The sequence below is a fragment of the Bufo gargarizans genome, chromosome 7, assembly GCF_014858855.1.
Source record: "Bufo gargarizans isolate SCDJY-AF-19 chromosome 7, ASM1485885v1, whole genome shotgun sequence".
Lineage (NCBI taxonomy): Eukaryota > Metazoa > Chordata > Amphibia > Anura > Bufonidae > Bufo > Bufo gargarizans.
In genome coordinates this window covers 160129797-160385855 of record NC_058086.1, presented here as the reverse complement: position 1 = coordinate 160385855, position 256059 = coordinate 160129797, and the positions used below count along the sequence as shown (strand labels likewise).

The following is a 256059-nucleotide window of genomic DNA, read 5'->3' as shown; positions in this document are numbered from 1 at the left end:
GGAGACAGGTAGATGTGAATTCTCCTCAGGCGACGCTGCGGTTCTTCAGAGTACTATGTATATACTATTGAATTGTACGCAATACAGATATAGATATAATGCAATTCAATATAGGATACAACACCAGGGTTGCCACATTTTTTATGTACGAATTGGAAAACCGTGATGAATTATGTAAAGCTCAATATACTGATAACACCTGACTGACCAGTATTTACTGTGAGCTGTGACGTAATGATAATTACTAGAGATGAGGGAATTTCATGTTATGAAATTTGTTCACGCTTCGTTTGGTGGTAAAAGCAGAATTGCGTTATGGATTCCGTTACCTCGGACCATAACGCAATTCTATGATGGAATGCCTTTAGAGGGATTCCGTCATAATAGAAGTCTGTGGCCTGCATAACGGATCCGTCCCGTTTCCGTTACGCAGGAGAGGACTGCTTTTACCACCAAAGGAAGCGTGAACAAATGTCAAAATATGAAATTCCCTCATCTCTAATAATTACCACCAAAATAATTAATTAAATACCACCAGCCTCAAAAAAATCACCGACAATTTTCTTTTTTTGCCTATGACAGCACCTCTGGAGAGACCGCATCCACCTCCTCATGACAGAAAACAGGAACCAGAACCGTTTTTTAAAAGTTCTGTTTCCTGTCAGGGACAGGAGGGAATCGGACACCCTGGAAGATCAAATGAAGATAGAGCTGCGGGGCCCCGGCTATTGTGATAGTGTGAGGAGGGTTACCCTGTGCGGCATTTGACTCCTCTAGGAGCCGCTGCAGAAGTCTGGGCTCCCTTCTCTCTCCCTACCCCTTCTGTTCTCCTTACTGGTTCCTGAGAGGGTTTCAGCGTCCCTGGGCTTCATGAAAACCTCTGCAAATGGGCAGTATAAGGGTTCATTCATACGTCTGTAGAATGGGTCCGTTCCGCAACGTTGCGGAACGAATCTGGACCCATTAATTCTCTATGGGGCCGGAAGAGATGTGGACAACACACAGTGTGCTGTCTGCATCCGCATTTCCGGAGCGCGGCCCTGATCTTCCAGTCCGCGGCTCCTGAAAAAAAAAGAACATGGTCTATTCTTGTCCGCAGTTCTATGGGGGGTGCTGGCCGGGTGTATTGCGGATCCGTGTGAATGGACCCTAAAAGCAGATGATCAGAGAGTCGGTTAGCGGTTTGATAAAAAAACGTCCCAGTACTTCTTCAGCTGCAGCTAAGGACTCCCTCTCCAGTGACAGTGATATACTTTCATGTCTGGAAGAAGAAGGAGAATGGGTGTCATCAGATGAGTCTTCTGAGGACAAGGCTGCAGGGAAACTACCGTTTCATGCGGTAAATACTAACTCCCTGGTCAAGGCGGTTAGGGCTACTATGGGGTTGGACAATCAGAATCCACAGCAATCAGTCCAGGACTCTATGTTTGAAGGTTTAGGCCCCAAGAAGAGAAAGGTGTTTGACATGCATAAAAACATTTAAGCAGTGATTGCCAGAGAATGGAAAAGACCTGATAGGAAGTTTTTTTGTCTTCTGTGAAGCGGAAGTATCCGTTTGATGAAGAGATATCTGCTCCTTGGGATAGGGCTCCAAAGCTTGATGCTCTGGTGGTGAAAATGTCCAGAAAAGCCGCACTTCCCTTTGAAGATATGGGTTCTCTTAAGGACCCAATGGACAAGAAAGCAGAGGTTTATTTAAAAAAGAACTGAGAAGCCTCTGCGGCGGCTTTTAAACCTTTTGAAGAAAGTGAGGAAGCAGCACACTGTATAAGAAGGGGGTGCACGTCCGGCCAGTGTGGACCAGCACCTTGGTCCAATGTACTAGAAGTGAAAAATAGCCAGCAGCACTCCAAATCAATTCAAAAGTAGATGGTTTATTGGACCCAAAATCAGGCGACGTTTCAACAGCTTGTTGCTGTCTTTATCAAGCACAGTGCACATGTGTTACAGACACACTTTAAATAAGGGCATCAATCAAAAATAGATTAACATCAATTGAACATAATACAGTGAATATACAGTGAACGAACAATACATGTGATCATGAAAAATGCATATGACAAATTGGCCTCATTTGGCCAAAATAATACATCAAATTAAAACTACATTAATTCCACATATCGTGATTTATATGGAATATACCATAATAAGTGTCAGTGATTACCCTAATAAGGTGAATTAAAAACTCACTGTCAGGTGGGCAGCTGCATGGTTGGCGTTAAACATGCTCCATTGGCGTCCCCATGCATGATTTGCGCATGCGCGAAAATACTATACGTAATTAGCGCATGCGCGAAAATCTCATAATTAGCGCATGCGCGAAAATACACGTAATTAGCGCATGCGCGAATATATCAAATCTCGCGATTCCTCCGTTTTCGAGCGGCTGGCTAACGCCCACAACTAAGATGGACGAAACTGGATCAAATGCATTGTGCGCATGTCAGAGCAGTAATGGGTGCCACCCAACACATATCACATGATCAAAGTGATCTCAATAAAGCTGCTAGTCCATGGAACCCGATATTATAAATGAATGGGTCCTAGGGCAATGCCGCACGGCCACCCACATGTCAAAGCACGTATGGTAGTCGGGCACAGTGCCCCAAAGATCCAAAATCAAAATAATAAAAATTGTTTTACATGGTTTGTATATGAATGTCACATATTAATTGACAATTCATAATAATGAGATGTCGGCGTGAACAATGGGAAAACAACCCTACATTGCAGGGGGAACCCAACGGCACGCCACTATTCTCTCAAAAAGTAACAACATTGATATCCATAATTGAATATAAGCATTCAATACAAGGAAAAAAGGTGAAGAACAACCATAATAATGCAGGTGCCATGGTCAAACGGATCAAATTTTTCTATATGAACGGTACACGGGGGCATCCAGAACAATGTACAACAAATTCCGCACAAATAATAAAGCACTGAACCAGGCATATATTGGTTGAATAAAGTAAATAGATATTGGGGAGCCAACTGGAACCAGGATGAACGTCACATCATGCAGTGTCTCCGCCAAGGCAGTGAGATCAAAATGAATCTAAAAACAAAAAGAGAAAATTTTAGTAATTCTCATAAAAAAATTATACTTGATTCAAGATAATCATTCAAATGCAGAAACACACGTGCATTTGACCCACAGAAAGGAATACGGCTTTTAAACCTGCTATTACCGCTACGTCTGTTGCTGCTAGGTAACAAAAAGTGTGGATGGGGGAGTTAGAGGCTCACATTAAAGCGGGTACACCTAGGGTGCAGTTACTTTCTTCCTTCCCTACTATAAATAATGCCTTAGATTTCTGAGCCGACGCCTCTGTGGACTCCTTAAGATTTTCCGCTAGGGCTTCCGCCTTATCTAACTCTAATTTGGTTAAAAGGCTGGGATGGGGATGCTAGTTCCAAGGCAAAACTTTGTGCTATTCCTTATCAGAGTTTTTGTTTGGGCCGGTCCTGGATGATTTACTAGAAAAGGCCTCGGACAAGACAAAAGGCTTTCCCTCTGTTAGTCAGCCCCCCAAGAGGTCTTTCCATCCCAGATTTAATTAGGGAAGCTTTAAAGAGGACCTTTCATCAGTTTTGACATATGCTAAGTATGGTATTATCTTGTAGGGCAGCCCCCACTGATGACATGCGAATCTCGCTCCTTTTCCCTGGCTGTGAGTGGCCCACTCTGATTGGATCGCACTTACAGCCAGGGAGAAGTAGACACCCACAGCAGAAGACTGTGTCTCTGCCCTGTTGCAAAGTTACAGCTCATTACAATACAGCGTGCCAAAATATCAGGGGACCACAGCGGAGAAACGGTGGGGGAGTTTGAAAAACAAACAAATACCTATGGCATCAGTGGGGGCCGCCGTACAAGGTAATACCATAATTAGCCTATGTCAAAACTGATGAAAAGTCCTCTTGAAGGGGAAGAAAAGAGCAAAGCAGTTTTCAGGTGTAGGTAGGAAAAATGAGGGATTTCTATTTTCCGGGTCAGTTTCCTTAAAGAAGAAGTCCCTATGACGCCAGGGTCCCTGTCGAAGGTCGTCTGTCTCTTTTTACTCTTCAATGGCAGAAGATCTCCAACAGCCCGTGGATAAATTCCGTGATAGGGGACGGCCTGGAACTAAATTTTCTGAGCATTCCAGAAGGGAGATTTGTAATTACAGATTACCGTTTAGATCCCACAAGACAGTCAGCCATTATCTCCAAGGTTTTTTCCCTTATAGAGAAAAGGGTGTTGGTAAGAGTCCCAGAGCAGGAAGTGACCAAGGTTTTTCTTTTCAACCCTTTTTCTTGTCAGAAAACCAAATGGCTTGTTTCGGACTATAATATACTCAAAGTGTTTGAACTAATATCTGTTGTACGAGAGATTTCGTATGGAGTTCATGAGGTCAGCGGTGAACAATCTTTTCCCTGACTGCTTCATGGCCACAGTAGACCTGAGGGATGCCTACTATCATGTCCCCACCCATCCCAGCCACCAGGGTAGCAGTCCAGCAGAGAGAGGTTCTGCATCTTCAATTCCGGGCTTTACCCTTTGGCCTCTCTCAAGCTCTGAGGGTTTTCACAAAGATTGTTTCAGAGATGATGGCCCACGAGAGGGAGAAGGAGATCATCATTATACTATACCTGAACAATTTTATGCTTGTGGCCCGGTCAAGTCAGATTCTTCAGGGGCAGATTGCCTGGTTGAGGGAGGTTCTAGAGAAGCTGGGATGGGAGATAAACCTAGAAAAATCCAGTTTGTGCCCAAGCCAGAGATGCAGCTTCCTAGGAATGATTTTAAACTCCAGTTCCCAGAGGTGCCTGTTACCCCTTAAAAAAGATTTACTAATCAGATCAAGAATTCAGCTTCTTCACTCGCATACGCCAGTCACCCTAAGAGAGGCCATGTCGGTGCTGGGTCTCATGATAGCCGCTATGGTCCCAGTACCATTCAAGGCTTAACTTCAGCTTCAGATCCTTCAGCTTCAGATCTGTGTCCAGGTCTCCCCTCTCTGGGCACAGAGATCTCTCTTTCTCCCCAGACTCTAGAGTCCTTGGGGTGGCGGATGGATCTAAAAAACATAGAAAAGGGCGTTCTTTGGTCCAGGAAGGCTGTTCTCCCCTTAACCATGGATGCAAGCCCATTCGGTGTGGCCCCAGGCCATGTGAGGTCCCTGCTGTTGCAGGGGAATTGGGACAGCAAATTTCTGTCCCAGTCTCACAATTTCAAGGAATTAAATGCAATCAGGATAGCCTTAGTACAGAGTCTCCTGGCTATCAGGCAGAAACGTGAGAGTCTACTCGGACAACACGACAGTAGTGGCATATATCAATCGGCAGGGAGGTACAAGGGCTCAGGGCCTAATGTCTCTCACTCGTCAGATTTTCATCCTAGCAGAAGCTTCTCTATTATCTCTTTCTGCAGTATATCAAAGGGGTTCAGACAATGTGAAAGCGGACTTCCTCAGTCGTCATCAATTATACCAGGGAGATTGGTCCCTAGATCAGGAGGTTTTCAATCAGGTTGCAGCGTTGTGGGGGATTCCGGAGATAGATCTCTTTGCCACCAGGTCAAACAGAAAGGTAGAAGTCTTCTTTTCCCTATCTCCGGGGGAGCATCCGAGAGCAGTAGATTAATTGGCCCAGTCTTGGTGGCAGGGCCTTCTTTATGCAACCCCCCCCCCCCCCCCCCAAAGTTGTTACCAAGGGTCCTCAGAAAAATCAGAGAAGAGAGAGCCATCGTAATAGTTAAAGCTCACTCTTTCGCCGAGACGGATGTGCTTTCGGACTCTCAGGAGCTTCTGTCTCAGGATCCAGTTTTAGGATCCACTTAGGAGGTCTGTATTAATGCGTCTGCGCCTTGAATCTAACAAGTGGTGTAAATAGTGTTTTTTACAGTGTTTTCATATGTGCCAACTTTACAGCTGGTAAAATAGGGGCAAATAGCCCCCATCACCCGAATTAATTTAACCCCTTAAAAACACTATTTACTTATTCTAATCAGGCGAAAAGTGTCCATTTGCCCACATTGATGTCAGTTCTTGTGCCTAGAACCGCTTTGGGCCAGGTTGAACTCAACTGTATCTGATGCGGGGCATCCCCCTCTATATGTTAGCAGTGCGAGATCACTGGCCCGAATTCATTTAAACCTTAGAAACACAGTTATTTATTAAATTCAGTGAAAAGTGCACATCTGCCCACTTTGATGCCAGTTTTCATGCGCAGAACCTGTTCGGCCCAGGCTGAACTCCATTGTATCTGATGCAGAATATCACCTGGCAGGGTGAGATCACTGGCCTGAATTCATTTCATTCTTTAAGGCCTCATGCACACGACCGTTGTGTGCATCCGTGGCCGTTGTGCCGTTTTCCGTTTTTTTTCGCGGACCCATTGACTTTCAATGGGTCCATGGAAAAATCGGAAAATGCACCATTTTGCAGCCGAGGCCGTGATCCGTCTATCCCGTCCGTCAAAAAAAATAGGACCTGTCCTATTTTTTTGACGGACAACGGTTCACGGACCCATTCAAGTCAATGGGTCCGTGAAAGAACACGGATGCACACAAGATTGGCATCCGTGTCCGTGATCCGTGGCCGTAGGTTGCTTTCATACAGACGGATCCGAAGATCCGTCTGCATAAAAGCTTTTTCAGATCTAAGTTTTCACTTCGTGAAAACTCATATCCGACAGTATATTCTAACACAGAGGCGTTCCCATGGTGATGGGGACGCTTCTAGTTAGAATACACTACAAACTGTGTACAAGACTGCTGCCTGGCAGCACCCGATCTCTTACAGGGGGCCGTGATCAGCACAATTAACCCCTTCAGGTGCGGCCCCCCCCCCCTCCCCAGTTTGAATATCATTGGTGGCCAGTGCGGCCCCCCCCCCCCCCTCCCTCCCTCTATTGTAATAATAGCTTGGTGGCCAGTGTGCGCCCCCCATCAGGCCCCCCCCCTTCCTCCCTCTATTGTAATAAATCATTGGTGGCACAGTGTGCGCCCCCCATCGGGCCCCCCCTTCCTCCCTCTATTGTAATAAATAATAGGTGGCACAGTGTGCGCCCCCCATCGCCCCCCCCCCCCCCTCCCTCTATAGCAGTAACAACATTGGTGGCCAATGTAAGTATGGTAAGTATGAATCTTCTACTATTGTACTATTGCTAAGCAACCAGGGCTGCAGTAGCTTCCTGGTTGCCATGGTTACCGATCGGAGCCCCAGCGATTAAACTGGGACTCCGATCGGAACTACGCTGCCACCAATGATCGGGGGGGGGGGGGGGGGAGATGGGAGGCCGCACACTGGCCACCAATGTTGTTACTGCTATAGAGGGAGGGGGGGCCGATGGGGCGCGCACACTGTGCCACCAACGATTTATTACAATAGAGGGAGGGAGGGGGGGGGGCGATGGGGGGTGCACACTGTGCCACCAACGATTTATTACAATAGAGGGGGGGGGGGCCGCACTGGCCACCAATGATATTCAAACTGGGGAGGGGGGGGGGGGTCTGCCCCCTGCTGCCTGGCAGCCCTGATCTCTTACAGGGGGATATGATAGTACAATTAACCCCTTCAGGTGCGGCACCTGAGAAGTTATTTGTGCTGATCACGGCCCCCTGTAAGAGATCGGGTGCTGCCAGGCAGCAGGGGGCAGTCATGTACACAGTTTGTAGTATATTCTAACCTGAAGCGTCCCCATCACCATGGGAACGCCTCTGTGTTAGAATATACTGTCGGATCTGAGTTTCACGATGTAGCTCATATCCGACAGTATATTCTAACATAGAGGCGGAACGCTGGTGATGGGGACGCTTCAAGTTAAAATATACCATCGGATTGGAGAAAACTCCAATCCGATGGTATAAAAGAACTCCAGACTTTACATTGAAAGTCAATGGGGACGGATCCGTTTGAAATGGCACCATATTGTGTCAACGTCAAACGGATCCGTCCCCATTGACTTGCATTGTAATTCAGGACGGATCCGTTTGGCTCCGCACGGCCAGGCGGACACCAAAACGACTTTTTTTTCATGTCCGTGGATCCTCCAAAAATCAAGGAAGACCCACGGACGAAAAAACGGTCACGGATCACGGACCCCGTTTTTGCGGACCGTGAAAATAAACGTGTGCATGAGGCCTAAAACAGACTTTTTTGTGCCCACTTTCAACTGATTTATGTTAAGGACTGCTCACTGCCACTTTTTCTATTACTTGGAATAAGGTGTCCTCAAAATTTATAAAAAAAATACATATGTTATGAATAAGAAACCAACATCAGCCTCGTAGTTCACTTGGTAATACTACTGTCTTAGAGACATTGACAAGTTTTGAAAAACGTGTTCTTCTCAGTTACTCTAAGATTTATAGGCAAACTTCTAAAGCGTTTACTCTCCGCACATGTGAGTAAAGACAAAAACAGAATGATGATCTCCAGAGCACAGACATTTTCCATAACGTCACATTTACACGACTGTGGTCTCACCATACCTGTGTTGCAGACCACAAACTACACAGTGGGGGAGATTTATCAAACTGATGTAATAAATCTCTCCCAGTGTTCTTCCATGGGCTTCCAGGTACGTGCCTCTGCGCTGCAAAAGTTAGGGCATTGTGGAGCCATTGAAGTCTATGGGTCTGCACCGTGATGAGAAGATCACGCGGCACCACGTAATCTAAATGTACCCTTTATAATGGGAAAATGTTCAAATAGTTAAAAGTACTAATTAGTTCTCCCATGCCTGGCTTGATCTTACGTTACTGTTGGATTGGAAAGGGCATGGTCAGCATAAGTGTCTTCTGTGAAGAGTACCCCAGGAGCATGCGTTTTTGTCTGGATCGGATCGGTGGCTGGGATATTTTTACGTGGAGTTTTCTGTGTACAGAGGTGGAATCTGCATCAGGATTCCTTAAGGTGTTTTGGTGAGGTTTGCACTGTACACCAGGAGAGGCATGTTTGTCATCAAGAATGGGGCTAACCACCCCATTTCTTCCCTCTTGGTAGAAGTGGAGTGTTCCTATTTCCTGCCAACAGAGAGGAGTATTAGCTAGGACTGTGAGGAATGAGGAAGCACATCCCTTTGCTCCTGCTTGAAGGGCCTTAGGGACCAGCGAATCATCTAATCTGCGAGACTACTAGTCCAGAGAAACTTCAAAGACAAAACTACAAATATTTTGCAAAGCTACAGTGTAAGGCCTCATGCACACAACCGTTGTGTGCATCTGCATCTGTTCCGTAATTTTTCACAGTTTAGCGGAGGTCCCATTCATTTCTATGGAGCTGTAATATAAACTCATAGTTCTTCGTTTTTTCTCTGCGTCCGTGATTCCAGTTCGTGAAAAAAATATAACCTGCCCTATTTTTGTCAGTGGAAAACGGAGGACGGACCCATTCAAGTCAATGGGTCCGTCAAAAAAAATGGATGCACAACTGGTATGTCATCCTTGTCCGCGTCCGTGTCCGTTTTTTTCTACAAGACCTTGGTGCAATAAAATTATACTTTTCATTAACCTTCCTTTTTTTTCCCCTGTCAGACAAAAAAAAAGGAGGCACAACTGAAGCAAAATCGGACACGGACCACTTAAGCCAAATCACTGACAGTGAAAAAACACTGTTGTGTGCATGAGGCCTTACAGTCAGCAGAGTGACCAGGAACCATAGCAATACAGACCCTGCTACAAATGATGGACTACGGCTCTGACAGCCATCACCTAGATCACGTACAGGCCAACTCATAAAAGACTGTATTTTTGCCAAGTAGACAGCCACAGCCAGGTGTGCTAGCTTACAGCTGTTAGAAGTTCGGGAGAGAGACATCAGCAAGATAGTATACCAGGGGTGCCATCATGAGCTACTCTGCCATAGTGTTGGGCGATATACCTGTATCACGATATACTGTGGTATTAAAAAAATGTCGATATGGCGATATCGCTGTTTCCTAATTGCCGCAGTATTTTGTGACGTCATCAAAGCGGTCATGTGCGCTGACTGCTTCTAAACGTGCGTCCGCCCGCCCCTGCACCTTGCATAGCGCTGAGTACAAACATTACTTCCGCTCGCTCCTGGCTCCTTCTTGCTCCGCCTCTCTTACTCAAGTCTCCAGACTCCACCCACCATCTGACATCAACATTCTTCACCCACCCGTGCCGGTTCTATGTGGCAAACTCTGTGTGAGTACTGGGTATCTCTGGAGAGACTTTTCCTGCGGCTGTCTTCAGAGGTCGCAATAACGCCTGTACAAGCGTCGTAGGCGCCTGTTCAGGCCATTTTACTCCCTGGAAAAAGTCTAAGGTGTACCAATACGCCTTAGACTTTTCCCTGCTATTCATCAGCGCAGTGCGTGCTGTGAACGGCACAGGCAGCGCCGCAATGCTGCCTGTCTGTGCCTGCAATAACCAATAACAAGGCTCCTTATAGCAAGGAGCTTTTGCTATTGGTTGGTTCGGGCGGGCACAAGAGCGATACAGCGCCCTGCAGCAGGGGAAGCTGGAAGGAGGAGGGGCTAGCTCCTGGGGGCTGCGGAAGCAAGCAGTGCCGGGCGCGCTGCGCAAGGACCCCTAAAAGCATTGTGGCGGATGAGCTGAAGACTACAGCCAGGGAGCGATGACGAGTATGACAGCGCGGTTATAAAGCCACTTTTGCTCTTCTTCCCCTGCATCCTGAACCAGTAAGTTTTGTGACAAGACGCAGAGCGCGGGATTTCTATTAATAACTCTCTGGAAGCCAAATTCCATTAGTTCTGGATTTACCTGGGGGTTCAGTGGAGTTGACACTGCGCTATGCCTGGACCCGATAATCGTAGTCACAGTATAATGTCTCCTTGTGGCCCCTATACAGTGTAACATCTCCTTGTGGCCCACACACAGTGTAACTTCTCCTTGTGGCCCCCCCCATACAGTATAGCGTCTCCTTGTGGCCCCCCTACAGTGTAACGTCTCCTTGTGGCCCCCTACAGTGTAACGTCTCTTTGTGGCCCCCCTACAGTGTAACGTCTCCTTGGGGCCCCCCTACAGTGTAACGTCTCCTTGTGGCTGCCCCCATACAGTATAACGTCTCCTTGTGGCTGCCCCCATACAGTATAATGTCTCCTTGTGGCCCCCCCATACAGTATAACTTCTCCTTGTGGCCCCCCATATAGTATAACGTCTCCTTGTGGCCCCCATACAGTATAACGTCTCCTTGTGGCTGCCCCCATACAGTAGAACGTCTTCTTGTGGCTGTCCCCATACAGTTGAACGTCTCCTTGTGGCTGCCCCCATACAGTAGAACGTCTCCTTGTGGCTGCCCCCATACAGTCGAACGTCTCCTTGTGGCTGCCCCCATACAGTAGAATGTCTCCTTGTGTTTTTTTCTTTTAAATGGGTATTTATTGTGATATATATCGTTATCGCGATAAATTTTTAAATATCGTTATCGGCTGAATATTTTTGATATCGCCCAACCCTATTCTGCCAGCCACCATAACTCATCTGGGTAGAAAAATTGCACTGTATACAACTGTGGCGAAACCAACCTCGCCACGGTGTTTTGGAGGGGGCTGTTTACCAGCCTCCTGCCCTGGGATTATGGTCCCTTAAGTTATTGGGTCTTAAGGCACTTGGGACGGAGCCCTCTGTCCCTGGATTGCATCATTTGCCTTACTTGCTTGGATGAAGCACATGGTGAGAACAATAGATAGCGGCCATTTTAGCTCACAGACACTGTTCTGACTTTTCAACACGGTGCTATCTTGCCGTATTTGGTGCACAGAGACATCATTCAGTAGTTTGAAACTACCAAACAGGGGACACATTTATTAGTGACTATTTTCGGTATAACTTGTATATTTTCAGTGTAACTGTATCTTCCAAACTACTGAACGGATGTGGGTGAATTTTGGACATGTGGTTCACCCAGATCCCCCGGTTCCGAGGATATATTGGTTATGGGGTTCCTGTGATATGTTTTATAAAACTGTATTTCTCTGCCTTTGATAATTATATTCGCCCTTGTGTTCAAATAGTCATCATCGGCAGAGGGGAGGATTTTGTGTGGGTGTGTTTCTATTGTCCCATTGTGTGTTTAAATGGTGATGTCTGTCCTGTTGTCTCCGCGTGTGTATTGGCGATCTCCCCTTTGTCCTGAGAGATAATTGGATTGCCCTTGGTTGTCTCCCAGGCAGAGAGGAGGAAACCATGATGCATTGTGGGGATGTGTTGTATCTGTTCTGTATTTGCAAAACTGTAATAAAAACCAGGCTGGGTGTGCCAGCACTTCAGACCACTGTTTGACCCTCAAGACGGAGCCTTGTCTCGTTATTGGGGGGATTCCCTGTATGCTGTTAGAGACTGATTGCCAGGAGTGTAAGCTGATTGGATGCTTTTCCTGTTCGTCTGCTGGCAGCTATTTGTGAGGTTCCAGTTTGGAGTGCTATTTTGTATCCAGTTCGGGAGGTTGGTGTTCTGCAGTAGCTGTGCCTGTCTCTCAGAAAGGGGCATATCGCCTAAACGGATTTTAACCCCTTGTCTGCTGAAACGGTCCGTTACATTGGTGGCAAGCAGCGGGATCGTTCCTACAGCCAGAAGGACAGCTACAGGAGACACCATTTCTGTGGATTCTACAATTTAAGGGCAACGCATGTCTCAGTACAGCGACCCTAAAAGCACCAGGATGGAACCAGCAGTGGAGTACAGATACTCTGTTGAGGAATTTGACCGTATGATGTGGTTGCGGCTGAACTTCTTCGGACCCAATCCAGCTGAGAAATACGTGAAGTTCGTGAGGAGTCTAGTGTCTAAGACCCTACTATACCGGGCAGAAGGTGACGGTCAGCTGCCACGTTGGGTGGACCTCCATCGGAAGTTACGGTTGCGGGACAGTGGGAGCCCAGTCTCCATTCCCCAGCGGCAGTGTGAAGTGCAGGGAGGGGAGAGCAGCGGCCTCCCTCCCCAGCGGCAGGCTGAGTTACAGGGGGCAGAGGTAGTTGTTCCTGCCCCCCAGCAGCAGAGTGATATGCCGGGAAGGCAGTGTGAAGTGCAGGGAGAGGAGAGCAACGTCCTCCCTCCCCAGCGGCAGGCTGAGTTACAGGGGGCAGAGGTAGTTGTTCCTGCCCCCCAGCAGCAGAGTGATATGCCGGGAAGGCAGTGTGAAATGCAGGGAGAGGAGAGCAACGTCCTCCCTCCCCAGCGGCAGGCTGAGTTACAGGGGGCAGAGGTAGTTGTTCCTGCCCCCCAGCAGCAGCATGATTTTTTGGGAATTGGGAGCCCAGTCTCCATTCCCCAGCGGCAGGCGGAGTTACAGGGGGCAGAGACAGTCGGTCCTGTCCCCCAGCGGCAGAGTGTCCTACAGGGAATAGAGAGCCCAGTCTCCTTTCCCCAGCAGCAGGACACTGTATTGGGAGCGGAGGCGGTCGGTCGCCCTCCCCAGCGGCTGGAAGTATGTATGGGAGAGGAGCACGTTACCCCCTCTTCCCAGCGGCAGCTTAACGCACCAGGGGGAGACAGTAAGCCCCACAACAGTGCAGATGGGACCGTGGTCTCTGCACTTACAGCACAGGGGGTAGGGACAGTCGGTCCTGTCCCCCAGCAACAGGGCTGTTTAGCCAAAGGGGAGACAGTCGGTTTCCCCCTCCAACAACCAGACTCCAACCAGGCTTCTTCCGTGGTAACGCTGGCACCAGGGCAGAGTACCGCTGATCCCTGCCCACAAAGCAACCTCCACTCCAAGCCAGGGAGCAACTCAGAGACCGGGAGTACCAGCTACAAATATAATCTTGGTGGATTCACTGGACAGAAACAGGCTACGAAATTCAGCAGGTCCAGTATTGGGTTGTGGGTGGGCTGCCAGACTAACTCAGGTACCGACCGGCGTGAGGTCAGGTATCTGGTTAGTCTTCCCTGGGGGGGGGGAGATGTGTGGCGAAACCAACCTCGCCACGGTGTTTTGGAGGGGGCTGTTTACCAGCCTCCTGCCCTGGGATTATGGTCCCTTAAGTTATTGGGTCTTAAGGCACTTGGGACGGAGCCCTCTGTCCCTGGATTGCATCATTTGCCTTACTTGCTTGGATGAAGCACATGGTGAGAACAATAGATAGCGGCCATTTTAGCTCACAGACACTGTTCTGACTTTTCAACACGGTGCTATCTTGCCGTATTTGGTGCACAGAGACATCATTCAGTAGTTTGAAACTACCAAACAGGGGACACATTTATTAGTGACTATTTTCGGTATAACTTGTATATTTTCAGTGTAACTGTATCTTCCAAACTACTGAACGGATGTGGGTGAATTTTGGACATGTGGTTCACCCAGATCCCCCGATTCCGAGGATATATTAGTTATGGGGTTCCTGTGATATGTTTTATAAAACTGTATTTCTCTGCCTTTGATAATTATATTCGCCCTTGTGTTCAAATAGTCATCATCGGCAGAGGGGAGGATTTTGTGTGGGTGTGTTTCTATTGTCCCATTGTGTGTTTAAATGGTGATGTCTGTCCTGTTGTCTCCACGTGTGTATTGGCGATCTCCCCTTTGTCCTGAGAGATAATTGGATTGCCCTCGGTTGTCTCCCAGGCAGAGAGGAGGAAACCATGATGCATTGTGGGGATGTGTTGTATCTGTTCTGTATTTGCAAAACTGTAATAAAAACCAGGCTGGGTGTGCCAGCACTTCAGACCACTGTTTGACCCTCAAGACGGAGCCTTGTCTCGTTATTGGGGGGATTCCCTGTATGCTGTTAGAGACTGATTGCCAGGAGTGTAAGCTGATTGGATGCTTTTCCTGTTCGTCTGCTGGCAGATATTTGTGAGGTTCCAGTTTGGAGTGCTATTTTGTATCCAGTTCGGGAGGTTGGTGTTCTGCAGTAGCTGTGCCTGTCTCTCAGAAAGGGGCATATCACCTAAACGGATTAGTTATTCTCATACTTCCTTGTACCACCTTTTCACCGCAGCATTCCTCAGAGAGCAGTAACCCGAGGGAGCACACCATGACACATCATTTCATCTGGACCCCTACCACTCCCATCCTCTGCCCTGGCTCCTCAGGGGTTCGCTGCATAAAATTGTCATCACGAACATAATTGCGCCTCCATGCCCTACTGCCATTGGCTTAATTGCTGTGTGGACTATAAGGGAGATTTTATTGCGCTGCAGGAGAGGATCTAGTTGAAGCTGCAGCCACATCATGTTAACAAAACTCCTTGTGGATGTTTCACACTCACCACTGCCTGTTTCCAAGGCCTAGAATCGCGCCACCAGTACGCGCCAGCACAGAAGAGGTTGATCCGCAATCTTGGATCTGTGACACATGCGCCAAAGCTCTACCCTTCCAAAGTGGGAAACCAGAAAGTGCGCCCAGCTGGGGCGGAGGCATGACCTGTTTGTCTTGAGCTCCTAGTTTTTGGGGTGTATAGCACTTTTGGATGTACCCCCACTTCTAAAATTGCTTTAAAAACCAACAAGAAGCATCGTCCTGGGGCAGGATTGCCTTACCTGCTGCCAGAAGCCCGACTACTGTGGAGCGGGAGAAGACAATCCGTGTACTCTGTGCGAGAGCTAACACCCTGCTTGTAAATCAGCTGTCAAGCATCCGAAAAGAACAGACTGTTCATTGGACAGAAGACTGATCCCACTGCCCTGAAGATGAAAACCAAGAGGGACAGACGGAGACCTGCTACGCGGAAAGACCGAAGCAAGGTGGCAGGAAGACTTCAAAGTAGTGATGATTCTCCACTAACGCTTTCTCTGTTAAGCTAAGTGCATGTGGAAGTGGAGACAGATCTGGGCGCTATGGTAATACCAGTTATCTTTGACCATTGAGTCATTGCCAGGGGGCTTGGACCATCACTCCCACAGCTGCAAGAGGGAGAGGAGTCCAGACAGAGCCCACACAGAATTGTTAGCAAGGCTGGACGACAGTATGAGAAGTCTAGCCCCATCTGAAGTGCTCCTATGCCCTATTATCACTATGGGGGCTGATAAGACTGTAATTGTTAGCCCGTAAATTTCCATCGCCACCAGACCTAGGCTTTTGCTTCCCCTGCTGCAGACAAACAAATGACTTTCACTAAATTAAGCCCTGCAGCCAGAGTTGATTTAGTTAGCTAGTTATGGAACATCCCTCTAAGGAATGTCCCATGGACACCTCACGCAGTACATACTCTGTAGATAGGGCCTAGGCAAAATTATTGAGTTATATTGCATTTGTCCTTAAAGGGCTTCTCTGGGAATTAAGAAAATGAAAATACTTAAATATTACTTCATTATGAATATATTCCCAAATACCTTACAATAGTTATAATGGCTCCTTTTGTCTAAGGAGCAATAATTAGGAGAAATAAAATGGCCGCTGTCCTATTAGTTCACAGAAACTCTGTCCTAATCACAAAGGAGGACAAGTTACTTTACAGCACTGAGATAAAGAGCTGCCTTACCCTCATCTCTGCTTGTCAGGGATTATGATCCTGAATACAGATGATACAATCTTTAGCTGAATCTCTGTTGGAATTGAGTTCATGAACAGATGTGGCTAATAAGCAGCAGCACTTATATGCAGTCTCCATTACCACAGCTCCACATTACCACAGTCTGTCCTGTCCATCCTTTCTGTACTCCATGTCTCCTCATGAACTCCATTCCCACAAAGATTCAGCTAAATATCATATTAAGCTGTATTCAGAATTATAATGCCTGACAAACAGAGCAGAGAGGAGGATGAGGCAGCTCTTTATCTCAGTGTTGTGAAGTAACTTGTCCTGCTGTACGATTAGGACAGGTTTTGTGTGTACTAATGGGACAGTGGCCATTTTATTTCTCCTAGACAAAATGAGCTATTATAACTAATGAAAGGTATTTGGGAATATATTTATAATAAAGTAATATTCAAGTGTTTTAATTTTATTAATTCCCGTAGAACCCCTGTAACCTTCGTCTCCTTCCCACAGCAGTAGCATGGGAAAGGGCGGGAGCCAGCTTGACTCTGCGTCTTTGGGCATCTGCAATCGGCTGTGTGGAGGACAGCAAGCATTTGAGTATGGCTTGGCTTTAAGCAAGGAAGTGTGCAATACCACAGACCTGGAGGTATCTGCAAAGTTTGGCTTGTTATGTAATAATTGTAAAGTTGTGTAATATTTGAGCTGTTGTCACCACCAGATCAGTTCTGATCACCACCAGTTCTGATAGACGTTCTTTAGTACCTCCTGTATGATGTTCTTTTGTTTTGCTTTCGCTTTGACATCTCTCCTCCCTCTCCCAGCTGTCATCTATTAGCAGTGATTGCCTCCCTATATATCTCCTCCCATACTGCCTCAGTTTGCGGTTTATACTACTTCCTTGGAGTTGCTACAGCTACTTCTTCAGATAAGTCTATGTCTGTATTTGTTGTTTTCCTGTTGGCTTGATACTAGGTGACCCTGACTCCCTCCGTATTAAGTGCAGGGAGCCGGTGGTCGTGTCCCCTCACTATTATAGGGTTTGCAGGTGTCACTCAGTCTAGGTACGTGGACATGTAACCTTCTATCACAGAGATCTTTGCATGGGCTGAGAAGACAGGGAGAGCTTCAGGGCTTTAATAGGGCTTACCCTTTTGTTCCTTAGTTTTGGATCAAGCCAGTCGGATCCTTATTTGTAACTTCTTGTTTTCTGCTACACCATCCGTGACAGCTGTACACCAGCAGGTGAGGTATGGTTGGCGTCAGGAATGTTGCTAACCACCCCAGTCCTCCCTTCTTGGTATGAGTGGCCTGGTTCTACTTCCTGTCAGGAGAGGGTACCGCTAGCTAGGACTCTAAGGAAGCACATCCTATTGCTCCCGCCCCAAGGAACAAGAGAATCAACTTATCTGTGAGACTTCTACTCCAGAGAGACTTCAAAGAAAAAACTACAGTTATTCTGCAAAGCTCCCACCCCAAGGAACCAGAGAATCAACTCATCTGTGAGACTACTACTAAAGAGAGGATTCAAAATCCAAACTACAGTTATTCTGGAAAGCTCCCGCCCCAAGGAACCAGATAATCAACTCATCTGTGAGACTACTACTCCTGAGAGACTTCAAAGAAAAAACTATAGTTATTCTGCAAAGCTACAGTGTTACAGTGAGCAGAGTGACTATCTACCAAAGTGATACAGACCCTGCTGCAGGTGAGGGACTACAGCTCATGCACCCATCACCTAGATCACATCCAGGCCAACTCATAAAAGCCTGTATTTTCACGAAGTAGACACCTATAGCCACAAGTGCCAGCTTACAGCTGTTAGCCAGAAGTTCAGGAGAGAGACATCAGCAAGATAACATACCAGGGGTGCCATTATCATCTACTTTGCCTGGCTGCATACCTTGACATCTGAGAAGAGAAATTGCACTGTATACAACTACTGCTAAATATATTGCAACTCCTATCTTGCACTAAGCAAAGAGAGTTTTATTCTCCTGCTTCTGGCATGACTCCTTATACCACCTTTCACCTCCACTGCAGCGATCCCCAGCGGGCAACAGCCTGAGGGAGTACACTATGACACATCATCTTATCAGGGCCACTACCACTCCCATCCCCTGCAGTGGTCGCTTAGGGGCTCACTGCATTTTTTCCACACCATGGTTTTTAAAACTGCGGGCGGAAAATACAGCGCAGTGTTAATTAACATGCAGTTTTACCATTGAAATCTTCGAAGATGAGTACGGAATCCGCAACAAACTCCACATAGAATTGACTCTGTGTAAACATGCCCTTGGGTACGGTCACACTTTCAGTTTTTTTAATGCAGATTTTAAAGTGGAAACCAGGGGATGATCCAATTCTGATTTTGGTTTCCTGAACTGCATCAAAAAAATTTAATTTGTGTCCATACTATTTGAAAGCGAAATGAAGTTCTAAATGATGTGGAGAAAGCATCTGAATAATTTTCATATGTGCAAAAAAAAGTTTACGGTCTATTTTTGTATGCTTCTGTAGCTAGGACAATGAAGTGCATTACAAAGTTTAAGCAGGTTTTTCATTTTGTCTTTTTTCTGCCCGTACTTGTAGAAATTGCTTACTCCAAATCGACTTGCCTATGGCAATTTTAGTTTGCATGGAACATCTGTTTTAAAATAAACAGGCTTTTAAATTTAAGGTGACACTGCTAATAGAAATATTTTTTCAGGCAATTGCTCCTTTGCTTTTCTGGCCTCTTCTGACTTGCACACCAAAAACACATTAAATATACAACAACACATTAAAAATACAGTACACAGACTCTTAACAGCTCCAAGACAGTTTAATTTTTGATTTCCCCCAAGTCCAACACCTGATCTACCATATGCTTTGAATCTTTGTAGCTTCAAAAGATTACATGCCGGTCCCCAAGCATGAATAGTTAGGAGAAGAGTGACAGATCATTTACGCTAGAAGGTCTAAGTTTAGATACTTTTTTTTTTATAGTCCAGCATTAAATTCACAATGCATATATAAAGCAGCAGTATCACAGCAATTATTGTATCTTATTTGGCATTAACAGTTGTGGTCTATAGATGTAGCATTTTAATATTTATCGCTTGCAGATGTTTTTTTATCTCCCACAGGAAACCTGTCAGCAGATACGTGATGCCCTAATCACAATCAGCACGAAATACCAACAGGGTTCCACATTAAAAAGAACCACATTTTAGGCCACTTTCAGAGACCAGTATTTTGCATCAGTGTTTGCAAGCCAAAACTAAGAGCCACATTTTAATGGAAATGTTTGTACCTCTTAAAGGGGTTGTACAGCCTGTTTCTATCAAAATCTGACAACCGGGACCCGCTCCGATCATCTATTTGAAAAGGAGGCGGCGCTCCATGCTATCGCTGCTTCCTGTTTGTCAAACTGCCCGTTGTCTCTCTTAGGGTGGCGGCGCAGTGTAATTACAAGGACTCGCTCCATTCAAGTGGCCACAGGCTGTTCGCCACCATGCCCCGTTGCATTGATGCAGTAATTCATGCAAAAGGAGCCCTGACCAAGTATTGAATGCATATATTTCAGTAGGCCAACAGCTCTGTATATTAAAAATAATTTTTTCATTTCTATAGTATTTTAATTTTCTGAGATACTTTGGGTTTTCATTAGCTGTAAGCCATAATCAACTTTAAAATAAATAATCACTCTGTATGTAATGAATCTATAGAATATACTAGTTTCTCTTTTTGAAGTGAATTACTGAAATAAATTAAAATGGTTTTCCAAGATTTTTTTTTTACTGATGTCCTATTCTCTGTATAGGTCATCAGTATCCGATCGGTGGGGGTCCAACGCCAGACACTCCTGTGAGCACCGCTACCTTCTCACAGCTCTCCAAGCGTAGTGCCGTACATGGTTTAGTGGCTGTGCTTGGTATCGCGCTCAGCCCCTTTCACTTTGAATGGGGCTGAGCTGCTCCTAGGTCTTGTGATTGATGAATGTGATGCCACTGGACTATAGTCTGCCCAATATACTGAATTGAGGCAGCGCATGCCCGAGATTAGCACAATGCATTCTGGGTAGTGAGGGAAGGTGGGCTTATCCTCAGGGTGAGTAGTGTTGAGCGCGAATATTGGAATATCTCTAATTGGCGAATATTTCGAATATAGTGCTCTAAATTCACTATTTCGAATATTCGTTTTTTTTTTCGTTTTTTTTTATTGTTATATTATTTTCTTTTCCACTTCGCAAAAGTAGTTCTTACCTGTCCTTAGGATTCCTGGCTGCTCCAGTCAGTGCCCGTTGCCGCTTCTGCCGACTTCCGTGCTCATGGAGCGTCCCCATCACCATCGGAACATCTCCATACTAGAATGTACTGTCGGATTTGAGAATTACGTTGAAATCGCAATGCGATTAATATAAATTGAAGTAATCGCATTGAGATTTCAACTTAGACCTGGTTTACTATGGTTGGCTTGGTAGAATTAGCGAAGATGACGAATGTATTTATCATATTCCTCAAAACGAAGTTAACGAAATATTCTCCATCTTCGTTTTAGCTCCATATCCGTCAACTTTGCTAATTCTAGCAATCAAATAGGAAAGTTGACTATAGAGACAGCTGTGTTTAATTCGCTATGCGATAATATTACTTTGCTTTTAAAAAAAAAAATAGAATAGTTATAATACTTGATTATTATAATGAAGCCACATATAGTGGCGAAACATGTTGGGGGAGCTCTAGTTTAATTTTTAAATTAGGTGCATTGTGGTTACGTGTGTTTAAGTGGTGAGAACTGCAGACTCACCACAACCTGAACACGCCAGCGAAAAGAATCGCATCCAAAGTGGCGTTAATAGGGATCTATCCCATAGCTATATATCAGGCCAGCTTTGGACACCTGAGCGGCAGTGGCAGTATGTAAAGCGTCGCTAATAGGGAACTATCCCCAAGCGACACATGAGCCTATCCTCAACCTTGTCACAGACGGACAGACGTCTAGCAGGATTGCTAAAAGGAAATAAGGAGGCGCTTATATGGGGATTATATCCTAATCCACTGCTGCTAGAATCCACATAGCACCTTTAAATTTTAAAAAGCACTTTTTCTTTTTCTTTTGTCTCCTGTTTTGTATTAGTTTTAATAAAAGAAATAAACGTTACGCTTTATTTGACCAGAAACAGGAGTTTTGTAGCCTCTGGCTATTTGAACTATATAATTTGAAATCCTGGGTCCAAAAGGGTCTGTGAAAAATAATTTCTCTTTATGATGCGCCAAATGTTCTCTATAGGTGAAAGATATGGACTGCAGACTGGCCATTTCAGTACCCGGATCCTTCTCCTACGCAGCCATGATGTTGTGATTGATGTAGAATGTGGTCTGGCATTATCTTGTTGAAAAATGCAGGGTCTTCCCTGAAAGAGATGACGTCTGGATGGGAGCATATGTTGTTCTAGAACCTGAATATATTTTTCTGCATTGATGGTGCCTTTCCAGACATGCAAGCTGCCCATGCCACACGCACTCATGCAACCCCATACCATCAGAGATGCTAGCTTCTGAACTGAGCGTTGATAACAACTTGGGTTGTCCTTGTCCTCTTTGGTCCGGATGACATTGCGTCCCAGATTTCCAAAAAGAACTTTGAATCGTGACTCGTCTGACCACAGAACAGTCTTCCATTTTGCCACACTCCATTTTAAATGATCCCTGGCCCAGTGAAAACGCCTGAGCTTGTGGATCTTGCTTAGAAATGGCTTCTTCTTTGCACTGTAGAGTTTCAGCTGGCAATGGCGGATGACACGGTGGATTGTGTTCACTGACAATGGTTTCTGGAAGTATTCCTGAGCCCATTCTGTGATTTCCTTTACAGTAGCATTCCTGTTTGTGGTGCAGTGTCGTTTAAGGGCCCAGAGATCACGGGCATCCAGTATGGTTTTACGGCCTTGACCCTTACGCACAGAGATTGTTCCAGATTCTCTGAATCTTCGGATGATGTTATGCAGAGTTAATGATGATAGATGCAAAGTCTTTGCAATTTTTCGCTGGGTAACACCTTTCTGATATTGCTCCACTATCTTTCTGCGCAACTTTGTGGGAATTGGTGATCCTCTACCCATCTTGGCTTCTGAGAGACACTTGCCACACTGAGAAGCTCTTTTTATACCCAATCATGTTGCCAATTGACCCAATTAGTGTTAATTGGTCTTCCAGCTCTTCGTTATGCTCAAATTTACTTTTTCCAGCCTCTTATTGCTACTTGTCCCAACTTTTTGGGCATTTGTTGACACCGTGAAAATTTGAATCAACGTATTTTTCCTTTAAAATGATACATTTACTCGGATTAAACGTTTGATCTGTCATCTACGTTCTATTACAAATAAAATATTGACATTTGCCATCTCCACATCATTGCATTCAGTTTATATTCACAATTTGTTTAGTGTCCCAACTTTTTTGGAATCCGGTTTGTAAATAGAATAATTATAATACTTGATAATTATTATAATTAATCAAGATCAAAGGTAGTCAGACGCACAAGTTTGTGTGATCACCAACCGGGGTGCCCACAGTCGAGTAGTATCACCCCACTACTCAGGAAAATATCACAACAATCAATAGAAGACTGGGCACACCACAAGATATTAAGCCACAAAATTTAATCGGTTTAAAACAATGCAAAAATTAATTGAAAACAGTAGCTCTAAAATTGCTGTAACTATTGAATGTCAATACATCATAGACCTGAGGGTGGTAGAAAAAATTAAATCATAGACCTGAGGGTGGTAGAAAAAAAAAAAAAAAAAAAAATTATTTTAATTTTTTCTACCACCCTCAGGTCTATGATGTATTGACATTCAATAGTTACAGCAACTGATATTAACTGCTTTGAACTGTCTTCTGACTATTGTGCAAGTCGGGTGTTGCGGGAATACAGTAGATGCTATCAAGGTGGCACAAGGGCCGATAGCTGGCGCTACAGATTTGCATCTACCCTGTTCAAAAGAGATCTAGATTTATAGCTACCTTGACACTAATTACTGTGCTGCTACTGGTCGGCTGTCAAGGATTTTATTCCCACTACCAGTGACTGAGTATCCTTTAAATCGTGCTTACCATCAGCCGATTTAATTATTTATTATTTTTCCGGATCCTCAGCACACTGATAGATCTATTTGTATAATGTGTATTTATAAAGATTGACCTTGACTCTAATGGGAATATTTATTTTTATTTATTTTTATTGTCCTAAATAATTTTAGAGCTACTGTTTTCAATTCATTTTTGCATTGTTTTAAACCGATTAAATTTTGTGGCTTAATATCTTGTGGTGTGCCCAATTATTATAATTATTCTATTTATAAAAAAAAAGTAATATAATCGCATAGCGAATTAAACACAGCTGTCTCTATAGTCAACTTTCCTATTTGATTGCTAGAATTAGCGAATTTGACGAATAGGTAGCTAAAACGAAGATGGAGAATGCTTCGTTATCTTTGTTTTGAGGAATATGACGAATACATTCGTCATATTCGTCATCTTCGCTAATTCTAGATATCAAACCAATAGGAAAGTAGCCTTAAGTTACAATCGCAATATTCGCAATACGCGATTATTTAAATTGCACATTAATCGCGATAACTAGAATAATGACGAATATTCGATTTCGACGAATATGAAAGGAATATTTGCGAATTTCATCAAAATCGAATATGGCACCTCCCGCTCATCACTAAGGGTGAGGGCATCGGCGGCCATCTTGAGAGGAGAGGCAGAATAAAGTCTGGTGAAGAATATTTGCTATGGACAGAATCTTCATATGGGGTATGTGAGGAAAAAATGAAGTGATTATGGATTATCACCTCAGTAGTAACTACATATGTGAAAATTTAATTTATCCTTTAAAGGGGTTTTCCGATATTTTAATAATGATGATGAGGTCATCAGTTGTAAAATCCTGGAAAACCCTTTTAAATGTATTTGGAGCTAAACACAGAGCAATCCTGGAGGAAAACCTGGTAGCAGCTGCAAAAGACTTTAGACCGGGCAGAGGTTCTCCATCCAGCAGCACAACGACCCTAAATACACAGCCAGAGCTACAATGGCACACTAGTGTTATTCTTTTCCGGTATTGAGTTCCGTCCTAGGGGCTTACTACTGGAAAAAAACTGATCAGTTTTATCCTAATGCATTCTGAAAGGAAAGCATTCCGTTCAGGATGTCTTCAGTTCAGTCCCTCTTATGGTATTTGGCCGGAGAAAATACTGCAGCATGCTGCAGTATTTTCTCCGGCCAAAATACTGGAACACTTGCCGGAACGCCGGATTCAGCATTAATTTCTATTGAAATGTATTAATGCCGTATCTGGTACCTATTGCGCATTCGCAGACCTTTGAAAACGCAGGGAAAAAAATACCGGATCCGTTTTTCCGGATGACACCAGAGAGATGGATCCAGAATTTCAGTGCATTTGTCAGACGGATCCGTATCTGTCTACAAATGATATCCATTTGCATACAGATTTCCAGTTCCAGCAACTGAACTGCCTGCCGGATCCTCACAATGCAAGTGTAAAAGTACCCTTAGATCAAAGCACATTCAAGTGTTCATTGTGTCCTCCTGACAGGATGTCTACATGGTTTACTTCTTATTTTTATCAGCTTCCTGCTTAGCCTAGTTTCACATTAGCGCTTGTACATCCAGCAGGCTGTTCTGTCAGGTAACAGCCTACTGGGTCTGTCTGTATTTCCGCATTACCACATGATACAGTGTTGCCATCCGGCCCTAAAGGGGTTGTCCAGCCATTAGTAATGATGACCTATCGTCAGGATAAGTCACCAATATCTCAATATCTGATTAGTGGGGGTCCGATACCCAGCACCCGCACTGATCAGCTGTTTGAAGAGCAGGCAGTACTCCATGCGAGCAACGCTTTCTCTTCATTAAACTGCTGTTCGTCTTGGAAGGGCAGTGTAATACAAGTACTTGCTCCATTCAAGCGAGTACTTAGACCACTGCTCCACAGGAGACGATGCACGATGTAAAGACCAGTAAGCGGCTCCTCGAATGGAGTGCTACCTCTTCTTCAAACAGGGTTCCAGTTGTCGTACCTCTGCCAATTTGATATTTATGACCTAGCCTGACGATAGGTCATCAATATTAACAACTGAGCAACCTCTTTAGTTATAATGGGGACCGGTGGAGATCCGACCGCAACCCGGCAAATACCTCTGCAAATGTGGCAAGAATCAGCCGATTCTCAGCATATTTTCCAGGTTGCAGCCGGATCTCTGCCGGTCCCTATTAAAGTTAAAGTTACCAGATGGCAGTACCAGAATACAGAGAGATTTGCCAGGCTGTTCTCTGCCGGAGGTACAAACACTAGAGCGAAATTTGCCTTAGTTTGCTAACCATACCCAGCGTATGTAATGTTTCTCAGTGCTTACTGCTCCTGCCACACTGTTCCCATGGTAGTCATTTTCCCTACAGCTCCCCTGGCCATTTTAGTACACCCATACATTGACCCAGCTAGTCTCTCTTATTAGAGGTTCCCAGGAAATTATTTTTTGATTTATTATCCCTGCCTTAGGCCGCATGCACACTGCTTTTTCCACGCCCGTGAGCGGTCTGTGGTAACACGGCCTGGATTCCTGCTGAGAGCAGGAGCGCACGGCGTCATTGGTTGCTATGACACCATGCGCTTCATGCCGCCGCTGCACTACAGTAATACACTCGTATGATCTATACGAGTGTATTACTGTAGTGCAGCGGCGGCATGAAGCGCACGGCATCATAGCAACCAATGACACCGTGCTCTCCTGCTCTCAGCAGGAATCCAGGCCGTGCTACCACGGACCGCTCACGGCCGTCTGCATGCGGCCTTACTAGAGCCGTTTTAATATCTTTTTAACGTTTAATGTCTTTATAACTTTTTAATGTCTTTTTATGTTTTACTATTTTTGCTTAATAAAAACACTTTCAAAGTTCATTTTCATAGGTTTTTTTGGGGGCACATACTTCACATAATCACACTCTTTCATTTTTTGGGGAAATGACAAAAAAACAGCATTTTTTTTACAGCTTTAGCCTTGTGTTTTTTTTATATTATGTCTCATTACTGTTACAGAGATGCAGATATGCAGATAATATGATATTTTTTATTTTTTGCCATAATAAAGAACTTTCTAATGGCTAAAATATTTTATAGCTGTTTTTACTTTTATTTTTTTAAATGATCTTTTAACTTTTATTTGTTTGCAGGCATGTTGTGAGGCTCATGTTCATTTTTTTGTTCAATCTAATAACTAAATGACTTGCGGATTAATTTTCAATTTAGCTGACTCAATATAGTTCTGTAATTTTACTAGCATACCACTAGATGGCCTTCTCAGCTTACTTATTAACAATACGGACCCTTACCAAGTGCCTAAACTAAAAACTCAGATTGATCAAACTGATTGTGTCTTTATTTTTCAGTAAGTTGCAACTTATATGTCATTTACATAGGTTAAATTTATCAATAGTTGATGACAGGCCGAAGTTATTTTTTTCTCCTGCTAAGGCTACTTTCACACTAGCGTTTTGGCTTTCCGTTTGTGAGATCCATTCAGGGTTCTCAAAAGCGGTCCAAAACGGATCAGTTTTACCCTAATGGAAAAGGATCCGTTCAGAATGCATCAGTTTGCCTCCGTTCAGTCTCCATTCCGCTCTGAAGGCTCACACGAAAACACTACCTGCCGTCTGACAGAGCTTTCTCTGACACAATCTGGCACAATAGAAAACAGATCCGTCCTCCATTGACTTTTAATGGTGTTCAAGACGGATCCGTCATGTCTGTAGAAGGCATAATACAACCGGATCCGTTCATGATGGATGCATGCTGTTGTATTATTGTAACGGAAGCGTTTTTGCAGATCCATGATGGATCCGCAAAAAACGCTAGTGTGAAAGTAGCCTTAGTCAACTTCAGAAATCCAGCTGTTTGTGGGCGTTCCTGTAGAGTACCATGGTTTTTTACTTTATTTATTACAGGGATTGTCTCGATTTTTTTTTAACAAAGCTCAATTCCTAATGTGCCTTAGAAAATAAGTCAGAATATAATAGTTTGACTGTTCTAAATTCAACAAGTGCTTTAACCATTTGTATACAAAATAACAAATAAATGAATTTGGGGAGAAAGTGTAATGCTTTTTTCTTTGGATTTCTAGATTCTGAAATGATGTAGTCATGTATTTGTTTGCAAGTTGTGTAAACATTGGGCCATATTAACCCCTTCCTGACATCCACCGTACATAAACCACAGCTAAAGTCAAGCAATGTGCAGTGGATTATTCTTTTTGCCAAATTTGCTTCACAAGTGTCTAAAATAATCCAATTCATGTACATGTACACCTCACTAATGACATACCAGGATGTCATTTTGCACTGGGTCAGTATGATTATGATACCACATCATTTTGTCTTGTATTTTAATACTGAAAAAAAAAAAAAATAATACTAAAAAGTTAATTTTTTTCTTTGCATCGCCATATTCTGACCCCCATAACTCTTTGTTGGGGCGATCTGTACTTTTCATTTATACCATTTTGGTGTATATGACTTTTTGATCACTTTTCAATCAATTTTTTGTGAGAGAGAGACTTCATTTTCCGTTTTGCCACAGGCAGCGGCTCAATAGGAACTTATGTGCGGCTGCCTCGGATCGTTCCGGAGGACCAAGGCTGCCACACACACCATCCAGCTTCACTGATCCGGTTTTTAGGTACCCAGATGCTGTGGTCACATTTTGCACTTTATAGTTGATTGCATACATTTGTCCTGGTCGCAAGCAGGCATCATATTCAAATACCCAACTGCTGACATAAATTTACATTAGTTGGTCGGGAAGGGGTTAAAGATGGAGCCCACTCAAGTGCTGAGCAGGAGGCATAATCGACAGCTACCTGTTGTTTTACACAACAAATACCCACTGTCAGAGTCTGTGATTGAAGACAACTGTAATTATAACTACAGCATCTGAATCATTGTATGATCCATTTAGTTGCTATTGCAGCCGGGCCTTAGGGTCCATTCACACGTCCGTATGTGTTTTGCTGATTCGCAAATTGCGGATCCACAAAACACGGACACCGGCAATGTGCGTTCCGCATTTTGCAGACTGCACTTTGCTGACACTCTCATAGAAAATGCCTTTTCTTGTCCGCAATTGCGGACAAGAATAGGACATGTTCTATTTTTGGGCAGAACGGAAGTGCAGATGCGTTTCGGCCCCATTAAAAATGAATGGGTCCGCACCTGTTCCGCAAAATTGTGGAACGGATGCACACCCATTTTGCGGACTTCTGTCAAAGTCCGTGATTGAAGACAACTGTAATTGTAACTACTGTTACTCTGAAGACTTCTGGGCCTACCATTGTAAAGTTCTTGTTAAGCCCTGACTGTGGCATGCCTTAATAGGAACACTGCCATTGTCTCTTAGTCTATGCTAAAGGGATGTACATGTACATGTAAAATACAAAAATAATTAAAAATTCAAACCACTCCCCTATCCACATTGGGAGTTAAATATACTGTAGATATATTATTTTCTATAATATAAACTGTAATTAAAATGATACATTCCTAAACCTATTATAATGCATTAACTACAGTGCCTCGAAAATGTGTTCATACAGCTTCAAATTCTTTCACGTTACACACACAAACCTAAATGTATTTTATTGGGATTTTAAGTGATAGACACAAAGAAGCAAGTATGTATAGAGTGAAAAGAAAATAATGCATGGTTTTCAAAATCTTCAATAAAAAAAAATCTGGAAAGTGTGGTGGGCATTTGTATTTAGCCCCCCTGAGTCTATACTGTGTAGGACCACCACTTTACACTGCAATTACAGCCGCAAGTCTTTCGGGGTATTTCTCTACCAGCTTTGCACATCTAGAGGCTGAAATTGTTGCCCATTCTTCTTTGCAAAATATCTCAAGCTCAGTGAGATTTGATGGAGAGTGTCTTTAAACAGCAATTGTCAACAGATTCTTAATGGGATTTAGGTCTGGACTTTGACTAGATCATTCTAACACATAATTATACCATTCCATTGTATCTCTGGCTGTATGTTTAGGACCGTTGTCCGGGTGGAAGGTGAACCTCTGCCCCAGTCTCAAGTCTTTTGCAGCCTCTACCAGGTTTACATCCAGGATTGCCCTGTATTTAGCTCCATCCATCTTCCCATCAACTCTGACCAGCTTCCCTGTCCCTGCTGAAGAAAAGCCTCCCAAATGAATGATGCTGCCACCACCGTGTTTGACGGTGGGGATGGTGTGTTCAGGGTGATGTGCACTGTTAGTTTTCTGCTACACATATCGTTTTGCATTTAGGCCAAAAGGTTCAACTTTGGTCTCATCTGACCGGAGCAGCTTCTTCCATGTTTGTTGTGTCTTCTACATGGCTTGTGGCAAACTGCAAATGTGAGTTTTTATGGCTTGCTTTCAAAGATGCCATTTATGTAAAATGGCACGTTTCTAATGAAAAAAATGTCCAACTATATTTTCTTATTTATTTGTAACAGTGTGTGTATGTTTGACTCACCTTTGGTAAATTGTATGATCTTAAAAACAATAATTATCTTGTTCTTTGTTGTAGTTGGACTTACAGTATGCCATGGAAGACTTTGATCTTTCTCTGGAAGACTTATTTTATAATGGACCATCCCCCCAAAAAGTGTAAGTTAAGGCCTCATGCACACAACCGTTGTTTGGATCCGCATTCGAGCCGCCATTTTGGCGGCTCGGATGCGGACCTATTCACTTCAATGGGGCCGCAAAAGAAGCTGTTCGCTTCCGTTGCTCCGTTCCGCGGCCCCGCTAAAAAAATATAACATGTCCTATTCTTGTCCGCGCTTTTTGGACAAGAATAGGCATTTATATTGCCGACGCCCGTTCCGTTAGACAATAAAAAAGTAGTGTTATAATTTTTTTTTTTGCAAATGTGTTGTATGGGTTCCAGATTTGATAAAGAGTGGGAATTGACCAGTAGTGTTAATTGAGAAGTTGTGGATTTTCACTGTGGAATTTATTATTTTCAGTGCATACGGTTGTTGCGATACCAAAATTTTTATTTGATTTCTATACCATAAAAATATATTGTGATAGTCATTTGATACCACGCAAAAACAATAAAACACCAAAAAAAGCAGCGTGCATTCCGCATTTTATAGAACGTCCGGCCCATAATTAAACAGTCCGATCCTATTCTTTGCGGGGACAAGGTGACTATTTTTTTTCTGTTACGCCGTTCACCGCATAGGAGATATTTTAATTGTTCACACTTTTTGGGGCGTGGCGATTTTTTTTTTTTTTACTTTTTATTCATTAACTATTAGCCCTATTGACTATTAATATTTTGGTGTGTTTTTTTTTTTTTTTTTGCCAATCACAAATTGGCTGGCTCACGGTGTTTTGCATCAACAGATAACAATTGCACTAATATACAGTACTTTCATCAACTTTTACTAGCATACAAAAAAAATTACACTTTATGCAAACCATACACATTAATTATTGAACTGTCCCTTTAAATGCGGAGCTCACACAAACATGTAAAGAATTGTTTAAAAATATAAAAAAAACTGCAGTTATATTATGTTCCATTCTTTCTGGGCATTTGATATATTATATCAGATGGTGAGTTGTTTTAGTGACTTTCTAATTTCCTCTTTACACTTGTGTTATGATTGGCGTACTCTTTGTTAAATGGTTATTTACGTCCATTCACAGTGTGGTATTTATCGTACGTTCTATTAAGTTGTTAAGTACTGTCCAATTAAGATATAAGTTGTTATTAGCCTCATAAGCGATACGTACATACTCACAGTTATTATACTGTACTTCAAGTGTCCAAGTGTCAAGTGTTTCATTATCACACACTGCCGCGTATTACTTAGGGTACTTTCACACTAGCGTTTTTCTTTTCCGGCGCTGAGTTCCGTCCTAGGGGCTCAAATCCGGAAAAGAACTGATCAGTTTTATCCTAATGCATTCTGAATGGAGAGTAATCCGCTCAGGATGTCTTCAGTTCAGTCTTTTTGACTGATCAGGCTTTTCAGAAAAACGTAGCATGCAGTATTTTTACCTCCGGCCAAAAAGCCTGAACACTTTGACTGAACGCCTGATCAGGCTTTTTTCCCATTGACTTGCATTAACGCCGGATCCGGCCCTGTGTGTTCAGTCAAAACGGATCCGGCTTTTGCATGTTAACCCCTTAAGGACACAGCCCTATTTCACCTTAAGGACCAGGCCATTTTTTGCAAATCTGACCACTGTCACTTTAAGTGCTGATAACTTTAAAACGCTTTGACTTACCCAGGCCGTTCTGAGATTGTTTTTTCGTCGCATATTGTACTTCATGACACTGCTAAAATTGGGTCAAAAAAGTTAATTTTTTTGCATAAAAAAATACCATATTTACCAAAAAATTTGAAAAATTTGCAAATTTCAAAGTTTCAGTTTCTCTACTTCTGTAATACATAGTAATACCCCCAAAAATTGTGATGACTTTACATTCCCCATATGTCTACTTCATGTTTGTAGCATTTTGGGAATGATATTTTATTTTTTGGGGATGTTACAAGGCTTAGAAGTTTAGAAGCAAATTTTGAAATTTTCAGAAATCTTCAAAATCCCACTTTCTCGCCCAGTTTCCTTGGGGGACACAGAAGACCTTTGGTATAGCTCATCTCCATAGGAGGCGTGACACTAAGTGAAAACTGTTAAGCCCCTCCTCCACAGCTATACCCTCAGCCTGGAGAGAGAGACTGCCAGTTTTTGCTTAGTGTCCAAGGAGGCAAGACACTCCCTGCTACTGCAGGGCTGATTCTCCTTGTTTAAATTTTGATTTTTACTTTTTTCTTTTCTTTTTGTTCCAGATCATCAGGGACAACAGAGTCGCACTAGACCTCTCTGTTTCTCCCGGGGTCGAGCTGCGCCAGTGCCGGTCATCCGCACTGCTGCCTCCCCCACAGAAGGCAAGGTGGACCAGGGCAGCCCAGCTCCCCTGTATCCCGCCAGCGCAAGGGTCGCCCGCACGCCAAGCCCCTCTTCCAGCGTCCTGCCACTACGGTGCCAGTAGCTGAAGGGGCGACCCTGCTGGAATGGACCGAGGGTGAAGACGGCTATGGTGAGAGATTGGCTTCTCCAGCCCTACGACCCCCCCCTTTCCACCACCACCACCCGGTCTCCTGCGGGCCTAACCCCCCCCCCCCCCCCCCCCCATGGCCCATACTGTGCCTCTCTGAACAGCTTTCATAGCTGTGATGGTGAATGCCTTGCCTCTGATGGCAGAGGTCATGAGTTCGAATCCCTGGACAAACCTTAACCCTTCCACTGAGGCCCCTGGGGTGCCGCAGGGCGGCAATCTGCTCCCTGCTCCCCCCCCTCCCCCTCCTGGCCCCATAGGACATGCAGCTGCTGTCCCCCTTTATCTTTTGATGTCCCGCCGGTATATGATACTACGCGGGCACCCGATCTCGGGGTCCCCCCATCTCCTTACCGGAGCGTTGCTCAGGGCCTGGGGCCCGCTCCTGACAGACCTCGCCTCCGGCCGGCATGGACATTCCGGTGCGGCCGGGCGCCGCAATGACCTGCTGGGCCGCCATCGGGCCTGCGGGGCCGCAATTCCGGCACTCCATTTGGGCCCGACTCTTCCGGCCTGCGGGGTGGGCTCCCGCGGCCGGTTTAATGCGCCGCTCCGCCTCAGTCCCGGCGGTATATAATACTATGCGGCCCCGGTCGGCCGGGCGCCGCACAAATTTAGGCCCCGGCTTTACGGCCTACTAGGCCGCGAAAGTCTGGCCTTTGTTGGAGGGGGCGGGTACTTCTCCAGGCGCGAATTCTTCCCGCCTGGGGCTTCCTCCGCCCCCAGTGGATCGCAGCGCCGGCCCCCAGGCCGGCTCCCTGTTAACCCTTTGGGTGCAGGCCGGCTCCCAATGGGCCTGTATGGTTGGCCACCCCTTTTTTCTCTTGCATCAAGAGAATCTGTGCCCTATATGGTGGTTCCCCTTTAGCCTCAGAGAGGCTGTTTTAAATAAAAAAAAAAAAAAAAAAAAAAAAAAAAAAAAAAAAAAAATATGAAATAATAATGAATGGGCAGATGTCTGGCAGATTCTTGTGGGCTGCGCAGGACGCTGCAGCCTCATCGCAGTGGTGCTGCCTGTCTGCATGCCCCCCTTCCATAGGCGGCATGGTTTCGCGCTCCCAGCCTGCGTCGCTGCCAGGTGCATTTACCCTTTTGGGCGGTTTCTTGCCCTCTCCCGGGATGCAGCGCGGGCCAGGTGCATGCGGTCAGTTCTGTGGGCGGCATTCGTCACCCTCTCCGGGTATGGTGCCTGCCATGGGCATGGCCCCCCCCCTCCCAGGCGGGATACTGCACTCTCCCTGGCTGCGGGCTGGCCCTGTGTGTGACCTTCTTGGGCGCGGTGCTGGCCATGTGCACGACCCCCTTCCATAGGCGGAACGCTGCACTCTCGCTGGATTCGCTGCCAGCCGTGTGCGTGACCCCCTTCCATGGGCGGAATACTGCACTCTCACCGGATACGGTGCTGGCCATGTGCACGTCCCCCTTCCATAGGCGGAACGCTGCACTCTCACTGGATTCGCTGCCAGCCGTGTGCGTGACCCCCTTCCATAGGCGGAATACTGCACTCTCACCGGATACGGTGCTGGCCATGTGCACGTCCCCCTTCCATAGGCGGAACGCAGCACTCTCACTGGATTCGCTGCCGGCCGTGTGCGTGACCAACTTCCATAGGCGGAATACTGCACCCTCACCGGATACGGTACTGGCCATGTGCACGTCCCCCTTCCATTGGCGGAACGCAGCACTCTCGCTGGATTCGCGGTCGACCATGTGCGTGACCCCCTTCCATTGGCGGAACGCTATACTCTCACTGGATTTGTTGCCGATCATGTGCATGTCCCCCTTTTATTAGGCGGAAGTCTGCACTCTCACCGGATGCGGTACTGGCCAGGTGCACGACACGCTTCCATAGGCGGAACGCTGCACTTTCACTGGATTTGCGGCTGACCATAGGCATGACCCCCTTCCATAGGTGGTATGCTGCACTCTCATTGGATTCGCTGCCGGCCTTGGGCACGCCTCCTTCCCTCAGGCGGCATGCATACACTCCCTCTGTCTGTGGTTGTTCTCTCGCCGGTGCGTTGCTGGCCATGTGCATGAACCCCTTCCATGGCGGGGTGCTTGCACTCTCGCTGGATCCGCTGTCAGCCATGTGCATGGCCCCTCTTCCGTGGGCGGTGTACGCACTCTCACTGGATTCGCATTCGCTGCCGGCCATGGGCATGCCTCCCTTCCTCAGGCGACATACACACATTCTCACTGACTGTGTTTGTCTCTCGCCAGTACGTTGCTGGTTATGTGCATGACTCCCGTACATGGCAGGGTGCTCTCACTCTCCCTGGATGAGATGCTGGCCATGTGCATGACGCCCGCTGCACGTGCAAGCGGGCGTCATGTTTACACATCGCACCAGCGCCGTACATGGGTGGAACGCTTACACTCCCATTGGATTCGGTGCTGGCCTTGTGTGTGACCACCCCTCATTCCATGGGCGGACCTTTGCACGCTCATGAGATTCACGGCTGTCCTTGTACGTGCTGTGCTGGACTTGTACATGTCCCCTTCATTGGCGGAGTGGTTGCACTCTCACAAAGTTCGGTGTTGGGGGAATTATTGCACGCTCTCTTAATGCTAGGATAACCCTGTGCATGTCCCCCTTTCACTAGGTGGACCTCCTGCGCTCCTGCAGGATTGTATGGTATGTCCTATGTCTCTGGAGTAGGTACGGCCTTAGGCGTCACCCCCTTTTGGGGTGGGCCTTTGCATTCTTGCCGACTGCAGTTTGCCAGGTACATTTCCCCTCTTTCGGGGCGGACTGCTTACGTTCCATCGCGTGCCATGCTAGGCTTATGCATAACTCCCTTTCAGGTTGCACTTTGCACTTCCATAGATGCTGGGGCACTCTGTGGCTGGCCCTCTTCTCTGAGTGTCTTTTTTGCAGGGAGCGGCCGTTCTTGTGCGTTGTTTGGGCCGTTTCTGCCTTCTCCTCCCGTAGGTGGGTTGGCCTTCTCACTGCTTACGGGGCTGCTCGTACGTATGCTTCCCCTCCTTCCTGCGACATCCCTTTGTTCTCTTGGGTTACTTGCCGCAAGCCTTGCACTCGTCTCTACAGAGATCGTTCTGTCCACCTGACCCGGAGGGCTCTGTGCTCTCTACTGCACCGAGCTGGGTGGTACTCATTCATTTCGTTGGCCCTTCCTCCCGGGAAGTGTTCGTGGTTCCTAGATGCGTGCTGTTGTCTGCAGCGCCCCTCGGATTCTTCGTTGGCTCTGGCGGGACTATGGTTCCTTCGCCTATTACCATTTCCTCCTCTTCGGATGCAGTGTGGTATGAGTCCTTCCTCTTGGCGCCCTCTACGCTTCGGTCTGATCTGCTACCAGGTTCGGGCCACTCTTCTCGGGTAGATCACCCAACTTCTCTTGGATGCTCTATTACCCAGGTCCGGAGGACTTCCACCTTGGGTTCTTCAGGGTATTTGCCTTCTGCGAGGCGGTGAACCTGGCGTCTCACAGTGTAGCAGGGTTCTGCTTTTGGGCTGTCCTATGACTTCCCTGCTGCCCACTCCTCCTTTCGGTTGGGGGGTGTGATGCCGGCCTCTGTCTCGACTACCTTGTCTCGCCGGCTCTGTTTGGCTCCCCGTTCGGTACAGATCACGCCGATGTGGCTTCTGCCCGGCCAGGCTTCAGAGGCTGTTCCTTCACTGTCCTCCCCTCTGGGGGGAGCATGGTTGTTCATGTGGATGGTTCCGGTGTTCCTTTGGTCTCGTACTGTCTCCCTTGTTCACACTGGCTGTATTTGCTGTGTGCCTCTTGCTGGGTCTACCGCGTTCTGTCCTCCCGCTGGGTGCAGATTGCGTTTTCCATTCTAGGCTATGGTCCTGCTGTAGACTTACCTTCTTGGTAACTTGGGGGGACTGCCCTTCGGTCCAGATTGTCCTGTCTTGTCCTGGCATCTGGCGGATGCTGGGCGGACCCTTCGGTTCCCTTCCGTCTGTCCTTCTGCTCCCCCACTCCGGGTGGATACGGGACAACGTTGCTCGGAGGCCGACGGGACCAGTTTTTGCCGACCCTTCTGCCCGTGTTACTGGTCTGCGCCTGGTCACATTGGGTTTTTATCCGCTTGCCCAGGTGACTCCAGCGGGCTCGCTACTGTTCGCTCCTGGCTGTGTTTCGTCCAGGTTCTGTCGTTGGACTTAGGGTTTTTTGTCTGGGTGTCGGTGGGTAGCTGGGCATTCCCCACTCTGCCCTTCTCCCCCCCATGGTTCTGTCTTTCTCCAGTCCGGCCTGGACCTGGGACTGGGACTCCTTTGCTTGAAGTGTCAAGTGTCGGCGCTGTCCTTCCTCTTCCAGCGTTCCCCGGCCCTCGGGGCATGTCCAGACCTTCTTCCTCGGAGTGGCTCTTTGGTTCCTCTGTACTGTACTCTCGGCGCTCCATTCTTGTCCTTGGAGCCGTTACAGGAGTTCTCTCTACCCCTTCTGTCCTGTACGGTTGTGTTCCGTATCAGTCGTGTCTCTGACGGGTGCCGGAATGGCCCCTTTTTTTGTTACGAGCTTTGTCTTTTCCAGGACAGGGCTGTTCTGCATCCCGTTTCTTCCTTCCTTCCTTCCTTCCTTCCTTCTGAAGGTGGTGTTTGCCTTTCGCTTCAACACCTCACCTATTTGGACGTTGTTTGGGCCTTGCCGTTTTTACTTGGAGATCTCCGACTCTTGCAGTCGTTCGGCCTCTTGGGTTTCCAGGAGGGCTGTGCATAGGGTTGACAGACTCCAGGGTGGTTTTCCTCCGCTTGTTCAGATTGGCTATTGCTGAGGTTACCGCACCAAGGGCAGGATTCTGTCTTTGGTGTCACCGTTCCTTTCACCAGAGCGGTCGGTGCCTCCTGGGCCGGAGGCATTGGGCTTCGGCCGTGCATTTGGGCACGGCGGCCACAGGTCTGCCTTGCACGCCTTACTGAGTTCTACAGGGTGCATACTCTGACTTTGGCAGATGCTGCCTTACCCCGCCTGGGTTTACAGGCGGCGGTTCATTGATGCCTTTCGGGTGCTTCACCTTGGTGCTGTGGTCCCTCCCCCTTTTGGACTGCTTTTGAACGTCCCAAGGTCTTCTGTGTCCCCCAAGGAAACTGGGCGAGAAAACGAGATTTTTGTATAACTTACCAGTAAAATCTCTTTCTCGCTCTTTCCTTGGGGGACACAGCACCCACCCATTCATTGTTTTTTCTCTGTACGTTTTCCAAGTTTTTGTTACCCGTTGGGTAGTTGGCTTGTTGGTTCCTTGTTGGACTTTGCCTTTTCTCACTGCTTGGACACGCAACTGGCAGTCTCTCTCTCCAGGCTGAGGGTATAGCTGTGGAGGAGGGGCTTAACAGTTTTCACTTAGTGTCACGCCTCCTATGGAGATGAGCTATACCAAAGGTCTTCTGTGTCCCCCAAGGAAAGAGCGAGAAAGAGATTTTACTGGTAAGTTATACAAAAATCTCGTTTTTTATGGACCAGTTCAGGTTTGAAGTCACTTTGTGAGGCTTACATAATAGAAACCACCCAAAAATGACCCCATTCTAGAAACTACACCCCTCAAGGTATTCAAAACTGTTTTTACAAACTTTGTTAACCCTTTAGGTCTTCCACAACACTTCATGGCAAATGGACATACATTTTTAGAATTTAGATTTTTTGGAAAATTTTCCAATATAATCAATTTTTTCCTGGAAAAAAACAAGGGTTAACTGCCAAACAAAACTCAAAATGGGTTGCCCTGATTCTGTAGTTTGCAGAAACACCCCATATGTGGTCGTAAACTACTGTTTGGCCGAACGGGAGGACATAGAAGGAGGGGAACGCCATATGGGTTTTGGAAGGCAGATTTTGCAGGACTGGTTTTGTTTATACCATGTCCCATTTGAAGCCCCCTGTTGCACCCCTAGAATAGAAATTTCAAAAAAGTGACTCCATCTAAGAAAGTACACCCCTCAAGGTATTCAAAACTGGGTTTACAAACTTTGTTAACCCTTTAGGTGTTCCACAAGAGTTATTGGCAGATGGAGAAACAATTTAGAAATTTCTATTTTTTGGAAAATTTTCCAATATAATCAATTTTTTCCAGGAGTAAAACAAGGGTTAACTGCCAAACAAAACTCAAAATGGGTTGCCCTGATTCTGTAGTTTGCAAAAACACCCCATATGTGGTCGTAAACTACTGTTTGGCCGAAAGGGAGGACATAGAAGGAGGGGAACACCATATGGGTTTTGGAAGGCAGATTTGGCAGGACTGGTTTTGTTTATACCATGTCCCATTTGAAGCCCCCTGTTGTACCCCTAGAATAAAAATTTCAAAAAAGTGACTCCATCTAAGAAAGTACACCCCTCAAGGTATTCAAAACTGGGTTTACAAACTTTGTTAACCCTTTAGGTGTTCCACAAGAGTTAATGGCAGATGGAGAAACAATTTAGAAATTTCTATTTTTTGGAAGATTTTCCATTTTAACCCATTTTTTCCAGCAATAAAGTAAGGGTTAACAGCCAAACAAAACTCAATATGGGTTGCCCTGATTCTGTAGTTTGCAAAAACACCCCATATGTGGTCGTAAACTACTGTTTGGCCAAACGGGAGCACGTAGAAAGAGGGGAACGCCATATGGGTTTTGGAAGGCAGATTTTGCAGGACTGGTTTTGTTTATACCATGTCCCATTTGAAGCCCCCTGTTGCACCCCTAGAATAGAAATTTCAAAAAAGTGACTCCATCTAAGAAAGTACACCCCTCAAGGTTTTTAAAACTGGGTTTACAAACTTTGTTAACCCTTTAGGTGTTCCACAAGAGTTAATGGCAGATGGAGAAACAATTTAGAAATTTCTATTTTTTGGAAAATTTTCAATTTTAACCCTTACTTTATTACTGAAAAAAATGGGTTAACAGCCAAACAAAACTCAAAATGGGTTGCCCTGATTCTGTAGTTTGCAGAAACACCCCAAATGTGGTCGTAAACTACTATTTGGCTAAACGGCAGGACATAGAAGAAGGGGAACGCCATACGGTTTTTGGAAGGCAGATTTTGCTGGACTGGTTTATTTACACCATGTACCCTTTCAAGCCCCCTGATGCACCCCTAGAGTAGAAACTCCATAAAAGTGACCCCATCTAGGAAACTATGGGATAAGGTGGTTGTTGTTTTGGTACTATTTTAGGGGTAAATATGATTTTTGGTTGCTCTATATTACACTTTTTTGAGGCAAGGTAACAAAAAAATAAAATTCTAAAATTTTTCTACATTTGCTATTTAGTTTTGTGGAACACCTAAAGGGTTAACAAAGTTTATAAAGTAACTTTTGAATACCTTGAGGGGTGTAGTTTCTTAGATGGGGTCACTTTTTTGGAGTTTCTAGTCTAGGCTACATCAGGGGGGGCTTCTAATGGGACATGGTGTCAAAAAAAAAAAACTGTCCATCAAAATCTGCCTTCCAGAAACCATATGGAGTTCCCTTTGTTCTATGCCCTGCCGTGCGGCTATATAGCCATTTACGACCACATATGGGGTGTTTCTGCAAACTACAGAATCAGGGCCATAAATATTGAGTTTTTTTTGGCTGTTAACCCTTGCTTTATTACTGGAAAAAAAGGATTCAAATGGAAATTTTGCCCAAAAATGGGTGTTTTGGCACCGTTTTTATTTTATATTTTTAACACCGTTCATCCGAGGGGTTTGGTCAAATGTTATTTTTATAGCGACGACTTTTACGCACGCGACGATGCCCAATATGTATGGCTCTCAGACTTTGGAGACACTAAGCAGGCATCCTAAAACTGCGGCCCTCCAGATGTTGTAAAACTGCAATTCCCACCATGCCCTGCTGATGGCTGTAGGTTGTCTGGGCATGCTGGGAGTTATAGTTTTACAACATCTGGAGGGCCGCAGTTTGAGGATGCCTGCACTAAAACTAATATTTTTTTGGGGAAAAAAAATTGTTTCTGTGTCTCCAAAGTCTGAGAGACATAGTGTTTTATGTTCTCTAGGGGACTGTTGGAGATTATAAAAATTTAGTACTCCATGGAAGTGTGATACTCCCTGAAGCAATCGATAACGCAGAGGCCCGGATGATCGGGGCAAGTGTCACACTGAGTAGTGGTGTCCTTCCGTATCCCCCTCTTGTGACACACTCTGCATCTTTTTTGGGTTCGTCCCTTCTTTCCAGTATGGGGGACCACACCTGGAAAGTGTTGGCCAGGGACGATCCGGGCGCCTCCAGTTCCCGAGGTACTCCGGCCTGCTCTTTCCCGGTCCGAAAAGATCAGGTCTTTGAGGACTGCCTCATAGAATTGGAGGAATGTCCCTGTGCTGCCAGCGCTTCGGGATAGTACAAAAGAGTTGTACATGGCAACCTGCACCATGTAGACCGCAACTTTTTTGTACCATGCCCGGGTTTTGCGCATGGCATTATATGGCTTGAGGACTTGATCAGAGAGATCAACTCCTCCCATATACCGATTGTAGTCGACGATACAATCGGGCTTGAGGACCGTTGCCGTGGTACCTCGCACAGAGACTGGGGTGGTGCTGTTACCGTGGATTGTGGACAGCATAAGGACATCCCTCTTGTCCTTATACCTGACCAGCAACAGGTTTCCACTGGTAAGTGCACGGGTCTCACCCCTGGGGATAGGTACCTGGAGGGGGTGGGCAGGGAGGCCGCGTTGATTTTTCCGCACGGTCCCACAAGCGAACGTGGATCTGGCGGCAAGGGACCTGAACAAGGGAATGCTGGTATAAAAGTTGTCCACGTACAAGTGGTAACCCTTATCCAGCAGTGGGTACATAAGGTCCCACACGAGTTTCCCGGTAACACCCAGAGTGGGGGGACATTCTGGTGGTTGAATCCGGGAATCTCGCCCCTCGTACACACGAAATTTGTAAGTGTACCCTGAGGTACTCTCACAAATTTTGTATAGCTTCACGCCATACCTCGCCCGCTTTGTGGGAATGTATTGGCGGAAACTGAGTCTCCCCTTGAACGCAACGAGAGACTCATCAACCGCGACCTCCCTTCCAGGTACGTAGGCCTGCTGAAATGTGGCCCCAAAGTGATCGATGACCGGCCGTATCTTGTACAGCCGGTCATAGGCAGGATCACTTCGGGGGGGGGACATGCTGCATTATCGGAATAATGCAGACATTTCCGGATGGCCTCAAACCGGGAGCGTGTCATGGCCGTACTGTACAGTGGGGTCTGGTATAGGACGTCCCCACTCCAGTACAGCCTGACACTGGGTTTTTGCACTAGACCCATATGCAGCACGAGGCCCCAAAATGTCCTCATCTCGGCTGCACTGACCGGCGTCCAGCCACCGGGTCTAGCCAAAAATGAGCCCGGGTTTTGAGCGACGAACTGTTGGGCGTACAGATTCGTCTGCTCCACCATCAGATTCACCAGTGGGTTATTGAAAAAAAAACTAAAAAAGTCTATTTCAGTAAACCCCACTGTGGGAATCTGGATTCCAGGATTGCCAGCGAAATCCGGAATCTCAGGCTCAAAGTCCACTGGGGGACACCAGCTAAGTTCATCGGCAGGGGGCTCCGGTGAACTTATTTGGTGGGCCGGGAAACCAGTACGAACCCCAGGGCGGCTCGTACTAGGGTGGGCCACAGGATCCCTAGCATGTGTGGCCCCTGGCTCCGCCTGGCGGCGTCTCCGCTGCCTTGGTGGCTCATCGTCATCCGATGATGATGAGGAGGATGCGGATGACAAAAGGAACGTGGGGTCATCCTCATCCTCACTGGGGCTCTCAGAGTCGGAGGCAATCTGGGCATATGCCTCCTCGGCCGAGAACACCCGGCAGGCCATGGGTGTGTGTGTGTGCGTGTGTATGTGCGTGCGTGTAAACCTTTATTCTATGTGCGTGTGTGTGGGGGCACGGGTGTTCACGTACTAAAAGTCCAGGCAAAAAAAATGGGCAAGTGTTAGAAAAAAAAAAAAAAAAGTTCAAACTTGCTGATCAGCGGTTCAACGCTGATCAGCCTTCGGTGGGGTGGTGGGGCGGGCGATGCGCTAACAGTGGACGGATGCTAAAAAGTGCCGGCCAGTCAGCGCACGCAGAAAAAAAAAAAAAAGTGGTGGTGGGGGAAGGGTCTGGTGGGGGGGGGGGGCTGGTGGTGAGGGGGGGGCTGGTGGTGGGGGGGATGCGGGGGGGGGGGCAAGTGGCAGGGGGGTCTGGGGTCTGGTAGCTGAAAAAAAAAATTTTGGAATAAATGTGCTTTTTTTTTTTTTTTTTTTTCTAACCTTTCCCTTCTATCCCTGCCTAAAGGTGCCTCTCCCTCACTGACCCTAACCTACCTGGGTGGCGATGGGTGCAGGAGGGTGATGGATGGCGATTAGGGGGACACAGGAGCTGGTGCTGGACGATGCTGCACGGTCAGGGTGCTGGACAGGAAGAGGAGGGGAGAGAGGAGCGCAGGAAGTTTGAATCTCGCGCCTCTCTCCCCTGCACCAATCAGCACCCTGGACAGCGGCGTTCAGCACCAGGGCCAGCTCCGCCTCTGCAAATCCTCGGACTGCGATTGGTGGTGTAAAATTACGCCACCGATCGCAGTCTTTTTCCGGTTCATCGGGTCACAGGACACCCGAATGGACCGGAAACGCAGAAAACCGCAGGTCTGAATTGACCTGCGGTTTTCTGCGATCGTCGATGCGGGGGGGTCAAATGACCCCCCCCTGCATTGTTACAGGATGCCGGCTGAATGATTTCAGCCGGCATCCCGTTCCGATTAACCCCCGCGGCGCCGGCATCGCTATTTAAAGCCATGACGTACCGGTACGTCATGTGTCCTTAAGGACTCGGGAAACATGCCGTACCGGTACGTCATGTGTCCTTAAGGGGTTAAACCCGAAAAATGTGAAAAAAAAGTTAAAGTCCATAAATGGCGGATCTGTTTTTTCCAATGCATTTTTCCATTGTGATCGAAAGCCTGATCAGGATTCAAATGTAATCCGTTTTCACACGTTTTTCCGGATCCGGCGGGCAGTTCCGGTGTCGGAATTGAACGCCGGATTAAAACAACGCTAGTGTGAAAGTAGCCTTACAGTCACCGTTGGTCTGTGTGATCCTTTATTCGGTCGCAGCTAATTTCTTTTTTTTTTATAAAATCTTTTTTATTGTAACAAATAATGTAAAGTTTGAAACAATCACGTGCCATTGTCTTTTTTCAAGATCTTACAGTTACATTGCAGCGTAAAATTACATGGTAACCTAAAGACATATAAATATTCCTATTACATACATATATATTATTTTCCATAGAGTATAGAAAGGCAAGTAAGAAAACTCCCGTAACCCCCCCCATCCCAACCCACCCAAACATATATTTAACTGGAATGCCTGGTTATCGCTTATTCAAGTTTCTCAAAAATTACATAACTATTGGGCTATGTGCCAGCCAATCGCCCCAAATTTTATCAAACTTTTGAGGGCAGCCTCTATTAGTAAAAACTATTTTCTCGGCCATCAACATATCATGAACCTTCCTTACAAATTCACCCAGTGTCGGTGGGTTACTCTAAATCCAGTGCAGCGCCACTAATTTTCTGGCAACATACAACAGTCTACCTATAGCTATTTTAGCAGACTCAGTAGCTGCGAGCTCCGAGACATATCCCAATATACATATTTTCGGGTCGCTTTGTACCCTTAACTCTATATGCTGATGTATGAAGTCTAATATCTCTTCCCAGTAGCGTGCAATAACTGGGCAAGGCCAAAGCATATGCAGTAAGTCCGCAGGCTCTTCCAAACATCTAGGACATCTTGCATCAGCCCTACATCCAACCTTATGCAAAAACACTGGTGTTTTGTACACTCTATGTATAATAAAGAGTTGAGACAGCTTGCCCTGCTCACTCAGGGACACCTTTGGCACTGCTTCCAGTATATCAGCCCATTGATCACTCGGAATCTCTCCTACATCCCTTTCCCATTTAATCATCCTCGACAATGGATGAGCAGCAAGGAATTTCTCCAACAACAGAGCATATACTTGGGATATCAAACCTCTCCTGTTACTTCCCATCAAAATCAGCTTTTGAACTGCCTTCACTTTCGCTACTAAGCAGCCAGTCCTTATGGTGGTCTCATACGCGTGTCTAAGTTGGAGATACTGATAAAGCAATTACGCGGGATATTAAATTCCTCCTGCATATCCTGGAACGACTTAAAGACATTTCCCTCAAGTAGGTTCTCCACACCCCTCTGGACTCCCAGTTCTTAGAATTAGAGAAGTGTAAGAACTCCGGCAATATATTGTTATTCCAAATTGGCGTGAGTTCACTTACACCTCCTATTCCTCTCAATTGTTTAATTTTGGCCCACATTTTCTTCATAAGATCTATCAATGGCAATTTCTCTTTCCTTAAAGTAACCCCAGCTCCTTCCAGGATACACATAAGGTCTCTCTTACCCAGCCAATGTTGTAATATTTGGCACGTAGTCTCCTGAAGGTTGCCCTCCATCCATCCCTGATAATGTTGGCTCTGTGCAGCAGAGAAGGTAATAAAGCCATGAGTTGGGCACCGCCAGTCCCCCCTCCGTCTTAGGGTATTGCAGCGTCTCCAGCTTAATCCGTGCCTTACCACCCTTCAATATCAGTTCCCTAAAGATGGAACCTGTCCAAAGGTATCCAAGTCAGAGCATTGTGTAATATATACAGTAATTGTGGCATCAACACCATTTTCAGTAGATTTACTCTACCCACTACAGAAATAAATAATCTGCACCATGTCCTGACCTTGAGCCTAAACCTAGCTAAAAGCGGATTTAGGTTAAGCTCCTCAAAATCAAAAATTCTAGGGGTAACATATATTCCCAGATATTTTCGTCACCCATGGTACCACATCAGCACTCGGCACGCTCGATAAGTCTTGACCATCTATAGGTATCAGCGCTGACTTCTGGCAATTAATGGTAAGATCAGAAAACCCCCCAAACTTATCAATAAGGGACATAACGGCGTTCAGAGAGGAATTAGTATCCCTCAGAAATAACAGGGCGTCATCTGCATATAGAGCGACTTTATTTTGTATAGAGCCATGTTGGAATCTCTTGATTTGCTGTGACCTGCGGATCGACGCTGCCAGGGGTTCTATCGCTAGGGCGAATAATAGAGGCGACTGTGGGCAACCCTGTCTAGTACCTCTTTGCAAGTGAATGTAGTCAGGCATTCCTCCATTGGCTCTAATCCGTGCTCGTGGATTGGAATAGAGCACTTGGACCCAACTAATGAATTGAGTACCAAAGCCCATACAATTCAGCACCGTCCAAAGATATTTCCACTCTATACTATCAAAACGCCTTAGCAGCGTCAAGCGTCAGAACAGCTCTATCACCACTGTCTTCCCATGGAATCTGTAAACTGGTGTACAATCTCCGGATATTAATGGCAGTAGATTTGCCGGGCATAAAGCCTGTTTGATCCGGATGTATTATGGTAAGAATCAACCTAGACAACCGTGTCGCCAACACCTTCGCTAGTAGTTTTACATCCGCTGTCAACAGTGATATTGGCCTATAGGAATCCGGATACTTGGGATCCTTTCCAGGCTTCGGTATGACTACAATTAGTGCTTCTTGCATAGAAGGCGGCAACGACCCAGCATCTAGGGAGAATTCAAACATCTTAAGCAGTTCAGGTAGCAATATCCCTTGAAATACCCTATAGACTTCCACTGGGAGTCCATCCACCCCTGGAGCCTTATCACTTGCCATGTCTCCAAGAGCTTTCTCCAGCTCCTCTATCGTAATTGGTTCGTCTAGTTTTTCCCTCTTCGTCTGACAACTTAGGCAGCTCATCTTCCTCCAGGAAATCAATCATTTCCTCCACTGTGCTGGAAGTCATAGACGAGTACAGAGAGGCGTAGAAATCCTTAAGAATTTCCAAAATGCCCTGTGTGTCCTGCCTAGATGTCCCCTGACTATCTACCAACTCCTGAATACACATTGTCCCACGTTGAGCTTTAGAGACGACAGTAAATGAAAGTAAATGTCCCACCCTTTCTCCTTCCTCCCATGTCCTCATTTGATAAAAGCTTCTCTTACGTTCAGCCGCCTGCATTAGGTGACACCTCAGTTGCTCCTGTGCAGCATCAAGGGTCCTACTATTTTCTAATGTGGGGGCTAACCTAAACGCCTGCTCTGCTTCTGAAACCAATAGGTGGGCCTTAACATCGGCTCCTCGCGATTTAGTTTTGTGACGACTGATATCTTTAATCAGTAGCCCTCTAAGATATGCTTTCAAGGCGTCCCATACTCTGTGTGGAGAAGCCGTCCCTCTATTAATGGTGAAAAAAGCCTTTATATCTTCCGCCATACCTGACAGATCTTCCAAGATCTGCAGCCAGTAAGGATTGCATTTCCATAGAGTCAGTCTTGGCTGAATCATTGCAAGGTTTACACACACCTGCATAGGCGAATGATCCGACAATGACCGAGGTTGGTACTCAACGTTATGGAGCAATAGTAGCATTGCATCATTAACCAGTGCTAGATCTATTCGCGATAGTGCGTGATGTGTGGCCGATCTACATGAGTACTCACACGAAGTAGGGTGGCGCAGTCTCCAAGCATCTAACAACCCTGTCTCCCTCATAATATTTTTCAGCGCCGTACTGCCTGGTGAACTGCCCCTTCCCTCTATCCTACATCTATCTAAGTGATCGTCAGGTGTACAGTTAAAGTCTCCCAAAAGCAACCAGGGCACCCCAGGGAAGTCCGCCATAAAGTCATCCGTCTCATCAAGGGTGAAGCAAACGGGGGAGGGATATATACCGCTACCAACACTACCTGAACCCCATCAATTTTACAAAGAAGGCATACAAATCTTCCCTCATCATCCACTAATTCCTTAATAGCCTCATAGTGAATAGTTCTATGTATTAGCACACTCACGCCCCTAGAGTGAGAGGACATGACAGCATGCACAGCATGTCCCACCCATGGCTTATTCATCCACTGTAAAGTCTCACCAGTTAAATGCGTCTCTTGCAGACAAAGTATAGCTGGTTGAAATCTCTGCAAATAGTGGAAAATACAGTGTCGTTTATGCGCATCTGCCATGCCCCTCTCATTCCAGCTAATTATAGTGACCCCGTGCAACATGGTGAAATGTTAAAACAAACAGCACTTTACACCATACCCACTTGGGGATTCCAAAATCCCAGCGTAACCAGGCACATCTTTAAACAGTAAGCATACCCCAGAGTCCCTCCCCCCAAATGAACAATGCATATAAGTGCACACATAACACTTGGATTTACGAATCCAAATTTGGGGCTTCTACTTAGTAACATGCCCATCATTGGAAAAATAAAAATAAAAAGCATGCATAGAAACAATACGGTACACACAATCCCTCTTGTGTACAACCGCTTCAACTCAAATCGGCAAATACCCATTCTGCACCTTCTCCCGCCACCAAGGATATCATGTAAGCATGAAAAAATAACAAGTCCCAACAGGAACCAATAACTAGAGCACATAGGTATGGGTATACTCAAGTGTCCATCTTCGGCCCTTTCCGCTTCAAGTGTCCTTGACGCAGTCTCTCAACTGCCGCTCATGAATATCCAACCAATGCGCAGCCTTCTCTGGGTCTTCAAAGAATCTCATAGAGCCCAGCGCCACCACTCGTAATCTGGCAGGGAACAGCATAGCATATTGTACTTGCAACCCTCTAAGTCTCCTTTTAATATCCAGGAAACGATTCCTCCGTCGTTGGACTTCATTTGAGTAATCCTGAAAGATAGATACTTTAACGCCGTTCAGGGTCATGTCCGCATAATCTCTGGACATTCTCAGGATAGCGTCCCTATCTCTGAAGTGTAGAATCTTTGCAAGTATAGGCCTACAATGCAGCAATATCTTTGTTCACCGCCCTGCTGTCTGCCTGAAGGGGCTGAATATCATCCTCTATTGTGGATACCCTCTTCTCCAATTCAGAAGTGCGCTTTTGTGTAGTGATATTTTGTGTAGATCATGTTTAATTATAGAAACATCTGAGCGGAGGCTACCAACTTAAACAGTAAGAGCCTTGAGGGTGACATTGCAGCTAGAAACAGCCATCATAATATCTTTCAGAGTAGGTTCTGACACTGGCACATTTTGAGGGCTTTCTGTCTCTTTAACAGGACTTTTAGCCACTGAGGATGGCTGACCAGGCATTACTTGCTCTTCCTCAGAGGAACCCTCCTCCTGATCCAGGGATTCAGGCATCTCAGCTTCTTTATCACTAGCCCAGTTCCCCTCTGCTGCCACCACTCTAGCATATTTACTCAGCCGTGCCGCTGCCTGTCTGCTCACCGCATCATGCTGTGCTGCCTCCTCCTTCCGTTCGGCGCCATATTGCTCCGGCTCTGGCTTGTCTTGCCGCGCCGGCTTATTTAACTTTTTCGGCATGTTCTTAAGCCTGCCAGGCATTACTTGCTCTTCCTCAGAGGAACCCTCCTCCTGATCCAGGGATTCAGGCATCTCAGCTTCTTTATCACTAGCCCAGTTCCCCTCTGCTGCCACCACTCTAGCATATTTACTCAGCCGTGCCGCTGCCTGTCTGCTCACCGCATCATGCTGTGCTGCCTCCTCCTTCCGTTCGGCGCCATATTGCTCCGTCTCTGGCTTGTCTTGCCGCGCCGGCTTATTTAACTTTTTCGGCATGTTCTTAAGCCTGCCGCTCTCACGCTGTGTCCTCGTTCACACCCGGTCCCCGGTGGGAGAAACTGAAGTGGCACAGGATCGCTGTACAGCTTTTTAAACCAGGATACCGGCGGGAGCTCCGAGCAGTGCGACTTACTCCATGCGGCGGTAGGCCACGCCCCCCGGTCGCAGCTGATTTCACTGCTAGTGCTGCTGCACACTCCTGCGTGTTAGGCCTCGTGCACACAACCGTTTTTTTTCCGTCTACGGGATATTTTTTGCGTTCCGTATACGGTCCGTATTAATTTCAATGGTTCCACAAAAAAAGGAATGTACTCCGTATGCATTCCGTTTCGTATTTCCGTTTTTACGTTCCTTTGAAAGATAGAACATGTCCTATTGCCCGCAAATCACATTACGTGGCTCCATTCAAGTCAATGGGTATGCAAAAAATACAGAACAAATACAGAATGTACTCCGTATGTCTTCCGTATCCGTTCCATTTTTGCGGAACCATCTATTTAAAATTTTATGCCCAGCCCAATTTTTTCTATCATAATTACTGTATACTGTATATGCCATATGGAAAAATGGAACGGAAACACAACGGAAACAAAAAATGGAACACTGGATCAGTGAAAAACGGACCGCAAAACACTGAAAAAGCCATACGGTCGTGTGCAGGAGGCCTTACTCACACGATCTCCGCCAATGTGTACTCCGCTCTGTTGCCTGCCCCGTGTACTGTCGGCTCAGCTTATTCTCTGGGCGTACTTCTAACGCGTGCGCAGTAAGACTTCCGGTACGCCAACATCTCGAAGCTGTAGTCTTTGTCAGTCACTGACACCTAAGGGGTTAACTGCCGCGGATCGCAGCGCCCTATCATAGAGGTCGGGTGCCGGCTATGTGATTCTGACGCCAGCACCCGCCTCCTGTATTTGTATTAATGGTTTAGTTATCATCATTGGTGGCTCAGTGGCCACAGCCCCTCCCCTCCTCCGTGCCTCTTTTCTCATTGATGGCAGCAGCGGCACAGGGGGACGGAGAGAGACTCCTTCTCCCCTGTACTGCTGAGAGCAGCGCGTTCCATATTCTCTGATACTAGGCTGCGAATCACGGTATTGAATCGATACCGGTACAAAAGTATCGATTGGGTATCTATAAAAAAATGAAAAAAAAGAAATCCACATGTTGCACAACATTTACGGTGGAATTTTAGCCCAATATGACTGTACTCTTTAACATTGCTTTTTTATTTTAGGCACAAAATAAGTTTTTAGAGAAACTGGATCCATGCTCGCAGTAGCGCCATGAACTTCTCGCAGCTTTTCCTAGTCCATGTGATATCACGAAGATCGTGATGTCACAATGTATGGCGCTGTGCTTGATTTGCTAAGAGAAGGCCGCCACTGCGAGTGCCTGTGCCTTCTCAAACATATGATCGTCGGGGGAACCAGGTTTCAGACTCCCACCGATCTGATCATGATAACCTATTCAGAGGAAAGGTCATCAGTATAAGGGCCTTGAAAAACCCCTTTAGGGCTTATGCATATGACCCTAGCCTGTTTTGCGATCTGCAAATTGTGTCCGGCCCATAATAGAGCAGTCCTATTCTTGTTTTAATGCAGAGAAGAATAGTACATGTTTTATATTTTTGTAACTGGCACAGAACGGACATACACACAGTGTGCTGTCCACATCTTTTGTGGCCCCATTGAAGTGATCGGATATGGACAAAAAATATGTTTGTGTGTATGAGCCATTAAACTGATCACACTGATCACCAGTTTTTGGATCAGATACAGTTTCTCAAAAAAACACAATTCCATACCTGAACAAAAAACATGATGTGAAAGAGCCAAACGTTCCCGTCAGTTTTTTTTACTGGACTGGAAAGCTCAGATGTCGGTGCTAATTCATACAGAAAAAAATGATCCAAAACTGAAAAAAAAAAAGTGAAAACAAGAAAAGAACAAAATTGTCACGAGAATGGGAATAGGGGAACTGACTATACACCAGGCATAGGACCTTAATCACAGGCAACCTGTGGCCAGCAGGCAACCTGTGGCCAGCAGGGGGGTGTCGCAGGCGGTGGGGGCGTTGCGGGAGGCGGGCGGTGCGGCAGGCGGGATCGCGATCCCCCGCCCGCCTCCTATTGCGTAATCGTTGGTGTACAGTGGGTATACCAGGGTGCCAGCACATTGCTGGCACCCTGGTATAAACGGCTGACATCGTTGATGCGATGTCAGCCGTTTAACCCTTTCCATACAGCGGTCCGTACGGACCGCTGTATGGAAAAGGTTAACAGTAAGAGGGAGCTCCCTCCCTCTCTGATTGGGGGGCTGCTGTGCCTTTGCAGCCCCCCGATGGGAGAGGGAGAGAGCCCCCAGACAGCCCCCCCAGAGCCCCGTCCTTACCCTTCCCCGTCTGCGCAGTTCTGACCATAACTGAGCAGACGGGGAAGGTTCCCATGGCAACAGGACGCCTCTCAGGCGTCCTGCTGTCCATGGTGCTGAACAGATCTGTGCTGAAAGCATAGATCTGTTCAGTGTAGGTAAAATATAGTACAGAAACCTATATAGGTTCTGTACTGTATTTTACAGACATCAGACCCACTGGATCTTCAAGAACCAAATGGGTCTGGGTCAAAAAATAAAAAAAATAAGTGAAAAAAGTTAAGATAAAAAAAAAAAACATTTATCACTGAATAAAAATTAAAAAAATAAAATAAACTACACATATTAGGTATCGCCGCGTCCGTAACGACCTGATCTATAAAACGGTCATGTTACTTTCCACAGTGAACCCAATAAAAATAAAAACTATGAGAAAATTAAAATTTTGCCCACCTTACTTCCTAAAAAAGGTAATAAAAGTGATCAAAAAAGTCGCATGTACGCCAAAATAGTACCAATCAAACCGTCATCTCATCCCGCAAAAAATGAGACCCTACTCAAGATAATCGCCCAAAAACTGAAAAAACTATGGCTCTTAGACTATGGAAACACTAAAACATCATTTCTTTTGTTTCAAAAATAAAATCATTGTGTAAAACCTACATAAATAAAAATAAAGTATACATATTAGGTATTGCCGCGTCCGTATCGACCGGCTCTATATAAATATCACATGACCTAACCCCTCAGGTGACCACCGTAAAAAAAAAAAAAAAAAAACAGTGTAAAAAAAGCAATTTTTTGCCATCTTACGTCACAAAAAGTGTAATAGCAAGCGATCAAAAAGTCATATGCACCCCAAAATAGTGCCAATCAAACTGTCATCTCATCCCGCAAAAAATTAGACCCTACTCAAGATAATCGCCCAAAAACTGAAAAAACTATGGCTCTCAGACTATGGAGACACTAAACAATTTTTTGGTTTTAAAAATGAAGTTATTGTATAAAACTTACATAAATAAAAAAAATTGTATACATATTAGGTATCGCTGCGTCCGTGACAACCTGCTCTATACAATTACCACGTGATCTAACCTGTCAGATGAATGTTGTAAATAACAAAAAAAACGTGCCAAAAAAGCTATTTCTTGTTACCTTGCCGCACAAAAAGTGTAATATAGAGCAACCAAAAATCATATCTACCCTGAACTAGTACCAACAATACTGCCACCCTATTCCGTACTTTCTAAAATGGGGTCACTTTTTTGGAGTTTCTACTCTAGGGGTGCATCAGGGGGGCTTCAAATGGGACATGGTGTCAAAAAAACTGTCCAGCAAAATCTGGCTTCCAAAAACCGTATGGCATTCCTTTCCTTCTGCGCCCTGCCGTGTGCCCGTACAGCAGTTTATGACCACATATGAGGTGTTTCTGTAAACTACAGAATCAGGGCCATAAATAATGAGTTTTGTTTGGCTGTTAACCCTTGCTCTGTAACTGGAAAAAAAATTATTAAAATTGAAAATTTGCCTAAATAGTAAAATATTGAAATGGCATCTCTATTTTCCATTAAATCTTGTGCAACACCTAAAGGGTTAACAAAGTTAGTAAAATCAGTTTTGAATACCTTGAGGGGTGTAGTTTCTTAGATGGGGTCACTTTTATGGAGTTTCTACTCTAGGGGTGCATCAGGGGGGCTTCAAATGGGACATGGTGTCAAAAAAACTGTCCAGCAAAATCTGGCTTCCAAAAACCATACGGCGCACCTTTCACTCTACGCCCCGCTGTGTGGCCGTACAGTAGTTTACGGCCACATATGGGGTGTTTCTGTAAACGGCAGAGTCAGGGCAATAAAGATACAGTCTTGTTTGGCTATTAACCCTTGCTTTGTTAGTGGAAAAAATGGGTTAAAATGGAAAATTAGGCAAAAAAATGAAATTCTCAAATTTCATCCCCATTTGCCAATAACTCTTGTGCAACACCTAAAGGGTTAACAGAGTTTGTAAAATCAGTTTTGAATACCTTGAGGGGTGTAGTTTATAGAATGGGGTCATTTTTGGGCGGTTTCTATTATGTAAGCCTCGCAAAGTGACTTCAGAGCTGTAGTGGTCCCTAAAAATTGGGTTTTTGTAAATTTCTGAAAAATTTCAAGATTTGCTACTAAACTTCTAAGCCTTGTAACATCCCCAAAAAATAAAATATCATTCCCAAAATAATTCAAACATGAAGTAGACATATGGGAAATGTTAAGTCATCACAATTTTTGGGGGTATTACTATGTATTACGGAAGTAGAGAAACTGAAACTTTGAAATTTGCAAATTTTTCCAAATTTTTGGTAAATTAGGTATTTTATTATGCAAAAAAAATCAAAAATTTTGACTTTATTTTACCAGTGTCATGAAGTACAATATGTGACGAAAAAACAATCTCAGAATGGCCTGTATAAGTAAAAGCATTTTAAAGTTATCAGCACTTAAAGTGACACTGGTCAGATTTGCAAAAAATGGCCTGGTCCTTAAGGTGAAAATGAGCCTAGTCCTTAAGGGGTTAAACCAAATGAAATAGTAATAGGTACCAATAACTTATGCTCGACCACCCCAGGGAGTACCTTATCTTTAGATCCCTCGGGTTTGGGTGATCTTCTGGAAGGAGGGACCTTGGGATATTGCTGGATCCAATGATCGGAGTCGCCACAGTAGAAACATGTACCACGGCGACGACGTTGATCTCTTGTGGTCAAACCGAGCTGCATGGGTTCATCAGTACAAGGCTCGTACTGGATCCCCACAGGATTGGTCTCTGGTTTGGACATAACCTGTGGAAAAAGCAAATGCTCCCGTTGTCTGTCCCTAATGTGTCTGTCCAGTCTCACAGCAAGAGTCATGGTTTGCTCCAAGGTCCCAGGAGAGGGATAACACACAAGCATGTCTTTGAGAGTCTCAGATAGGCCAGATCTAAACTGACTTTTAAGAGCTGGTTCATTCCAACCAGAGGGAACGCACCATTTACAGAATTGAGTACAGTAGTCTTCTACTGGTTGGTCACCCTGACAAGAGATTTTAACTGACTTTCCGCTACTGATGCTCTATCAAGTTCATCATACAAAACCCAGAGGGCTTGAAAAAACGCGTCAACAGACCTAAGACACTGAGAGTCAGGGGTAACAAAAATGCCCAGTCTTGGGGGTCGCCTTGTAATAAGGACATAATAATTCCCACTCTTTGTTGAGCAGAACCAGAAGAGTAAGGACACAAACGGAAATACAGTTTGCAGCTCTCCCTAAAGGCCAAAAAACGATTGTGATCCCCCGAGAACCGATCAGGAAGCTCAACATGAGGTTCTGCCTGTAGTGCGGATGACGAAGAAGCAGAGAGGTTTCGGACAGTTTCCTGTGCTTAAAACCTCTCCCCTAACTCCTGGACAATCTGAGCTAGGTTTTGGACATGATCCGTGAGAGATTGCAACGGATCCATGATATGGTAGTACGACCTGTGATTCTGTCCATGCGTACTTTCACTTACCCGTCCTAGGCAACTGAGCGGCGATCCCTAGCCTGCGTAAGTGCGGAGAGACAAACAAAACAGACAACAAAGCAAGGTCAAAACCAGGAGGAGCAAGTATAACACAGGGAGCAAACGAGGACAGGTCAAAGTCAAGCCGAAGTCATATACCAGGAGATACAATAGGAGCAAGCAAGAGACGAAGTCAAGAAACAAGCCAAAGTACAAATACCGAGTAAAATGCCAACTGAATATACACCAGGCATAGGACCTTAATCACAGGCAACCTGTGGCCAGCAGGCTGCCTGTTAAATAGGTGAGAGAGAGAGTCATGTGACGTGGCCAGCGTCACATAACCCATCCCCCTGCATCCTGCTGAGCGCCAAGTGCTCAGTTTGGCGCTCAGACTTTTCGACATAACTGCGGGAGCGGAGGACGCCGACCACGCTAATGAGACATGCGCGGCCGGGTCCTCTCTGTCCCCTGTTGCCCTGGAGATGAGGACGCAGCGCATGTGCCTGCTCCGAAGTTATCGCAGGGCGCCGGCGGCACCGAAGGAAGGAGAGAGGAGCAGGCACCCTGTGACAAAAATGACCCGATTGTAATATTAGGGTTTGATCAAAGCAGTACCTGGATGATAATCTCTCATCCAAGAGTATATATGGTATAATGATGCTATAAACTGCATTTCCAGTTTATATAACTGCCTACAAACATTTCTATTGCCTATAGTGTGCCTGAACACATTAGTAGTGATTGAAATTCTGGATGCCAATTTCACTGCCTATTGAAAAGTAAGGGTCCCTAACATCCTCCCTGAGATGTTTCACCAGTATGTCAGTGTTTTCAGGACAGCCCTAGGACATAGCCCCATTAACCCCAGAAGATGCCGATACACTGTCAAAACATTCAGCAGGACTAGGGGACTGTTAAGGATTTCTAGTTTTTTAATAAACTGCAAAATAATTATAAGAACAGAATGAACTGGGCACTCTCTGATATCTTGACCAATACTAAATTTATTAGATAAACCTAGTACTACCCAATGAAGGGGTAGACTAAAAACAATAAAATATCAGCTAGAATATAAAAATCGAGGACATCTACAATAAAATACAATATCTCAATAAAATCAATAACATAATCGATAAAAATCGCTGTATAAAACAAAGTACATATACTGATGACTCTGACTTGAACAAATAATAGAACAGCATATACAATAGCAGCAATTAATGGTGTGAAATGAAAAACCTCAAGATCTTGAGGATCGATGTTTGTTAGATTACAAATCTGAAGATAAAAGTCTAAATCCCATAAGAATCGCTGTTTGATCGAATGAGGTTAGTTAATAAGAACTCAATCGCATAGGAAAACTTGTGATTTGCTCTTCCCCAACAAGCAGTACTAGCGGCGTCCCTCTATGTTGAGATCTCAGCGGCGTCCCGCTGAAGCAATTGACTGTGTGTTCCCAGCACACATAAGCCGGCATAAAAAAAATCAAACGATCTTACCATTCGATGGAGCAAGTGCCCAAAAATTGCTCTGGACGTTGGTCTTTAAGTGTAATCGTCCGTAGTCTTACGAACTTCTTCCGTCTAAACTCCCACGCCGGTGAGTTGTTTGCCCGTGGACCTCGATAATTGTACACAGTCTCTAGTTCAGCAGTTTTTAGTCACTTACTGCGCGGCAGACGGTATTAGATGGGCACTTTCGTATAAATTTTTCTTCATCACACTTAAGAAGTGGTCCTGATGAACTTACTTCTAATGCCCCCTTTTGCTCCAATAAATTCTCTGCCGGAAGTGAAGGTTTTGAAAGGTTTTGTTTTTAGTCTACCCCTTCATTGGGTAGTACTAGGTTTATCTAATAAATTCAGTATTGGTCAAGATATCAGAGAGTGCCCAGTTCATTCTGTTCTTATTGCTATTCAATTGAGTAGATAAGGTGAACCTACTCTACTGAGAGCACCTCATATGATCTCTGGTTCCTCCTGTGCGCCACATGTTTATATACACTCACCTAAAGAATTATTAGGAACACCTGTTCTATTTCTAATTAATGTGATTATCTAGTCAACCAATCACATGGCAGTTGCTTCAATGCATTTAGGGCTGTGGTCCTGGTCAAGACAATCTCCTGAACTCCAAACTGAATGTCAGAATGGGAAAGAAAGGTGATGTAAGCAATTTTGAGAGTAGCATGGTTGTTGGTGCCAGACGGGCCGGTCTGAGTATTTCACAATCTGCTCAGTTACTGGGATTTTCATGCACAACCATTTCTAGGGTTTACAAAGAATGGTGTGAAAAGGGAAAAACATCCAGTATGCGGCAGTCCTGTGGGCGAAAATGCCTTGTTGATGCTAGAGGTCAGAGGAGAATGGGCCGACTGATTCAAGCTGATAGAAGAGCAACGTTGACTGAAATAACCACTCGTTACAACTGAGGTATGCAGCAAAGCATTTGTGAAGCCATAACACGCACAACCTTGAGGCGGATGGGCTACAACAGCAGAAGACCCCACCGGGTAACACTCATCTCCACTACAAATAGGAAAAAGAGGCTACAATTTGCACGAGCTCACCAAAATTAGACTGTTGAAGACTGGAAAAATGTTGCCTGGTCTGATGAGTCTCGATTTCTGTTGAGACATTCAAATGGTAGAGTCAGAATTTGGCGTAAACAGAATGAGAACATGTATCCATCATGCCTTGTTACCACTGTGCAGGCTGGTGGTGGTGGTGGTGTAATGGTGTGGGGGATGTTTTCTGGGCACACTTTAAGCCCCTTAGTGCCAATTGGCCATCGTTTAAATGCCACGGGCTACCTGAGCATTGTTTCTGACCATGTCCATCCCTTCATGACCACCATGTACCCATCCTCTGATGGCTACTTCCAGCAGGATAATGCACCATGTCACAAAGCTCGAATCATTTCAAATTGGTTTCTTGAATATGACAATCAGTTCACTGTACTAAAATGGCCCCCACAGTCACCAGATCCCTAACCCAATGGAGCATCTTTGGTATGTGGTGGAACGGGAGCTTCGTGCCCTGGATGTGCATCCCTCAAATCTCCATCAACTGCAAGATGCTGACCTATCAATATGGGCCAACATTTCTAAAGAATGCTATCAGCACCTTGTTGAATCAATGCCACGTAGAATTAAGGCAGTTCTGAAGGCAAAAGGGGGTCCAACACTGTATTAAATGTATGGTGTTCCTAATAATTCTTTAGGTGAGTGTATTTGCAAAATAATTATGTTTCCTTCCTAAATTACTTTCTACAACAGTTTTTTCTTTTAAGTGAAAATGATATGTCTGCTGTTTAGCTGGTATAATTAATATACATGATTTGTTTAATTATTCTCCATTGTAAATACAGTTTTTAATTTTTTGAACAGTGTAGATAAAGACGGTATAAAAGATTGGCTTCATACTTCAGCTCCCTGCATTGATGATATTCCACTGAGTCAAGATCTTCAAAAAGAAATAGCAAGCAGTCAGTCATCAGGTAAAATATCCTGCAGTTCTGAGTTAATGTTCAGGACCGTAACTGAATGCGAAGTGGATGTGCTCACATACTGACACTTATGACTGTATACAGCCATGCTGCACTGCCAGCAAACAAACCATAGAAAGAAAACAGAGGGGCCAGTTGGCAAGTGCTGATGGCTTTCATATTGGATACATGGAGAGCCTCAGGTGGTGTGTTATCAAGGTTTTATTAATTTTTGAGCAATGTTTTGGGAATGAACTGCACCTTCATCAGGCCCTGAACACATAGTAGGGCTACTTCCAAGGATGCGCTAAAAAAAAAAATTCAGGCAGTAATGTAGGCATCGTAAAAATCCAAAATGATTCTTTGGTAGCCTATCTAGTCTGACTTTGACATTAATCTGCAATTTGTACAGAGCCGGAAGTAGGGGCCAATCTATACACAATCTATACCCAAATGCATTGCTGAAAAGAAATGATCATGTTCAATACACCACCTTGACCACTACTTATATTTAATCCGAAAGCTGCCAGTGCCTATCCACTGGCCCCTTTGGTATATATTCTGCATTCTTTATGCGGATCTGAATGTGATTCTACTCCTTTTATTAGTGCTGGTGATGTATAAATGATGTACAGTGTTGTTCCTGGGGTTAGCAGACCACAGCCAAATACATGTACCTGTTTTCCCACCCTATTAACTTTAAAAGGGTTATGCAAGAATGGGGGGAAGGGGGTAACAAAATCACCCATTTCGCCAGACCTGTAAAGGGAAGCTTAGTTACCTGCTTTTTGGCGCTGGCTCCCTGCTCCTTTTCCTCCTGGTTTGCACTGCTTCACTGGGCTCACTGAAAACATCTGGTTTGACATTAACTGCAGTCATTTACTGGCTGTGGAGGTGACTGGCTCCCATTATGTCTTGACAATTGGTCACACGCAACGCAAGAGGATCTGGTCACCACCACAACCAGTGATTGGCTGCATGCATTGTCAAACCGGATGTTTTCAGCGAGGGAGCCCCGCTGAGCACCGCAGGCCGGGAGAAGAAGGAGAAGTAAGCAGGTAAGTAAGCTTCCCTTTACAGGTGCGGCCAAGTGGGAAGTGGGGTTTTCCCACTTCAGCTCCCTGCCACTTCTGTGCCAGCAGCTGAGGAGGTGACCCTGCTAGTCCATCGAAGGAGGGTGAAGAGAAGAGGATGAAGATGGGGTGAGTAATCGGGAATGGGTGAGTATTCCTCCAGGTGCCCATTCCCCCATCCGACACCTCTCCCCCGAGTTTCCCTCCCTTCCTCCGGCTGTCTCCGGGTCCCTTCTGCGATCTGGGTCTCCCTTACATCTTCGTACCTAGCCAGCGGGCTCGGGGGTCCCCCTATGGGAATCTTCTCACACCCCAGGCTTCCCATGCCACCAAGATCCCTCTCAGATGCTCGACCCTCCCAAACCAGTTACTGTCCAAAGGAGGGCTGCTAGACTCAGATCTGGAACCGGAACAATCTTTTAAGAATGCTTCTATGGTGGACTTTTTAGTCACAGTCAGTTCCAGACTTAGGTCTTTTCCCTTGCATGACGATTTTTCAGTCCTCGTCGCCAAGGCATGGGATCACCCGGATCGTCACTTTACCACTTCCAAGCGACTAGATCTCCTGTATCCGTTTCTGGCGGACTTGGTCGCCAAATGGTCGTCTCCTCCAAAAGTGGACCCCCTGGTCGTGTGTCATGCAAAACATACAGCCATCCCAGTAGCCGATGGGGTGTCTTTTAAAGACCCTGTAGCTCGTCGCCTGGAGTCCTTTGCTAAGTCCTCTTTTGCAGCGAGCAGCTTGGGGGGCTAAGAAAGTTTCTGAATGGGCCCTACGTCTTCCATCAGGACATTGCAGCTGACTTACCCTAGGTCGAACTGCAGTCCTTGGACCTGCAAATTTCTCAAGTGGGCAAATACCTCTGTGAGGCCTCTTTGGACACAGGCCCTTGTTGCCCGATTTTCTGCACTCAGTCGCTTTACAGTGTGAGATTTGTCTCAGAGTCTGGGCAGTCAATTCTGCTTCTACAGTTGCAAGAAAAAGTATGTGAACTCTTTGGAATGATATGGATTTCTGCACAAATTGGTCATAAAATGTGATCTGATCTTCACCTAAGTCCCAACAATAGACAATCACAGTCTGCTTAAAGGGAACCTGTCATGTGGATATTTGATTATAATCTAACTAATCATATACAATCATTAACTGCTAAAAAGTGCCTTAGATGTATTCACTTACTGGGGTGACAGATGGTTACCTCATAATTTACACACAAAGATGCCGCATGCCATAAGATAATGAGCTTGAGGTCATCGAGTCCAGCGTATATTTAATTCAGAGCTATAGCCACTCCCCTGCCCACCTGCTGCTGATTCCTATGGAAACAAACTGTCATTCAGCAGCAGGTGGGTACGTACAGGTACGCCCTTGTGCCCTGGTACTTAAGGACACAGGGCGTACATGTACGCGGCGGGCGGTGATCGGAACCCCGTGCCTGCTCAAATCATTGAGCAGGCACTTGGGGCAAATGTTTTGGGGGGTCCGGTGACCCCCCCCATGTATGCGATCGCAGAAAACCGCAGGTCAATTCAGACCTGCGGTTTTCTGCGTTTCCGGGTTAGTTTTAGGGTGAGTTTGTGAACACCCATGCCCCGACACACACGCACACCAAATAAAGAGTTACACACACGCACATATACACGCAGACACACACTCCCCTATGGCCCGCCGGACGTTCTCGGCTGGGGAGGCATACGCCCAGCTTGCCTCCGACTCCGAGAGTCCCAGTGAGGATGAGGATGACCCCACATTCCTGTTGTCATCCGCATCCTCCTCATCATCTAGCGATGATGATGAGCCCCCAAGGCGGAGAAAGGGGACCGCCATGTTAGGGACCCTGTGGCCCACGCTCGTACTGGTTTCCCGGCCCACCAGTTAAATCCACCGGAGCACCCTGCCGGTGAACTAGTCTGGTGTAGCCCAGAGCGGTACGAGCCCGTGATTCCTGATTTTGTAGGCCAATCAGGAATCCAGATTTCCACAGCGGGCTACACTGAATATGACTTTTTTTGTCATTTTTTCAGTGTCCCACTGGTAAATCTGATGGTGGAGCAGACGAATCTGTACGCCCAACAGTTCGTCGCTCAACAAAGGCTCCTTTTTGGCCAGGCCCGGTGGCTGGACGCCAGTCAGTGCAGCCGAAATGAGGACATTTTGGGGCCTCGTGCTGCATATGGGCCTGGTCAAGAAACCCAGTGCCAGGCTGTACTGGAGTGGGGACGTCCTATACCAGACCCCACTTTACAGTACGGCCATGACACGCTCCCGGTTTGAGGCCATCCGGAAATGTCTGCATTATTCCAATAATGCAGCATGTCCCCCCCGAGGTGATCCTGCCCATGACCGTCTGTAAAAGATACGGCCGGTCATCGATCACTTTGGGGCCAAATTCATGGAGGCCTATGTACCTGGAAGGGAGGTCGTGGTTGATGAGTCTCTCATTGCGTTCAAGGGGAGACTCATTTTCCGCCAGTATGTGCCTTCCAAGCGGGCGAGGTATGTCGTGAAGCTATACAAAATTTGTGAGAGTACCTCAGGGTACACTTACAAATTTCGTGTATACAAGGGGCGAGATTCCCGGATTCAACGCCCAGAATGTCCCCCCACTCTGGGTGTTAACTTGTGTGGGACCTTGTGCACCCACTGCTGGATAAGGGTTACCACCTGTACGTGGATAACTTTTATACCAGTATCCCCTTGTTCCAGTCCCTTGCCGCCAGATCCACGTCCGCTTGTGGGACCGTGCGGAAAAATCAACACGGCCTCCCTGCCCACCCCCTCCAGGTACCTATCCCCAGGGGTGAGACCCGTGCCCTTACCACTGGAAACCTGTTGCTGGTCAGGTATAAGGACAAGAGGGATGTCCTTATGTTGTCCACAATTCATAGTAACGGCATCACCCCTGTCCCTGTGCGAGGTACCGCGGCAACGGTCCTCAAGCCCGATTGTATCGTCGACTACAATCGGTATAAAGGAGGAGTTGATCTCTCGGATCAAGTCCTCAAGCCATATAACGCCATGCGCAAAACCTGGGCATGGTACAAAAAAGTTGCGGTCTACTTGGTACAGGTTGCCATGAACAACTCTTTTGTACTATCCCGAAGCGCTGGCAGCACAGGGACATTCCTCAAGTTCTATGAGGCAGTCCTCAAGGCCCTGATCTTTTCGGACCGGGAAAGAGCAGGCCGGAGTACCTCGGGAACTGTAGGCGCCCGGATCGTCCCTGGCCAACACTTTCCAGGTGTGGTCCGCCATACTGGAAAGAAGGGACGAACCCCAAAAAAGTGCAGTGTGTGTCGCAGGAGGGGGATACGGAAGGACACGACTACTCAGTGCGACACGTGCCCCGATCATCCGGGCCTCTGCATTGACGGTTGCTTCAGGGAGTATCACACTTCCATGGAGTACTAAATTTATATCCCAATTTAGCACTGACATCGGATTAAAAAAAACTGGTTCTCAGACTTGAGACACCCCAAAAAACTAAAATAATTAATTAAAAGTAGACATATTAGGTATTCCCGCGTAGGTAATAATCTCCTCTATAAAAATGCCCCATGACCTAACCCCCCAGATTAACACGGTCCAGAAAAAAAAAAAGGTGCGAAAAAAGTTTTATTTTTTGTCACCTTACATAATAAAAAGTTTAATAGCAAGCGATCAAAAAGTCATATAGCCCCCAAAATAGTGCCAATAAAACAGTCGTCTCATCCCACAAAAAATGAGCCCCCCACATAAGATAATCGGATAAAATAAAAAAATAGAAAATGACTGTTAGACTTTAGAGATACAAAAATTTTTGGGGGGTATCAAAAAGGATAATATAGTATAAAACCTAAATAATTGTAAAAAAAAGTAGACTTATTAGGTATTGCCACGTCCGTAAGAATCTCCTCTATAAAAATATCCCATGACCTAACTCCCCAGATTAACACGGTTAAAAAAAAAAAAAAAAAACGTGCCAAAACCGCTATTTTTGGCACTTTTCCATTTCAATCCTTTTTTTCCGGTAACAAAACAAGGGTTAACAACCAAACAAAAGTAAAAATTTATTACCCTGATACTGCAGTTTACAGAAACGCCACATTTGTGGTCGTAAACTGCTGTATCAGTAAAAGGGAGGCCGCAAAAGGAAAGGACCGACATGGTTTCTGGAAGGCCGATTTTGATGGCCTTTTTTATTGACACCATATCCCTTGTGAAGCCCCCCTGATGCCCCCTAGAGTAAAAACTCCCTAAAAGTGACCCCATCTAAGAATAAAATTTAATATAGAGCAACCAAAAATCATATTTACCCTAAAAATACTCCCCCAAAAAATGCCACCTTTTCCCGTAGTTTCCAAAATGGGGTCACTTTTAGGGAGTTTCTACTCCAGGGGTGCATCAGGGGGGTTGAAACAGGACATGGTGTAAATAAACCGGTCCATAAAAATCAACCCTCCAAAAAACAAACGGCGCACCTTTCACTCTACGCCCCGCTGTGTGGCCGTACAGTAGTTTACGGCCACATATTGTGTGTTTCTGTAAACGGCAGAGTCAGGGCAATAAAGATACAGTCTTGTTTGGCTGTTAACCCTTGCTTTGTTAGTGGAAAAAATGGGTTAAAATGAAATATTAGACAAAAAAATGAAATTCTCAAATTTCGTCCCCATTTGCCAATAACTCTATTGCAACACCTAAAGGGTTAACAACGTATGTAAAATCAGTTTTGAATACCTTGAGGGGTGTAGTTTCTTAGATGGGGTCATTTTTGGGTGGTTTCTATTATGTAAGCCTCGCAAAGCGACTTCAGACCTGAACTGGTCCCTAAAAATTGAGTTTTTGTAAATTTCTGAAAAATTTCAAGATTTGCTTCTAAACTTCTAAGCCTTATAACATCCCCAAAAAATAAAATATAATTCCCAAAATAATTCATACATGAAGTAGACATATGGGGAATGTAAAGTCATCACAATTTTTGGGGGTATTACTATGTATTACAGAAGTAGAGAAACTGAAACTTTGAAATTTGCTAATTTTATCCCCAAAAAATAAAATATAATTCCCAAAATAATTCATACATGAAGTAGACATATGGGGAATGTAAAGTCATCACAATTTTTGGGGGTATTACTATGTATTACAGAAGTAGAGAAACTGAAACTTTGAAATTTGCTAATTTTTCAAAATTTTTGTTAAATTTGGTATTTTTTGGTGCAAAAAAAATAATTTGTTTGACTTCATTTTACCAGTGTCATGAAGTACAATATGTGACGAAAAAACAATGTCAGAACGGCCTGGATAAGTTTTAAAGTTATCAACACTTAAAGTGACACTGGTCAGATTTGCAAGGTGTAATAAGGCTGTGTCCTTAAGGGGTTAAGCAGACTGTGATTGTCTATTGTTGTGATTTAGATAAAGATCAGATCACATTTTATGACCAATTTGTGCAGAAATCCATATCATTCTATAGGGTTCACATACTTTTCTTGCAACTGTAAGTGCTCTCTTATGGGCTTGTCCTTTTCAGATTCTCGTTTGTTCGGCTCCAGATTGAACGAGATTATTTCTGAGGCCACGGGTGGCAAAAGTACCCACCTTCCGCAGGACAAGCCCAGGTGACCATCTTGTTCCAAAGCTTCGGCCACACACTTTCAGTCCTTTCGTTGTGTCTCTAGCGCCCGCCCGGAGGGGCGACCCCCATGGCTTCTACACAGGAACATACTGTAAGAAGAAACCATCCTTGAAGCCCCACCCGGGCTGGCGCCCCTAGGCCTAGCCTTCACGCACTGCAATAGACAATCTTCCGCATGAAGGGACGCCCCCGCCCTCTTGGGCAGGGCTCTGACTCCTTTTTCAGGAAAGCTGACAGTCCCACATAACCGGCTCCTCTCCCAACCTCCCAGCAATCGAGTTCGGGCCGCCACCTTTTCTCAGGCGCTACAGTCCCTGCTTGCTCAGGGGGTCATCTCCCTGGTTCCCCTAGCAGAGTGGTTCACAGGTTTTGTCACAACCAGACAGCTGAGAAGCTCTGACAGAAGCCTTTCAGAACCTCCTCCTTTAGTTTTCTTTGTTGTGGTGTTCAGTTCCTCATCTCGTTAGCCTCTCTCAGCTGTCATGTAGTTGGACTGATTGCTTCCCTTTAAATTCCTCCCCATAATGCATTACTGGGCGGCTTATACTTCTTTCTGGAGTGTGTGCATGCTGATCCTATTTCCTAGTCTGCTACTAAGTTAAGTGCTGTACATTTATCTGTTATTTTCTGTTTGCTGGATCCCAGGTGACCCTGACTCCCTCCGTGTCTGGTGTAGGGAGCCGGTGGTCGTGTCCCCTCACTATTGTAGGGTGTTCAGGTGTTATACAGTCGAGGTACGTGGATATGCAACCATCCACCTTTGGGATTTTTGCATAGGCTGAGCAGCCAGGGAAAGTGCCAGGTTTTGTGCAGGGGTCTCCCTTTTGGTTCCTTAGCTTTGGATCCAGTGAGTCATATATGCATGTTGCATTGTCTTGTTTCCTGTACACCGTCCGTGACATTATATGCATGTTGCATTGTCTTGTTTCCTGTACACCAACCTGTTTGTTGTGCCCAAGAAGGATGGGTCAGTCCGTCTAGATCTGAAGTTGCTGAACTGGTTAATCAGAGTCCAACACTTTAGGATAGAGTCCCTTCACTCTGTGATTATAGGCGAGTTCCTTTCATATGTGGACATCAAGGACGCGTACCTGCACACCAGAGTTTTCTCTGCTTCGCTGTGGCATCCAGGGGCATTGCCGTGATTCCCTATTTGAACGATATTCTCATCAACGCTCTTACCATTCGGCAGAACTAGGACAGTGTGCACATCACCCTAGATGCCCTGACACGCTTTGGCTGGCTGGTGAACTTCCAGAAGTCGTACCTACGTCTGAGCACAAGGATCACCTTCCTCGGCAATATCGCCTCTGTAATTCTGTTTGCCCAGTTTCACACCCGCCCGCTCTAGTAAGCGATACTGACATCCTAGTACCAGAATCCCGGCTCCTTGAACCATCCCATCGTCGCAGAGTTCATTGGGGGACACAGCTCTGACCGAGAGTTTTTTCTCCTTGTTTCCCTATTGGGACTATGATTGTTGTTGGCCATTAGCCGGTTGGGTCATCAGTTTTGGGTTCGGACCTTTTGACTTGTTCTTTCAGTTTTTCACATCTGTTTCTTCTCCTACTGCTAGTGTGATTAGCTCTCTCCAGGCTGGAGGGGGTAAAGCTAGCAGGAGGAGCTAACACTTTTTCTAGCTTAATGTCACCGCCTGGTGGCAGCAACTATACCCACAGTTCCGTGTCCCTCTATGAACTCCACAAGAAAGAGATTTTACAAGTGAGTGTACAAAAATCTTGTTCTAAATAAGCTGGCCTTGTCTCGCTTCTGAATTCTTTGTATGGCATTCACGTGATGTACAACTGTTCTTTTCTGCTCACTTTTACAGTTTACCTTCCCAGAACAGAGTGGCCAGAGCGAAGGTTACACGGTGGAAGTCATGCAGAGATAAAACAAAATGACTAATCACAGAAACTGAATCATTATGCATGATCTTTCATCCACCAATCTGCTACTGTCAGTACTATGAGACCTGTAAAACCTTAGTCTGCAGCATTGGTAAAGTGAATTTCCATAATATGTATCCATGGGCCACCATTCCCCACACCTCCCTAGATACATAGGTGAACCAACACCTCAGATTTATACACATAGACTAATGTACTTTGTTTAAAGTAACTACAATTCTGCTCATAATACCGTCATGGCTCCCATTCTTAAAGGAGCCATGTTAGCTCTGTTGGATATGTTTTGAAATGGATGTGAACAAATCCTGATATATTTTATTGAATGCTAATTCACTAACTGCTAATTTAATTGAAAACTAGTTTCCATTTTTACTGCAAGAATAGCACTGCAAACTATGCTGTGTGCTTACCGTCAGAAAGCAATGGAACTTGTCAAAGCAGATCCATATGTTATTAGTGTCTATAATTGTTTGGTTTTCTTTTTAAGCATGTTGGGTATAACTTCAGAAAATGTATCAATGGTTCTACAATAGGTTATTAAAGAGGTTTTCCAAGACTTTTGTACTGATCACTTATCCTCAGGATAGGTCATCAGCATCTGATCAGTGGGGGTAGGACTCCTGGGCCATCTGCCGATTAGCTGTTTGAGAAGACACTGGCATTCGCAGTAGCGCCATGGCCTTCTCACAGCTTAGCCTAGGCCAGTGATGGCTCACCTACGGCACTCCAGCTGTGTTGAAACTATGACTCCCAGCATGCTCCATTTATTTCTATGGAATTCGGAAAACAGCCAAACAAGTGCTCATCTTGGGAGATGCAGTTTTACCACAGCTGGAGTGACGAAAGGTTAGCCATCACAGGCCTAGGCCATGTTATGTCACATTCATTAGTCACGTGGCACATCTCAGTCCCATTTAATTGAATGGGACTGAGCGCTATACCAAACACAGTCGGTATACAATCTATACGCTGTGTTTGGTAAGCTGAGAGAACTACTGCAAGTGTCGGTGTCTCCTCAAACAGCTGTTCAGTGGGTGTCAGACCTCACCGATCAGATGCTGATGACCTATTCAGAAGATAGGTCATCAGTATAAAAGTCTAGGTAAACCCCTTTAAGACAATTTTTGGTACTGTGTTTTCTAATTTTTTATAATTTTTTATTTTTTTTAAAGCTATAATTAGAAAATTCAAATCATTTATACCTCCTCTGAAAAAGGCAAATGCATTAGAAGCCAACTCTCCAGCGTTATACTATTCTCAGCATGACAGTAATTGTAGCACAATAATGACAGGAAATTCCTGTACCCAGGATATTATATTATCATATCCCTGTTTTCCACTTGGTGATAATAAAGAGCAAAGCAAAGATTTTTACTCTTGTGATCGGAATCTCCCAAGAATCCAAGGAGTCAAAGAAAATGTAAGCCTGCTTAGAAAAAGGTAAAGCTTTTTATTGTTGTTGAAATGTTAAAGTATCTTTAAAGTGTATAATACTGTAAAAACAAATGTGTGAACTATCATTTGAAAAGTTCGCACTGAGAGAAGAGACTAGTGCCCAGTGTCTGTATTGCAGTCTATACCGCCTGAATAGATCCAGAATATTAAATGTTCGGAGCCATGCTGGCTTGCCAGACTGTGTCTGCAGCAATATTCTCCTTTAGAAACATGTACAGACCAATGGAGCATGATGCAAATTTTTGTCCTAATAGATTCACATGTGTACAGAAATATATATATGTATACTTAAACTATGGTAAATCTGTTACTTCATTTTATGGGATGTTTTCATGCGGTATTGTGCATCCACTACACTACATGGGTATGTCCACAGATAATGGAAATGCTGCACATTTTCCATCTGGTTTTGTGGTTGCAAAATCTGCAACAGAATACATTTGCAGCAAAGTGGATGAGATTTTAAGAAATCTCTTCTTTATAGGCCGAATGCACATGGCCGTTTTTCACGGTATAGATCATACCAGTGTATTACTGTACTGTGTGACAACCAATGACGCTGTGCGGTCCTGCTCTCAGCAGTAATCCAGCCCGTGGTTCCACGAACTGCTCACGGCCGTGAAAAACGGCCGTGTGCATTCGGCCATACACTGTGGAAAAATATCCAGACGTAAAGTGACATGGTGCAGATTTAAAATATATATCTGCAAATTTCCCCCACTTTACAATGCATGTCCTGTAAAAATCCACATGTAATCGTTGATTTACAGCACTGTGCAAGTGCATGCTCTCTTCTCGACATGTTCGGGACAGTCCAGACAAATCTGACACACTATATCCAGCCTAATGTATGGCATGAGGGGGATGTGCTCTTTGGACCCCTGAGTAAAGCACTACATCCTTTTACTTTGCATGTGTGGGAATAACACAGGGTATCAGTTTTCCTAAAGTACTAAGTTTAGGGTGGTGTACCCATCCCTGTTGTAGCACTGTTAAAGAAGTTGTGCAAGAATGTTTTTTTTTTTTTTTTTGGCAATCTCCCCGTTCTACGGGACCTGCAAAGGAAAGGTGACTTATCTGCTTCCCAGCACTGGCTCACCACTAATTCTCTTGCAGGCCTGTGACGCTCCTCCTGGCTCCAGTGATGTCAACATCTGTTTTGACATCGTTGCAGCCAATCACAGGCTGCAGCAGTGACAGGTTTCCTTTGCATCATGACAAATGGAGCACAGAGGAGCGTCGCTGGCGGAGAGAAGGAGGAGCGGGGAGCCAGCTCCAGAAAGCAGGTAAGTAAGCTTCCCTTTGCAGGTGCTGCAGAATGGGGGGGTGCAGAATGGGGGGGGGGGGGTGTATTCTTGTAAAGCCCCCCCAATTCTTGCACAACCCCTTTAAGGGCTTTCTTTGTAAATGATGTTACAGTGGATACCAATGGCACTCAACAGACCACAGTGAGTTAAGCTTATATTAGACGGTAGATAATCTTGCAGATCATCGCTAACAAGCCTTCGTATGAATGCTTGTTAGGGATGATCTGGCATTGTAATACTGCGGCCAATTACCTGATGAACGGGCAAACACTCATTCATTGGGTAATCGAAATCTTTCAGCAGTTTTAAAAATTCTTGTTTGCTGGTGGCAGATTGTGCAGTGTAATCATGGTCTGTTACAACAATCGTTGGCATTAGTGGTCGCTCCTCCCCATACTGTGGAGGAGATTGCTACATGTAATAGCAGCGGTCTCCTCCACTGTCGAGCAGGCGATCGCTGGTAAGTAACACTTCCCTCCCGACAATCGCCTGGATGATCAACTTGTCTAATAGGAGCTTTACAGTGTAGACTTTCAGAGTCTTCTCCTGAAACCCATTGTTTTAACAGCAAAAATAGCACTGCAAGCAATGCTGTTCCACAGTGTCTCCTGTGAAAATGTGAACAAAACCTAAAAAAAGGACATAAACATACAGTAAGTACTTGAAAATGGCATTTCAGATGAAGAGTATCTCAGCATTGTTAACTATGGAGGAAAAGTTTTATATGCTAAAACTGGATTTTTGTACTCACCGTAAAATCCTTTTCTCGTAGGATCCATTAGGGGACACAGCACCATGGCATACACCCAGATACCACTAGGAGGCGACACTAGATAACAGAAAAGTTGGCTCCACCCAGGTGGGCTATACCCTCTCCACAGCCACTAGGCTATTCATTTTGTACCAATAGCAGTAGGAGAGAGAAACAAAAGCGTAGAACCAACATGTCCTAGACCGGGGAATGAAACGAGAAAAGCAACCCAGTGACAGGAAGAGACAACAAAACAAAGGGTGGAATCTGTGTCCCCAAATGCATCCTAGGAGAAAAGGATTTTACGGTGAGTACAAAAATCCAATTTTCTCGTGAATGGCATTGGGGGACACAGCACCATGGGACATCCCAAAGCAGTTCCCGAGGGTGGGATTAAAAAGTCATGCAAAAAGTCGGGTGCATAGGTGCAGGAGAACCATGTGACCCAACAGGACCAGGAGGGACTCCGCATGAAATGGACCCAAGTAAAAAATGGGAGACCGTAAGGAACCCAAAGGCAAGTGCCCGGGAAAAAGGCCTGCCAGAAGGAACAAGGAAAACACCCAGCTCCACCAAAGGTGAGAGAAATAAAGCGCTAGAGGACAGGAAGCAGGACAGATGTCCTGCACGAGAACCAGGAGGTAAACAAGACTGCATTAGAGAGACCGAGTAAGGATCTGAAAGAACCAGGGCTCCCCTGAAGAAACTGTGGAGTAGTACTACAAGATGAGAATCCATAAGAGAAAAAATGAAATGAATTCACCAAAAGAGAAAAAACATCGGCCATGGTTGACTAACCAGCCCAAGCGTAGTGATTAGCAACTGTATAACGCTGTCCCGTAAGGGGCAGGAAAAGCAGCCTGGATTCTGCTACGGAAACACTAGACATCCATACGTTAGAAGGAATGCAGAAGACGCCTGAGAAAACCGGGCAGGACTACACAGACATGTAGAAACCAGCTTCCAACCAGCACACTGAAACCACCAGGGAAGAGAAAGGAAACCGACAGGTGCAGACGATGGCAAGGCCCAAAGGAACTGCCCTTGTGCCCTGTAGCACAAAAAAAAATCTGAGAACATAAGGGGGTACAAGGAACACCCGGACCATGAGTGAACTACGGGGCCATGTCCGATACTCGAGCAAGCAATTGAAAAATTCCACCCACCAGAAGGTGAGTGGCGCTCAGTAGCCCTGTCACAGCCATATCAGAGAGGACGTCCCACAATGACAGTTGTCCTTGACCACCCAGAGATTCTGTATGGTGGAGAACCTCCAGCGATGACCCGAAAACTGTAGTCAGGGCTGGTGCCGACAATACTTGTACCCCTGCAGGATAGAAGATTCAGTGGTGATTTTTGTAAACTACCAGGAATAGGCCACTCCGTGGAAAGAAAGCAGAGAGACAATAATAACAACGCGAGTACTCCATAACATGGGGAAACACGGCTGTGCAGCATACAGTAGTACTTTACAGGGTTGACAAGGAGCAAACCCTGCCCATGGTGAAGAGAGTGTGGTTGGTTGTGGACCACCCTGGTCGGATCTGAAAAAGCCAGCCATACACTGGATCTAACAGTCGCAACACTTGTCCGACCAAAAAGGGTGAGAAACTGGACCACCCCTTTGAAACATGGCTACCAGGTACATGCTGTAACCAGGATGGTAAGTTTTAGACAGTGTCTTGAGAAGGTACGAGTAGACCCTTGAGCACGACAGTAACAGGGTGCTAGATGCGTGTTATAACCAGAAAAGAGGAATGAATACAGCAACTAGGGATGAAAACATCACTCCGTGGACAGATAGGAGCCCGGAGGAAGGAAGCACCCAGTAATACAGAAACTGTATGGGCCAGAGATTGCAGCATAGGGCCCAGCACCTGGGATACTGCAAATACCCGCCTATAATAGGGGTAAAGTGGCTGCACGTTACACTCTATGAGAATGGAAACAGAGCCACAGCATCCGGGAATGCTACAGTATCTGGCGATGGTACAAGCACTGTACCTTTAAGGCAGAAAAGAGGTAAAACCAGAAAGGTGAAATGGGTACAGTACTTGGGGGTGGTAGAGGTAATCCACTTGAGAGGGGATCAACGTGGCTGCATGCTGCACCCTAGAATCCGAGAGGACCAACAGCAACCAAATTAGAAAGGGACCTATACTGGGCCCAGGAAGGGGGAAACAAGGGCGCATGGTGCACCATAGACCGAGACAGGCGCACACTATAATCACTATAATGGTCACGGCAAGTGAAGGGCCTCCATATCTCGCCTGGAAAGGGGGGAAAAAAGAGCCACATGGAACACCATAGAGTCAGACAGGAGTAATGGATACATCACCTGGAGATGGTGCAGGTACTCTACTTATGAAGGAAGGAAAGTGGCTGCTTGGTGCACATCATAATCAGATAGGTGCAATGGTCACGTCAAACAAAGTTGGCCTCTATATCTCGCCAGGTATGGGAGAAATAGGGCCGCATGGTACTCCATAGAGCCAGACAGGAGTAAAGGCTACAGCATGTGGAGATGTGCCGGTGCTGTACCTATGAAGGAAGCAAAGTGGCTGCGTGGTGCACACTATGGCCAGGCAGGTATAATTGCAACGGTAATTAAAAATGGCCTCTATATCTCACTTGGGAAGGGAGATATAAGGCCGCATGGCACACCATAGAGCCAGACAGGAGTAATGGCTACAGCATCTGGAAATTATGCAGGTACTTCACCTATGAAGGGAGTACGGTGGCTACTCGGTGCACTCCAGACCCAGGCAGGGGCAATTGCTATGGAAATTGAAACTGGCCTCTATATCTTGCCTGGGAAGGGAGAAATAGGGCCGCATGTAACACAATATAGCAAGACTGGAGTAATGGCTACAGCATCTGGAGATGGAGCAGGTAGTCTGTCTATGAAGGGAGCAAGGTAGCTTCTTTGTGCACTCCAGAACCAGGCGGGGGCATAAGCAACAGCAATTGAAAATGGCCTCTATATCTCGCCTGGGAAGGGAGAAATTGGGCCGCATGGTACACCATAGAGCCAGACAGGAGTCATAGCAACAGCGTCTGGAGATGGTGCAGGTACTCTACCTATGAAGGGAGTAAGGTAGTTACTGGGTGCACTCCAGAACCAGGCAGGTGCAATTGCAACGGCAATTGAAAATGGCCTCTATATCTCGCCTGGGAAGGGAGAAATAGGTCCCGCATGGTACACCATAAAACCAGACAGGAGTCATGGCTACAGCATCTGGAAATGGTGCAGGTACTCTACCTATGAAGGGAGTAAGGTGGCTGCATGGTGCACTCCAGAACCAGGCAGGGGCTGTTGCAACGGCAATTGAAAATGGCCTATATACCTCGCCTGGGAAGGGCGAAATAGGGCCGCATGGAGGACCATATAGCCAGACACGAGTAATGACAACAGCCTTCAAGAGATGGTGCAGGCAATTGAAGGAGGCCTGTATATCTCACCTAGAAACTGAGAAATACGGCTGGCTGGAGCACTGTAACGGCGACAGCGTCTGGAGTTGGTACATGCATTTTGTCACTGAGCTACCAGCTTGCCCAGAACTGGGACCCCCTATAATGAGATTACTTGGCGCACACCAGCACCAGAATGGTGACCTGGTGGGAACACACTCCAATGCGTAGAATAGAACCAGAAAGGTCTGTCGTGATACAGCCATTGGCAGAAGTACTAGTACCCCCCTGTTAAGGGTAAGGCGTACGTACCGGAGACCCCACGTAGGTGTGCTGGCATGCCAAACACAGTGACGTCTGACTTACCTGCAAGTACCCCCTGAAGCCAGGGGATTGCCATCTGAAATCTACTAGAGGGGATACCAACCCTGTTTCCTTTAGGGGAGGTTCCTCCGTGGACGTTTGTCTTAGACCACTCAGAGAGATTCTGTCTGGTGGAAGACCGCCTGATGCTCTGTTCCGAGGGTATTGGTGCAGAGGTGTCCCCAGAGGCAACTGATGGAGAGGCAGGTAAGGGTCCGTCACCAGCCTCAGGTCTGTCCCGGGGATGCAGCGAGAGTGCCATCTGCGAGGATGTTCTGTAAAATACCCCTTGTGGAACCCGGTATCTGAGCGTAAGCGCGCCCCATCCTTTGCGGAGAGGACCTGTGGAGGGTAGAGGTAGCCGCAACTTGGACAGACAGTGGTTCAGCGACTCAAAAAGGGATTCGGAGAGGCTGGCAAGGTTCCCCAAGGCTTGGGGAAGTGAGGTGGCCCAATCAGGAGGGGCCGACACAGTGGAGGGGGCCGAGGGTGTCATGAGGGGGTCAAAAGTGAGAGACTATCCTACCAGACCCCAGGTGCTATGTGCCAAGATGTGCTGCAGTAAGGTCACAGGGATGCTGCCGGGATGGAGGAGGCAAGATAAGCTTCTTCCCTCAGAAGCTGCAGGAGAGACCGCCCCTTTAGAGAAGTCCATGCTTGCCAGGAGTGGGGGCCCCTCCCGCGGGAAAGGAGGAGCCGGGCTGAAGCCCAAGAGAAAAAAGGGGCGGGGCCAAGCGGGCCGAAGCCCGGTAAAAAAGAGGGGTGGGGCCAAACGGGCAAAAAAAAGTCGACCGAAGCCCATTAAAAAGAGGGCGGACCAGACGAGAAGGGGCGGGGCCAAGCGGTCTGAAAAAAAATGGGCCCTAAATTAAAGGGGTTCTGCACTTTCAATTAACTGATGATCTATCCTCTGGATAGATCATCAGCTTCTGATCGGCGGGGGTCCGACACCCGGGACCCCCGCCGATCAGCTGTTTGAGAAGGCAGCCGCGCTCCAGCAGCGCCGCGGCCTTCTCACTGTTTACCGCCAGGCCGCCCGCCCACTGACGTCACGACTTGTATCAACTACAGTGGGCGCGGCTAAGCTCCATTCAAGTGAACAGAGCTTAGCCGCGCCCACTCTAGTTGATACAAGTCGTGACGTCAGTGGGCGGGCGGCCCGGCGGTAAACAGTGAGAAGGCCGCGGCGCTGCTGGAGCGCGGCTGCCTTCTCAAACAGCTGATCGGCGGGGGTCCCGGGTGTCGGACCCCCGCCGATCAGAAGCTGATGATCTATCCAGAGGATAGATCATCAGTTAATTGAAAGTGCAGAACCCCTTTAATGCTGTGGCCGGCCCAGAGCTTTGGTAGCCATCACAGGGAGCCCCCCACCGCAGAAAATGATGCAGGCCCCAGCGGGGAGTCCCCCTGGAGTAGCGATAATAGTACCCCCCTCGGAGTGAGGAAACGGGACTAAAGTACGTTTCAAAAGCCAGGATTGAGACCCCTACATGGTGCAACCTGGTGAGGGCCCCTCCAGTAGCGAAAAGGCCCCAACGACTTAGACGCCCTGGCTATGAGGAATATGGTCAATATGACCAAGACCTGCTAGCTGGAGCTCCTCAGGTGGCATGGGGGGGATGGATCGTACTTACCCTCTGCCATCTTCAGGTGCCGCAGGGTCACCTCACACGGGACCCTTGGGAATGTCGGCAAGCCACTGCAGATGCAGTTATGGGGACTGGGTGACTGGCGAGGTACTAAAGTACACACCCGCAGGGGGTGCAACTAAAGTGGCAGCCCACGATAGAGCACCTGCCTGCAGCAAGTGAAAACCTGCAGAAGAGAGAAAAAAATTAAGATGAAAAAATAAAATAGCAGCAATACCTGCAGGAAATAAGCAGGTCAGGTCTGCCTCCTACGGACACTAGACTAAAACTGAATAACCTAGTGGCTGTGGAGAGGGTATAGCCTACCTGGGCGGAGCCAACCTTTCTGTTATCTAGTGTCGCCTCCTAGTGGTAGCTGGGTGTATACCATGGGGCTGTGTCCCCCAATGCCATTCACGAGAAATAAAGGTTTTTAATGCCGATCTGACAAAAAAAAGGTACTTCCACATAGGGGACATAGCTGTGTCCTTCCTGCTGGGCTGTTGTAGATGGTCACAATGGTTGTATTAATATGCCATCACCTATTTTGGACACTTCAAGCCCAATGTCCTTAGCATTGGAGTGCAAACAAATTTTTTTTGTTAGGAGATGTGGGACTTGAAAAAGCGAGCAGAGTGCAGTGGATAGAAGACATTTTCCTGCTGTAATGTTTTTGTAATATACATTTATTTACCACAGCTTATTTAAACAACACGATCCTTTCACTTTTGGAGAAAGACAAATACTCACAGATGATACAGAGAAACCCAACTATGACCAACACGTTTCTGTAGATTTAACATGCACCCCAAATGAGAGTGCGGATGTCCATCAAAGTTGCAATGAGGATCTTGGAAGAGTTTCGTTTCCTACATCCTTAACATTTATGAGTGGAAAAGGTAATGCGTGTCCATTTTAATATATTCAAAGAAATTTATTAACATTTAACACATTTGTGCGGTAGGGTTCTTAATGAACTCTGTAGAGGAAATCCTGTTAGTACTAGTGTCTATATGTTAGGAGAATTTAAAAATGTAGTGCAACATTCCCTAAAATCAACTGTGTGAATGTTGTTTTGAAAAACCTGTTCACTAGTATTATTTCCACCAAAAAGTTATTGCAAATCTACCATGTCTGAACATGACCTTACCATATGTATCCTGTGACCAATTAAAAAACATTGACTTTGTAACATCAATCTAGGTTTGTATTGAGCTGGTATTAATAAATAAATGTATTATATATGATATACTACTGATACATTTATTGACACATTAGGATTGATTGCCATTAATTGATGAATCTGTGTCTATTTATATGATCATGCAGTACTTATACATGCTTCAGCCCATATTGTGTTAGAATTGGAAGACTGCACACCAGCTTTGATGCTCGTGATTCATGTTATAGCCGTTTTCTTGAATTTCCTAATATTTAAACAAACAAAGTTGTTTTCCTGAAGTGCTTTTCCCACTAGAACATGCCATCACTTCTAATCAGTATAGTTCCAGCAGTTGGACGACTGCAGAGCAGGAAGCTTAATGAAGGGGCAGCAAATAGAGGGGTATATCCACAAAGACCTTGTAATATCAGTTTCCGACAGGATTTATAGTGATCTGTCTATGGCCGCTGCATTTGTGGAAGAAGAGAAAACATAAGTCAGGAACAGATGGTCTTATTTTTCTTGTCACTCTTTTCCTATTGATTGAAGTCGGTATAACATGTCTATACTACAAACTTAATTTTGCAACAAGCAAATGAAAGTATTACAATCTTAATGCCATGTACTTCTCATAGTTGCCAACACTCCATATGGGATCCTAAAGCCTGTCTCTGAGATTCGTATCCTTTTTCTATTTAAAGAGTCTTCTTGTAAAGGCATTTAATTTGCCACAACAGAATGTTTATTGAGACTGTTAGCACCACACAGTCAGGTTTCCTGATGCAGTTTTGGAACCCCAATTCAGGATTGGATGAGAAAAGGAGAGATAAAGTATGAAGGACAGATACAACTTCTCTTTTTTAAATTTACTCATTGTTTAGGCTTCCAAAACTGCATCAGGAAACTATCGTGTGGACGTACCCTTACTGACTTACCATATTTTTCTCCCTATAATACACTCCTGCCCATAAAACGCACCCAGGTTTTAGAGGAGGAAAATAAGATTTTTATTTTTATTTTTTTATCAGACCTCTGCTCAGACCCCCAATGTTAATCAGACCTTAACTCACAGCCCCAATCAGACCTCGGAACAGATGGCCAGTGTTAATGAGACCCCCCCAGTAGGACCTCAGATTAGACCCCCAATGTTAATAAGGCTCCTATTCAGACCTCAGATCAGACCCCCAAGCAAACCTTTGATCAGATGCCCAATTTTTATAAGACCTCCATTCAGACATCCATAAAGTCCCCCATGTTAATCAGACCTCTGATCAAAAATAAATAAATACATCAACATATCTCTCCTGCTCCGGACGCCACCGCTGTTCCTGAGACCCAGAGCTCTTCCTGGTTTTCCTGCCGTGCTGTGATGTGACCCGACACGCCCCAGTAGGAGGTCACAGAGCGCCACCATCCTCACACTGTGCACAGGACACAGCGAGCGGCGGAGAAAGATCAGGAAGCAGTGAGTACTGAGCCCGCATGGGGAGCGCTCATTAGTATTTGCCCCATAAGATGCACTGACATTTTCCACTTTAGGGGCAAAAATACGGTAATTTGGAAGTCTGTATTTGCAACTTGGAGTGATAAGACTAGATGGGATATGCCTTGCTTGTGATGGCGAGACTATATGATACAAGATGTAAATAATTAGTTATTGCATAGAATCATTTTCCATCTTAAAATAATTTTTAGGAGGTCATTTGTTGTTCGACAATCTCTTTTGATAGTTTATAAAACAGTTTTTAAAAAATGTCTGTAGTTGAATGTGTTTTCAAATTTTCTTAACACTAAAGCTAAACAATTTAGGAATATCTTTAAGGAGTTTCCATATTTTAATTATATACAGTCAAAAGCTTTAGATGATGTAAGTATTGCAGTTTTTCTTACATTAGTGTCTAAAATGTAAAAGAATGCTATATACTTACCATATTTTATCAGGCTCCATCACTTAGGGTACTTTCACACTTGCGTTAAAGTTTTCCGGTATTGAGATCCGTCCTCGGGGCTCAATACCGGAAAAAAATGATCAGTTTTGTCCTAATGCATTCTGAATGGAGAGCATTCCGTTCAGGATGCATCAGTTCAGTCCCTCTTACGTTTTTTGGACGGAAAAAATACCACAGCATGCTGCAGTTTTCTATCAGGCCAAAAATACTGATCAGTTGCCGGAATGCCGGCATTAATTTACATTGAAGTGTATTAGTGCCGGATCCGGCATTAAGTGTTATGGCAAAATAGATCCGTCTTTCCGGTCTGCGCATGTGCAGACCTTTATAAATGCAAAAAAAAATTATACTGGATTGTTTTTTCCGGATGACACCGGAGAGACTACTCAAGTATTGCAATGCATTTGTTAGACGGATCCGCATCCTGATCCGTCTCACAAATGCATCAGTTTGCGTCCGGATTGCTGGATCCGGCTGGCAGTTCTGGCAACGGAACTGCCTGCTGGAATCCTCTGCCGCAAGTGTGAAAGTACCCTTAGTGTCTGCAATCACAATCACAGTATGCAATCGTATTTGTCGCGCGTTTTTATGCGCGTTTTTTGCAATAGTAAACGCGCGTTTGTGTGATTGACTGCAGTGTTGTCCAATGAGTCTATGGGCCAAAACGCGTGACAAACGCCCCAAAAAAAGCTCAAGAACTTGTTTATGCGTCTGGTGTTTTACAGCGCGTTCAAACGCGCTGTAAAGCGCTCAAGTGTGAACCAGGGCCATAGGGAAGCATTGGTTTTCACGTATTGAGCGTTTTACAAACGCTCAGGTGTGAACTTAGGGTTAGGGTACAGCAAGGCTGTGGTGCAAATTAGATGCAGCTGATCTGTGGGAACCACACAGCCATGCGAGCCACAGAGGTATTCTGTTAGCCTATTAGAAATGTATTGGTTATTCAGTGGTCATTGTTAATAGCTTGGCCATTGACAACGAACACTGAATAACCAATCAATTTCCAATGAGGTAATGGAGTACTGCCGCAGCTTGTGTGGTCATTTGTTTTTCAGAAGCATGGTAGCTGCATCACAGTGGTCCTGTCTGGCTGTTCCCTAATATTCTACATTATATATATTTAGAACAGTTAAAGGAAACATTATTTACTCCTTGGACGTACAGGGGGGCCGACGAAAAAGTAGCCCGCCTCCAATATCTCCAAATCAAACTGCCTAAGAGCTCCTGCACACAAACATATTTTTTGTCTGTTTCCTTTTATTTTTGCAAAAAAAAAGAAATGCTTCCATGTGCATTCCGTGTCCATATGTCCGTTCCGCAAAAAAATAGAGCATGTCCTATTATTGTCCGCATTACGGACAAGGATAGAACTATTCTATTGGGGGCTGACCCTTCCGTTCCACAAAATATGGAACGCACTCAGCTGGTATGCGTGTTTTTCAGATCCACAATTTGCAGACCGTAAAACAACAACGGTTGTGCGAGTGAGCCCTAATAGTAAATCAGTCTTAGTTGTCCATAAAAACCTTTCAGACCTCAGCTTTCAGGTCCTACAGGGCTCTAAAAAAATTAACGCTAAGCTCTGATTGGTTGCTATGGACAAATAAGAGAAATTTACTGTTAAGCAGTTTGATTTGGAGATATTGGGTATTATTGAATATAAAGATGCAGCCGAGCTAAACTTGATGGTTAACGTGGTAAGTAAAAAATGCACAAAAAGAATAACTTTTTTAATGTATTTCAATGGCTTTTGTCACAAAGATGGGACGAGATAACATTAGAGTCAATATTAGCTTGACTAGATCTGTAAATGTTAATCATATATTCCAAATAAACCTGAATGCAGACATTAATTTCTGAAAATTATTCTGCCCAGCAAAATCTTAAACCAAAGAATAAAATGGACTATGAAATAACAAACTTTGCATAAATCATTCTCATTATGAGAAAAATGTTGCTCTTTCCCTCTGATCTGATTCCTTCTCCCTGGACCCTTCTCCTCTCTTTATAGACCTCTGTGTGCAGCATGTGTATGTGTCTCCACACTTTCTTCCTCCTTCTCTCAGTTCCCTTGAACTATACTTCTATAGGCAGCATGTAGTCACCTGATGCACATACATCGGTTGCATTTGTGATTTATGCTGCCACAAAAATTATTATTTCTGGGCAGCAGATCGTCCTGCATAAACAGGGATCTGCAGCCCATAAACAATGAATTTGCATGGTTCATTCTCAATAATTGTCTGCTCAGTCAGCACGTGTAAAAGTGCCATGAAGCAGATAATCTTGGTTTAGGAGGAGGAACAAAAAAAGGCATTTACTCGCTGGTATCATTGGGGGACACAGGACCGTGGGTATAGCTTGCTGCTGCCACTAGGAGGCGACACTAGGCTGAAAAAAGACTTAGCTCCTCCGCTGCAGGCTATACCCCCTCCAGCCTGGAGAAAGCATGTCAGTTTTTAGCTTAGTGTCGTAGGAGGCAGACCTCCCTGCTTTATGCAGGGCGGCTTTCTTATTTGATTCTTTTTTTATTTAATATTTTTCCTTTTAGGTTGGGAAGCAGAGTTGCTCAGCCTCTCCGTTATCCCAGGGAGCAAGACCGGTGAGAAAATCAACCGCTTACCTCCCCTCATAAGAAAAAGGAGGACCAGGGCAGCCTCGCTCCCCTGCTTCCCGCCAGCCAAGAGGTCACCTAGGTCCACCAAGGGGAAGACCCTCCCGCCATGCCAGACTCCTGCCACTCCGGTGCCAGCAGCTGAGGAGGTGACCCTGCTGGAAAAGCTGACCTGCCGGTCCACTAGGGAGGGTGAAGAAAAGAGGAGGAAGATGGGGTGAGTACACGGGACTAGGTAAGTAGGTTTAACCCTCTCCCTGCCTCCCTCCCTCTTTGGACAAGTACCGGGCTCCCTCTTATCTCTCTTCACCCCCACTCCCACTTTTTCTTTGGCAGACGCCGGGCTCCAACTTTTGTGCCCGGGCTTCCCTCCACTACCCCTCACGGCGCATAAGGGGTTAATGGCCACGTCCCACACTGCCGGACACAGTGGGCGGCTGTCCGCGCTGCTGCGGGCCAGACCTTACTGCTAGCGTTATGCAGGGAGGGGAGCGGAGGAGGCTCCCGACTCCCCAGCACAGTTTCCACCCCTCTAGGCAGCAGGCGCTGCACGCGCCGCTCCAGAAGGGTTAAAGCCCGCACAGGACGACCGGACCCTGGCTGCACTTCGCCCTACCTCCCTTCTGTTTCCGGCCCCAGCGGCTCCGAATCGCTCTGTACTCCGGCCAGCCGGCAGTGACATCCCGGTCGGCTGTGCTCCACAACTTTAGCCCCAGGCTTCAGCCCTTGTATGGTTATGTGAGGGGGGAGGGGTGCGGTCTGGCACGAATCCTTTCACCTGCTCCCCCTTCCCCAGTACCTCGCTGAGCCCCGCCCCCGGTCCTCCAGGAGGAACCCTTCATGGCCAGCCACTGCATTGAGGCTGACACATGTTTATACTATCTGCAGTGCAAGGGATTTTATTACTGGGCATTTTAACCCCTCCCTGCCTCTTGACCACTTGAGGCTGGGCATCCATCTTAAAATGAATAAATAAATATAATGAAAACTAAAGTACATCCCGGATAGAGGAGTACCTCTGTGTTTTCCCAATCCACCTTCAGAGCACCGACTGTGCAGGACCTTCCCACTCGCCCTCCGAGGTCGTGTGGTTGATAACCTCCGTCTGCGCACTCCAGTGGAGCATCTCCGGTCCTTCCCAATCACCCTCCGGGGTCGCTTGGTTGATAGCTCTGCCTGCGCAATCCAATGGTGGACCCCCAGACCTTCCCAATCACCCTCCGGGGTTGCTTGGTTGATAAGCACTGCCTGCGCAATCCGATGGAGGACCACTGAACCTTCCCAGTCACCCTCCGGGGTCGCTTGGTTGATAGCTCTGCTTGCGCAATCCAATGGAGGACCTCCGGACCTTCCCAATCACCCTCCCGGGTTGCTTGGTTGATAAGCACTGCCTGGGCACTCCAGTAGAGCATTTCCGGACCTTCCAACTCACCCTCCGGGGTCGTTTGGTTGATAAAGCACCGCCTGCTCAGTCCAATGGAGGATCTCCGGACCTTTGCAATCCACCCTCCGGAGTCGTTTGGTTGATAAGACACCGGGTACGCAGTCCGGTAAGTGATCCTCTGGAAGTTCCCATTCCACCCTCCGGGTAGTTTGGTCGATAGATCCCACCAGGACAGTCTGCGGCTGCCATGGACAAGACTCTGATAGTCAAGATTGCACACAAGCGGACCAGAGCAGGTTGTATTCCTCCTCGGTCACTCCCGCACCCCCAACCTTCCTCCCCAGGGTCACGCTCAGACGCACCCTTCCTCCCTGGGAAGGTTCTGTTCGAGGGGGTGGGGGGATCACTAATTCGGACTCTGTCGTTTCCAGCGCAATCTTCCCAGTTTGTGTTCACGCTAGGCAGCAGTATTTGTCATATGCATTACTCCCTTCCTTAGGCGGAGTATTTGCACTATTTCTGGATACGGTACTTGCCTTAGACATTACCTCCTTCCATAGGTGGACTAACGGCACTAGCACTGGCTTCAGCGCCGGCGGTAGGCGTTCCCCCTTCTGTAGGTGGCGGAATTGCATTTCCATGGGTACCATACTTACCGTATGCATTAGCCTCTTCCATAGGTGGCGTTAGGGCACAGTGTTTCCCGTATGCATTACCCCTCTCTAGGTGGAGTAATTGCACTCTCACCGGGTACTAGACTCGCAATATGCATACCCTTTTCCTTAAGTGGCATAATCTCTCTGCCACTGGATTCAGTTCCTGCAATATGCATCACCCCTTTCCTTAGGAGGGGTGCTTACACTTCCTCGAGATACAGTTCTGGCAGTATGCTTTGTTCCCCCTTTGGGGCGGAATTGTTGCACTACCACTGAGGCAGTGCTCAACATAGGCATTGTCAAACTCCATTAATGGGGTACTTCCAGTATCGTTGGATACGGTTATGACGGTTGCGCTACCCCCTTCCTTAAGCGGAATGTTACACTTCCACTGGAGGTTGTTTTCTTAGTCACATCGACATCTCCATGCTTACTGTTATTTTTCCCTTTCGTTAGTGATCGCTAACGGGTGATGACTAAACATCTTGAGATGCTGCACCTCCTCTGTGCCAGGGCTCTAAATGCCCTAGCTTCTTTTGGTGCCCTGGACTCTTCATCTGATAACTATGGATACCTACAGTGGATACCGTGGCTATTTTCCCGTTGTGGCCTTTTTTCTTGCCGATACCGGTTTGGGCTTGACTATATCACCCTCTTTCCTCTCAGGGTGTTACCCGGCAACACGTCAGTATCCTAGAGACCACATCTCATTTGGTCATGGTATTTGTCCTCTACAAGGTAAAGAGCGTACGCCATTGCACATAATATTGTGATTCCGCTCCGACGAGTCGAGGGTCGTACTGACTCTGTATTCTCTAGCTCCACTCGTCCTTATCTGGGAAAGTGGTTGTGCTGATACTCTGGGTAAGTTTTACAGTGTTCTCCTCCGCATGTGCACCTTTTACGCTGGTGCTAACGGTCGTAGCTGTTGCAGTGGGCGGCCACCCTCAGGTAAGGGTTCTTCCCTGACGCTAGCTTGGCGGTCGCTCCTGTTCGGCGCCCTTGTCTGGTGGGGTGTTTTAGACTATCTCTACTTACCTGGGGCAGTAGGGTTCCATGATTTATACTGCAAGTTCTCAGACCTTCCCCTCAGCATTGACAGGATATGCTGTGACTACAATGATACGAGGGGGTCTTTGCGTTGTCTCGACATACTGGAGTTCTTCCTCCACAGCTCCTTCATTTGGTGGTGGATTTTTCTAGTGCCGCATTCGGTGATCTCTGCCGTGTGGCCCCCTCCTCAGCTGGAATATGATGCTAGCCATAGTCTTGTGGTTCCCCTTGCATGGGTTCCTTCTTAGGCGGAGTATGGCACCGTCACTATCATCCTGGGGCTTCTTCTGTATAGTGCCAGTCCCAGATGGGGAATGAGCTTCTCTCCTTCCATCTTTTTCATTCTCTGGCTTCGGGTTCGCGGCCACCCCGCAAGCCTTGGTGGCTCCTACGTTACTACTTTTCCCTCATCTGCACTTGCACGGGGTATTGTTTCCGGTCCCGGCTGGTGGACTGTGACGCTTTCACACCCTCCTTCTACAGGTGAATTCTTACTATTGATCCTGGGTACCTGTATCTACAATTATCTCTCTTACGATCTGTGTAATGTCTGTCAGATCAGTCCGATGGTGATCATACCTTTTTCCATTACGCCCCATGACAGCACCTGTGAGAGATCCTCCCCCTCCGGACAGGAAACAGGAACTTCCCAGATCTTTAAATTGGTCCCTTCCCTTCCACTGCTCAGTTCTTTCCTGTTTCCTGTCCAGGGACAGGAGGATTTCTTTCCAGGTCTATTTTTCGGCTGCAGGACCTCTAGGGTTAAAAGGAAACCTAGTGGAGGTACCTGTCGGCGTAAGTCTCCACTAGGAGCCGCTGAGAAGCCCGGTGTCTGCTGCCTTTTTTCCCTTCTTCGGAGCCATGGGGGGATGCCTGTAGCTGCCTTGTGACTCTGCCTGCCGGCGAAGTTGCGGCGTGAGGGGGGAGGTGCGTCTTCTCCTCTCATGGAGGCTGGCTGAGCTGGGCGTGCGCGTCGCACCGGAAGTGATGCGTGCGTTCCACCGGCCGGAAAAGGGGAGGAGCTTGAACATGGCGGGCGCTGCGCGGCCCATTTGAAAAAGGGAACGCCGGCCAGCCAGCGTGGAGGGAGCAACAGCAGGCAGATACTGACCGGCACCTACAGCCCTCCATTGGCCCCCCTTGAAGCAGCATTATCATGCAAGAAGAAGGGGAAGTACAACAGCGCACCGACAGACAGGAGCAGCTTTCGGAATCCAGCATGGTACTCCTGGGGGTAAGAGGGGTTAACCCCCACCATCTCCCTTTGGGGAGTTATTATTGTGGTCAGGTTAGACTGATTAGGCTGTCTTATTAAATGCAGGTTAAAGAAGCCCCAAGAAAAGCTTCACACAAATCGAGAGCGAAGGAGTGTGGAATTTGCAAGCGGAAGTTGGATCCATCTTACCCCAAAACATGTTGTCAACCATGTCTGGATAAGTTAGTGGCAGAGGAGTCGCCATCTTTATTGCAAAGTATCCAGGATTTAGTTAAAAATGAAGTCCGTTCTTCTGTGGAGGAGCTTAAAAAATCCCTGCCTAGCTCATCCAGACATAAGAGGGCCCAGGCGATAGTGGAGGATACTATGGACTCTGGGTCGGAGAAGGGAGCTATTGCAGACTCAGATTCCTCCTCTGAGGACTTGACAGGGAAGCCGTTATTTAAAGCGGAAGATACGGATCTACTATTGAAGGCGGTTAGATCCACGATGGAGCTTGAGGAAGAAAAGGAGTCCAGGTCTAGACCAGAGCTAATGTTTGAGAGCCTAAAGCCTAAAAAGTCTAGGGTGTTCCCCATTCAGGACTGTATCAAGGACCTGATTAAACGTGAATGGGAGAAGCCCGATAAAAAATTATTTATCCCTAGAGCGGTCAAGAGAAAGTACCCCTTTGACGATCAGGAAGTGTCAGCTTGGCAGGAGGTACCGAGGGTAGACGCTCCTGTAGCTAAGATAAATAAGAAGTCAGCTCTCCCGTTTGAGGATTTAGGGTCACTTAAAGATCCCATGGACAAAAGGGCTGATGCATACTTAAGGAAGAATTGGGAAGCTTCCACTTCTGCCTTTAAACCGAATATAGCGACTACCTCGGTGGCAAGGTCATTAAAGCTCTGGTTGGAGGAATTAGAGTCGCATATAGAGAACAAGACTCCTAGGGATCAACTGCTGGAGGCTATACCAACTATGTCCAGTGCAGTGGACTTTATCTCTGATGCCTCCGCTGACGCATTGAGGCTTTCCACTAGGGCGGCTGCACTGTCCAATTCAGCCAGAAGGTCGTTATGGTTGAAGGGATGGAAGGGCGACGTAGCTTCAAACTCTAAGCTTTGTGCCCTCCCTTGCCAGGGAGATTTTTTGTTTGGGTCAGCCTTAGATGATATTTTAGATAAGGCATCTGATAAGAAAAAAGGATTTCCAGCACTGTCCTTTCCTAAACAGGGGAAGCCATTTCGGAGTAATGAAAGAAGGAAAGGGTTTGGGGATCAAAAGAAAAGGAGGAAGTGGATATCTGATAAATCAAAAAGTGTGCTGTTTAAATCCAGACCTCAAACATCAAGTTCCACTCAACAATGACGCCAGACCCCAAGTGGGCAGTCGTCTTTCTTTATTTTTTTCCGGCCTGGCTAAATATTACCGCAAGCGCCTGGGTAAAGGATATTATAAAGGAAGGCTATCGCCTAGACTTCAAGAGACTACCACCCAGGACATTCAAAATTACTTTATTAAACCAAAACTCTCCAAAACAGGCGGCACTTTCGGAGGAAATAAACAACCTCCTGGAAAAGGCAGTCCTTGTTCCAGTCCCAAAGAACGAACAAGGAGAGGGTTTTTATTCAACCCTATTTCTGGTCCCCAAGCCCAATGGTCTCAACCAGTATCTGTCCTACCAGAAATTCAGGATGGAATCCATCTCTTCCACGGTCCTCCATCTGTTCCCCAACTGCGTGATGGCCTCAATAGACATAAAAGATGCCTACTATCACGTGCCCATTCATCCTTTGTCCCAAAGATACTTGAGGGTAGCAGTGAGGATGGGAGAATCAATTGTCCATTTGCAGTTCAGAGAACTTCCTTTTGGGATATCGCAGGCACCGAGGCTCTTCACAAAGCTAATGGCGGAGGTAATGGCAGAAGTGAGAAGGTCAGACATCATTATAATCTCATACCTGGACGACCTTCTCTTGGTAGGGCAGTCCCCAGAGCTGTTGAAATCTCAGATACAGAAGGTCCTGGGGATCCTGATGAGCCTGGGCTGGTTAATAAATTGGGACAAATCATCCCTGATTCCAACATCCAAGTGCGTTTTTCTAGGCATCCTATTGGATTCTCGGACACAGAAATATTATCTTCCGGCAGACAAGAAGGAGGGTATTCAGCAGAAGATCAGGTCTTTCAGCAAAACCAGGGAAGTTTCCCTAAGGAAAGCTATGTCTATTCTGGGTCTGATGACGGCTTGTATTCCGGCTGTGAGGTGGGCCCAATTCAGGTCCAGAATACTCCAATGGCACATTTTGTCCAATTGGGACGGGAGGTCGCTATCCCTGGATCACAAGATTGTGGTCCCAGGTCAGTAACCCGGTCCCTAGCTTGGTGGCTAAGAACCTCGAACCTCAGTCAGGGGGTAGAGTGGGTGAGACACGACCCCTTAATAATAACCACCGACGCAAGTCCTTGGGGATGGGGGGCCCATTCAGTTTTGGGGTTTTTCCAAGGTCCTTGGTCAAGTACCCAGAGTGCTCAGTCCCAAAATGCCAGGGATTTGAGAGCAGTCCTGTGCGCACTAAAAGAAGTCTCCCATCTTTGTCCCAAAAACATGTCAGGATCCTATCAGACAACGCCTCGGTGGTAGCTTATATAAACACACAAGGGGGAAAAAGATCCTATCAACTAATGCATAAACACACAAGGGGGAACAAGATCCTATCAACTAATGCAGCTGGCATCCAGGATCCCTTTGTCCTCTTCCCCACCATATACTCAGATTCTGGAGGATAGAATTGTTTTCAAACCGGATCCTGCATTCCTACCCAAAGTAGTGTCTGTATTCCATAAGTCTCAGGAAATAGTTCTCCCTTCCTTTTGTCAGGACCCAAAGAATGAAGGAGAAAGATCTTTTCATACTTTAGATGTTAGAAGGTGTGTCTGTGCATATTTAGAGTCTACGAAGGGCTTTAGGAAAGCCATTTCTCTCTCAGCGGTTCATTTGAAAGGCTCAGAGAATCACCAGGCGGACTTTCTCAGCAGACACAGATTCAGTCAGGCGAATTGGTGTCTGAATCAGGAAGTGTTTCACCAAATACAGGCCCTACGGGGATCCCCTACGATAGATCTATTCGCCTCGGTGGAAAACAAGAAGTGCGAAAAGTTATTTTCTCTCAGCAGGGAGGATCAGTCGATAGGCACGGATGCGCTTTCACAGACATGGGGGAAGGGCCTAGTCTATGCTTTCCCTCTGTCATGGAAACATGAACCAGACGTACAACAAGTGATGAGTGGAAATAAGAAGGCTTTATTGAAAATAAAGCTGTAAGGCAAAAGTCCAAATGGATGGCTAAACCGAAGCAGGGTCTTGCGAAACCAGAGATCAGGAACCAGAAGGGTAGTCAGATGAAGCCAGGATCAGGAATCAGCAGGGTAGTCAGACGAAGCCAGGATCAGGAATCAGCAGGGTAGTCAGACGAAGCCAGGATCAGGAACCAGAAGCAGCAGCAGTCTTAGAAGCATGTGAGCACAGGAGGACCAAGCAAGGAACTGAAGCCACAGACCTCCTATATATATGAGCTAGGCATCCAGCTCCTCCCAGTGGGAAGGAGGAGCCGCAGGGTGGGAGGCTACAAGAAAACCCAGAAACCAAGATGGCCGCCAGCACATGTCAAACGAAGGAGAACAGCAAGGAGGTAAGACCATGACACCCTCCCATCAGCCTATTGCCCAGAGTTATCCAGAAGATCAGGGGGGAACAGGCAACAGTGATACTAATAGCACCATTTTGGCCAAGAAGAGTCTGGTTTGCTTGGTTGAGGAGACTATCAATAGCCGATCCCTGGGTGCTTCCAGAGAGACAGGACCTATTATATCAGGGCCCTCTACATCATCCGGAAGTCAAGAACCTCCACCTGACAGCTTGGATTTTGAGAGGACATTCTTCAGGTCTAGAGGCCTATCAGAACAGGTCATTGGGACTCTCCTAGCTAGTAGGAAAAAAGTCACCTCCGAAATCTATCTGAGGGTATGGAAAACCTTCCTTCGGTTTGCAGGTCCAGGCTTAGACTTGAGCTCACCCAACATCCCGTTAATTTTAGACTTTTTACAGGAAGGCCTTAACAAAAGGCTTAAACCCAGCACTCTCAAAGTACAGGTCTCGGCACTGAGTGTCCTCTTTGACTTTCGATTGGCTATTCATCCTTGGGTCAAGAGGTTCATTAGGGGATCCTCTAGACTATGTCCTATAGTTAGATCTAAATCAGCCCCATGGGACCTTAACCTGGTTCTTTCTGCTCTAACCAAAGCTCCGTTTGAGCCTCTGGGGGACATCCCCTTAAAGATGCTGTCCTATAAGACCGTATTTTTAGTGGCCATTACATCTGCCAGACGAGTAGGAGAACTATCCGCTTTGTCCTCTTCCCCACCATATACTCAGATTCTGGAGGATAGAATTGTTTTCAAACCGGATCCTGCATTCCTACCCAAAGTAGTGTCTGTATTCCATAAGTCTCAGGAAATAGTTCTCCCTTCCTTTTGTCAGGACCCAAAGAATGAAGGAGAAAGATCTTTTCATACTTTAGATGTTAGAAGGTGTGTCTGTGCATATTTAGAGTCTACAAAGGGCTTTAGGAAAACCCTGCAGCTCTTTGTTCAGTTTCAGGGTCAGAATAGGGGCTCGAAAGTTACAAGCCGTACCTTAGCCAGATGGATCAAGAGAGCGATAGGTCTGGCATATTCACTATCAGATTGTCAGGTCCCTTCAGATTTTTCAGCCCATTCCACCAGGGCAGTAGCCTCTTCCTGGGCAGAAAAAGGGTGCGCTACCATCGATCAGATCTGTAAGGCTGCAACGTGGAGTTCCCCCTCTATGTTTTACAAGCACTATAGATTAGACCTTTCATCTGTGCAGGATATGTCTTTTGGGAGAAAGGTGCTGCAGGCTGTAGTCCCTCCCTAATAGTTATCTAGTCTAGTCTCTCACAGGTGCTTCAATTACTCTTACCGGTAATATGTTTTCCATGAGCCCATGACAGCACCTACATAATTCCCTCCCTTTAATTAAAGAAAAAAAAAAAAAAAAAAAAATATGTATATATAAAAAATGATGGAAAGAAAAAAAGAGAAATCTATTTAGTATTGTGCCAAAGAGGAAGTATGACTGGCATATATTTGGCGCAGAGTTTTTTTCTGGTATGCTTTCTCGCTTGTGTTTTTAGTTTTCACTATATATAGGTGCATTGCTGGTCCCAGGAATCTTGTCAAATACTGAGCAGTGGAAGGCAAGGGACCAATTTAAAGATCTGGGAAGTTCCTGTTTCCTGTCCGGAGGGGGAGGATCTCTCACAGGTGCTGTCATGGGCTCATGGAAAACATATTACCGGTAAGAGTAATTGAAGTATTTTCTACCCATTCCTTGGGTAGACTATGGGACTCGCCACGCCAGGCGGAGCAGCAGGGGCTCCTGTCATGTGTTACCACCGCTGATGGACGTTTCGTTCTGGGAACGGAACTCCTTTTCTATTTCTTCTTCCTCCTCGAACCGCTGGTTGCTTGTCTCGCCCTTTTATCTACCTGACCAGTAGCCATGCGTGGCGCTGCTCTGGACTCCCCTCATCATTTTTTTTTCCTATCTGATCAGTGTTCCCTGGTACAGGGAGGGGACGTTGAACCTCGTCATCGCACTCTATCCAGCAGGGGTATTTCTCTTATCTTGGTCTGGTCGAAATATTCGTCGAGCGGCGTTGTCATACTGTCAATATATGGTCTCTCATGGAGCTCCTCACCGTCGGTGGTTCTCGCACCAGATTTACTCTACCTATCTCACATGTATTGGTTCCTTGGCCCGCGGTGGGGCGTGTCTGATTCAGGCGTTTTTTCTCTGTGGGTTATCAACCAGCTTTTCAGTCTCCCCGCAAGCCTCTTCGGCTCTGGGGCATCGGTCTGCCAATTGACCGCTTCTGTGGAGCGTCTCTCTTTAGCAGGGGTGTATCCCGTGGCCTGGGTTTTTAGTTCTGCATCTAGAGTTGGGGCCAGCTACCTGGTTTCGTCCAGGCGACCGATGGGTCGTTTGGTGGCCTTTCAGTGAGGAACATGACCTCTCTCTGTAAATCTTCTTCCCCTCTTTATTTCTGGGAAGGTGGCATTCCTGGGGGCAGGTTTTTCCATCCAACGAATTTGGGAGCTGGGAGTGCCTTTTCTTGTACGTTCATTTTTTTCTTATCAGGTACTTGCATAAGGCAGTGCTCCGCCCATTACCTTCTTTTCTCGCCCATTTTCCTTGGGGGACACAGACCTTGGGTATAGCTCAGCTCCCTAGGAGGCGTGACACTAAGTAAAACTGTTAAGCCCCTCCTCCATCAGCTATACCCTCAGCCTGGAGATAGAGGCTACCAGTTTTAGCTTAGTGTCCAAGGAGGCAAGACACTCCCTGCTACTGCAGGGCTGTTTTCTCCTTGTTATTTTTCCGCCTTGGGTTTGTGGTCCCTCCCTTCTTGGACTGCTCTTGAACGTCCCAAGGTCTGTGTCCCCCAAGGAAAATGGGCGAGAAAAGGAGATTTTTGTATAACTTACCAGTTAAATCTCTTTCTCGCTCTTCCTTGGGGGACACAGCACCCACCCTTCTGTGTTTGGTTACAGGGTTATGGTCTGGCGCCCCGTTGGGTTGCTGGCTGGTTGTTTCTGTTATTGGTTGTTATCCTTTCACTACTTGGACACGCAACTGGTAGCCTCTATCTCCAGGCTGAGGGTATAGCTGATGGAGGAGGGGCTTAACATGTTTTACTTAGTGTCACGCCTCCTAGGGAGCTGAGCTATACCCAAGGTCTGTGTCCCCCAAGGAAGAGCGAGAAAGAGATTTAACTGGTAAGTTATACAAAAATCTCCTTTTTGCTGACTGTAGTCGCTGCCTTCCATGTTGACAGGACATTGTTTTCCCTTCTTTTTCCTTTTTCCTCGCACTCGAGAGAGTGAGCTCTCCATCAGGATGTATTCGAGCTTGGAGGTTTGCTTGTCCAGGACTAGCTCTTTCCGCCGTGCAGATTTTTACCTGGTCATTCCTGGAGGTCCTTGGGAGGGCTCGATGGTCTCCAAGGGGTGTTCCAGGTGGATCCTTTGGCTGCTGCTTAGGCATTCCGATCCCGGGGCAAGGCACTGCCCGGTGGAGTTTGGGACATCTGACCAGTGGTCAACTCTTGGTGAGATACATGTTTCACCCTGCATCAGCTTCGCGGTTGTATAAGGCAGCGCCTTGGTCTTTCTGGTGCGCGTTCACCAACTTTTTTTGCCATGTGCTTCCTAGGCATCGCCAGTGCTGCTCCAGCCCTCCGGGTCTCGCAGGCAGTAGTGCATTAAGCATTCTCGAGAGTGTTACTCCATGGGTGTGGATTTTTTCCCCTCCCCGTGGACTGCTTTAGGACGTCCCACGGTCCTGTGTCCCCCAATGATACCAGCTTGAAAACAAGATTTTTGTGAAACTCACCTGTAAAATGTCTTTCTCGCGTAGTTCATTGGGGGACACAGCACCCACCCAGTATTTATTATTGTTGATACGGATGTCTGGTTGCCGGTCGGGTGTTTAGCGGGTTCGCTTCTGCCGATGTTTTTTTGCATTCTCCTTTACTTGGCATATGTTTTCTACTGCTCCTACTGCTTGAGCACAAACTGACATACTCTCTCCAGGCTGGAGGGGGTATAGCCTGTAGGGGAGGAGCTAAGTCTTTTTTCAGCCTAGTGTCTCCTCCTAGTAGCAGCAGCAAGCTATACCTATGGTCCTGTGTCTCCCAATGAACTACGCGAGAAAGAGATTTTACAGGTGATTTTCACAAAAATCTTGTTTTCTCTGTTAAGATATGTTACAGAGTGTTAAGGACAATGGTTGTAAAACCACTGTGCCAACAAACCAGTTTCACTTTGGGCCATTCCTGATGACATTGTCCTGGTTTTCACTGTTTAACCTCTATGCAAGGATCTGCCCTTTGCTGCAGGGGTGTAGTTGGCAGCTGACCCATTGGGGTCAGCAACACTGGCGCAAGGCATCAAGTAATACATATAGTCAAAACCAGGCTGAGGTCAGGGAGGCAGAGTATATGCAAATAAGATAAACAGCCCCAGGACCAGGGTAGGCAGCACAGGGCCAGGATCCAGGCAACAGGCAGAAGAAGAACACAGGCAGACAAACAGATCAGCATAACAGGCCAGACAGCAGACATGCAGACTAGGGAGTCAGGCAGAACATGTTCCACAGACAGTCAAACGGATTATAGCTACTTTACAGGATCCAGCAGACTGGAACCAGACAGAACCTATTGCTCAGGCCAAGGGGAGGAACAAACAGCACAATTTATATAGGAGGGCTGATAAGCTCTTCAGTAAACAGCTGAACACAGAGAAGGTTAATCCTCCCAGTACTGCAGATCAGGCGAGATACAGTGGCTCTAATTTACATTGATTTATGCAGAGTTTGCTATAAGGTCATTTACCATTTAAGTCCAAATAAATTTAGATTGTAAATGTATTATTACTTTTGTTGTAAAAAACAGTAAGGCTACTTTCACACTGGCGTTTTTTAATTACGTTTGTGAGATTTGTTTCAGGGATCTCACAAACAGTTCAAAACGGATCTGTTCAGCCCCAATGCATTCTGAATGGATAAGGATCCGTTCAGAATGCATCAGTTTGGCTCCGATCCGCCTCCATTCCGCTCTGGATGCGGACACCAAAACGCTGCTTGCCGCCTGGTGATGCGGAGCCAAACGGATCCGTCCTGACTTACAATGTAAGTCAATGGGGATGGATCCATTTTCACTGACACAATATGGTTGTGAAAGTAGCCTTAATTTGCTGTGAAGATTTTTACATGGTTTTGGGGTCCCAATGCACTCAATAAAGGGATTGATTTATCTCATTCCTTAAAAAAACTGTGGTCATTTCACAAAGTTTTGCTGTCACATATTGTTGATGTTTTTTTTATTAATTTGTTTTTATCTAGCTTCTGTATTCCGATAAAAACTTTGTCATGTGTGCTCCAACTGGTTCTGGAAAGACAGTGATATTTGAGATAGCAGTTGTGCGATTACTAATGGAGACTCCTGCTCCATGGACAAAAGTTAAAATCGTATACAGTAAGTATAGCTTTTACCCTATTAAAGGGGTTCTCCAGGAATTAAAAAAATTAAAATACTTAAATATTATTTTATAATAAATATATTCACAAATACCTGTCATTAGTTATAATGGCTTGTTTTGTCTAGGGATCATTAGGAAAAATAAAATGGCCTCTGTCCTATCAGTACACACAAAACCTGTCCTAATCACACAGCAGGACAAGTTACTTCACCACAATGAGCCATAGTGCTGCCTCATCCTCTGCTCTGCTTGGATTAGTAGAACTACAGGTAAGGGCCCTTTCACACTTGCGTTGTCCGGATCTGGCATAGAGTTCCGTCGTCGGGGCTCTATGCCGGATGAATCCTGATCAGGATTACCCTAATGCATTCTGAATGGAGAGAAATCCGTTCAGGATGCATCAGGATGTCTTCAGTTCCGTAACGGAACGTTTTTTGGCCGGAGAAAATACCGCAGCATGCTGCGCTTTTTGCTCCGGCCAAAAATCCTGAAGACTTGCCGCAAGGCCGGATCCGGAATTAATGCCCATTGAAAGGCATTGATCCGGATCCGGCCTTAAGCTAAACGTCGTTTCGGCGCATTGCCGGATCCGACGTTTAGCTTTTTTAGAGTGGTTACCATGGCTGCCGGGACGCTAAAGTCCTGGCAGCCATGGTAAAGTGTAGTGGGGAGCGGGGGAGCAGCATACTTACCGTCCGTGCGGCTCCCCGGGCGCTCCAGAGTGACGTCAGGGCGCCCCAAGCGCATGGATCACGTGATCACATTGAACACGTCATCCATGCGCACGGGGCGCTCTGACGTCATTCTGGAGCGCCCCGGGAGCCACACGGACTGTAAGTATACCGCTCCCCGCTCCTACTATGTCCTGGGTGCCATAGTAACAAACGCATTTTGAAGACGGATCCGTCTTCAAATGCTTTCAGTACACTTGCGTTTTTCCGGATCCGGCGTGTAATTCCGGCAAGTGGAGTACACGCCGGATCCGGACGACGCAAGTGTGAAAGGGCCCTAACAGCACACTGCTAGTCAATTGCACAAATATATAAGCAACCACAAAATAATAGCTGCTTGGTGGCCATACTTACTGCAAGTGCAGTTAGAAGCTCTTTGCGCATATAATTGATCAAACATATGTCGAGCCCATCTACCAGACGTCAAGGTGGCTTCTAAAGCAAACACTGAAAAAATAATAGCTGCTTGGTGGCCATACTTACTGATTAGAAGCCACCTTGACGTCTGGTAGATGGGCTCGACATATGTTTGATCAATTATATGCACAAAGAGCTTCTAACTGCACTTGCAGTAAGTATGGCCACCAAGCAGCTATTATTTTTTCAGTGTTTGCTTATATCTTTGTGCAATTGACTAGCAGTGCGCTGTTACCTGTAGCTCTACTAATCCAATTGTGTTTCAGCCAAGGTAGAGTGCACCTGCGCTCTCAAATTTACTTATTATGGAGGTGCTGGTTCGTTTGTTTTTCTTCCCTCTGCTCTGCTTGTCAGGAATCATGATCCTGAATACAGGTGAATCTCTGTGGGAATGGAGATGATGAGGAGACATGAGAGGAGGGTGAGGTGTGGCTAATGAGCAGCAGGACTTGTTTACAGTCTCCATTACCACAGACCAAGATCACCACAGTCTGTCCTATCCGTCCTCTCTGTACTTCATGTCTCCTCATGAACTAAATTCCCCAGAGATTTAGCTAAAGTTCTTATCATCTGTATTCAGGATCATAATCCCTGACAAGTAGAGAGGAGGAGGAGGATGAGGCAGCTCTTTACCTCAGTGTTGTAATGTAACTTGTCCTCAAGTGTAATCAGGACAAGTTTTGTGTGTACTAATCGGACAGTGGCCATTTTGTTTCCCCTGATGATTGCTCCCAAGACAAAACGAGTCATTATAAATAATGTAATGTATTTAAGGGCTCTTTCACACCTGCGTTCTTTTCTTCCGGCATAGACTTTCGTCGTCGGGGCTCTATGCCGGAAGAATCCTGATCAGTTTTATCCTAATGCATTCAGAATGGAGAGAAATCCGTTCAGGATGCATCAGGATGTCTTCAGTTCCGGACCGGAACGTTTTTTGGCCGGAGAAAATACCGCAGCATGCTGCGCTTTTTGCTCCGGCCAAAAATCCTGAAGACTTGCCGCAAGGCCGGATCCGGAATTAATGCCCATTGAAAGGCATTGATCCGGATCCGGCCTTAAGCTAAACGTCGTTTCGGCGCATTGCCGGATCCGACGTTTAGCTTTTTCTGAATAGTTACTATGGCTGCCGGGACGCTAAAGTCCTGGCAGCCATGGTAAAGTGTAGTGGGGAGCAGCATACTTACCGTCCGTGCGGCTCCCGGGGCGCTCCAGAGTGACGTCAGGGCACCCCAGGCGCATGGATGACGTGATCGCATGGCACGTCATCCATGCGCATGGGGCGCTCTGACGTCATTCTGGAGCTCCCCGGGAGCCGCACGGACTGTAAGTATACCGCTCCCCACTACTACTATGGTAACCAGGACTTTAATAGCGTCCTAGCTGCCATAGTAACACTGAAAGCATTTTGAAGACGGATCCGTCTTCAAATGCTTTCAGTTCACTTGCGTTTTTCCGGATCCGGCGTGTAATTCCGGCAAGTGGAGTACACGCCGGATCCGGACAACGCAAGTGTGAAAAAGGCCAAAGAATATATTTATAATAAAGTAATATTTAAGTATTCAGAGAACCCCTTTAAACTCACACTGTATATTCCTACCTGCTTCCCTATATACTTGCATAGCTTGATCAAGTGTTCACACTTTTTCAATGGGGAAAAAGCAGATGCCAGACACACTTGGCAGCTACCAGTCACTCACAGGTACAAAGGGCCTAATTCAGCACAAAATCAATCAAAACATCCTTCTTTCTCCCAGTATCTGCTATTTGGGGTATGGGAGACGAAACACCCCCATACACATCAGATAGTCGGCGCTCAAAATCAGAGCGTTCAGTTGATTTTCATCTAATAAGTAAAGACACTTTAAAGCTTTTAGTTCAGAGATTCTATTGAATATATTGTTGATGGTGTTAATAAACTTTTGTAAGGGGAGCTGATAACCACTATACATCTTTAAAAAAAAAGCTTGTTATTATGTTGTCAGTATAATCTGCATTTTATTTAAGTGGCTCCAATAAAAGCTTTATGTGGCCAAAGATTTGAAGACTGGAAAGAAAAATTTGAACCCATTGGACTGCTCTGTAAGGAGCTGACAGGGGACACAGAGGTGGAGGACTTATTTGAGATTCAGCATGCCCACATTATAATGACAACCCCAGTAAGTATACTTGACTTATAGCATTAGATGAATTAAGTATAAGAAAAAGTATACCCAACCCTAATCCCAATAGAAAATACCTGATTACCTGATAAGTGCAACAATATCACCTAAATACAAGAAACCCAGAGGTAGCAGGATTGTGTATTGCCAACTAACCCTGAGGAAGCCAAGGTAGTTGGCGATAGATGTGGGGTTCTTCCCCATCCCCCTCCTGCTATCTCTGGGTCTCCAATATTTACATGATATTGTTGCACTTATCTTGTATTTTTCTATTGGGACTTGGGTTGGATATACGGGACTTGGGTTGGATATACTTTTTCTGTGTATACAGCACAGGCTTCCTTGCACTTTTTCTTTTATATTGCATATATAAAAAGCAATATATTATATATATATATATATATATATATATATATATATATATATACTGTATATTAAGGGGTTACACTCTCAGGCAGGGCGGCGATGACAGATTCTCTTGCAGACCACAGGGTTAAAGTCCAAACGTTGCTTTATTTATAACACTCCGGCAATACAGGCACCCCATTTATAATTCACTGGGTAAGGTGAAGGTCCAGCACCACAAAAACATAAACCACACCAAAATAAAAACACGCCCCTCTGGGCTCTGGATAATACACTGAAGATCCTAGCTCACCTATTGAACACAGGTCACACAGAGAATTTGGCTTCTCTAGCCAGCGGGGCAGCCAGCTTCCCAGACTTTCTCCAGGCATTACTCTCCCCAGACTGATAGCCTGGACTGTGCTTTAATTCCCCTTTACGACCCCTCAGGCTAGGGGAAAACCTGTCCCAGAATGGGGTGGACTGGGGAGGTCCCTTTACCAATCCTACCTTCTCCAAGTCCAATAAAATCCAGCCCATAAACTTAACAAAACTGTCTCAGCAACCTACACATTGCTGAGACCATTTTAACCTTCTGGATTTTATTTAGCTCACCCAGTTGAGGAAGCTGGGTGGGATATACACCCCTTCCAGGACTTTACCATACACTTTTCTGTTCACCTTACCACAATAAATATATATATATATATATATATATATATACACATGGTGAAACTGTGGCAGCACTCCTGTTGAGAACTTGTGTAGAATGTAGGGTGCCCGCGATAGTCCCTCGACTCAGGACGGCAAACAGCAAAAAAAGGTTTGCAGCACTCCTTGAAAGATAAAATGTGCTCTTTTATTCACACATATCAAATGACAACGTTTCGGTTCTCTCACAGAACCTTTCTCAAGTCAGGTGGCCTGACTTGAGAAAGGTTCTGTGAGAGAACCGAAACGTTGTCATTTGATATGTGTGAATAAAAGAGCACATTTTATCTTTCAAGGAGTGTTGCGAACCTTTTTTTGCTATATATTTATATATATATATATATATATACACACACACACAATTGCAGATACAGCAGCAGCACAGTCAGATGGTGTGAACTGGGTGCAATTCCTCTAGGAAGGCAGCCTTCTCCTCCACTATAAATACGTCCAAAGAACGAGGCAGCACTCCAGAGTAGCATGAAAAGGTGAAGACCCCAAACTTTAATCCCCAAGCAATGTTTCGGCCTGCTCAATGAGGCCTTTATCAAGCAATACAACAGTGTTATCACAGGGTATATATACTCAAATACAAAAAGGTGCAATCAAATCACATGGTACAAATTAGGTGTCAATGAAAACACAGGATGCAAAGGGTGCTTGATCACGTGACATCAAATTCGATTACAATAAATATATTTATTCGCTCATTACAGAATTGCATAAAAAACATCAATTGTTGAATACAGTGTAAAAACATAAGTGCTATAAGTATACAATACTCCTCTCATATCCCAGTTATGGATTCAAAGGCCTGTATAATAGTGCAAATGTGCAAAAGTGCTCGGTTCTGGTAATAAAAGGGTTAAAAGACATCATCTGTAGCAAAAAGGATACAGCCGTATCCCATTATTATATTAAAATAGCATCGCTTACCATTGGTGGTTCAGTGTGACCGCGAGTATCTGGCGTCCCCGTCTGTACTGTGCGCATGCGCCGAGCCCGACAGTCAGTCCCGTCCTCCCCAGCTTGAGCTGCATAACCACGGTCACCCGCTCACATGATCTGCGGCGTAGTGACGTGGAACGCATCACTTGTATCACGGGGAGAGGAGGGAGCGGACCATGTGACTCAGCATCATCCAATCAGTTTTGGGGGGTGTCCAGTCGCCATAGCGACATAGAATGTATGTATACACTCCGAATAAGACATCAGTGGGAGCATCTAGATGATTGCATACACTGTGAACATAAATCCAATCATATCAGACATATAAGTGAACTTCAGGAAGCTATGGAGGCACGTCTTGTGTTGCTAGGGGCAACCATCTTGGTGTCCCTGCTTTACACATGAACCCAACTGTTGACCACCAGGCTACCAGTGGGCAATCAGAGGTTCAATGCCGTGTCCCCTATAGTCCCCACATTCAGATCAACCCTTACAGATGACAGAGGTGGGATTAACCCTTCCCTCTATACTACAGTGTGTAATGGTGTAACATAAGGGAGGAGCAATCAAGCTCCATCCACCATTGCTATATTTGTGACTGTCAAAGAATACATTATGATCAGCCCCGGCAGTTAATCGATCACCACCACTGTAGACATCAAACCGTCATCTGCACATCCAAAATTTTCATCATACGGAATAAAACACACTCCTAGATGTAACCACTGATATCCAGAGTGTCTTCATGTGATAAATAAGGCCATAATTCGCGGAGACAAGGAACCACTTCTGGCTTCGCTAGCTTGAAGAAGACAAAGGGCCTATAGTATACCCAAAAGTTCTATGAAAAAAAGAAGAAAGATAAAATTAGGTCAGTATATAAGAAAATTAACACTGTTGCATATTTCCAATACCAGGCTGGACAAATCAGATTCCCCACGTTCACGGAGTCGACTACACCTCCTAACTACACAAATCCCATCTAAATTCCGTATTCAGACCCTCCGGTTTAAGTGTGCGCAACTGATGAATCCATACTAGTTCGCGCTGTTTTAATATCAACTCTCTGTTCCCTCCTCTTTTAAGAGGGGGAATATGATCGATAATCCTAAATTTGAGATCCTTCTCCCTGTGCCCAACATCCGCAAAAATGCTTGGACACAGAGAGATCCTTCCTTTTCTGGCGTATCCTATACCTATTTTGGTTAAGCCTAGTCTTTAGATCCAAAGTGGTCTCTCCAACATAAAGGAGGCCACATGGACACAGCAACAAGTATATAACAAATGTACTATTACATGTTAAGTAGTGACGGATCTCGAACTGAGTCTTCAAGGTGGGATGTACAAATTTGTCTCCTTTCAGCATATAGCTGCAATTGACGCAGCTTAAACATGGGAAGCATCCATTTCTTTTAGGGCCTATATATGTCTGAATAAATGCTTTATCCCCAACCACATCCGCTCTGACCAATTTATCACGCAAGGTGGGGGATCTTCTATACGATTTAAGAGGAGGGGCAGCGAATTCCTTAACAAGGTTAAAGTTGCTTTTCAATATCGGCCAGTGTTTTTTAATTACCCCTGCTATTTGGTAACTATCCTCTGTGAACGTGAAAATCAACAGTACCCTATATGGGGTGTGTTTATTGGTTAGCTCAGAGAGAATAGACCCCAAAGTATCTAGATGTCTCTGGACCAATTTTTTGGGGTAACCTCTACGGGTGAACTTGTCAGACATCTCTGACAATCTAAAATCACAAGCTTCTGTATCCCTTACGATTCGCTGAACCCAAAGGAATTGACTGCGTGGTAGCGATTTGATCATAGAACACGGATGACAACTCTCATATCTTAATAATTTGTTGCAATCAGTGGGTTTATTAAAAAGATCAGTCATTAACTTGTTATCCTGAATCCTTACCATAGTGTTGAAAAATTTAACCTGTTCGGTGGAGTAGGTGAGGGTAAACTGAATCTCAGGGTCCACCCCATTAAGGAAATGGTGAAACTTAGCCAACTCATTCTCAGTGCCATTCCAAATGACAAACACATCATCTATGTATCTCCACCACCCCAGAACATGGCTGAAGTGGTGGGAGACATAGACATGCCCTGCCTCAAGGTCTGACATGAAGATGTTGGCGTAAGTCGGCGCCATATTAGAACCAATTGCGGCTCCTCGCAATTGCAGGTAGTAGCCATCTTGGAAGGCAAAATAATTGTATTTTAGAACTACACTGAGCAGATCAATGATGAACTCCTTACAAACAAAGAGGCCAAAGACTTCCACCTGCACATGGTAATAATAATATGAGGAAATTCACTGGCAACTCTAGAAATAAAACGACACTGTCCATGGCAACAGGATCTATACAAGAGGAACAGGAAGCAACTTTTTTAGGAGCAACTCTAGAACCAAAAGGACCAGACGTGGGGGACAGAGACAACACAGAAAAGGAACAACGATCAGCAAGAGGTCAGACCATGAGAAAGAGAAATCAATAGTGGTAAATATGTCTTCTCATATACTTACCCATGCACAGACTGAACTTTTATCTAAAGGTCTATCATAATGCCCCTAAGTTGGTATAGATTAGTTCCAACTTGAAGTTGATTTGCAACATTTTTTTCGAAATATTAAGCTTAAAGTTTGGTTTTCAGATACAAGTAAAATGTGATCAGTGGTGATAATATAGATCGCACCAATATAGGTGGATGTGAACTCTCTCTCCGTGGTGTTGGCTTACATGCGAGGAGCGACTTTACCCCACAATTAAGTTGTCAAGCCATTGATGCCTACATTAATGCAGTCAAAGCAGATATTGATGACTTGAAGCATGTACAGTCCTGATCAAAAGTTTAAGACCACTTGAAAAATGGCAAAAAAAAATCATATTTAGCATGGCTGGATCTTAACAAGATTCCAAGTAGAGCTTCAACATGCAACAAGAAGAAATGGGAGTGAGTACAAAAAAAAATTTGAGCATTCAATTTAATGAAAACAACAAATAAACTGTTCAGGCTGTTTTTCAGCTGATCAAAAGTTTAGGGACCACACCTCCAAAAAAAAACTAAACCCCCCCCAAAACAGAAATCCAACTTCCAAACATGAACTCAGTAATGAGTAGCTCCGCCGTTATTGTTTATCTCTTCAAAAATTCATTTCGGCATGCTTGATGCAAGCGTTTCCATGAGGTGAGTGGGAACATTTTTCCAAGTGGTGAAGACTGCTGCACGAAGGCCATCTACTGTTTGGAACTGTTGTCCATTTTTGTAAACTTCCCTTGCCATCCATCCCCAAAGGTTCTCAATTGGATTTAGATCAGAGGAACACGCAGGATGGGCCAAGAGTGATGTTATTCTCCTGGAAGAAGTCCCTCGTCCTGCGGGCATTGTGTACTGTAGCGTTGTCCTATTGAAAAACCCAGTTGTTACCACACAGACGAGGGCCCTCAGTCATGAGGAATGCTCTCTGCAACATCTGGACATAGCCAGTGGCCATTTGACGCCCCTGCACTTCCGGAAGCTCCTTTGATCCACTGAAGGAAAAAGCACCCCAGCACCAATAAGGGCCTTAATTTGGGTCGAGGATCGTCCAGTGTCTTGACGGACAGCCAATTGTATCCTACGGCTTAGTGCTGATGACATTTTTTGGGGTCTTCCACTTGACTTTTTTGTTCCATAACCTTCAGGATCATTTAAGAAATTCCAAATGACTGTCTTACTGCGTCCCACCTCAGCAGCGATGGCGCGCTGTGAGAGACCCTGCTTATGCAGTTCAACAACCCGACCACGTTTAAAAAGGGAGAGTTTTTTGCCTTTGCCATCACAACGTGTGTCTACCTGACAGAAAATGACAATGAATCCACATCTTTGCACAGATTTGGCCTTTTAATGGCATGTGGTCCTAAAATTTGGATCAGCTGAAAAACAACCTGATTCAGTTTAATCGTTATTTACAATTAATTGAATGCTCAAAAAATGTTTTGTCTCACTCCCATTTCTTCTTGTTGCATGTTGAAACTCTACTTGGAACCTTGTTAAGATCCAACAATGTAAAATATGATTTTTTGGTCTTAAACTTTTGATCAGGACTGTATTACAAGATAGTGGTTTAAAACACCCGAATATGACGAACGAAGAGGTACGGGCTATTGATGAGTTATGCAACAACGGTTCCCTCACTGTCAAACCAGCAGATAAGGGGGGAGCCGTTGTTGTTATGGATACAGAATGGTACATTTCGGAGATCCATAGACAACTAAGTGATGATAAGTGTATTGGCGTCTCAATCATGACCCCAAATTTGATGTGATTAGAGTCATCACTAACATTTTGGATACTGCTAGGTCTGGTGGCCTAATTGATAGATCCCTATACACGTATCTATTAGTGACACATCCCAAAACGCTGCTGATATATTTGTTACCTAAAATTCATAAGTGCCTTATAAACCCTCCGGGGAGACCCATAGTTTCGGGTAGGGATTCAGTTTTCTCTAAAATTGCCATCTTACGTCAATCCTACGTCAATTTGCCATTACTTCTAAGTTATATATACGAGATACAGGTGACTTCTTAGAAAATATTTCTCAGGTGTCAGTAACCCTAAACACCATACTGGCATCATTCCATGTGGTCAGCCTCTACACCTCTATCAATCACGATAGAGGAGTAGAGGCCGTTCGGAGATGCCTTTTTGATACACAGTATACAGATGAGTGTAAGGAGTTCATCATTGATCTGCTCGGTGTAGTTCTAAAATACAATTATTTTGCCTTCCAAGATGGCTACTACCTGCAATTGCGAGGAACCGCAATAGGTTCTAATATGGCGCCGACTTGCGCCAACATCTTCATGTCAGACCTTGAGGCAGGGCATGTCTATGTCTCCCACCACTTCAGCCATGTGCTGGGGTGGTGGAGATACATAGATGATGTGTTTGTCATTTGGAATGGCACTGAGGATAAGTTGGCTAAGTTTCACCATTTTCTTAATGGGGTGGACTCTGAGATTCAGTTTACCCTCACCTACTCCACCAAACAGGTTACATTTTTGGACACTATGGTAAGGATTCAGGATAACAAGTTAATGACTGATCTTTTTACTAAACCAACTGATTGCTACAAATTAAGATATGAGAGTTGTCGCCCGCGTTCTATGATCTAATCATTACCACGCAGTCAATTCCTTCGGGTTCAGCGGATCGTAAGGGATCCAGAAGCTTGTGATCTTAGATTGTCAGAGATCTCTGACAAGTTCACCCGTAGAGGTTACCCCAAAAAGTTGGTCCAGAGACATCTAGATACTTTGGGGTCTCTCTGAGCTAACCAATAAACACACCCCTGAAAGGGTACCATTAATTTCCACGTTCACAGAAGATAGTTACCAAATAGCAGGGGTAATTAAAAAACACTGGCCAATATTGAAAAGCAACTTTAACCTTGTTAAGGAATTCGCTGCCCCTCCTCTTACATCGTATAGAAGATCCCCCACTTAGCGTGATAAATTGGTCAGAGCGGATGTGGTTGGGGATAAAGCACTTATTCAGACATATATAGGCCCTAAAAGAAATGGATGCTTTCCATGTTTAAGCTGCGTCAATTGCAGCTATATGCTGAAAGGAGACAAATTTATACATCCCACCTTGAAGACTCAGTTCGAGATCCGTCACTACGTAACATGTAATAGTACATTTGTTATATACTTGTTGCTGTGTCCATGTGGCCTCCTTTATGTTGGAGAGACCACTTTGGATCTAAAGACTAGGCTTAACCAACATAGGATACGCCAGAAAAGGAAGGATCTCTCTGTGTCCAAGCATTTTTGCGGATGTTGGGCACAGGGAGAAGGATCTCAAATTTAGGATTATCGATCATATTCCCCCTCTTAAAAGAGGAGGGAACAGAGAGTTGATATTAAAACAGCGCGAACTAGTATGGATTCATCAGTTGCGCACACTTAAACCGGAGGGTCTGAATACGGAATTTAGATGGGATTTGTGTAGTCAGGAGGTGTAGTCGACTCCGTGAACGTGGGGAATCTGATTTGTCCAGCCTGGTATTGGAAATATGCAACAGTGTTAATTTTCTTATATACTGACCTAATTTTATCTTTCTTCTTTTTTTCATAGAACTTTTGGGTATACTAAAGCCCCCTTGTCTTCTTCAAGCTAGCGAAGCCAGAAGTGGTTCCTTGTCTCCGCGAATTATGGCCTTATTTATCACATGAAGACACTCTGGATATCAGTGGTTACATCTAGGAGTGTGTTTTATTCCGTATGATGAAAATTTTGGATGTGCAGATGACGGTTTGATGTCTACAGTGGTTAAAAGAGGAGGGAACAGAGAGTTGATAGCTGACTCCTATTTAACATGATTTTGAATGTCATTGCTTAATTCAGAACACAGCTACATCCCAGTTATAAGAGGGTGTGCACACTTATGCAACCACATTATTATTATTTTTTGTTTTCTTCCCTCCACCTAAAAGATTTCAGTTTGTTTTTAAATTTAGTTGTACAGTTTATAGGTCACATTAAAGGTGGAAAAAGTTCTGAAATGATTTTTATTTGTCTAATTTTTTTACAGCACAGAAACCTGACATTTTATATATATATATATATATATATATATATATAGATGAAATAACGAGGCAGCACTTCCAGCTTTTGGTGTACGGGTGAAGACCCCAAACTTTAATCCAAGCCTGGCTTGGATTAAAGTTTGGGGTCTTCACCCGTACACCAAAAGCTGGAAGTGCTGCCTCGTTATTATTTTATCTTTGTATATCGTGGAGGAGGGGCCTACCTCTGTGGGGATTTGCACCCAGTTCACCAACTCTGACTGTGCTGCTGCACTATCTGTGTTTTATATATATATATATATATATATATATATATATAATGTCAGGTTTCTGTGCTGTAAAAAAATTAGAAAAATAAAAATCATTTCAGAACTTTTTCCACCTTTAATGTGACCTATAAACTGTACAACTCAATTGAAAAACAAACTGAAATCTTTTAGGTGGAGGGAAGAAAACAAAAAATAATAATAATGTGGTTGCATAACTGGGATGTAGCTGTGTTCTGAATTAAGCAATGACATTCAAAATCATGTTAAATAGGAGTCAGCATACACCTGCCATCATTTAAAGCACCTCTGATTAACCCCATATCAAGTTCACCAGCTCTAGTTGGTCTTTCCTGAAATTTTCTTAGTCGCATCCCACAACAAAATCCATGGTCCACAGACATCTTCCAAAGCATCAGAGGGATCTCATTGTTAAAAGGTATCAGTCAGGACAAGGCATTAGATATACCATGGAACACAGTGAAGACATCATCAAGTGTGGAAAATATGGCACAACAGTGACATTACCAAGAACTGGACCTCCCTCCAAAATGGATGAAAAGATGAGAAGAAAACTCGTTTGGGAGGTTACCAAGAGGCCTACAGCAACATTAAAGGAGCTGCAGGAATATCTGGCAAGTACTGGCTGTGTGGTACATGTGACAACAATCTCCCGTATTCTTCATATGTCTGGGCTATGGGGTAGAGTGGCAAGACGAAAGCCTTTTCTTACGAAGAAAAACATCCAAGCCAAGCTACATTTTGCAAAAACACTTCTGAAGTCTCCCAAAAGCATGTGGGAAAAGGTGTTATGGTCTGATGAAACCAAGGTTGAACTTTTTGGTCATAATTCCAAAAGATATGTTTGGCTCAAAAACAACACTGCACATCACCAAAAGAACACTATACCCACAGTGAAGCATGGTGGTGGCAGCATCATGCCAATGGGCTGTTTTTCTTCAGCTGGAACAGAGGTCTTAGTTAAGCTAGAGGGAATAATGAACAGTTCCAAATACCAGTCAATATTGGCACAAAACCTTCAGGCTTCTGCTAGAAAGCTGAACATGAAGATGAACTTCATCTTTCAGCATGACAACGACCCAAAGCATACATCCAAATCAACAAAGGAATGGCTCCACCAGAAGAAGATTAAAGTTTTGGAATGGCACAGCCAGAGGCCAGACCTGAATCCGATTGAAAATCTGTGGGGTGATCTGAAGAGGGCTGTGCACAAGAGATGCAAAGTGTTTTTGCAAAGAAGAGTGGGCAAATCTGGCCAAGTCAAAATGTGCCATGCTGATAGACATACCCAAAAAGACTGAGTGCTGTAATAAAATCAAAAGGTGCTTCAACAAAGTATTATTTTAAGGGTGTGCACACTTATGCAACCATATTATTTTTATATTTTTTCTTCCCTCCACCTAAAAGATTTCAGTTTGTTTTTCAATTGAGTTGTACAGTTTATAGGTCACATTAAAGGTGGAAAAAGTTCTGAAATGATTTATCTTTGTCTCATTTTTTTTACATCACAGAAACCTGACATTTTAACAGGGGTGTGTAGACTTTTTACATCCACTGTATACATATATATATGTATATATATATATATATATATACAGTACAGACCAAAAGTTTGGACACACCTTCTCATTCAAAGAGTTTTCTTTATTTTCATGACTATGAAAATTGTACATTCACACTGAAGGCATCAAAACTATGAATTAACACATGTGGAATTATATACTTCAAAAAAGTATGAAACAACTGAAAATATGTCATATTCTAGGTTCTTCAAAGTAGCCACCTTTTTCTTTGATTACTGCTTTGCAAACTCTTGGCATTCTCTTGATTAGCTTCAAGAGGTAGTCACCTGAAATGGTCTTCCAATAGTCTTGAAGGAGTTCCCAGACATGCTTAGCACTTGTTGGCCCTTTTGCCTTTACTCTGCGGTCCAGCTCACCCCAAACCATCTCAATTGGGTTCAGGTCCGGTGACTGTGGAGGCCAGATCATCTGGCGCAGCACCCCATCACTCTCCTTCATGGTAAAATAGCCCTTACACAGCCTTGAGGTGTGTTTGGGGTCATTGTCCTGTTGAAAAATAAATGATGGTCCAACTAGACGCAAACCAGATGGAATAGCATGCCGCTGCAAGATGCTGTGGTAGCCATGCTGGTTCAGTATGCCTTCAATTGTTAAAAGGAAGAAAAGTGGCGCACTGGATTGGTGCTGACACGGGAGGTGCTCTCAGTAAAAAGGAAATCACCCTTCCTTTAGACAAATAAACAATAGTAAAAAGATACTGGGCACTCTCTGACTAATGGAACCTAATAGTTTAATTAAAATACAACATATACACTTCAATAAATTAAAATGAGCATAATAAAACATACAATTACAATAAAAATAGATTCCTCAACCTATTGGTACCAATTTGGGTCTATTTGATTAAGATGAAATAGCCTCTGGGTATTCAGGGTATGAAAAGTCCTTGAAAAAAATGTCCTTTGGGAAGAAAAACTTTATAAAAAGATCTCAGCAGAAACAAGTTGTTTCAATCGGATAGTGGTGCAGTGGTTATATAAAGCGGCGTCCCGCTATTACTCACTGTTTCGCTGCAGCACTGAGCTCCGCTGCTGTGTTAGTCCTTTGGTTTTCAGGGATTTCTCTGGCGGTCCGCGGTTCCCTGGCTGTCTTTCCGGCGCCGCTCCGTAGGTAAAAGAGCCGGCGCTTGGATAATTTTGCAGCCTCCTTTTCTCGCGCTGAGCACCGTGGTTGCTTGGTGCACACAGAGGTAACAAGAAGCAGCACACTATATGTGAAGGGTCTGCTCTCCTGAATGTAGATGCCCAACGGTATAGTTAGGTTTAGAGTAGGTCCTGCCTGACTGAGGCCGCCTTGACGCAGACCCGACGCGCACTCTCTGAGAACGGACTGCAAGAGCTGAACACGCTCATCTGTACAGCGAGCTCAGCGCGAGAAAAGGAGGCTGCAAAATTATCCAAGCGCCGGCTCTTTTACCTACGGAGCGGCGCCGGAAAGACAGCCAGGGAACCACGGACCGCCGGAGAAATCCCTGAAAACCAAAGGACTAACACAGCAGCGGAGCTCAGTGCTGCAGCGAAACAGCGAGTAATAGCGGGACGCCGCTTTATATAACCACTGCACCACTATCCGATTGAAACAACTTGTTTCTGTTGAGATCTTTTTATAAAGTTTTTCTTCCCAAAGGACATTTTTTTCAAGGACTTTTCATACCCTGAATACCCAGAGGCTATTTCATCTTAATCAAATAGACCCAAATTGGTACCAATAGGTTGAGGAATCTATTTTTATTGTAATTGTATGTATTATTATGCTCATTTTAATTTATTGAAGTGTATATGTTGTATTTTAATTAAACTATTAGGTTCCATTAGTCAGAGAGTACCCAGTATCTTTTTACTAATGCCTTCAATTGTGTTTGGCTACTTTGAAGAACCTAGAATATGACATATTTTCAGTTGTTTCACACTTTTTTGTTATGTATATAATTCCACATGTGTTAATTCATAGTTTTGATGCCTTCAGTGTGAATCTACAATTTTTATAGTCATGAAAATAAAGAAAACTCTTTGAATGAGAAGGTGTGTCCAAACTTTTGGTCTGTACTGTAAATATATATATATATATACAGTACAGACCAAAAGTTTGGACACACCTCATTCAAAGAGTTTTCTTTATTTTCATGACTATGAAAATTGTAGATTCACACTGAAGGCATCAAAACTATGAATTAACACATGTGGAATTATATACTTCAAAAAAGTATGAAACAACTGAAAATATGTCATATTCTAGGTTCTTCAAAGTAGCCACCTTTTGCTTTGATTACTGCTTTGCACACTCTTGGCATTCTCTTGATGAGCTTCAAGAGGTAGTCACCTGAAATGGTGTTCCAACAGTCTTGAAGGAGTTCCCAGAGATGCTTAGCACTTGTTGGCCCTTTTGCCTTTACTCTGCGGTCCAGCTCACCCCAAACCATCTCAATTGGGTTCAGGTCCGGTGACTGTGGAGGCCAAATCATCTGGCGCAGCACCCCATCACTCTCCTTCATGGTCAAATAGCCCTTACACAGCCTGGAGGTGTGTTTGGGGTCATTGTCCTGTTGAAAAATAAATGATGGTCCAACTAAACATAAACCGGATGGAATAGCATGCCGCTGCAAGATGCTGTGGTAGCCATGCTGGTTCAGTATGCCTTCAATTTTTAATAAATCCCCAACAGTGTCACCAGCAAAGCACCCCCACACCATCACACCTCCTCCTCCATGCTTCACGGTGGGAACCAGGCATGTAGAGTCCATCCGTTCACCTTTTCTGCGTCGCACAAAGACATGGTGGTTGGAACCAAAGATCTCAAATTTGGACTCATCAGACCAAAGCACAGATTTCCACTGGTCTAATGTCCATTCCTTGTGTTCTTTAGCCCAAACAAGTCTCTTCTGCTTGTTGCCTGTCCTTAGCAGTGGTTTCCTAGCAGATATTCTACCATGAAGGTCTGATTCACACAGTCTCCTCTTAACAGTTGTTCTAGAGATGTGTCTGCTGCTAGAACTCTGTGTGGCAATGACCTGGTCTCTAATCTGAGCTGCTGTTAACCTGCGATTTCTGAGGCTCGTGACTCGGATGAACTTATCCTCCGCAGCAGAGGTGACTCTTGGTCTTCCTTTCTTAGGGCGGTCCGCATGTGAGCCAGTTTCTTTGTAGCACTCGATGGTTTTTGTGACTGCACTTGGGGACACTTTCAAAGTTTTCCCATTTTTTCGGACTGAATTACCTTCATTTCTTAAAGTAATGATGGCCACTCGTTTTTCTTTACTTAGCTGCTATTTTCTTGCCATAATACAAATTCTAACAGTCTATTCAGTAGGACTATCAGCTGTGTATCCACCTGACTTCTACACAACGCAACTGATGGTCCCAACCCCATTTATAAGGCAAGAAATCCCACTTATTAAACCTGACAGGGCACACCTGTGAAGTGAAAACCATTTCAGGTGACTACCTCTTGAAGCTCATCAAGAGAATGCCAAGAGTGTGCAAAGTAGTAATCAAAGCAAAAGGTGGCTACTTTGAAGAACCTAGAATATGATATATTTTCAGTTGTTTCATACTTTTTTGATAAGTATATAATTCCACATGTGTTAATTCATAGTTTTGATGCCTTCAGTTTGAATCTACAATTTTCATAGTCATGAAAATAAAGAAAACTCTTTGAATGAGAAGGTGTGTCCAAACTTTTGGTCTGTACTGTATATATATATATATATATATATATATATACGTAAGGCGGTCGGGAACGGGTTAATCTGATAATTTTTTTAATCTAAATGATATATTTAATTTCTTAATATCCTTCAGGAGAAATGGGATAGTATGACCAGGAAATGGAGGGACAATACGCTAGTTCAACTTGTACGTCTCTTTCTTATCGACGAGGTAAATTATCTTTTATTCCAAAATTAGATAATATAAAAATAAATGTACATGGATATAACTAGCAGCAAAAAGGTAGCTGAAGGAGGCAAAATGTTTTTTTTTAATATATATATATATATTATAAAGGCAATTTCATGAATTCTCGTTCAATAACATTGCCTCACTATATTAAAATACCAGGTGAACTGAACCACAATGCAAATTCACTATGTAGAAGTGCTTACAGTTTCATCATAAAGAGCCTGTGACAACTTGTACCTTTTACTAGGCAAGCAAACATAAAGTACACAACAAAGCTTCATGAATAGACGTCTAAAAATGCATTTTGCTCTGTAAGAGAATAATTATTCTTTACATGTATAGTAGAGGTCCTTAATATCATTGCCTTTTTATAGGTGCATACAGTGAAAGATGAAATCCGAGGAGCTACTCTTGAAGTTGTCGTCAGCAGAATGAAAACAATGCAGGCCTCTCTTTCTCGTGCAGCAAAGAGTGCCGAAGAGTTTCCGAACATGCGCTTTGTTGCAGTTTCAGCAACAATTCCTAATGCCGATGATGTATGTCTTATTCATCATGAAATTATAACACTGAATATATTAGGCCAGATTTACTATCGTAATTGCACCTAGATGTTGTCTTAAAACACTCCAAAATTTGGCACATTTTTTGTTCATTTTCGTTTTAGAGAACTCAACTGTATCCAGCTTGCAAAGGGCATTGCTTCTGTCTCAGTGTAAGCCAGCCAATAGCTGGTATAAAGTTATACATCTACCAAATTTATCATCTAGTATGTGCTACTGTAATAAATTTGGAGCATCTTTAGACTGTCTAAAGTTAAAGATGTCTAGAGGATTAGTAAATCTGACCATTGAGTTCTATTATTATAATAATTTGCTGTAAGGTAGGGTCACACAGGAATGCTACAGCAAGCAATACTGATCAGAACAAAACTAGACAACACGTTTGGATTTTAGCACCCCTCGCTGTAATTTGTGCATTATGTTTTATGTATTAATTATGCATTTGTGAAACTAGCATGGTTATGAATTAGTTGTTTTTTTCAGATTACTGGATTTTTAAAACTGGGAGTAGTAATGTGGCTGAACTTTTTAAAAGAAAGTTTTTGCTGAAAGAAGAGGAGCTCTTTTCCATTATGTTATGTTGGACATAAAAATGTAGTACAGTATACCACTTGAATAATAAAACACAACCCTTAAATAGCTACAGGACTGCATTTGTGGACTGCAAAACTGATACTGTCGTGCACATGAGGCCTAAGTGTGTCCTTTATATTTTACATTCCTTTTGAATCCACTGCACCAAAAACTGTTAAGAAAACTGCCTGTGTAATTCCAGCTCAAGATTACCTTGTTGAATGGGGAGTGCTACATGTAGTCAGTATTAGTTACATAGTAGCATAGTTTATAAGGCTAAAAAAAGACACCTGTCCATCCAGTTCAGCCTGTTATCCTGCAAGTTGATCCAGAGGAAGGCAAAAAAAAAGCTGTGAGGTAGAAATCAATTTTCCTCACTTTAGTGGGAAAAAATTCCTTCCCGACTCTAATCAGGCAATCAGAATAACTCCCTGAATCAACAACCCATCTATAGTAGCTATAACCTGTAATATTATTACACTCCAGAAATACATCCAGGCCCCTCTTGAACTCTTTTAGTGACCACCATCACCACCTCCTCAGGCAGAGAGTTCCATAGTCTCACTGCTGTTACTGTAAAGAATCCTCTTCTATGTTTGTGTACAAACCTTCTTTTTTCCAGACGCAGAGGATGTCCCCTCATCACAGTCCTGGGGATAAACAGATGATGGGAGAGACCTCTGTACTAACACTATATATATATATATATATATATATATATATATATATATAGTTATTAGATCTCCCCTCAGTCGTCTTTTTTCTAAAGTGAATAATCCTAATTTTAATAATCTTTTAGGGTACTGTAGTCCACTCATTCCAGTTATTACTTTAGTTGCCTAGGATTTATGAAGTAACCACAGCACTCATTCGGATTGAATTTAGAGATAATTATTTATTTAATTGTCCATCCCAAAGAGATCTTTTTAGATAATAGGCCATTATCTAAAAAGATCTCTTTGGGATGGACAATTAAATAAATAATTATCTCTAAATTCAATCCGAATGAGTGCCGTGGTTACTTCATAAATCCTATTTGACTACTTCCACTGAGCACCAACAGTACAAAGGAGTGCCATCCACTATAATTATTACTTTAGTTGCCCTCCTCTGAACCCTCTCCAGCTCTGCTATGTCTGCCTTGTTCACAGGAGCCCAGAACTGTACGCGGTACTCCATTTGTGGTCTGACTAGTGATTTGTAAAGTGGTAGGACTATGTTCTTATCACGGGCATCTATACCCCTTTTGATGCAACCCATTATCTTATTGGTCTTGGCAGCAGCTGCCTGACACTGATTTCTACAGCTTAGTTTGTGGTTCACTAAAATTCCTAGGTCCTTTTCCATGTCAGTGTTACCCAGTGTTTTTCCATTTAGTATATACTGGTGACTTGCATTATTCATTCCCATGTGCATAACCTTACATTTGTTAGTGTTAAACCTCATCTGCCACTTATCTGCCCAAGCCTCTAATCTATCCAAATCCATCTGCAGCTGTATACTGTCCTCTTCTGTGTAAGAAGAAGTTGCTGGTTTGTGTGCGATTGCACACAGTAGGGTATTTGTTTGGCGCACAAAAGGACGACCTCAGACAGTAGACTTTGGTGAAATAGCTGTTTTTATTGTTCAAAACAGCTATTTCACCAAAGTCTACTGTCTGAGGTCGTCCTTTTGTGCGCCAAACAAATACCCTACTGTGTGCAATCGCACACAAACCAGCAACTTCTTCCTTCACAGTCCCTAGGAGTCCCTGGCAACTCCACCTAAGGGACCGAACGGGTATTGGCAGCACCGACCCTTCCAAAACAACCAACGCCCCCTTATTTCTCCACGTGTACCTACCTTCACGGACGTTGAGCTCCAACCAGCACAACACCAAAAGGTGAGCACACTTCGACCATTACGCAGAACAACACAACCGCTACCCACCACCCTATGAGCGCCTCTCCCCTCTCTTTTCTCTCTCGCCAAACTGCTCTTCTGTGTAAATTACTTTACACAGTTTAGTGCCATCTGCAAAAATTGATATTTTACTGTGCAAGCCTTCTACAAGATCATTAATAAATATATTGAAGAGAATAGGGCCCAATACTGACCCCTGTGGTACCCCACTAGTGACCGAATCTGAGTGTGTACCATTAATAACCACCCTCTGTTTTCTATCATTGAGTCAGTTACTTGCCACATATAGACATTTTCTCCCAGTCCGAGCATTCTCATTTTATATACTAATCTTTTATGTGGTACAGTGTCAAATGCTTTGGAGAAGTCCAGATATACGACATCCATTGATTTCCTGTGGTCAAATCTAGAACTTACCTCTCATAGAAACTGATTAAGTTAGTTTGACATGACCAATCCCTCATGAAGCCATGCTGATTTGGCGTTATTTGCTTATTTTGATTGAGGTACTCTAAGATAGCATCTTTTAGAAAACCTTTAAACAGTTTACCCACGACAGATGTTAAACTTACCGGCCTATAGTTTCCAGGCTCTGGTTTTGGACCGTTTTAAAATATTAGCACCACATTTGCTATGAGCCGATCCTGTGGAACACTCCCTTTCAGTAGAGTCCTTAAATATCAGAAATAAGGGTCTGGCTATGACATTACTAAATTCTCTTAGGATACAGGGGTGTATGCCATCTGGTCCTGGAGATGTGTCTATTTTAACCTTTTTAAGACGCTGCTGTACTTCTTCCTGGGTCAGACAGGGCACTTTTAATAGGGAATTTACTTTTACATTCTGCATTTCATCTGACAGTTTATTTTCTTCAGTAAATACAGTAGAGCAAAACAAATATTTAAATGCTTTGCCTTTTCCTCTTTACTCTCTGCAACTCCCCCCTCATTAATCTGTAAAGGGCCGACACCTTCAGATTTATACTTTTTGCCATTTATATAATTGAAGAACATTTTAGGTTTAGTTTTACTCTCTTTGGCAATTAATCTCTCGGTCTCTAGTTTGGCTGCTTTTATTTGTTTTTCATGTATTCAATTTTTTTTCTTATAGTTTTTCAGTGCTTCCTCACTACCCTCCTATTTTAGTGATTTAACCCCTTAAGGACTCAGCCCTATTTCACCTTAAGGACTTGGCCATTTTTTGCAAATCTGACCAGTGTCACTTTAAGTGCTGATAACTTTAAAACGCTTTGACTTATCCAGGCCATTCTGAGATTGTTTTTTCGTCACATATTGTACTTCATGACACTGGTAAAATGAAGTAAAAAAAAATCATTTTTATTTATAAAAATACCAAATTTACCAAAAATTCATAAAAAATTCAAAATTTCCAAGTTAAAATTTCTCTACTTTTATAATACATAGTAATACCTCCAAAAATATTTATTACTTTACATTCCCCATATGTCTACTTCATGTTTGGATCAATTTAGTAATGATATTTTATTTTTCGGGGGATGTTACAAGGCTTAGAAGTTTAGAAGAAAATCTTGAAATTTTTCTAAAATTTTCAAAAACCCACTTTTTGGGGATCAGTTCAGGTCTGAAGTCACTTTGTGAGGCTTACATAATAGAAACCACCCAAAATGGACCCCATTCTAGAAACTACACCCCTCAAGGTATTCAAAACTGATATTTACAAACTTTGTTAACCCTTTAGGTGTTGCACAAGAGTTATTGGCAAATGGAGATGAAATTTGAGAATGTAAATTTTTGGGCAAATTTTCAATTTTAATAAATTTTTTCCAGTAACAAAGCAAGGGTTAACAGCCAAACAAAATGCTATATTTATTGCCCCGATTCTGTAGTTTGCAGAAACACCCCATATGTGGTTGTAAACTACTATACGGGCACACAGTAGGGCGTAGAGGGAAAGGTGCGCCATATGGTTTTTGGAAGGCAGATTTTGCTGGACTGTTTTTTTTTCACACCATGTCCCATTTGAAGCCCCCCTGATGCACCCCTAGAGTAGAAACTCCTTAAAAGTGACCCCATATAAGAAACTATACCCCTCAAGGTATTCAAACCTGATTTTACAAACTTTGTTAACACTTTAGGTGTTGCACAAGATTTAATGGAAAATAGAGATACAATTTCAAAATTTCACTTTTTTGGCAGATTTTTCCATTTTAATATTTATTTTCCAGTTACAAAGTAGGGGTTAACAGACAAACAAAACTCATTATTTATGGCCCTGATTCTGTAGTTTACAGAAACACCCCATATGTGGTCGTAAACTGCTGTACGGGCACACGGCAGGGCGCAGAAGGAAAGGAATGCCATACGGTTTTTGGAAGGCAGATTTTGCTAGACTGTTTTTTTGGACACCATGTCCCATTTGAAGCCCCCCTGATGCGCCCCTAGAGTAGAAACTCCAAAAAAGTGACCCCATTTTAGAAACTACGGGATAGGGTGGAAGTTTTGTTGGTACTAGTTTAGGGTACATATGATTTTTGGTTGCTCTATATTACACTTTTTGTGAGGCAAGGTAACAAGAAATAGCTTTTTTGGCACTGTTTTTTTGTGTTATTTACATTCATCTAACAGGTTAGATCATGTGGTATTTTTATAGAGCAGGTTGTCACGGACGCGGCGATACCTAATATGTATACAATATTTTTATTTATGTAAGTTTTACACAATGATTTCATTTTTGAAACAAAAAAATCATGTTTTAGTGCCTCCATAGTCTGAGAGCCATAGTTTTTTCAGTTTTTGGGCGATTATCTTAGGTAGGGTCTCATTTTTTGTGGGATGAGATGACGGTTGGCACTATTTTGGGGTGCATATGACTTTTTGATCGCTTGCTATTACACTTTTTGTGACGTAAGATGACAAAAAATTGCTTTTTTTACACCGTTTTTATTTTTATTTTTTTTACGGTGTTCATCTGAGGGGTTAGGTCATGTGATATTTTTATAGAGCTGGTCGATACGGACGCGGAGATACCTAATATATATATATTTTTTTATTTATGTAAGTTTTACACAATGATTTCATTTTTGAAGCAAAGAAAATCATGTTTTAGTGTTTGCATAGTCTAAGAGCCATAGTTTTTTCAGTTTTTGGGCGATTATCTTGGGTAGGGTATGATTTTTGCGGGATGAGATGACGGTTTGATTGGTACTATTTTGGCGTACATGCAACTTTTTTGATCACTTTTATTGCCTTTTTTGGGAAGTAAGGTGGGCAAAATTTCAATTTCCTCATAGTTTTTATTCTTTTATTTTTATGGCGTTCACCGTGCGGGGAAAGTAACATGACCATTTTATAGATCAGGTCGTTACGGACGCGGCGATACCTAATATGTGTAGTGTATTTTATTTTTTTAAATTTTTATTCTGTGATAAATGTGTTTTTTTTTTATCTTAACTTTTTTCACTTTTTTTTATTTATTTTTTACCCAGTCCCACTTGGTTCTTGAAGATCTAGTCTGTCTGATGTCTGTATAATACAGTACAGTACACTATATAGGGTATTGTACTGTATTTTACTTACACTTTGTCTGAAAAGATCTATGCCTTTAGCACAGATCTGTTCAGCACCATAGACAGCAGGATGCCTGAGAAGGCGTCCTGTTGCCATGGGAACCTTCCCCGTCTGCTCAGTTGTGGCCACAACTTCGCAGACGGGGAAGGGTAAGGAGGGGGGCTGTCTGCGGGCTCCCTTCCTCTGTCACCCCATCCTGTCGGGGGGCTGCAAAGGCACAGCAGCCCCCCGATGGGAGAGTGAGGGAGCCCCCTCTTACTGTTAACTTTTTCCATCCAGCGGTCCATACAGACCGCGGTATGGAAAGGGTTAAACGGCTGACATCGCAGCACATTGCTGACACTCTGGTATACCACTGGCCACCAATGATTATTCAAGAGGAGGCACCGCCTGCAACACCCCCCCTGCACCACCCGCCGCCATAAAATAATTCAGGGGTGCAGGGGGGGTGAAAAAAAACTTTATTTGGGGCATTTTAAAGTTTTATCCCCGCGGTCAGGCTCTGCGGGGATCAGAATCGGCAGAAAGCGCAGAAAACCGCAGGTCTGAATTGACCTGCGTTTTGCTGCGATCGCCGATACGGGGGACCCCCCCTGGCATTGTGACAGGATGCCTGCTGAATGATTTCAGCCGGCATCCTGTTCGGATTAACCCCCGCAGCGCCGCAATCTCATTTTAAACTCATGACGTACCGGTACGTCATGGGTCCTTAAAGGGGTTATCCAAGTTATTTTTTTTTTGTTCTTTCTATGTTCCTTACTAGGCAAATGTATCAGCTTTCCAATTAATTCACTTTATCTCCAGTGGCTGGTTTCTCAGATTTCACTGAGGGTCACATGACCTGTGATGTTAGCTTCTCTTCCTGCTCTGATAAAGGTCGTTTACAAGCCTGTAAACGAGACGTCACTGTGCTGGCCACGCCCCCCTTCACTGCCGTCTACTCTCTGCTAGGATTCTTAACCCCTTCAGCTGCACAGCTCTGCAGCAGTGACAATTCTGGGCACAGGATCTGAAGGATTAGAGAGCGCATTGCACAAGAAGGTAGGGGGAAGATCTTGTGTGTATTAGCAGTGTCATTATACAGCTGGGACTTGTAGTCCTACACATACAACATGCTGCAGAGTCTCCCAGCAGGCAGACATGTCATTCAGGGTAGCTCTTGTATCCACTCCCTTAGCAGTGTCATTATACAGCTGGGACTTGTAGTCCTACACATACAACATGCTGCAGAGTCTCCCAGCAGGCAGACAGGTCACTCAGGGCAGCTCTTGTATTCACTCCCTTAGCAGTGTCATTATACAGCTGGGACTTGTAGTCCTACACATACAACATGCTGCAGAGTCTCCCAGCAGGCAGACATGTCACTCAGGGCAGCTCTTTTATCCACTCCCTTAGCAGAGCAGGGGGAGGGGCAGAGATTGTTTTTATTGCATGTAAACAAAGGGCCAGAAAAGAACCAGGGAAATGAGAAAATATATATATATTTTTTTTGCATAAAACTTGCTTAGCTCAGTTATATATCAGATTTTCAGTGCTATATTATTTTTTTTCATAACTCGGACAACCCCTTTAAGGACTCGGGAAACATGCCGTACCAGTATGTCATGCGTCCCTAAGTGGTTAAATGCTTCGTTTTGTTATTTATTGCTTTCTTTACAATTCTATTTATCCACATTGGTTTCTTTTTGTTCCTTAACCTTTTATTCCCATAAAAGGTATATACTTCTCACAATTAGATTTTAGGATGGCTTTAAAAATATCCCATTTTGTGGCTGTTTTTTTTTTTTTTTTTGAGGACTTTGTCCAAGTTAGTTAGACCTATGGCCTCTCTTAGTTGGCTAAATTTAGCTTTTTTGAAGTTTGGTATTTTTGTTCCTCCCTGAAGAATCACTTATATCTTCCCGGACTGTGAGCTTTAGGCAGGACTTTACATAAAGGCAAAAAACCCTCCCCCTCTCCGGTTTTGACGATCCTTTCTAAACAGACTGTAACCCTGTACATTAACTGACCAGTCATAACTATCATCCAGCCATGTCTCAGTTATTCCCACTATGTCATAGTCCTCCTCACACATCACTAATTCCAGTTCCCCAGTCTTATTAGTCAGGCTCCTTGTATACATACAATTAAGCGGATTATGTATATATATTTTTTCGCTACGATAGAGAAGAGAAGTCAGCCCGGTTCTCAAGGAACCCAAACCCCTCCTTGCTACACCAGTACTTGAGTGACTTGTTACCTCCCTAATCTTCCGCTGCCTTTCTTGTGTGGCTCGTGGTACAGGCAGTATGTCGGAAAACACTACCTTTGAGGTCCTTACCCTAAGCTTGTGACCTAAATCCCTAAAATAATTTTTAAGGACACTCCACCTAGCTCTAACTTTGTCATTGGTTCCGATATGGGCCATGACTGCTGGATCTTCTCCAGACCCTCCCAGTAATATGTCAACCCGATCCGCGATGTGTCAAATTCGAGCGCCAGGAAGACAACACACCGTTCCACGATCGCGGTCTTTGTGACAGATTGCCCTATCTGTACCCCTAATAATTGAGTATTGGGCTGAACATTGCAGTAAAATCAAGAACGTTTTTTTTTTTACCAACACAGAACATAATGTCGGGATGTTCGCAAAGCAGGTATACCTAAATATAAAGCACCAAAGTGTTTGTCCATATATATTTTAACCTACAGAAGATGTTGTACATATTTCTGGCTCTGTATTGTAAACATTTGATTCATCAACCAATAAACCCTAGTATGGCAACTTGTCCCCTTTCTATTAACAATAAATGTATAGTTATAATTCGGATTTGTCAATGAATGTTAATAAACTTATGATACATATTACTTTGCATTTTAGATTGCAGAATGGCTTTCAGATGGAAAGCATCCTGCCCTATGTATGAAAATGGATGAATCTCATCGACCAGTGAAACTCCGAAAAGTTGTCCTGGGATTTCCTTGCAACAGTAATCAAACAGAATTTAAGTTTGACCTAAGCCTTAACTATAAAATAGCAGGTGTTATACAGACCTATTCAGATCAGAAGCCAACGCTTGTTGTAAGCAGACGCCTGTCATTTATTTTAGATGTGCCCTTGTTTCTCTTAGTTTATCTTCCCAATCATTTTTTCTCTTAGTTCTGTGCCACAAGGAAAGGTGTTCAACAAGCAGCTTCTGTCCTTGCAAAGGGTGCAAATTTTATCCTGAGCACTGAACATAAGAAGAGGTTTGTTTAAAATCCAAGGAACTATGTTACATCCTTTTAACCGATTAATGGCTATAAAATGTTTCAACCCTACTTAATTGTCTAAAGGAGCTGAGCCTCATTGAGATGGGTTTATTTAACCCATTTAACTGTCTGTATTACTGATGTAACTGCCTAACAGACGTACCTGGTTACTGCAGTGCTGCTCCCACTCAACCCCCGCTGCTGGAACCAGGTTCCGGAACTACAGTACACAGCTCCATCCGCTGCCTGGTTACTGTAAATGGGAGCAGGACTGCAGCAACTAGGCATGCCCACTTCAAAGTGGATTGAGCCGTCTAGTTCTGGGGCCACCAGAGCTCCTGCAAACAGTGGACTCCCGGCAGCCCCGTCAATATTGTACACCTATGCTAAGGATAGATCATCAGTACTTACTTTCCAAAGAACCCATTTAAGGCTCTCTGCGCATACCCTTTAAGGCTTTTGCTGGAGAAATCCAACTGTTAAAAAAATGTACATTTTGTGGTATGTTTTTTTTTTGCTGTGGCCATAGGAAAGTGAAGTCTTCTACACTTCACCTGCGTTTGATGTATCCTGGAATATACGTCAAATGTAACCATAGTGCTCTATTCTCCTAATGGAGACTAACAGTGTCTTTTTGACATCTGTCAGTCAGTTTTGTTTATTTTTTTTTAGCTTTTTCCAGCTTATACTCCAAACATCAGGTTCTGACACAATGTGCACAGAGCCTAGGATATAAAAACCCAATCAATGTATTGAGTATACATATGTTAATGGTTGGGGCTGAAGAATGTATTGAGGGGGTTTTCCAGGGTTTAACAATTAATGATCTGCAAACAGCTGATCGATAGTGATCTGACACCCAGGAGCTCCGCTGCTGGAATCTGTCAAACTCTATAGTGGCTACGCCTGGTTACTGCAGTGCTGCTTCCATTCATTTAAGGCTTAGTTCACACGAACGTGTGTGATCTGTGGCCGTATTGCGGCCCGCAAATCGCGGGTCGCAATACACGGCCACAGTTCCGTGTGCATTCCGATTCACGGATGCGGACCCATTCACTTCAATGGGTCCGCAAATCCGGAATAGCGGAACGGCCGCACGGGACGGGACCCCTCGGAAGCACTACGGAGTGCTTCCATGGGGTTACGTCCCGTACCTCCGTTCCGCAAAAAGATAGAACATGTCCTATCTTTTAGCGGAACGGGTGGATCGCGGACCCATTAAAGTGAATGGGTCCGCGATCCGATGCGGCTGACCTACGGCCGGCGATCGTGCATTGCGGCCCGCTTTTTGCGGGCCGCAGCACGAGCACGGGTCACACACGTTCGTGTGAACTCGGCCTAAGGCTACTTTCACACTAGCGTTCGATCGGATCCGTTCTGAACGGATCCGATCATAATAATGCAGACGGAGGCTCCGTTCAGAACGGATCCGTCTGCATTATTTTAGCATATAAAAGCTAAGTGTGAAAATAGCCTCGTACGGATCCGTCCAGACTTTCAATGTAAAGCCAATGGGGGACGGATCCGCCTGAAGATTGAGCCATATTGTGGCATCTTCAAACGGATCCGTCCCCAATGACTTACATTGTAAGTCTGGACGGATCCGCACGCCTCCGCACGGCCAGGCGGACACCCGAACGCTGCAAGCAGCGTTCAGCTGTCCGCCTGTCCGTGCGGAGGCGAGCGGAGCGGAGGCTGAACGCCGCCAGACTGATGCAGTCTGAGCGGATCCGCATCCATTCAGACTGCATCAGGGCTGGACGGAAGCGTTCGGGTCCGCTCGTGAGCCCCTTCAAACGGAGCTCACGAGCGGACCGACGAACGCTAGTGTGAAAGTAGCCTTAGTTGGAGCTAAGATTCATTGACTGTATAACCAACATGTCGTAATGAAAACTAACTTATTCAGTTAACTTGCTAGTTGAAATATTTTTATGTGCTTCTAATTTTGCTAGGCTTCTGAAGGCTGCTAATGCTGTAAAAGATGCGAAACTGCGGGGTAGGTTACTGATTCTAATGCTGTTGAGATTGACAGTCTGCTGCCTCTAACTATGCAGCTTTGAATATGCTGTCTTGAGAGTATGAAATTTCAAACAATGTTAACAACTGTAGTTTTATAGTTGTTGATTGGAAAAGGTTACTTTCTTATGTTTAGAAGTAGGGTTGCACCGGGTATCGAATTATCGATACCCAATCGATACTTTTTTACTTGTATCAATTCGATACCAGGATTTGCCATTTACCGGCACCTGAGGGGTTAACTGTCGCTGATTGCAGCTCCCTGTCATAGCTATTTGATTCTGCCGCCGGCAACCGTATTTGTATTAATGGTTTAAAAACATAATACCCCCCAGTATTAAAGTATTAAATCATTGGGGGCGCAGTGTGCCCCCCAACCCCCCCAGTATTAAATCATTGGTGGCGCAGTGTGCCCCCCCAACCCCCCCAGTATTAAATCATTGGTGGCAGTGGCCACAGGGTCCCCTCTGCCCTCTTCATTGGTGGTGCAGTGGCAGTTGTGATCAGAGCCCCAGCAGTGTAATCCTGGGGCTCCGATCGGTTACCATGGCACCCAGGACGCTAGTGAAGCCTTGGCTGCCATTAAGTCCTATTCACCCTAATAGAGCTCTATTAGGGTGAATAGGACAAGGGGTCTAAAGATCCCAGGTTCTACTAGTTATTAAATAAAAAGTAAAGCAAAACACCAAAATATTAAGTATAAATAAACCCTTTCCCAGTTTTACATATAAAATATATAAACAATAAATAAATAAACATATTAAATATCGCCACATCGGAAAAGTCCAAACTATTAAAATATTAAAAAATATCTCCTATGCGGTGAACACTATAACAGAAAAAAAAAAAAAAAAAACTGCGCGATTCACTATTTTTTAGTCACCTTGTCCCCCCCAAATATAGGATAGGACTGTTCAATTATGGCCCAGACGTTCCATAAAATGCGGAATCCACGCAGCTTTTTTGGTGTTTTATTTTTTTCGCATGGTATCGAGTGTCGCAATACTTTTTATGGTATCGAAATCAAATCAAAATTTTGGTATTGTGACAACCCTATTTAGAAGTGGTTTATTCTACCAATATCATTGCAGATCTTGTGCTATATGGAGTGGGATATCACCATGCCGGTATGGATGTATCAGATAGAAAAATCATTGAAGCGACCTTCACAGCCGGAGATCTACCAGTACTTTGTATGTTGACTGTGTACAGAGCAACAGAATTCTTCCAGACATTGTCAAAAATAGATTTTTTTGAAATACATTTTCATACGTAGGTTAACGTGACAAAGAGGTATTTTGACATTATACTTTTATGGGAAATGGAGTATGAGCCCCACCTGTTGGGGAAATGGGTTCAACCATGCTCTAAGGCAACTAAAGATATGGGATCTTCATTCCTCCTGATAGTTGAGGGTCCCAATGTCACTACAGGCAGTGGTAGGAGGTGAGTTGTCACCATCATTTTTTTGCAGTCAGTGTAATCTATACATGCAGAGCCTTAGGAAAGTCTTTAGACCTGTTCACTTTTTTCACATTTTGTTATGTCTATGCTCACCCCTGCTACCACTCTGTGCAGGTGCAAACTGGTGCTGATATACATTGAGAGGAGTCATCCTGTTCCTCTCCTTTATGTGTGCATGCTCATGAGTCCTCCCAATGTATTCCATGGCCCGTTTGCAGACACACAGCGGGGCTACGGGGCTGAGCATGGACATATATTAGTAATCCAGAGTCAGAGACAGCAGTACTATTCATATGGCACTGTACTGCATTGAACCTGAGGGAGATAAAAAAAAACTCCCTTTAAGGTATGGTCCACTTAATGGGTGGAGTATAAGACTCCTGACAACCTGTATCTACAGGCCCCTGAAATGTAAATTCAGTACTGACCATGGCATGTTATTCATTATGTATTTTTAAAGATTGATATGCAATGGCTTCTTAAGACCTATAATTGTCTTTCACCTAGTTACTACTAGCACTCTGGCTATGGGTGTGAATCTTCCAGCTCATTTGGTAATCATAAAATCCACCATGCATTATGCAGCAGGAATGTTTCAGGAGTACAGTGAGACAGACATTCTGCAAATGATTGGCAGGGCTGGAAGACCTCAGGTGAGCATATTTGTGATGCTGGGATTTCTGCTATAAGTTACTCAGAGAATGATAACATGTGGCTTGAATTAAAAAGAAAAAATACACCACAAAATAATCAATGCTACAATCTAAATACTTTCATAGGGTTTCCTAAAACATTTACCTAATAGTACCTTTAGTAGTATTTACAATAGTACATACTGTACAATTACCTATTAAACCTTTCTAAACTGACCAATAAAGAAACCTTTAAAGCAGATCTGATATATAGTACATAATACATGTACAGTACATAAGATGCCATATACAGTATGCCATAGAATACTGCTGTAATCAAAGACTGGAGGTTTACACTGCTGCAACCATGACGTGTCATCAGTAAGGTTGATACATCACCATTTTGTTCAGTGATCCTGCAGTCATGTGAAGTGAAAAATGATGGAACATGATTAGGTCAATGGCATATTGACATGTATATAGCCAGCTGTAGGTGTGGTAATAGTTTCATACATAGCTCCGAGTAATACCGACCATATATTTAAACAACTGTTTTCACCAGTTTGATACGACAGCCATAGCAGTTATCATGACAAGGATAAGTACTAAAGAGAAGTATGTACAGATGATAGATGGAATGGATACCATTGAAAGCAGGTCAGTAGTTATCCTATGTAATATTTTGACTGTTGACTGTGTCAGCATAGGTAACAATATATGTAAACCCTTGGGAAAGGTTATAAAGAAATAGTATATACAACCAGATACACAACAATAATGTATATGATTGTGTACAGGTGAAACTCGAAAAATTAGAATATCGTGCAAAAGTTTATTTATTTCAGTAATGCAACTTAAAAGGTAAAACTAATATATGAGATAGACTCATTACATGCAAAGCAAGATATTTCAAGCATTTATTTGTTATAATTTGGAATGATTATGGTTTACAGCTTATGAAATCCCCAAATTCACAATCTCAGAAAATTAGAATATTACATGAAATCAATAAAAAAAAGGATTTTACATATAAAAATGTAGGACCTCTGAAAAGTATAATCATGCATATGTACTCAGTACTTGGTTTGGGCCCCTTTTGCGTCATTTACTGACTCAGTACAGTGTGGAATGGATGCTATCAGCCTATGGCACTGCTGAGGTGTTATGGAAGACCAGGAAGCTCTTCTGCATTGTTCGGTCTCATGTTTCTCGTCTTTCTCTTTGCAATGCCCCATAGATTCTCTATGGGGTTCAGGTCAGGCGAGTTTGCTGGCCAATCAAGCACAGTAATCCCATGGTCATTGAACTAGGTTTTGGTACTTTTGGCAGTGTGAGCAGGTGCCAAGTCCTGCTGGAAAATTAAGTCACCATCTCCATAAAGCTTATCTGCGGAAGGAAGCATGAAGTGCTCCAAAATCTCCTGGTAGAGGGCTGCGTTGACTCTGGACTTAATAAAGCACAGTGGAACAACACCAGCAAATGACACAGACTGTGGAAACTTCACACTGGACTTCAAGCATCTTGCTTTGTGTGCCTCTCTATTATTCCTCCAAACTCTGGATTCTTGGTTTCCAAATGAGATACAAAAGTTGCTCTGATCAGAAAAGAGGACTTTGGGCCACTTAGCCCAGCTAAGACGCTTCAGACATTGTTTGTTGTTCAGGTGTCATGGCGCAGTGTGGGAGGATAGCTCCACACTGACCACAAGAGGGAGGGGAATAGGTTCTAGGCCTGGAATCTAGGGGAAGGGGGAAAGGTCACCACCTAGTGAATCCTTAACCCGAGCCCTGACTACTATAAGTATAAACAGACCTTGATGGTAGGAATGTTCATACGCTGGAACCTAGGGCCCTGTCTGACCCTGAAGGGCCCTGAAAATAGTGTCAGGACAAGAAATGACCTGTCCCTTCCCAGCTGAAGGAACAGGAGACTCCCTCAGGCCTAATACCAAAAGGTAGGGGAAAACCACAAACAAGAAATAGAAAAAAGACACTTAACTCCAAAATATGCCAACGAGCAGGAACTCAGAGGAGAACCAGACACCAGCTTTTCACAACCAAAAGGAGCTGTCAACCGCATAGCATGATGGGTGAGGCCAGACTAAATAGAGGAGTAGGAATTACCACTTAAGCTACACCTGAGACCAGAGATGTGGTAATACCCAGCAACAATACAGAAGAGTGAAACCAGAGAGGCTGTCAGATCACATCACGTGCAGCCAGTCTCCTAGATCTTCTGACCCCCCCTGTCCCAGGAGAGACCGTGACTTTAGGAGAGGCTTGACAAGAGGAATACGACCTTTGAAGCCCATGTCTAAGATCCATCTGTGTGTGGTGGCTCTTGATGGACTAACTCCAGCCTCAGTCCACTCCTTCTGAAAGTCCCCAACACTTTTGAATGGCCTTTTCCTGACAATCCTTTCCAGGCTGCGGTCATTCCTGCTGCTTGTGCACCTTTTTCTTTCACACTTGTCTCTTCCACATAACTTTCTATTAATGTGCTTTGATACAGCACTTTGGGAACATCCAACTTCTTTTGCAATTACCTTTTGAGGCTTTCCCTACTTATGGAGGGTGTCAATGATGGTTTTCTGCACAACTGTCAGGTCAGCAGTCTTTCCCATGATTGTGATTCCTACTGAACCAGACTGAGAGACAATTTAAATGCTCATGAACCCTTTGCAGGTGTTATGGATTAATTAGCTGACTAGAGTGGGACACTTTGAGCCTACAATATTGAACCTTTTCACAATATTCAAATTTTCTGAGATTGTGACTTTGTGGTTTTCATAAGCTGTAAGCCAAAATCATCCACATTATAACAAATAAAGGCTTGAAATACCTTGATTTTCATGTAATGAGTCTATCTCATATATTAGTTTCACCTTTTCAGTTGCATTACTGAAATAAATGAACTTTTGCACAATATTCAAATTTTTCAAGTTTCACCTGTATACTATGAAGGAAGGTATGTATCTCACAGAATGGTGCAGGAAACCTATTAAGGAGATACATATTGTGGTTTGCTGTGGTGCACCTGAGATGTACCACCAAGGTTCCCGGCCTTGGTGGAGTGGAAGCCAGAAGCTAGAGTGTCCACTAAGATAGATAGTGGACACTGTTGTACCTAGTATAGCTGGTAACAGCTAATCCGGGCCTGGCTTTACTGGGAGTAAGCAAAGTGCTTGGTGGGTGCTTACTCCCCACGATCCACTCCGGGGTTTATATGTAGCCCATGTCCACGATTGCATTTAAAAGTCAGCAGCATGAGGCAGGGTGTGTCTGTTTTGTGAGAGGCTGCAGATCACACCCTGCAAGGCATGTGTGAAGCAAACACTGGCCTGTGGACACTTCTAAAGGAGCCCCGAGACTGCTTGACTATTGTGGATGACATGAACTGATTACTTGTCCCTGCTGCGAACTGGCTGAACTGAACTGTAAGGTGGCTGGAACAAGCAATAAACTGTGTATTGAAGTGACTTTGTTGTGTCCCTGCCTGTCTTTAAAACTGGTCATAGGAGCCCACTGCATTACAATACTCATTTAAAATGTGTGTTAAGTCAAATAAAAGTCTTGAATAGTTTCAATTGCAGGATGTAGTTGTAACAGTCTTAAAGGGGTTGTCCGGGTTCAGAGCTGAACCCGGACATACCCTTATTTTCACCCCGGCAGCCCTCCTGAGCCTGGCATCGGAGCATCTCATGCTCCGATGCGCTCCTGTGCCCTGCGCTAGATCGCGCAGGGCACAGGCTCTTGTGTTTACAATAACACACTGCCGGGCGGTAACTTCCGCCCAGCAGTGTGTTCGGTGACGTCACCGGCTCTGAGGGGCGGGCTTTAGCTCTGCCCTAGCCGTTTTACTGGCTAGGGCAGAGCCAAATCCCGCCCATCAGTGCCGGTGACGTCACCGGGGTTCCTGTCAGCCCCATAGAGAGCCCCGGTACGTCACCGGAACTCAGAAAAATGCCTTTGCCCTGCGCGATTTAGCGCAGGGCAAAGGAGAGCATCGGAGCATGAACTGCTCCGATGCTCATGTCAGGGGGGCTGCCGGGGTGAAAATGGAGGGCTGTCCAGGTTCAGCTCTGAACCTGGACAACCCCTTTAAGCTGGCCATGAAGATCAGATGCAGTATTTCATAGATATTGATCTCTTGTCTACGAGGTCTAAAGGCTGGCTTTTAGACTTGGGGTGTCTCTGGAGAAACTGGGATTTTTTTCTGCCTGTAAGGGCTGTATTACATCAACTGATTATATGACCAATTATTGGTCAGATGGCCGTTTACACACACAGATCTTACACACCAACTATTGGTCTGATTGGACATAAATTGGTCAGATAATATCTTTGTGTAATACAGGCCTTACATTTGTTTCCCTTGCAGATATATAGTGTCAGAATTGTTTGCTAAATTAAATAGATATGCACTTTTGGGTAAGTTGATGGTTCATTTGGTGCTGATATTTGTTGATTGATGATTTACCTAATTTTGTCATATATTTATGTCCATCCTAGAGTTTTCTGTGTACAGCTTTGCACATTAAAGTGGTTGTATTCTAAATTCAGATGTGCTGGAGATCATCTATTGCCACAGTAAGCTGTGAGTGGTTGCCTCTCGAGCAGTACCCAGAGGGTGTGACCCCATTTATGATGTCCATATTCCCTAATAGATGTAGAAACTAGTAATTCTGAATGACATCTCACTATGGACATCAGGCAGTCTGCTATGTTATTTATTTGTTCATTGACTTTAGCCTGTGATAGATCTAGGTAACTGTTTAGTTCTGGGTAAGGCACAACACAACTCCAAATGGGCATTCACACGCCCATAAGTGTTTTGCAGTCTGCAAACCATGGATACAGAAAACACATATGCCGGCCGTGTGCACGCCACATCGCGATGCGGACCCCTTGACTTCAATGCGCCCGTGGTCTCCATGTTGCAGTGAAGTATAGGACGTCTTGTCTTTTGCAGAGCAAAGCACTTACAGTCTTGTGAATGCACCCTAACCCCGATTGTGGCTCCAGATTTCTAATAGATTATTTAAGTTGAATTTAAATTAATGAACTTAGTTTGGATATGTAGTGAATAAATGTATGGTTTTGTAAATTTGTACCAGTGTGTACTTGTATGTGTAATTATGTGTGTTTCATGTTTCCACAGCCTGCACAGGCATCTCGTGGAACATCTGAATGCAGAAATATCTTTGCATACTATAACTGATGTTAACATTGCTTTGGAGTGGATAAAATCAACCTTCTTGTACATTAGAGCATTGAAAAATCCTTCTCATTATGGTATGTTTTCATATTTTTGACAAACCGAACAATATGGGACCATCAAAAATATAACTTTTATTGGTGTTTGTGCATTTGGTGCAACTTATTTGCCGCCGTGTTCTAGACTGTAAACATTTGGCTTGCGGAGTCAAATTGTCTAATTAAGCCCAGAGGAATGATTAGATGAGCAAGTGCTCACTAATTTTAAAAAATGCCTCTGATATGTGACAATCAAGTATGCTCTCTGATTGATGGGGGAGGTTGATAACATGCACAGTCCATGTCTCCCCTCCCCCTGGGGTAATGTACAGTTACATAGGAAGAATAGGATCTGTGCCACTCCTTCAGCAGCTTGTCAGCACCTGTCCCGTTGCCTCCACCCTTCTCCATGCTGGCTGCAAAGAGAGCCCGATGAGGGGAAGGATACTTAATCCTGACCTATCTCAAATTTACAGGTCTTGTTTTAACACTAAGAATATAAGTTTTAAAACAAGAGCTGGATTTCGGTGCTAGCTACCTGTTAGAATCCAGTTTAGGAGTAAGATTTGCAGGTAATACCAGGAGATCTCACTCCCAACCTGATTTGTAAAAGTTCTGTCCCCAACTTTATCTGAGCCAGCATTAAAATTCCTGTCTTGTTGTAACGCTTAGATTCTATGTGCTATACAGGCTAAGGCTGCTTTCACATCTGTTCTTTACATTTCCGTTCTTCTGCTCCATTATAGGAGCAGAAGAACGGAAATAACGGAGGTGCCTGATTCGGCAGTGAATGGAGCCTACGGAACCTATTGACTATAATGGGATTCTTTAGGTTTCCTTTCAGGAGAAGGCTTTTTTAGTGGAGACAAAAGTCCATTTAATATTGCATATGTAGTAGTGGGAAGCTGGGAAAAAAATCCAAATGGGGTGAAATTGGAATAAAAATGCAATTCCGTCAGTTTTATGAGTTTTTTTTGTTCTCTGTGCGGTAAACTGACCTGCTACTACCATTATCCGGGTCAGTATGATTACTTCTACTACTAATACTTTAAAAAATAAAAGCTTTGAGGAAAAATAAATGCTTCTTTGCATCACCATATTCTGACACTCATAACTTTTTTTTATGGTTACATCTATGGAGCTGTGTGAAGGGTAATTTTTTGTGTGGTGATCTGTAGTTTATATTGATGCTATTTCTGAGTGCGTATGGATTTTTTTTTAAATCAAATCTTTTTTATTGATTTTCAATAAGATTTTATGCAAACAACCCAAAAAGGGGAAAACATAAACCCTCCCTCTCCCACCCTCCCCACACCCAGAGTCCCGGGTTTGCGGTTGTAAGAAAGTCCATAGGAGAGGCATCGATGATGGCTTTATATTACTCCAAGAACCATAGTCCCAGAAGATCTTCAGGATAAGCCATTGCTCGACTTCCCATTGGTTCTCCATTTTCCATATGCAACTCCAGCATCCAGGCCAACTATCTCCCAACCTTACTCCTAGATCATCATGCAATACTTTCCCATCACCATTCAAAGCAACAAGTCTACTACATTAAACCACAACATTATAATATGATATCCAAAGGGACCATATTTTTTCGAATTTCTTATTACTCCCTCGTTTTTGGTATACGTAACTCTCTAGTCTTACTAGCATATGAATCTTATCCACTAAGTTCTGAATAGCTGGGGGGATAGAGGCAATCCAGTGAAACGCAATTAGCTTCCTTGCCTGGTAGAGGATTCTTGTGATCGCTACTCTAAGCTCAGGGGTAACAGGTATCTCTTTGGTATATCCCAGAATACAGATTGCAGGAGTTAGATCAATAGTTATATCCAACACATTACAGACTAAGTTCCCCACATCAGACCAATATCTTTGCAGCCTTGGGCAATTCCACATTAAGTGAATTAGATCAGCATTATGTGCGCCACATCTAGGGCAAGTATCGTCCATCCTATACCCCATTTTGTGTAATAAGACTGGAGTTCTGTACACTCTATGCAGTAATAGCAATTGTGAGACTCTGTGGGCCTCACTTACCGCTACCACCGGGAAATCCTCCAATACCTCCTCCCACTGTTCCATTGTTAAGTCAGTGACATCATGTTGCCATTTGGGATATAGCTGTAGTGGATGGGCCTTGTGTAACGCCTCCGTTAAGCTCAGATAGAACGAGGAGATCACCCCTCTTGTATCCCCCAGGGAGGTAATATGAGTAATAATCCGATGTGAATTAGCAGAGACTATTTTCTCCTTACGGTCTTGTGTTTGTACAGCATGTCGTACCTGAAGGTAGACATAAAATAACGTCTTAGGCAGTCCAAACTCTTGTTGTAACATATTAAAGGATTTAAGACAGTTATTCTCATATAGCTGACACATTCGATTAAGACCATAGACGTCCCATAATTTGGCATTAGTTACCGTGTTTAGCTCTTTGTACAGGTAGTTAGGCCAAATCGGGGTAAGTTGTGTATACCCTTGGATTCCTACAATCTCTTTAGCTTTCCACCATACTGTGTGTATGGTGCGTAAGATATCATATTGCCTACCCTTTTCATAAAAAACTCCGCCCTCCAAAGCTGCCATTACATTCTTAGTATGGATAAGCTGTTGCACGACTCGCCCAACAGTGCTCAACTTATCTACCTCTCCCCATCCCCGAAGATGCTGTAATTGGGCCGCTATATAATACACCCCTGGGTTTTGGATCTACACAGCACCGCAAGTTTAATTCGGGACGTTTTTTTCTTTCAGATAAGGTCTCTGAATATTGCATTAATAGAATTAAATATTCGTAAGGGGATCCAGGATGAGGAGTTATGTAAAATGTACAAGAGCTGTGGCATAAGGATCATTTTTAACAAGTTAGTGCGACCGATGAGTGACAAGGGGGGTCTAATCCACACTTGGATCTTCCATCTGTATTTATCTAATAGCGGTAATAAGTTCAAACGGATAAAATCCCGAGGATCCGCCGATACCTGTATACCCAGATACTTAAAGGAGGGTACAACCTGCAAACCTGCAGTAAAACTATGATCTGTCTGTGTAGTATTTCCCAAAGGCATTAGCATTGATTTTGCCCAATTAATAGTCAAGCCAGAGAGACGCCAAAAATCATTAATGATTTGCATAGCTGCTGGCAGAGAGGAAGTCCAGTCATCAAGAAATAATAAAAGGTCGTCCGCATAGAGAGCGACCTTTTCCTTTACTGACCCACAAGTGATACCCTTCACCGCCTCTGCCTTTCGGAGAGCCTCTGCCAAAGGTTCCACCGCGATTGCGAATAATAGCGGTGAAAGAGGACACCCCTGTCTAGTCCCCCTGTGCAGTTCAAAGGAGTCAGAAAGATTGCCATTCACCTGTAGTCTAGCAGTAGGGCATGCATATAGTAACTGGACCCAATTAATAAACTCTGACCCGAATTCCATGGCCTATAGTACAGTAATGAGGTATCGCCATTCCACACTGTCGAATGCTTTGGCCGCGTCCGGAGACGTGACCGCCGCATCCGCCGCATGGATTTGGCCCACCTGAATATTCAGGTACAGTCATCTAATATTCACTGCCGTTGACATGTTGGGTATGAAACTGGCTTGATTAGAGTGGATTACAGATTTAATCACAAGTTTCAAACGGTTAGCCAATACCTTCGCCAACAGTTGGATGTCCACCTGCAATAAGGAAATGGGTCGGTAAGATTCTGCCTCTAGGACGTCTTTCCGCGATTTTGGGATAACCACAATAATGGCCTCATTCATAGAGGCTGGCAGGACCTTACTAGTTTGAGCCTCTCTAAATACTTCTAACAACTGGGGCAGGAGTATTGAGGAATAAGTTTTGTAAATTTCAGCTGGTAGTCCATCCCCCCCCCCAGGAGCTTTATTATTGGACATGTCTTGCAGCGCCATTTCTAATTCCATAAGGGAAATAGGGGCGTCCAATTGGGATTGTTGGTCTTGTGTAAGAGCAGGGAGATTAAGTGGGACCAGAAAGTCCTCCATCTGAGCCTCAGAGGCAGTAATTTTTTAGGAATATAAATTGGAGTAAAAGGAATACATGACCTCTACCATGTGTATGGATTTTTGATCACTTTTTATTCAATTTGCTTGGGGAGATGAAGCCATCAGCCATTTTATTAATTTTTTTTCCATTACGCTGTCCAGCGTATGGGATGCATACTTTTATAATTTAATAGTACTGGAATTTTTAGACACGGCGATGCCTATAATCTTTATTTATTGTGTATTTATTTTTAGTTTTAAATTGGGCAAAGGAGGGTGCTTAGAATTTTTTTTAGGGGACTGAAACCTGCGATCTAACTTGTTCCGTAGACTGAAATTAATTACTATTGCAGCCTATGAGACATTCAGTACATTCCTATGGAGCCTAGGCTGGGCTCTATGGGAACTATTGTTGTGGTAGACTTCAAAGGGGAACCTTCATAGGGGCCAAGGGTACCACAAGGAATGAATAGCTCCCCCAATTGCTGTACGGGGAAGCTGTTGGGGCCCTGGGAGGGCAGTGCTCCTCGGGAAAGCCTTCTCAGATTCTTTGGTCACAGTCCACAATCATCTTTCAGCCCACCAGCTTGTATCTTGGCTTCTGGACTCAAACCCTTTCTCTGTTCACTCTCAAAGCAAGTCTCTCTGGTGCTCCTCACCATGCACACACCCATATGGCTGCAAACACTGTCTTATGGAGATGCGTTGTATCCCACTTACCATTGTTGTGGTCAAGCAACGCTAATTGTAACACCAGTGTAGGGCTCTTAGTATAATGGTGCCCACTAACTGACACCTCCTCCAAGTTGGCATTTATCCAAATACTCTGACAGAGTATGGCAACACCCAAAGCCAGGAGAACAGGTGCACAGACTCTGTGAGGTACAAAATAAGGGCTCATTTAGACGGGTATAATTTTGTGGAACAGGTGCGGACCCATTAATTTCAATAGGCCGCAAAAGATGTGGACAGCACACCGTGTGCTGCCTGCATCTGTGGTTCCATTCCGCGGCTCCGCTGAAAAGATTGAACATGTTCTGTTATTGTCCTCAGGGCAAGAATAGGCATTTTCTACTATGGTAGCGGCCATGTGTGAACCGGAAAATTGCGGAACGCACACGCCGATATCCGTGTTTTGCAGATCCGCAAAGCACTTCGGTCGTCTGAATGGGCCCTAACAATGCAAATGTTCCACTATAATGGGATCATCAGAGATACTGTGATCCAGCACTTAACACTGGATCCATTACCCCACAGTGGATCTGAAAAACACGGATCCCGGGCCGTGTTCAAGTTGCCATTTTTTTTCAAACTGCTGTAGAAATGTCCTACCCTTGGTGGACAAGAATAGGACATGTTCTATCTTTTTGTCGCAGGGCCGTGGACTAGACATGGATTTGTATAGCCAACGGTGTGCTGTCACGCATCTTTTGCAGCCCCATTAAAATGAACAGGTGGACTGAAAATATGATTGTGTACAGTCATGGCCAAAAGTTTTGAGAATTACATAAATATTGAGAATTGAAAAAATGAAAATTAACCTAATCCCAAAAAAAACTTTCCACTGCATTTCATTGCTGTCATTAAAGGACCTGTTGAGATCATTTCAGTAATCGTCTTGTTAACTCAGGTGAGAATGTTGACGAGCACAAGGCTGGAGATCATTATGTCAGGCTGATTGGGTTAAAATGGCAGACTTGACCTGTTAAAAGCAGGGTGATGCTTGAAATCATTGTTCTTCCATTGTTAACCATGGTGACCTGCAAAGAAATGCGTGCATGAAAATGGCTTCACAGGCAAGGATATTGTGGCTACTAAGATTGCACCTCAATCAACAATTTATAGGATCATCAAGAACTTCAAGAAAAGAGGTTCAATTATTGTTAAGAATGTTTCAGGGCGTCCAAGAAAGTCCAGCAAGCGCCAGGATCGTCTCCTAAAGAGGATTCAGCTGCAGGATCGGAGTGCCACCAGTGCAGAGCTTGCTCAGGAACGGCAGCAGGCAGGTGTGAGCGCATCTGCACGCACAGTGAGGCGAAGACTTTTGGAAGATGGCCCGGTGTCAAGAAGGGCAGCAAAGAAGCCACTTCTCTCCAAAAGAAACATCAGGGACAGATTAATCTTCTGCAGAAACTATGGTGAATGGACTGCTGAGGACTGGGCAAAGTCATATTCTCCAATGAAGCCTCTTTCCGATTGTTTGGGGCATCAGAAAAAGGGCTTTTCCGGAGAAGAAAAGGTGAGCGCTACCATCAGTCCTGTGTCATGCCAACAGTAAAGCATCCTGAGACCATTCATGTGTGGGGTTGCTTTTCATCCAAGGGAGTGGGCTCACTCACAATTTTGCCCAAAAACAAAGCCATGAATAAAGATTGGTGCCAAAACACCCTCCAACAGCAACTTCTTCCAACAATCCAACAACAGTTTGGTGAAGAACAATGCATTTTCCAGCACGATGGAGCACCGTGCCATAAGGCAAAAGGGATAACTAAGTGGCTCGGGGACCAAAACATTGACATTTTGGGTCCTTGGCCTGGAAACTCCCCAGATCTTAATCCCATTGATAACTTGTGGTCAATCCTCAAGAGGCGGGTGGACAAACAAAAACCCACTAATTCTGACAAACTCCAAGCAGTGATTATGAAAGAATGGGTTGCTATCAGTCAGGAATTGGCCCAGAAGTTGATTGAGAGCATGCCCAGTCGAATTGCAGAGGTCCTGAAAAAGAAGGGCCAACACTGCAAATACTGACTCTTTGCATAAATGTCATGTAATTGTCGATAAAAGCCTTTGAAACATGAAGTGCGTGAAATTATATTTCACTACATCACAGAAACAACTGAAACAAAGATCTAAAAGTAGTTTAGCAGCAAACTTTGTGAAAACTAATATTTTTGTCATTCTCAAAACTTTTGGCCACGACTGTACATGAGGCCTTAGTGAGTGGTAGTGTAGACATGAAATTAAAAGATTGATTTTGATCTTTACTAACCTCTAATTGAAATGTTTTATTATGAATATAATGCATTTCTTAAATTATGGTTCATTGTTTTATTTTTTGTGTTTAATTGCTTTAAACTTAATTAATCATACTGATATTTTTTGCTTTTTTAGGTTTCCCACAAGGGCTGGATCAAATAGGAATTGAAGCTAAATTGCAGGGTATACTAAGTGGACTGCTTACTTTATGTTTTTACTATTTTTATATTTTGCCAAAAGAAAGAAGAGCAGCATAATTTGTAAACAGCAGTGAAGTGATGCAGATCATCAGGGTGGCACCATCAATCCTTCATACATACAGTATATAAAGCAAAAAATAGCACTCCAAAAATCACCAAAAATGAGGGGTTTATTTAAACCATGTACTGTATAAGGTTTCAGTCCATATAACAGAGAAAGGGCTTATGCACACGAATGTATTTTTTTCCGTGTCCATACAATTTTTTTTGCGGCTTGTATGTGGAACTATTCATTTCAATGAGGCCACAAAAATAATGGAAATGACGAGTGCATTCTGTGTCCGTATGTCCACAAGGCCATTCCGCAAAAAAATAGAACATGTCCTATTATAGTCCGCATTATGGACAAGGATAGGATTGTTCTATTAGGGGCCAAAAGTTCTGTCCCGCAAAATGTGGAATGATGACGGCCGCTATGGTGTTTTTGCAGATCCGCAAAATAGGCAACGGTTGTGTATATGCGCCCAAAGATAAAGGTTTTCTGAAATATTGCATGTGGCTAAATAAAGTCCCTCTTTTGGGAATTTTGAATGTTGCATATTTTTCTACTATACAGAGAATGGGGATTCCATGTCTCCATCCTGATGGAGCAGCAGGCTGAGCTTACGCCCTGCTGCTCCATTTATTCTCTGTGGGACTGCTGGAGATTTTTCAAGTACAGCGCTCGGCTGTTTCTGGCAGTACCATAGAGAATGAATTGAGCGTCAGTGCATCCAAAGTAGATAAAAGTGGCAGCACTCGGTGAGTGCCAGTATTTATTTCTTTCTATTTTTGATGTAAGTTATATGGACTTGTGCACCACTGAGTGTTCATTTGCTATCAAAGCCGCTCCATAGTTTTTTTTGGCGCATGTAGTCAGTGCCGTGGTTGTTTTTCTATATGAACCTGTTCTATAGTGCGGCAATGCTCATGCTCACCTTGCGGCGTCATCAGGATGGAGACATGGCATGCCTGTTCTCGGGATCGGTGAGGGTCCCAGCAGTCCACAGATCAGTTAGCTATGGAATAGGGATGGGGAATAACTTTCAGAGTTGACGCAAACCCTTTAAATAGTGCCTTTTTAATTTGTTCAAACCAAGGCACCTTATACGTGACAGCCTGAATAAAAGTGCACAAAGGTTGCAGTGCTTCATGTGCTCCTGTACAGGCTTTGTTGTATGTCTACATATGTAGGTGTTTTCACAAGAAGCATTGCTTCTAAGGGAGAATATATCTGTGCATATGCAAACTGATGGCGTATTCCACAATTTTATTTTTGTCAGATTTTATAGTCATGCAGAGGTACTTTATGGGGCCATACATATATATGTACACAATATTGCGACTCTGCACAACTCGGAAGTTGTATAGAGCGGTAATACAGCCATGTGCAAGATCCCTATTGGTGAATTTGGTATCATAAGGCAACCCTCTGGTTCTCCATTAAACAATAAATGCTGAATGTAAATTTAAAATACCTTGTGCCCTCCATTTTGATCATTCTACTGTGGTTTCTCCCATACCATGTTCCCTCTTCATTTAGGTAAAATGTCTGCCAGGTTCTCAGACCACCCTATGCACCAGGCATCCTCAAACTGTGGCCCTCCAGCTGTTGTAAAACTACAACTCCCACAATGCCCTGCTGTAGGCTAATACCTGTAGGCTGTTTGGGCATGCTGGGAGTTGTAGTTTTGCAACACCTGGAGGGCCGCAGTTTGAGGATGCCTGCTATGCACAGTGTGCTTCAGTAATCTGCGACCTCAACTTCTACAGGAGGGAGCAGCTCAGATATCATAATAGATTTCTAGACTTCATATTTATATTAATTAATAATGTACACATTGTTTTATAACAGAGCTTTGCCTGAGAAATCTGAATGATTTATCATCAGTTGGATTAATTAGAATGGATGAAGAAATCAATTTTAAGCCTACAGGTAACTACTGGTAAAATGACTTGTCAGAAATAAATTAAAATAAACCTGTCACATCCTCTTTGATGCCCTAACTGAGAGCAGCATAAATCACTTATCTGCTGTAGCAATGCCACTGGTGAGAATTTAGAGTTTAATGCTGGCTGTGCATGAAGGGGTACATACTGCCAGAGAGGAGTCCGGACTATTCATGAGTTCCCCCTCTTCCCACCCTCCAGCTGATGATTTTACAGTTCTTTTCCTAGTTTTATCCATAAGAGAGAACTGCCTGTCATTAATGTATGGTGGGGGAGAGTGGGAGCTCATGAATTAGCCCGTCTCTGCAACCTGTGCCTCTTCCCTGGCAAGCGCTGTCAGCATTAACGCTCATTTAGACGAGTAGATAATTGTCACGATGCGAATGGATAGATAATAATCGTGTAATGTTAATGTATGTAGCGACTGAATGATTTTAGTAAAAACGCTTTGTTATCGCTTCCAAAATCGATGAAGTGAACAAGTATATTATCATTTTCTGTTAATGAATTGTAATCTATATGTGCATTGTGTGACCTTCCACCAATGACTAGACCTGTCTGAACACGGTCAAAGATCATTGTTTAAGCGAGTATATGATCGAATATATAAAATAATTTGTTCACAATACTTCCAGCATGTAAATGCTTGTCGTTACCATTGGAATCGTATCTGAACTTGTGTTCTCAGTCGCCTGAACAATTATCTCCTCGTCCAAATGAGCCATTACACTCTGTCTTGTCTCTTACTTTATGGTGCCCTAAGTGAGCAATGTAAATAATACTGAAAAATAGATAGGACTGGTACTCACCTTGAAAAGTTGTTATGGTATAGCCCTCATCACTTATCAGCTGAAGTTTAACTCAAGGACAGATCTCTATACTGGGTCCAAGGGTTAGATGCAAAAAAAGCATGAAAAACAGAAGTGAATCCTAGCAAAGGAAGAAGAGGTAAAAGGTATAATCAACAGGTGTTTGTTAAGGAAGACTGATAAAAGGAGTTGAATGTGATGTGACGAAATGATGTGAATTGGCCTATTGACTGTAATGTGTCAGTGTTCTATCCAGGTGCTGTCTTTTCTAAACTCGGACAGGAGCAGGATAAAAAAAAATTGAGTGTGTGAAAGCAGCCTAAAAAGAATTGCATTTCCATTCTACAATAAAGCACATGTTCATCATTGTAGCCATTGACTCTCTCCATCCATCTTTTTATTAATCTTCTTGCATTTGTCATTTGCAGCATATTTTATTATTTTACATCATTGTTACTAACACCTGCACAAAATGAAGATTGTAATAGTTTGTACTTTCAATATGGCATGCATTTTTATAAACACTGCTTTACTGCTGTCTATTTTTGTGATATACTATGAATTAGGGATGAGCGAACTTGTATTTGTGCAATTCCGTTATGGATTCCATTATCACAGAATATAATGGAATGCTATGTTGGAAGCCTTTAAGAGGAATTCTGTTTTGCATTCCGTCATAATAGAAGTCAATGGGCAGCATAACGAATCAGTCTGGTTTCCGTTATTCAGGACAGGAGTCCTGCATAACAGAAACCAGACAGATCCGTTATGCTGCCCATTGACTTCTATTATGACGGAATACCACTTAAAGGCTTCCGTGATACATTCTGTGATAACGGAATCCATAACGGGATTGCACAAATACCCAAACGCCGAACCCGAACTTGAAAAACACAAGTTTGCTCATTCCTAATCATAATGATAGAATCATAGCGGTCATAATCAAATGACAAAAATCTTTGTAATATTGTCACTGCCACCTGTTGCCCTTGTTACCATGTCTGTAGTAATGTGTATACTTTTGGTGAGAAACTGATTTGTATTTTTTATGAATTTACAAGTAACATAAATTAAAATAAAAAAGCCCAGAACAAGCTGACCAGGAAGTTTTATTAGGCTACCCGTACAAAATGCAGTCCAGCAGTGGAATCTGTATGTGGATTACTACTAATTGGCAGGCCTCACCTGTAATTTTCATTTGTTTTAAGAACGGGCCGGCAAGTACAAGTGGGTACCAGCAATTAGCGGTAAACCTCATGCAGATACCGCTGCTGGTCTGCATCATGTACAGGCAGCCTAAGATCAAGAGCAGGATGGTTATAAACTACAGACAACTAAACCAACAGATGAGGGTGCTTTCAAGTTTGTTGTTTTGGATAACGTTTTTTCAGCTAATGTGTGGCGTGGATCATAAAGGTAAGGGCAGTATATATGATAGGTTCTACTTCTTTTACTTGAATCCACTCTTTGGTTTGGCTTCAAAAGCTACATCAAAATGGTATGTGTGAAAGCACCCTAATAACCACAAATATAATGAACAGCTTTTTTGCCCTTTTTAGCCCATTTTTAATTCCTTCTTTGTGGTTTTGTTTTCACAAATAGTGTGCTTGAGCACATTTTTGGGCAAGCCAAGCATTTTTCTACAGAAAAGTATCTAACCCTCTACTGCTTTTAAAGGGGTTTTTGGGGGGTATACTAGGGTGGTTTTACACACATTGCTTTTTTATTAAACTTGTGCTGACAGATGTTTTGTAAAGTCTATAGCGAAATGTAAAATGCAATAAAAACAATGTTTTTGTCGCGTTTAAATTACATTTTTTAGATCAAAAATGCATCATACTTTTTGCAATGTTTTTTCTATAGGACCGAGTGTGATGATTCGCCACCAAAAATGTCTTTTTGTATTTAGTAACAGGAAAAAATGTTTTATAAAGACAGCTTTCAGAAGAAGATTTTTTTTACTTTAGTATTTAACTGTCTTTATTTACTTTCCTAGAAAACGGTAAACTGATGGCATTGTACTATATTGCCTTTGACACAGCTAAACTGTTTAACTGTATTCAAGGAAAAGAAACACTGATTGACCTGGTAAATTAATTTCTATGTTCTGTTTAGTGTAAAGGCTTTGGATACATTGGAAGCATTATTATCATTGCATTCTACGTATATTAAGCTAAAAATAATTTTTCCAATTAGTCCTTATTAAACATTTTCAACAGTTTACCCTCCTTTAAGCTTGAGTTTCACTGCATCTGCAGACTGTTGCTTCTCCTCACTGAATTCCATCAGAGAGCTAATCTGACGGGCCCCTCGTCTCTATTTCTTTAACAACTTGTAAACAAAATTCTTATTAGTTTTATAATTCAGCTTAAATGAGTGTTCATGATCTGTTAGGAAAGTAAAGATAAGAGCTATGGATTGGGCTGACAGATTCACCGACAAGGAGAAGCAACTGTCTACCGATGCAATAAAATGAAGGCCGTCAAAAACAAACGTGAACATTTTTATGGTGTTTATGGATCAGGCACTAGCAATGCCTTTTTCTTCTCCAGTCCCTGTGAGACCCAGATTAGCTCTGCAGTGAGGTTCAGCAGCCTTATTAAAACCTCTGGGGGCTGCATTCCCTTTGTAAACAAATAATATGTCAGCCCCAGCTACAGGGGAAATTGACAATAAAAATGTAATGTTATAATCTCTTGTATGACCTTATGAGGGCACAAAGTGTAAATTAAAAAAGTGAAGACAAAAAAAAACCAAAAAAATTCTACCAATAATATACATTATCAACTATAGAGAAATCGGTACAGAGATATCCCTTAAAATGAATTTTATAATTTTTTTTAAATTACATAAAAAACATATACATATACAAAACAATTTATTGCAGAGATCGTACAGAGTGCCATACATTGCAGTCCATATCAGTGTCACTTGTATTTACTTATTGTTTGCTATATATTTAATTGTGCTGTAGTTGGATGGCTGTGTTGAAGCGCTCAGGTCAGCATATAATATCAGTTAGCTGGCTCTGGCAATGCCTGCAGTCATCTCAGTTCGCAGCACAATCAATATAGTTGTGGGAGAAATAGTGGTTCTAGTGTGGCGCTTTTAAATGATGTCGTCTGATGTTACAATGTATCAAATGAGGCCAATCACAGTTTCTATTTCTATGTCCTATTTCTTACCCTGTTGTTCAGCGTGGTGAGAGTATGGGCTGGTAGGTATGGCGTGCGCTCCTCGACGCGCGTTTCGCCTATTGCTTCATCAGGAGGGGCTAGTTTTTTAATGAATGGTGAGGTCTTTTTATGTGGGTGTTCGTTGGGTATTGGCCAATGGTCCGAAGTATTATGTGACATGTGATTCACTGACGTCAGTCTCTTATTTTGCGCATCATGCAATGGCTCGATTGAGGATTGTGTAAGGACTTCCGCCCTTCCGTCTGTGCGATCCGAATGAGGGCAGATACGTCTGGCGTCATCAGGATCACACTTGACGGGACGGCGAAAGTCCGCTCATCTGCAATCCATGATGCGCATGGAGATTTCAGTCTAATTAACTTACAGCTATCAGGGGGATCTATCATCTCTCTAGGTATATATGTTATTATTTCTATATATCTATCTAAAAATGTGTATATATATATATATATATATATATATATAAAAAACAAAAATACCATGTAGAATTTCTATATTTCATATCGGGGTTTTACATCATCCTTGTAGCATAAAATGACAACCATATTCAATATCACCCTATTTACATGATGGTATCATAGTGTGTATATTTTGTGCAGTGTATATCTAAACATTAAAAATACATATTTAAAATAATATATGGCATATATATCGCTATATCACATTCTATTTATACAAGGTATATGGAAAGAATTTTAGAACCATATATTTACAAGAATACATCCTAGAATTATAATGTTATCTAATGAGGTGTCCTATAATAAAGTGCATATCAGTGTATCAATTTATATTAAATTCATGTGCATGTTATTTAATTAAAGTATTAATGCTATATAAAAATGCTTTATATTATTTTCTCATCTTATATATAAGCATATTATCATGCAGAAGTGTTCTCCTAATATTAAAGTGCTATGTGCTTAACAAGTGTGTATCTATAATATCATGTACATATATGGTATAATATCATGTACATATATGGTACAAACTCCATTACTCTATTATTGATAATTTATGTTACTTCTATCAATCTCTCATATTTCTTTTCTCATAAGTATTAATTATTACAGGAACATCCTTAATATATCTCGGTCTTGTCTCAGTATACATGTATATGCACAGATGCCACACATACGCACATATATATATGCTAATGCACATACATACATGCATAGATGCCACATAGTTGTACAATGTATCTTCCATGTTCTCTTATTTTATATATACATATATTGTTTATTCTACCTCTTATCTTTGGCCATAGTGCATCCATGTAATGGACTGCTCAACCAGTCCTGCATGTATGCACTCTGGCCATACATATCTATACAATATCGGGTATGCATTGATTTTACTTACAGGCATATAGGTTTATCATTTAAAGTGCTTATCTCATATATTGGAGTCTTATCTTAGAAGATGAAATATGCTTGTTGGATGTTCATTTTTTCTTCTGGAGTTTTTTTCATACTTTTTTCCATTTTTTTTTTATTTTTATTTTTTTATATGCCTGTAAGTAAAATCAATGCATACCCGATATTGTATAGATATGTATGGCCAGAGTGCATACATGCAGGACTGGTTGAGCAGTCCATTACATGGATGCACTATGGCCAAAGATAAGAGGTAGAATAAACAATATATGTATATATAAAATAAGAGAACATGGAAGATACATTGTACAACTATGTGGCATCTATGCATGTATGTATGTGCATTAGCATATATATATGTGCGTATGTGTGGCATCTGTGCATATACATGTATACTGAGACAAGACCGAGATATATTAAGGATGTTCCTGTAATAATTAATACTTATGAGAAAAGAAATATGAGAGATTGATAGAAGTAACATAAATTATCAATAATAGAGTAATGGAGTTTGTACCATATATGTACATGATATTATACCATATTTGTACATGATATTATAGATACACACTTGTTAAGCACATAGCACTTTAATATTAGGAGAACACTTCTGCATGATAATATGCTTATATATAAGATGAGAAAATAATATAAAGCATTTTTATATAGCATTAATACTTTAATTAAATAACATGCACATGAATTTAATATAAATTGATACACTGATATGCACTTTATTATAGGACACCTCATTAGATAACATTATAATTCTAGGATGTATTCTTGTAAATATATGGTTCTAAAATTCTTTCCATATACCTTGTATAAATAGAATGTGATATAGCGATATATATGCCATATATTATTTTAAATATGTATTTTTAATGTTTAGATATACACTGCACAAAATATACACACTATGATACCATCATGTAAATAGGGTGATATTGAATATGGTTGTCATTTTATGCTACAAGGATGATGTAAAACCCAGATATGAAATATAGAAATTCTACATGGTATTTTTGTTTTTATATATATATATATATATATATACACATTTTTAGATAGATATATAGAAATAATAACATATATACCTAGAGAGATGATAGATCCCCCTGATAGCTGTAAGTTAATCAGACTGAAATCTCCATGCGCATCATGGATTGCAGATGAGTGGACTTTCGCCGTCCCGTCAAGTGTGATCCTGATGACGCCAGACGTATCTGCCCTCATTCGGATCGCACAGACGGAAGGGCGGAAGTCCTTACACAATCCTCAATCGAGCCATTGCATGATGCGCAAAATAAGAGACTGACGTCAGTGAATCACATGTCACATAATACTTCGGACCATTGGCCAATACCCAACGAACACCCACATAAAAAGACCTCACCATTCATTAAAAAACTAGCCCCTCCTGATGAAGCAATAGGCGAAACGCGCGTCGAGGAGCGCACGCCATACCTACCAGCCCATACTCTCACCACGCTGAACAACAGGGTAAGAAATAGGACATAGAAATAGAAACTGTGATTGGCCTCATTTGATACATTGTAACATCAGACGACATCATTTAAAAGCGCCACACTAGAACCACTATTTCTCCCACAACTATATTGATTGTGCTGCGAACTGAGATGACTGCAGGCATTGCCAGAGCCAGCTAACTGATATTATATGCTGACCTGAGCGCTTCAACACAGCCATCCAACTACAGCACAATTAAATATATAGCAAACAATAAGTAAATACAAGTGACACTGATATGGACTGCAATGTATGGCACTCTGTACGATCTCTGCAATAAATTGTTTTATATATGTATATGTTTTTTATGTAATTAAAAAAAATAATAAAATTCATTTTAAGGGATATCTCTGTACCGATTTCTCTATAGTTGATATTTACATAGGTGGTACATTCCTGTTAAGTACAGGCTGTATTAATCCAGTTGAACTCAATAATATACATTGTAGCTCTGTCCCTGGTGACTGTAAACCATATACCCCCTATATCAAAATTATTGTAATTGGCCCCATTATCACCAAAATATTACTCAATGCGAAACAAGGTATTGCTTTTAACCACTTCAACCCCCCTAGCTGAAACCCCCTTAATGACCAGGCCACTTTTTACACTTCTGCACTACACTACTTTCACCGTTTATTGCTCGGTCATGCAACTTACCACCCAAATAAATTTTACCTCCTTTCCTTCTCACTAATAGAGCTTTCATTTGGTGGTATTTCATTGCTGCTGACATTTTTTTTTTGTTATTAATCGAAATATAACGATTTTTTTGCAAAGAAATTAAATTTTTCACTTTTTTTTTATTTTTTTTCCTTACAAAGTCTCATATTCCACTAACTTGCGACAAAAAATAAAAAATTCTAGGAACTCGCCATGCCCCTCACGGAATACCTTGGGGTGTCTTCTTTCCAAAATGGGGTCACTTGTGGGGTAGTTATACTGCCCTGGCATTTTAGGGGCCCATATGCGTGAGAAGTAGTTTGCAATCAAAATCTGTAAAAAATGACCAGTGAAATCCGAAAGGTGCTCTTTGGAATGTGTGCCCCTTTGCCCACCTAGGCTGCAATAAAGTGTCACACATCTGGTATCTCCGTACTCAGGAGAAGTTGGGGAATGTTTTGGGGTGTCATTTTACATATACCCATGCTGGGTGAGAGAAATATCTTGGCTAAAAACAACTTTTCCCATTTTTTTATACAAAGTTGGCATTTGACCAAGATATTTATCTCACCCAGCATGGGTATATGTAAAATGACACCCCAAAACACATTCCCCAACTTCTCCTGAGTACGGCGATACCACATGTGTGACACTTTTTTGCAGCCTAGATGCGCAAAGGTGCCCAAATTTCTTTTAGGAGGGCATTTTTAGACATTTGGATCCCAGACTTCTTCTCACGCTTTAGGGCCCCTTAAAAGCCAGGGCAGTATAAATACCCCACATGTGACCCCACTTTGGAAAGAAGACACCCCAAGCTATTCAATGAGGGGCCTGGCGAGTTCATATAAAAAAAAAATTTTGGGCATAAGTTAGCGGAAATTGATTTTTATTTTATTTTTTCTCACAAAGTCTCACTTTCCGCTAACTTGGGACAAAAATTTCAATCTTTAATGGACCCAATATGCCCCTCAGCGAATACCTTGGGGTGTCTTCTTTCCAAAATCGGGTCATTTGTGGGGTGTTTGTACTGCCCTGGCATTTGAGGGTCTCCGCAATCATTACATGTATGGCCAGCATTAGGAGTTTCTGCTATTCTACTTATATTGAGCATACGGGTAATGAGATTATTTTTTTTCCGTTCAGCCTCTGGGCTGAAAGAAAAAAATGAACGGCACAGATTTCTTCATTCGCATCGATCAATGTGGATGAAAAAATCTCTGCCAAAAAAAAAAAAGGAGGGGAAAGGCGTCTGCCAGGACATAGGAGCTCCGCCCAACATCCATACCCACTTAGCTCGTATGCCCTGGCAAACCAGATTTCTCCATTCACATCAATCGATGTGGATGAATAAATCATTGCCGGGATTTTTTTATTTTTTTTAATATACAAAGTGTTTGCCAAAGCATAGGAACACCGCCACCTCCTCAGCTCATATACCTCGGCAAACGTATCTTTTACTGCAGAGAAGAAATCTCGTCTTGCAGCGCCGCATACACCGACTTGTGTGTAATCCGACAGCAGCGCAATGCTTCTGTCAGAATGCACATCAGTGCTGCAGCTAGTCGATCGGTTGGTCCACCTGGAAGGTAAAAAAAAAAAAAAAGAAAAAACCAGGCCGCAACGCAATAATTTTATTAACTTTTGAACAGAACATATAAACTTTAACTTTTTGAACTGAACATTAACCTTTTTGCTTACTGGTGATTTATTTTTATTTTTTTTACCTTTATAGGACAAACCTCTGCTTCCCCATGGGACGATGTGCAAAGCGCAAATCGCCCAAAGATGTGGCGAAGTACATTATGCACTTTATCCCAGGTGACAGGAGAGGTTTGCAGCAGCTGTGTGTGAATGGGCCCTAATAGCCCTGTGTGCCTGTCCTGGTGAGATGTGATCCCTATGCTAGGTGTACCTGTGTGTGGTACTTCCGGAAACACTCCCCTAAGCATAGGGCAGGGTGGTCAGGGCAGTCAGGACAGAAATAGCGGATGTCACACCTTATTCCACTCCTGCTACAGACACGACATCTTTTTCGGGGTGACGGTTGGGTTGAGGTACCGGCAACGACATTGGGGAAATGTCGCTCGTGTAGACGGCTAACTACACTGGTGGATGGGGCCACGGAACCTCCTGGGTACAGGAGGTTCTCGATGATCTCTTCCTGAAATTTGAGGAAGGATCGTGTTCTCCCAGCCTTACTGTAGAGAACAAAACTATTATACCGAGCCAATTGAATTAGGTATACAGACACCTTCTTATACCAGCGTCTGGTTCTGCGGGACACTAAATACGGAGACAACATCTGGTCATTGAAGTCCACCCCTCCCATGTGAAGGTTATAGTCGTGGACTGAGAGGGGCTTTTCAATGACACGGGTTGCTCGCTCAATTTGGATTGTCGTGTCTGCGTGAATGGAGGAGAGCATGTAAACATCACACTTGTCTCTCCATTTCACCGCGAGCAGTTCTTGGTTACACAAGGCAGCCCTCTCCCCCCTTGCAAGACGGGTGGTAACGAGACATTAGGGGAAGCCCACGCGACTAGTTCTCGCTGTGCCACAGCAGCCAATCTGTTCTAGAAACAAATGCCTGAAGAGGGCCACACTTGTGTAGAAATTGTCCACATAAAGATTGTACCCCTTGCCGAATAAGGGTGACACCAAGTCCCAGACTGTCTTCCCACTGCTTCCCAGGTAGTCAGGGCAATCAACCGGCTCCAGGGTCCGATCTTTTCCCTCATAGACACGAAATTTGTGGGTATAGCCTGTGGCCCTTTCACAGAGCTTATACAATTTGACCCCATACCGGGCGCGCTTGCTTGGGATGTATTGTTTGAAGCCAAGGCGCCCGGTAAAATGTATTAGGGACTCGTCTACGCAGATGTTTTGCTCTGGGGTATACAAATCTGCAAATTTCTGGTTGAAATGGTCTATGAGGGGCCGAATTTTGTGGAGCCGGTCAAAAGCTGGGTGGCCTCTGGGACGGGAGGTGGTGTTGTCGCTAAAGTGCAGGAAATGCAGGATGGTCTCAAATCGTGTCCTGGACATAGCAGCAGAGAACATGGGCATGTGATGAATTGGGTTCGTGGACCAATATGACCGCAATTCATGCTTTTGAGTTAGACCCATGTTGAGGAGAAGGCCCAGAAAAATTTTAATTTCGGAAACTTGGACTGGTTTCCACCGGAAAGGCTGGGCATAAAAGCTTCCCGGGTTGGCGGTTATAAATTGTATGGCATACCGATTTGTTTCTGCCACAACTAAGTCTAAGAGCTCCGCAGTCAAGAACAGCTCAAAAAATCCCAGGGCCGAACCGATCTGAGCTGTCTCAACCCGAACTCCAGACTGGGCGGTGAAAGGGGGAACTACAGGTGCGGCTGAAGTTGGGGACTGCCAATCAGGGTTTGCCAGCACCTCAGGGATTCTAGGGGCTCTACGGGCCCGTCTTTGCGGTGGCTGCGACGGGGTAACTACTGCACGTGCCACCGTACCAGCTTCAACTGCCCTTTTGGTGCTCGCCACTTCACCATGTTGTACGGCAGTGCTGGTACTAGGTCCAGGGAGGGCTGCGCTGCTGGTGTATGCCTCACCACGTAATCCGACAGCGCCAGCCCCACTCTGCTGCCCTTGAAGCGGATCCTGCGCAACCTGTGGTCTAGCGACATGGGGCCGGGTACGCCTGGTGCTATCAGGGACCTCAGCCTCCTCGTCCGAACTTTGGGTCAGAGTGCCACTGCTTTCTACAGGTTCATATTCTGACCCGCTAGATTCATCAGATGAGGGTTTCCATTCCTCATCCGACTGGGTCAGAAGCCTGTAGGCCTCTTCAGAAGAATACCCCCTGTTTGACATTTGGGCAACTAAATTTAGGGGTATTCCCTGAGACTACCCAAGAAAAAAAGCAAGCCTGTCTTACAAATGGGAGGCTAGCGAAGTACCGGAGGCCGCTGTGTTTGATAAAAAATATCAAAACAGATTTTTTTTATCGCCGCAGCGCGTGTAAAGTGATTGTGCAGTGATCAAAAAAAAATATTATTTTGTCACTGCGTTGGGGCGGGCGTGGGCGAACGCACGTGTGGGCGACCGATCAGGCCTGATCGGGCAAACACTGCGTTTTGGGTGGAGGGCGAACTAAGGTGACACTAATACTATTATAGATCTGACTGTGATCAGTTTTGATCACTTACAGATACTATAAAAGTACAAATGCTGATTAGCGATACGCTAATCAGCGAATCAGTGACTGCGGTGGGCTGGGCGCTAAACAATCGCTAAACTACCTAACCAAGGGGCCTAAACTATCCTAAACCTAACAGTCAATACCAGTGGAAAAAAAAAGTGACAGTTTACACTGATCACTTTTTTCCCTTTCACTAGGTGATTGACAGGGGGCGATCAAGGGGTTAATTGGGGTGATGGAGGGTGATCTGGGGGCTAAGTGAAGTGTTGGTGGGTACTCACAGTGATGCCTGCTCCTCTGCTGAGACCAACCGACAAAAAGGACCAGCAGAGGAGCAGGGAAGCCATTTAACACATCATATTTACTAATATGATGTGTTAGCTGGCTTCTGATTCGATTTTTTAAAAATCAGCAACCTGCCAGCAACGATAATTGGCTGGCAGGTTGCTGACGAAATACTCCTTGAACTTTTGCCGGCCCGCGATGCGCATGCGTGGGCCGGCTCTGACCGAAATCTCGCGTCTCGCGAGATGACGCACGGATGCGTCCAGGAGGAATGAATCAACCACCTTCCGGACGCATCCGTGCGTTAGGCGGTCTGGAGGTGGTTAAAGAAGCATGTCCTAAAAAAAAATGGAGAACAGGTCCGGTCAGTAAGGCTACTTTCACATTAGCGTTTTTTGAGGATCCGTCATGGATCTGCAGAAATGCTTCCATTACAATAATACAACCGCGTGCATCCATCATGAACGGATCCAGTTGTATTATGTCTTCTATAGCCATGACTGATCTGTCATGAACACCATTGATAGCCAATGGGGGACAGATCCGTTTTCTATCTTGCTCCGCACCACATTGTGGACAGAAAAACCCTGCGTGCAGTGTTTTGGTGTCCGCCTCCAGAGTGGAATGAAGACTTAACGAAGGCAAACTCCTGCGTTCTAAGTGGATCTGTCACAGGTTAAGGGGAAGGGAAAACACCAAATACACACCACAACGATTAGACAACAATCTACAGTCGTGGCCAAAAGTTTTGAGAATTACATAAATATTGGAAATTGGAAAAGTTGCTGCTTAAGTTTTTATAATAGCAATTTGCATATACTCCAGAATGTTATGAAGAGTGATCAGATAAATTTCATATTCCTTCTTTGCCATGAAAATTAACTTAATCCCGATGCATTTCATTGATGTCATTAAAGGACCTGCTGAGATCATTTCAGTAATCGTCTTGTTAACTCAGGTGAGAATGTTGACGAGCACAAAGCTGGAGATCATTATGTCAGGCTGATTGGGTTAAAATGGAAGACTTGACCTGTTAAAAGGAGGGTGATGCTTGAAATCATTGTTCTTCCATTGTTAACCATGGTGACCTGCAAAGAAACGCGTGCAGCCATCATTGCGTTGCATTAAAATGGCTTCACAGGGAAGGATATTGTGGCTACTAAAATTGCACCTCAATCAACAATTTATAGGATCATCAAGAACTTCAAGGAAAGAGGTTCAATTCTTGTTAAGAAAGTCCAGCAAGCGCCAGGATCGTCTCCTAAAGAGGATTCAGCTGCGGGATTGGAGTGCCACCAGTGCAGAGCTTGCTCAGGAATGGTAGCAGGCAGGTGTGAGCGCATCTGCACGCACAGTGAGGCGAAGACTTTTGGAATATGGCCTGGTGTCAAGAAGGGCAGCAAAGAAGCCACTTCTCTCCAAAAGAAACATCAGGGACAGATTGATCTTCTGCAGAAAATATGGTGAATGGACTGCTGAGGACTGGGCAAAGTCATATTCTCCAATGAAGCCTCTTTCCGATTGTTTGGGGCATCAGGAAAAAGGCTTGTCCGGAGAAGAAAAGGTGAGCGCTACCATCAGTCCTGTGTCATGCCAACAGTAAAGCATCCTGAGACCATTCATGTGTGGGGTTGCTTCTCATCCAAGGGAGTGGGCTCACTCACAATTTTGCCCCAAAACACAGCCATGAATAAAGAATGGTACCAAAACACCCTCCAACAGCAACTTCTTCCAACAATCCAACAACAGTTTGGTGAAGAACAATGCATTTTCCAGCACGATGGAGCACCGTGCCATAAGGCAAAAGTGATAACTAAGTGGCTCGGGGACCAAAACATTGACATTTTGGGTCCATGGCCTGGAAACTCCCAGGATCTTAATCCCATTGAGAACTTGTGGTCAATCCTCAAGAGGCGGGTGGACAAACAAAAACCCCACTAATTCTGACAAACTCCAATAAGTGATTATGAAAGAATGGGTTGCTATCAGTCAGGAATTGGCCCAGAAGTTGATTGAGAGCATGCCCAGTCAAATTGCAGAGGTCCTGAAAAAGAAGGGCCAACACTGCAAATACTGACTCTTTGCATAAATGTCATGTAATTGTCAATAAAAGCCTTTGAAACGTATGAAGTGCGTGTAATTATATTTCACTACATCACAGAAACAACTGAAACAAAGATCTAAAAGCAGTTTAGCAGCAAACTTTGTAAAAACGAATATTTGTGTCATTCTCAAAACTTTTGGCCACGACTGTAGGCCTCAAAAGCTAAGGTAGAGGGATGGTGACCTCCTAGTAATCCCTAGGCATTTCCCTAACTCTTGCCAGTATGAGCAGCAAGTCTATTCGATCTTCTCACCTCTCTCACAGTAGGGACCGTGACAGGATCCTTTTCCATTCAGAATGCATTAGGGCAAAACTGATCCGTTTTGGACCGCTTTTGAGAGCCCATGACGGATCTCCGAAACGGAAAGCCAAAACGCTAGTGTGAAAGTAGCCTTAGATGGGTAAATGGTCCAGTAAAAATCACATTAACTGCAGTAGTATACTATTGCAGTATATAGTATAAGTGATCAGAGGATCACATGCTCAAGTCCTCTAAGGGGTATTAAATGTAAATTAATATAAAAATATAAATGTATACTATTGTAATTATGTAAATGATAAAAATATAAAAAACATAAAAAAATAAAATCACTACCCTTTTCCAAATTTACATATAACAATAATAAAAAAAATATATACATATAAATGGTGTTGCCGCATCTGAAAATGTCCAAACTATGAAAATAAATAAGTATTATGAACGTCGTTAAAAAAAAAAGTGCAATTCATCATTTCTGGTTGCCTTGCCTTCCCACCAAAAATTTTATAAGAAGTGATTGAAAAGTCAAACACACATAGCTGAAGTGTAGGAATGAGGGACCAGACACACATTGCTGTGGAGGAGGTAGGTCTGTAACCGAATACATCAAGTGTGTACTTAGAAAACACTTCATCTATGGGTGTATGAGGGGAGTTCTGAGTCAATACACACAGATAGAGCTTAGATATGTATATAGTATAGAGGTTCACACTGCAGGTAACCAACAGCCAGAGAAGTGAGTAGGGCTTACTAAGGGCTCATGCTCTGAATTCTGTGTGACTAGGGCTGATTCCTGATTTAGTAATGTGACGCGGCCATTTCAGTTTTCTCACTGATTGCCCCATAGACAAAATTACCATTATAAATGAAAATAATTTAGGAATTTATTTATACTATTTATAGGGTCATTTATTATACTGAAATCCACCTGACTTAGTCGCATGTCAGGCGCAGATGGCACCGCAGCGATTAGTTGTGCGCTATCTGCGACTTCGCCCCCCTCACAACAGGTCTAAAATTATAGGGGTGAAGGGGACGGGACGGAAGGTTTGACGGGGACGAGCCCGTCTCATTTACCATTTTCTATGCTTGTTTTAGGCGTCAAAAAAGGTCTAAATGTAAGACCGCTCAGAAGCTGTCTCACATTTAGAACTGGCGCTGGAGGCCCTGAAGTTATGGAGAGGCCAGCGCCTCTTCATAACTTTAGCGGATCCACTGCCACCTATAGGGCTTATTAAGACCCTTAGTGTCTATTTCTTTTTTTGCTTCCCAGAAAACCCCTTTAAGCATTACACAGTGTCTATTCACAACAATGGGATGTCTGTGCCATGTAGGACAGGACAGATCCTAAAGCACGGGTGACAATCTGTGTAACCACTGTTTACTATGGCCAAAAGGTGAGGTTCCAGTACAGAGGATCTCCACAACTCAGAATTCCCTAATAGTGTATCTTAAAAATTGGCTTTTCTAAACTAGACAACCCGTTTACTTCATAGGTCATGTTGATATCTACATGTAAGGAATTTTCAGATGTGCAGCTCAGAACCAGTGAGAAGAAAATACTTAATTCACTGAATAAGGATAAAAACAGAGTAACCATCAGGTAATATTGGCAATTGACAACATTTTTAAAGCTGTTTTAAGTAAATTAAGTGTTCTAATAAAGTGACCCTTAGGGCTCACGCACACGACCGCATGTATTTTGCAGTCCCCAAAAACGTATCTGCAAAAAAAATGGATGATGTCTATGTACATTCCGTAATTTTGCGGAACAGCTGGCCACTAATAGAACATCCTTGTCCGTAATACGGACAATAATAGGGCATGTTCTATTTTTTGGCGGAATGGACATATGGAAACGGAATGCACACAGAGTAACTTCCGTTTTTTGTGTGGCATGTATTTAATTTTAGTTTTATTAATTCAAAGGGAACCTATCACCTCCCAAAACCATCCCAAGTCGCCTGCAGTACCTGCGTGTAGCCAGCAGTGTATTTCTGATGATGCCTTTCTTCCTGAAAGCAGATGCAGCAAAAGTACTGAAAACTTTGTTTTATCCCCTGCCCGGCACACTTCTCTAGTCATGCTTGAAGTCAAGAAGGCAGCAGCCTCCTTGCTTCAAGTCACAGTAATCACGCCCCCTTCGCTGTGACTGACAGCCGGCTGTTCGGCAAAGGCAGCCGAACTCTCGTGCATAAGTGCTGTCAGTCATAGCGAAGCATGTGTGGAGAAGCGCGCCGGCAGGGGATAAAACAACATTTTCAGTACTTTTGCTGCATCTGCTGTTGTGCCTTTTCATAGGTAAATACATTAATATCCAATTCGTTCTGACACTGCCTTCAGGAAGAAAGGCATCATCAGAAACACACTGCTGGCGGCTTGGGATGGTTTTGGCAGGTGACAGGTTCCCTTTAAGTATATAGCAATAAATAAGTGTTGGTCTTTTATTAAACCCCTTCCTGCAAAATCACATACATGTACGTGGGGGAATGTGGTGCCTTACGGCATTACCACGTGCATGTACGTGATGGGATCGGGCGGGTGCAGGAGCTGCAGCCTCCCAATCCGCAGCACGGGCCTGGCTGTTACTGATAGCCGGGCCCCTGCTGCATCCGCCGGCATCGCTGACCGTGGCACGTGCGCGGTTTACAGAGAAAGGGGGCTCCCTCTGAATCCATCGGCCCCCCGCACTTTCAAGTAAAAATAAAAACGTCCTTTTCCCAATATAAAGCAAAAAATAGACATTTTAGGTATCGCCGCGTCCGTATCGACCGGCTCTATAAAAATCACACATGACCTAACCCCTCATATGAACACCGTCAAAAAAATAAAATAAAAACTGCTAAAAATGTTTTTTGTCACCTTACATCACTAAAAGTGCAACACCAAGCGACATATTAGGTATCGCCACGTCCGTAACGACCTGCTATATAAAAATACCACATGCCCTAACACCTCAGATGAACACCGTAAAAAAGATAAAATAAAAACGGTGTTAAAAAAGCCATTTTACGTCACCTAAAAAAAAACTTTTTTTTGTCACCTTACATCACAAAAAGTGTAATAGCAAGCGATCAAAAAGTCATATGCACCCCAAAATAGTGCCAATTAAACCGTCATCTTATGCCGTAAAAATGATACCCCACCTAAGTCAATCGCCCAAAAAATAAAAATAAATATTGCTCTCAGACTATGGAGACACTAAAACATGATTTATTTATTTTTGTTTCAAAAATGATATTATTGTGTAAAACTTAAATAAATAAAAAAAAGTATACATATTAGGTATTTCCACGTCCATAATGACCTGCTCTATAAAAATATCAAATTACCTAACCCCTCAGGTGAACACCATAAAAAAATAAAAACTAGCTATTTTTTGTCACCTTACATCACAAAAAGTGTAATATCAAACGATCAAAAAGTCATACACACCCCAAAATCATACCAATCAGTCATCTCATCCCGCAAAACATTTGACCCTACCTAGGACAAACGCCCAAATAATAAGAAAAAACTATGGCTCTCAGAATATGGAGACACTAAAACATGATTTTTTTTAGTTTAAAAAATGCTGTTATTGTGTAAAACTTAAATAAATAAAAAAAAGTATACATATTGGGTATCGGCACGTCCGTAAGACCCTGCTGTATAAAAATATCACATGACCTAACCCCTCAGGTGAATACCGTAAAAAAAAAGCCATTTTTGTTCACCTTACATCACAAAAAGTGTAACACCAAGCAATCAAAAAGTCTTATGCACTCTAAAATAGTACCAATCAAACCCTCATCTCATACCGAAAAAAATGAGCCTCTACATATGACAGTCGCCCAAAAAATAAAAAAATACTATGGCTTTCAGAATATGGAGACACTAAAAAATAAATTATTTTCAAAAATGCTTTATTATGTAAAACTGAAACAAACATATTTGGTATTGTTACGTCCATAACAACCTGCTCTATAAAAATACCACATGATCTAACCTGTCAGATGAACATTGAAAATAACAAAAATAAAAAAAGGTGCCAAAACAGCTATTTTTGGTTACCTTGCCTGCAATATAGAGCAACCAAAAATCATATGTACCCTGAAATAGTACCAACAAAACTACGCCACCTTATCCCGTAGTTTCCAAAATAGGGTCTTTTTTTTTGAGTTTCTACTCTAGGGGTGCATCAGGGGGTCTTCAAATGTGACATGGCAGCTTAAAATTATCCCAGTGAAATCTGCTTTCCAAAAACCATATGGCATTCATTTCCTTCTGTGCCCTGCTGTGTGCCCGTACAGCAGTTTGCGACCACATATGGGGTGTTTCTGTAAACTATTGAGTTTTGTTTGGCTGTTAACCCTTGCTTTGTTAGCGGAAAAAATTGATTAAAAGGAAAATCTGCCTAAAAAAGTGAAATTCTGAAATTTCATCTACATTTTCCTTTAATTCTTGTGGAACACCTAAAGCTACTTTCACAATGGCGTTTTGGCTTTCCGTTTATGAGATCTGTTCAGGGCTGTCCTCAGGCGGTCCAAAACGGATCGGTGTAGTTTCTAAAATGGGGTGATTTATGGGTGGTTTCTAATATGTAAGCCCCAGAAAGTGACTTCAGACCTGAACTGGTCCTTAAAAATTGGATTTTGGAAATTTTCTTTAAAATTTTAAGATTTGTTTCTAAACTTTTAAGCCTTCTACCGTCCCCAAAAAATAAAATGTAATTTTCAAAATGATCGAAACTTGAAGTAGACATATGGGGAAAGTAATAACTATTTTTGGAGGTACAAACCGGATTCCCAAAAAGTTGGGACACTATACAAATCGTGAATAAAAACTGAATGCAATGATGTGGAGGTGCCAACTTCTAATATTTTATTCAGAATAGAACATAAATCACGGAACAAAAGTTTAAACTGAGAAAATGTACCATTTTAAGGGAAAAATATGTTGAATCAGAATTTCATGGTGTCAACAAATCCCCAAAAAGTTGGGACAAGGCCATTTTCACCACGGTGTGGCATCTCCCCTTCTTCTTACAACACTCAACAGACGTCTGGGGACCGAGGAGACCAGTTTCTCAAGTTTAGAAATAGGAATGCTCTCCCATTCTTGTCTAATACAGGCCTCTAACTGTTCAATCATCTTGGGCCTTCTTTGTTGCACCTTCCTCTTTATGATGCGCCAAATGTTCTCTATAGGTGAAAGATCTGGACTGCAGACGGGCCATTTCAGTACCCGGATCCTTCTCCTACGCAGCCATGATGTTGTGATTGATGCAAAATGTGGTCTGGCATTATCTTGTTGAAAAATGCAGGGTCTTCCCTGAAAGAGATGACGTCTGGATGGGAGCATATTTTGTTCTAGAACCTGAATATATTTTTCTGCATTGATGGTGCCTTTCCAGACATGCAAGCTGCCCATGCCACACTCACTCATGCAACCCCATACCATCAGAGATGCAGGCTTCTGAACTGAGCGTTGATAACAACTTGGGTTGTCCTTGTCCTCTTTGGTCCGGATGACATGGCGTCCCAGATTTCCAAAAAGAACTTCGAATCGTGACTCATCTGACCACAGAACAGTCTTCCATTTTGCCACACTCCATTTTAAATGATCCCTGGCCCAGTGAAAACACCTGAGCTTGTGGATCTTGCTTAGAAATGGCTTCTTCTTTGCACTGTAGAGTTTCAGCTGGCAACGGCGGATGGCACGGTGGATTGTGTTCACTGACAATGGTTTCTGGAAGTATTTCCTTTACAGTAGCATTCCTGTTTGTGGTGCAGTGTCGTTTAAGGGCCCGGAGATCACGGGCATCCAGTATGGTTTTACGGCCTTGGCCCTTACGCACAGAGATTGTTCCAGATTCTCGGAATCTTCGGATGATGTTATGCACAGTTTATGATGATAGATGCAAAGTCTTTGCAATTTTTCGCTGGGTAACATCTTTCTGATATTGCTCCACTATCTTTCTGCGCAACATTATGGGAATTGGTGATCCTCTACCCATCTTGGCTTCTGAGAGACACTGCCACTCTGAGAAGCTCTTTTTATACCCAATCATGTTGCCAATTGACCTAATTAGTGTTAATTGGTCTTCCAGCTCTTCATTATGCTCAAATGTACTTTTTCCAGACTCTTTTTGCTACTTGTCCCAACTTTTTTGGGATTTGTTGACACCGTGAAAATTTGAATCAACGTATTTTTCCTTTAAAATGATACATTTACTCGGATTAAACGTTTGATCTGTCATCTACGTTCTATTACAAATAAAATATTGACATTTGCCATCTCCACATCATTGCATTCAGTTTTTATTCACAATTTGTTTAGTGTCCTAACTTTTTGGAATCGGGTTTGTATTACTATTATAAAAGAGAAATTGAAATTTGCTAATTTTTCCAAATTATGCGTTAATTTGGTATTTTTTATAAATAAAAATGAAATATTTTGACTTAATTTTGCCACTGTCATGAAGTACAATATGTGACGAGAAAACATTCTCAGAATGGCCTGGATAAGTAAAAGCGTTTTAAAGTTATTACCACATAAAGTGACACATGTCAGATTTGCTAAATTAGGCTGCGTCCTGAAGGTGAAAAATGGCTGTGTTCTGAAGGGGGTTAAATGATGTAGCTATTAAATTTTAATACATGAAACCTTCCCTAAGGACAGCCATATTGAAGATGAAAACTTCCTTCCTGAACTTCTTGTATATACAGTGGATATAAAAAGTCTACACACCCGTTAAAATGTCATGTTTCTGTGATGTAAAAAAATGAGACAAAGATAAATCATTTTAGAACTTTTTCCACCTTTAATGTGACCTATAAACTGTACAACTCAATTGAAAAACAAACTGAAATCTTTTAGGTGGAGGGAAGAAAAAAGATAAAAATAAAATAATATGGTTGCATAAGTGTGCACACCCTTAAACTATTACTTTGTTGAAGCACCTTTTGATTTTATTACAACACTCAGTCTTTTTGGGTATGAGTCTATCAGCATGGCACATTTTGACTTTGCAAGATTTGCCCACTCTTCTTTGCAAAAACACTCCAAATCTGTCAGGTTGCGAGGGCATCTCCTGTGCACAGCCCTCTTCAGATCACCCTACAGATTTTCAATCGGATTCGGGTCTCGACTCTGGCTGGGCCATTCCAAAACTTTAAAGGGACACTGACAGGCCCAATTAGCATATTTAGGTCAGTACAGGTCTTCTAAAATCTATTAAAATCATCTAAGTAGCCCCCCTGTCCACCTTATAAATACCGAAATATAAAGTTTTATAACCTGCTTGTCCGGTCATCAATCTGCCCAAGGGGCGGCGTTTCATGTCAAAATGCGCCCAGCCAGCTGCTCCCAACTGCCGTTCTGAATCCCCGCCCAGCTCATCAATATTCACTTAGCTGGGCGGCGGCTACAACTCTCCCGACTCAAGTGCCCGGCGCATGCGCATAAAGCAGAGGCTGCAGCACTCTGTACGCAGGCGCGATGTGACCCCGGCCGGGCGCATGCGCTGAAGATTGGACGGAGGACGTGCCCAGAGGATTGAATGGGCCATGCGTAGGATCGTGAGTCGGGAGAGTTGTAGCCGCCGCCCAGCGAACTGAATATTGATGAGCTGGGCGGGGCTTCAGAACAGCAGTTGGGAGCGGCTGGCTGGGCGCATTTTGACATGAAACGCCGCCCCTTGGTCAGATTGGTGACCGGACAAGCAGGTTATAAAACTTTATATTTCGGTATTTATAAGGTGGACAGGGGGGCTACTTAGATGATTTTAATAGACTTTAGAAGACCTGTACTGACATATATATACCTAAATATGCTAATTGGGCCTGTCAGTGTCCCTTTAATCTTCTTCTGGTGAAGCCATTCCTTTGTTGATTTGGATGTATGCTTTGGGTCGTTGTCATGCTGAAAGATGAAGTTCCTCTTCATGTTCAGCTTTCTAGCAGAAGCCTGAAGGTTTTGTGCCAATATTAACTGGTATTTGAAACTGTTCATAATTCCCTCTAGCTTAACTAAGGCCTCTGTTCCAGCTGAAGAAAAACAGCCCCTTGGCATGATGCTGCCACCAACATGATTCATTGTGGTTATGGTGTTCTTCTGGTGATGCGCAGTGTTGTTTTTGGGCCAAACATATCTTTTTAGAATTATGGCCAAAAAGTTCAACCTTGGTTTCATCAGACCATAACACCTTTTCTCACATGATTTTGGGAGACTTCAGATGTGTTTTTGCAAAATGTAGCCTGGCTTGGATGTTTTTCTTCGTAAGAAAAGGCTTTCGTCTTGCCACTCTACCCCATAGCCTAGACATAAGAAGAATACGGGAGATTGTTGTCACATGTACCACACAGCCAGTACTTGCCAGATATTCCTGCAGCTCCTTTAATGTTGCTGTAGGCCTCTTGGTAGCCTCCCAGACCAGTTTTCTTCTCGTCTTTTCATCAATTTTGGAGGGACGTCCAGTTCTTGGTAATGTCACTGTTGTGCCTTATTTTCTCCACTTGATGATGACTGTCTTCACTGTGTTCCATGGTATATCTAATGCCTTGGAAATTCTTTTGTACCCTTCTCCTGACTGATACCTTTTAACAATGAGATCCCTCTGATGCTTTGGAAGATCTCTGTGGACCATGGCTTTTGCTGTGGGATGCGACTAAGAAAATTTCAGGAAAGACCAACTAAAGCAGCTGAACTTTATTTGGGGTTAATCAGAGGCACTTTAAATGATGACAGGTGTATGCTGACTCCTATTTAACATGATTTTGAATGTGATTGCTTAATTCTGAACACAGCTACATTCCCAGTTATAAGAGGGTGTGCACACTTATGCAACCACATCATTTTATTTATTTTTTCTTCCCTCCACCTAAAAGATGACATTTTAACAGGGGTGTGTAGACTTTTTTTTAATTTTTATATCCACTGTATATCAGAGTGTGTGCACTTTATGTCAGATCTCCAGGAAGTAAAAAAGTACAGCCCCTTCCCTTGAGATGCATACAAGGGTTTATCTGGGTGTATAGTTTCAGCAGCACAATAGAACTGTCATTAACTTGCCCACCCTCTAGTGATAATTATATGAAAATCTAGTGACAGTATCTATAGCAAAGCTGACAAGTGAGCTACAGAGAAAAGTAATATATCATCTTTTTTCGACTGCTCTAACAGCCCATGTAAAACTGGAATATTTCTAGAGGTTTTTTTTTATTTTGTCACTTAGAATTACCATAATTAAAAATAAATTTATATATATATATATATATATATATATATATATGTATATATATATATATGTCTGTGAAGGTTCTCATTTATCCAGGTCATGGCATATCTTGTAAAGAATAAATCAAGGCAACTGGACTACAGGATTCTAATTTCAAGCTGCATTACTGCAATTCATTTTAATTTGCATTGCTGAAATAAATGTACTTTTGCACAATATTCAAATTTTTCGAGTTTCACGTGTGTGTGTGTGTGTGTGTGTATATATATATTTATATACATACATAATAAAAAATATGGGAAATGTGACTTCTTAGACAATACATGTCAAGAGGAGTCAGGAAGAAGACAGTGGCAGGGGATCTTTCTTTTTTTTTTTTTTTTATAACTTTTTTTTTTAGCCAGATAACTTCTTTTTGGTTTTGGCCAGCATGCATAAAAAGTAACATTGAATATAAATGCCTCCTAAAATGCATGCAAAAAAAAAGCTATTTAAGATGCTTAAAATTGAAATTAGGGACAAAATCACAAGAAAATATTATTTTACCAAAAAAGTAGTAGATGCTTGGAACAAATAATGCAGCATATGTGGTTAGGAAATCAACAGTAGGGGGCCATTCACATGTCAGATTTTGACACTGTCAAAATCCACCATGTTTACTACTTTAGAGACCACCACGGTTTCTGCAGAGGTTCACTGTGCATAACATGGACCTGCTCACTGATTAGCTCCACTGAATGGAACTAAGCCACGAGCAGGCGCCCTCCACAGCTTCAAGTGGCATCCGTGCAGACACAGTGCCAAGTAGAGATACAGTGGGATGTGAAAGTTTGGGCAACCTTGTTAATCGTCATGATTTTCCTGTATAAATCGTTGGTTGTTATGATAAAAAATGTCAGTTAAATATATCATATAGGAGACACACACAGTGATATTTGAGAAGTGAAATGAAGTTTATTGGATTTACAGAAAGTGTGCTATAATTGTTTAAACAAAATGAGGCAGGTGCATAAATTTGGGCACCACAAAAAATAAATGAAATCAATATTTAGTAGATCCTCCTTTTGCAGAAATTACAGCCTCTAAACGCTTCCTGTAGGTTCCAATGAGAGTCTGGATTCTGGTTGAAGGTGTTTTGGACCATTCCTCTTTACAAAACATCTTTAGTTCATTCAGGTTTGATGGCTTCCAAGCATGGACAGCTCTCTTTAAGTCACACCACAGATTTTCAATTATATTCAGGTCTGGGGACTGAGATGGCCATTCCAGAACGTTGTACTTGTTCCTCTGCATAAATGCCTTAGTGGATTTTGAGCAGTGTTTAGGGTCGTTGTCTTGTTGAAAGATCCAGCCCCAGCGCAGCTTCAGCTTTGTCACTGATTCCTGGACATTGGTCTCCAGAATCTGCTGATACTAAATGGAATCCATGCGTCCCTCAACTTTGACAAGATTCCCAGTTCCTGCACTGGCCACACAGCCCCACAGCATGATGGAACCACCACCATATTTTACTGTAGGTAGCAGGTGTTTTTCTTGGAATGCTGTGTTCTTTTTCCTCCATGCTTAATGCCCGTTGTTATGGCCAAATAACTTCATTTTAGTTTCATCAGTCCACAGCACCTTATTCCAAAATTAAGCTGGCTTGTCCAAATGTGCTTTAGCCCACCTCAAGCGGCACTTTTTGTGCTGTGGGCGGAGTAAAGGCTTCCTCTGCATCGCTCTCTCATACAGCATCTCCTTGTGTAAAGTGCGCCGAATGGTTGAACGATGCACAGTGACTCCATCTGCAGCAAGATGATGTTGTAGGTCTTTGGTGCTAGTCTGTGGGTTGACTCTGACTGTTCTCACCATTCGTCGCTTCTGTCTATCCGAGATTTTTCTTGGTCTGCCACTTCGAGCCTTAACTTGAACTGAGCCTGTGGTCTTCCATTTCCTCAATATGTTCCTAACTGTGGAAACAGACAGCGGAAATCTCTGAGACAGCTTTCTGTATCCTTCCCCTAAACCATGATGGTGAACAATCTTTGTCTTCAGGTCATTTGAGAGTTGTTTTGAGACCTACTCTTCAGAGAAAATTAAAAGAGGAGGGAAACTTACAATCGACCCCCTTAAATACTCTTTCTCATAATTGGATTCACCTGTGTATGTAGGTCAGGGGTCACTGAGCTTACCAAGCCAATTTGAGTTCCAATAATTAGTTCTAAAGGTTTTGGAATCAATAAAATGACAACAGTGCCCAAATTTATGCACCTGCCTAATTTTGTTTAAACAATTATAGCACACTTTCTGTAAATCCAATAAACTTCATTTCACTTCTCAAATATCACTGTGTGTGTCTCCTATATGATATATTTAACTGACATTTTGTATCGTAACAACCAACGATTTATACAGGAAAATCATGACAATTAACAAGGTTGCCCAAACTTTTGCATCCCACTGTATGTTGTGGCTTTAAACTGCAGCGCTGCCTTCTGGTAAAAAACAATTGGCTACTGGCAGAATTTTGGTGTGGGGTCAAAATTACGCTGGAAGATTCTGCTGCGTAAACATTCCTTAAAGGGCTTCTGTCACCCCACTAAACCTTTTTTTTTTTTTTTGCTTACTTATAATCCCTACACTGCGATTTATGGCTACATGATCAAATTAATCATTTTGGTCCTGTAGATGTAGATTTAAAATCTTGCGCCTGCGCCGCGGCCGTACCTGTCTTCAATTGGCGCAGGCGCACTGAGAGGCGGCCGCTCCATCCTCAATGCGCCTGCGCCGGGTGTAGATGTGACGTCATCGGCGCAGGCGCATTGAGGATAGAGCGACCGAGCGAGCGGCCGCCTCTCAGTGCGCCTGCGCCAATTGAAGACAGGTACGGCCGCGGCGCAGGCGCAAGATTTTAAATGCAAACAGGCAGGGCCAGCAGAGAACGATCCCGTTTCCTGGCCCTGTCAATCACAATATGGAGGGGGCGTCTTTTTACGATCGGAGGATGCGGCTGCTACCAGCAAGTAGCCGCCCTACTTGTTGGTAGCAAGGTAATTAGCATATTTTAAAAGCTTGTTTTAAACTAAATCTACAGGACCAAAATGATTAATTTGATCATGTAGCCATAAATCGCAGTGTAGGGATTATAAGTAAGCAAAAAAAAAAGGTTTAGTGGGGTGACAGAAGCCCTTTAAGTGAATTTAAACATACCTAGGATAGACCATGTGGTCTTTTTCTGCCATATTTCTTCTATGTTTCTTTGAAATACATAGCAGGGTTTTTTTGTGTCACTGTTAAATTGCAGAAAGAAAAGGGGATGTAAAGAAGGCTTAAAGGGGTTGTCCGGGATCAAACTTATTTTTTTTAAAACATCATACTCACCTTTAGTACCCGAGTCTATGTTCCCAAGATGGTTTTAGGTAGCTTTTACACTGGAGCATGGCTCCTACAGTCTCCAACAGATTGTTTACATATCTGTTTATCTGTGCGATCACTTCCTGCCACACTGCACTGTGGGTCGCAGTGCAGGGTGGCATCTTCTGTCTAACATCGCATCCCTGCACCCTCCCCCCTCATACATATTCATGCCTCCTGCACATTGTCCACTCCTCCATCGATCCGCCCCCCTCATACATATTCATCCTCCTGCCTCCATTCATTATAAAGCTCCATGCCCGGTGACGTTACCGGACTAGAGGGGTGGGGCTTAGCGCAATTTCGGCCTGCATTATTACATAATTACCTAGGCTGCCAGTGAGGTCACCAGGCTCCCTGAGCAGTGGAAGAGGAGGCTTTGCTTGCCTGCCAGGGACCCTATACGTCACTGAAGACAAAAATATACTCACTACCGGCCAAGAATTTACTGGATGAAAACGGGGCTTAAGAAATATGTTCAAAAGGTAGTACATGCATGTTTGTAATGTGTATGTCAGTAGATTATTATTAGACCAATGTCCCCCAATCCCGGACAACCCCTTTAAAAGAACCACTATTTGTGGACCCCGATTAGACAGTAAGTCTGAAAGAAAACTTTGTAAGACAAAAAATAGAGACAGGAGGCAGCGCCCTCAGTTACTGTCCAGAGGAAGAGGGAGCTGAGCCCTTGAAACACGTAGACAAAGAAATAAAAGTAACGTTCTTCATCACCCAGTATACTTCCTTGATTCCTGATGACATCACCGATAGAGATGAGCAAATTTCATATTTTGAAATTAGTTCAGGCTTCGTTTGGTGATAAAAGCAGAATTGCGTTATGGATTCCGTTACCACAAAATTCCCTGCGTAACGGAAACGGGACGGATACGTTTAACAGCTCATAGACTTCTATTATGATGGCATTCCGTCATAGAATTGCGTTATGGTCCATGGTAACGGAATCCATAACGCAGTTCTGCTTTTACCACCAAAGGAAGCATGAAAGAATTTCAAAATATGAAATTCGCTCATCTCTAATCTCCAATCCTGTTTTCCAAGCTTATTGAAAGAAAACTTTGAAATTTAAGAACAGAATACAGTAAATTAAAGGACTATTCTAATTTATTCCTTGTAGTAATCCTATCTCCATTTTGACTAAAATGCTACTTAGATTTTTATGCTGGTGAGGTGCTCAGAGCATCAGGGGGCAGGCTTAGTCACTCAGAGCACTCCTTCACCTCCGCCATTTAGCTTTAGTCACTCTTCCACTGGTTGACAAGGCCAAGTGCAGCAGCACACACAGGAGGCATGGAGAGGATGGAAGTAGTAGCCTTGTGAGAGGTGGTGTTCCTCTCATTCCCCCAGGACAAACCCTGATGACGGGATCCTACCTGATGGAAGGTGGGTTGCCCTTGGTGTTGTATGATGGGTGAGGGGCAAGGCTGAAAATGTTAAAAAGGCAGCAAAAATGATAAGTGCAGAGGTAGTGCTGTTGAACAACAAACAAGTCTGTACTGAAACATCAGCAGGGTTCATATCCATTCAGAGGAAATGCAGGCAATGTACTGACTCACATTCCAGTACAACAGTGCGAACATCCCAATCCAGCCGAGGGGTGTACTTCTCTGCTATGTTTGGCTGCAGGGTGCAGACCTTATAACAGACCTATATCTGTCCCTGTTTTGCTGATAAGAGCAAGACTTCAGGTTCGGATACTCTTTAAAGAGAGACTCTTAACTGAAACTTCAGCTACACTTCAAAGAAAAATACTATAGAATTTAATAACGTTTTGAATAAGTTTTAAAAAAAAGGGGAGTGTAGTTTTATTTATTTTGGTACATAAAAGTACAATAGTACAATTCAAATTTGCTGCTGTGTGCTGCTGCTCCTCCCCCTGAGCTGGCAGAAGAAGAGCTGTCTGGTCTGCTGCTGTGTGCCCTTTCTGCTACCCCTGGACACATTTTGTGCCCTATCTACTACTTTTTATGGTTGGCAAAGAAACCGTGGAGTCTAAAAGAAAAGCATAAAAAATCTGCCTAAAAAACTCACGTAATTTTGAGGCCTAAAAATCGGCTTCTATTGAACGTTGACTTTTTACACGTATATTTTGCAAATCAGCCTTGTGAACTGACCCTAAATGTTTTTAGCAGTCATCTATTGGGTCACTGCACAGGCATCATCACAGTTCTAATGCTCAGCCCTGAAATCTTGCACATGTGCCGACAAGAGTTCAGTCAGTGCAGTTCAGATCTCAGAAATGAAGACAGTCAAATAAGATCTACTGAAATTAAGTGGGCTGTTCTGTAATAGAAGAAAGGAGCATGCAGAAACAGCTCCACTTCTGGTCTGTGTTTAGTTTTGCATCGCAATACATTTTTCCTAAAGTTGGAAACATTTTTGGGAATTTAAAACTCATGCACGGTTAACTCTCTAAATTGATATTTTTCCACTTTTAATTAAACATGAACGACATGTACATGTACAACGGATGTGGGGTCTTTAAAGATGATATCTGCTCTGTAGATGACCGAGTGCCATAGCTAGCGGTTGCCTGCTGTTTCATACAGCAGACACCCGCAGCTAATGTCTGTAATCGGCTGTAATGTGAATGCAGACATTAACGCTGGGTTCACACCTGAGCGTTTTACAGCGCGTTCCTACGCGCTGTAAAACGCACAACAGGCAAGAACCAATGATTCCCTATGGGAATGGTTCACACCTGGGCGTTTTACAGCGCGTACGATCGCGCTGTAAAACGCCCGACGCTCAAACAAGTACAGGAGCTTTTTTTGGCGCGTTTGACGCGCGTTTGGGCCATAGACTCTTTGGACAACACTGCTGTCAATCACCCAAACGCGCGTCAAACGCGCGTTTACTATTACAAAAAACACGCATAAAAACGCGAGACAAAATCGCGCATAAAAACGCGCGTTTGCGAAACGCCTAGGTGTGAACCCAGCGTTAAACCCTCAGATGCCGTGGTTAAATGTGACCACTGCCTCTGAGAAGCTGGAAACCCAGAAGCACGCACTTTACAGGCAGGAACTCTGGAGTTTGGGGAAGGTATTCCTTAAAAGTAATGAGCCTGACCCTGTACTAGGCTTCCAGGCTCATTATTTGTATATTACAATTCAGGCCAGCAGGTGGCAGCATTGAATTGTAATATTGCTATTTTGGTATAGGTTTCCCTATACACATTGCAATCTAATAATTGCATGTTGTGGTCCACATAGGAACCTAAAAAAACAAGTAAAAAAAAAGTTTTAAAATATATGAAAAATATATAAAAATTCAAATCACCCCCCTTTAAAAATACTTAAACAATAAAAAAAAAAACATCTACATCATGGACATAGCTGCATGCAAAAATGCCCATACTATTAAAATATAAAAAACGTATCCCATACAGTAGAAGGCGAAATGGAAAATGAAAATGTTCCCTGTTTTTCATCACTTTACTTCTTCAAAAAACTGAATGAAAAGTGATCAAAATGTCATACACCCCCCAAAATAGTATTATCAAAAACTACAATTCTGCAATTAAATGAGCCATCACACATACAATTGTACTGAACTGGAGAATGAAGAGCACAAGTCAGTTTTACCGCATAATGAACGCCTTAAAAATAAAACCCATAAAACTGTGGTGGAATAGTTTTTTTTCCAGTTCCACCCTATTTGGAATATATTTCCAGCTTCTCTCTACATTCTATGTAATTTTAAATGGTTCCAGTAGAAAGTGCAACTTGTCGCACAAAAAACAAGCCCTCATATGGCTATGCGAACAGAAAAATTAAAAAGTGATGGCTCTGTGAAGGCAGGGATTAAAAAACTGAAAATCACAGTGTCCTGAAAGGGGTAAATGAAAAGACAGTTCACAGGTAATCAGATTGTTGGTCTTATAATTACATTCTTTGGCCCTGATTTATTAACAGGGGCAAATTTGAACAGAAAAATAAAAAATGTATAGGTCCAGGAATGCAAGGAGCAAAAAACAAAAATGAAAAAACAAAAACATCTGAGGTGGCTTTCCCTGGGAATGCTCCGCTGGGATGGAGAATCTGTATTGTAGTGATGATAGACTGGAGCCTGTGCGAGATTACCTTGCCTATCACAGGAATATGCCAATGCAGGACTGCAGGTGTCACTTCCCCCAAAAAATTTATAAAAACTGATCAAAAAGTCATACACACTCCAAAATATGTTGATCGATAAAAACTACAGATCGCTCTGCAGAAGATGAGTCCTTAGACAGCTCTGTGGATGTAAAAAAAAGTTATGGGGTCAGAATATGATGATATTTTTTTACAATTTTTTTTTTAAAATTAAGTTTTAAAACACAAGAAAAACTATATAAATTGGTATAGCTGTGATCATACTGGCCCAGGGACACTGGTGGATCCGGGGGGGGGGAAGGCAACGGGGCAATTGCCCCCCCCCCTTCCCCCGAGCTGGCGGCGTGGCCCTGCTCACAAGTGGGGGGCGGCGGCGGCAGGGCACAGGGAGATAAGTGCTTCCATTGTGGAAGCGTTCATCTCTAGTCATCTGTATCGCCGTCCTCAGGATAGCGATACAGATGGCTGTGCTGCGGCGGAGCAGGGAAGGGAGAGGCTGCCAGCACTATGAAGTCATCGCGCCGCCTGAGCCGCACAATGCGGGACACAGGCCGGAAGAGGCCTGCATCGCATCGCTAACAAGGAGGTAAGTATAAGTGTTTTTTTTTTTTTTTTTATATGTACAATATTTTTACTGGCACATGATGGGGGGCTTTTATTACTCGCACATGATGGGGGGGCTCTTGTTACTGACACATGATGGGGGGCTCTTGTTACTGGCACATGATTGCGGGGCTCTTATTACTGGCACATGATGGGGGGCTCTTATTACTGGCACATGATGGGGGCTCTTATTACTGGCACATGATGGGGGGGCTCTTATTACTGGCACACGATGGGGGGGCTCTTATTACTGGCACATGATGGGGGGCTCTTGTTATTGGCACATGATGGGGGGGCTCTTATTACTGGCACATGATTGGGGGGGCTCTTGTTACTGGCACATGATTGCGGGGCTCTTATTACTGGCACATGATGGGGGGCTCTTATTACTGTCACATGATTGGGGGGGCTCTTATTACTGGCACATGATGGGGGGCTTTTATTACTGGCACATGAAGGGGGGTGCTTTTATTACTGGCACATGATTGGGGGGCTCTTATTACTGGCACATGATGGGGGGGTTCCTATTACTGGCACATGATTGGGGGGCTCTTGTTACTGGCATATGATTGGGGGGTGCTCTTGTTACTGGCACGTGATTGGGGGCATCTATGGGGGCACATTTTACTGGCACATTATTGGGGGCACTTATTACTGGCACGTTATTGGTGGGCACTATAGGGACATCTACTGAGGCCATAAAGAAGCGGTATTTTATATGGCGGGCTCTGTACAGTAGCATTTTATACTATGACAAACTATAGTGGGTACTGTGGGGAAGGGGGGGAGAGGAGTATTATGTGGTCAATTACAGGGGGCACTAAGAAGGGGTATTTTATACTTGCAAATTATGGGGTACACTGAGGGCATCTACTGTGGCACTATATATGGGGCATTTAATGCTGGTACATTATGGGGGGCATTCGGAGGAAGGGGGGAGAGGAGCACTATGGGGCATTTACTGGGGGCACAATATAGGGGTATTTTATACTGGCACACTATGGGGACATTAGCTCAACTGGGGACATTACAAGGGGGTATTTTTTGCACTGTCACATTATAAGGAGAATTTTTTGTACTGGGGGGCATTACAGTGGGCTTTATTACTCCCCCATGGTATGACCCCCTAGTAGCAGCACCATCCTCTCCCTGCTCTGCTATCCCTCTGCCCCTTCTCCAAATCCTTATTATGAAATCTTTCTCATTAGGATAAAACACAACATCAGCTCTGCCGAGCCCCCGGCCAAAGTGTGAAAGTGGTGTCCGAGATCCCTAAGGGCCAAGCCAAGTAATTGTAAGTTTTCATGTGGAATATGTTTATGTTATACACATATAGCATAAACTGTGCCACACAATATACAGTATACCTCTACACTGTGTAGTCTGTTCTATAAGCACCATTGTTTTGTGGTTGCAGACAGAAAATATTCTGGAAGTGCCCCTGCCGAGACCGGGCTCTGGATCTGCCACTGCCCAGGGAATTAAGGAAACTCAGAAAAATGAAACCCATAAAACTAAAGCTATTATGCCATAAAACTATTTTCAACCTATTTGGAATTTTTTACCCGCTTCCCACTATATCGTATACAATATTAAATGGTGATATTAGAAAATGCAACTTGTCGCATAAAAATCCAGCTCTCATATGTCTATGTGAACGAAAATTAAAAAAGTTATGGCTCTATGAAGGCAGGGAGCAAAAAGTGAAAACGCAAATTTTTTTATTGCCATGTCCTCGGGGGATTAATTCATATATTTTATCAAGCTTTGACTTGTAAATATTATCTTAACAATATTACAAAGCCATACTTAAAGTAGTTTCTGTGACCCAGAATTTCCCGCAAACCCACATTAACCACACATAACACTCCTACAGGAGAAAGTTTTTAATATGCTTACCATTCAGAAGTTGTGTGTATTGGCTTTTTGGGAGCCTGGTCACGTGACACTCCTGAAAATTCAGTGTTACAGCAGTGGGTGTAGAACAGGGATGCCCAACCTTCAGCAATACAACAGTTGCAAAACTGCACCTCCTGGAGAAGTCCCTGTGGTTGACAGTTGACCCATGGGGGTCAGAGACTTTGGTGTGTATCACTGAGAGATGCAGCAAAACCATAGAGACAGGCTGAGGTCAGGGCAGGCAGGCAGAGTACATGTGAATCTGTGAAACAGGCCAAAGTTCGAGCCTGCAGCAAAGGGTCAATAGATGCACAGGTCGTGTCGGGCAGAGAAAAATTGCCAGGAATCAAGCACAGGTTTGTACACAGGCAGACTAACGGAACAGCACACCTTCGCAGGAACAAGCAAGTTAAATAAACCCATTGTGCATGCATCTTTCCACAGGGGAAGGTGCCTTAACCTCCTCCCGACCGCTGTACGCACCGATGCGTCCTGGAGGTGGTTGATTTATTCCTCCTGGACGCATCGGCGCGTCATCTCGCGAGACGCGAGATTACGTCACAGCCGGCCCGCGCATGCGCATCGCGGGCCGGCATTTCGCAGCAGAGTATTTCGTCAGCAGCCTGCCGGCCACGATCATTGGCTGGCAGGCTGCTGATTTTTAAAAAATCCAATCAGCAGCCATTTAACCCCACATATTAGTAAATATGATGGGGTTATATGGCTGCTGTGCTCCTCTGCTCCTTCTTTTGGTCAGTTGGTTCCAGCAGAGGAGCACACATCACTGTGAGTACCCACTACACCACACTTAGCCCCCAGATCACCCCAATTAACCCTTTGATCGCCCCTGTCAATCACTAGTGAAAGGAAAAAAGTGATCAGTGCAAACTGTCACTTTTTTTTTTCACTGGTATTGACCGTTAGGTTTCAGTATAGTTTAGGCCCCTTGGTTAGGTAGTTTAGGGATCGGTTAGCGCCCAGCCCACCGCACCGCAGTCCGTTATTTGCTGATTAGCGTATCGCTAATCAGCATTTGTACTTTTATAGTATCTGGAAGTGATCAAAACTGATCACGGTCAGATCTATAATAGTACTAGTGTCACTTTAGTTCTCCCTCCACCCAAAACGCAGTGTTTGCCCGATCAGGCCTGATCGGTCGCCCACACGTGCGTACACCCACGCCCGCCCCACCGCAGTGACAAAAAAAAAATTTTTTTTTTGATCGCTGCACATTCACTTTACACGCACTGCGGCGATAAAAAAAATCTGTTTTGATATTTTTTATCAACCGCAGCGGCCTCCGGTACTTCGCTAGCCTCCCATTTGTAAGACAGGCTTGCTTTTTTTTTCTTGGGTAGTCTCAGGGAATACCCCTAAATTTAGTTGCCCACATGTCTAACAGGGGGTATTCCTCTGAAGAGGCCTACAGGCTTCTGACCCAGTCGGATGAGGAGTGGGAACCCTCATCTGATGAATCCAGCGGGTCAGAATACGAACCTGTAGAAAGCAGTGGCTCTCTGACCCAAAGTTCGGACGAGGAGGCTGAGGTCCCTGATACCACCAGGCGTACCCGGCCCCGTGTCGCTAGACCGCAGGTTGCGCAGGATCCGCTTCAAGAGCAGCAGAGTGGGGCTGGTGCTGTCGGATTACGTGGTGAGGCATACACCAGCAGCCCAGCCCTTCCTGGACCTAGTACCAGCACTGCCGTACAACCTGGTGAAGTAGCGAGCACCAGAAGGGCAGTTGAAGCTGGTACGGTGGCACGTGCAGTAGTGACCCCGTCGCAGCCACCGCAAAGACGTGCCCGTAGAGCCCCTAGAGTCCCTGAGGTGCTGGCAAACCCTGATTGGCAGTCCCCAACTTCAGCCGCACCTGTAGTTTTCCCTTTCATCGCCCAGTCTGGAGTTCGGGTTGAGACAGCTCAGATCGATTCGGCCCTGGGATTTTTTGAGCTGTTCTTGACTGCGGAGCTCTTAGACTTAGTTGTGGCAGAGACAAACCGGTATGCCACACAATTTATCACCGCTAACCCGGGAAGCTTTTATGCCCAGCCTTTCCGGTGGAAACCAGTCCAAGTTTCCGAACTTAAAACTTTTCTGGGCCTCCTCCTCAACATGGGCCTGACAAAAAAGCATGAATTGCAGTCATATTGGTCCACGAACCCGATTCATCACATGCCCATGTTCTCTGCTACTATGTCCAGGACACGATTTGAGACCATCCTGCGTTTCCTGCACTTTAGTGACAACAGCACCTCCCGTCCCAGAGGCCACCCTGCTTTTGACCGGCTCCACAAAATTCGGCCCCTCATAGACCATTTCAACCTGAAATTTGCAGATTTGTATACCCCTGAGCAAAACATCTGCGTAGACGAGTCCCTGATACATTTTACCGGGCGCCTTGGCTTCAAACAATACATCCCAAGCAAGCGCGCCCGGTATGGGGTCAAATTGTATAAGCTCTGTGAAAGGGCCACAGGCTATACCCACAAATTTCGGATCTATGAGGGAAAAGATCAGACCCTGGAGCCGGTCGGTTGCCCTGACTACCTGGGGAGCAGTGGGAAGACAGTTTGGGACTTGGTGTCACCCTTATTCGGCAAGGGGTACCATCTTTATGTGGACAATTTCTACACAAGTGTGGCCCTCTTTAGGCATTTGTTTCTAGAACGGATTGGCGCCTGTGGTACCGCGCGAACTAGTCGCGCGGGCTTCCCCCAACGGCTCGTTAGCACCCGTCTTGCAAGGGGGCAGAGGGCCGCACTGTGTAACGAAGAACTGCTCGCGGTGAAATGGAGAGACAAGCGTGACGTTTACATGCTCTCCTCCATTCACGCAGACACGACAATACAAATTGAGCGAGCAACCCGTGTCATTGAAAAGCCCCTCTTAGTCCACGACTATAACCTCCACATGGGAGGGGTGGACTTCAATGACCAGATGTTGTCTCCGTATTTAGTTTCCCGCAGAACCAGACGCTGGTATAAGAAGGTGTCTGTATATTTGATTCAATTGGCTCTGTACAATAGTTTTGTTCTCTACAGTAAGGCTGGGAGAACTGGATCCTTCCTCAAATTTCAGGAAGAGATCATCGCGAACCTCCTGTATCCAGGAGGTTCCGTGGCCCCATCCACCAGTGTAGTTAGCCGTCTACACGAGCGACACTTCCCCAGTGTCGTTGCTGGTACCTCAAACCGACCGCCACCCCGAAAAAAATGTCGTGTCTGTAGCAGGAGTGGAATAAGGCGTGACACCCGCTATTTCTGTCCTGACCACCCTGCCCTATGCTTAGGGGAGTGTTTCCGAAAGTACCACACACAGGTACACCTAGCATAGGGATCATCTCACCAGGATAGGCACACAGGGCTATTAGGGCCCATTCACTCACAGCTGCTGCAAACGTCTCCTTTCACATGGGACAAAGTGCATAACGCACTTCGCCACATCTTTGGGCGATTTGCGCTTTGCACATTGACCCATGGGGAAGGAGAGGTTTGTTCTATAAAGGTAAAAAAAAAAACACCAGTAAGCAAACAGGTTAATGTTTAGTTCCAAAAGTTAAAGTTTACATGTTCTGTTCCAAAGTTAATAAAATTATTGCGTTGTGGCCTGGTTTTTTTTTTTTTTTTTTTTTTTTTTTTTTACCTTCCAGGTGGACCAACCGATCTACTAGCTGCAGCACCGATGTCCATTCTGACAGAAGCATTGCACTGCTGTCAGATTACACGCAAGTTGGTGTATGCGGCGCTGCAAGACGGGATTTTCTCCTCTGCAGTGACAGATACGTTTGCCAAGGCATACGAGCTGAGGAGGAGGCGGCGTTCCTATGCTTTGGCAAACACTTTGTATATATATATATATATAAAAAAAATCCCGGCAATGATTTATTCATCCACATCGATTGATGCGAATGGAGAAATCTGGTTTGCCAGGGCATACGAGCTAAGTGGGTATGGATGTATGGCGGAGCTCCTATGTCCTGGCAGACGCCTTTCCCCTCCATTTTTTTTTTTTTTGGCAGAGATTTTTTCATCCACATTGATCGATGCGAATGAAATAATCTGTGCCGTTCATTTTTTTCTTTCAGCCCAGAGGCTGAACGGAAAAAAAAATCTCATTACCTGTATGCTCAATATAAGGAAAATAGCAGAAACTCCTAATGCTGGCCATACATGTAATGATTGCGGAGACCCTCAAATGCCAGGGCAGTACAAACACCCCACAACTGACCCCATTTTGGAAAGAAGACACCCCAAGGTATTTGCTGAGGGGCATATTGAGTCCATGAAAGATTTAAATTTTTGTCCTAAGTTAGCGGAAAGTGAGACTTTGTGAGAAAAAACAAAAAAAAAATCAATTTCCGCTAACTTATGCGAAAAAAATAAAATTTCTATGAACTTGCCAGGCCCCTCATTGGATACCTTGGGGTGTCTTCTTTCCAAAGTGGGGTCACATGTGGGGTATTTATACTGCCCTGGATTTTTAGGGGCCCTAAAGCGTGAGAAGTAGTCTGGGATCCAAATGTCTAAAAATGCCCTCCTAAAAGGAATTTGGGCACCTTTGCACATCTAGGCTGCAAAAAAGTGTGACACATCTGGTATCGCCGTACTCAGAAGAAGTTGGGGAATGTGTTTTGGGGTGTCATTTTACATATACCCATGCTGGGTGAGATAAATATCTTGGTCAAATGCCAACTTTGTATAAAAAAATGGGAAAAGTTGTCTTTTGCCAAGATATTTCTCTCACCCAGCATGGGTATATGTAAAATGGCACCCCAAAACACATTCCCCAACTTCTCCTGAGTACGGCGATACCAGATGTGTGACACTTTTTTGATGCCAAGGTGGGCAAAGGGGCACATATTCCAAAGTGCACCTTTCGGATTTTGCAGGCCATTTTTTACACATTTTGATTGCAAAGTACTTCTCACACATATGGGCCCCTAAATTGCCAGGGCAGTATAACTACGCCACAAGTGACCCCATTTTGGAAAGAAGACACCCCAAGGTATTCTGTGAGGGGCTTGGTGAGTTCCTAGAATTTTTTATTTTTTGTCGCAAGTTAGTGCAATATGAGACTTTGTAAGAAAAAAAAAAAAAAAAAAACATCCTCATTTTCCGCTAACTTGTGACAAAAAAAATAATAATCTAGGAACTCGCAGTGCCCCTCACGGAATACCTTAGGGTGTCTTCTTTCCAAAATGGGGTCACTTGTGGCGTAGTTATACTGCCCTGGCAATTTAGGGGCCCAAATGTGTGAGAAGAACTTTGCAATCAAAATGTGTAAAAATGGCCTGCGAAATCCGAAAGGTGCACTTTGTAATATGTGCCCCTTTGCCCACCTTGGCAGCAAAAAAGTGTCACACATGTGGTATCGCCGTACTCAGGAGAAGTTGGGGAATGTGTTTTGGGGTGTCATTTTACATATAACCATGCTGGGTGAGAAAAATATCTTGGTCAAATGCCAACTTTGTATAAAAAAATGGGAAAAGTTGTCGTTTGCCAAGATATTTCTCTCACCCAGCATGGGTATATGTAAAATGACACCCCAAAACACATTCCCCAACTTCTCCTGAGTACGGCGATACCAGATGTGTGACACTTTTTTGATGCCAAGGTGGGCAAAGGGGCGCATATTCCAAAGTGCACCTTTCGGATTTCACCGGTCATTTTTTACACATTTTGATTGCAAAGTTCTTCTCACACATTTGGGCCCCTAAATTGCCAGGGCAGTATAACTACCCCACAAGTGACCCCATTTTGGAAAGAAGACACCCCAAGGTATTCTGTGAGGGGCATGGTGAGTTCCTAGAATTTTTTATTTTTTGTCGCAAGTTAGTGCAATATGAGACTTTGTAAGAAAAAAAAAAATTAATAAAATCATCATCATTTTCCGCTAACTTGTGACAAAAAATAAAAAGTTCTATGAACTCACTATGCCCATCAGCGAATACCTTAGGGTGTCTACTTTCCGAAATGGGGTCATTTGTGGGGTTTTTCTACTGTTTGGGCATTGTAGAACCTCAGGAAACATGACAGGTGCTCAGAAAATCAGAGCCGTTTCAAAAAGCGGAAATTCACATTTTGGTACCATAGTTTGTAAACGCTATAACTTTTACCCAAACCATTTTTTTTGTTGCCCAAACATTTTTTTTTTATCAAAGACATGTAGAACTATAAATTTAGCGAAAAATTTATATATGGATGTCGTTTTTTTTGCAAAATTTCACAGCTGAAAGTGAAAAATTTCATTTTTTTGCAAAAAAATCGTTACATTTTGATTAATAACAAAAAAAGTAAAAATGTCAGCAGCAATAAAATACCACCAAATGAAAGCTCCATTAGTGAGAAGAAAAGGAGGTAAAATTCATTTGGGTGGTAAGTTGCATGACCGAGCGATAAACGGTGAAAGGAGTGTAGTGCCGAAGTGTAAAAAGTGGCCTGGTCATGAAGGGGGTTTCACCTAGCGGGGCTGAAGTGGTTAAAGGCGTTGTCTCACCTCAGCAAATGGAATTTATTATTTAGAGGAAGTTAATACAAGGCACTTACTAATGTATTGTGATTATCCATATTGCCTCTTTTGCTGACTTGATTCATTTTTCCATCACATTATACATTGCTCGTTTCCAGGGGTTATGACAACCCTGCAATCTATCAGTGGTGGTCGTGCTTGCCCACCAGGAAAAAGCACTAGCCTATGAGCGATCCCACGGTCCCAGCCACCAGAGAGGCCGGTTTGCAAGCACAGCCACAGCTACTGGATTGCAGGGTGGTTGTAACCATGGAAACAAACAGTTTATAATGTGATGGAAAATAAATCAAGCCAGCATAAGCAATATGGACAATCACAATACCTTAATAAGTGCCTTGTATTAACTTTCTCTACATGATAAATGCCACTGGCTGAAGTGAGACAACCTCTTTAAGTACCCTAGGAGACCACAATTGGGATTCTGGGCCCACTGCTGGAGAGACAGTGTCCAGACCACCAAACAAGATGCAAAAAATCCCGTAGGGTAAGTGGAACGGTGCCAGTTTCCACCTGGGGAAGCGGGACGGCGGTAGACACAGGCTACCAACATAACATTTAGCTTTGGGCAGCATAATTTCCTTTACCAGTTTTCCAGCATGGACTATGCCTGGGACAAAATGTGAACAGGGCCAGAACTATTTTGCTCCCTGGCGCATGTGCAAATGAGGTGGATTCTTGAATTTTTGCATGCAAAAGGGAGAGGAATACTTTTAGTTCCATTTACAGCAGAAGTACATCCTGCCAAAAGCCCAGGCCAGAAACCTGGTAAAGGATATGTAACACAGCCTGTGCTTTAGGTACCTCCCTGCTTCTGGCAGGTACAGCCAGTGGAAAACTCACCTGGCTCCCCACTGTGGTTCCTCGTTGGTCCATGCCTGCCAGCATCATTCTGCTCCTTAATGTCAGACGCAGGCCTCTAGAGTAGTATTCTGGCAGGGCTAAGGCCTCGTCCTTATCTGCAGTCTTATTCCCTCTGGCTCCTACAGGGCCTGTGTGCATGCATGCATGCTAATCAGTTCCTCTATAGCGGAGACCAGATCCCTGTATACAGGTTAAAGGCTGAGTACCAGGAGGGCACTTAGATAACGCTCTTAGCAGTAGCCATAAGTCAAATCTGTTCAGTGACACAGTGAGTCCACAGTGGGATGTGATGTTGTCGGAATCTGGATTTTCAGATGAGGAGCATCACTTGGCCGTTTTCCCAAGAGACCAATCCATGCAATTTTGGAACAGTAAAAATATTGCAAATCTTCTCCTACAGGGTAATATGCGTAGTGAAGGTGGATTTGTGGGACCCATCTGGGTCTCGTTAAAACCCATTTTAAGACTATCATATTCTAATATCTCTTGTTTTAAAAAAATATTAGGTTTCCAATGGAAGGGAAGATAAAATCTAAGGAAATGAAAGTTAATTGGTAAGCAATTTATATGGATCTTTCATCCTAATAATAATTCAGATATATAAGATATATACATATAAACATACAGTATGTCACAGAGTGTTAGCACATGGAATACTGACACTTTGCAATATAGATGGCTGCTTCTGCTACAAGATGTACAAGGCAGCAGGGGGCTGTCAGAGCAACTGCGGGTTTTATTGTACAACGCCACACAGGTGAGCTCCATAGAGTGCAACACAACTAGTCTTGTACAGGTCCTTCTCAAAAAATTAGCATATTGTGATAAAGTTCATTATTTTCTGTAATGTACTGATAAACATTAGACTTTCATATATTTTAGATTCATTACACACCAACTGAAGTAGTTCAAGCCTTTTATTGTTTTAATATTGATGATTTTGGCATACAGCTCATGAAAACCCAAAATTCCTATCTAAAAAAAATTAGCATATCATGAAAAGGTTCTCTAAACGAGCTATTAACCTAATCATCTGAATCAACTAATTAACTCTAAACACCTGCAAAAGATTCCTAAGGCTTTTAAAAACTCCCAGCCTGGTTCATTACTCAAAACCGCAATCATGGGTAAGACTGCCGACCTGACTGCTGTCCAGAAGGCCATCATTGACACCCTCAAGCAAGAGGGTAAGACACAGAAAGAAATGTCTGAACGAATAGGCTGTTCCAAGAGTGCTGTATCAAGGCACCTCAGTGGGAAGTCTGTGGGAAGGAAAAAGTGTGGCAGAAAACGCTGCACAACGAGAAGAGGTGACCGGCCCCTGAGGAAGATTGTGGAGAAGGACCGATTCCAGACCTTGGGGGACCTGCGGAAGCTGTGGACTGAGTCTGGAGTAGAAACATCCAGAGCCACCGTGTACAGGCGTGTGCAGGAAATGGGCTCCAGGTGCCGCATTCCCCAGAAACAGCGGCAGAAGCGCCTGACCTGGGCTACAGAGAAGCAGCACTGGACTGTTGCATGTCATTCGGAAATCAAGGTGCCAGAGTCTGGAGGAAGACTGGGGAGAGGGAAATGCCCAAATGCCTGAAGTCCAGTGTCAAGTACCCACAGTCAGTGATGGTCTGGGGTGCCATGTCAGCTGCTGGTGTTGGTCCACTGTGTTTTATCAAGGGCAGGGTCAATGCAGCTAGCTATCAGGAGATTTTGGAGCACTTCATGCTTCCATCTGCTGAAAAGCTTTATGGAGATGAAGATTTCATTTTTCAGCACGACCTGGCACCTGCTCACAGCGCCAAAACCACTGGTAAATGGTTTACTGACCATGGTATTACTGTGCTCAATTGGCCTGCCAACTCTCCTGACCTGAACCCCATAGAGAATCTGTGGGATATTGGGAAGAGAAAGTTGAGAGACGCAAGACCCAACACTCTGGATGAGCTTAAGGCCGCTATCGAAGCATCCTGGGCCTCCATAACACCTCAGCAGTGCCACAGGCTTATTGCCTCCATGCCACGCCGCATTGAAGCCGTCATTTCTGCAAAAGGATTCCCGACCAAGTATTGAGTGCATAACTGAACATAATTATTTAAAGGTTGACTTTTTTTGTATTAAAAACACTTTTCTTTTATTGGTTGGATAAAATATGCTAATTTTTTTAGATAGGAAATTTTGGTTTTCATGAGCTGTATGCCAAAATCATCAATATTAAAACAATAAAAGGCTTGAACTACTTCAGTTGGTGTGTAATGAATCTAAAATATATGAAAGTCTAATGTTTATCAGTACATTACAGAAAATAATGAACTTTATCACAATATGCTAATTTTTTTAGAAGGACCTGTACATGTGCAGCTTATAAGAACACATCTGCAGCTGCTCTTTGCTCCACTTTACATCTTGTAGCTGCTTGCACAGGCAGAACCCATAGGGTATGGCCACACATTCTGTAATTGTTATGGATTCTTTGCAGCATAAGTGCATTCAGGAAAATCCACAGCATTAATATTAGCACTAAAGTGGATGAGATTCAAGAAACATCATCTACACGCTGCAGGAAAAAAATCACTGTAAACTAACTTGCACTGCAGATATTCAATTTGCAACTTGTCAATTTATGCTGCTGGTTTTACCTGTAGCTTCTACCTTTGCAATATAAAGGTTGAAACTGGCAAAAGACCCACCATCCCTGTAGAAATGGCACCACAATTTCCACTGTGGCTGTAACTTATGGTCATACTGACACAATAAATTACATTACAAGGCTTCGGTTGTAGCACATGATGCCCATGAAATGTATATGTATATTAGTACTGAGGCCCTTTAAGATTTCATGTTGTTAAAAAATTCTAATAATAATGAAAAGATTGTTACTAAAATATTATAAGATAAGTGGCATCAGTAATTGTAGTATTAGTTTTAGAGGAAGAAAATAAGAGAAACAGATTTTTCATTAGCACAAAACTAAGATAGGCCTCAATACAACAACAAATCAGGGTATGTATATTGACCAAAACATATACCTAGAATGTTGCTCACTCACAAACAACAAAGACATACCCAATATAGTCAAAAATATATCCACTTTATTGCATAAAAATCCATGTACACAATATATAACAATAAAATAGTAATGATGAAAGGATAACGACAGATGTATAAGGGTGCCAGAATCACCTGACCTATGCTGCTACTACCCCCAAAAAGATCTTACACATGTCAAGTGTCACCATATCCAAAGAATATACATTATAAAACATGAATATCACAAAATGGTCTACCTGTTCCTACATGCATGGGTATATCCCTCAGTACAAGTAGATACCTATATCAAGTTTACATTTAGGAAGTGTGCAATAACACTCCTTGATAAATATTGCCCAAAACAATGGTACAGCATGAGCCCAGGAATAAGCAACAGGACAGAGAAAATGGGGGGAAAAGTAGACAAAACAGAAAAAAGAAGAATGAAAACGGAAAAAAGAAAAGTTAAAGATAGAAGAGAAACCCCCCAAAGCCACCACCCACAACCTGGTCAGGAAAGCCAATAACAATGTGACCAAAATTGGCTACAATATTATGTACAATACATACCACAGGACATGATCGGGGGTGTACAGAGCAGCGCAAGTAATCGAAAATACCTCGACGTGCGTTTCGCCTCTGCTACGTTTTGTGATATTCATGTTTTATAGTCTATATTTTTTGGATATGGTGACACTTGACATGTGGAAGATCTTTTTGGAGGTAGTAGCAGCATAGGTCAGGTGATTCTGACACCTTTATACATCTGTTGTTTTCCTTTCATCATTACTATTATATTGTTATATATTGTGTGCATTGATTTTTATGCAATAAAGTGGATATATTTTTGACTATATTGGGTATGTCTTTGTTGTTTGTGAGTGAGCAACATTATAGTTATATATTTTTCATTAGACCTCATATCAGACCACCAATGAGACCCCTAATGTTAATAAGACCCTCAATCAGACCTCAGATCAGACGCCCAATCAGACCTCAGCACAGGGTGCGTCTTGTAGGGCGAAAAATACGGTATATACCGGTAGATGTAACATAATAGAGTATTATGATATTATTTTTTGTAGTCTCATACAGGCTCAGCTTGGATGTCTTCCTGTTCAAGATTTTTCTTTGACCCAAGATATGGCAAAGATTTTCAGACATGGCACACGAGTGGCTAAATGTATGTGTATACGTACTGTATTACATGTTTTCCAACTTATCACAATAAAAGTTTCGCTTTTTATGACCCTATATATTAACCAATTTATGAAATTTTGATTATAGACCTGTCTGAGTATTTAGCATTACAAGAAAAGAAATTCATTGCATGTCTTAATGCATTAATTCTGACCAAGTGCTTCAGGTGCAAATTGTGGGAAAATTCATTACACGTATCCAAACAATTGGATAAAATTGGTAAGTGTGCATAATATTAATGTGTATTTCAAGGAATCCAATAAGCATGAAAGGGAAACATATGGGGACAGATTTACCAAACCTACAGACAGGGCCATGCATAGATCTCATAGGGACCCATAGCAAAACTTAGTAATGCTCCACCCTGTCCCACTAAGTACGCATGCAACAATCACTCCCAGGCAATGCAAAGCACAATGGCCCAGATTTATTATAATTTTTTTTTTTATTAAACAGAATACATTTTAATTTAAAAAAAACGCATCTGACCCACTTTATTCTATTTCTGTCCAGAAAAGTGAAATGTAAATGAATAGTGCCACCTGCTGTCAGTTCTTTTCCTCGTATCTTTGTCCACCTCACTGAGGTAAAACCACATGCTCAGTTCTATCCTTCAACCTCCAACAGCCCTATTTTTTGTTAGGCCTGTTTTACATGAGCGCAAAACTGATTATGTCAGGGTCTGCAGGATAGGTTAGGTCTCAGGATAGGTCATCAGTATCTGATGGTGGGGGTCCGACACCCAGCACCTCTGCCAATCAGCTGTTTGAGGAGCAGGCGGCACTCCATGCAAGAGCTGCTTCCTCTTTATTACACTGCGTTTCGTCTCCCTTGCAGTGGATGGGCAGTATAGATACAAGTACTCACTCCATTCAAGTACTTGTAATTATACTATGCTTCCGAGATGACATACAGTGTAATAAAGAGGAAGTATCACTTGCATGAGCGCTACCTCCTCTTCAAACAGCTGATCAGCGAGGGTTCCGAGTGTTGGACCCCGCCATTCAGATATTGATGATCTATCCGGAGGATAGGTCAATATATACTGCCTGCACAACCCCTTTAAATGGACCAGTCCTGCGTGTAAAACGGATGAACATAGAAAATGCTGCAATTTTTCCTGAACGGACAGAAGGGCAGTGGAAAACAATGCTCAAGTGCACATACCCATTGAAGTGAATGGATCAGGATTGAGTCCGCATGCTGTCCTTTGTAAAAACAGATTGCATCTGGATGAAAACTTGCTAGCGTGAAATAAGCTTTAGAAGCTTTGACAATTACAGGACATGTCTCTGAGCTTCCAGCTTCAAATAAATCTAGCAGAGCAATTAGAACAATGAAAGGGGAGATCTCTAGTTCCATGTGAGGTACAGGGCTGGTTTGTTAGAAATAAATTGTCATGTACTATATATGATTACACAGCTTTAATATCTTTGTGTAATGCCTTTGTGATCACTGGTAATAAACATTTTTCCTCAGGTGTTAATTTAGCTAATGCAATGGTGAATGCTGGCCTTACATCATTTAAAAAAATTGAAGAAATTAATGCCAGAGAACTGGAGTTGGTATGTTGTTTTTGCATTCAATTTAGCTGCAGTTTATCATATTCAGTCATTTGTATCGCACATTTATTTTAGCTATAACAATATGCAAGGAGATGTTCTAGGGTTGACCCTGTTCCACTTTATACCTCTCAAATGCCATCCCCTTTAAGGCTCCATTCACACGTCCGAAATTTGCATTCCGCATTTTGCGGAACAGAATTGCAGACCCATTTATTTCTATGGGGCCGCAGAAAATTCGAACAGCATTCAGTATGCTGTCCGCATCCGCAGTTCTGTTTTTGCAGATCATGTCTTATTTTTATCTGCAAATTGCGGTCCGTGGCCCCATTGTAGTCAATGGGTCCGCAAAAATGCGGCTGACGTCCATAAAGATGCCAAATGTCATCCGCAATTGCGGATCCGCAGGAAATAAAAAAAAAAAATAGGCCTGCCCCCTGTGACCTTCAGCACCAAGGAAAGTTGTAGAGAAGTTGGCATAAGCAAGTGCTGATATTGAAGGGTGATAAAAAATAAGTTATTTTGCTATGGAGAAACTCATTGTGCTTATCCAAGAGCGCCTAGCCCTGTGGGACACCAGAGCAGAGGTGTACCATGACCGGGTTAAAAAGGACAGGTCGTGGGAGGAAGTAGGGAGAGAATTACTTTCCACTGCATGGACCTCAGCTTCGGTGCAAAAGAAAGAAAAAAAAACGTGAGTATATAATTTTATTAAAAAGTATGTGTATTTTAAATTGCTTCATACACACATTCATGGAGCACGGTCCATGTAAACCCAGTCTGGAGTGCAGGAGTGCACAGCATCATTGGTTGCTATGACGCTGTGCGCTCCTGCACTCAGCAGCATGGCAGGCCGGTTTTACACGGACTCTCATGTTCTGTGAGTGGGCCATATGTCCTGGAACAGCATAGATAGTGTACTTTTGAGCGATACAGTACTTTATATGCTCATTTGCACATATTCTATGCTTCTTCATGACAGATGCCACCTCACTTTTGTGTAAATATAATAAATTAAATCATAGATTTAGGACCTGACCTGGGCAAGGTTAATAACAACTTTATTTACAGTGAGTGCATGCATCGTCAGCGCGGAGGCCCCCCTATCCCCCCCCCCCCCTTTCCCTTTGTCCCGCTTTATAATACAGTAATATTCCAAGGAATAATCGTTTTTGATTAATAGGGTTTACCAATTCTTCCTACTACAAGTATGGCTCATTGGTTTTTCCTAGCAGCCGCTATTTCATTTACTATTAAATTGAATTTTCTCATAATGACAGCCACTCACCCTCCCTCCCCCCCCCCCCCCAGTTAGGTGGGAGAGCATACCTCTTTTTCGGGATGTCCGGTGCCATTTGCATGGACCAGAGTCGGTGCGCAGCCACTCACGGCGCAGCGCATGCGCAATGAGGTGCCCTGCTAGAGGGCCGTTTTTCGAGTATTAGCGCATGCGCGCTGAGAGCGGATGGCGAGGCGATGACGTCATTCGGGTATGCGACAGGGAGGGCTGGCATGGAGTGATGATGTCAGCCTCCTCTGTCGCGGCAATTGGTTGGGGGCAGGTTCCGCCCCTGTTATGGATAGGGCGCCTGCTATTGTCAATCATTGGAACACTACATTTACTTCCGGCATCGTATGTAATCCATTGCTGCCCGTTACCCCTGAGGAAGCCAGTGTTACTGGCGAAACATGTCGGGGGGCAGATTTAAGTTTTAAATAGCAGCCATGTCTCCCACTGTTGGAGAATGTTAGCAGGCCGATTGACATACTGTAACCTGTCTGGCATCACCAGCAGGTCGTTCACTCAGTAGGACAGTAGTGTCACCAGTCCCGTTAGTACCATAGGTACGTGCCTGGCACCACAAGCAGGCCGTACCATTCAAGAGGAAAATATCATTGTTAACCCCGAATGCACCACCACACCTAGGTGGATAATAGTGAAGCCATTGTCTGTATTTAAGTACTAGTGCCAAATAGCACTTCCAGTTGAGTAGAGGGGGGGATGAAACCAATCCCCCCCTTTCCCTTACAAATAAAGGGCAACAATTTGGACAGTCAGATTGGTCACTAGAACCTGCGGACGTGGCAATACACCCTGGCATTAATAAACAGGGGTGGGTTTAACATTTTCTCGATCTACATAGTGGGATTGAGGCATCACTTTCCCACTATTGATTTTGGACTGACAGTCCAGTAGAATTTAATTGGTACAATATATGCGGGACGTGGTGGCACTATATTCTGTTATTTACGTATATTGGAGCAAGCGATTACATGTATCGCCTCCAACCGGCTATATCCATCATCTCTCACAGTATGCTGTATGACTGTGTTTTTAACACTTTAGTAGGCTATTCTGTTTGTGTGTCTGTGTCCCATCACATGTGAATCACATACACCAGTGACACTTTTTAATGAATAAAACAATAAAAGTGAAGTATTAAATTCGTACTTGGGCCAAGATAGGTTGCTATTGCCCGTATAGGCATTTGTAAATAATATAATAAATTATATATATTTTGTGAAAGAGGACTATTCAGAAAATGTCTATGATAACATACATTATAAATTCTATTTCTGCAATGCATAACTTATTGCATAGCAAATATTTTTTCAACTGTAATAACAACATTTTTGAATCTATATTTCTAATTTTCTTAGATATGAATTGATAGTAGGCCTCTTTCACAAATTCGATTATTAGGGCTCACGGAAATTGCCGTTGATTGTTAATTCTGTACATTGGGGAGTGCCCTGCAACGGCCATGTGCATGAGCCCTAATACTAGAAGGATGTTTGTATCATCCCTCATACACACGACCATATGCCCTCTGAGACACATGGTCCATGAACAGGCCATATGTCACGGAAAAGCTTTGATTGTGTGCACGGGAGAAAAATCTCACTTTGAGGTTTTATTCAAAATTTGTGAAGTAAATTTGTATTAATAATAATAAATAAAAATAAAAATGTTTTATTATCTTTTAAGTACAAAAAATAAAGAAACCCTGGTACACATGCCAGGACCAGTTCCGGAGAGAAATGAACATTAAACACAGGAGCGGTGACGGTGGGGAAAAAAAGAAACTTTATATGTATACACGTCAGCTCCAGTTTCTAAAACAAATTATGGAAGTAAGAGCGTGAGTAATTTTTATATTATATTTTTAATATTTATATAAATTTTGATATAAAATAATTTTATTTTTATTAATTTTTTTTTTTTACAGAACTGTTGACGACCTCTCCAAATGTTCAGCTTTACAAGCACTGTCCACTGAAGTGGAGGAAATGCAAGCACCATCCACTGAAGAGGAGCCAAGACAAGTGGAAGACGAAGACCAGGAGGCCTTGGGCGAATCTTCTGTTTCACAAGAGCTGCAGCCTATGGGGGAAATCGAAGTTAATCTAAACACCGTACAGCCAATCCCTGAGGTCATCCCAGTAGAAGCTGCTGCACCAGTTTGCTGTTCATCTGACAGACGAGGTCAAGGTGTCATGATCGACTCCGGTTTAGATCTTCGAGCCCAGGTTGATACTATGGTGCTCGAATATCTAAACCAGAATTGATCTGACGCCAAGGAAGAGTTAGCCTTAAAAGGGGTAGCTCCTTCCTTGTGCCGTGTGCCAGATGAATGGCAAACTCGGTGCCTTGCAACTTTACCGCTAGTGATTGATCAATTTGCAGGGCCTCAGGAGCCACATTCCCTTGTAAATTATATTGAAATGTCCAGAAATCAAATGCTTCATCTTGTTACCCCTCCTTCCCATAATCCCCCTGATCCCCTCATCATTAATATGCCTGGCCCTTTAATGAGACAATTATATGATCTCTGAATTTTAATTTTGTTTTGTAATAAAAACATTTGATACTGTTAATATTTTGTATGTATTTTTTATTTACAAAGGTGTAAATTTAAAAAATTATGTTTGTATTTAATATTGATGGCCTATTTTCTGTTTAGGTCATTAATATTAAAAAAGGCCAGATATACACGAATGTTGTGCATATGTTCCATGCATTGTAGACTGCAATTTTCGGTCACCAATACATGGAACAGCCTCACTATGGAAAATCATCTTTTTTATGATACGGCACATAATGACTTCTACTATTTTTAATCACACCAATGCTTGAGCAGCATGGAGATTGAGTAAACAGTAGAAGTTATCATGTCTCCCCCCCCCCCCCCCCCCCCCCCCCCCCAGGGGTTGTCCGCGTTCAGACCGTGCGATATGAGGCAGACCCTTGCCCTGCTCTTGATAGTGCATGGAAAGGGCTATTTTTCCAGTTCGGTGATGTCACCAGCACTAATGTGCGGGCTTCTGCGCTGACCTAGCCTGGTAAATGGCTAGGACAGTGCTAAAGCCGGCCCATCAAAGCTGGTGCCGTCACCAAACACACTGCTTGCCGGAAGCATCTGTCCGGCAGTGTGTTGGTTGAACAAAAATAGCCCTTTCCATGCACAATCAAGCGCAGGGCAAGGGAGAGCAATTGGAGCATGAAATGCTCCGATGCTTATTTCGCAGGGTCTGCCTGGATGAAAATATGATGTTATAAACTTACCTTTTCTGCGTAGAAGTTTATTCTTAGTGGATTGCAGGCCTGATTACGTCTGGTGTAGTCTTTGTTCAAAGCTGAATGCAGACATATACCATTTTTATTAATAAAAATGGGACATGTTTGTGAGGGCATACACAAATTTAAAATATAAAAATGAATTAATTATTTTTTAAAGACTTAATTAGAAATGAGGTATTAGAAGGTATTTACACCAAATTTAAAAATAAACTTGGATTTTACAAAATACTTCAGCCCGTCAAGGGTCCTCATTCTCTTGCGAGTCCCTAATCTAAACTAACAACAGGGGATCTATCTAAACTAAGAATCCAGTGAAATAGTACATAATCCAGGTCTTCTGCCATGATGATCACTAACAAATGCGAAGAAAACAATGCTAGCCAAGCAAAGATTTCTCACACAGCACTGTACAACACCAAAAGCAAATGTCCTCTGTTTTAACAACATCTTTTTATTTAAAAAAAAAAATTTTTGGAACCCTAGCAACATCTATACCTCCGTAAAAAAAATTTGCAGAAGCACGGAACAGATGCGGATACACTTTTGTAAAAAAAAAAGATATTTTTTTTTAAACAAGTATCCGCAAAAAAATGGAATGTAAGGGTCCATTCACATGTCTGCAATTTTGTTCCGCATTTTACGGAACGGAATTGCAGACCCATTCATTTCTACGGGGCAGCACGATGTGCTACCCGGATACGAAATTGCGGACCCACACTTCCAGGTTCGCAATTCCGTTCCCGAAAAAAATAGAACATGTTCTATTTTTTTTTCGGAAATAGAAGCACGCTTGCGTAAGTGCGGACAGCCGGACATCCACAAATGCGGATGCGGTCAGCACATTCCGGCCCCATTAAAAATGAATGGGTCTGCACCCATTCCGAAAAAATTCCGGAACGGATACGGACCCATTTTGCGGACGTGTGAATGGACCCTAAGGCTACTTTCTCCTTCAGTGTTTTCTGTTTTGGGATCTGGCAGAGGATCTCAAAAGTGGTCCAAAATGGTTACGTTTTGTCGCCGTTCATTGTCAATGGGGGCAAAACTGATCAGGATGCATCAGTTCAGTTTTTTGTTGTGTTTTGTTACCAGACATCAAAGTGCAGCAAGCTGCAGTTTCATGTCCAGTCTGCGAAACTGAACAAGCCGAAAAAAAAGGATCATGCATCCTTTGACTTACAATGATTTTAATGCCGGTTTGTTCAGTTTCTATTTAAAACAAATGGTTTTATTCAGGTTTTGAGATCCTGTGCTGGATTTCAAAATCGGAATAAAAACCGCTGATGTGAAAGTAGCCTAAATGAAGGTCTCGACAGTTGGGAGGACATTCAGAACTCATAAACCTGCTGTACCATAAAACTAGAAATCTAATGAGACATACTAGTACTAATACACGTCAACAAAATTCTACAACATTATATGCATTTTTAAAAATCTCAATCACAGAAATACATTAAAGTGATTTTCCGAGATTCTATTACTGATGACTTGTGCTTGGGATGGGTCATCAGTATCAGATCAGTTTGGGTCCGACACCCAGGACCCCTGCTGTTCAGCTGTTGGAGGGGACCGAGGTGCTTTATTGGATAGTGGCTGTGGTTGGTATTGCAGGTCAGCCCCATTTACTTAAATGGGATTGTGCTGCGCCTAGGCCACAGGACCGATGAACGTGACTTCAGCAGCCTTTTCAAACAGGTGATTGACAGGGGTGCCAGGTGTCAGACCCCTGACGATCTGATATTGGTGATCCATTCTGAAAATAGGTCATCAATATCAGAATCTTAGAAAAAACCCTTTAATGTTATATGTTTTTTATTGCTGTGTATTTATTGATTGATATATGCTAACACTGGTCTTTTGGTATAAAATGCCTCACTGTACCCACGTCATCACATATGAGGAAGGGGTTTGCTTCCCAGAAACATTGCGAGTGGAGGGTCTTGTGAGAAAGGCTTCAGTGTTTCAGTTTTAAACTTCTTGCTTTCTCTCCTCTCCGTCATTGATGTCATTGTTCCAGACCCACTGTGGTCATGCCAGGATTCTGCTAAAACGTATAATGCCAACTGTTACCTTTTTTGGAAGAGAAGTAGAGGGACTGGGCAACTTAAAGTGAAGCAGTGTCACATTTAAAAGAATGATGTACTCTAAGTTTCAGCATGGTTTTGCCATCATAAACAAGAACTAGGTCTCTGGTTTTAATTTTTTTTTTTAAGAACTTGATAGACATTTACATTAAATGAGTATTTTGGTGATTTCAAGTTATCGCCTACTCTCAGGAAAGAGAATAACGATTAGATCAGTGGGGGTCCTTCTGCTGAAAAACTTAATAAATACATATGGATGTGAATAGCTGTGCATAGATTAGGATGGATAAATAGATAGATAGACAGATTAATTAGAGAACCGTGTGCTCCCTTATCCTTTTTCTACATTACTTACTTTTACAGATTGTGAACAGACACCCTCCATTTGGAAATCAAATAAAAGAATCTGTAATGTATCTTCCAAAGTATGGACTTGGTGTTGAGCAGGTCTGGCAGTAATTAATACTCAAATTTCATGTTTGTTATGTACATTTATTTGTTATCTTACAGGTCAAGTTCTTCCAATGGCTGATTCTAGCTTTGTGCTTTTTGAAGGAGTTGAACCTCTTCAACTGCTTATTAAAGCGCATAACTAGAATTGGCCACTGAAAGGTGGAACTTGACCTGTAATAACTTTATATTGCTTACATACTGTGATATGTAATAGATTTCCTACATAGTTTTTTTTTTAACTAATCATTGAAACTATAATACTTTGTACTTTCCTATATTGCTTTGTGGAAAATTGTTCAGATCTTACAAATCTTATTATTATAATTGGAGCATTTTAATGTTGGATGATCACTTATACCAAAATGCAGATGCAAAAATGAATTAAGATCTGTAAGACTATTAACAACAGTTTTATAAGCTGCGTCTTTATCTACCTTGAAGTTCTTAAAGACGCAGCTAGTTTGTAACTTTTTTTTTTTTTTTTGATATCTGCATTTTAAAAACTATCATTTTTATTTTATTTTTCACTTGGAGGGCTTGTTTTATTCAGTGCAAGTTGTATTTCTATGGCACAATTTTGGGGTACATCGGGCGAATTTTATAACTTTAAAAAAGATTTTGGGGCGACTGTGAAAAGACAACACAATTACACCCTTGTCTTTAAAGGTTTTGTTTTTACTGTGTGGTAACAATGATATTTAAACTTTATTTTGGGGGTCACAACAATTATGGAGATACAAAAATGTATATTATATAGCAATAGTTTTTATTGATATCATCTTGGGATACAAGGGACCTTAAGATAATTTTTATAACCTTGAGCATAATCAGATGCTCACTTGATTACAATGCTGCCCTTGATTTGTATGCCATTATTTGTAGTATGCAAATGACATTTAAGTGCGACGCTCTTGCTCTCGTTGCACTCAAGCCCCACTCCTCTTTCTAGCCCCTCCCTCGGGCCAGGCAAGATTATGTCCCTACTGCCTCATACTCTCGCCTGATTGATTTCATTGTGAGGCAGAAGGGTTTATTTACCTACTGCCTCATAATCTCACCATTAGGGACCCAGCAGCTTATACTCTGATCAGCTTATTTTTGAGGACCCTTCTAAAAAGAGATTGTAAAAGCAGAAACCCCCATTTACAAATGTGTGTACCAATCTATGTGTAACACGCCTCTTATAGATCTATATAAATCACTGATTAATGTTTATGACTAATCTTTATTTTTCTCTATCAGGTAGGAAGATATAGTCCTTCCATAGCCGAAATCATTGTCACTGTTAAGTTGACAAACTTTGAGCAGCTACAGAAAAAGAGAACAGCTCATGACTTACATTATGTCTCTCTCATTATTGGAGACTCGGATAACTATGTTGTATTTAAGCAGAAAATCATGTGAGTGATAACACTGAGACATGTTCTGATTGTCATTAGATTATTAGACCAGTGTTATATTTACAGATGCTGCAGGCCTCAACTAGAAGTCTGTATACTCCTTTTAGCAGATACACCGCACTTTTTCTTTGGCAGACGCACATTTTCTTTGGCACACTGCTTATTGAAACTAGTATTTTTTATTTTAATTTTTTTTTCCTTACAGGGATTCTACCTTGATAAGGTCAGGAATTTGGACAAGAAAAATTGAAATCAAAAGAATTTCCACATCAGAGGAACTAAGTATAAATCTGATAAGCTCTGATTATGGTAAGGCACCACGCTCCCAAAAGGCACTGGAGACATCAGCTTGGAGAGATGCAGATTGTATTATGATAATGATAAAACTTCTACAGGGCAGATTTATCAAGGCATTTATGTCAGTTTTACCATTTCATATGGATTTTTTTCAGAATTCAACAGAAATAAAAATTGGGTCATCAGATGCCATTTTACAAAGATATTCTCCCCTAGATGTATTAGGAGAGAATATGTGCATACTATGGCACTGCATGGAGCATCATATGCATTGACTTCCCTGTGTGCATAACGTCAATGATTCCTGCCTAAAGAAAAATGTTTTTTTTTTCATCTCTTATGTGTGTGTCAGTACATTCTGAAAACATGCAAAACTGCACAAATGGGATCAGCAAATAGATGGGCACTAGTGTTGAGCGGGCATGCGCAAGTACAATTTTATATAATGAAAGTCAATGGGAGACCCGAGCATCAAACCAGGCATCATAAGACTATGAAACCAGTAGATGGCACTGTTCATGAGCAGTGTAGATCGCTAATTTTTCATGCAAATGGTTTTTCAGCTGAAAAACAAGGCAGATTCTGCTCATTTGCATGGCCTTCCGATATGCCCAGGTTTAATGCAAATGAGTTTTTACATGACAAAACTGTATAGAAAGGTTATTGAATATTATGTTAGGACAATCAGAAAACTTTTTGTCCCCCTAATGATATTGATCTAGGTGTGCAGGTCCAGCCAAGCTATCCAACAGATGTGAAGTAACTTTGAGGCTTACTGGTTCTCAGTCAGATGAGAGCTGGTTTGGAATGTCTCATAGTCCACAAGGCTGGCATTGTAAGGTATGCTGACTCAGCCTGTTATCTGTCTCATGGATAGATTGATGGCTTGCATATACATGGCTTTTGGTATATAGCCTTCGTGTGGTTGTCTATTGTATGTCATAGATAATAGGAGTCCAAGACGCATCCAGATAATAGGAGTCCAAGACGCATCCAGCTATCCTCTTAATGCTATTTTCAAGCCATTTTGATGGGGTTTCCATAAATTTCTAACCTTTTTTTGTAAACCAGACATCCTTTTCTCTTCCGAGCAGGGGGTGCCTGTGGTTCTCCCATTGACTTCCATTGTTCTCAGGTGCTCGGTAGAGCACACGAGCATACCGATGTGTTCGGCCAGAGCACACGAGCACTTTGGTGCTCGATCAACACTAATGGGCACATAACTAGCAAGCGAGACAAAAAACTGTGTGATGCTGAAGAGGTAGTAAAGCTCGCACGAGCGCCGACCCCTCTTCAAAGATCTGATAGGCAGGGGTTCTGGTAGTCAGACTCTCACCTATCAAATATTGATGACTTATCCTGAGGATAGATCATCAATATTACTGGCTGCACAACTCCTTTAACTCTATGGCACTAATTGATCATGCTTTCATACCAGAAGTCTGGCTTGAAAAAGTCACAAAATGGGGCTTTTGCGACTTCTCTGGCTCACTTAAAGGGCTTCTGTCAGCCCACTAAACCGTTTTTTTTTTTTTTGTTAATAATAATCCCTACACTGCGAGCTCCCTATACATAAGCTAAATATTCATTTTGGTTCAGTAGATTTAGTTAAAAAGCAATTTTTATAATATGTAAATTACCTTGCTACCAGCAAGTAGGGCGGCTACTTGCTGGTAGCAGCCGCATCCTCCGCTCCTAATGACGCCCCCTCCGCTGTGTGATTGACAGGGCCAGGGAACGGAATCGTTCTCTGCTGGCCCTGTTTGAATTCAAAATATCGCGCCTGCGCCGTACCTGTCTTTAATTGGCGCAGGCGCACTGAGAGGCGGCCGCTCCATCCTCAATGCGCCTGCGCCGAGTGTAGATGTGACGTCATCGGCGCAGGCGCACTGAGAGGCGACCGCTCTCTCGGCCGCTCCATCCTCAGTGCGCCTGCGCCGATGACGTCACATCTACACCCGGCGCAGGCGCATTGAGGATGGAGCGGCCTCCTCTCAGTGCTCCTGCGCCGATTAAAGACAGGTACAGCGCAGGCGCGATATTTTGAATTCAAACAGGGCCAGCAGAGAACGATTCCGCTCCCTGGCCCTCTCAATCACACAGCGGAGGGGGCGTCATTAGGAGCGGAGGATGCGGCTGCTACCAGCAAGTAGCCGCCCTACTTGCTGGTAGCAAGGTAATTTACATATTATAAAAATAGCTTTTTAACTAAATCTACTGAATCAAAATGAATATTTAGCTTTTGTATAGGGAGCTCGCAGTGTAGGGATTATTATTAACAAAAAAAAAAAAACGGTTTAGTGGGCTGACAGAAGTCCTTTAAGCAAATATTTTGCATTTTTACACCACTTGCTCCAGTTTAGAAAAATGTGTGGGTAAGTGGGTGTGGTTAGTTATGTTAATGAGTTTCATTCCAGATTTATTGGTGAGACTTTTTTTAAAGTTGCAAAAAAAGTCACAGTCTCACTTCGTTTGCTATGATAGCTAAGCTCTGGCACTCCAGCTTTGGTAAAACTACAACTCCCAAGATGCACACTTGCTTAGCTGTTCTCAGAATGCCATAGAAATGAATGGAGCATGCTGGGAGTCGTAGTTTCACCACAGCTGGAGTGCCGGAGGTTAGCTATCACTGGGTGAAGTAGGAAAACTGGAGGAGCTTTTGTAGACAAAAGCGTTAGTTTGAAGGATAAGACAAATTTATTAAACAGCATTTGACTCAAGCAAAACTGACTTCAAATATTCCCCTTATGATAAATTCTCTCCTATGTCTATGCAGGCAATATGTAGTTCTATAACAGTATTGAGCTTCAACCCTCATAAAAATATATTCAATTAGTCTGCACAGAATGAAACTAGAAGCTAAATGGTTTTATAAGTGGGCATTCACCTAGAGGATGTGCTTTAAAATTGAGATGACAATACAGTATATTCATGAAGCTGAAAAATATTTAAACAAGAAGGGCCTTCCATTTTGTACAAGTGCACGTATTAAACTGCTTACCATCTAATCCACAGATTTTAATGTTGGAACTGACACTTAGCAAACACAAAACATGTCACATAATGGATAGAATGGTTTACACAGACATTGCTGTTTGGGGCCAGAAAGAACACTTTCAGTTTACTGTGCAAATGGAAAATTTTGCCAAAGCTTTTCTCCTAAGTTTACGTAAAGTTTTTCTAGTTAATCCTAAATTAATAAACACAAGTATATTAAATAAGCATATAGTTATCAAAAACTGAACTTCAAAAAGCTTTGTCTCCTTCCATTAAATCTCTCAGATATGTAGAGCAAATAAATACTGAGCATTTATTCACTTTACTAATACAAACTGTTGTATATTTATGTCCTGAAAAGTTGGCCTTGACATTCAGCAAAGCTTCAGCGTTCTTTATGCTGTGCCACAGCGATGCGAGAGAGATGTCGGAGCTAAGTGGAAATCTGAAGATACATTTTCAAAGGAAAGTAACGCAAGATCCAACTCTGGTAAATGTTGCCAATGTTCTACTCTCTGAGCACTGAAGACCATATAGTTCTCTATGTCACCAAGAATATCCATTACAATTTTTTTTTAATGCTCCTTAATATTCATATACATAATCAGCTTTCTCTACTAGCTGGTTATGTGACCTTGCATTTACTTCAGAGTGCTACAATGAATGGGATTCGTTAAAGCTGTCAGTAAAGAGACAGACTTTTTTCTCAGCAAAACCCTTCAGACCCTTTCTCCCCTAAATAAAAACAGCTAAATAAAGAAAACAGCTACCAGAACACTAAAAAATAAGAGGCATCAGTTAAGTTAATCTGATGTGGTGGTCTGAATGTAAGCCGGCTACCTAGCTGTCTTACATTTAGACCATTTTCTATGCCTAAAACAAGGGGCATGTCCACTTTTTTAGACCTGGTGTGGGCGAGGAAAAGTCACAGATTGCAGCGCAAAGGTTTTAACCTTTGTGCCACAATCTGCGCCAGATATACGCCTAATATAGGCATTTTTCTGATCTTAATTGACCCCCATACTCTTTAAAGGGATTATTGACAATGATCAGCTGTATTTTTTTTTATGAGGGAACCTGGTAGCAAGTGTTTTAATTTCCCTGCAGTGCCGTCATACGGAATATTGGCAGTTTTTGTAATGCACATACTTGCTGGTTCCTCCAGAGTAAGGGTACTTTCACATTCGCGGCAGGACGGATCCGAAAGGCTGTTCACCCTGTCGGATCCGTCCTGCCGCTATTTCGGCATGCCGCTGAACTGCCACCCCGTCCCCATTGACTATAATGGGGACGGGGGTGGAGCTCCGGTGCAGCACGGCAGTGCACGGTGAGAGGCCGCCGAACTAAAAAGTCAGACATGCAGTACTTTTAGTCCAGCGGCCTCTCGCTGTGCTGCGCTGGAGCTCCGGCCCGTCCCCATTATAGTCAATGGGGCGGAGCATCAGAAAATCCCTTTAATTCACTCCACTCAAATGACTTGCTGACAGCATGTAAATAGAGAGGTAGACAGATCAAATCTTCTTCAAATGCACGAGTTAAATCTCTGTAAAAAGTTATTCCTGAATGTACTAGACTGACCAGTTGTACACTTTTAACAACCTTCACTTGGGCAAGTAAATAATTTACTATCCTAATATACGTAGCAAAAGAAAACATTCAGAAAAAAGTTATGATTTCAGATTTATAGTATAAAGAATAAAACCTGGCACTCAGAGGGAGTTGCATTTGCTTGTACTTTATTTTAAAGGGAACCTGTCATCAACCTTATGCTGATCTCACTGAGGGCAGAATAAAATAGTGACAGAAATGCTGATCTCAGCGGTGTGTCACTCATGAGCTAAAAGTAAGTGGTTGCTGAGAACCAGCATCATAATCATTGTAGCCCAGGCCTTGAAAATAGTCAAATCTACCTGAGAAGAGTCCTGGTTATACATAATCTCCTGCTCTCTCACCCATCTGCTGATGATTGGCAGTTTTCTCCTAGAGAGAAAGGGAGAAAACTAGGTAGAAGCCTGTCAGTCATCAGCAGGAGAGCAGGAATTCATGAATAACCAGGACTCTTCTCAGGTGGCCAGGACTCTTTTCCAGGCCCAGTCTGCAATGATTGTGATGTTGGTTCTTGGCAACCACTTACTTTTAACTTATAAATGACAGACCGCTGAAATCAACTCACCTGTCTCTACTTTATGCTGCCGTTAGTATGGGCAGCACAAAGTTGAGGACAGGTTCCTTTCAAGGCAATACAACAGATTGACATTACAACGATTGGTTCTGACACATGGAACTTCAGAAACGAAGCAAGATACTGCAGCAGTGTACAGTTGTGTTCACCGCTATGTAGATGGCTGCCAAATACAACTTCCATTGAGTGCCAGATTTTATACTATATACACTAAGACCCTACAAGTGCACAACTGTAGCTTGAAATTCCATATACGCGTCTGCTATATGAGTTTAGCTTTTACAGCAAGTTGCAGCATTAAAAAGACCTCCGGAATACTGCTATATTGATGCTTCTTTGCTTTAGTATATGTATGGCAAGTACAATAATAATTTAATAATCTTTTTCTTAGGCCTCATGCTCACGAACGTAGTTTTGGTCCGCATTCAATCCGCAAACGGATCCGTCCTGGCACACAATGTAAGTCAATGGGGACGGATCAGTTTTCTCTTATATAATCTGGCACAATAGAAAACAGATCCGTCCTCCATTGACTTTCAGTGGTTTTCATGACAGATCCGTAATGGCTATAGAAGACATAATACAACCAGATCTGTTCATGACGGATGCATGCGGTTGTATTATTGTAACGGAAGTGTTTTTGCAGATCCATGACGGATCCGCAAAAAACATTAGTGTGAAAGTAGCCTAATATTATCATTGTAGGCAGCGTTATAACTTTCTATTTGTTTGAATTGCTAAAAAATATACTTTATTTTGTAGGAAGCTTGCAGACATTGATAAGAAAAGGAATGAGAGAATGTAACCATCATTGCAAAAACAAAGAAGCTTGTGGACATGAATGTTGTAAGTTTTTGATGACACCCTTTGGAACCTGTTTTATTTTTAAAGTGGCTAGATTTCAAGTTGTGGATCAATTTTAAGACAGGTTAATTTAAATTGTTTAACTTTTCTGCCCTACTAATAGTAACCAGAGGGTGCAATAGCAATGTAAAGGGAACACTCCTTGCATGCTAAGTCCCTCTCGGGCGGTTAGTTCTACAGACCTTTCTTGCACAGTAAAGTCTTTTAAGTGCGTCAGTTAATCAAGAGGAATATGCTCTTTTGCAAAATTGCTTACTTTCAACTCCCTGATTTGGACTTCGGGAGGCAAGCCTTTTCAGTGGATGCTATCGTACCATAAGCCTAGGATGATAAATTAATCCCAGCTCAAGCATTCATTCCAGATCCCAAATACAAAAATCCTAAATCATGGAAAAGCTGCAGCATTTAGATTTGTAGTAATATTTTACATTACTAGTATATCATCTGAATATTCTGCAGCACAGAAAACAGGGCAACAATAGCGACATAGCTTAAACAAAATTCCCATTGTGAAAAACAATCCAAAAACAAAGTTAATGTGAAATGATCGAACAGTCTGTAATTTTGTTGGATTAGAAGATTGAGCAAGAAGAAAATATCAGAATGCAGGAAATAGCACCATAACTGACTATTGCAATGTTGAATTATGCCATGACTGAGAGCGTGTTGGAGTAAAAAATGTCTTTGGCTCGTGTTAGCTGTTGAAGATAAAAAAAAAGAATAAGAAATATCATTTTTTTTTTTATCTTCTAAGAACATGTTGCACAGTCGAAACTTGGATTTTAAATGTTCTGTGTCCCAAATAAAGTTATGGAATTGTTGTAGCTGAATGCTTAGTACTTCACTGGATTTTACCAGGAATTTTAAAGTTTGACAGTCCAGCAGGTGTCATGTCCAGGATTATGGCGAGTTTACTGTAATAAAGAATTCACATTTCCTTACTGTAATCATTTACAGGTCATTGAGCAATACACAATACGTGTGATGTTTGTGCTCCCCAGAGAGCACTTATCCACCATTATTTGCATTATATGAATAAAATTTGAGCTTACAGTTTGTGCAAAGTTCAAACCAGTGTTGATTTTATTCCTGTGATCCCCCCCCCCCATATTTGCGATCGCGGCAAACCGCAGGTCAATCCAGACCTGCGGTTTGCTGCGTTTCCGGGTTATTCGGGTCTCTGGTGACCCGATAACCCGGAACAGGATGGTGATCGGTGGTGTGATAATATACCACCAATCACCATCCTGCGATCCTGAGAGGTGATGGTGACATCACCTCTCAGGATCGCTTATGATTGGCTGCAGGACGGGCGGGAGTTTTAAACTTCCTGCGGCTCTGCCTCCTCTCCCTTTCTGTGTCCGGAGCCCGTGGAGAGAGGAGCTGCATCAAATCTGTACCCAGCAACCCCCATATCTGCCCAGAAACCCCCTTCTGACCCTCCTAATCGGGTGTCTGTGACCCTAGACCCCCCAGGGGTGCTGAAGCTTGCCCCCCTGCTTCCCCCCCACACACACCACACACACATTTTTGGGGGCGCAAGCATTTTTTATTTTTTTTTTGTGAACGCCTAGTTCACACGACCGTATGGTTTTTTCAGTGTTTTGCGGTCCGTTTTTCACAGATCCGTTGTTCCGTTTTTTGTTTCCGTTGTGTTTCTGTTTCTGATCCTTTTTTCCATTTCATTTTTCTGTATGGCATATACAGTATACAGTAATTACATAAAAAAAATGGGCTCGGCATAAAATTTTCAATAGATGGTTCAGAAAAAACGGAACGGATACGGAAGACATACGGATGCATTTCCGTATGTGTTCCGTTTTTTGGGCTGACCCATTGACTTGAATGGAGCCACGGAACGTGATTTGCGGGCAATAATAGGACATCTTTCAATGGAACGGAAATACGGAAACGGAATGCATACGAGTACATTCAGGTTTTTTTGCGGAACCATTGAAATGAATGGTTCCGTATACGGAACACAAAAAACGGCCCGTACACTCGCAAAAAAAACGTTTGTGTGAACTAGGCCTTAGCGTCAGGCCACTGTTAGCGCATCGCACACCCCGCTGATCAGCTTCGGACGGCTGATCAGCGAGTTTGAATATTTATTTTTTTCAAATTTTTTGTCCTTTTTTTAATTTAGTGTTTGTTAGTTTTTTCTGTTAGTTTTAGGGATAAGTATGTGAACACCCGTGACCCCACACACTGAATAAAGATTTTCATTGACATTCATTTATGGCCTGCCGGATGTTCTCGGCTTGCCTCCGACTCCGAGAGCCCCAGTGAGGACCAGGATGACCCCACTTTCCTTTTGTCATTTGCGTCCTCCTAATCATCTAGCGATGATGATGAGCCCCCAAGGCGGCGGAGACGCCGCCAGGCGGAGCAAGGGGACCGCCATGCCAGGGACCCTGTGGCCCACACTAGTACGAGTAGCTCTGGGGCTCGTACTAGTTTTACAGCCCACCAGAGCCCCCTACTGGAGAACTTGCATGGTGTACCCCAGAGCCTGTGAATCCAGATTCCCACAGTGGGCATCACTGAATATGACTATTTTAGTCTTTTTTTCAGTGACCACTTTGTGAATCTGATGGTGGAGAAAATGAACCTGTACGCCCAACAGTTCATTTCTCAACACTCGGGCTCCTTTTTGTCTAGGGCCGGTGGCTGGACTCCGGTCAGTGCAGCCGAGATCAGGACGTTTTGGGGCCTCGTGCGGCACATGGGCCTAGTCAAAAAAAACAGTGTCAGGCATAACTGAAGTGGGGACATCCTCTACCAGACCCCACTTTGCAGTACGGCCATGACACGTACCCGGTTTGAGGCCATCCGGAAATGCCTGCATTATTCAGATAATGCAGCATGTCCCCCCCAAGGTGATCCTGCCTATGACCACCTGTACAAAATCAGGCCGGTCATCGATCACTTTGGGGCCAAATTTTTGGAGGCCTATGTACCTGTAAGGGAGGTCGCGGTTGATGAGTCTCTCATTGCTTTCAAGGGTTGACTCCTTTTCCGCCAGTATGTTTCCTCTAAGCGGGCGAGTTATGGCGTGAAGCTGTACAAACTTTGTGAGAGTACCTCAGGCTAGACTTACAAGTTTCGTGTGTATGAGGAGCGAGATTCCCGTATTCAACCCCCAGAATGTCCCCCCACTCTTGGTGTTAGCGGGAAACTTGTGTGGGACCTTATGCACCCATTGCTAGACAAGGGTTACCACCTGTACGTGGATAACTTTTATACTAGTATCCCCTTGTTCCAGTCCCTCGCCGCCAGATCCACGTCCATTTGTGGGACCGTGCGGAAAAATTAACACTGCCTCCCTACCCACCCCCTCCAGGTACCTATCCCCAGGGGTGAGACCCGTGCCCTTACCAGTGGAAACCTGTTGCTGGTCAGATATAAGGACAAGAGGGATGTCCTTGTACTGTCCACAATTCACGGTAACGGCATCACCCCTGACCCTGTGCGAGGTACGGCGGCAACAGTCATCAAGCCCGATTGTATCGTTGACTATAATCGGGTATATGGGAGGAGTTGATCTCTCTGATTAGCCCCTACCTAAGATAATCGGCTAAAAACTTTTAAAAAAAACTGACTCTTAAACTATGGAGATACTAAAAAAAAAATTGGGTTTATAAAAGGATAATATAGTGTAAAACATAAATTTTTAAAAAGTAGACAAATTAGGTATCGCCGCGTCCGTAAGAATCTGCTCTATAAAAATACCCCATGACCTAATCCCTCAGATGAACACGGTGAAAAAAATAAAATAAAAACGGTGCCAAAACAGCTATTTTTTGGCAAACTTTCAATTTTAATCTGTTTTTTTCCAGTAACAAAGCAAGGGTTAACAGCCAAACAAAACTTAATATTTATTACCCTGATTCTGCAGTTTACAGAAACAACCCATATGTGGTCGTAAACTGCTGTATGACCAAACGGCAGGGCGCAGAAGGAAAGGAACGCCTTATGGTTTCTGGAAGGCAGATTTTGATGGCCTTTTTTTGGCACCATGTCCCATTTGAAGAACCCCTGATGCACCCCTAGAGTAGAAACTCCATAAAAGTGACCCCATCTAAGAAACTACACCCCTCAAGGTATTCAAAACTGATTTTACAAACTTTATTAAACCTTTAGGTGTTCCTCAACAGTTTATGGCAAATGGAGATGAAATTTTCTGAATTTCTATTTTTGGTAACCTTGCCTCACAAAAATGTAATATAGAGGAACCAAAAATCATATGTACCCTAAAAATAGTCCCAACAAAACTGCCACCTTATCCCATAGTTTCCAAAATGGGGTCACTTTTATGAAGTTTCTACTCTAGGGGTGCATCAGGGGGGCTTCAAATGGAACATGGTGTAAATAAACCAGTCCAGCAAAATCTGCCTTTCAAAAACAACACGGCGCTCCTTTCCCTCTACGCCCTGCCGCGTGCCCGTACAGTAGTTTACGGCCATATATGGGGTGTTTCTGCAAACTACAGAATCAGGGCAATACATATTGAGTTTTGTTTGGCTGTTAACCCTTGCTTTGTTGATGGAAAAATAGGATTAAAATGGAAACTTTGCCAAAAAATTGAAATTCTTAAATGTCTTCTCCATTTGCCAATAAGTCTTGTAGAACACCTAAAGGGTTAACAAAGTTTGTAAAAATCAGTTTTGAATACCTTGAGGGGTGTAGTTTCTTGGATGAGGTCATTTTTGGGTGGTTTCTATTATGTAAGCCTCACAAAGTGACTTCAGACCTGAACTGGTCCTTAAAAAGGTTTTTTTTTGGTTTGTTTTTTGGAAAAATTTCAAGATTTGCTTCTAAACTTCTAAGCCTTGTAACGTCCCCAAAAAATAAAATGTAATTCCCAAAATGATCCTAACATGAAGTATGAAGTAGACATATGGGGAATGTAAAGTAATAACTATTTTTAGAGGTATTACTATGTATTATAGAAGTAGAGAAATTGAAACTTGAAAATTTGCAAATGTTTCAAAATTTTGGGTAAATTTGATATTTTTTTATAAATAAAAATGATTTTTTTTACTCTATTTTACAATATGTGACGAAAAAACGATCTCAGAATGGTGTGGATAAGTAAAAGCGTTTTAAAGTTATTCACACATAAAGTGACACTGGTCAGATTTGCAAAAAATGGCCTGGTCCTTAAAGTGAAAATAAGCCCGGTCCCTAAGGGGTTAATCGTGCAGCAGAGATGCATCGGAGTTGCCTTCTAACAGAATTTTGAATAAAGTGTCGTCCCTTAACTGACAATGTACCTGCAATGTTTACTTTTTTTCTTTTAATGTAGTTTGTAAGGCAGAGAGGATATTGAGATTTGTAGAGGTAGAAATCCTTGAATTGTAAGATTTGGTGATGCAATGTGTTTATTTAAAACCATCTTAGATATTCTGGTTACAAACTGAGACAGACTGGCATTTTACACATTGAAATATAATCTGTTTATTTACAAATTTCAGGTAAAACCGGAGTTTCTTATAAAGCTGACAGTAAAACTAATTCAGACTTCTCTTCATATCTGAGTGATCTAAGGAGTCGAAATTCAGTTTCATCAGCTCCACCAGTAAAGAGACTAAAGGTAACATGATCAAAAAGGCAGGATGAGAAAATTCAAAGAACATGTCATTACATAAAATGGCTTTTGCGACATCAGCACATGGATTACTTAATGAATCTTACATTAGCTGGGATAGTTAAACTAACGTCATGCAGAGAGAGCAGCTAGCGTGCTATGTGGAAGAGCAGACCCCCACTGTGGCATCCACAACAGCATGAGTTGGGTATCTGATGTTTATGAGCTAGAGACGGCTCTCACGTTATGTCTCTGTGCTCAGTATCTTTCAGCAGAGCAGTAATTGTTTCCTTTAATTCATGTCTGTGAACTCAATTTCACCGAATGATGAAAGAATGGCGATCTAGAACAAAGACTCGAGCTGTGTTATCATAATACTAGGAAAATATGGCAAAGCTCCATCTTATAAATACTTTAACAATTTTGACAAATAAGTTCATACGTTTTCAGGAGGGCATGATATTTTTTATACAGGTCTATTTATTTTTATATTAAAAAAAATGACTTGTACATTAAAGTATTACTTAGGGACCACAGACTCCCAGACCCAAATGTGTGTAGCGCCATATGGGCCCAGCGAGAACACCACTTAGTATATTAGTTATCACATGCTATTTGTTATTTTAAATGGGTAATTAGTTTTGTAAATTCCCTTTTCAGATTTTGAGGCAGATGGTCACTGTGGTCCTACTGTTATCAATGGAAAGAGCTATAGTGTAAATGCTTATTTTCAATGTCAAGACAACTGAAAGCATGATATGACATGGCAGGGTGCCTGCTGGAAATAATGGGGGAGAAACTGCCTAAATAATTGCTCATAGGAAGCAATAACAGTTTAGCTTTCATTTCTAATAGTGCTGTTTAAAAATGAAAGCTGCACTGTGATTGGCTGCTATAGGCAACAACAAATATTCATTTTAGACAGTTTTAAAGTGTACAGATTCCACTGTGTCCGCATGATCAAGAGTGTGGCAACAGCTGTAGCATACAGACGCATCAGGGCTGTCTGGCCTGGACATATCAACTTGTTGCTAGGGCCATATTGAGGTGTGCTGCAATGTTCTGGCACATGGATATAAATGTAAGAAAAGGTCAAAATATAACACAAATTAAAAAAAAGTTAAATGAATAAAAAAATATATTTGTTAAAAATATGAAAGGAAAACCCCTAGATCACATTAAATAAAGACAAAATAAAGTACAAAGTACAATTCTGTCCTTCAAACTGAGCCAAGTCCAGGAAAAGCACAGTCCTAGGGCTACCTTGTTTGGATGGCACTCTAATTCACTTACCAACTCTATAAAATGTGTTATATTTCAGTCAATGGGTTCCTAGATGGCTCAATACTCTAATAACCGGTTCCCAAACAACAGTTCACTTCATGGTCCGACTTCAGCCATCACATATGAATTGATGTCTCCAACACTCAAAATGCTGCAATACTTGTATCTGTAATGGCTTGAGAAGAGGAAAATATAGCATACACTGATAGGATAATAATAAAAAGAAATAATAAAACATCTTTTTATTCCTCATAGTCACAAAGGCAGATAAAATAGAGCATATCAATAGGACTTGTGCTGACTACAAATGCCTGACCCTGGGTTTCGCCCTTGTTCAGCCTCTTCTGGGGCATGCAGACCATGGAGTGAACTGTTCCTTGGGAACCGGTTATAGGAGTACAGGACCGACTATGAACCCACTAACTCAAATATATCACTTTTTGTAGAGGTGATGAATTAATTTGGGTGCCATCCAAAAGTGGTAGCCTTAAGAGTATTCTTATTTGTGGTATTACACAGCAGTATCAACTTGCACAATAAATGTATAACTAATTATAATAATATAATTTATGATGATATGTGTACAAGAAAAAACTCTAGAAGCAATGGTGATATTGATTTCAAATGCTAAGTACTACTTGATAAATGGGGGTACACAAACTGCAGTAAAATTCTCATATTTTGCATATTTAATTCTCTTTATATTCTTGCTGTTTTTTTTCTACAATATAAATCATGATATTTCTTAGATGCAGATGCAAAGTGAGTTGAAAACTGTGAACCTGGAAAAGTTTGCTTTCATGCCTAAAGCTTCCATGACGTGAGTTTTCATGGTGATTGCACATTATAATTAAATATATTTGTGCATATGTGTATGTACTGTATATAATGTATAATGGTAAGGGTACTTTCACACTAGCGTCGCTGGATTCCGGCAGGCAGTTCCGTCGCCAGCAATCTGTATGTAAATAGTTACCATAGTGTGAAAGTACCCTAACTTTTCTGTTTCATTGGGGCACATTTCAATACACCAGTCCAAATTTATTAAATAAAAATAATCTTATCCTATGTGAGTGTCACAGAAATATACACCAGCCATGGGCTGCCATAGGCTTCAGTTATAATTTGCGCCAGCTTTCTGGTGTAAATTATGGTTTTATGGCATGAGTGAGCGTCTAATAATTTTTTTATCAGTCAATTGCAAATTTTATGCACCAGAAAACTGCTTACAGCATTGCCAAATACCCCCTTATCGCACAGTGTGTAAATATTACAACTTACCAAAGCCAAAGCAGATCTACACCATTACTTTTCCTACACCATACTTGAAGGAAGTGATCAAGCCCTCCTCCAGCAGCTTTTCAGTTGATTGTATTTGGACTTGCTCCTCCATACCACTCTTTCCTAATCGTTAATGGCTTCACGCTTTTGCCTATTACTATAACTTATTTCTATTTCCATGTACTAAATATTACCTTTTCCTCACTACACTGCCTATAAGACAAGCATCTTTGTTTTTTTCTTTCTCAGTGGTGTGGATGGCACTGATACTTGATGTGTGCCATTTAAAGGGTATCTGTAAATATTACACATCAGAAGGTGTAAAGCAACATCCCAACCTCAGGTTTCTACAGGAGGTCATGTAGCATGCGTGAGGCAGACTCTGATGTACTTGCTCTCTTGTTGTTTTGTGCAGCTGGTCGTTCTGCTTTAATTTCCTGTCTTAATGCACAGAATAGCTTTACTTAAGACAACAGTGGAAGAAATTATTTAATTTTTAATTTTGAGCTTGGTAGACATACTGAGCACATACCTAGCCATTGTGATTCTTCAAATTAGTTTTTGCATTAATGCGCTATATTTCTTGTAACTGATCTTAAGATCATTTTCCTCTATACAGTTCGAAAACCACGTCTGTACAAATAGCACTGGAAAAACAGACCTTTTCCAAAACCAGAAATGATACACAACAGCCACAAGATGGAGCACGTAGGTAGAAAAGATGGTCTAGCACACAAATGTCTGCTTTGAGTTATTTGATGAGCTGATGATGCTGAGAACAATAATAACTGGTGACTGCTAATTTGTTTTGTTAGAAACATTTTATTTTTATTTTTACATAACTGGCTATTCATCTATAGTTACATAGTATGGTTGAAATAAGATCCAAGAAGTTCAATAAAGGAATGGGTTGGGATGGGAATTAAGAGAAGTGGAGTGAAAACCAGACATCTACACATTTACATAAGCATTAATGTAATGCTTAGCAAATCATCTAAGCCTTTTTTTAAACCGTCCACTGTTCCTGCTGTGACCACCTCCTGAGGTGACTCTTCCACAGGTTTACAGTTCTTATGATGAAGAAGTGCAGTGTCCCAGGGGGTCAGTAGTGTAGCTTTAGGTATGCTGGGATTTGTAGTGCAGGGTAACCCACTAACCTGGGACTCACTGTCGTCTTCAAACGGGTCAGCACTGGAACAGGCAGGTGATGAATGTCGTGACGCCAGTGCCAATTGAACGGTGGCACACCGTGTAGTGACAGGCGGAATAATTGCGGAATCTTTATATTTGAATAACAGGGTAACTTTACTGAAGATACTTGAAGATAGATGAACAGTCAGTAAGTACAGTTCCAGAATATTCCACACGTTACAAAACAGTCATAGCAGTGGTTCAGGCTATTAAGCGCAGCCGCAAAAAGCTATCTTCAAGACAGGCCTTCTAGGATCAGGGCTTTCCTCTTACTCTAGATGTAGCAATACACTTCAGGCAACTATTCTCTCTGCAGGGGTACACTTACTTCCTTTCCTGCTTTAGTTCCTGGCTGTAAGCAATACTCTCAAGGTCCAGACACCCAAATCACGGTGATAACCCTTGAGCAAAGGTTTTGTAGAGGTTCCCCTTCTCTCCTGTGGACAGGCTGTTACTTAGAGTACCTCAGGTATACTTGACCTGGAAAACTGGGTGGGAATGATCTTCCACACCAGTGGTGCAATTTCTGCACTAGTTACTGAGTCCTGAATCTCTCAGAACCCACTCTGAACTAGGAACTTCCAACTACTACCCTTCCAGGGTTAGGCCCTAGCCTATTTATACTAACTTCGGGGCTCCCTCTGCTGGCTGGAATATGAATTGCCGGCTACAGGCCTAACTTTCTTAAAGGGAGCTACACATTATAATATAGCAGTGTCGGGTAACCTACCCGTATACTGCAGAAGCCTTGTCACCTCTGAAGACTGAACTTTTTCTTCTCCTATAAGAAGTTACTTAAGACTTTATTTATCTTCCTCATTTCATAGATTGTAAGATTATTATGTCATTGAATCTGTCATCCTATTTTAAACACACTGTAATTTTGGTTATAAAACTAAGCTTATCAGACCGTAAAAAGATACGCATGTAGCAGCAGAAGCTATTTTGCTCAGGGATTATATCTGCTAAATATACATATAGACTGATCAGCTATAACATTCAAACTACCTGCCTAATATTATGCAGATCCCCCCCATGTAGGCAAAACAGCTTGTCCAGGCATGGACTCCACAAATCTTCTTACGGTGTCCTGTTGTATCTGGTACAAGATGTTAGCAGCAAATTTGTCAAAGGGATTTTCCTGCGGTTAAACATTTCTTATAAAATGCTTATAATGGGGTAGAATATAAAAGAAGCAATATTAATCTTATTGATTCCTGGCTATACCATTCTAATGTTCCCTGGGTCTCCCTCCATTCTCTCCTTCCTGTTGTCTCTTGACACTGAGGAACTGATTACTCAGCCAATCACTGTTTACATTCAGATGAAATTCTCAATTATTTCACAGTTTATGACAAAAGGTCGCTGGAAATATCTTCAGCATCTGAGCATATGTTGTCAAAACTACTGAAAACAGATTACAATTACCGGTAGTTAGGAAACAATGAATACAAATGTACACACGTTGGAAATAAATAAATCTATACTATATTTTCTGGATATTAAAACATACTTTTTAGTAAGAAAAAAATCTTGCTAAAATGTGTCAACCAGGGTGTGCCAGACCTCCCTGACTGCGTCCTTGATGATCTAGAAGAGCACTCATACAGCGAGCGCTTTCACCGATCAGTGAGAGAAGTGTGCGTGTGCCCACTTCTCTCTCTACCTGCCTGAGACAGATCTGTGTGAGATCCGTGCAGGCAGGAGAGAAGGCTGAACAATCAGCACATGCAGCAGAGGACTGTAAAAGTGAAAAAAATACCTCCAGTTAAAGGTCTTCCCCAAGCTGCCAGATGAAAACTGAGAAGAAAGCTGTGTACTGCAAGGGTCTCCCATGATGTCACCAGTGGGTGGGGCCAAATGAGACACAGGAAAATGAGTAAAGCTGTACCATATGTCCCATATGTCTATTACTAAAGATGTACTCTATGTGTGTGTATCTAGCACAGCTGTTTGTTCTGTGCATGTAGCAGTGCTGTGAGTGTGCATGTAGCGGTGCTGTGTTTGTTCAGTGCATGTAGCGGTGCTGTGTTTGTTGTTTGCATTTAGCCGAGCTGTGTTTGTTTGCCTGTAGTAGGGCTTGTGTTTGTTCTTTGCCTGTACATGTAGCAGGGCTGTGTGTGTAAGATACTACCATTGGCCCCTGCACTTTATTAAACCTCTAGGGAAGCTTTAATAGTAGAAAGCATTTTTTTCAATTCTTTTTTGCTGTCTAAACCTGGGGTGCGTCTTATAGTGCGGAAAATACAATAGGTAGATATGTAGATCGATAGTAAAACTAGACACAAATTTAAAACTAGTGTACAGTGTTTAAAGTTAAAACCTGATGCTGTTATTCTATTTATGCTCAATATTTAACATTTTAATATTTGCAGGATGTTCATATTTTGGAAACAAAGACTGTGTAAATCAGCAAACAGCAAGGATACAACAATACCACAATAATATGACTGACGCAGACAAATACAGCTCCTGGTCACAGAAACCTTTAAATGGGATGTTTGATGTGGAAGATGACGTCTGGGACGATTTTGATGATGAAAATTTGCTGGATGCCAGCAGTACTACAACTGCAATGGACAAAACTATTCCTGGTAAAATGATGATTTATAGTTCCTATTGTTGTTTGAGATGATAATAATAATCACAATCCCTTTATAACATGAATGTCACACTTTAGCACACAAGTACGGTTATTATCTACACCCATCAGACTTCCTCCGCTGTTTTGTGATGATCTTACTCCAGTCAAAACTCCTTAAAAAGAGCATTATAGTGTTTTAACAGGGATCATTCAGGGAACCTCTTCTGATGCGCTGCCTTTTTACAGCAGTGCTTCAAAAGAATATTGTAGCCCAGTCTGCTTGGACTTGAGGGCACTGATTGCACAGCATTTAGATAAGTCCCTAATCATTTAACACCATGGAATCCTCAATCAGTAGCAACCGTGGCATCTAAGGAATTCGATAGAAGCAAGGGACTTCCACTGGAGGCATTAGCCTCCACTATGCGATCATTGAAGAACAGAGCTTTACTATGGCTACCTAGTAGGCCTAATAGTTTGGTTGTCAGTGTGAAATTGAACGGCAGTGCTGCTTTATAATACATAGTATTGCAAAGTGGTTTAGAACTGATCACGCTTAGGCTTCGTTCACATCACCGTTCAGCCTTTCCGTTCTCCTGCTCCGTTTAGGAGCCTTAGGCTGTAAACATTTGGTTCTTGGCTACATCTATCAGAAGGACACAGGATTAGTGTTCCCTGGAAATAGCCATCAATATTACAGTATCGGAAACCTCCTTTATCCTTATCCAACAACCTAGTGAACATACATAGATGTTAGCAAGCAATAATATTCTGTATGTAATGTCTACGTGGATGGAATTAAATGATTTTATCATTGCATAACCTGTTTGTTACAATGGACATACAAACTAGAATCAGTAAGGGCTGAGCTAAAAAGTTTTAAAATATATTTTCTCTAAGGTTCATACATCACCCAGCTCTATGTAACCACACACCTGGGGAAACAATATATTTATCTTACTAAATGTTATTTGAAACTTTTCACAAAATTGATGGAGTAGAATTTACTTTCAAAGTGTCAGTAAAAGCACTTGGCACTCCAGTCTCCCTGCTAGGTGAGGACCAAGTGTAAATGCATTTCTGAGCTTGCAGCAAAAATAAAAGTGTAACCCGAATTACAGGCAATGACAATGCACACTGTTAAACAAGGAATGTTTTAACTGATGCATTAAACCATTAAAAAGGCCTCACTTCAAGCTGTTCATGAGGCAGAGAAAGGTTTCTTTTGAAATATAAATGGAAATGATTACAGTCAAGGAAATACAATCCTGTTGCTTGCATATAAAGGCTGTCACATATTTCAGACTCTTTCCATTTCATGAAAGGCCTTGTTATCATTAACAATGTGTTTCTTTCTAACAGTCACTTTGAAGGGGCTGGTAAAATACAGTATATAATAATGTCATTGAAACCTAATTAGAAGGTATAAAATGACACCAGTGTTTCTAGCACAGAATAATAAAAAGTTTCCAATTATACATTTGATGTTTAATTCTGTATATACATTTGATTCCTTATTAAACAGCATGTATATATTACATTTTTGCAAACCGATCTCTATATTTTTGCTCTAAAAGACGCACCTAGGTTTTAGAGAAGGAAATAAGAAAAAAATATTTTTCATCATCCCTCATATCAGACATCAAATCAGAGGCCTATATCAGACCCCCATATTAGATCCTCAGATCTGACCTCCATATCAGATCTCCATATCAAATCAGACCTCCATATCACAGGCTTAGATCAGACCCCCATATCAGACCCCATATCAGACCTCTGAGCCAACCCCCATATCAGACCTCTGATCAAACCCCCATTTCAGACCTCCATGTCAGACCCCCCATTAGACCTCAGATCAGACCCCATCAGAGCTAAAGTAAATAAATTAGCTGTGTCAGCACTCCCCGCACATCCTGCGTACTAGTGAGCGCTTCCATAATGGAATTCACTAGTATTCGCTTTATAAGAGGCTCTGCCATTTTCCCCTCAATTTTTTTAAGGAAAAAAAATAATTATAATAATATGGTAATTAGCTGTAAGCTAGTAAACCAACTGTGTTAGCATCCACAGCTGCAGTTTACAGTTCATGATAGTTATGCTTAACGGGGTTGTCCCATCTGGACATTTATGGCATATTGATAGTGCCCAAAACATTGGGGATCCACTCTTGTCTCAAGAATGTGGCTCTGCTATGATTGGAGAGCAAGCAGTGCACCTGTCCCCAGTTTTACCCATTCACTGCAATGGGACTGCCAAAAATAACAGTATGGGATCGGCACCTATAGGACATCCTAATTATATGCCATAAATGTCCAAGTAGGACAGCCACTTTAATATTAACATATTAGTATTCTTGTTTTCATACAATTAATGTATGGCATCTAACATTGTGACTTGTATATCTCAGCAGTTATTATAGCAGAAAAAAATTCATAATAACTTATCATTTTTAATGGGGTTGTTCAAGATTAGAAAAAGACGGCTGCTTTCTTCTGAAAAACAGAACCACATCCGTCCACAGGTTGTACGTGTCATTACAACTCATCCTAGTTCACTTCAGTGGAGAGCAGCTGTATTTTCAGTCCTTTTGGTGGAAAAAGACAGCCATCTTTTGAATCCAGAACCACCCCAAAACTTGAGTTTGGATGTTGATTTGAAAGAGGAAATTCAATGGATTTGTGAGTAATGTTTAGAATTAGCATCCATCAATCTTTGTGTTTCACTACAGTTTTTCTGATGTCTGCTGAAAACCACACCATCTTGTTGTTGCCTATGTGCTTTTAGAGTTTTCTTTTAAAACCACAGAATGTCCAGACCATTGCTGCTTTTCTGCAGATTTTTCTCTTTGACTACAATGGACAAAACCTGTTGCACTGGTTATACAAGTGAAGAGATACATATCTGCTGTCTAGGTGTTTCAAATTTGTAGTAAAACTCAACCTGTATCTATAAAGTCTAGGGGTGCACTGAAACTTTTTGTTGCCAGACTCTTTTTTCCCACTAATCAAAACATGAACAAGTGATTTTAATATTACATGATTTAAAATGGCTCAGAAATCCCATTAAGTAGAAAATTGAAATGTCTCCAGCCCTCCCTTGCAGCTTGGCTCATAGGGATTTCTTCTCTCTTTGGAATTCAAGGCAGATTCACATTTACTCTTGTGGCACCTTCATTTGTAACTTTTGAGTCATTTTGTGACTGTATTTATTGTCTCTCTCACACAGAATGCAAACCTGCAATGTAATACTAACCTAGAGTAGATAAGCGTCATTAAATCCAGTGGTCTACAAATAAACCTATCCTTTAATATATAGGAGCAACCTCCACCTTAGAGGTGGAGCACAAGAAGCATTCTCCATCTTAAGGATGGAACACAGGGAGCAACCTTCACCTCAGAGATTTAACACAGAGAGCAGCTTCCACCTCAAAGATGGTGCACAGACAGCAGCCTCCACCTCAGAAATGGAACACAGTGAGCAGCCTCCACTTCCAAGGTGGAACACAGGGAGCGGCCTCCACCTCCAAGGCTTCCACCTTAGAAGCAGAGCCAGCTGTCAGAGTACTATTTATTAGCTCCTAACAGTCCAGCCCAGATAAGTATGGTGACTTATTCTGGATCTTTCTAACTACCACTGTGTTTGAGTATTATTGTTTAAGACATTCATAGTTTATATCATTATATTGTTTTAGTGATCTTTGCTATTTTCATTGCTGGACTTGCCATTTGGTGGGTATACTTATCCTGGCAACAGCCTCCTTCTGCCGCTGTATATTTTATTATTTAGTTTTTAATGGGGAAATGTATTTGCATACTTAATGGGGTTGGCCATTTTCTGGTTACTGTTGACCAATCTGTTTGTAAGATGATTATAGGCACTTACTAATACAGCCTTTGTATGAAATTCTGCACCATTTTCTATATTTTATAAGCTATGTCCCCTTGTTTGCCAACTCTTTTGCACTGTGCACACACAGGTCCTGTCCATAAGATGGCTGCTGATGGAGGGTCATGTGACCAAGCAAATCACCTCCATGTGATGTCTTCTCCATTCAAATACACTGCACCTGCCATCTGTACTTGCACAGTAGGGAGTTTAGTGCAGGTTCAGTATGTTAGAATAGAGGAGGCTAAGTGATTTGTCTGGTCACATTACCCTCCATTAGCGGCCATCTTATGGACAGGAACTCTATGTGGACAGCATAGATTTGCTTAACAAGGGCACATGAAATATAGCAAATGGCATGAATATCAACAACAGCTATATCAGTAAGTGGCATGTGTTCTATCTCTAATGTGGAGGCTGCTCCCTCTGTTCCAACTCTGAGGTGGAGGCTGCTTCCTCTGTTCGTTCTCTAAGGTGCGGCTGCTCCCTCTATTCCGTCTCTAAGGTGCAGCTGCTCCTTCTGTTCCGTCTCTAAGGTGCGGCTGCTACCTCTGTTTGTTCTCTAAGGTGCGGCCGCTCCCTCTGTTCCGTCTCTAAGGTGCAGCTGCTCCTTCTGTTCCGTCTCTAAGGTGCGGCTGCTCCTTCTGTTCCTTCTCTAAGGTGCGGCTGCTCCTTCTGTTCCTTCTCTATGGTGCGGCTGCTCCTTCGGTTCCTTCTCTAAGGTGCGGCTGCTCCTTCTGTTCCTTCTCTAAGGTGCGGCTGCTCCCTCTGTTCCTTCTCTAAGGTGGGGCTGTTCCCAGTGTTAGATACACATTGATCACAAGTGGCCAACCCCTTTAATAAGGGATATTTTGTTGGATTTTGTAGGTTATACTTTGTACACTGGGTATTTTTTGAAAAGGTCTGTGAGTTGTAGGTGTTAATAAATATAATTAAATACATGACTGTGTACAGTTCCTATAAAAACTGGTGTACTGTGCGGGTAATATTTTTTTAATTCCCACTAATTATGCAGTGCTGAGGCACATGCTGGCACTATGTAAATAATGGATAATAGAAAATTAGGAACAAGGGCTTGTCATCTGGAAACGAGGTACATAAAGATTGCAACTTTTCTCTCAGTAACTGTTCTAATCAGTATATGCTATAGATTTAATCCACTGAGAATTATTAGACTTGTACGGTTGATTTATTAAAAAAATTAGATTATAACCTGGGTTTAGCGAATCTAAGTATCCGAAGTGGACTTCAATCCAAATTTCAAGGAAAATTCGATTTGCTATGAACCCGAATTTCCTCGTGCTTCGTGGTAACGAATCAATGTGTGAAATCTCATGCACGGTGACATATAACGTCAACACGCGTGGGATCTTTAATTTAGATGAGTTCGCACTCAAATGGATCAGGTGAGTATTATTTATATATTTTTTTAACCCCTGAAAGGCCTCCATTATTACATCGGATGCTGCGATCAGGGATAAACCCGGCATCTGAGGCGTTCAATGACGGGGGAGGCGCAATCGCCATTTCCCCGTTATTACACACGCTACTTACAAAGAAATGCGCTTTGTGACAAAGTAATTTGTCATGAAGCTAATTTCTTTGTGAATTTCGTCGAAGAAGCCGAATCGAATTTTTGTAAACTTCACTGAACACTAATTATAACGCCAAAGTAAATGTAACATCCATCAAAACGTGCAGCTCATACCTGTATTTATCACACTTTTCCACAGGTTCGAATACAGCTACACATAACAAGGACCAATCAAACATAATATCCTACGGAGAAAAACAAGAGTCTGGTTTGACTTCCATGCCTCAACTCAAGTGAGTGTTTGCTAATGTACTTTTATGTCACAACTACAAGACTAATATATGCATATAGCTAAATCTCAGCAGCCCTATTCTGCCCTATATGGGGACAGAAATGAATATAGCGTAAGTTGCTGAGAGCAACGATATATAGGTTACTAGATTTTATCAGTGCAGGATTTTGGAATGGAACAGATTAAACTGAATGCGCTCAGGAGTCTGAACTCCGTACCCACAGACATCAATTGACAGCTTTCCTGTATGGGAAATGAGCATATGTTTAACTCCAAAATTCTATATGCAAGCACGTGAACCTATATATCATTGTTCTAAGAGACAAACCCTCTATCTTACTCCACCCTCTGAGAGCAGGATCGGACTGCTTATACATTATATATACGGAGAGAGTCTAAGAGATGTCCACTGTTTTAAAATTGATGGCTTATCCTCAGGTTAGGCCTTCAAGATCAGATCAGTAGGGATCAGACACCCTGTACCCACTTAATCGGCTGTTTAGGGGTAGCTCCAACGCTGAAGTAGGCTCCAGAACAACTCCACTCTGTCCATGGTGTAGTGGATGGAACTGGTTACTGCAGCACTGCGCCCAGTGGCATAACTAGAGTTCTATGGGCCCCAGGGCAAACTTTGGATTGAGGCCCCCACCCCCATTAACCAGCAACCCCATTACCCCGCCCCCTCCCCCCACCACTATATATATCATTTGGCCCCCACCCAGACTGTATATATTTCATTTGTCCCCCACCCTATATATTTCATTTTGACCCCTGTATATAATAGGATGTGCGCTGCGCAGCCGCACTAGTCACTTACTTTTTAAATAGGCAAAGCGGAGGGGGACTGGGCTGGCTAAAAGCACTTGCGGGCCTGTCTTTTGTATATATCTATTGATAGGTGATAATTCTGTGAAATACTACGGGGCACATTTATTAAGACCGGCCTTTTAAAAGTTATGGAGAGGCACCCAGCTCCAGTTCTAAATGTAAGACAGCTTCCGAGCTGTCTTACATTTAGACCATTACCTACACCCAAAACAGGCATAGAAAATGATAAATGAGATGGGCCTAGCCAGCCTGCCCCCTTCCCCACCCACACCACACCCACAATTTTAGACCTGGCATGAGCGGGGAAAAGTCACAGATAGCGGCACAACTATCTGCGCCTGAAATACGCCTAATTTAGGCGTATTTCATATGAATAAATGACCCCTAAGTATTTTTAAAGAATTAGACATCTTTATAAGGTTTAAAATGTCTAGTGGAACTAATAAAAAATATCAAATAATGTTTAATAACACTCAATAAAAAAATAATTCCATGAAAGTGCTTATTCCATAATAATAAAACTTATAATTAACTATGCATATTTAGAATTGCTGCAGTTGCAACAACCCCTAGAATACTGATAATATCGTTTACACTCAAAAAATAATGTAAAAAAATTGTTTAAAAAAAATTAATTGTTACGTTATAAGTTCACCAAAATTGTGCATTTTATAAATACACCTTGTCCCCAAAAAATGTAAGGGGAATATGTCATTTCTAACAGTTGCCAGCAACCTGCCTCCCGTACTTAAAAGATCATACTTCCCTGCTCCGGTCCTCTGCTCAGGCTCTCTTGACGCCATCTCCCATACTAGGGAGGAAGAAAACAAACCCCGGACCAGAAGATGAAGACACAGAGCCTGAGCAGAGGACATAAGGCAGGCTGCTGGCAATTACATATTTCCGGACAACTCCTTTTTAAAGCTCCTATACTGCTACGTAAATGGAAAATGTGACTACACAAAACATTTTTCCTGTGGATCTCAGTGCCAGGGGAAGGCTCAGTTCTTAACAGGTTAAGTTAAGCATACATCAGCAAAAGTATTCACAGTGACAACTGTAAAGTAGTGTTGTACAGATCAGCACCAGGACAAGGCCTATCATCAAACTGCTAAAAACGGTGTATACTCTTTCACAAGCTGGCAGCGGAAATCATGCTGTTACATACCTGCCTCATACACACTTTTTCTGCACAACTGCTAAAATATATTGCCTACTGCTAATGTAAAAGTGTGAACATAGCACTAAGACATGGGATCACACAATCCTAAACACTCATACATTTTTTTTATTACTATGCATCAGAAAGTCAGTCATGGGTGCACCATTTTTTTTAAATTCATTTAAGTGTTTTTTCCCCTATATATGAAAGGGTGTCTGTCACCAGCAAATTCACTGTTAAACTAAGTCTCATGCTATGTAGGGATAGGTTAATTGAATGTAATGATATTTTTGACTTGGTGATCTGTTGCTTCATTTTGGAAAAAAGTACTTTTAATCTATATGCAAATGAGCAGGAAAGTGCACCAAGGGTGTGTCCAAGCCACTCTGTATACACCCTTGCTCCTACTTATGTTCTTGATTGGCAGGGCCAGGTTTCTGTATAGTCATCTTGTCTGGCCCTATCGATCAAGAAGCAGAGAGTGGGACTAGTAGAGGAAGACAGAGGAACAAAGGTGCACAGAGTGGCTTGGGCCCGCCCTTGGTGCACCTAACTGCTCATTTGCATATAGATTAAAAGGATTGCAGCATAGTCCTTGAAAAAAGTCAATACTTGAGAAGAGTCAGAGTTATTCATAAGCTGATGCTCTCCCGTCCATCTGCTGATGACTGGCAGTTCTCTTCTAGGGAGAAAAGTAAGAAGAAGACAGACAATCTTCTTCAGATGGCTGGGGAGAGCAGCAGCTTATAAATAACTCTGACTCATCTCTGGTAGATTTGACTCTTTTCAAGGCCTGTACTCCAATGACATACCTCCCAACCGTCCCGGATCCGGCGGGACAGTCCCAGATTTCAGTGGAAGCAGAGACAGTTGGCTGTATTATGATGAAGCAGAGAGCCGGCACCCCCCCGCTGTCTCTCCACTCCTCTGGTTTGTGTGTGGGGCGGGGCCGGCCGGCAGTCAGCCTTGGCTTCGCCTCCTTCATAGACTAGAGCAGCCGATGTCCTGCTGCTGCTGCTTGGAAGAAGGTAAGTATGTGGTGTTTCTTTTTTTTAACTTTCTGTGAGGGGCACAATGTGGGCATATTACTGTGGACACAGTGTGGGCATATTACTGGGGGCATAATGTGGGCATATTACTGGGGGCATAATGGGGCATATTACTTGGGGCCACAGTGTGGGCATATTACTGGGGGCACAGTGTGGGCATATTACTGGGGGCACAGTGTGGGCATATTACTGGGGGCATAATGTGGGCATATTACTGGGGGTATAATGTGGGCATATTACTGGGGGCCACAATGTGGGCATATTACTAGGGGGCACAATGTGGGCATATTACTGGGGGCACAATGTGGGCATATTACTGGAAGGCACAGTGTGGGCATATTACTGGGGGCATAATGTGGGCATATTACTGGGGACACAATGTGGGCATATTACTAGGGGGCACAATGTGGGCATATTACTAGGGGGCACAGCTAGGCATATTACTAGGGGCACAATGTGTGTATATTTCTAGGGGGCACAATGTGGGCATATTACTGGGGGCACAGTGTGGGCATATTACTGGGGGCACAGTGTGGGCATATTACTGGGGGCACAGTGTGGGCATATTACTGGGGGCACAGTTTGGGCATATTACTGGGGGCACAATGTGGGCATATTACTAGGGGGCCGAATTTGTTGCCATATTACTGGGGGCACAATGTGGGCATATTACTGGGGGGCACAATGTGGGCCTATTAATGGAGGTCACAATGTGGGCATATTACGGGTGGCACAATGTGGGCATATTACTGGGGGCACGGAACTGGGCATATTACTGGGGCCACAGCTGGGCATCATTCTGTGAACACATAATGTGGGCATAAATACTGTGCGGTGGCATTAAGGGGGAATAATTACTATGTGGGGGCATTAAGGGGACTGGGAGGGATTAGGTGTATAGTTATGTTTTGGACGGAGTTAGAGTCGTGGCCTAGTGTGGAAAAAATGTGTGCGCTGCATAATTTGTCCTTATTTATTCATTTACAAAGCTGGGAGGTATGCAATGATTATGACTAGAGATGAGCAAATTTGATTAAGTTGCTTGTCCAAATTTCGCAAAGAAATTTGCTTCATGGCTAATTACTTCGCCATGAAGTGCATTTCTTTGCATATAGCGGGCACAATGACAGATTAATCGTGGCCCCCCCCCCCCCCCCCCCTCCCCATCATTGAACCCTTCAGATGCTGCGTTCATTGCTGATCGTGGCATCTGAGGCTACCTTTTATGCCTTTCAGGGGTTAATCAACCAATGGGGATCTGCCGCTTTCTGGAAAAGAATGTTGGCTTTCAGCCGGACAAAAGGTCATGCATGCAGGGCTTTTTGTCCAGCTGAAAGCCAGCATTTTTGCCGGAAAGAGGGCAGATCTGATTAGAGGATCTGCAATACAGTAAACTCTGGTGCTTTGTTCCTCTGCCGAAGCAGAGTACCAGAGTTTATGCCAGCCCAACTGAGTTTATGTAGCCCAACACATCAATAGGGGTCCAACTGCTGGGACCCCCACTGATCCCGAGAATAGAGTTCTTATGTCCTTATCCTGGTGGAGCGGCAGGCTGAGCTGTGCACTGCTTCTTCATTCATTCTCCATGTGACTGCCGGGTAGGGATGAGCAAAGTCAGCTTCAGATGCAAGATCCGTAGTTGCTTCGCTTTAAAATTCGTTTTAATGGCATATGGAGATCCGTCTATGCACAGTATTAAAATGTATGCACTTTGGCAAGGCGAAGTGAGTTATCATCGAAGTCTCATGGGACTTCAGTGAATAACTTCTGGACTTTGATTTTTTAACTTGAAAACCATTTAAAACTTGGTTCTGAAGTCGACTTCGGTACCGAGATACCAATCGGTACCAAAGCCAGCTGTTGTGAAACTACAATTCCCAGCATGCACACTTACTCGGCTGTTCTTGTAACTCTCCTAGAAGTTAAAGAAGGATTCTGTGAGTTGTAGCTTCAGCTGGAGTGCTGGAGGTTGCTGATCCCTGCTATAGCGAATGAATAGAGACACCATGCTCGGCCTACCGTTCCATCAGAATGAGGATATAGGACCTCCACTCACAGGATCCCTGGGTCCCGCACCGATTATCAGGATGCTGGGGTCCCCACTGATCAGTTCATTTTCCCCTATGCAGTGGATAGACGATCATTTTCAAACTTGTTAAACCCTAAGGGTCCATTCACACGTCCGTTGTTTCTTTCCTGATCTGTTCCGTTTTTTGCAGAACAGATCTGGACCAGATCTGGACCCATTCATTTTCAATGGGTCCTGAAAAAAATCGGACAGCACAATGTCAGATTTTTTTTCAGGACCCATTGAAAATGAATGGATACAGATCTGGTCCAGATCTGTTCCGCAAAAAACGGAACAGATCAGGAAAGAAACAACGGATGTGTGAATGGACCCTTACTTGTCATAGGTGTGTGCCACATAGGTTTTATGTAAAAGATATTATTGCAATTGAAAATCAGTACCATTCATCTAAATAGGGTTTGTTTGGTGGAATAAACATGGATTTCTGCAAGACCCATTTTGAGTATTGTGGATAGGTGCAGACATTTCTGCAACAAATTTGCCCTATGTAAATATTCCCCGTTTACACCATGGTTTCCATAAACTTTATGTTCACGCCAAGTCTCCCACTAAGGCTACTTTCACACTAGCGTTCGATCGGATCCGTTCTGAACGGATCCGCTCATAATAATGCAGACGGTGGCTCCGTTCAGAACGGATCCGTCTGCATTATAACTTACAAAAATTTTCTAAGTGTGAAAGTAGCCTGAGCGGATCCGTTCAGACTTTACATTGAAAGTCAATGGGGGACGGATCCGCTTGAAGATTGAGCCATATGGTGTCATCTTCAAGCGGATCCGTCCCCATTGACTTCCATTATAAGTCGGAACGGATCCGCCCGCCTCCGCACGGCCATATATTATATACTATAGGTTGTATTATTATGTTTGAAATTCTGTATTATTTAATACTATGACTTGTTCCTGCAGATCTTCCAATCTCAAAAAGGATCTGAAAATAAATAATCAGAAACAAGTACATTTCCTGGATTCAGAAGCATTAAATTATAGACCACAAACACAAGGAATAGTAAGTGAATATTTTATTCACATCATTCACACTCATCTACAGTACATACACCTCCATTGCTTTAACCATTGCCCTACATTATTTTAATATCCATCATTTTATAAATCTAGGTAGCTGCAAATGAAGGACAATACTCCGGGAGAACTGGGATTTACACACTGAATTCTCCCCACTCTTACAAAGCTTACCGTTCTGGTGACTTTTTTGTTTGCACGGGCCATGACAGGTAAAAGTAAACTTTATTTAAAGAAATCATCCTACATGCGTGTATAATTAATTGTGTTGTCATCAATTGTAAGCTGTTCGTGCCTGCTTCTTTCTTAAACTAAAGAGCTTCTTATTATTATGCTACATGAAAAATTAAGGCTACTTTCACACTGGCGTTTTGGTTTCCGTTCGTGAGATCCGTTTCAGGGCTCTCACAAGCGGTCCAAAACGGATCAGTTTTGCCCTAATGTATTCTGAATAGATAAGGATCCGTTCAGAATGCATCAGTCTGCCTCCATTCCGCTCCGCTCTGGAGGCGGACGTTTTGGTGTCCACCTGACGATGTGGGGGCAAACGGATCCATCCTGACACACAATTTAAGTCAATGGGGACGGATCCTTTTTCACTGACACAATCTGGCACAATAGAAATCGGATCCGTCCCCTATTGACTTTCAATGGTGTTCAAGATGGATCAGTTTTGGCTATGTTACAGATAATACAAACTGATCCATTCTGAACGGATGCATGCGGTTGTATTATCTGAACGGAAGCGTTTGTGCAGATTAATGACGGATCCGCACCAAACGCGAGTGTGAAAGTAGCCTTATTTAGCGTGAAAAAAGTGTAGGGACACATTTATTGGCCAGCATTTTAGATGCCGGTATTAATAAGGTCCTGCGCTGGTGGTGGATCCACTGAAGTTATGAAGAGGCGCCGGCTTCTACATAACTTTGGCACATCCACCGCCGCTTCTAAATGTAAGATAGCTTTTACATTTAGACCATTTATACTACTAATATAGGTGGATTTGTGTTTAATAAATGACCCCCCTTAGGTTTTAAGGATTGTCAATATGCGCAATATTATGGCTTAGATTTGCGTTACAATTTAAGCTAGTTTCTAGTGTAAATTATACAAAATCATTAATGCTGTGGCAGGCCTTGAACCTTTCTAAGTCCCACTGCTTTTTTTTTTTTTATGTAGCAAGAGTTGGAAGAAAATGGAAAAAAGTTAAAATTTTGCGCAAAAACTGTTGATTCCAATGGCCAAATATATAGATTGAACTCTGATTAGCTGTAAAAATCCCTGCTCGCAGAGGGCCTTGCCATTAAGGAATACCATTGCCGTGTAGAGGTTACTTGGTCTGTACAATGTTTAGGTAGCTGGTACACATCAAAGTAGTGTCCACATGAATGCCAGAATCCAAGGGTTCCAATAAGAATGTCGCCGGAGCTTGTCTTCATTCCAGAGTGCATCCAGTTGTGATCTCTTCCCCAGGCAAACTTGGCCTTAGACATGACGCAGAGGAAAGAGCATGCCAGAGCATGCCAACTTCTTATATTGCTCCATGGTCCTCACGGTCACTTGCCCATTGTGGGTTCTTTCTGCGGTGTACAGAGGTCAGCATGGGTACTCTGACTGGTGTGTGGCCATGTAGTGTAAGTGGGTTCACCAGTTATCCTTGCTTGGGCCACTTTTGTAGATACTACCTATTGCATAATAGGAACATCCCAAAAGACAACTAATGTTATTCTCTTCACCTGTCACCGGTTTTAATGTTATGGCTGATCTATGTATACTACGCCTATAGGTGTGTTCGACGTAAACAAATAGATACAGCCCCCCAAAACTTCTCTTACAGTCTGGAAATTCTGCAGCACATTAGAAACCTTCATTGCATCCTATGCTTTCCTCAGCTGCATTTTGTATATAATACTAATGAGCCTGCACATATGACAACAGGGCTACGTCAAATTGGTGCCCATTGGAAATGACCTCCGTCATTCCAGCTCCCAGCATGCTCCATTCACTTCTGTGGCAGTTCCAAGAACAGCTGAGCAAGGGTGCATGCTGGGAGTTGTCATTTCACAACACCTGGAGTTCAATTTTTGTTATGGTGCTTTTAGGTTGTATGATTTAATATCATCAGTTTCATTTTCAATGTTTTCTACTTGTGGTTTGCATTTCAGTGAAAATCAGGATGAAGAAACACAGGCGTTTATTGGAATATTTGATGGAATTTTTTAACCTACCTTCAATTGTTCAAGCATTGATGCAGAAATATGGACTTAATGCAGTTGTTGTTCTTGTTAGTGGTTGATGTTATAGAAACATAGGTATACCATGAGGCCTTTTACCACAAACCTCTGTAAAACTCTAATATAGAATGTATCAGTTATTGTGTTTTTCATTACCTCTGTTCTTTGGTGGGAATCTACAATAATCTTTAATAATTTATCAGTAACATCATTACCATGCTTATGATATACCAGGCAACACATTCAGGATACATTATGCATTCACAATGGCTAAAAACACACAACATACTTGTGGTCTCTTTCCAAAATACTCACAGTTTTCCGATACATTTTTTTAACTGATGACCTATTAGGTCATCAGTATCTGATCTGTAGGGGTCTGATACCCATATTACTGCCAGTCAGCTGATTGAGGCGGTACCAGAGGTTGCAGTAGTCCGTGCTCACCAAGCACAGCGCCGTACATTGTATACTGGCTGTCCTTGGTACTGCAGCCCAACTCCATTCACTTCAATGGGCTAAGCTGCGCCTAGGCCATGTGACGCTGTGCCTTCTTAAACAGTGGATCGGCAGGGGTCCTGGGTGTTGGACCCCCACTGATCGGATACTGATGATCTTTTCAGAGGATGTGTCATCAGTTTAAAAAAATCTCAAAAACCCCTTCAAAGGCTCATGCAAATTTCAGAGCCATGTGCACAACAGCTGTATGAATAGCTCCCTAATATGAAGTTTGATGAAATGTGCCTCAATACTTTTTCGGTCTGATTTATATAGATTCTAACAGAAGAAACTCCATATTGCTCTGTATAAAATTGTAAGCATACAGAGATACAGCCTGATCGAAAAACTGTCACTTGCAGCCAACTTGTGTGGAGCTGTAATGCAGTCATGTACATAAGGCTCCCATACAAAAATATGCAGTGCATAGCATCGTGTACAATCTAAAGTTCTTTTTGGGCAAAAATCTAATTTCCACTGCCTTATAAAATAACACAGGACATTTACAGATGGTTGTGGATCACTGAAATATGGCTGAATTATTGCCTAACACCCAAACCATCCAAAGGCCTAACTTCAGACTGCTGTAGGGTGCTTGCATGTTGGTGCATATTTTATTTTTATTTATTTTTGCATAGCATAGTTGTGTGAAAATTGCATGTTTGTCAAATTAATCAGTTAAAATGCAGTTTTCATCTTCTTTGAAATGTGCTTTCAATGGTGTTTTTTCAGCTTTATCGCGTATTAGCAATATTCATTCATTTAAAAAGTGTTTGTAAGCATTGCACCTTTATTGCTAGCATTAGCATAGAAACCACTTTGTTATGGTTTTCAGCAGTTTCTAAATAAATGGAGGCATCAGACCGCCCTGTAGGCAATGTAAAATCTCAATAAAGTAACTTTAAAGTGTTAACGTATTCATCTAATTCACATTAAATGAGGATTGGGTGGGGTGGGCTTGAAGCCTATTCTTTGAGACTGTGTGGTGTAAATAAATCCAAGTGTGTAATTTACTTGAACAAAAAAATCTCTTCAGAATAATGGAAAAGTGCCTCTGAAAAGTATTGTAAATGGTGATATTTAAGCTCTTGTTGCAAAAGAGCAATGTGTTCTGAATTATGGCATAATTTTCTACAATGGTATTCAGTGTTAACAACATGTTCCAAATGTTAGTTTTAAGCGTGCAATTTAATCACGCAACATTTATAATCATAAACAGCCACAGAGCTTCTTACCTCCAATCAATGACACAGTTTTAGGTTCTTGGTTTTAAATGACACTTTGTAAAAACTGTGTATAATAACATATTTGACTTTCGGCATAAGATGTTTGGAAGTGATTAGGTTTTTGCATACCTATTTACATGGTGATTATGATTATGCACCTACTTACATGGTAGTTTTACTACATCCCATTAGTTATTGTCACACATTTGTGTCTGTTTTTGTTTAGCAATACCTAGCAATAAAGGTAGGCGTCTAGAGCAGAACACACTTCCCAAATGGGCAGCTACCTGGGAGGAAAATAACTAGTGTATTTATCAGGACTCTATAGTGGTGGCATGACTGTTTCTACCTCTGTCTACTAGGTGATGCAGTGTGAGGAAATTCCTGACTGTCATATAATATCAGCATTTTACTAATTCTCTTACACCCCTTTCATATCACATAGGACATTAGGGAGGCCCAAAAAAAGATCTGCTCCTTCACAGTTGGAATACAAAATAGTAAAATGGCAGGTACTTCAGGCGCTAATGGAGACAGAGGCAAGGCTGATGCAACTTGAAAAGATCACAAGCAATATGCACAAATTATTTAAATCCATCAAAATTACTAGATTCATAAACAAACACAGCAATTAAGTAAACAATAGTCCAGGCATGTATAAAGCATTGAAATAATACTATTATCACATTGTTAGGCCTCGTTCACACTTCAGTGTTTGGTCAGTGATTTCCATCAGTGATTTGTGAGCCAAAACCAGGTGCAACTCTAAACACAGAACAGGAGCAGATCTTTCCCTTCTACCTCATGTCTGTGGAGGCTCCACTTCTGGTTTTGGCTCACAAATCACTGATGGAAATCACTGACCAAACACTGAAGTGTGAACGAGGCCCTACGTAGTTGGTACAGTTGAAACAGTACACGAGTCCAACAAAAAAAATAGGTGAGGATGTGAATTTAGGAAAGAGGAGTAAGAACCAGACTTCTACACATTTGCATAAATGGTAATGTTATTTAGCTGTAAGAAATAATCTAAGCTTTTTTTTTAAGGCTACTTTCACACTCGTGTTTTGGGCGGATCTGTCATGGATCGGCAAAAACAAATCCGTTACAATAATACAATCGCAGGCATCCGTCATGAACGGGTCAGTTTGTATTATCTGTAACATAGCCTAGACTCCATAGAAAGTCAATGGGAGACGGATCCGTTTTCTATTGTGTCCGAGAAAACGGATCCGTCGCCATCCGTCCGTTTGGCTCAGTTTCGTCAAGCATACAGCAAAACGCTGCAGGCAGCGTTTTGGTGTCAGCTTCCAGAGCGGAATGGAGAATGAATAGAGGCAAACTGATGCATTCTGAGCGGATCCTTTTCCATTCAGAATGCATTAGGGCAAAACTGATCCGTTTTGGACCGCTTGTGAGAGCCCAGAATGGATCTCACATACGGAAAGCCAAAACGACAGTGTGAAAGTAGCCTAAGACTGTCCACTGTTCTTGCTGTGACCACCTCCTGAGGTGGACTATTCCATGGATTCATTCACAGTTCTTCTGGTAAAGAAGCCTTATCACCTCTGGAGATTTAACTTTTTCTTCTCCAAACAGCGGCTATGCCTTCTTGTCTTTTGAGAGGATTTTACATGGCACAGTTTTTCACCATATTTGTTGTGTGGGCAATTTATATAACGGATTATCAAGCCTCTTCTCAAGATTAACCTCTTAAGGACACATGACGTACCGGTACGTCATGATGTCCTGGTACTTAAGGACACATGACGTATTGGTACATCATGTATGGTTCCGATCACCACCGCCCAGCGGGCGGTGATCGGAACCCGGTGCCTGCTCAAATCATTGAGCAGGCACCTAGGCTAAATGCGCCGGGGGGTCCTGTGACACCCCCCCCCCCCCCATGTCGGCGATCGCAGAAAACCCGGAACAGGATGGTGATGGTGGTGTGATTTCACCCCACCAGTCACCATCCTGCGATCCTGAGAGGTGATGGTGACATCACCTCTCAGGATCGCCTCTGATTGGTCTGTGGGCGGGCCGGCGGGAGATTCAAATGATGCAAGCGCTCCTCTCCTCCTCCTTTTGTGTTCCGGAGCCGGAGGAGAGACGAGCTGCCTGCATGTCGTCCATCGCTGCCAGCATCACCCCATCTGTGCCCCCCCGGACCCGATCTGTGCCCCAGCACCCCCCATCTGAACTTCAGGTACCTAGGGAAAGCATTGGAAAAGCTTGGGTTAGGCAGGGAAAATAAAGGGAAAGTTAGTTAGGGTGTCTGGGGTCCACAGCACAGCTGTGTGACCCTAGATGCCCCAGGGGTGCTGCCGCTTGCCCCCCCCCCCCATTACTTTTTTGGGGCAGAATTTCTTTAATTTATTTTGTTGTGTACGCTGACTGTAGCCGGCACTCTTAGCGTCCGGCCACTGTTAGCGAAATGCACACCCCACCGCTGATCAACTTCGGACGGTTGATCAGTGGTTTTGAATTATTTTTTCCAAATTTTTGGCCCTTTTTTTTAGTTAGTTTTTTTTTCTGTTAGTTTTAGGGTGAGTTTGCGAACACCCGTGCCCCCACACACACGCACACCAAATAAAGATTTCCACACACGCAGACACACACTCCCCTATGCCCCGCCGGACGTTCTCGGCCGAGGAGGCATACGCCCAGCTTGCCTGAGAGTCCCAGAGAGGACGAGGATGACCCACTTTCCTGTTGTCATCCGCGTCCTCCTCATCATCTAGAGATGATGATGAGCCCCCAAGGTGGCGGAGACGCCGCCAGGCGGAGCAAGGGGACCGGCATGTTAGGGACCCTGTGGACCAGCCTAGTACGAGCAGCTCCTGGTTTGAGACACGCTCCTGGTTTGAGGCCATCCGGAAATGTCTGCATTATTCCGATAAAGCAGCATGTTCCCCCCGAGGTGATCCTGCCCATGACCGTCTGTATAAGATACGGGCGGTCATCGATCACTTTGGGGCCAAATTCATGGAGGCCTATGTACCTGGAAGGGAGGTCGCGGTTGATAAGTCTCTCATTCTGTTCAAGGGGAGACTCATTTTCCGCCAGTATGTGCCCTCCAAGCGGGCGAGGTATGGCGTGAAGCTATACAAAATTTGTGAGAGTACCTCAGGGTACACTTACAAATTTTGTGTATACGAGGGGCGAGATTCCCGGATTCAACCCCCAGAATGTCCCCCCACTCTGGGTGTTACCGGGAAACTTATGTGGGACCTTATGTACCCACTGCTAGATAAGGGTTACCACCTTTACGTGGATAACTTTTATACCGGTATCCCCTTGTTCCAGTCCCTTGCCGCCAGATCCACGTCCGCTTGTGGGACCGTGCAGAAAAATCAACGCAGCCTCCCTGCCCTCCCCCTCCAGGTACCTATCCCCAGGGGTGAGACCCGTGCCCTTACCACTGGAAACCTGTTGCTGGTCAGATATAAGGACAAGAGGGATGTCCTTATGCTGTCCACAATTCATGGTAACGGCATCACCCCTGTCCCTGTGCGAGGTACCGCGGCAACGGTCCTCAAGCCCGATTGTATCGTCGCCTACAATCGGTATATGGGAGGAGTTGATCTCTCTGATCAAGTCCTCAAGCCATATAACGCAATGCGCAAAACCCGGGCATAGTACAAAAAAGTTGCGGTCTACTTGGTACAGGTTGCCATGTACAACTCTTTTGTGCTGTCCCGGAGCGCTGGCAACACAGGGACATTCCTCCAGTTCTATGAGGCAGTCCTCAAGGCCCTGATCTTTTCAGACCGGGAAAGAGCAGGCCGGAGTACCTCGGGAACAGTAGGCGCCCGGATCATCTTTCCAGGTGTGGTCCCCCATACTGGAAAGAAGGGACGAACCCAAAAAAGGTGCAAAGTGTGTCACAGGAGGGGGATACGGAAGGACACCACAACTCAATGTGACACGTGCTCTGATCATCCGGGCCTCTGCATTATTGGTTGCTTCAGGGAGTATCACACTTCCATGGAGTACTAAATTTATATCCCAATTTAGCACTGACATTGGATAAAAAAAAATGGTTCTCAGGCACCTAAAAAAACTAAAATAATTTATTAAAAGTAGACATATTAGGTAACGCCGCGTCGGTAATAATCTCCTCTATAAAAATACCCCATGACCCAACCCCCCAGATTAACACGGTCCAAAAAAAAAAAGGTGCAGAAAAAGATTTTTTTGTCACCTTACATAACAAAAAGTTTAATAGCAAGTGATAAAAAAGTCATATAGCCCCCAAAATAGTGCCAATAAAACCGTCTGCTCATCCCGCAAAAAATGAGCCCCACATAAGATAATCGTCAAAAAAAAAAAATGACACTTAGACTTTAGAGATACAAAAATTATTTTTTTTGTATCAAAAAGGATAATATAGTCAAAAACCTAAATAATTGTAAAAAAAAAAAAGGTAGACTTATTAGGTATCGCCGCGTCCGTAAGAATCTCCTCTATAAAAATATCCCATGACCTAACTCCCCAGATTAACACGGTTAAAAAAAAAAAAACTGTGCCAAAACCGCTATTTTTGGCACTTTTCCATTTCAATCCATTTTTTCCAGTAACAAAACAAGGGTTAACAACCAGACAAAAGTAAAAATTTATTTTTACCCTGATACTGCAGTTTACAGAAATGCCACATTTGTGGTCGTAAACTGCTGTATCAGTAAAAGGGAGGCCGCAAAAGGTAAGGACCGACATGGTTTCTGGAAGGCCGATTTTGATGGCCTTTTTTATTGACACCTTATCCCTTTTGAAGCCCCCCTGATGCCCCCCTAGAGTAAAAACTCCCTAAAAGTGACCCCATCGAAGAAACTACACCCCTTAAGGTATTCAAAACTGATTATACAAACTTTATTAACCCTTTAGGTGTTCCTCAACAGTTAATGGCAAATGGAGATGAAATTTTAGAATTTAAATTTTTAGTAACCTTGCGTCACAAAAATTTAATATAGAGAAACCAAAAATCATATGTACCCTAAAAATAGTCCCCCAAAAAATGCCACCTTATCCCGTAGTTTCCAAAATGGGGTCACTTTTATGGCGTTTCTACTCCAGGGGTGCATCAGGGGGGTTGAAAAAGGACATGGTGTAAATAAACCGGTCCATAAAAATCAGCCCTCAAAAAAACAAACGGCGCACCTTTCCCTCTACGCCCCGCTGTGTGGCCGTACAGTAGTTTACGGCCACATATTGGGTGTTTCTGTAAACAGCAGAGTAAGGGCAATAAAGATACAGTCTTGTTTGACTGTTAACCCTTGCTTTGTTAGTGGAAAAAATAGGTTAAAATGGAAAATTAGGCAAAAAAATGAAATTCGCAAATTTCATCCCCATTTGCCAATAACTCTTGTGCAACACCTAAAGGGTTAACAACGTATGTAAAATCAATTTTAAATACCTTGAGGGGTGTAGTTTCTTAGATGGGGTCATTTTTAGGGAGTTTCTACTCCAGGGGTGCATCAGGGGGGTTGAAACAGGACACGGTGTAAATAAACAGGTCCATAAAATTCAGCCCTCCAAAAACCAAACGGCGCACCTTTCCCTCTACGACCAGCTGTGTGGCCGTACAGTAGTGTATGGCCACATATTGGTTGTTTCTGTAAATGGCAGGGCAATAAAGATACAGTCTTGTTTGGCTGTTAACCCTTGCTTTGTTAGTGGAAAATTAGGCAAAAAAATAAAATTCAAAAATTTCATCCCCATTTGCCAATAACTCTTGTGCAACACCTAAAGGGTTAACGATGTATGTAAAATCAGTTTTGAATACCTTGAGGGGTGTAGTTTCTTAGATGGGGTCACTTTTAGGGAGTTTCTACTCTAGGGGTGCATCAGGGGGCTTCAATTGGGACATGGTGTAAATAAACCAGTCCAGCTAAATCTGCCTCCCAAAAACCAAACGGCGCACCTTTCACGCTACGCCCCGCTGTGTGGCCGTACAGTAGTTTACGGCCACATATGGGGTGTTTCTGTAAACGGCAGAGTCAGGGCAATAAAGATACAGTCTTGTTTGGCTGTTAACCCTTGCTTTGTTAGTGGAAAAAAATGGGTTAAAATTGAAAATTTCATCCCCATTTGCCAATAACTCTTGTGCAACACCTAAAGGTCAGTTTTGAATACCTTGAGGGGTGTACTTTCTTAGATGGGGTCATTTTTGGGTGGTTTCTATTATGTAAGCCTCGCAAAGTGACTTCAGACCTGAGCTGGTCCTTAAAAATTGGGTTTTTGCAAATTTCTGAAATATTTCAAGATTTGCTTCTAAACTTCTAACATCCCCAAAAAATAAAATATTCCTAAAATAATTTAAACATGAAGTAGACATATGGGGAATGTAAAGGCATTACAATTTTTTGGGGTATTACTATGTATTACAGAAGTAGAGAAACTAAAACTTTGAAATTTGCAAATTTTTCAAAATTTTTGTAAATTTGGTATTTTTTATGCAAAAAAAAATTTTGGGGGGCTTTTTTACCAGTGTCATGAAGTACAATATGTGACGAAAAAACAATCTCAGAATGGCCTGGATAAGTCAAAGCGTTTTAAAGTTATCAGCACTGGTCAGATTTGCAAAAAATGGCCTGGTCCTGAAGGTGAAATAAGGCTGTGTCCCTATGGGGTTAAATAAATCTAATCTTTTAATCTATCCTTATAGATTACTGATCACTAGCGGAGTAGACCGGTGCATTTACAAAAAGGTAAGTTGTCGAGGATCACCTGGTCTTGAGTTAATAAGGAAGCACGGACACACGTTAGGGAACGACGGTAGTAGTGCAAATGAAAAAGAAAAATCCAGCTTCCAGTTATTGTGTTCAAGCCTTTAATAAATACCTGCTAAAATCCAGACATGTACTCAGGTCATATACATGTCTGTATTTTAGCAGGTATTTATTAAAGGCTTGAACACGTTAACTGGAAGCTGGATTTTTCTTTTTCAGGTGCATTCACAAGCACCAATCTCCTCCACTCTATGGGGAGGAGCGATCGCAAGTGCAATCGCTTTTCCCCATACAGAGTTTCCCAGCAGCGTTTACACAGCACAATCTACCACCAGGAAACGATGATCTTCTGTGCTGCACAAAAAATACAATTACCCGATGAACGAGCATTTTGCTAGTTCATTGGGTAATTGCCCGTGCATTTACACCACCAGATCATCACTAAGTAGCATAGCATTACTAGTAACGCTGGTTAGCGATGATCTGTTCAATTGTCATCCTGTGTAAAGGGCTCTTAAGATCCTCCATGCCCTTTATTAGTTTAGTTGATCTTCTTTGTACCTTTTCCAGCTTCAGGGCATCCTGTCTATGAGCTCTTGCCTAAATCTGAACAGCATATTTGAAGTGAGTTTACACCAGAGGAAATATTACATCCCCTCCATGCTTCGTTTAATACATGACAATATCCTGCTTGCCTTAGAAGCAGCAGATTGACATTGCATGCTGTTATTTAGTCTATGATCTACAAGTACACCCAAAATCTTTTCTAGAAGTAATTCTAGAAAAGATGCATAACTTTACACCTATCCACATTAAATCTAATTTGCCAAGTGGATGCCCAAACGCTTAGAGGTTTCAAGTCAACTTGTAATTTATTAACATCTACTATAGACTGCTCAGTACTGTATGATGTTATGCTGGTGACCCATGTCCACTGCTGTCCCACTCTCCCGGGTGAATCCCATTCTTTATACAGATGGAACATCTAGACCTCCATGGTTCTGTAAGCAACATTAACCAACATACGCACAATCTATGTTGGCTAGTCACAAAGAAATTATGTAAAAATTGTCTTGCATGATTAAACCCATTTCCCTGCACTGCACAATATTTATATGTCTTAATGTATGGAAACAAAATTGGAAAAAAGAAGACAGAATGTCTGTTTTTAATGTATAACAATAGAAGTTTAGCTGCATATTTTGTGCTGGTTTTCATTTTTCATCCTAACTGCCAAATAAACCAACCCACAAAGCAACTCAGAACAGTATGTCATTGCACTTATTCTGGCAGAGAACATTTGAGAAATCCCCAGGGTTCTCGCTTATATAGCTGAGATGTTTATCATATCATATAACTAACATAAGCTGCCAAGTGCAATCAGCCATTTTTTTGTGTTTAGAAAATTGATTTTGAATAAAATGTATTTTATTGAACATATACAATATGAACGGATCTGATCGCTAACATAAAGTAGAAAAAAATTTAAAATTCTAAAAGTCATATTAAAAGGAACATGTTGTATGTATTAAAACATAGAAACATAGAATGTGTCGGCAGATAAGAACCATTTGGCCCATCTAGTCTGCCCAATATATCTGAATCCTATGAATAGCCCTTGGCCCTATCTTATATGAAGGATGGCCTTATGCCTATCCCATGCATGCTTAAACTCCTTCACTGTATTTGCAGCTACCACTTCTGCAGGAAGGCTATTCCATGCATCCACTACTCTCTCAGTAAAGTAATAATTCCTTATATTACTTTTAAACCTTTGCCCCTCTAATTTAAAACTGTAAAACAAGAAAAGAAATGTTGGATATAAAGTACCAAATACTTGACCAGATGATTGATGTTAGAAAACAACATGGATTAGACTGGATGCATTCATGTTGACTGATCTTGCTTTCTCTGGAGATGAGTAGCAGTGGAATTCAGTCTCTCCCCTCTTTCCTGCTGATTCACTGAATGTGCATGTTGAAGGGGTCCGATTTATTTCATTTATAAAATCCCAAAGCCATTAAATTTGATTTAAAAAAAAAAAGATCTGCCCCTGTCCCATTGCAGTGCATCAGCTCTAGTCCTCCATGCAGCTATTTGTATACTTGACTGCAACAATGATGTGCAATACATTCCATGTCACTACTGCAGTCAATCACTGGCCTGAAGAAAATATGGCATGAGACGATTGAGGCCAGTGATTGGCTGCAGTGGTCAACTGGGTTATAGGGCTAAGTCACCACTGCAACTATTTAAAAATAGATCGGAGGTGAGGATGAGCATTGGGTGCTCAAAACAATGGGGGATTAGCTGATGAATATCTTTTAATCACAGTAATGCCTCATTCACACATCAGTGTTTGGTCAGTGATTTCCATCAGTAATTTTGAGCCCAAACTGATGGAAATCACTGACCAAACACTGGCTGTGTGAATGAGGCTTAAGAGTTCACACTAAAGTTATTTGGTCAGTTATTTCCAGGGCGGAATGGCCATAGACCCCTGTCTCTGCCGCTGGCTGGCTAGAAAACACTCTCAGTGGTATATTGTAATTAGAGACAACTGTAGGAGGAGGACATAAAATGGCATCCACAGAGGGACAGCTTTTGGGGCAATATATTGTGCTGCACTGTGGTACCGTACTTGGACTTGGACTATAAGATGTACTCCCCCTCCCCCCCAAAATGGGGGGAAAGTGGCAAGTGACACTATTGAGGCTGTTGCACTCACCGATACTGCGTCTGCGCGGAATTTCGTAGGACAAGAGAGGAGGAAGGGAGGTCCGATGCAATGAATAAAATAAATGACGTAATGTGGAGGGGGCCGCACCGTAGTCCAAGAGAGGAGGAAGGAACGCCCGATGAAGTGAATAAATTAAATGACGTAATCGGGAGGGGGCGGCGCCGTAGGCCAAGAGAGTAGGAAGCACGATGGGGCAATGAATAAATTAAATGACGTAGTGGGGAGGGGGCGGCGCCGTTCGGCAAGTATGTGGGAGGACATTTATTTCTTAGGAGGCGGGCTGGGCATTGCACGGGGGCGTTACTGGGCACTAGAGCAGAGTAATAACGCCACTCTGGGCACCTTGGAACCTCAGACAAATCGCTTTTTTATAAGAATGAAAAGTTGAATAAAAGAAAGAAGACACATGTAGGTAAGACTGTACTTTGATAGTGCTTCTATGTTGCTCTAAGTCCTCTTTTTTCCTGTTTACGTTCCGTTTTTTGCGTTCTGTATACGGAACCATTCATTTCAATGGATCCGCAAAAAAAAAATTGAAGGTACTCCGCATGCCTTCTATTTCCGTTCAAAGATAGAACATGTCCTATTATTGTCCGCATAACGGACAAGGATAGTACTGTTCTATTAGGGGTCAGCTGTTCCATTGCGCAAAAAACAGAATGCACACGGACGTCATCTGTATTTTTTGCGGATCTGTTTTTTGCGGACCGCGAAATACTGAAAAATCCATACGGTTATGTGCAAGAGGCCTTAGTCTGAGGCCTCATGCACACGACCGTTGTGTGTATCCGTGGCCGCTGTGCCGTTTTCCTTTTTTTTTCGCGGACCCATTGACTTTTAATGGGTCCGTGGAAAAATCGGAAAATGCACCGTTTTGCAGCCGCATCCGTGATCTGTGCTTCCTGTCCGTCAAAAAAATAGGACCTGTCCTTCGTGAAAACTCAGATCCGACAGTATATTCTAACACAGAGGCGTTCCCATGGTGATGGGGACGCTTCAGGTTAGAATATACTAAAAGAACTGTGTACATGACTGCCCCCTACTGCCTGGCAGGTGCTGCCAGGCAGCAGGGGGCAGACCCCCCCCCTCCCCCTGTAGTTGACACATTGGTGGCCAGTGAGGCCGGCCCCCCCTCCCTCCTCTGTAGTTAACTCATTGGTGGCCAGTGGGCCCCCCTCCCTCCCCTGTAGTTAACTCATTGGTAGCCAGTGGGCCCCCCTCCCTCCCTCCCCTGTAGTTAACTCTTTGGTAGCTAGTGGGCCCCCCTCCCTCCCTCGCCGGTAGTTAACTCGTTGGTGGCCAGCCGCCCCTCCCTCCCCTGTTAGTTAACTCGTTGGTGGCCAGTGGTCCCCCCCTCCCTCCCCCTCCTAATTAAAATCTCCCCGCTATCATTGATGACAGTGGAGAGTACCGATCAGAGTCCCAGTGTAATCGCTGGGGTTCCGATTGGTAACCATGGCAACTAGGACGCTACTGCAGTCTCGGTTGCCATGGTTATTTAGCAATTTGTAGAAGCATTATATGTACCTGCGAGCTGCTGCGATGTCTGTGTCCGGCCTGGAGCTCCTCCTACTGGTAAGTGACAGGTCTGTGCGGTGCATTGCTTAATGATCTGTCACTTACCAGTAGGAGGAGCTCCCGGCCGGTCACAGACAGCGCAGCTCGCAGGTAAGTATAATGCTTCTACAAATTGCTAAGTAACCTTGGCAACCGGGACTGCAGTAGGGTCCTGGTTGACATAGTTACCGATCGGAGCCCCAGCGATTAAACTGGGACTCCGATCTGTACTCTCTGCTGCCATCAATGATAGGGGTGAGATTTTAATTAGGAGGGGGAGGGAGGGGGGAGGGCCCACTGGCCACCAACGAGTTAACTACAGGGGAGGGAGGGGGGGCCCACTGGCCACCAATGAGTTAACTACAGGGGAGGGAGGGGGCCCACTGGCCACCAATGAGTTAACTACAGGGGAGGGAGGGGGGCCCACTGGCCACCAATGAGTTAACTACAGGGGAGGGAGGGGGGGCCGGCCGCACTGGCCACCAATGAGTTAACTACACGGGGGGAGGGGGGTGCCGGCCGCACTGGCCACCAATGAGTTTAAAACGGGGGGGGGGGGGGGCAGTCATGTACACAGTTTTTTTGTATATTCTAACCTAAAGCGTCCCCATCACTATGGGAACACCTCTGTGTTAGAATATACTGTCGGATCTGAGTTTTGACAATCTAACTCATATCCAACAGTATATTCTAACATAGAGGCGTTCCCATGGTGTTGGGGACGCTTCAAGTTAAATTATACCATCGGATTGGAGAAAACTCCGATCCGATGGTATAAAAGGGACTCCTGACTTTACATTGAAAGTCAATGTGGGACGGATCCGTTTGCAATTGCACCATATTGTGTCAACGTCAAACGGATCCGTCCCCATTGACTTGCATTGTAATTCAGGACGGATCCGTTTGGCTCCGCACGGCCAGGCGGACACCAAAACGACTTTTTTTTCATGTCCGTGGATCCTCCAAAAATCAAGGAAGACCCACGGACGAAAAAACGGTCACGGATCACGGACCTACGGACCCCGTTTTTGCGGACCGTGAAAAAAAACTGTCGTGTGCATGAGGCCTGACTCTTATGAATTGCAGGAGGTCCAGGTGATGCATTTGGAATACGGGTGCAAAAAAAAAAAAAAAAAAAAGCACCCGTATGTCAGCCGTCTGAAATCTCCATTAGTATAAGTGCTTTACAACTTACTTGTCAGAAAACCATACAAGTTTAAAACACTATTGTAAACTCATCCTTAGGCCAAGAACCAGCTAGTGACTACGGCTAGATGTGGTCAAAGTTGATCAAAATGTATGCAGACTTAAAGCATAAGAGGCAGACAGTGTTGTGCATACACACACAAGCAAAAGTCATGCTACATGCACACACAAACAGTGTAAATATGATGTTATCACACAACTTCTGATTCTATGAGGCTGCACACAAAGACAGTATAAAACAACACATACTTATGTAAGTATCTCCATAACAAATGCCTCTATTTCTTCTCGCCATACAATCCGTCATTTCTCTATCAAAACAGAATGTACGCAATGGAAAAGAACCATAAGCCTGAGAAAATATAAATTACACATTTCTTCTGTTATTTAAACAAAACTTTCAGACAATATCCATCTTTCAAACTGGAAACAAAAGAATGTGTCTTGAAAAGAAAAAAAAAAAGATATATTTTCTATCCTTCTACAATGCTGGTGACAAATTCAGTTTATGGAATTTTATTACTAAGTGCAAATAATTCCCACAGTTGTAACAAACAAGAAACAGGTGCCGAGCTGAGCCTCATTTGCATATAAATGAAATCATTTCACTGCAACACAGAATATTAGAAAATATACATTTTTATGCCAAACTCCTGATAGACTCACAAATATTAAGGTTATACATTGCAATTTTGAAAAGCATGTTGCATATCAATGACAATCCCATATAACGAAAATCCAATTATATTTACTGTGTTTCAGTGCAATCCACTCAAAAGAAGATACATTTTAATAAAAACAAGCTGAAATACAACTGCTAAATAATTGCATTCACCGAGGTCAACAAGGTATATCAAGGCTGACACAGGTATTCTTTTGTTTTAGAAATTTCAAATTAAAATGGCTAAAAGTGGCTGATGGAAATATTTTAAAAATACAATATTGTTACTTGTGCTTGAAAGGTGACAGAACCGAGCTATATATTGTATAATTAGCAAATCAACCTGGATTTTGAGACAAGAGCTTTTCACGTTTCTACTTCTGATTAATGTACATAATGAAACAGAACTGAAGCAATGATTCAGTGAGATGCAAACTTTCTGCTGCAGTATCATTTCTCTCAGAGAGATGATCTTCCATTGAGGGATACTGCACTATTTGAACGTGGTTGGAAATGTGAAAATCGTGTGTATGTGTCCGCAGTCAGTTATAGTTTTCAGATATCATACAAAGTGCCACATATAAACAGGATAAATAATAATGTATGCGCATTTTTATGTTGATACAGGCTGAATGTCACACTAAGCAATCTGACCACATGAAGGATGTTTTTCTGTATGATCTAAGGCACTGTAAAAATCCTTGTGAAGACCCTTAAGACACAGGTGTCCTGTGATTTATACATTGGTGTTAGTGTTGAGCGAAGCAAAGCATTCGAAGCGCAATAGCTTGCCACATCTTACCACTGGGATTTTTGCCCATTCCTCCTTGCAAAACTGCTCCAGCTCCTTCGAGTTGGATAGTTTGCACTTGTGAACAGCAATCTTTAAGTCTGGCCACAGATTTTGTATTGGATTGAGATCTGGGCCTTGACTAGGCCATTTGAACACATTTACATGTTTCCCCTTAAACCACTTCAGTGTTGCTTTTGCAGTTTGTTTGGGGTCATTGTCATTGTCCTGCTGGAAGGTGGCCCTCCATCCTAGCCTCAAATCACGCACAGAGTGGTACAGGTTTTGCTCAAGAATATCCCTGTATTTAGCACCATCCATCTTTCCCTCAACTCTGACCAGTTCCACAGTCCCGGCTGCTGAAAAACATCCCCACATCCTGATGCTGCCACCATCATGTTTCACTGTGGGAATACTGTTCTTTGGGTGATGTGATGGGTTTGCGCCAGACATAGCGTTTTATTTGATGGCCGAAAAGTTCAATTTTAGTCTAATCAGACCAGAGCAACCTTCCTCCATACATTTTGGGAGTCTCCCACATGCCTTTTCCCAAACTCATAATGTGCCTTTTTTGTTTTTAGCTGAAAGTAATGGTTTTCTTCTGGCCACTCTGCCATAAAGCCCAACTCTATGGAGCATATGGCTTATTGTCAGCCTATGTACAGTCTCTGCTGTGGAACTCTGCAGCTCCTCCAGGGTTACCTTAGGTCTCTGTGCTGCCTGTCTGATTAATGCCCTCCTTGCCCGGTGTGGCAGGCGCAGCACTATGAAGTGCCTTTTGCGCTGTGGCATTATTAGAATTTTGGTATCTCTGACTTTTAGTCTAACCAGACTGTCTATTACTCTGTAATTCCTCTAGCGCCGTTCTATGGAAGCAGTAGGTTTAAAGAGCACACCAAATGCTTGAAAAAACGTATTTATTAACATCAACTTTTCTTCATATATAACACTGCCGCCTCCGCAGCAGATAGTCCATGTACAAAACACGTGTTGAATAAAGTATCATAAAATGGAGGTATGCATAGGATGGTGGCTCAACTGTTCAATCTTGTCATTCAACATAAAATGGTGGATATATTTCTCTCTTGAGTATCTGTACTCTGACTTTAAGTTATTTAAGCACTTTATGCTCTCTCCGAGAGGTATATCTGAGGTTAACCTATAGTTCACTTGCTTTACTTGGTTTACAGTTTGCTCTATACAATTGCTTCTGATCTGGTATGAGCGGTTCGCATTTGTATGCAATTTTTGTGTATTCTATGGCTTAGTAGTTTGTTTGTATGGTGGAACTGTAAGTAAACATACATATAACTAGTTCAGTATACAGTTCTAATCACTATATTAACAGTAGGAACATTATATAACTATTTTGGCCTCTTGCTTCCATAAAGCATAGCTCTTAGTGGAGTGTGTGTCTGTTCAACTTCTCTCCTCTGGTGTAATGATTCTAGCAGCTCTTGTTAGGGGAATTTCCCACACAAGCTGTGCGTAAGGCTGGCTGTAATTGGTCAAAACTTCTGTGCTGTGTGAGGCTAGCTAGGATTGGTCAAGACTCCTGCTTAGCAACAACAGTTTAACTCTATGCTTTCTGCTGTTTCTGCTGTGTCATTGAGCTTACCTTACATTATATAATGAATCTTAAAGGCACATTATCTTTTTCTGCTTCTGTGGACACAAAATATAACTGTTACATGACATCCAAACATGAAGTCACTGTAAATAACTCTGCTTTTGTCTTGAATACACAAACATAGGAACATAGGAAGTGTATTAAGGTTATTGGCAGGTTTAGCTGTATAAACATATAAGCTATATTAGCCAACAGCCGAGGACCAGGAAGTGGTGAGTACAGAGCGTTCACCACTTCCTGGTCCTTTGGTACTAATGAGCGCTTCCATAATAGAAGCGCTCATTAGTATTCACCTGGGGGAATCAGCGGGGGGGCACCCGAGGGGGCAAAGATGGGGGGGGCCCACTAGCTGGGAGAACAAAAGGATCAGACGAAAATATTCTTTCTCTCCCCCAACATCATCTGTGGGGGAAGAATTGGAAGCTCTCGACATACAATGCGGGTTTGGCCAACAATACACTAATGTATATGGGAGTCTCAAAGCTAAAAAAAACTGCATAAAACTGCTAAGAAAACCCTGTATCAATCAAGCCCAACAGTTCACATGCCTTGGGCACCATGAGAGCCCGTCCCGCCCATGATTTTCATTCTTATGCTCCATTATTGAGCCTTGTACTGTTAATGAGATTTCAGAACATTTTGCTGTTTTGAAGTCACAATATGTACTAGGATGATATATTTTTTTTAATTAAAAAAGGAAAAACATTTACTGGATGGTACCGCAGAGATTTCTCTTTATACAAAAACATTTCCTAGAATTGTTCTCCTAAAAAATATATAAAGCTAAAAATAAATGAAAAAGAGAAAGAACACACATTCATTGGGCCTCAGTGTTGGCCATAGCAGCAGCCAATTAATTTTAACGTGTTCTATGAGTAAAACGCTAATACTTATTGTATCCAGTTTATTGATTCGCCCCCATTCCCATATCATTTGTTGGGATCAAAAACTGAATGTTTCATTACATGTACAGTATTAGCCAATATTACTATAGCTGTGTACTCACATCAGAAACATAGCTAGCAGGATGGGGGGGGGGGGGGGGGGTGACAGCCCTGGGCCCACTCACATGGCGGGGCCTACCAGGGGAGGAATAAGGATCTAAAGGTGAGCTCCACTCTCATGAAAATCAGTGTCAACATTATACCAGTACAGTTGAAGTCTGTGGTTCGCCATCTTGTAGGCTGCAGGCCACTTTAGTCCTGGCGCCTACAGTATGTCAGGACCAAAATGAGGTTGTAAGCATTGCAGCTCATGTGGTGTGATGATGTCACCACGTCACAACTCCTGCACCAGAATGCTGATTGTACAACTACACTTTATTTTGCAATTATTTTGTGGAGAAAATCATTCTATTTATCTATCTTTTTTCATTTTTGTTCTACAGCCCGCTGTGCTTCCTATGCACAGCAGGCTGCTCTCAATTAGTTTACAGAGAATCTGTCATCTGACGGATTTTCTTAAACACCTGTGTGCACACCGGAGTGCGCACTGTCTCCCTCTCCCTCCTCAAACAACCCCCCTGCCCCAGTCAGAAGCTGCCAGGTCCGTAGGGTTGCCACCTGTATGGGAATGACTCGGACAGTCCGGGTTTGGAATCCTTTGCCCGGGTACAAGCCTTTCTCAGACCCAGGCACAGGATTTATTTCAAACTGCAGACTTGCAAGCTGACCCTCACCTGACAGCTGGCGGTGAGCGGTGGCGGCGAGTGGGGATGATGACCCTGAGCGGCTGGCGTGTCAGTCAGTGGCAATCAGCTGAGCCTGTAAGTGATGCTAGCAGGGCGGCGCTGTCTTCAGACACGCCCTCCCTCACTTTATCTCTGCTAGTGAGTAATTGAGAGGAAGTGAAATCAGAGAGAGAGGGAGGGAGCGTGGGAGAAATCATTCTCCGGCAGCCTACGCGTGGAGCTGCTCCAGCAGTTTCTTCTTTTCATCTGGGAGTCAGTAAAAAAGGTGTTTAAAACATTTGAAGTGTTTAATAAAAAATTATAATTGGAAGGGGGATGGCGGGCACGGCACTTGTTAGTATTGCACATAAAACATGCCCCCATAAAAAAAATGCCACAGGTAACCAGTGTCATGTTTTGTGGGGGCATCTTTTATGTGCAATAATATATATCGTCCAATACAGACATACAAATTTCATGTTAGTGCAAAATCCATTTTATTGATAGTTGTCTTCCAATCGACAAGTGCTTTTGGGGCCATGCAGGGTCCCCTTCATCAGGCCCAGAAACGCGCTTGTTGTTTCAATGACAACCATCAATAAAATGGACTTGCACTATAGATGCACCGAACTACCGATACCGATACTAATATCGCTGCCGATACAGAGTATTTGTCCAAATGCTCCGATACCTTTCTCGATATTGGAACTTCTGGTCGGAGGGAGATGTCCCTCTGACTGGCAGCGCCAAGGGAGCATACAGCCGACTTCCTTTCCAATCAGGAAGCCGGGAGGTGGGTTATCATCTGCCTCCTGGCTTCCTGATTGGCTAGGAAGCCTGATTCACTTGTTCCTAGGCAGCCTGGCTTCCTAACCAATCAGCAAGCTGGGCAGTATGTCATTACTCGCGTCCCGGCCTCCTGATTGGTCAGGAAGGTACACTGGCTACAAAAAAGTGAATACGGCTTCCTAGCTAATCACGAAGCGGATTGAAATCAGGACTCGCCGCCCCTCTTAATTGGTCAGAAAGCTAGGTTGCCTCTGAAGCCGGTGTTCTTTCACTTGAACGCCGTCTTCATGGGAAAGCAAAAAGCCAGGAGATGGGTCATGATCCGCCGCCCGCCTTCCTTATAGTGATGGTACATACTTTACCAAAAAATTGCCGCAAGGTGCTAAAGTATTCGGGTTTGGCTTGAAGAAAAGTTTGAAACCGTACAGGTCCGGGACACAAGAAGCCCCACGCCTCATGGACATTTCTGTCACAAGCAGCAGCTCTAGAGTCTGTATTAAACACTACATTGTGGTTAAAGGACCTGTGGTGATGTCACAGTCATGTGATCAGCCATGTGTGTGGGAGGAGTTGGGGGAACACAGGCTCCGTGTAGGACAGTGTTGGTGGAGAATGCAGAGGTACTTTATGTATGGAAAGTGTGTTTAAAGCAGGGCTATGTCAGTGTAACCAGTCTATTATACAGTTTTATGTGTGTAATATGCACACAGTAGTTCTATCTGTGTCATGGACATGTAGCAGAGCTGTGTGTGCAATGTGCACACAGTAGTTCTATCTGTGTCATGGACATGTAGTAGAGCTGTGTGTGCAATGTGTATATAGTAAACTATCTGTGTAATGGGCCTGTGGTAGAGCTGTGTCAGGTGGGCGCTGTGTATGGCAGTGTCAGGTGGGCGCCGTGTATGGCAGCGTCAGGTGGGCGCCGTGTATGGCAGCGTCAGGTGGGTGCCGTGTATGGCAGCGTCAGGTGGGCGCCGTGTATGGCAGCGTCAGGTGAGCGCCGTGTATGGAAGCGTCAGGTGGGCGCCGTGTATAGAAGCGTCAGGTGGGCGCCGTGTATGGCAGCGTCAGGTGGGCGCAGTGTATGGCAGCGTCAGGTGGGTGCAGTGTATGGCAGCGTCAGGTGCCATATGCATGGAACCTGTAGAATAAAAACACAACACTGCCATAGCAAAGTAATGCTTCATTGTGGGCTCCTCATCCAACGTCCTCATCCGTTCTCCCAGTTGACAGATTCTATGATAAAAACAATCTACCAGGAATTTAAAGGAGAGTTCTGTCTGGAGGGGGGTCAGCAAAGCCCCAGAAAATCTCCACCCCAGGCCCGGAGATTTGAGTCTATAAAACCCGCCCGGGATGTACCCAAGGTGGACCTGGCTCCGATAGTGTCAGGAGCCTGGCCATGTAAGGGCTGAATGTCCCCATCGGGTTGAGCCCATGGATACTAACTATGGCTACTGTCAGTCGCTATATGCCAGGAGGCTGTGTGCAACAGGTACCCCAGAGTCTCTAGATCACTTGTGCCAGGTGGAAGTGGGTGACACTCCGGCGGAGGCTCTGCTGGACCCTAGTAAGAGCTACCCTAGTGCGGTCCACTGAGTATACTGGCCAGAAAGTCGGGGTGATGTGGGAGACGTGGAGGACTTGCCGCAGGGTCCTGAATTGGCAGACCTCAATGTCTCCGGGGATAATTTTGGTACCGCCCAACATCGGGACCCAACCCTATCCCGCGGTGGAAAAATGTGTTAATAGTAGATGGTGAACCACAACAGGCTGGGGCAGAGTCAGTGTTTCCCCGTTTTGTGGTTCATCAGGATATGTTGTATCGAGTAAACCAGCTACGGGGTGAGCCTATTGAACAGTTGGTGGACCCCAAGGCTTATCGCAAGCTTGTGTTAGATCTAGCCCACCAACACGTTCTTGGGGGTCACCTGGGGCTGCAGAAAACTCAGGATCGTATTCTACCGGATTTTGTAAGTCTTGCCCGACCTGCCAGATAACTAGCCCCCAGCCACATTTCCGTAGTCCCCTAGTACCTCTCCCGATTATCGAAGTACTGTTTGACCGAATAGCTATGGACCACATAGTCCCAGTACCGAAGTCCACCAGAGGGCATCAACACATCTTAGTCATTCTAGACTAAGCCACTCGGTATCCGGAGGCAGTGCCACTGCGACATACCTCGGCCAAACTCATAGCTAAGGAGTTAATGGAGATGTTTTCCCGAGTAGGACTACCTAAAGAGGTTCTGATCGACCAAGGGACCCCCTTTATGTCCAAGGTGATGAGGTAACTCTGTAAGTTGCTGCACATAAAACTACGGGTGTCTGTTTACCATCCGCAAATAGACTGCCTGGTAGAACGGTTTAACCAAACATTAAAAAATATGTTGAAAAAGGTAGTCTTTAAAGACGGGAAAGGCTGGGACATCTTTCTGTCCTATCTCATTTTCACCGTGTGAGAGGTACCCCAGGTCTCTACTGAGTTCTCGCCCTTCGAACTGCTACATGGCAGACACCCTTGCGGTCTCTTGGACGTGGCCAAGGAGGTGTGGGAACAACAACCAACTCCACATAAAAGTGTTATTGAGTACATTACCCAGATGCAAGATCGTATAGAGACAGTGTTGCCTCTAGTTGGGGAGCATATGGAGGCAGCTCAGCAATCCCAGAGTCGGGTCTATAATCGGCAGGCTCCGGATCTTTAACCCGGTGATCAGGTTTTGGTTCTGGTGCCAACCGTGGACAGTAAGTTCCTGGCAAGATGGCAGGGGCCCTACCAAGCACTCGAGAAAATTGGAGATGTAAACTACAAGGTACACCAGCCAGGGCGACGAAAGCCAGAGCAGGTTTACCATGTGAATTTACTCAAACTGTGGAAAGATACAGTACAGACCAAAAGTTTGGACACACCTTCTCATTCAAAGAGTTTTCTTTATTTTCATGACTATGAAAATTGTAGATTCACACTGAAGGCATCAAAACTATGACTTAACACATGTGGAATTATATACATAACAAAAAAGTGTGAAACAACTGAAAATATGTCATATTCTAGGTTCTTCAAAGTAGCCACCTTTTTCTTTGATTACTGCTTTGCACAATCTTGGCATTCTCTTGATGAGCTTCAAGAGGTAGTCACCTGAAATGGTCTTCCGAAAGTCTTGAAGGAGTTCCCAGAGATGCTTAGCACTTGTTGTCCCTTTTGCCTTCACTCTGTGGTCCAGCTCACCCCAAACCATCTCGATTGGGTTCAGGTCCGGTGACTGTGGAGGCCAGGTCATCTGGCGCAGCACCCCATCACTCTCCTTCATGGTCAAATAGCCCTTACACAGCCTGGAGGTGTGTTTGGGGTCATTGTCCTGTTGAAAAATAAATGATGGTCCAACTAAACGCAAACCGGATGGAATAGCATGCCGCTGCAAGATGCTGTGGTAGCCATGCTGGTTAAGTATGCCTTCAATTTTGAATAAATACCCAACAGTGTCACCAGCAAAGCACCCCCACACCATCACACCTCCTCCTCCATGCTTCATGGTGGAAACCAGGCATGTAGAGTCACTCCGTTCACCTTTTCTGCGTCGCACAAAGACACGGTGGTTGGAACCAAAGATCTCAAATTTGGACTCATCAGACCAAAGCACAGATTTCCACTGGTCTAATGTCCATTCCTTGTGTTCTTTAGCCCAAACAAGTCTCTTCTGCTTGTTGCCTATCATTAGCAGTGGTTTCCTAGCAGATATTCTACCATGAAGGCCTGATTCACAGAGTCTCCTCTTAACAGTTGTTCTAGAGATGTGTCTGCTGCTAGAACTCTGTGTGGCATTGACCTAGTCTCTATTCTGAGCTGCTGTTAACCTGCGATTTCTGAGGCTGGTGACTCGGATGAACTTGTCCTCCGCAGCAGAGGTGACTCTTGGTCTTCCTTTCCTGGGACGGTCTGCATGTGAGCCAGTTTCTTTGTAGCGCTTGATGGTTTTTGTGACTGCACTTGAGGACACTTTCAAAGTTTTCCCAATTTTTCAGACTGACTGACCTTCATTTCTTAAAGTAATGATGGCCACTGGTCTATTCAGTAGGACTATCAGCTGTGTATCCACCAGACTTCTCCACAACGCAACTGATGGTCCCAACCCCATTTATATGGCAAGAAATCCCACTTATTAAACCTGACAGGGCACACCTGTGAAGTGAAAACCATTTCAGGTGACTACCTCTTGAAGCTCATCCAGAGAATGCCAAGAGTGTGCAAAGCAGTAATCAAAGCAAAAGGTGGCTACTTTGAAGAACCTAGAATATGACATATTTTCAGATGTTTCACACTTTTTTTGTTATGTATATAATTCCACATGTGTTAATTCATAGTTTTGATGCCTTCAGTGTGAATCTACAATTTTCATAGTCATGAAAATAAAGAAAACTCTTTGAATGAGAAGGTGTGTCCAAACTTTTGGTCTGTACCGTAGGTAAACCTGTGCAGAAGACAGCCCGCGGCTGGGTTTTCTAGAAGAGGTAACAGCCACTCTGTCTGATGCAAGAGAAGATACAAGTAAAAATTGCTGACAGCCTCTCTCTAAACAGACTCAGGAGGCCAGGGAGTTCGCTAGTTGGAACACGGATGTGTTCTTTGACCTCCCTGAACGTACTTCCATAATCCAGCATGACATTGTCACTGAGCCTCAGGCAAAAGTCTGATTAAAACCATACCGGGTACCCGAGGCTCGGCGACAAGCCATATCTGAGGAGGTGCAGCTAGACGTCATTGAGGAGTCAAAAAGTGAGTGGGCCAGTCCTATAGTATTGATACCCAAGCCGGACCGGACGTTGCGGTTTTGTAACGACTTTCGAAAACTTAACCAAGTTCCCAAGTTCGATGCGTATCCCATACCCCGGGTGGATGAGCTCATTGAGAGGTTAGGACACGCCGGGAATTTTTGGTTTTGGACCTCACGAAAGGGTACTGGCAGGGGCCCTTAACAGAGGCTGCCAAAGAGAAAACTGCCTTCATCACGCCTGAGAGGCTGTATCAATATAAGGTCTTACCCTTTGGTCTGCATGGCGCCCCCGCCACTTTTCAGCGACTAATGGACATTGTGCTTCGTCCACATCATCGGTATGCTTCGGCTTACCTGGACGATATTATCATCCACAGTAAAGACTGGGAAGGTCACCTACCCAAAGTGCAGGCTGTAGTGGACTCCCTTCGGAAAGCTGGCCTAACTGCTAACCCAAAGAAATGTGCGACAGGGTTAGAAGAGACTAAGTACCTGGGGTATGTCATTGGGCGAGGAGTCATCAAATCCCAAGTGAACAAAATAGAGGCAATACGGAATTGGCCCTGACCTGTCACCACTAGGCAAATAAAATCATTCCTGGGAATGGTGGGCTATTACATGAGATTTGTTCCCGACTTTGCTACTCTAGCTGCGCCCTTGACAGAACTCTTGAAGGGACACAAGTGAACGATGGTTCGCTGGGATGATCGGCGGAAGAGGCTTTCTCCGCTTTGAAGTTGGCCCTATGCAGGTCCCTGGTTTTGGCGACGCCCGACTTTAAAAGGGAGTTTATAGTACAGACCGATGCCTCCGTAGTAGGCCTCGGTGCTATACTGTCTCAGGAAGTCAAGGGGGAGGAGCATACCATTGTCATCCTCAGCCGTAAGCTCACCCCAGCCGAGACCCGGTATAGTATAATGGAGAGAGAGTGCATGGCTATCAAGTGGGCACTAGAATCTCTCCGCTATTATCTATTGGGGAGAAAATTCCACCTGGTGACTGACCACTCCCCTCTCAAGTGGAAGAGCCAGGCCAAGGAAAGAAATGTCTGGGTCACCCGATAGTTTCTCCCCCTACAAAACTTTACGTTTTTGGTGAAACACAGGGCAGGCCGATTACAGGCAAACGCGAATGCCCTGTCCCGGGTACACTGTCTGGCATGTGTTCATCCCCTCAGGGTTGAAGAAAGGGGGGGGGGGTATGTGACACAGTGAGATGTTTGGTCTGGGAAAACAGGTATTTTCCTCCCAGCATGTGCTGCTGGGCTGATTTACAGCCAGGTGAGGTCAAATACCGGACCGGATTTTAAGTGCCGATCTGGGTTTTGGCAGCACCTGGCTGTCCTTAAATAGGCAGCTGGGCTCAGAAGCCAGGTCTCTGTGTTGGGATCTGGGAGCCTTGTGTCTGGATGAAGGCTTGCTACCTGTTTGGCGTGAAAAAAGGTTGGTGCTGCTATGGTTAAGGACTCTTTGAGGCAGAATTGCCGCATGGTGTGAATTACCACCAACACTGCAAGGTGACTTTTTGTTTGATTATGACTGCTTGTTTTGTCACTTGCCTAAAGTGTGAATAAAACACTGAACTGTTTGATCCAAGGAACTTGTTGCTGCCTCTATACTGCGTCCGCTAATCCTGTCTACCAGATCGAAACCCCACAATATACAGTATATATGTAATTTATCAAACTGGTGTAAAGTAGAACTAGCTTAGTTGCCTATAGCAACCAATCAGATTCCACCTTTCATTTTTCACAGCTTCAATGAAAGGAGGAATCTGATTGGTTGCTATGAGCAACTAAGCCAGTTTTCCTTTGCACTAGTCTTGATAAATCTCCCCCGCTGTGTACTTCTATGTGTACATAGCATTGTGTGTCGTCATACCAGGGACGGACATAAGCCGATGCAGCCGGTTCAGCTGCACAGGGGCCCGGCGTGTGAGGGGGCCCATTCATACTAGTGAGCGCCTCTGGAAGCGCTCACTAGTATCATACTAGTAAGCGCATTCAGAAGCGCCCACTAGTATGAAAAAGATCGGCGCTTACCCCTCCGGCCTGACTGCATACAGCGCGCACTCTGACGCTGTACGCAGTCAGGTCACGTGACTGTGCAGCGCAGGCTGTTGAAAACCAGCAGGGCAGGACACGGAGAGCAGCAGAGAAGGAGAGGTAAGTTTGAATTATTTATTTTAAGTCTGATCTAAGGTCTGATGGGGCCCTGGGGGTCTGTCACATCAATTTGGGGGGCAACTGACATAGGGGGGGGGCTGAATAAAAAAAACATCTGATATTGGGGGGGGTCCTCCTGATTTACTGATATGGGGTGGTCCTGGGCAACTGGCATATGGGGGGCCTAAATAGGCAACTGATATGGGAGGTGGGTCCCCCTGAGCAACTGATATGGGTGGGGGTGCTGTCCTGAGCAAGTGACATATGGGGGGGCCTGAATGAGCAACTGATATGGGGGGGTCTGAGCAGCTGTTATGGGGGCGTGAATGGGCGAACTGATATGGGGGGGTCCTGAGCAATAGATATGGGGGCCTATCTGAGCAACTGATATATAGGGGGCCTGCCTATTTTATATACTGGCAGACATGGGGGGCACTATGGAGGGGGAGGGGCACTATGGGGGGCCCTATCTTGTATACTAGCACACATGGGCGGCACTATGGAGGGGGGGGCAATATGGGGGCCCTATCTTATATACTGGAACACATGGGGGGGGGCACTATGGAGAGGGAGGAGCACTGTGGGGAACCTATCTTATATACTGGCAGACATGGGGTGCACAATAGAGGGGAGGAGCACTTTGAGGGCCCTATCTTTTATACTAGCACACATGGGGGGCACTATGGAGAAGGGGGG

The 256059-nt window shown here is 43.4% G+C and overlaps 1 protein-coding gene across 1 annotated transcript; it reads left to right on the top strand.

The window, feature by feature from the left end:
* Positions 1-76873: 76873 nt before the first annotated feature.
* On the top strand, positions 76874-228990 carry HFM1 (helicase for meiosis 1). The gene is made up of 37 exons (XM_044302435.1): positions 76874-76976; positions 77875-77919; positions 79036-79106; positions 95083-95215; positions 98372-98523; positions 112782-112859; positions 113255-113416; positions 122324-122524; positions 122603-122691; positions 124647-124690; positions 125802-125903; positions 126682-126827; positions 127369-127463; positions 131967-132100; positions 139189-139236; positions 141148-141228; positions 144048-144139; positions 157137-157243; positions 182768-182815; positions 186368-186467; positions 186572-186701; positions 187962-188047; positions 195074-195157; positions 196406-196563; positions 196769-196872; positions 200219-200347; positions 202802-202885; positions 208381-208499; positions 210527-210597; positions 211678-211766; positions 214625-214810; positions 216519-216532; positions 217301-217511; positions 220452-220545; positions 226581-226680; positions 226791-226875; positions 228860-228990. The coding sequence occupies exons 1-37, from the start codon at positions 76964-76966 to the stop codon at positions 228988-228990; spliced, it is 3816 nt and encodes a 1271-aa protein (XP_044158370.1). The 5' UTR covers positions 76874-76963.
* Positions 228991-256059: the final 27069 nt, after the last annotated feature.

Coding starts and splice junctions, on each gene's coding strand:
- HFM1 (XM_044302435.1), top strand. Junction 202,886..208,380: donor AGCTTGTGGACATGAATGTT/GTAAGTTTTTGA, acceptor TACAAATTTCAG/GTAAAACCGGAGTTTCTTAT. Junction 211,767..214,624: donor ACAGCCACAAGATGGAGCAC/GTAGGTAGAAAA, acceptor TAATATTTGCAG/GATGTTCATATTTTGGAAAC.